Genomic DNA, 243,910 nt, shown 5'->3' on the forward strand with positions numbered 1-243,910 from the left:
GCCATAACATAAGTTTAGAACTTTCGTTTTTGATCTTTCTGAACTTATAGAGGTCTAAAAAACTTTTTAAGTGCTTCAAGCACTCCGAGCTTAACAACAAATTAAGTAAGTCACTTAAACAGGAAAATAAAACTCGCTGGAATTCGGTTTTTATTTTGTTGCAAAGTATATTTGATGTTCAATCCGAAATTAAATCATTATTACTCGAAATTATGCCATATCGCAGCTTAAAAGAAATACTTTGCAGTCACTAGAAAAACGCCTTAGCCCAAATGAAATTCCTAAGTCCCGAGTCGATCCAGCCATATCCATCTGTCCGTGTGAGCGATGTGATCTCGGAAACTATAAGAGTTAGAGAGTTTTATATCTGAATTTGCCCCACCCATTCTAACGCCCACAAGCCCCCCAAAGCTTTGGTAAAATGTTGCCCATGCAGGGTCGCAGTTCAATCATCAATAAGTCAATGACAACATCAATGTGCCGACCTCGACTTTGGCCGAGTCAATGCGATGTGCGATATAAAACTCTCTAACTCTTATAGTTTCCGAGATCACATCGCTCACACGCTCATTAGACAATCGGGTCAAGACCGATTATTCCTCTTTCAAATTTTCTCTTTTTGAAAATATAGTTGAATTAAGTTCGATAAGAAGTCGATAAAATGTTGATAGCAAGACCAAGTTTTTGTCGGTGACAGTTCGACAGTGTCGATTAAAAGATCAATAATTTGCATGATTCATCAACAACATCGAAGTGTTTTTAATCTGATTTGAAAAAAAATAAACCAATTTTAACTTAAATGTATTGCTCTGGTCAATACCTATCAATTTACAAACCGCACAAAATCGTCCATACGAACGCTGATATATAAAAAGTCGGTATAACAAATTTTGCATTTAGATTATATTAAGCAAAAAAACCTCTTATCGAAGTCGGTATAACCAAATTTGTACTTAGATTATATTAAGCAAAAAAAGCTTTTATCGAAGAAAAAACTCGTGACGATCGCACCTTCAACATACATAAAATCTGATATCAATTTTTGTGAGGAAAATGTATTATACGATCTACTAAGAAAATAGCCTTGATATACAATGTGCCTGTGTAGGCAGTTAGCTGTACGATTTTGATATTTCTTTGATAGATCGTATAATACGTATACGAACGTATAATATCACAACTTTTGTATGTTACAGGTGCGGTAGTCACTAGTTTTTTACTTTGTTAATACCCCATAAAGTCCGATCTTGATCAGGATCAATAGCGGAGCCGATCTAGTCAAGTGCAAGAAAGGGATTTGCCACGTAGATTCTTCAGCTTCTTGCGTAGAGCATGTTTATTGGAGCAGGGTGCCACGCCCACTCTAAGGCCCATAACGCTAAAATGTTTGAGTTTAACGACTGAAATCTTTGACTTGTCATCCCTGGTAAGCGATATCGGTTCAAACGAAGTGTTTTAGGTTTTTTTAGGTAGGTAGTCTTTAGTAGTAGTTTTAGGTAGTCTTACGTGGTACTCTATTTGCACCTTGTGCTGTGGGGCGATCTGGTTTTCCTGGCCGAATGCGAAAACAACCTGTGACGCAACCCCGACTGCATCTTGAAAATGCAGTTCGATTATATGTCTCGAAATCACGTCACCATCTTGGTTGAAAACGGCAAGGTTTTCATAAAGGATACATTATTTTGGTGTCCGGATTGGTAAAGACGGATTGGGCGATGACCTACTATTTGGGATCGTAGTGCCTTACGATGTAGTTCACAAATATCCGCCTACGATGTCAAACACTTTTAGGGAGGAGAAGCAGGACGCTGATGATTTGGTGGAAAATAGCACAAGCAATAGCACACATATAATGTGAATATTAAACTTTTTAATAACAAGTTTTATCGTTTCAATTACCTATTTTAACACAAGTCTGGAATCTCAAGGGCTGTATAGTTTCAGATTCCAAGAGAAATCTGTCCTTTCTTACATTTCCCGCCGAACTAGCGGGTTTTTCCAAAGTGGTAGAACAAATAGATCAAGTTTTTCTATTTCGATTAGCTTCATGCAAGTAAAGGACCTAAAACCATAACAGATTTTCCGTTTGAAAAAATCTAATAAGAATTTTTTCATCAAATTGGTTTTTTTCTTGGTTATTCCAATAAGTATGAAATATTTCGTATACGGAGCTGAAACGAGGTGCACTTTTTATCGCTTAATATCTTCCAAACGGTAATTTTTAGGGCAAAAAGTGTTATATATATCAAAAGTTGAGGAATCTCAAGGGCTAAAAGATTTAAAAATTAAAAAGAAATCGTTCCACTCAATTTTGAGAAAATAGTCAAAAAGTGGTTTTAAAAAATAACTTTTTGTCATAGCTCTAAATCTATTATATTCAGACAATTTTACTATATGAAAAGTAATTAGAGTATTTAATTATCTTTTCAGGGATATATAGCACGTTTCTGTAGCATTAGTTGTTTAGATACTATAAGCATTTTAAATCTGTTTTTTTTTTCCGCTAAGCTAGCCCACAAACTAATGGACAAACATTTTCATTTTGGGAAGAAAAGGAAAATCTTGTTTTTTGAATTACTTTTGAACGGAACATCGGATTTCAACAAATGAGGTGTCATTCGCGTATTCTCAGTAAGAATAAAACCAGCTAAACAGCCAGGGGCTTTTATCCCCACCGTATCCAGCAGCTCCAATTTTCTAAATGTTTACTTTTACACTTTCACCGCTTTTTTTCCCAAACAAATCTATATTTCGAAAGTCTTGGTATGCAATCTTCTTAGTTAGTGCGATACCTTTCGATTGGTGTATCACTCGTTATGATCGGACCATAACTGCATATTTTCAATTCTGCGGCTATATAAAGTAGTTGTCTTCGCACGCTCTCTTGCGCGCTTCTCCACAGTGATATGCCTGTGTAGGCAGTTAGCTGTACGACTTTTTTGCATCGTATAATACGTATACGTACGGATATCACAACTTTTTTATGTTGAAGGTGCGATAGTCACTAGTTTTTCACTTTGTTAGGATTCCATAAAGTCCGATCTCGATCAGGATAACTAGCGGAGCCGATCTAGTCAAAAGCGTCAGCCTATCCGTCCGTATGAACGCTGAGATCTAAGAAACTGTTACTGTGTTTATGCGATGCCGAATTCACGCTTTCATTTCGCGATTTCAGCCGATTCGTGTGTGCATAAACGCCATTTCGTGAATTCTGCAACACACGAAAGTTGACTATGAATTCAACCTGAAAGCGTGAAATGGTCACAATTAAATTCCGGTAACTCTATATAATTATCGGAGTTGCCAGATCGATATAAATACATAAATACACCCTACATTTAACAAATTTTTTGTTCATTCAGTGCCAATGGAAACTAGTTTTCATCTTTTATTTAAAAGGTAAAAAAATGTTATACTGGCTTGCACACACTTTATCTTTAATACAAGCAAGATTATTTCATGCGAATCGAAAAGAAATAATCGGTTTTATAATCGCTAACACCTTTTTCCACCGATCCGGCATCTCTGTCAGCTGAGATTGATAAAAAGCATGAATTCGGCTGTGTCGCATAAACAGGAGCAAATTTTATTTCACGCTTTTAAGAAATCATGAAACCCTTAGCATAAACATAGTATATAAAAGCAAGAAAGGGATTTGCCACGTAGATTCTTGAGCTTCTTGCGCAGGGCAAGTTTATTCCAGCAGGGTGCCACGCCCACCCAGTCGGACCGTCAGGCATGTAGTGCTTGATTCCACAATAATTTCCCTAGAAAAAATTCAGGGGTTAGCAAAACATGAACTTCGGGGGAATTTTTTCGACGAAGCGTTCGCTGCTCGTGTACATAGGAAATTCCACAGGACAATTTATTTTTAAAACGAACTTATATATATAAAAATGTTCTCCCCGAACATTTAAAACCTAATCAAAAGGTAAAAACTTAGTTAACGTTGCTAGTAAAACAAAAAACAATTTTAACTATTCTTATTTATGTCAAAATATAAAAAATGAATGAATGAAAAATGAATTTTGAAGTTAAAGGTATTATTTTAAAGTTTCAATATTAATAAAAGCTAACTTGTGTTGTCGTTATTTTGAAATTAATTCTTTACTTTTTTATATTTATAGTATCTTTTGTATTCGTGTTTTTTATGTGTACTAAAAGTTTTAACTGTGATCTCCCAAGATGCCCCGATTCATTTTTTATTCAGTGTATTTGTCAATATCTTAAGGTATAAAAAAAGTTAATGTGTGCTTAATCAACCATAAACTAACATCGTCCCATCGAATGGGAATTATTGTGGATACACCTAGGAGTAGAGGAAGTGGCACGTCAAATAATGGCAATACGGACAGAGCGTATTTTAAAAAACCGAAAATAGCAGCAGCAATAACGGGTATTGATGAAGATATTATAATCCGGTGTTCAATATTGCTGCAGTGTTTTGCATTAGGCTACAAAATCAATGCGGCAAAATTTGGAGAATATGCACTTGATACGACCAGAAAGCTGATTAGCTTGTATCCATGGTACTATCTTCCACCACCCGTACACAAAATTTTAGTTCATGCTCCAGATGTCATAAATTATGCACTTGTGCCGATTGGAGAATTATCAGAAGAAGCTGCAGAGCCAAAAAATTAAGGACATTAAAATGTTTAGAAGACAGCAAACCAGGAAGACTTCTCGGATTGACACAAACACAGATTTGATGCACAGATTACTTCTGAGCTCAGATCCTTATGTTACTGGCCAAAGAAAGCTCTCAAAAAAGTCAGTTTTATAAGCATCAGCATTTGAACTACTCGATGACTTAAATTAAATATATCCTGTTATCATTTATTTTTTTAAATGTTGTTTTCTTTTGCTATAATTTGTACTTTTGTTTATTATTATTGCTATGTTTTTTTCATGTAAATTACACATAATAATCCAAACTACCGGATTAATATTGGTGGGCGGATAATAAACCACGCCTCTTCCTCTTAAAATATTATTTAAATGTAATAATACTTAAATAAAAATTTTGAAAATGAAAATAGCAACGCGTTTGAAATTTGGTCCGATATTTTGTATGGTAGCTAAAGGATATAGTCGGGCGATATGTCCCATTTTTTTTGCTATAATTAAAATGTTTTTATAGAATTTTGGGGGAAATTTTCGAAACGATATAACAACTAGAAGTATTTTTGGCCGCGGCTCCCATACAGGTCCAACCACTGTGCATCGGTTCAAACGAAGTTTAAAAAAAATTACGATGGGCTTGCTGGTTTTATTTTAGGTAGTCTTACGTGGTACTCTATTTGCACCTTGTGCTGTCGGGCGATCCGGTTTTCCTGGCCGAATGCGAAAACAACCTGTGACGCAACCCCGACTGCATCTTGAAAATGCAGTTCGATTATATGTCTCGAAATCACGTCACCATCTTGGTTGAAAATGGGAAGGTTTTCGTAAAGGAGCTAGTAAGGAGCTTCTAAAATGCAGTTCGATTATATGTCTCGAAATCACGTCACCATCTTGGTTGAAAATGGGAAGGTTTTCGTAAAGGAGCTAGTAAGGAGCTTCTAAAATGCAGTTCCATTATATGTCTCGAAATCACGTCACCATCTTGGTTGAAAACGGCAAGGTTTTCATAAAGGATACATTATTTTGGGGTCCGGATTGGTAAAGACGGATTGGGCGATGACCTACTATTTGGGATCGTAGTGCCTTACGATGTAGTTCACAAATATCCGCCTACGATGTCAAACACTTTTAGGGAGGAGAAGCAGGACACTGATGATTCGGTGGAAAATAGCCCAAGCCCCGAGGACAAAAGCCCAAGTCTTAAGGACAGTAGCCCAAAATGTAAGGACTAAGATCATTATATTCTGAATTCACTTAATTTCATTCAACCCGACAAAGACTATTTGAAACAGGTAGAACTCCACGACGACCTAAGAAGAATGTGAGGCAGGCGAAATACCAAGTTTGTATGGAAGAGTGGACAACTTTTGGGTCCTTGGGAAACTAACTGACAAAAGCGGACTTGACGCAGATCGAATACAAGCCAGTCAATGGAGAAACTTTTGGTATTGACTACCAATTCAATTGCCAGTGTTCTGGACCCGCTGCTGAGACATTTAAGGACAGATGGCTGCAATTCAATGGAGGGTGACCCATAAACCCAAATTCAAAGCATGTCGAGAACGATCCGTAAATGAATCGAGCAACTGGTTGTCTCTTAACAACACTGACTACCTACTATATTGCCTGTGTTCCTGACCCGCTGGTGATTAACATCCAAAAGTCCATCGTTAAAGGATATTATAAAATACAATTTGAAACACAATTTGAATATCAAACAATCGTACACAGCGTTGTCATAAACACTTTTTATGGTTTAGCCAAATTAAGGCGTTCAGCTACAAGACCGACCGACCTAAGCAAACGATTCCCATCACTTCCCCTGTGTTGGGATCCCACGTTTAAAGTATTAAGTCGGAGTTAGTCTGCACGAAAAGAAAGACAGCTAACCAGTCAAGAAATAGGACTGAAGGAACCGTGTGGTTACCCTTTTAGTGTTACCAGACATCGAGAATGTTATAATACCCTACTCACTTAGATGGGATTTCCGCTTCAGCGACTAAAATCCGCTTCAGCGAGTTTTTCTTCCATAAGAAATTCACGTGCTAGAAAGAGACGAGAAAAAGTCGCTACAATTCGCTTCAGCGGAAAATGGGACCGCAAACACAAATTCACTAATTATTGCAGGACTTGGCGATTCGGGATTTTTTAAAGAAGGAAATGCATTTGCATGGCGGCTTTACAAGGAAGTTGTTTGTGCAGTCCCTCGGAGTCTTCCAATGGCTCGGAACACACGCAACTTTAAAATGCAATTACAAGAGAACCATGCGTTTCCGCCGATAATCTTCTGCACGTAAATTCCTAAGAAATCGCAGTCCATCAATTGTAATTTTATCCCGATTTTTGGACCACAATCCCCTCTTCTAGACTATTACCAAAGTTTCTTCTCTTTTTCTTCGGCGTTGTCCGATTCGCAGTTACGAAGTTGTATTGTTTTGTTAAGCAGATTCAAAAAACTTTTCTTTTCGCTAGATACTATTGAGTCATCAAAAAAAGGCATCACTTCTTCGGGGATATTCCCCTTCATTTGTTTTGGCGAATCAAAGTACATTTTCTTGAATCTTGAGTCTAGCATGATAGCTTTCATCAAAATCTTGTTCTTTATCAATTTTTTTAGACGTTTTTCGAAAATTTCTAGAACTGTTTCCTTGGTTCGCTTACCCTCCTCCGAATGTATTTTCGCATCATGGGAGTTACAGCTTACAAGCTTGCAGTTACGTATTAATCACCGCTTACTTTTTCCGTGGCTTCTTTAAAATGTAAGAGAAAGTTGCAAAAACGTTTAACTCTGTTAGTGTAAGCTTTTGCGATTCCAGCGTGTGTCCACACTTTGGATTAGTGTTTTGATGCGACCTTCTGGCACTCCTTCGTCCATTTGGCATTTCCTCAGTGCATCCATTGAAGCTGAGCTGTGTTTAAAATGCATAACAATCCGTTTGACTTTATCTAAGACCATGGATTACCAATTCAAGTGCTATGGAATTGAATATAGGAAATTACTATGAAATTGGATATAGGAAATTACTATGGAATTGTTTAGACAGCCTCCCCAGTCTCCACAAGTATCCTTGTTAGATTCGAAACACCTGATCATAGTCCTTAAGTTTGGGGCTACTGTCCAGCCTCCCCACTCTCTACAAGTAGCCTTTATATCTCCGAAACACCTGATCTTACTCCTTGCATTTTGGGCTACTGTCCTTGAGATTTGGGCCTTTGTCCTCGGGGCTTGTGCTATTTTCCACCAAATCATCAGCGTCCTGCTTCTCCTCCCTAAAAGTGTTTGACATCGTAGGCGGATATTTGTGAACTACATCGTAAGGCACTACGATCCCAAATAGTAGGTCATCGCCCAATCCGTCTTTACCAATCCGGACCCCAAAATAATGTATCCTTTATGAAAACCTTGCCGTTTTCAACCAAGATGGTGACGTGATTTCGAGACATATAATCGTACTTCATTTTCAAGATGCAGTCGGGGTTGCGTCACAGGTTGTTTTCGCATTCGGCCAGGAAAACCAGATCGCCCCACAGCACAAGGTGCAAATAGAGTACCACGTAAGACTACCTAAAATAAAACCAGCAAGCCCATCGTCAATTTTATACACTTCGTTTGAACCGATGTCGCTTACCAGGGATGACAAGTCAAAGATTTCATTCGTTAAACTCGAACATTTTAGCGTTATGGGCGTTAGAGTGCCCAGTCGGACCTGTCCGACTGTTCCTATGGAAAAGGGCTGCAGGTTTCACATCCCCATTATGGACAAAGTCCATTCGCTTTTATTAAGGCTGTCCAAAATTTTCAGTAGTGAAACGTTAGAGACCGCTTTACATAGGAAATTCGGGCCTGACCCCCCGAATTTCCCTCGCCTTTTTACATAGGAATTTCCTATGGAATTGTGTATAGGAAATTCCTATACACAATTCCATAGGAAATTCCTATGGAATTGAATATAGGAAATTACTATGAAATTGGATATAGGAAATTACTATGGAATTGTTTAGGGAAAATGTATTCAAAATTGCCTAAAAAATCTTAAAATAATTTAGCTTACATTTTTTATGTTCTTTAAAAGTATGCTTTATTTAGCTAGTTTTTTTTAATAAAAATTAAAGACTAGTAAGGAACTTTTGGACACTAAAAATTATTTTAGTCCTTTTTGGTCTTTTTTTGTCCTGGATGCATCCTTGTAGGCCCTGTTCTTTGCCTTTTGGAGCGCTTCACGGACATTCTTAATGTGGTTCTTGAAACTAGAACCGTCAGACCTGGTGGCTTCTGTTGAATAAGTAAAAAATGTAATAAAGTTAATATTCTTAAAACACAACATTTAATACACTCGTTGTTAGAGTAACCATTGTTATTTTAGATTAAACTAATCCGACGCAAAACCAAAATGTTTGTAAACAAAACAAATTTATATATAAGTACATATTTACATACATCTACAAAAACAACGGCCATACTCGCTACTGTGGCAGGCTCCGCCGGTAACACAAATCTAGTTTTATTTACATATATATAGATCTAATTATACTGTCATATGTTGGAAAAACTACTGATGCCAATAGTTTTATTATAAAACACATTAAAACAGTTAAAAACTTACTTTTTTTGATCCGTCCACCGTACACTTCAACGTGGAGCTGGAAATAACATCGGCGATGTATCGATACACCGATGTTTTCCAAAAGTCGGGAAACATAGAACTGCTGTATGGAACTATTTTGACAAAATCGGCTGATGGCAAGACAGCCAAAAGCATATAATGTGGTAAAACCTACCAAACAAGTGACAATATGACAAACTTCTTGTTTTGTCCTGTTTTTAGATTTGGTACTTTTATCTTATTTTTTCGAGTATAACTTTAACTGTTTTTTTTTATTTTTAATTGAATTGTAATTTAATTTTAATTTTTGTGTTGAACGAGTATCTTAAGTTTCACTTTGAATGTGCAGGAATCAAAAACAGAAAACAATGGATCTCAAATAAAGCATAATTTTTTATAATGAACTTACACGTTGGGTTTATTTGTGGTATTCGTTTATAATATTATATGGAATAAAACCGTTTTTCAAAATTACAGCCAAAAAAATTCGATGTATCGATACATCGATGTTTTTTTTTTTGAAAAACATCGAAACATCGATGTAGGTAAACATCGATGATTTTCCAGCTCTACTTCAACGCAGCACGCCAAATTCGAGGGGTGGAGACGAATGGCAAGTGCATTCGATAGCATTATTGCATACCTGAGTTGCAATTTAGTGTTTCCTTTTTGATTTTTATAAACTTAAATTTGTTTTAAATTAATTTTCTTAAACCTACAACTAAATCTTTACCAATTTTTCAATATACTTACCATTATTTTAACATAGTACGCAATAAATCACTTTTTTTTTAAATATCGTTTTCGATATATGTATATTTTAGATATAGAAATTTGTAAAAATATTTTTTTTACTTACTTTTTGCATTCAAATATATTTATTTATATGTTTTTACAGGTCATTGTACGTTACACACTATTATTTTTTTAAATCATTATTATTTGGACCATTTCAGAGTTAAAACCTGCTAATTTTTTTATATTTTGACATAAATAAGAATAGTTAAAATTGTTTTTTGTTTTACTAGCAACGTTAACTAAGTTTTTACCTTTTGATTAGGTTTTAAATGTTCGGGGAGAACATTTTTATATATATAAGTTCGTTTTAAAAATAAATTGTCCTGTGGAATTTCCTATGTACACGAGCAGCGAACGCTTCGTCGAAAAAATTCCCCCGAAGTTCATGTTTTGCTAACCCCTGAATTTTTTCTAGGGAAATTATTGTGGAATCAAGCACTACATGCCTGACGGTCCGACTGGGTGGGCGTGGCACCCTGCTGGAATAAACTTGCCCTGCGCAAGAAGCTCAAGAATCTACGTGGCAAATCCCTTTCTTGCTTTTATATACTATGTTTATGCTAAGGGTTTCATGATTTCTTAAAAGCGTGAAATAAAATTTGCTCCTGTTTATGCGACACAGCCGAATTCATGCTTTTTATCAATCTCAGCTGACAGAGATGCCGGATCGGTGGAAAAAGGTGTTAGCGATTATAAAACCGATTATTTCTTTTCGATTCGCATGAAATAATCTTGCTTGTATTAAAGATAAAGTGTGTGCAAGCCAGTATAACATTTTTTTACCGTTTAAATAAAAGATGAAAACTAGTTTCCATTGGCACTGAATGAACAAAAAATTTGTTAAATGTAGGGTGTATTTATATCGATCCGGCAACTCCGATAATTATATAGAGTTACCGGAACTTAATTGTGACCATTTCAAGCTTTCAGGTTGAATTCATAGTCAACTTTCGTGTGTTGCAGAATTCACGAAATGGCGTTTATGCACACACGAATCGGCTGAAATCGCAAAATGAAAGCGTGAATTCGGCATCGCATAAACACAGTAACAGTTTCTTAGATCTCAGCGTTCATACGGACGGATAGGCTGACGCTTTTGACTAGATCGGCTCCGCTAGTTATCCTGATCGAGATCGGACTTTATGGAATCCTAACAAAGTGAAAAACTAGTGACTATCGCACCTTCAACATAAAAAAGTTGTGATAACCGTACGTATACGTATTATACGATGCAAAAAAGTCGTACAGCTAACTGCCTACACAGGCATATCACTGTGGAGAAGCGCGCAAGAGAGCGTGCGAAGACAACTACTTTATATAGCCGCAGAATTGAAAATATGCAGTTATGGTCCGATCATAACGAGTGATACACCAATCGAAAGGTATCGCACTAACTAAGAAGATTGCATACCAAGACTTTCGAAATATAGATTTGTTTGGGAAAAAAAGCGGTGAAAGTGTAAAAGTAAACATTTAGAAAATTGGAGCTGCTGGATACGGTGGGGATAAAAGCCCCTGGCTGTTTAGCTGGTTTTATTCTTACTGAGAATACGCGAATGACACCTCATTTGTTGAAATCCGATGTTCCGTTCAAAAGTAATTCAAAAAACAAGATTTTCCTTTTCTTCCCAAAATGAAAATGTTTGTCCATTAGTTTGTGGGCTAGCTTAGCGGAAAAAAAAACAGATTTAAAATGCTTATAGTATCTAAACAACTAATGCTACAGAAACGTGCTATATATCCCTGAAAAGATAATTAAATACTCTAATTACTTTTCATATAGTAAAATTGTCTGAATATAATAGATTTAGAGCTATGACAAAAAGTTTTTTTTTAAAACCACTTTTTGACTATTTTCTCAAAATTGAGTGGAACGATTTCTTTTTAATTTTCAAATCTTTTAGCCCTTGAGATTCCTCAACTTTTGATATATATAACACTTTTTGCCCTAAAAATTACCGTTTGAAAGATATTAAGCGATAAAAAGTGCACCTCGTTTCAGCTCCGTATACGAAATATTTCATACTTATTGGAATAAACAAGAAAAAAACCAATTTGATGAAAAAATTCTTATTAGATTTTTTCAAACGGAAAATCTGTTATGGTTTTAGGTCCTTTACTTGCATGAAGCTAATCGAAATAGAAAAACTTGATCTATTTGTTCTACCACTTTGGAAAAACCCGCTAGTTCGGCGGAAAATGTAAGAAAGGACAGATTTCTCTTGGAATCTGAAACTATACAGCCCTTGAGATTCCAGACTTGTGTTAAAATAGGTAATTGAAACGATAAAACTTGTTATTAAAAAGTTTAATATTCACATTATATGTTTCATTCTTATTAGAATGTGAATGTAAGCAACCCATACCTTATTATAATAAAGTTAAGCCGAAGTGGAACATGAAAGTTTATTATAGTCTTTATACATTTTTTAGAATTATATATTTATTTACTTAAAACTAATGAAAGGAAAAAGCGACCTTCAAAGTGTTCAGTCACCTAATTACGCTGCCAAATTTAAATTATATAAAATGGATTTTGAAGTTAAAGGTATTATTTTAAAGTTTCAATATTAATAAAAGCTAACTTGTGTTGTCGTTATTTTGAAATTAATTCTTTACTTTTTTATATTTTTAGTATCTTTTGTATTCGTGTTTTTTATGTTTACTAAAAGTTTTAACTGTGATCCCCCAAGATGCCCCGATTCATTTTTTATTCAGTGTATTTGTCAATATCTTAAGGTATAAAAAAAGTTAATGTGTGCTTAATCAACCATAAACTAACATCGTCCCATCGAATGGGAATTATTGTGGATACACCTAGGAGTAGAGGAAGTGGCACGTCAAATAATGGCAATACGGACAGAGCGTATTTTAAAAAACCGAAAATAGCAGCAGCAATAACGGGTATTGATGAAGATATTATAATCCGGTGTTCAATATTGCTGCAGTGTTTTGCATTAGGCTACAAAATCAATGCGGCAAAATTTGGAGAATATGCACTTGATACGACCAGAAAGCTGATTAGCTTGTATCCATGGTACTATCTTCCACCACCCGTACACAAAATTTTAGTTCATGCTCCAGATGTCATAAATTATGCACTTGTGCCGATTGGAGAATTATCAGAAGAAGCTGCAGAGCCAAAAAATTAAGGACATTAAAATGTTTAGAAGACAGCAAACCAGGAAGACTTCTCGGATTGACACAAACACAGATTTGATGCACAGATTACTTCTGAGCTCAGATCCTTATGTTACTGGCCAAAGAAAGCTCTCAAAAAAGTCAGTTTTATAAGCATCAGCATTTGAACTACTCGATGACTTAAATTAAATATATCCTGTTATCATTTATTTTTTTAAATTTTGTTTTCTTTTGCTATAATTTGTACTTTTGTTTATTATTATTGTTATGTTTTTTTTCATGTAAATTACACATAATAATCCAAACTACCGGATTAATATTGGTGGGCGGATAATAAACCACGCCTCTTCCTCTTAAAATATTATTTAAATGTAATAATACTTAAATAAAAATTTTGAAAATGAAAATAGCAACGCGTTTGAAATTTGGTCCGATATTTTGTATGGTAGCTAAAGGATATAGTCGGGCGATATGTCCCATTTTTTTTGCTATAATTAAAATGTTTTTATAGAATTTTGGGGGAAATTTTCGAAACGATATAACAACTAGAAGTATTTTTGGCCGCGGCTCCCATACAGGTCCAACCACTGTGCATCGGTTCAAACGAAGTTTAAAAAAAATTACGATGGGCTTGCTGGTTTTATTTTAGGTAGTCTTACGTGGTACTCTATTTGCACCTTGTGCTGTCGGGCGATCCGGTTTTCCTGGCCGAATGCGAAAACAACCTGTGACGCAACCCCGACTGCATCTTGAAAATGCAGTTCGATTATATGTCTCGAAATCACGTCACCATCTTGGTTGAAAATGGGAAGGTTTTCGTAAAGGAGCTAGTAAGGAGCTTCTAAAATGCAGTTCCATTATATGTCTCGAAATCACGTCACCATCTTGGTTGAAAATGGGAAGGTTTTCGTAAAGGAGCTAGTAAGGAGCTTCTAAAATGCAGTTCCATTATATGTCTCGAAATCACGTCACCATCTTGGTTGAAAATGGGAAGGTTTTCGTAAAGGAGCTAGTAAGGAGCTTCTAAAATGCAGTTCCATTATATGTCTCGAAATCACGTCACCATCTTGGTTGAAAACGGCAAGGTTTTCATAAAGGATACATTATTTTGGGGTCCGGATTGGTAAAGACGGATTGGGCGATGACCTACTATTTGGGATCGTAGTGCCTTACGATGTAGTTCACAAATATCCGCCTACGATGTCAAACACTTTTAGGGAGGAGAAGCAGGACACTGATGATTCGGTGGAAAATAGCCCAAGCCCCGAGGACAAAAGCCCAAGTCTTAAGGACAGTAGCCCAAAATGTAAGGACTAAGATCATTATATTCTGAATTCACTTAATTTCATTCAACCCGACAAAGACTATTTGAAACAGGTAGAACTCCACGACGACCTAAGAAGAATGTGAGGCAGGCGAAATACCAAGTTTGTATGGAAGAGTGGACAACTTTTGGGTCCTTGGGAAACTAACTGACAAAAGCGGACTTGACGCAGATCGAATACAAGCCAGTCAATGGAGAAACTTTTGGTATTGACTACCAATTCAATTGCCAGTGTTCTGGACCCGCTGCTGAGACATTTAAGGACAGATGGCTGCAATTCAATGGAGGGTGACCCATAAACCCAAATTCAAAGCATGTCGAGAACGATCCGTAAATGAATCGAGCAACTGGTTGTCTCTTAACAACACTGACTACCTACTATATTGCCTGTGTTCCTGACCCGCTGGTGATTAACATCCAAAAGTCCATCGTTAAAGGATATTATAAAATACAATTTGAAACACAATTTGAATATCAAACAATCGTACACAGCGTTGTCATAAACACTTTTTATGGTTTAGCCAAATTAAGGCGTTCAGCTACAAGACCGACCGACCTAAGCAAACGATTACCATCACTTCCCCTGTGTTGGGATCCCACGTTTAAAGTATTAAGTCGGAGTTAGTCTGCATGAAAAGAAAGACAGCTAACGAGTCAAGAAATAGGACTGAAGGAACCGTGTGGTTACCCTTTTAGTGTTACCAGACATCGAGAATGTTATAATACCCTACTCACTCAGATGGGATTTCCGCTTCAGCGACTAAAATCCGCTTCAGCGAGTTTTTCTTCCATAAGAAATTCACGTGCTAGAAAGAGACGAGAAAAAGTCGCTACAATTCGCTTCAGCGGAAAATGGGACCGCAAACACAAATTCACTAATTATTGCAGGACTTGGCGATTCGGGATTTTTTAAAGAAGGAAATGCATTTGCATGGCGGCTTTACAAGGAAGTTGTTTGTGCAGTCCCTCGGAGTCTTCCAATGGCTCGGAACACACGCAACTTTAAAATGCAATTACAAGAGAACCATGCGTTTCCGCCGATAATCTTCTGCACGTAAATTCCTAAGAAATCGCAGTCCATCAATTGTAATTTTATCCCGATTTTTGGACCACAATCCCCTCTTCTAGACTATTACCAAAGTTTCTTCTCTTTTTCTTCGGCGTTGTCCGATTCGCAGTTACGAAGTTGTATTGTTTTGTTAAGCAGATTCAAAAAACTTTTCTTTTCGCTAGATACTATTGAGTCATCAAAAAAAGGCATCACTTCTTCGGGGATATTCCCCTTCATTTGTTTTGGCGAATCAAAGTACATTTTCTTGAATCTTGAGTCTAGCATGATAGCTTTCATCAAAATCTTGTTCTTTATCAATTTTTTTAGACGTTTTTCGAAAATTTCTAGAACTGTTTCCTTGGTTCGCTTACCCTCCTCCGAATGTATTTTCGCATCATGGGAGTTACAGCTTACAAGCTTGCAGTTACGTATTAATCACCGCTTACTTTTTCCGTGGCTTCTTTAAAATGTAAGAGAAAGTTGCAAAAACGTTTAACTCTGTTAGTGTAAGCTTTTGCGATTCCAGCGTGTGTCCACACTTTGGATTAGTGTTTTGATGCGACCTTCTGGCACTCCTTCGTCCATTTGGCATTTCCTCAGTGCATCCATTGAAGCTGAGCTGTGTTTAAAATGCATAACAATCCGTTTGACTTTATCTAAGACCATGGATTACCAATTCAAGTGCTATGGAATTGAATATAGGAAATTACTATGAAATTGGATATAGGAAATTACTATGGAATTGTTTAGACAGCCTCCCCAGTCTCCACAAGTATCCTTGTTAGATTCGAAACACCTGATCATAGTCCTTAAGTTTGGGGCTACTGTCCAGCCTCCCCACTCTCTACAAGTAGCCTTTATATCTCCGAAACACCTGATCTTACTCCTTGCATTTTGGGCTACTGTCCTTGAGATTTGGGCCTTTGTCCTCGGGGCTTGTGCTATTTTCCACCAAATCATCAGCGTCCTGCTTCTCCTCCCTAAAAGTGTTTGACATCGTAGGCGGATATTTGTGAACTACATCGTAAGGCACTACGATCCCAAATAGTAGGTCATCGCCCAATCCGTCTTTACCAATCCGGACCCCAAAATAATGTATCCTTTATGAAAACCTTGCCGTTTTCAACCAAGATGGTGACGTGATTTCGAGACATATAATCGTACTTCATTTTCAAGATGCAGTCGGGGTTGCGTCACAGGTTGTTTTCGCATTCGGCCAGGAAAACCAGATCGCCCCACAGCACAAGGTGCAAATAGAGTACCACGTAAGACTACCTAAAATAAAACCAGCAAGCCCATCGTCAATTTTATACACTTCGTTTGAACCGATGTCGCTTACCAGGGATGACAAGTCAAAGATTTCATTCGTTAAACTCGAACATTTTAGCGTTATGGGCGTTAGAGTGCCCAGTCGGACCTGTCCGACTGTTCCTATGGAAAAGGGCTGCAGGTTTCACATCCCCATTATGGACAAAGTCCATTCGCTTTTATTAAGGCTGTCCAAAATTTTCAGTAGTGAAACGTTAGAGACCGCTTTACATAGGAAATTCGGGCCTGACCCCCCGAATTTCCCTCGCCTTTTTACAAAGGAATTTCCTATGGAATTGTGTATAGGAAATTCCTATACACAATTCCATAGGAAATTCCTATGGAATTGAATATAGGAAATTACTATGAAATTGGATATAGGAAATTACTATGGAATTGTTTAGGGAAAATGTATTCAAAATTGCCTAAAAAATCTTAAAATAATTTAGCTTACATTTTTTATGTTCTTTAAAAGTATGCTTTATTTAGCTAGTTTTTTTTAATAAAAATTAAAGACTAGTAAGGAACTTTTGGACACTAAAAATTATTTTAGTCCTTTTTGGTCTTTTTTTGTCCTGGATGCATCCTTGTAGGCCCTGTTCTTTGCCTTTTGGAGCGCTTCACGGACATTCTTAATGTGGTTCTTGAAACTAGAACCGTCAGACCTGGTGGCTTCTGTTGAATAAGTAAAAAATGTAATAAAGTTAATATTCTTAAAACACAACATTTAATACACTCGTTGTTAGAGTAACCATTGTTATTTTAGATTAAACTAATCCGACGCAAAACCAAAATGTTTGTAAACAAAACAAATTTATATATAAGTACATATTTACATACATCTACAAAAACAACGGCCATACTCGCTACTGTGGCAGGCTCCGCCGGTAACACAAATCTAGTTTTATTTACATATATATAGATCTAATTATACTGTCATATGTTGGAAAAACTACTGATGCCAATAGTTTTGTTATAAAACACATTAAAACAGTTAAAAACTTACTTTTTTTGATCCGTCCACCGTACACTTCAACGTGGAGCTGGAAATAACATCGGCGATGTATCGATACACCGATGTTTTCCAAAAGTCGGGAAACATAGAACTGCTGTATGGAACTATTTTGACAAAATCGGCTGATGGCAAGACAGCCAAAAGCATATAATGTGGTAAAACCTACCAAACAAGTGACAATATGACAAACTTCTTGTTTTGTCCTGTTTTTAGATTTGGTACTTTTATCTTATTTTTTCGAGTAGAACTTTAACTGTTTTTTTTTATTTTTAATTGAATTGTAATTTAATTTTAATTTTTGTGTTGAACGAGTATCTTAAGTTTCACTTTGAATGTGCAGGAATCAAAAACAGAAAACAATGGATCTCAAATAAAGCATAATTTTTTATAATGAACTTACACGTTGGGTTTATTTGTGGTATTCGTTTATAATATTATATGGAATAAAACCGTTTTTCAAAATTACACCCAAAAAAATTCGATGTATCGATACATCGATGTTTTTTTTTTTGAAAAACATCGAAACATCGATGTAGGTAAACATCGATGATTTTCCAGCTCTACTTCAACGCAGCACGCCAAATTCGAGGGGTGGAGACGAATGGCAAGTGCATTCGATAGCATTATTGCATACCTGAGTTGCAATTTAGTGTTTCCTTTTTGATTTTTATAAACTTAAATTTGTTTTAAATTAATTTTCTTAAACCTACAACTAAATCTTTACCAATTTTTCAATATACTTACCATTATTTTAACATAGTACGCAATAAATCACTTTTTTTTAAAATATCGTTTTCGATATATGTATATTTTAGATATAGAAATTTGTAAAAATATTTTTTTTACTTACTTTTTGCATTCAAATATATTTATTTATATGTTTTTACAGGTCATTGTACGTTACACACTATTATTTTTTTAAATCATTATTATTTGGACCATTTAAGAGTTAAAACCTGCTAATTTTTTTATATTTTGACATAAATAAGAATAGTTAAAATTGTTTTTTGTTTTACTAGCAACGTTAACTAAGTTTTTACCTTTTGATTAGGTTTTAAATGTTCGGGGAGAACATTTTTATATATATAAGTTCGTTTTAAAAATAAATTGTCCTGTGGAATTTCCTATGTACACGAGCAGCGAACGCTTCGTCGAAAAAATTCCCCCGAAGTTCATGTTTTGCTAACCCCTGAATTTTTTCTAGGGAAATTATTGTGGAATCAAGCACTACATGCCTGACGGTCCGACTGGGTGGGCGTGGCACCCTGCTGGAATAAACTTGCCCTGCGCAAGAAGCTCAAGAATCTACGTGGCAAATCCCTTTCTTGCTTTTATATACTATGTTTATGCTAAGGGTTTCATGATTTCTTAAAAGCGTGAAATAAAATTTGCTCCTGTTTATGCGACGCAGCCGAATTCATGCTTTTTATCAATCTCAGCTGACAGAGATGCCGGATCGGTGGAAAAAGGTGTTAGCGATTATAAAACCGATTATTTCTTTTCGATTCGCATGAAATAATCTTGCTTGTATTAAAGATAAAGTGTGTGCAAGCCAGTATAACATTTTTTTACCGTTTAAATAAAAGATGAAAACTAGTTTCCATTGGCACTGAATGAACAAAAAATTTGTTAAATGTAGGGTGTATTTATATCGATCCGGCAACTCCGATAATTATATAGAGTTACCGGAATTTAATTGTGACCATTTCACGCTTTCAGGTTGAATTCATAGTCAACTTTCGTGTGTTGCAGAATTCACGAAATGGCGTTTATGCACACACGAATCGGCTGAAATCGCGAAATGAAAGCGTGAATTCGGCATCGCATAAACACAGTAACAGTTTCTTAGATCTCAGCGTTCATACGGACGGATAGGCTGACGCTTTTGACTAGATCGGCTCCGCTAGTTATCCTGATCGAGATCGGACTTTATGGAATCCTAACAAAGTGAAAAACTAGTGACTATCGCACCTTCAACATAAAAAAGTTGTGATATCCGTACGTATACGTATTATACGATGCAAAAAAGTCGTACAGCTAACTGCCTACACAGGCATATCACTGTGGAGAAGCGCGCAAGAGAGCGTGCGAAGACAACTACTTTATATAGCCGCAGAATTGAAAATATGCAGTTATGGTCCGATCATAACGAGTGATACACCAATCGAAAGGTACGCACTAACTAAGAAGATTGCATACCAAGACTTTCGAAATATAGATTTGTTTGGGAAAAAAAGCGGTGAAAGTGTAAAAGTAAACATTTAGAAAATTGGAGCTGCTGGATACGGTGGGGATAAAAGCCCCTGGCTGTTTAGCTGGTTTTATTCTTACTGAGAATACGCGAATGACACCTCATTTGTTGAAATCCGATGTTCCGTTCAAAAGTAATTCAAAAAACAAGATTTTCCTTTTCTTCCCAAAATGAAAATGTTTGTCCATTAGTTTGTGGGCTAGCTTAGCGGAAAAAAAAAACAGATTTAAAATGCTTATAGTATCTAAACAACTAATGCTACAGAAACGTGATATATATCTCTGAAAAGATAATTAAATACTCTAATTACTTTTCATATAGTAAAATTGTCTGAATATAATAGATTTAGAGCTATGACAAAAAGTTTTTTTTTAAAACCACTTTTTGACTATTTTCTCAAAATTGAGTGGAACGATTTCTTTTTAATTTTCAAATCTTTTAGCCCTTGAGATTCCTCAACTTTTGATATATATAACACTTTTTGCCCTAAAAATTACCGTTTGGAAGATATTAAGCGATAAAAAGTGCACCTCGTTTCAGCTCCGTATACGAAATATTTCATACTTATTGGAATAAACAAGAAAAAAACCAATTTGATGAAAAAATTCTTATTAGATTTTTTCAAACGGAAAATCTGTTATGGTTTTAGGTCCTTTACTTGCATGAAGCTAATCGAAATAGAAAAACTTGATCTATTTGTTCTACCACTTTGGAAAAACCCGCTAGTTCGGCGGGAAATGTAAGAAAGGACAGATTTCTCTTGGAATCTGAAACTATACAGCCCTTGAGATTCCAGACTTGTGTTAAAATAGGTAATTGAAACGATAAAACTTGTTATTAAAAAGTTTAATATTCACATTATATGTTTCATTCTTATTAGAATGTGAATGTAAGCAACCCATACCTTATTATAATAAAGTTAAGCCGAAGTGGAACATGAAAGTTTATTATAGTCTTTATACATTTTTTAGAATTATATATTTATTTACTTAAAACTAATGAAAGGAAAAAGCGACCTTCAAAGTGTTCAGTCACCTAATTACGCTGCCAAATTTAAATTATATAAAATGGATTTTGAAGTTAAAGGTATTATTTTAAAGTTTCAATATTAATAAAAGCTAACTTGTGTTGTCGTTATTTTGAAATTAATTCTTTACTTTTTTATATTTTTAGTATCTTTTGTATTCGTGTTTTTTATGTTTACTAAAAGTTTTAACTGTGATCCCCCAAGATGCCCCGATTCATTTTTTATTCAGTGTATTTGTCAATATCTTAAGGTATAAAAAAAGTTAATGTGTGCTTAATCAACCATAAACTAACATCGTCCCATCGAATGGGAATTATTGTGGATACACCTAGGAGTAGAGGAAGTGGCACGTCAAATAATGGCAATACGGACAGAGCGTATTTTAAAAAACCGAAAATAGCAGCAGCAATAACGGGTATTGATGAAGATATTATAATCCGGTGTTCAATATTGCTGCAGTGTTTTGCATTAGGCTACAAAATCAATGCGGCAAAATTTGGAGAATATGCACTTGATACGACCAGAAAGCTGATTAGCTTGTATCCATGGTACTATCTTCCACCACCCGTACACAAAATTTTAGTTCATGCTCCAGATGTCATAAATTATGCACTTGTGCCGATTGGAGAATTATCAGAAGAAGCTGCAGAGCCAAAAAATTAAGGACATTAAAATGTTTAGAAGACAGCAAACCAGGAAGACTTCTCGGATTGACACAAACACAGATTTGATGCACAGATTACTTCTGAGCTCAGATCCTTATGTTACTGGCCAAAGAAAGCTCTCAAAAAAGTCAGTTTTATAAGCATCAGCATTTGAACTACTCGATGACTTAAATTAAATATATCCTGTTATCATTTATTTTTTTAAATTTTGTTTTCTTTTGCTATAATTTGTACTTTTGTTTATTATTATTGTTATGTTTTTTTTCATGTAAATTACACATAATAATCCAAACTACCGGATTAATATTGGTGGGCGGATAATAAACCACGCCTCTTCCTCTTAAAATATTATTTAAATGTAATAATACTTAAATAAAAATTTTGAAAATGAAAATAGCAACGCGTTTGAAATTTGGTCCGATATTTTGTATGGTAGCTAAAGGATATAGTCGGGCGATATGTCCCATTTTTTTTGCTATAATTAAAATGTTTTTATAGAATTTTGGGGGAAATTTTCGAAACGATATAACAACTAGAAGTATTTTTGGCCGCGGCTCCCATACAGGTCCAACCACTGTGCATCGGTTCAAACGAAGTTTAAAAAAAATTACGATGGGCTTGCTGGTTTTATTTTAGGTAGTCTTACGTGGTACTCTATTTGCACCTTGTGCTGTCGGGCGATCCGGTTTTCCTGGCCGAATGCGAAAACAACCTGTGACGCAACCCCGACTGCATCTTGAAAATGCAGTTCGATTATATGTCTCGAAATCACGTCACCATCTTGGTTGAAAATGGGAAGGTTTTCGTAAAGGAGCTAGTAAGGAGCTTCTAAAATGCAGTTCCATTATATGTCTCGAAATCACGTCACCATCTTGGTTGAAAATGGGAAGGTTTTCGTAAAGGAGCTAGTAAGGAGCTTCTAAAATGCAGTTCCATTATATGTCTCGAAATCACGTCACCATCTTGGTTGAAAATGGGAAGGTTTTCGTAAAGGAGCTAGTAAGGAGCTTCTAAAATGCAGTTCCATTATATGTCTCGAAATCACGTCACCATCTTGGTTGAAAACGGCAAGGTTTTCATAAAGGATACATTATTTTGGGGTCCGGATTGGTAAAGACGGATTGGGCGATGACCTACTATTTGGGATCGTAGTGCCTTACGATGTAGTTCACAAATATCCGCCTACGATGTCAAACACTTTTAGGGAGGAGAAGCAGGACACTGATGATTCGGTGGAAAATAGCCCAAGCCCCGAGGACAAAAGCCCAAGTCTTAAGGACAGTAGCCCAAAATGTAAGGACTAAGATCATTATATTCTGAATTCACTTAATTTCATTCAACCCGACAAAGACTATTTGAAACAGGTAGAACTCCACGACGACCTAAGAAGAATGTGAGGCAGGCGAAATACCAAGTTTGTATGGAAGAGTGGACAACTTTTGGGTCCTTGGGAAACTAACTGACAAAAGCGGACTTGACGCAGATCGAATACAAGCCAGTCAATGGAGAAACTTTTGGTATTGACTACCAATTCAATTGCCAGTGTTCTGGACCCGCTGCTGAGACATTTAAGGACAGATGGCTGCAATTCAATGGAGGGTGACCCATAAACCCAAATTCAAAGCATGTCGAGAACGATCCGTAAATGAATCGAGCAACTGGTTGTCTCTTAACAACACTGACTACCTACTATATTGCCTGTGTTCCTGACCCGCTGGTGATTAACATCCAAAAGTCCATCGTTAAAGGATATTATAAAATACAATTTGAAACACAATTTGAATATCAAACAATCGTACACAGCGTTGTCATAAACACTTTTTATGGTTTAGCCAAATTAAGGCGTTCAGCTACAAGACCGACCGACCTAAGCAAACGATTCCCATCACTTCCCCTGTGTTGGGATCCCACGTTTAAAGTATTAAGTCGGAGTTAGTCTGCATGAAAAGAAAGACAGCTAACGAGTCAAGAAATAGGACTGAAGGAACCGTGTGGTTACCCTTTTAGTGTTACCAGACATCGAGAATGTTATAATACCCTACTCACTTAGATGGGATTTCCGCTTCAGCGACTAAAATCCGCTTCAGCGAGTTTTTCTTCCATAAGAAATTCACGTGCTAGAAAGAGACGAGAAAAAGTCGCTACAATTCGCTTCAGCGGAAAATGGGACCGCAAACACAAATTCACTAATTATTGCAGGACTTGGCGATTCGGGATTTTTTAAAGAAGGAAATGCATTTGCATGGCGGCTTTACAAGGAAGTTGTTTGTGCAGTCCCTCGGAGTCTTCCAATGGCTCGGAACACACGCAACTTTAAAATGCAATTACAAGAGAACCATGCGTTTCCGCCGATAATCTTCTGCACGTAAATTCCTAAGAAATCGCAGTCCATCAATTGTAATTTTATCCCGATTTTTGGACCACAATCCCCTCTTCTAGACTATTACCAAAGTTTCTTCTCTTTTTCTTCGGCGTTGTCCGATTCGCAGTTACGAAGTTGTATTGTTTTGTTAAGCAGATTCAAAAAACTTTTCTTTTCGCTAGATGCTATTGAGTCATCAAAAAAAGGCATCACTTCTTCGGGGATATTCCCCTTCATTTGTTTTGGCGAATCAAAGTACATTTTCCGAATCTTGAGTCTAGCATGATAGCTTTCATCAAAATCTTGTTCTTTATCAATTTTTTTAGACGTTTTTCGAAAATTTCTAGAACTGTTTCCTTGGTTCGCTTACCCTCCTCCGAATGTATTTTCGCATCATGGGAGTTACAGCTTACAAGCTTGCAGTTACGTATTAATCACCGCTTACTTTTTCCGTGGCTTCTTTAAAATGTAAGAGAAAGTTGCAAAAACGTTTAACTCTGTTAGTGTAAGCTTTTGCGATTCCAGCGTGTGTCCACACTTTGGATTAGTGTTTTGATGCGACCTTCTGGCACTCCTTCGTCCATTTGGCATTTCCTCAGTGCATCCATTGAAGCTGAGCTGTGTTTAAAATGCATAACAATCCGTTTGACTTTATCTAAGACCATGGATTACCAATTCAAGTGCTATGGAATTGAATATAGGAAATTACTATGAAATTGGATATAGGAAATTACTATGGAATTGTTTAGACAGCCTCCCCAGTCTCCACAAGTATCCTTGTTAGATTCGAAACACCTGATCATAGTCCTTAAGTTTGGGGCTACTGTCCAGCCTCCCCACTCTCTACAAGTAGCCTTTATATCTCCGAAACACCTGATCTTACTCCTTGCATTTTGGGCTACTGTCCTTGAGATTTGGGCCTTTGTCCTCGGGGCTTGTGCTATTTTCCACCAAATCATCAGCGTCCTGCTTCTCCTCCCTAAAAGTGTTTGACATCGTAGGCGGATATTTGTGAACTACATCGTAAGGCACTACGATCCCAAATAGTAGGTCATCGCCCAATCCGTCTTTACCAATCCGGACCCCAAAATAATGTATCCTTTATGAAAACCTTGCCGTTTTCAACCAAGATGGTGACGTGATTTCGAGACATATAATCGTACTTCATTTTCAAGATGCAGTCGGGGTTGCGTCACAGGTTGTTTTCGCATTCGGCCAGGAAAACCAGATCGCCCCACAGCACAAGGTGCAAATAGAGTACCACGTAAGACTACCTAAAATAAAACCAGCAAGCCCATCGTCAATTTTATACACTTCGTTTGAACCGATGTCGCTTACCAGGGATGACAAGTCAAAGATTTCATTCGTTAAACTCGAACATTTTAGCGTTATGGGCGTTAGAGTGCCCAGTCGGACCTGTCCGACTGTTCCTATGGAAAAGGGCTGCAGGTTTCACATCCCCATTATGGACAAAGTCCATTCGCTTTTATTAAGGCTGTCCAAAATTTTCAGTAGTGAAACGTTAGAGACCGCTTTACATAGGAAATTCGGGCCTGACCCCCCGAATTTCCCTCGCCTTTTTACATAGGAATTTCCTATGGAAATTCCTATGGAATTGAATATAGGAAATTACTATGAAATTGGATATAGGAAATTACTATGGAATTGTTTAGGGAAAATGTATTCAAAATTGCCTAAAAAATCTTAAAATAATTTAGCTTACATTTTTTATGTTCTTTAAAAGTATGCTTTATTTAGCTAGTTTTTTTTAATAAAAATTAAAGACTAGTAAGGAACTTTTGGACACTAAAAATTATTTTAGTCCTTTTTGGTCTTTTTTTGTCCTGGATGCATCCTTGTAGGCCCTGTTCTTTGCCTTTTGGAGCGCTTCACGGACATTCTTAATGTGGTTCTTGAAACTAGAACCGTCAGACCTGGTGGCTTCTGTTGAATAAGTAAAAAATGTAATAAAGTTAATATTCTTAAAACACAACATTTAATACACTCGTTGTTAGAGTAACCATTGTTATTTTAGATTAAACTAATCCGACGCAAAACCAAAATGTTTGTAAACAAAACAAATTTATATATAAGTACATATTTACATACATCTACAAAAACAACGGCCATACTCGCTACTGTGGCAGGCTCCGCCGGTAACACAAATCTAGTTTTATTTACATATATATAGATCTAATTATACTGTCATATGTTGGAAAAACTACTGATGCCAATAGTTTTGTTATAAAACACATTAAAACAGTTAAAAACTTACTTTTTTTGATCCGTCTACCGTACACTTCAACGTGGAGCTGGAAATAACATCGGCGATGTATCGATACACCGATGTTTTCCAAAAGTCGGGAAACATAGAACTGCTGTATGGAACTATTTTGACAAAATCGGCTGATGGCAAGACAGCCAAAAGCATATAATGTGGTAAAACCTACCAAACAAGTGACAATATGACAAACTTCTTGTTTTGTCCTGTTTTTAGATTTGGTACTTTTATCTTATTTTTTCGAGTAGAACTTTAACTGTTTTTTTTTATTTTTAATTGAATTGTAATTTAATTTTAATTTTTGTGTTGAACGAGTATCTTAACCCTCTAGTGCCCAAGACCGCCTCCAGACGGGTAAGGTTAAAAACACCGTTATTTTAGTCTTTTCATTCCTTTTGACTCGGTTTTGCGTTTTTTCTAATTCGGGGAAGTCCAAAAATTAAGTTCGTTGCGTTTGGAATACATACTAGAGCTTGCGCAAGCTGCTGTAGTCATTTGAAGCAGAAAATTTGTGCAATTCGGACGAAATAATTATTTGCAAATTAAGTGCAAAATATAAATATTTTTTTAAAATATTGTAAAAAGTTTTTTGCTGGAAAAAAAAATTGTACCGTGTTGCTGATAGTCTCAAGGACTAAAAAAACGAAACCCACACTAAAAATAAGATTTCGTTAGCTTTCTATAGCTTTTATAAGGTATCCCGTCTAGAGGCGGTCTTGGGACAATTCGGGATAAAAAAATTATAAGGTAAGTTTGAAAATAATTGCTTCAGTAGACATGGAGCGACGACAAGTGAATAAGCTATCAGCTCTTTCCGACGTGGAGATTGAAAAATTTTTAAATTCAATTGATATTGCCCTCCAAGGATTCTACCGACCACGATCCTTTATACAAAATACGGCCGCTCGTGAATCACTTCAATGAGAAGTGTCAGTCAGTTCCGATGCGCCAACGCTTATCTGTGGATGAACAAATGTGTGCAACGAAGATGAAGACCTTTCTTAGACAATATTTACCAGACAAACCACACAAATGGGGAGTGAAATTCTTCAATTTGAGTGACTCTTCTGGCTTTTGCTATAATTTCGAGATATATTGTGGAGCAGGTGACAACGTTGTTCAAACTGGCTCACCAGATCTTGGTGCGGCAGCAAATGTAGTTGTTCGATTGTCACGCAATGTTCCGGATTTCAAAAACCAGATTATCTACTTTGACAATTATTATACTTCTTTGCCGCTTCTTGTATATCTCAAGTCCCGGGGAATATTTTCTTTGGGAACTATTCGCTCGAATCGCATTCCAAATTGTAAGCTGCCATCTGACAGCGACCTCAAGAAACAAGTGCGTGGATATTCTACAGAATTTTGTGGATCTGTATCAGGAGTCGAACTGTCTTTGACGATTTGGAATGACAATAAGGCAGTACGACTTGCTTCGACTTACGCGGGCACAAAGCCTTTCCTGAATGAAACGAATTCAAAAGATCAGGTTTCACGTTTTGTTCGTTCCGAAAAAAAGTACGTTGACATAAATTGCCCAAATGTAATCCACGAATACAACAGCCACATGGGTGGCGTCGACTCAATGGACGGACTTATTGGTCGATATAAAATTCCCGTAAAGAGCAACAAGTATACAAATCGACTATTTACACATATGCTCGATTTAGCCATGGTAAACGCTTACATTTTGTTCCACCGAATAAACCAACCGGACGCTAATAACACAAAATACCAATTGCCAAACTTCCGGTCAGAAGTTGCAAATGTTCTTTGCATGCTACAAACTCCTTATCTGCCAAAAGGACCCGGGCGCCCGCGACAAGTTGATGGAAAGGAAAATAAATGCACAGGGAAGAAAACTTTCCTTCCGATTAATGATGTACGTTATGATAAAGTCGAGCATTTTCCAATGTTTTTATCACGCGCTGACAAAAAAACCTGTAAGCTTCCTGGTTGTACATCGGAAACTCAAATTGTCTGCCGCAATAGTAATATAAACCTGTGCTTTTCCCAGAAAAAAGACTCTTTCTATGATTTTCACCACAAATAAGTAATATAACTTTTTGTACCCAAATATTTGAAGCTTTGTGAATTTAAGTAACTTTAGTTTTATTTGTTTTTGGAGCCTTTCTTTAAGTAATGTATAATAAAACGTGTAAACAAAAGAATTGATTACCTAATTCTTTGTTGGCCTACCTTCCCAAAGCCGCCTCTAGGCGGTCCAACGATATAGTCCTACAAAACTCGATCCATGCAAAAGTAAAAGTTTTTCTAAAACAAACATTCACTTTTGATACACAATGAATCCAAAAATAATTTTTTTTTTGGAAAAGAAAATTTGGGCACTAGAGGGTTAAGTTTCACTTTGAATGTGCAGGAATCAAAAACAGAAAACAATGGATCTCAAATAAAGCATAATTTTTTATAATGAACTTACACGTTGGGTTTATTTGTGGTATTCGTTTATAATATTATATGGAATAAAACCGTTTTTCAAAATTACACCCAAAAAAATTCGATGTATCGATACATCGATGTTTTTTTTTTGAAAAACATCGAAACATCGATGTAGGTAAACATCGATGATTTTCCAGCTCTACTTCAACGCAGCACGCCAAATTCGAGGGGTGGAGACGAATGGCAAGTGCATTCGATAGCATTATTGCATACCTGAGTTGCAATTTAGTGTTTCCTTTTTGATTTTTATAAACTTAAATTTGTTTTAAATTAATTTTCTTAAACCTACAACTAAATCTTTACCAATTTTTCAATATACTTACCATTATTTTAACATAATACGTAATAAATCACTTTTTTTTTAAATATCGTTTTCGATATATGTATATTTTAGATATAGAAATTTGTAAAAATATTTTTTTTTCTTACTTTTTGCATTCAAATATATTTATTTATATGTTTTTACAGGTCATTGTACGTTACACACTATTATTTTTTTAAATCATTATTATTTGGACCATTTAAGAGTTAAAACCTGCTAATTTTTTTATATTTTGACATAAATAAGAATAGTTAAAATTGTTTTTTGTTTTACTAGCAACGTTAACTAAGTTTTTACCTTTTGATTAGGTTTTAAATGTTCGGGGAGAACATTTTTATATATATAAGTTCGTTTTAAAAATAAATTGTCCTGTGGAATTTCCTATGTACACGAGCAGCGAACGCTTCGTCGAAAAAATTCCCCCGAAGTTCATGTTTTGCTAACCCCTGAATTTTTTCTAGGGAAATTATTGTGGAATCAAGCACTACATGCCTGACGGTCCGACTGGGTGGGCGTGGCACCCTGCTGGAATAAACTTGCCCTGCGCAAGAAGCTCAAGAATCTACGTGGCAAATCCCTTTCTTGCTTTTATATACTATGTTTATGCTAAGGGTTTCATGATTTCTTAAAAGCGTGAAATAAAATTTGCTCCTGTTTATGCGACACAGCCGAATTCATGCTTTTTATCAATCTCAGCTGACAGAGATGCCGGATCGGTGGAAAAAGGTGTTAGCGATTATAAAACCGATTATTTCTTTTCGATTCGCATGAAATAATCTTGCTTGTATTAAAGATAAAGTGTGTGCAAGCCAGTATAACATTTTTTTACCGTTTAAATAAAAGATGAAAACTAGTTTCCATTGGCACTGAATGAACAAAAAATTTGTTAAATGTAGGGTGTATTTATATCGATCCGGCAACTCCGATAATTATATAGAGTTACCGGAATTTAATTGTGACCATTTCACGCTTTCAGGTTGAATTCATAGTCAACTTTCGTGTGTTGCAGAATTCACGAAATGGCGTTTATGCACACACGAATCGGCTGAAATCGCGAAATGAAAGCGTGAATTCGGCATCGCATAAACACAGTAACAGTTTCTTAGATCTCAGCGTTCATACGGACGGATAGGCTGACGCTTTTGACTAGATCGGCTCCGCTAGTTATCCTGATCGAGATCGGACTTTATGGAATCCTAACAAAGTGAAAAACTAGTGACTATCGCACCTTCAACATAAAAAAGTTGTGATATCCGTACGTATACGTATTATACGATGCAAAAAAGTCGTACAGCTAACTGCCTACACAGGCATATCACTGTGGAGAAGCGCGCAAGAGAGCGTGCGAAGACAACTACTTTATATAGCCGCAGAATTGAAAATATGTGATACACCAATCGAAAGGTACGCACTAACTAAGAAGATTGCATACCAAGACTTTCGAAATATAGATTTGTTTGGGAAAAAAAGCGGTGAAAGTGTAAAAGTAAACATTTAGAAAATTGGAGCTGCTGGATACGGTGGGGATAAAAGCCCCTGGCTGTTTAGCTGGTTTTATTCTTACTGAGAATACGCGAATGACACCTCATTTGTTGAAATCCGATGTTCCGTTCAAAAGTAATTCAAAAAACAAGATTTTCCTTTTCTTCCCAAAATGAAAATGTTTGTCCATTAGTTTGTGGGCTAGCTTAGCGGAAAAAAAAAACAGATTTAAAATGCTTATAGTATCTAAACAACTAATGCTACAGAAACGTGCTATATATCCCTGAAAAGATAATTAAATACTCTAATTACTTTTCATATAGTAAAATTGTCTGAATATAATAGATTTAGAGCTATGACAAAAAGTTTTTTTTTAAAACCACTTTTTGACTATTTTCTCAAAATTGAGTGGAACGATTTCTTTTTAATTTTCAAATCTTTTAGCCCTTGAGATTCCTCAACTTTTGATATATATAACACTTTTTGCCCTAAAAATTACCGTTTGGAAGATATTAAGCGATAAAAAGTGCACCTCGTTTCAGCTCCGTATACGAAATATTTCATACTTATTGGAATAAACAAGAAAAAAACCAATTTGATGAAAAAATTCTTATTAGATTTTTTCAAACGGAAAATCTGTTATGGTTTTAGGTCCTTTACTTGCATGAAGCTAATCGAAATAGAAAAACTTGATCTATTTGTTCTACCACTTTGGAAAAACCCGCTAGTTCGGCGGGAAATGTAAGAAAGGACAGATTTCTCTTGGAATCTGAAACTATACAGCCCTTGAGATTCCAGACTTGTGTTAAAATAGGTAATTGAAACGATAAAACTTGTTATTAAAAAGTTTAATATTCACATTATATGTTTCATTCTTATTAGAATGTGAATGTAAGCAACCCATACCTTATTATAATAAAGTTAAGCCGAAGTGGAACATGAAAGTTTATTATAGTCTTTATACATTTTTTAGAATTATATATTTATTTACTTAAAACTAATGAAAGGAAAAAGCGACCTTCAAAGTGTTCAGTCACCTAATTACGCTGCCAAATTTAAATTATATAAAATGGATTTTGAAGTTAAAGGTATTATTTTAAAGTTTCAATATTAATAAAAGCTAACTTGTGTTGTCGTTATTTTGAAATTAATTCTTTACTTTTTTATATTTTTAGTATCTTTTGTATTCGTGTTTTTTATGTTTACTAAAAGTTTTAACTGTGATCCCCCAAGATGCCCCGATTCATTTTTTATTCAGTGTATTTGTCAATATCTTAAGGTATAAAAAAAGTTAATGTGTGCTTAATCAACCATAAACTAACATCGTCCCATCGAATGGGAATTATTGTGGATACACCTAGGAGTAGAGGAAGTGGCACGTCAAATAATGGCAATACGGACAGAGCGTATTTTAAAAAACCGAAAATAGCAGCAGCAATAACGGGTATTGATGAAGATATTATAATCCGGTGTTCAATATTGCTGCAGTGTTTTGCATTAGGCTACAAAATCAATGCGGCAAAATTTGGAGAATATGCACTTGATACGACCAGAAAGCTGATTAGCTTGTATCCATGGTACTATCTTCCACCACCCGTACACAAAATTTTAGTTCATGCTCCAGATGTCATAAATTATGCACTTGTGCCGATTGGAGAATTATCAGAAGAAGCTGCAGAGCCAAAAAATTAAGGACATTAAAATGTTTAGAAGACAGCAAACCAGGAAGACTTCTCGGATTGACACAAACACAGATTTGATGCACAGATTACTTCTGAGCTCAGATCCTTATGTTACTGGCCAAAGAAAGCTCTCAAAAAAGTCAGTTTTATAAGCATCAGCATTTGAACTACTCGATGACTTAAATTAAATATATCCTGTTATCATTTATTTTTTTAAATTTTGTTTTCTTTTGCTATAATTTGTACTTTTGTTTATTATTATTGTTATGTTTTTTTCATGTAAATTACACATAATAATCCAAACTACCGGATTAATATTGGTGGGCGGATAATAAACCACGCCTCTTCCTCTTAAAATATTATTTAAATGTAATAATACTTAAATAAAAATTTTGAAAATGAAAATAGCAACGCGTTTGAAATTTGGTCCGATATTTTGTATGGTAGCTAAAGGATATAGTCGGGCGATATGTCCCATTTTTTTTGCTATAATTAAAATGTTTTTATAGAATTTTGGGGGAAATTTTCGAAACGATATAACAACTAGAAGTATTTTTGGCCGCGGCTCCCATACAGGTCCAACCACTGTGCATCGGTTCAAACGAAGTTTAAAAAAAATTACGATGGGCTTGCTGGTTTTATTTTAGGTAGTCTTACGTGGTACTCTATTTGCACCTTGTGCTGTCGGGCGATCCGGTTTTCCTGGCCGAATGCGAAAACAACCTGTGACGCAACCCCGACTGCATCTTGAAAACGCAGTTCGATTATATGTCTCGAAATCACGTCACCATCTTGGTTGAAAATGGGAAGGTTTTCGTAAAGGAGCTAGTAAGGAGCTTCTAAAATGCAGTTCCATTATATGTCTCGAAATCACGTCACCATCTTGGTTGAAAATGGGAAGGTTTTCGTAAAGGAGCTAGTAAGGAGCTTCTAAAATGCAGTTCCATTATATGTCTCGAAATCACGTCACCATCTTGGTTGAAAATGGGAAGGTTTTCGTAAAGGAGCTAGTAAGGAGCTTCTAAAATGCAGTTCCATTATATGTCTCGAAATCACGTCACCATCTTGGTTGAAAACGGCAAGGTTTTCATAAAGGATACATTATTTTGGGGTCCGGATTGGTAAAGACGGATTGGGCGATGACCTACTATTTGGGATCGTAGTGCCTTACGATGTAGTTCACAAATATCCGCCTACGATGTCAAACACTTTTAGGGAGGAGAAGCAGGACACTGATGATTCGGTGGAAAATAGCCCAAGCCCCGAGGACAAAAGCCCAAGTCTTAAGGACAGTAGCCCAAAATGTAAGGACTAAGATCATTATATTCTGAATTCACTTAATTTCATTCAACCCGACAAAGACTATTTGAAACAGGTAGAACTCCACGACGACCTAAGAAGAATGTGAGGCAGGCGAAATACCAAGTTTGTATGGAAGAGTGGACAACTTTTGGGTCCTTGGGAAACTAACTGACAAAAGCGGACTTGACGCAGATCGAATACAAGCCAGTCAATGGAGAAACTTTTGGTATTGACTACCAATTCAATTGCCAGTGTTCTGGACCCGCTGCTGAGACATTTAAGGACAGATGGCTGCAATTCAATGGAGGGTGACCCATAAACCCAAATTCAAAGCATGTCGAGAACGATCCGTAAATGAATCGAGCAACTGGTTGTCTCTTAACAACACTGACTACCTACTATATTGCCTGTGTTCCTGACCCGCTGGTGATTAACATCCAAAAGTCCATCGTTAAAGGATATTATAAAATACAATTTGAAACACAATTTGAATATCAAACAATCGTACACAGCGTTGTCATAAACACTTTTTATGGTTTAGCCAAATTAAGGCGTTCAGCTACAAGACCGACCGACCTAAGCAAACGATTCCCATCACTTCCCCTGTGTTGGGATCCCACGTTTAAAGTATTAAGTCGGAGTTAGTCTGCATGAAAAGAAAGACAGCTAACGAGTCAAGAAATAGGACTGAAGGAACCGTGTGGTTACCCTTTTAGTGTTACCAGACATCGAGAATGTTATAATACCCTACTCACTTAGATGGGATTTCCGCTTCAGCGACTAAAATCCGCTTCAGCGAGTTTTTCTTCCATAAGAAATTCACGTGCTAGAAAGAGACGAGAAAAAGTCGCTACAATTCGCTTCAGCGGAAAATGGGACCGCAAACACAAATTCACTAATTATTGCAGGACTTGGCGATTCGGGATTTTTTAAAGAAGGAAATGCATTTGCATGGCGGCTTTACAAGGAAGTTGTTTGTGCAGTCCCTCGGAGTCTTCCAATGGCTCGGAACACACGCAACTTTAAAATGCAATTACAAGAGAACCATGCGTTTCCGCCGATAATCTTCTGCACGTAAATTCCTAAGAAATCGCAGTCCATCAATTGTAATTTTATCCCGATTTTTGGACCACAATCCCCTCTTCTAGACTATTACCAAAGTTTCTTCTCTTTTTCTTCGGCGTTGTCCGATTCGCAGTTACGAAGTTGTATTGTTTTGTTAAGCAGATTCAAAAAACTTTTCTTTTCGCTAGATGCTATTGAGTCATCAAAAAAAGGCATCACTTCTTCGGGGATATTCCCCTTCATTTGTTTTGGCGAATCAAAGTACATTTTCTTGAATCTTGAGTCTAGCATGATAGCTTTCATCAAAATCTTGTTCTTTATCAATTTTTTTAGACGTTTTTCGAAAATTTCTAGAACTGTTTCCTTGGTTCGCTTACCCTCCTCCGAATGTATTTTCGCATCATGGGAGTTACAGCTTACAAGCTTGCAGTTACGTATTAATCACCGCTTACTTTTTCCGTGGCTTCTTTAAAATGTAAGAGAAAGTTGCAAAAACGTTTAACTCTGTTAATGTAAGCTTTTGCGATTCCAGCGTGTGTCCACACTTTGGATTAGTGTTTTGATGCGACCTTCTGGCACTCCTTCGTCCATTTGGCATTTCCTCAGTGCATCCATTGAAGCTGAGCTGTGTTTAAAATGCATAACAATCCGTTTGACTTTATCTAAGACCATGGATTACCAATTCAAGTGCTTGTCATAAGACAGCCTCCCCAGTCTCCACAAGTAACCTTGTTAGATTCGAAACACCTGATCATAGTCCTTAAGTTTGGGGCTACTGTCCAGCCTCCCCACTCTCTACAAGTAGCCTTTATATCTCCGAAACACCTGATCTTACTCCTTGCATTTTGGGCTACTGTCCTTGAGATTTGGGCCTTTGTCCTCGGGGCTTGTGCTATTTTCCACCAAATCATCAGCGTCCTGCTTCTCCTCCCTAAAAGTGTTTGACATCGTAGGCGGATATTTGTGAACTACATCGTAAGGCACTACGATCCCAAATAGTAGGTCATCGCCCAATCCGTCTTTACCAATCCGGACCCCAAAATAATGTATCCTTTATGAAAACCTTGCCGTTTTCAACCAAGATGGTGACGTGATTTCGAGACATATAATCGTACTTCATTTTCAAGATGCAGTCGGGGTTGCGTCACAGGTTGTTTTCGCATTCGGCCAGGAAAACCAGATCGCCCCACAGCACAAGGTGCAAATAGAGTACCACGTAAGACTACCTTAAATAAAACCAGCAAGCCCATCGTCAATTTTATACACTTCGTTTGAACCGATATCGCTTACCAGGGATGACAAGTCAAAGATTTCAGTCGTTAAACTCAAACATTTTATCGTTATGGGCCTTAGAGTGGGCGTGGCACCCTGCTCCAATAAACATGCTCTATGCAAGAAGCTGAAGAATCTACGTGGCAAATCCCTTTCTTGCACTTGACTAGATCGGCTCCGCTAGTGATCCTGATCAAGATCGGACTTTATGGGGCATTAACAAAGTAAAAAACTAGTGACTACCGCACCTTTAACATACAAAAGTTGTGATATTATACTTTCGTATACGTATTATACGATCTATCAAAGAAATATCAAAATCGTACAGCTAACTGACTACACAGGCATATTGTATATCAAGGCTATTTTCTTAGTAGATCGTATAATACATTTTCCTCACAAAAATTGATATCAGATTTTATGTATGTTGAAGGTGCGATCGTCACGAGTTTTTTCTTCGATAAAAGGTTTTTTGCTTAATATAATCTAAGTACAAATTTGGTTATACCGACTTCGATAAGAGGTTTTTTTGCTTAATATAATCTAAATGCTAAATTTGTTATACCGACTTTTTATATATCAGCGATCGTATGGACGATTTTGTGCGGTTTGTAAATTGATAGGTATTGACCAGAGCAATACATTTAAGTTAAAATTGGTTGATTTTTTTTTCAAATCAGATCAAAAACACTTCGATGTTGTTGATGAATCATGCACTAGTTTTCATACAAATGATTAATGATGGAATGTTTTCTTTTCGAGTAATAATGATTTAATTTCGGATTGAACTTCAAGATAATAGAAAGATATAAGACTTTTGGGAAAGTTTCAGCCCGATAGCTTTAAAACTGAGAGACTAGTTTGCGTAGAAACGGACGGACAGACGGACATGGCTAGATCGATTAGTCTAGTCATGCTGATAAGAATATATATACTTTATGGAGTCGGAAACGCCTCCTTCACTGCGTTGTAAACTTCTGACTGAAATCAATATACCCTCTGCAAAAGTATAATGATTAGGAGGGCAAGTCCAGATGCATAATTATCCGATTGATAATTTTCTAAAAACATAAATATGTTCTCTGATTTTAGGCGCTAAAACGTTGCCAGATGGCTTTATTAGCTTGTTGAAGGTCGTAACCTGCCCTTGCCAGTGTATCGATATAATTACCTTTCTATAGTAAAATAGTATAACAAAAACATAAATTAGTTTAAAAATTACCTTTACTTTAATTTTCTTAAAATCTGTGAGTTTAATTTGGCTGTAACAAATCCAGAACAACCTCTATCGCAGCTGTAATTAGTTATTAAGAAATCATTAGGAAGTCACGTGTGTTTCCATAGGGTAAATGTCTTGGGAAGGAAGGCTGGCGGTGTAACCGTGCAAGAAAATGACAGCTTTGAAACCACTTGACTTTCTCGAAATCTGTGGGTTTGATATTTATCCATCCATTGCCAGAATGCTGGGCGACTTTCTGCAGCATTAGACGGAACAACCCCGTTCCCAATCCGGCTCCCACTTCCTTAAGGTCCAAACTACCTTTTGGGATTCGGAGCTGAACTACAGATGGCGAGAGAAAAATGACGAAGCAACCGTGGGACGAGAAAGAAGCTTTAAACTTCTAATTTTCATAAATAAAAACATTCGTCGAACATTCAATTTATTTTTATTTTAATGAAACTGTCTGACAAGAAGCTTGAATTACCGCTTAATAGCTTGGGTTAGCGTGCAGTTGAACAAGATTTAAATTTATTTTTTATACGGATGATCTTTTACTAAAGACATAAGAGATAGTTAGAAAAACTCTTACCTAGACCTCAACGACAGCTCGCACTGCAGACGAAGCGCTTAGGCTGAGCCAGCTAAAATTTGCTCAAATAGATATAGACCCTGCTAAGGAAATTTGGGTTTCTCGATAGACAATGTAAGAGTTAACTGTGACAGGGACACAGACTCCCTGCTAAAATGACAAATGATTACATAAGGCCTACTTAGATGAAATTTTCTAACCTCAAACAAGCAAAACCTAAACAGCTGTGTTTGCGCTTTACAGCTAAATTTTATGATCAACATCACTCAATGTTTCTCTTCAAACCATCCCCTTGACGAGGGCAAAAGTTCGAAGGAGGGTAATGCCACGATTACTCCAAACTCAAGTCGTACGCAAGTCGAGTACAACCCGAAAATCAATAAAGCAACTTTTGGCAATGGCTACCAATTATATTGCCCGTGCTATGCACCGGATGCTAATTATTTTAAGGATGATGACTGCAGTTTTGGGGAGGATAACCTTTAAATCCAAACCCAAACACAGTGGTGGCCATTACTTTAGCACACTCACCTACGATCGTAATCATTTTCGTTTTTTGTTTCTAAATGAAAGGCTAGGATTCTTTTTTTAATTATTATTGTAACCAATAAGTACTGTTTTTTCAGTGACCCGTTTCTGTGCACCATTTAATTGTGTACACATACCTCCGAATTTTGATTGGACATAAGTTTACAACACTAGAACATTTATATATTATTCACCCTTCTCCGACTTTTTACTAATTCTAATTAGTGTGCCTAAGGTACAACGTTGAAGAAATGAACTTTCTAGATAAATCCCAAGGACCTAAAAATATAATTATCAATTGAATGGTTCAAAAGTCCAAACTAACAGGACTTATTGTTATACTAATCTGTCATTAAAAATAAATGTTGCTCTTCAATTAGAATTAAAAAAATAACAATAATTTCGATCGCAGGTGAGTGTGATAATGCACAGGCCACCACTGTATATCATTTTTATCATTAATAAAAATCATTGTTTTTTTAAACTTATAAAAAACTTAAAAAAACCAACTATGTTTGGGTTAATAATTATAACTTTAGAATTAATCATAACAAAATACTTTATTGTAAAATTTAAAATCATTACGGTCCCTGTTTGGAAGTTTTATATGAGCAGATTGCGATTGCTGTATCGAATTGTCTGGTTGTGCTGATCAAAAATATATATTTTTATTATATTTAAAGAAGACAACCCGGAATATAGATACAATTTTCTGACTTTGTCTTGGACTATCTATACCATATAAGACATAAAATAATGTTTTAACTAGTTTAATGAAGAATGCAATCTTCTAAGAAAGTATCAAACAAATACATGCAATGTTGAAACTCAAAGCGAGTCGCCCTATGCTGTGACACCCACAGTGCACATAGTACAGTGGAATCACACGCATTAAAAATGAGAACTAAAGTGGCGATGGAAACGGGCTATTAATGAATTAAAGCAAAAACATCGATAATGCCCTGCCATACATCGATGTAACCGATGTTATAAAACATCGATGCTTTCCGTCCCAACATCTCCACCTCTAATGTGATATGTTACCGTTGGAAAACGTAAATAAATGATTGAAATAAAGGCTAAATTGCTGAGGGCGGACTCGGCCATCTACGCCACTGGCGAGAGAGTCGAGTGCTTAATCGAGTTCACCCACAAAGTCTTCTCGGATGAGCACCCCACATCCCAAAACAGAAATGCCAACGAAGCAAGGTGAGCTCGAAAGTTGTTTACTTCTTTAATTGACCACAGTTATTCTCAGCAGTCAAGAAAACCTGGCCTGGGCCTCAGCGCAGTTGCATTGTTACCGGAAAACCAGCTACTCCACATCCACCAGTGACAAAGCCACGGAACTCACGGAGATGATCGGGCGTACAGCCCTGGATGCGGTGACCCAGGCGCCGGGCGAAGTGATTGTGGCCACCAAACCGAAGATCCTCTTCTGCGATCTGCGCCTCCAGCCTGGAGAGACCAAGATGTGTAAGTATACGTCTCCAGATAGCTCACAAATGTTCACTTTGGATGTCACTGAAGTTACCCACACTTGCTGAATCGACTTAAGCGCCAGAAGAATATGGTTATAAAAGAACGGTTTCGTTTCTAATGTAGACTTACCAAGTTGAAAACAGCAAAGACTAGCTTTATGTACGATCTTTTTTGTTGCGAGAAGTTTTAGAAGCATAAATTCTAAAGGGAGCGATTGGAATATAAGAAAATGTACCCCAAATAATAGCAGCTTATTGTTAATACAAAGGTACTCCTTTTGGTTGTGAATTTCGATATGACAGACGTAACGGTCCTAAAAAGAGTTTTCCGAAGGATCTCAATCAAGGATTATATTTAGTCATAAATGGTGTTTGACTAACGCGAAATTCGAATTCTTATCAACGATATTGTTATTAATCAAGATTATTTTTTTCAGATTTTTTTAATGAATTCATTCCGCGCGATGGTCCACCAACCTACAGAGGGCACAACATTCGGTACTTCTACAAGATCACAATTGCTACGCAACGGGTCAAGTCCAAGGTGCAGACCCTGACCGTCCCCATACGTGTGTTGCCAATTCCCATAATTTCCCGTCCGGATGAGCTGCCTGTAACTGTAGAGACCAACGAGGAGTTGGCTCCCACTAATCCGTTTCTGGAGAAGCGCGAGATTAGCGAACTGGAAATATCGTGGCACCATCTTAAGGTTAGTAAAAAATCAATTATAATGCATTATAACGTAGCCTAAATATTTTGTTAATACCGACTAATTTATGCCTTTAGAACGTGACTGCTCGTCGGGCTCCGAAGTTCTATCGCATTTCGAACAAGCGTGGATTTGTTGGTCGTTTTTGCTTGTTCAAACCAGCCTACAAACTTGGCGAGGATATCGTGGGCAGCCTTGACTTTGGTCCAGGTGCAAGCCCCCGCAAGGTTAGTGGACCTTTATAATGTAAATTAAATCTGAAGTTCTAGGAAAGAAGTAAACGTAATCAACTTTTACTGATGCAATCTGCAACGTTTAATTACTCGTCTAGAAATCTTGTCAATCACTTGAAGAAAGAAATCACGGAATCACAGAATATCAAATCAAGTAACAGCTCCGACTATAAGCAATCGTTCCTATGGTTAACTTGAAACAGGTCAGCTAGAGTAGGTAACAACAAGGAATAAAACAAATCAACCAGCTCAGATTTCTGCTAACACAGCCAACGTCAAATATTTCTGAACGGGCAAAAATTAAATACAAATTTTCGTTTATTTAAACTTCTCATAAAACGAATCGCTAGTTCTTGAATGTCGAAAACATGTGTAAAATGTATCGAATTTCATTGCACCGTTCCAGGTTCGCTGCGTCCAGTTCTCGGTGAAGCTGCAACAACAGGAGCTTTCTGTCCGACCACAGCCTGTGCAGAATCATCAGCTCCAATCCCAATCGTCTACGGGGGATGATGTGTCCTCAATTAATTCTTTTGATATGGCCAGCATAGCCAGCGGAGTGGTTGCTGATAGCCTCCATAAATCGGCCACATCGGGAAGCTCACGGGATAAGGATGTCCCTGAGCCAACTGGGAAACTGACTACAATTTCCACCTCTCACCAAGTATGCTATGCTACACTGCAAACCCAGGTAGTAGTGCCGATTCCGCTGCATGTAACACCTACATTCCGCACGGATCTCGTCGACGTCCGTTGGCGATTGCATTTTGAATTTGTAACCACCACGTTGATGGATTTTGGCATCCCGAATCCTGAGTTTGGCGAGTTGAAAGCACCATCCGAGTTGCCCGTGGAGACGATGGTGTGGAACCTACCGGTAACCATCTACGCCGCAAACCCTCTCCAGATATATGCCCCCAACCAAACCTTTAACCTACTTATCAAGTGATGCAGAGCATTTTACTGTTGCAATATATTGGTTAGCCAAAATTTAAGTTCTTCCTGGACGTAAACGGTTTAGTCCATAAAAAAAGAAATGATTGGAGTACATGAAATAGTTTTTAGCTGATGTTAGAAAATGCTTTATTTAAACATTATCATTTACTATTAAAACATTTAACCTACTATATGAATTTTATTATCATTTAGCAAACACCTGGCTTAAGCAGAATTTGTCCTCATAAAATATTACAATTGTATCACACTTCATCGCTAGCTTTTCAACTGAGCTAATAGAGAGCTTGGGGACAGTCGGAGATACCAATATGCGAGTCATTTGGCAAACAACCGGCTTCAACAGAATTTATCCTCCTGAAATATTACAATAGTATCACACTTGAACTCTAGCTTTTCAACTGAGCTAATAAAGAGCTTGGGAACAGGCGGACGTACCAATATGCAAGTCGCAACTAGTGATGATAATCCAGATTGTATTTTGATCTATAGGGTCAGACATCTTTTTCCCCCGTCTTCCATGCCGTCGCCTTTGTTGTTATTTTACCGTTTCGTATAAGATACAATTTTCCAAACAAAATTACCATAACCTGTTTCTCCCGTCCGATGCTAGGTGTATTGATAGGTCTTGGACTTTGAAATCAGCAAATATTGGTTATCGGCTGGGTTAGTACATTTAATGAGTGCTTATATAAGTTATTTTTAAAACAGTGCAAAAAACTCAGCTAGCGGTTAATAGAGAGCCGTTTTGTTCGGTTCGGTCTGCAGTTCACTTATTGGCCAGAATTTCGAACTTGATGCCGTGATCGTGTTTCTCCAACTCGCTTATGAGGCTGGTTTTGGAAAAAGCGGCAGCTGGCGCTAGAACTCCGCCGTTGTTGGGCATCTTTTCGGACTCGCGAAGAATGGTCAACGCCGTGGACAGCAAGGCCACGCAGGTGGCTCCATATCCAGGGTTCATACCCGAAACACGCACCATTAACGTCTTGGTGGGAGGCTCCGTATACTGGTCTGAACTTTCGGCCAGGCGATCGCTTTTGGGCCAGCCGGTGGCCTTGAAAGTCATCCTGAAATAGGTGCGTTCCATTGACTCCTCACTTGGTCCGGAACGCGAAGCCAATCCTCCGGAAAATAAGCCGGGGTACTTAAGGAGCAGCGTGCGGCCCAGCTGAAACTTAGAAAGCAGACCGAAGATGCTGGCGAAAAGGATCACTGCGCCGGCAGCCAGCCAAGATGGGAATCCCACGTAAGCCTGCATCTGCACGGGTCTCTTCTTGTCCTGCTCGTAGAGAAACCGCTGGGATCTCATCACCACCGAGCGATCGGAGCCGGGGAAGGGCAGGCACACTTTGTCCACCTCGTTGGCGCGGAAGACCAAGGGTCTTGGCCGGAGGACGGGATAAAACTTGGGTAGTCTCTGAGGGAAGAGCTGCTGCCGGATGCCGCGCAGCTCGTCCGAGTGGGCCAGCCCATAGACGGCACTCTCCCAGGTTCCGTAGTTAAGGCCAGCACTGCCTCCACCGCTTCCACCCTCCTTGATCCCACTCTCCAGGAAGGTCTCCACTGAGTTCACGACACCGTCAAAGTTCTTTTCCACAAAGATGACTCCCATGTCGGCAGGAATCGAGTCGAAGCCACACGCGCTGACCACGTACACGCCCTTTTCCTTGGCGCGCTGGTCGTACTTCAGCTGCATTGTCTCCATGTATTGGGGCTCTCCGCTGACATCCACATGGTTAGTGCCCGATTCTATGCAAGCCTTCACGACCTTCTCGCCGTGGAACCGATAGGGTCCAGCAGTGTTCACCACAATCCTGCACTTCTTGGCCATTTCCAGCAGGGAAGCCTCGTCGTTGACGTCCGCGATGAAAATGGGAACCTGCGAGAGGTCCTTTTTGGCCTTGGCGCCCATTTCCTTCAGCACCGCCTCCAGTTTCTCGCGGTTCCTGCCCGCGATTCCCCATCGCAGACCGCTGAGCACGCTGACCGCCTCGAAAACCGTGTACTTGCCGGTGAAGCCACTGGCCCCAAAGATAATGACATCCAGTCGGTCCGCAGACATTTCACCATATGTTTTTTCCAAAGATTGGTTATCAGATAATATTGCCTTCTGGGATTCCAGAAGGGTTTTTATGTACAGTGAACTATATAAGGGAGAGATAAACTTGGTTGTCTTTATCGCTGGCTATCAATTTCCTCTGCTGAGCTGTTAATCGACGTATTTGTTCTATATATATAGAAAACGCAACCGGCCAAAGTCGAAGCTTAGATTAGAGGTGGGAACATCGATGACTCGATATTTACAAATTTTGGAAATCGATGTGCCATGGCGACTATCAATTATTACTATTATATTAAAAATGTACATAGTTATCTCTTAATGGTATTGGCTAAAGTGGCTGAAAGCATGGACAGATAGCTGATGAGTACAAAGTTATGACATTCTTATATTAACATCTGCATACATGTTTAATTTTAAATTGGAATTTTTTGGGTATTCTCTAAACTGTTTAATTACTTACTTATTGAAAACTCTAGGGAAAGACCCCAAACGCTTCCTGTTCAATTTTCAAAAAGCTTTGATTAGTTGTCTACTTTTTTGGTAGTAAAAACATCTAATATTTTAATTTTTCATATTAAGGGTTAATTTGTTAATTTATTAATAAGGTAAAAACTAAAAATATACTTCTACATTTGCTTTTTAAAGAAATAAAAATACAACTCTGGTTTTTGGTAAATCAGGGAATACCCCAGATGTTGTCCGCCAAACAACTGAGAACATACATACATATGTAGGTGTCCGCAAACACGTATTTTTTCCAGCTCTAGCGCAAATGCCAGTGTGATTAAAGTATGCATCCATAGAATCTTACTCTAAGATACGTCTACTGCATTTCTTCATTCTTAGTATGTGACAGGTTCGGCCATTTCTGTCTTGCTTTTATTTAAGTAAACATAACAATATTGGGGTCATTTCCTGTTAAAAGTGATACGAACTCTTTGGTCAAATCTCAGAATAATTTAAAAAAAATGTAATCGAGAGTAGCGAAATTTAACAATCCTTTAAAGCTTTAAGGTTTGAAGAAGACCTTAGTACAAAAATGTCAAGATCTACTGCGGACTTTACCCAAAACTACATTAAAACCAAACTTTTGATTTTCAAAATATGTACTACATAATCTTTCTCTAAAAATATTTTTGTAGCCATATTTATTTTTGCTCTATTCTTATCTTAATATCCTAAATCTGAAATCTATCCTCGTTGAAATCTATGTAGCGGCTGGAATATTTATGTCTAGCCTGAACCCTGGGTAGCAGCTCGAGTAATTTCGGGTAATTTCTTTTTATTTGAGCAATTTAAAAAATGGGTTTGTTCTTATTTAAAGTTTAAAGATTAGTTTAAAAATACGTTTAATATTCTTAGAAACTGCTTATGCAGAGTGGGTCCGAAAAACCCAAAAGCCTGCCCAAATCAGTGGAGCCCTATGGTGACCAACTTTTGATTCGGTATCGTTAAAGGCAGAAAAGGGAAAACTGAAAAAAAATATTATGTAAAAAGTATATGTATTATAATATCTCGGATATTTTAAAATATTGTTTCATATAATTCTGTATAATGTTGGTACTTATCAATTTGACTTTAAGTTAAGCATTTTGGTTTTGTGTAATGTATAATATTTAATTAAACTGCATATTTTTAACAAAATATTGCGTAAAAATAGAGACTTAGTACAAGAAGTAGAATTTTTTTTAGGTATCTATATATCTCATGTTCTGGTTTTTAGAAACATGTTTCTGTTGGCGTATTCTTCAAACGATTTCTCGATTTAGAGTCGTCTGACATCGCAAGCAAATGGTGTGAATATATCTAGACATGCCTGATTCGCTTTGACAAATAGGATTTCCACTCAATGTGCTCTAGTCCAAAAGATTAAAGTTTAAAATTTTGAAATAAACCTTTAAAATGTGGGATAATACTTTTCTAAGTGCTGAAACAGCTCTCGGCGAGTAAGAAAATGCACCAACAATTCTGTTTCTAAAACATATACGCCGCTTTCAGCAGAACAACATGATAACTGATTACTGATGGATAGTTACCAGTAATCAAGTTTGTTCTACTGAATACTTATGAAACAAAAAGCTTCACTATGAAATTCAAATGTTTTATATGTTGATCCTAGCGTAAGTTTTTCACAATTACTTTATAAACCAACGTTTTTTTTTATTAAAATTACGTTTGTAAAAAATATCGGCTACCAACGCAACTGTTGATTATTATCGATATTTAAACTCATACATATAAGCCAAAAGCAATGTATCATGTATCAAGAATTGTTAGCGTACTATTTTTGTGCTCCTTTTTTACTAATCATGCATGACTTTTTGCATTATGATTAGTCATTTTATTTTAATACGTCAACTAGAAAATTTGTGGTGGGAGAACATATCACTACCGACTACTTTTTCTTTTTCATTTGTATGCAGAATTCAGTGGTTTTCAAAGTTGCAGTTCAAAAAATAGGAAAATCTTTTAAAAATCCATTTGGCAGGGTTTTGTTTTAGTCGCCCCATAGTGCGGTGGTATAACATCAGTGATGAATTAAGCTGCAAGCCACTGTGGTATCGCCGACTAAGTCTCGCAAAAATTCTCATGGGGCTAGCTACGGGGGCAGTAATAGTAGAAAAATCAAAAATAAAATGAATAACTAATGGTTCGAGTTAATCAACTTTTAGCACGTCGATAGATATTGACAAAGAAGGAAAACATTTACACCGAATAAAAAAGTAAGTCTCGTCGGTTGCCTAATCGTTTGGCTTTTAGTCTGTTGACGTGCTGTACAATTTTGCTGGCCGTATAGTTGTACCATGATCAGGAGCAACTGATAAAAAAATGACCAAATTTCAAACATTAAATTAATAAAATTGATTGATTTATTGTAAAATGATTTGTAAGATTTTTAATCAATTCGTGAATAAAAAAATCCAACATTTCCAAATTTCTGAATGTGAGTGCTTTTATAAAATAACAAATCCAGTTGCTTGAAATATTAATGCTGCGGGACTGGTTGAATGAAACTGAGCTTTTGCGGTGAAGCAATTGGAGTTCACTCTCTGAGGCAGATCAATCACCCCGGTTTTTAGACTTCCTGTATTACCTGGATAAGTATAAAATGTTGAGGTACAACTCATTCGCAAGTATTCATCTGCACCAACTGAAATATGAAGCTGTATTTGCCAATACTGGTTGGACTCCTGGGATTGGCCATGGTTCACTGCCAAGTTCTCGTGCCGGGACTTCGACATCGCCAGGTTCCCGTGCTTGATAACGGCCAAATTAGAGTGGTGCAGTATCTCGACGCGGCTTCTACAGTTACCCCAGAGGTGCTAAAGGATCAGTTCAGTAGACGATTTACCACGCTTGCCAAACCTTTAATAAGTGGTGCTGCTCCCCAAACCAGTCTCCCAAACTTGTAAATAAAAGCTTATCACTATTATAGCTTTAATAAAACATTTAAGCTTTTAAGTTTATTCGTATCTTTAAATTCGCATTCACAAAAAGATGTCATTCATTATAAACTGAGGGATAAAACTTAGTTTAAATTTAAGAACAATATTCTTAAAGTAATAACGTTTTGTTATTACATTGTGTTCTTAAAAGAAAAACAACAAAAAAGGAAGCTAGCCTCGGCAAGCCAAAAATTACTGCGACCTGGCAGGTCGTTCCTGTTGGAGCAATGTATATTCAGAGCTATCCGACTTTTAGAAAGTAACAAAAATATTCACAGAAATATTAAGATAATGTTACATTTCAATTTAGCAGCGTATATGTTTTACAGAAAACGAAATATAACGATTTTTTTATTTTTTGACAATAATTTTGCGATATGATATAAATACATAGTAGTCCTATTTTTATCAAATTCTGTTTCGAACTTCTGAAATGAATAAAGGCTATATACCGGAGTAGAAGAGAATGTGATCCAATGTAAACTATATTTATTTTCCTATTATTTTTCAATTATTTATCCGATTGTTCCTATGGCAGATATTTGATATAGTCGTATAAAAAGCGTTCTTAAATTATGAAAAGGTTGTTCTCAACTTAAATTTAATTTCGGAATGCAGTGTGGCCTAGCAGGTAGGGGGGTTGGGAATTCGATTTTAAAAAATTTCTCTAGAAGAGCGCAGACCGGAGATCAAGCCCACAAAACGAAACAAAATTTAAAATATTTGACAAAATTTATTTTTGTTATTTTTTCTTATTTTAAGCCTCATTAAAAATTCTTAAAATAAAAAAAATCAATACCAATTGTTCTTCATTTATAAAAATGTAATATTTGGTGTTCATTCATTTCTATGACCAAACGTTTTTAATTTAAGGACATTGTTTTTTTTATTTTTTAATTGTTTTTTGTATACTAAGTTTCTGCTTTTAACAGCTATCGTTGGGCGATATCAATTTAAGTTCAAGCAATAACAATACGAGGGTAGAAAAGCTCTTATTGGTTCATAATGCTTAATGGCAAGTAGACTTTGTAACAATTTAAAATTTGAATACAAATAAATAAAACAAGTTATGTTGATATGATATGATATGTTTATACCCTTGCAGAGGGTATTATGATTTCAGTCAAAAGTTTGCAAACAGTGAAGGAGACGTTTCCGACCCCATAAAGTATATATATTCTTGATCCGCATCACTAGACGAGTCGATCTAGCCATGTTCGAAAATATATTTTACAAAATCCCTTAATAATTACCAGCGGGTCCAGGATACCGGCAATAAAATGGGTAGCCAGTGTTGTTGATTCTCGGTGTGGGTTTGGGTTTTTGTTTAGAGGTCATCTTCTTTGAACTGCAGCCATCGTCCCTAATCTAATAATCTAACCAGTACCAAAAGTTTCTCCATTGATTACTGGTTTGTATTCGTCAAGTCTGCGTTTGTCAGTCAGTTTTCCTAAGGACCTAGAAATTGTCCACTTTTCCGTACAAACTTTGTATCTCGCCTGTGCCTGTGCCTCAGATTATTCTTAGGTTTTCGTGAAGTTCTACCTATTTCAATTAGTTTTGGTCGAGTCAAATGAAATTGAGTGAACTCAGAATTATTTTACTAACAAAAACCTCGTGGTCAGAGAAAGTATTAACGTTGGTTAACAAAGGAATTTTTACTTGCTTTATTAAAAAACCGTGATTTTTATCAAATTTAATTCGAAGTTCGTAAATATTTTGTATGCAGTTTTTTGAGTATGGGCTCCTGTTATAGGCTATTACCCATCTGCATGTTGGTAACGCTCAGAAAAGTCCTGGTTTTTCTTTCTGTTTCCATTCCCAAAAGAATACGGTTTTTGCATTGAAATGGAAGGGACGCTTGCAGCAACTTTTTTTGAATACATCAAAACAGCTTATAAGTACATAGTATGTACATTGTACATATGTATTTCGCTAATTGCTTATTTGATGGCAAGGCAAGCATATAAGTTATAAATGGTAACGCCATTATAACTTCATCAGTAGTTTGTATGAAAACACATGCATTAATCTTCAACGCAAACGAATTTTTTTATGAACTTTTGATGAATTACGAATGAATGCAGGGGTACAAATTACTATCACAAATGAAAGACAAAATCTACTTGTTCTAGAGAGCGACTTATAATATATTCTTATAATGTTGAAGCAAAGTCGCTGTTGCGAAATTTGGTCCATGCTGCAGGAACAGCCTTTGTCTGAACAGGCTATTAGCTCTATCGTGCAGTGTCAAAACTAAATCCTCGATAAAGTTTCGCAAATTAAATATTCGATACATCGTTATCACCGTGAGTGCTTAGCCCAGCTCTACTAAGTAATAGTCATTGAAATTAAAGTCGCAAAATTAAAACAGTTGGATAGTGAATAAGGGAGACGGAGAAGATGTACCAGGAATACCTTAACCAATTGCAAGCCTCCATCGCGCCGATGGGCTCCGAGGAGCTGAAGGAGCTGCTGAATAACGACGACAAGCTAGACGAGAAAGTCGACGAAGTTCTTCAGGTGCTGCGAACTCAAAAGACCAGCGTTTTCGAGGACAACCGGAGTCGAGCGGAGCGCAACATTGAGCGGGAGCCTCAAATCATCGAGCTGCGTGGTCGTCTTGCGGAGCTCTTGGAGGAGGGACGCACCCGGTGTTCGTCTGTCCAGGAAAAGCTGGCCGAGCTTAAGGAGAAATCCGGTGGTGTGGGCCCGGAAACGGCACTGGCCCTGCTGCAGACCGCCGCCTCCGAAAGCGAGGAGCAGACCGAGGAGATGGTCAAGAAGTTCAACGACAGCGATCTCGGGGTGGAGTCCTTTCTGGAGGAGTTCCTCGCCAGTCGGCGGACAATGCATCTACGTCGCCTCAAGGCCGAGAAGATGCAGGACCTCATGAGGAAACAACGCCAGGGCCCGCCAAACGCCTCTCATCCAGCCTACGGAAACGTACCCTCCAGCGGATTTTATCCCTCGGCCGGCGGGTCAGCTCCTTACCCCATTATGGGTTCCCTTATGCCCATGCCACCGCCGTCAAGACCCTACTGAGATCTCGGCCCGTGTTCGAGAGCACGAACTGCCATGGCGCATCAAGCTGCAGCAGGCGAGTTTATATTTATATATGTAGTGCGATGAACAATAGGGTGCTTTTAACAAAGAAATGTGCTTGGCCTTATCAAGCTCGCCCAAGTTTTACCCTTTACGGATAATTTAATTCCAATGTTGTTCTTTCGTCATTGCCATACAAGATAAAATAAGTGGCTGGATTATATAGTTGGAATTTCCGACAGGATCTATTTCCTGATAAGTTGACCTTTAAGTACATTTACTGAGGCTTTGAGCCCTATAACTATTTAATTAACGTAAATTCCATGAAACGAAAATGGCTGATGTATGTATAGAAAGTGCATGATTCATCCATTTGCCAACAACATCGGGAAGATTTTGCAACCATTACTTACTATATTGAAGTACCTTAAGCTTGCCTAATTTTATTGTACATTCTTTGCGGAAAGCACCCAAATAACTCACCAAACATATCTTATAGTTAAAAACTGTGTTTATTGTTTAAAATTTCAGAATCCTCACTTTAAGTACATATTGCTTCAGTTTCTTCTTCTGATTACAGTGGGTTAATTGCAAATCAGAGGGAACGTTCTGCCTGTTTTAAAACTAACATTTGAGGTGCTCTACATCTCTGCCTGCACTAAACTATGATATATGTATATGTATAAATTAAGCGAAAATTAACATTAATATTAGACAGTGAACATTTCTTGTTAAAAATAAACTTTTGAATAAAAATGAAACGGTTTGGAGTGTGCATATTATGGGAGTATGGGGCCAAGGCTAGGCGGCGATTAAAGCGATTTCTTACTGCATATAGATTGTGATTGTGGGTTAACGATTAGTTGGAAGGATTGTGCTTCATGGAGTGTGTGGGTGTTTGTTATGTATATATAAACATATTGCCTATCTCTCGACTTCGATTCAATTTCAGTGTTGCATTTGTGTTTCCTCTTTGAGAACGGTTAGTCTTTTATAATTCCAACGGCCTCTGGTTCAATGTATATATGTAAATATATAGATTGTATCGTTTTATGCAAAATGTTATATATAAAATATGTTCAACTCTTCCGTTCGGCTTGGATCGGTTCGGTTTTCACTTTAAAAGCTTAATGACTTAAGCTCGTATTTAAGGCTATTCAAAAATATATTCCTACAATTGCTAGCCATTCCCGTGGGCAACGCCATCATGACGATCCGAACTCCTTCATCCACTTCTCGTACTTGTCCAGGTCCGCGCGGGACACGCTCTTGTTGCAGCGACTCATGGCCTCGTTGAAGTCCTTGTTCGACACGGGCAGGTCCACCTCCTCAGTTGCCAACTGTCGAATTTGCTCTGGTGTAAGGCCGGCGATCTTACGACGCATCGACATCATACTGGCCTCCCTGGAAACCCGAAGAAGGGTGAGTATTTTTTAATAGAAAAATATGAATTAACCCACCTGCACACGTTTGTGATGTCGGCTCCGGAGTACCCCTTTAGCTCGTTGGCTACGTAGGTCAGATCGACACTATCATCAACCTTGACCTCGCGCAGATTGATCTTTAGCAGCGCCTCGCGGCCTTCGTCCGATGGCAGTGGGATGTAAATGCGCTTCTCCAACCGGCGCCGCAACGCCTCATCGATATCCCAGGGAAAGTTTGTAGCGGCCAGCACCATCACTACCTTGGCCTGTTCCTCTCCTCCACCCACGCCGTCCATTTGGACCAGCAGCTCCGACTTGACGCGTCGCGAGGCCTCGTGCTCCGATTCCGACCCTCTCCGCGAGCACAGGGAGTCGATCTCGTCGATGAAGATTGTGCTGGGCGCATAGAATCGCGCCATCTCAAACAACAGGCGCACCATCTTCTCCGACTCGCCGCGGTACTTGGAAGTGAGCGTGGCCGAGCTCACGTTGAAGAATGTGGTTCCGCATTCGGTTGCCACCGCTTTGGCGAGCATTGTCTTGCCTGTGCCGGGAGGTCCCACCATTAGCACACCCTTCCAGGGTCGCCGGATACCCTGGTTGTAGAAAAATAGATACAATATTGATTAATAAATCATTTTAATTTTGTTTGATACATTTTTGGGTATTTAAATGTGAGACAAAATCTTGCAAAGCAATATGTATATATTATCTTGATCAGCACCACTCAACCAGGCGATTTTTTTACTGGACTATATTATTTTAACCAATAACTTTAAAACTTTCTTGCCTGTTGAATATCATATATTTTATAAACTGCGAGCGTTTTTGACGACATTTGCTTGTATTCCATAAGATGGTTAACAGAAAACAACCCATTATTTAGACTTCAGTGATGGCTAACTAGATCTGGTTGTTTGTTTGGCCGCGTCACCTTACGCCCCCGCAAAACGCGAAATGGTTGGTACCTATGCACACTTCTGCTGGTAAAGAAATGATTTTGGGTAAAATAAAAAAATCGTAGGCTAAGACATTAGCCTATTATAATAATATTGAACATGGCTATTTTGGAGCTTTGTGGTAATACAAAACATTCGATTTTAATAAAGATTCGGATAACCCAGAATATAAATATATGTATATACAGTTGCGGCAACAAAAATAGCACCATTGCGTGGGTAGTTCTTAATTGTGATATAAAATGGCCATTTCTTGCAATATTTCCATTCTGTTTTTGGTAATAATTAGTGAAATACATGTACTTACTAAAATAACACTGATAACTGTTACAATGCGAACGGTTTTTATTACATTCGAATTTGTATGGAGAGAGAGTCAAAATAGAGCGGCAACAAAAATAGCACTATTAACAGTTCTTCTACGAAAGCTTTACTTGTTCGAAACTTTATGGAGTTTTTTCTTCTTAGATGCATTTGATATCAGTGCATTTAATTGATTTGCTAAAGTGAGTCGCAAATTTCGGTAGTTATGGGTCGTGCGAAGCATTGTTCTGTGGAAACACGAAAAACAATCAAAAAGCTCATTTTCGAAGGCAATACCTATGCCCAGGTTGGGCGAATCATCGGTTGCTCTAACAAAATGATTTGTAATGCCCTAAAATATGATACCAAACCAGAAACACGCGGGAGAAAACTTGCAATGACACCAAAAATGGTAACGCGCCTGGTGCGCGAAAGTAAGAAGGACCCTTTTAAGCCGGCTAGCGAGCTTAAAAAGGATCTAAACATATCAGCAGCTATTACAACTGTTAGATCCTGTTTACGTGACAACAAATTATACGCACGCAGTCCAAGAAAAGTACCGTTATTGACTAAAAAGAACATCGCAAAAAGAATTAAGTTTGCAAATCAGTACGTAAATTGGTCCCAAGAAAAGTGGCGGAACATATTGTGGTCTGATGAGAGCAAGATTGTTTTATTTGGTGGAAAAGGGTCTCGGTCTTACGTTAGACGACCTCCCAATACAGAATATAACCCCCGCTTCACTTGCAAAACAATTAAACATGGAGGGTCCAGCATCATGGTGTGGGGTTGCTTTTCGTATTACGGAGTCGGCCCAATACATTGGATAAGACCTATCATGGATCAAAATGTCTACGTCGATATATTGGAAACAGTTATGCTACCATACGCGGAGTACAAAATGCCTTTGCTTTGGGTCTTCCAACAGGATAATGACCCAAAGCATACGAGCAGGAAAGCTCGATCCTGGTTTGAGACCAACCGTGTCAACGTCTTGGAGTGGCCGGCACAGTCGCCAGACTTGAACCCGATAGAAAATCTTTGGAGTGACGTTAAAAAAGATGTTTCTAAGGCAAAGCCCAAAAATAATATGGACCTCTGGGCCACTGTGCAGGTGTCGTGGAAAAATATACCCAAGGAAAGATGTCAGGGTCTGGTGGACTCCATGCCAAGACGATGTGCTGCTGTCCTTGCAGCTAAAGGCTTCACAACAAAATATTAATTTTTAAGGACACTATCACGCATATTTCTGGATAATTTTTTTTTTGATATTGTTGTATTTTTAAGTTTTTCACTCATTTTTCAATTTTGGTGCTATTTTTGTTGCCGACCAAATTTCCTTAAAATTTCGTATTTTTGTGAAATACTTTCGAGTAAAGTATCAAATGCATACAATTGCCTTCAATTTCATAAGTAATATGTTATAGTAATAAAATAAGTGGTTACCCACTCGCTTAAGCCATTATTCTTAATAAAATTTCGATTTAAAGCCAAGCTTATGTCATGGTGCTATTATTTTTGCCGCAGCTGTATGTACATATACATGAATGTATGCAATTTGTCGAAACAATTCACTTGCCTATATCGATTCATAAGTTGTCTCTCTAATTCAGTATAACAAACCAAAAATAATTACTTTTTAAAGTCGAATAACTTTATACTATATGTGTTTCTGATCCCAAGAAAGTATTTTTTGTATTTCTAAGTCCAAAATGGTTATTCATCTCGGCATTGATAATATAAACATGTTTGTTTGACAGTCCCATTATGGATTGATACAAATTTGACCTCACACATATGCGAATAAGATAACAAACGTACAAAATAATTCATAATCAACTTAATTTTAACAATGAAAACTTTCAGGCCCTGCAGTCTGTATAGATTGACAAAAGCCTTGCAAACTGACAGTGATATAAAATTAGCACCTAGTTAAGAGTGATAGAGCTGTGAGACGCTGCATTTCGTGGCAACAGTTGATCAAATATACGGGGCCCTGAGCCCAGCAAACGCAGCACTGAAATAAAGCGCGTTTGTTGACCCAACACCGGCCGTAGATAAGCCTTCGGCAAAATGTGATTCAGAGCAAACAAACAACGGGGGTGACGCACCTTGAAGTAGTCCGGCATGAGCATGGGCAGCACGACGGCCTCCTCCAGCAGCCGCTTGGCGTCGTGTAGGTCGGCAATGTCGCTCCAGCGCACTTTAGGATCCTTTTGAAGAATATCACGTTCTGGAAAGAGAGAGTTGGTTATCTGAATTGGGGTCTCTCATTATTATTGTGTGAGAATGGACATCTTAATTCACGGTTAAACGTTCTACCAGTTTTTAGCCGCGCATTTTTGATTAATTTAATTTAGTTCAATTTATCTTTAGAAATAGAACTTTATTCACAAAAGACTTTCCTTTCCAAATCAAGAATCTATATACTTCATAGGGTAGAACAAGCTTCATGAACTTACCAAGAATGTCGACTAGCTCTGCTTCTATGTGATTGTTGGGCTGGAACTTGCGTTCCTCCTCCTGGGCGGCCTGCTGGTCGCCACTCTCTCCCTCGCCACCAGCTCCTCCACCATTGCTGCCTGCAGCGGTGGAGTCGTCGTCCCTAGCCTCGTTGTTGTTCGACGTGGACAGCTTTCGTCCGCCAGCCCGTCCGTTGGTCATGCGTGCTCCACTGTTCGGTGCTGCGGCCGACGTCGAGTTTCGGGAGTTGCGTGTCGAGGCAGGACCGTTCCGGGCAGTGCTCTGTGGGATTGTGCTGCTGGGGCGGCTGTTCTGAGAGGCCGGAGCAGTGCGGCGGTTGTTCGGTGCGGCGCGTCGGCCCACGGCCTGTGTGGTGGGTGGTGGTTTCGGAGGACCCCACACATCGGGATCCTTTGGCGGGGGCGTCCAAATGTCGGGGTCCGGCTTAAACCAGGCGGATGGGTCTTTGCTGCTGGTGCTCTCTTCGCTGAGCTGGTGGCGAAGCTTGTGGGCGAATTTGGTGCTCTGCAGGTCCAGCGAGATGTCTTGTAGTGTTCGCTGGATGGCCTTGATCTTCGCGTGCTCCTGACTTATCTGCTGGTTGATCTGTGAATTGATAACAAGTAAGTAAAATGTGGGAGTGATAATATACTTTATGTACACTAACTGGTTGGTACTTATTAATTTAAATTAAAAAAATGCAAATTAAATATGTAGAGATTACAAAAAAGTGAGTATGTAAATTAACGATAACCGTCTTGCAGTTTTGACAAACTTTTCTTGCAAGACTGTTTAGAGTCTGACAATTTTTAAGACAAGTTACGCATACCGGGTATCTATTAAAGTTGAAAAATTTCACTGAAGCGTTCTTTATTATTATGTTAATAGAGACTTCAAATTAGAAAGCTTCGAGATAATGACATCTAAGCCTGTTCATTAAAAGATTATGTGCCTGCTTTCTTATTTAAGATCTATGTAAGCACGTCTCGCTAGAATTTGGTGATAAAGAGATTATCTTAGTACGTTTTTTATTTTGACTACTTGAATTTCGGTTATACCCACTTATCTTAACAAATTGATTATACAATGTTTCATGGGGTATACAATTATACCATCGTTTATGAAGAATCGAGTCGATTACTTATAGCTTTGACCATATGGAGTGACTAAGTGCTATTGTCCGTCCTCATGACAAATTTCCCACTCTCTAAAGTGGCAGGTATTCAAAAGGATGCTGATGGAGTTCATCTTACCATGCTCCACTTGCCCTTGCGCAGCGGATCCGCAGTGGCCTTGAGCTGGCGGGCGAGCAGCCCCTGGAGGCCCTCGTAGTAGATGCAGGCCGAGTCGTAGTTGCCCGTCAGAGCCATGTCCCGCGCTAATTTGGCATTCTCGCATATTTCTTCGATCGTAGTCTTGGCCATTACGGTCATTCCTACGCAAGTGGTTGTCTTTTGCTTGCCACCTCGCAGTAACTGGCGGTCAGAATCGGAAGATCGGAACAGGTTGTCGTCATTGTGGCCAAAAACGAGAGACAGAGATTAGTTCCACTTAAAGCGCTCGAGTGCGTGAGTTTCTCCGAGTGTTTCGGGTGTTTCAGGTGGGAGGGGGAACAATAGAACGGAAGCGAATTCGTCACTCGCTCGCCTTGCAGGTGGGAAAAGGAAAGTGAGCCCCGAGAACGAAAAGCCCCCAGTGGGCAAGTCAGGCGACAATTGCAAATAATAGGAGATACCAGTGGCAACGACCCAAGTGCGTTGCTAATTATAAATTATAAGGCGCACAGCCGCCGAGCAGCCACCAAATTTAAACGCAATGCGCTCCCATTTTCAATTCCGCTTCCAAGGCGGGACGTGGGCCAAAATGCCGATTGGAAAATGTATTAAATTATTTTGAGCCAAATAAGGAGCCTGACCTTGTTGGCTTTGAATAATTCTTTCAACTCGAATCGTCGTATGCAAAAAAAACACAAAATAAATAAAACAACAACAAAGTTAACGCTCGCACACACGCACACAGAGCTCAGGTTTCAGCGGCACGCACGCACACAGACACACGGGCGCACAATGGGGCGAATTAATGCGATTTAAATAGACTTCGAGTTAATTGCAAGCCTTTGGAGATGCGGACTGCACTTGCATTCGGCACTCGACCACATTTTCGTTTCTTTTTTTATTTCCAGCTACGTGGGGGCGTCTGCAGCTGCAGCAACAACAACGGTGACGTCTCGCAGCCGCAGCCAGAACAGCAACAACTGTGCGAACCGCTCGGCGGGCGACTTACGGTTATGGACATTAGTGTACTAGCTTTGTTACGCGGCGTTCCAAGCGCAAAAATAATGCGAAACTTATTTAGTTTAGATTTGAAGGCGCTGCGGTAGCTAAAATAAACTGCTGCGCTGCTGTGTTTGTAATACTAGTGATGTGCGTGGGCTGGTGATGGGCGGGTCATCGATATATCGGCCCGGCCACTTGGCCACCCTGTTGCGTTTGGGGCGTGCAACAGTCGGCGGCTATCGATACTTTTCAGGGCTGCTGAGTATGAAATAAATTATTCGAATATTCCCAAACTGTAAAATTTTGGGTAGGCGTTGCGTACGAATTCGGTTTTCAAAAATTTCAGCAACAACAATAGTTGAAAACGGGACAACCAATTTTAGGCTCTGTATAATTCAAGTATTACCAGTACTCATTATAAACCAGAATAAAAATAGTATATATAGTTATGTTTACCTTATTAATAATTATAAAACCATTAACAAGGAAAAATGAAATTATATTTGTTTTTGGTTCTGAAATGTTTACAGTTAATCACAGCTGCTTGAAACATTCCCTCTTTTGTTGAAATTTTCTGGTATTTGACGAGTTTAATTATGTATATAGAAAGATATTAGAGTGTCATTCTAAACTTTTGTTTCGGACTGTTATCATGTGCCTCTGAAGATGTAAGTTTTGTGTAAAAGTCTTTGTGCAGTGGGTACACTTGAACGGTCTTTCTCCTTTATGTGGTTGCAGGACTGTTCTCATGTGCCTCTGAAGATGTGAGTTTTGTGTGAAAGTCTTTGAACAGTGGGTACACTTGAACGGTCTTTCTCCTTTATGCGGTTGCAGGACTGTTCTCATGTGCCTCTGAAGATGTCCGTTTTGTGTGAAAGTCTTTGAGCAGTGGGTACACTTGAACGGTCTTTCTCCTGTTTGCGATTGCAGGACTGTTCTCATGTGCCTCTGAAGATGTGAGTTTTGTGTAAAAGCCTTTGAGCAGTGGGTACACTTGAACGGTTTTTCTCCTGTATGCGATCGCAGGTGTGTTTCAAGTATTGATTTATGAAAAAAAGACTCTACGCAATAAGTACATTTGAACGGATTATCCCCTGTGTGCGTTCCCAAGTGGCGCTGAAGACTTGACTTCTTTGAAAAATGTTTAGGACAATAATTGCAACTGTGACGCTTTTTGACTCTTTTTCCCTTACTTTTAAAAGTAGCAGGCTCTTGGTACTGGTCGACACCACAATCATCTTCTCGTAAATCATTATCCGGCACATCGATCGAGGTCAGTACTTCCTCGTCAAACACACATTCTTCAGGTGGCTCGTCCTTAACTTCGCCTTGGCCTCCGTTCGATTCCAAGTTTCCTTTCAAACAATTTAGTTTTCCTTTCTTGACTTGGCGGACAGTTTGTCCACCAGTTCGTTGATGGAAGCCAGCGCCATAGTCACCATCCACTTGTAAATCATTAGCCATCACCTCGATCCCTTCATGATCGTTGCCGTTTAACAAAGTCAGTATTTCTTCGGCAAACTTCAAACTTTCTTCTTCAAGTGGGTTGTCATTCAATTGGCATTGTTTTCTAAGAGTTCTCAAGTGTCTTTCAAAATGTGAATGCAGTGAAATTTTCCTTGAGCAGTGGGAACACTTGAACGGTTCCTCTTCCGTATGGGATCGCTGGTGTGTCTTAAGTATCGATTTCCGTACAAAAGACAGACCGCAAGAGGTGCATTTTAACAGTTGACCTTTTGTGTGGTCTCGCAAATTACGCTGATGACATGGTCCTTTTGAAAAGGTTTCAGTATGCTTTTTAATTCTATTCACCGTAATATTATTATAAGTAGCAGGCCCATGGTTGAGGTCCACACCACAATCATCATCTCGTAATCCACTATCCGGCACATTGATCTGTGCTTGAACGTTGTCTCTAAAAGAGGTCAGCTCTTCTTCAGGTGATTCGTCCTTAACTTGGCCTTGGTCTCCGTGCGATTTTATGCTTCCTTTCAAACAATTTAGGTTTCCTTTCCTGACTTGGCGGACTGTTTGTCCACCAGTTCGTTGAGTTTTTTTAGCGTTGGAAACGTTACTCCTACAGTCCGATGCCTTTTCAAATTCATTCTCAAGTAAGCTATCTTGAAGTGAGCTTTGTATGTGGGAGTGTGTATGGCTCCTATTTAGAGTGCAAGTGAAAAGCGCCACGGGAAATGCTTCCTCTTTCTTGATATTCTTGTCGGTGCGTACAGAATTCACCGTGGAATCTTTACGTCCTCTCATTTTCATCTCTTAAAATTCCACGTTTACGCTGGTTCCCAAACATACGAAACTCGTTGTTCTGAAAGTGTATAATATTACTACCGGTGTCTACTATAAGTTAAAGCTCCTTTCTTACGGTTGTACCTCGTCAATTGTACAAACAAACAAATTGTTTTAGAAGCAGCTTGCGTATTTCCAAAATTGCCTTTAGAGATGTGTAAATGTTTGAAACTCACCCCCGATAATATCGAATACGTTTAAATAGATAGGGTGTTCCCGAAAGTACAGACAGACGTCTTATGCAACAGCGACTTTTTTTCCATAGGTAGTACATGTGTTATAAAGAAGACGAAAAAGTGTCGCTACAAATCGCTTATTAATTATAAATAATAATAATTATTATTATTATTATAAAGAAAGGTCAAAAACGACAAGTACAGAAGTCATCTATTCTGTACTTGTCGTTTTTGGCCTTTCTTTGGAAGTAAGTTTGTACAGTGATAGTAAAAAGTAAGTCCGAGATGATATTTTCATATGTTATTTTCAAATAAATCACTTATCCGAACATTAAATTAAAGGCCTTTTACTTTTAAAACACAAATGAACATCATATCAAATAATTATTCTTTTCACCTAGGCTTGCTTACCACTAATTCTTTAAAATTACCGAAATATGAAATTAATTGTAAAATACATAAATACAAATAAATGTTTTCCAAATTTCCAGTTAATAAAATCAAGGATTATATTTAGGTACACTCCAACGCTTAGGGCTTTGGTATCTCCAACTTATAGCTATATTTACCGCTAAGGCCTAAGCGACATCTGCACAAGTAACAAGTCTGGCAACGCTGAGCTATAGATAAGGCTAGTACGCCGAGTCATCGGTTATCGGTTCTTAACATTTCGGCTTAACGTGCTTAAACACATATTAAATTTAGAAACCACGCAAGCGACGGCGCCCGAAATGACAACGCCCACGCGCGCCACCCTGGAGAAGGCTCTTAAGAGCGACCAGAAGCTGCTGAAGGCCGCAACCCAGATAGCCAAGGGCAGGTTCCCACCCGCATCGCCAACAGATCGAACATTCTCACTGAGATTTCCTTTGTTTTCTCCAGATTTGTCCTCCAAGACGTATGACATATCCGCCTTGGCCGAGGAACTGGGCTTCGCCCTATCCTCACCGGACACGGAGGAGCGGGTGGCCGGAACCAACCTGCTGTCCGCCGTGCTGGTCGCCCTGCCTCAGGATCTGCTCGACGAGCGCCAGCTGGAGTTCCTCAGCACCTTCTACATGGATCGACTGCGCGACCATCACAATGTAATGCCGGCCATCATCGACGGCATTGACGCCATGGTCCACATGAAAGCTCTGCCGCGCCCCCTGGTTCCCCAGATCCTGCAGTCCTTCTTCGAGTACACAACCTGCCAGTCGCAGACGCGGGGCGACCGCACCAAGCTGTTCCACATCTTCCAGTACCTGACGATCAACTTTAAAGAGGGTGAGCATCGGTTACTTCGGGAAATTATTTTTGTCTGTTTCCTACAGACTTGGGTGATCTTACCATAATTTGCCGTCACATATTTGATAGTTTTGAGGTTTTTATCAAAAAATCAGGCAACAAATTAATCAAATGGATCTAAGTTTAAGTTTAGGTTTAAGATTTCAGAATTAATGGATTAAAAAACCATTTATTATTCTGTATAGAGCTCCAGACGATGGCCGGTGATTTTGTCTACGGCCTGATCAATTCTATCGACGGCGAGCGTGACCCCCGCAACCTTGACATCATTTTCACCTTCATGCCCGAGTTCTTATCCACGTATCCGCTGCTGCATTTGTCCGAAGAGATGTTCGAGATCTTTGCATGCTACTTTCCTATCGACTTTAATCCCAGCAAGGCGGATCCGGAGGCAATAACCCGCGATGAATTGGCCGTAAAGCTGACTAACTGTCTGGTGGCCAACAACGAGTTCGCAGAGGGCACAGTGGTGTTGGCCATAGAAAAGCTGGAGAGCGAGTTGCTGGTAGCCAAACTGGACTCCATAGAATTGCTGGCAAGATAAATGTAGACCTTAAAACTCGTGCCCTTACTAATTTCTATTTTTGGAACAGCACCAAGCTGCCTTGAAATTCCCACCCTCAGTTTTGGAGCCGCATTTCGATCAGATTTGGCAGGCTCTGAAAACAGAGACCTTTCCCGGAAATGACAACGAGGAAATCCTGAAGGCCTCCCTAAAGGCATTGTCTGCGCTCCTAGAGAGAGCGTCCCACTTACCCGATATCAGCCATAGCTACCAGAGCTCTATCCTGGGCGTAATCCTGCCACACCTCAGCGATGTCAATCAACGCCTTTTTCATCCTGCCACCGGGATCGCCTTGGTGTGTGTGGCGGGAGACGCGCCCTACGCGGCGGACAAGATCCTTAACAGTTTTCTGCTTAAGTTGCAGGCCACAGAAGCAGGGTCTGAACAGCGAATCAAGATCTATCACATAGTTAGCCAGGTGTATAAACTGTCTGCATTGCGCGATTCTCTTCAGAAACTGGACGCTAAGATATGTGAGTCCCTGCAAGACGATGTGATTGCCTCTTTAAGACTTATCGAACAGGAAGATTTCGATCCCAAGCAGGAGGACTTGGAGCTTCAGAAGGCGGCGCTTTCTGTGCTTAACGAAAGTGCTCCAGTTCTCAGCGAGAAACAACGCGCATTAGTCTATAAGGCGCTAGTTCAGCTCATTAGTCATCCGTCCATCGACCTGGATTTCACCACACTTACGGTCAGTCTCGGAGCTCTGCAGCCGGTGGAAGTGCAGTCAAACTTTATCGACGTCTGCGTGCGAAACTTCGAAATCTTTTCCAACTTTGTCAAGCGGAAGATATACACCAATCTGTTGCCCCTCCTGCCTCAAATGGCGTTTACTCAACGCATTTTAGATTTGGTTATGACACAGTCGTTCAAGGACACAACCGCGGACCCCATTCGCTTGCTGGCTCTAGAAGCGTTGAACAAACTGCTGCTCCTGGAGGATCAGCGCTTCGTCGTCGATTTGCAGCAGGAGTCCAATTTGCTGCACAAGCTCATTGAGTTGGGCCAACACACGGAGGGTCTGTCACTGCAGTCTTTGGAGCAGATTGCGGGAGCATTAAGTCGTATCACCCAGCAGCTGCCCCTCTCAGAACAAAGTGCGATAGTTAGCGAATACCTTCCCCAACTCAACCTAAATCAGTCTGCGGATTTGTACATTACCAAGGGGTTGCTCGGCTATCTGCATAAGGATATCACTCTGGATGATCACTTTGAGCGGCTTCTATCCGATTTAACACAGCTCTCCCTAAACTCGGAAAATGAACAGTTGCGCGTGATCGCTCACCACCTGCTTTGCAGCATGGTCAACAAGATGGAGAGCAATCCAGCCAACTTGGGAAAGGTCAAGAAAATCACGGATCAGCTTAAGGCGGCTATCAAGAAGGGTGATGTGCGGGCAGTGGAGATTCTGGCCTGGGTGGCGAAAGGATTAGTGGTCGCGGGATTCGATGAGGCTGCTGATATTGTTGGTGATGTACGTACTGATAAATTAGTATTTTAATTCGCTAGCTACAATAACATTGTATTCTTTATCAGCTTTCTGATCTGCTAAAGCATCCTACTTTGAGCACTGCCGCAGCCTTGGGATTCGACATCATTGCCGCCGAATACCCGGAACTGGATTTGCCCGTGGTTAAGTTCCTCTACAAGCAGAAGCTCTTCCACACAGTCATGGGGAAGATGGGCAGTAAGCTTGCCAACTACTGTGTGCACCACCTGAAAGCGTTCGTTTACGTACTGAAAGCCACACCACAGGCCGTGATCAAGCTAAACATAGAACAGCTAGGACCGTTGCTCTTCAAGAGCCTAGAGGAGCACAACGAGGCGCAGTCGCTGTGCATCGCACTCGGCATTTGTGAAAAATTTGTGGCGCAGCAGGACGCATACTTCCAGGCGCACTTGGCCCACCTTATACCCAGCTGCCTGGAGCTATCAAAATACAAGGCCCAGCACACTATGGTAAATGACTTTAATGATTTAAAGGCTTCTGTAAACCTAATAAGTCTTGAAACTAATTCTTTGCTTTTGGGAAAAATTAGCTAAAATCAGAATTACCTAAAAGTTTATTTTATTTCTTACAGCAAGTTCGTATTGCGGCGTTGCAGTTGCTCTATGATATTACCAAGTATCCCACCTTCGTCCTGTTGCCCCACAAAGTGGATGTTACATTGGCCCTTGCCGCCGCCTTGGATGATCCCAAGAGACTGGTGCGGAACACAGCGGTCAAGGCCAGGAATGCCTGGTACCTGGTCGGAGCACCTAGTGGGAACTAGCCAAGGAACATTACCATTCTTGTTAATACTTTAAAGCCAATAAGCGAACGCACAAATTTTAGGATCTACATTCATAATTTTGTTGTTTTTTCTGTTAAGGTTTAAAGTCAATAGCAGAGGCGGTATCACCTTTTGAAAGATTCTAGGCATATAAGGCTTAGAGATGTTATATTAATAATCGTGATATTACATCCGTTTCTTTTTAATCGATACAGCCGCCTTTCAGTAATTTTTTATTCACACACTGCATTTTTCGTGCCTATTAGGGCGGCTTACATTCGTATGGAAATGTTTAAGGTCCCAATTTCACCCGCCTTAATGCATGGCAACAGAAATTGGCCGATATCCAATAGTTGGGAAAGCGATAGATTTTCTGTAAACAGTCTAAATCTAAATCACTAAAGAGTTTAAAATTTTAAAAACATTCTTTAATTTTTTGAAACAATTTTATTTTAATTCTTTTAAAATCCAGCAATGAAAGAAAATAAAGTTGACTGATGACTTTGTTACCGATCAACGATTATAAATGAACTGATAATTATCAGTAGAGAATCATTTTAAGCCTCATTAACAGTTGCTTTTCATTACTCTTTTAATTTTATTTCAAGTTCAAAAAGCAGGAGTTATCGCACTTAGAAAGGTGTATGTGTAAAATCTGACATTTTTGGAATGACATTGCATACAGCTAAGCAAATCGGTAGATTGCACTTACATTAAAATCATTTGGCGAAAGACGATTGTGGGCAAGCTAGCCACATTCCATAGCATGTATTGATGTGGGTAAAATTAATATTCTTGTTAATATTTAAAACAAGTGAGCAAGTTCACCTAATTTTTTGTTTATTTAGGTGTTTGATTAAATCAATTCGAGCTGTCCCCAGATTATTTTCAGCTTCTAAAGGATTTCGGTCTTTTGTGTTCACCAATATTAACGGATGGCTCTGTTCAGTAGGGGTGCTCGCACTGGGAACGGGCCATAAGAGCGCACTTCTGAGCCCGCTGCACTACCTCGGGACATCGACGCCGTCTCATAAAGCGGCAGTCCTGGAAAAATCCTTCGTTCCTGGGAAAGCCGTGCGTGAAGTCCTGGAATGTCAGAAGTCCAAGGCCCCAGATCTTGCCGCCACGAAACTCCCCCTCGTACTTCATGCCATCAGCGCGCCAGAAGATTCCATTGCCATGGAACCAGCCCTGATGGAACTCGCCTTCGTATCTGGCTTGGAGATAGACTAAAATTAATACCATTTTAAATTACTTTCCACAAGGACGCAAACCAATGTTCAAGTGATGTGAAAACTAAACCATTTGAATCTGTTTTTTCTGCGCCTTACCGAAATTTGTACAAATCGTTAAGAATCATTAAATTTTTGGTGTAATCCCAAAGTGCAGAATAAAACAGAATCGTTGGATTTGAATAAATCAAATGACCGAAGTATTTTCTGAAGGTTTGCATCCTTACTATTATCCGAACTAACTTTGCGCCATCCGCAAACCAGAGACAGCCGACTCCCTGACTAAGACCCTCCTGGAACTGGCCGTCGTAGCGGGTGCCATCGGCAAACTGCAGGTGTCCGATGCCGTGCTTCTGGCCCCGCTGGTTCCACTCGCCGATGTAGCGACTGGCGTCCTCGTACCGCCATCCTCCCACTTTCACCGCCCCGGCGCTGTGCTGGCCTTGGCCACCTTGGTGGTGTCCATGCTGACCCTGCTGGTGGTGCTGGTTCTCGATCCGGGCCGTGGTTACGCCCACGCTGCTCACTGGAAAGTGTGGATGGTACGCAATTAAGGGTCTGCATCCTTCGTCCTGGTCTCACCTACTGTCATCATCGTAGTCGTCCATGGCCATTGCTCCGTTCACCGCCGCCGATGCGCTTCAAGCTGCTACTGAGCTCCGCTCTGCACCAGAAACCCACACTTTGTGTGGCTTCCAATGGGGCGACGGCCCTGGTCTAAATCTAATTAGCATACTGCACTTCTGCACAGTGGGATTGGGCTTTAAAATCAATGCCAGATCACCAAAAATGAAAAAAGTTAGCTGGTGAAGCGAATATTCTAACTATTTCCTGGCGTCTGAATTGGCTTTTACAAAACGAACATCTTTTTGTTATACGTATGATTGAATATTTCCTCTTTTTTGTCCCACTGTTCCATGACCAACTGTTGCTGCGACAAAGGCTAACATCGATTGAATCATTGAATAAATGGCTGCAAATGTTTATTTCTTGTACAATTTATTGTTATTTCAATTTAAAGCAGAATATGTGGATGCAGACTTTTGCGTGAGATTACAGATGCCCGAAATGATTATACTGTATATGCGAAGATCTAAAACTTAACGACTTCCTCATCGCGTCGGTAGAACATTGAAACGGAATTGTACATAAAGTTACTGGCTGAAATATTAACCTAGATATAGTCGTATGTATGTATATAAGGTGGACTCAAATCAACTCTAGGCGAGCACAGCTGAAGTGGCCATCTCACTGACGCCGCAGGTGTTGTCACCGCGATAAACGCGGTAGAAGCCCTGCTCTCCCCAGCGCGGACCCCACGAGTTCTTCACGATCCAGTAGGGCAGGGTCTTGTGGAAGTTGGGATAGTCGGAGACGCCGTAGCCCACAACCAACACACCGTGGTCGAGGTTTTTCTTGGAGCACAAAGCCTTCCAGGGATGTGAGACGCCGCCGCGATAGAACTGCATAGCGTTCGCGTTAATGCCTACACAGAAATATTGGTTAGAGTAAACTTCAGGGAATTAGTTTTTCATTGATTACCAATCGAGATGGGTCCGTTGGTGAGCAGCCACTCCTGCATGGCGGTCTCGTTGCCCTTGGGCAGGTCCACAAATCCGGAAACCTGAACGTGAGAAAGGGTTTTGTTGAAGTGGCACTGGTTCTTCTTGGCCTTGTATGGATACTCAGCTTCGTACTCCAAGCCGCCAATATCCTTGATGGCTCTGTAGGGGGAACATCGATTAGAAAGTGAAAAATATCTTCGCTCCAGCGGCACTTACTTGTAGGCATTGTCCATGAGGCCACCGTTACAGGCACTGTCCGTGGTATCACAGTCGAGCAGCTCCTGCTCCGAGAACTCCTTCAGTTCGCCGGTTTTCACGGCGTACAGACCTTCGATGTTGCCCGTCACACTGAAGGCCCAGCACGAGCCGCACGATCCCTGGTTCTTCACCTGTGTGACGGCATTCTTGTGTCTCCAGTCGAACTCCTTGGGAAGTTCACCAGGGTACGCCGGGACCGCAGCCGCAGATCCACCGGTGGCCTTCGCCTCATCACGCTGCCAGAGACCAGTGCGTTCCTTATACTCCGAACTTGTCATGTCAGCGAACTCAGTGATTCCGTACTTCGCACTGCCCATTTCGTTGGCGTTCAGCTCCTCGATGGTCTTTAGGTTCTGGCGGAAGATGCGCAGGCGCATCTGGCGTTCGGCGGTGCTCACGTAGCGGCGGCCAAATCGCACCTGGAACTTGTGGAACAGGTGATCCACCTTGTCCAGTGTGCGGTGAATGTGCTTCTTGTGTGTCTTCTTTTCGGCCCACTCTACGGATCGGCTGTGGCGCGCTTGAACCACAGGCTGGTTGCGGCACTTAAAGGTGATTTCGTGAGCATCCTTCCTAACCCAGGCCTTTGTCCAGATCTCCACGATGCAGCGGTGCTTGGAGTCCGAGCCATCGATTAGATCCGCGTCGATGCGGGTCAAGGTGCCTGAAACCACCTGCCGCGAAGCGGAGTAAACTTTCACGATTCTGAAAAATAGAAAATTGTGAGTCATAAATGAAATATTTTTTATAATTACTGATACATAAAAAAAAGTGTTGCTAATTTCTACGATATTTCTATAAGAAATCTTGGTAAACTTAATCTGCCTATACAATGTATGATGAGTTTAATAAGGGACCAACATTAAAAGGTTAACACTTTCGACCAAAAGATGCTTGTGAGCAACTTTACAACTCAAACAGCTAGCACTAGGCGCTTCTTTTGCATTAGGATCATATTATGGATATCTTCTCTAGGAATGATAAGGAAAAAAGGATTCGTATATATCCTTGCAGTGTAATTTAAGTGGATCTAAACTCATATAAAATTGTTTCATTCAATCGGTGTTAAATGTGTAAAAAAAAGTAAGTAATGTAAAAATGGATATATACTATTTCAAAATTAGATTATAGAACAAGAAAATACGCTATAGTCGTTACTAAGTTTATCAGTCACTTAAGGGGAGGGCTAGGGGGTTGGGGATATGCAAGCAGCAAAGCGATTGTTCCCAAGATTGCACACCTTATTTGCTTATACAATTTTAATGAAGAGTCCTACTTTAACAAGTTTTGACATGAAGATATATATTGAAAATCAAAACAAAATTGCATTCACACATAAAATATTTAAAAAAATGTGGTTGATAGCAGGTTTTGGCGTTATGGTCGTTTGTGGGCGTTGCAGCGTATGTTTTAAAGTCGCGGTCGAAAGGGTTAAGCTTTAATTTCTATGTGGGCTTACTTGTACTGGGGACCCTCGCCGGCGATAAGTTTATCAAGGGACTCTTGCAATTGCGCCTTTGCCGCTTCCTCGTCATAAGGCTTATGCTCACCCACGATGTCATTCAGGCTGCGTCTGCTGCGATGGATCTGCAATAAGTAATGTTGATAAGTATTTTAAAAACGCAAATAATATTTTAAGTATTCTCGTGGTCTGGAACGTAATAAAAAGAAATTTTGTTCTTTGTTCCGACCGCTGTTGTTAGGACAAAGAAAACGCAGAGCTATTTCCAATGACACCTTAATGGATAGCTTATGACCGCTGTCGTAGACACATCCACATCTTATTGTGCTATTTACTGTTTAACCAAAATAAACTAATTCTACTTTTTAAGCCAGAGCATGCAATGGAAAAAAAATTAATTTTAAAATCGACCCACCATAAGTATATAATTTTTATTCGGGAAAAACATACCAGTAAAAACGAAACAGTATACTTTTATCTAACCTATGCTAGACAAAGCTGTACGCACATAAAATAGGGTATTTAACCAATGCTGAATGTTTGGCTCTCCAGTTTAGTAAGCAGATGTATTTATTCACGTCAAACAGACTTAAGCCCATGAAGCCCGAACACTTCCATATACTATATCTTAATATTATTATCAAAGACAATTAAGTAAATCCAGTTTTTTTAACTTGTATCAACAGTTCTGAACACAATTTTTGGCATACGATTTCTTCTAGCAATGCCATTCATATACTTTATATTTTAGTGTATTTAAGATAACCCTTTTTTAATGTACAATGTTTATTTTCTTATATTTTCGATTCTTAAAGTTGAAAGGTGATGAATAGCCCCGATCTTATAAAACCAGTCAGTAAGGGCACCTTTAACAATTTTTAGACTTTGTGATTTTGACACCAGTATTGTTTAATTTTAAATTCGCAAATATGTAGTGATGAACTTCAACTACTTTTAAAAAATAAAATTTTACATAAACAAAGTCAGACATATTCGTCTACAATTTTGGTGCATGAAACCAATGCTTTGATTAACACATTTATTCCGTTGTCCGTCCAAGTGAAGAACGAGACTCCATTGATGATTCAGTGACGATTACGTGGGTCAGACCAAAATTTGGATGTGTGGCTTCTGCAGAAGGCCGACCACGTTACAGTTTTGAACTCCCAAAGCGCAGACAGCAAAGTACTCCAAAAAGCGAAAATAACTCAAGACCCCAGCTAAAGGGCAGAACCAGATAGAAGAACGGGAGCTACGGATCAAGAATCACATGCCGCATTCAAAGGGCAGAATGTAATCGTCGAGCATGCGCACACGGCGGAGTCTGCCTTGGGAATCGACGCCCACCTCGCCACCACTGGCTGCCACCTGCTGCTCGACCTTGACTTCCTCCTCCTCCCTCAACTCCACCTGATGACGCTGCACCACCAACATGCCAGCTGCAATGGCCGCCTCCTGGCGCAACCAACCGGACATGATCCAGATACGGCGGATGCAGGTCGTCAGTGCAAATTGCTTCATCGTGAAAAAAATCTCTGCAAAATCGTATCTATCAGTTTAGTAACATTTTTGGAAATTCATTACCTTCACTTACAAAAATATATTAAAACGTATTTGATATAGTGAGTTCCGTTCGAGTATACCGCGTGATGTCAACTGAAATTTGGATTTGAACCCAAAGGATACTGACAACTTTCCTTCAGCCTACTTGGACCCAGATTTTTGTCTTTCCATGTGAATTATTGGCCATACTGATCCCAAATCGAAAAACTTAAATTTTTTAAGTAGACCAGATTTGGAGGTACCTCCTTTATGGTTTTAAGAACATTTAACAAGACAGGCAAATAGGGAAATGTCAGTATGTTTAGTTAAGACTATGCATGAATGGGTGGATTCTAAGCCCACTTTAACTTATCATTAACAGGGGGTTTGATGCTTGTACTTATGCAATATCCCTAACAAAAACATCCGAGGCAGCAGAAAGACAGAAGTCAAACCAAATCAGCCCTTTGTTTGCCGTCTGAGAGTTCGTTAATCTCGTGCTAATTACGCAACACGGAAACACTTATCCATTACAAACAGACACGCAGCTGTCACCACATCAGACCTCCGACCCCGAAAAGAGTGGAAATGTGGGGGGTTTCAGGGGGACTGGCACTGGCACATAAATAACATACGAATGCAAATGAAACAAGGACATGTCTGAATTTACATTACCGAAATTGTACTAGTGCACGTGGCTAGAAGAGTTGCGGCAAGGAACACGGAGGCCCGAAGGCATTGCCTCTCCAGCTGTGGAATAGGACAACAATAACACCGACAGACACATGCGGCCCATAAACCATTCAATGCCGAACACAAAACCAATTAAACCAAACATTTTGGCTGGATATTCGTTTGCCGGCTGGCATCGATGATGGTGATATGTTGATGCCGTTGATGGGAGTTGGTTTCTGAGGATCCGGGCCGCAGCCACAGCCACAGCCAGGAGCCAAATGTCTGCTCCTGCTGACGCAGTCAGCCAACTGACATGGCGAATGCGAATGGGGACTGCAGGTGGAGTCACACTCAAAACATTTTACGGCCTAAAAAGGCTGGAAATAACACACATGCTGCGGAAAAGGTGGAAAATATTTGATACGCATTTATAGGCGTGGATCTAGAAATACTTGTGTTTATTTATTTCAAGCTCATAGCTGTAATAGATTGTGTATCTATATAAGGCGCTGGTAGAATTCAGTGGGTTAAGTCTGAGTCTATTCATCAATATTTTATGGAGGCTATGCTTCTTAAAACTTACTTATAAGGGCAATTGTCAAAAACTGGCCAAGACCACTCTTCCCAAGCTAGTACGAACGGAGCTGTCAGTTCCGAGAGCTCTCAAGTAAACTGAGAAAACGCAGTGGAACCATTTTTCGAGTGCAGGTCATCTAGATGCGACACAATACCGAATGGAATGTAATGGCTACGACGTGTGTATAATTAAAAACACAGGAACAGAAAAAGAAGGAGCAGTCGAGCCGTGCTTCGATGGGAGTCCCAGGCCATCCTCTTCGATGTGTGCAGCCTGTGTCCGAACATGAATTCATTAAGCTGCCTGTACTGCCGCCCTTTTCCAGCCTGAATTCTGCAGGCCGGCCTGCTATCCAACTCCACCCACCTCAGCTTTTATTATCCCAACACCGGAACTGTTAATTCAAACGTGTATTTCAATAAGAATTATAACGTAAATGATGTTTCAACGACCCGGGGCACAGTGGGTGCTGAAATAAAGTGTGTGGCGAACTGGGTGGCAAGTGTGATGGGCGGTGTGTGCAATGGTCCGTGAAATCCATTTGGATATATTGACAGTCAAGTGCTGAACGCGGCTCTATGCTTTCTGACAGTTGGCGTAAATCAGCAATGCAACTGAGTGGTTCTCATTTTCAAAGCACTTAATTAATTTATTCGCCGATGATTTTTCCAGGAGCTCATTAGGCACTCCTATGGGTTGGAAGTAATGTAGGAAAGAGATTTCCGATAGTTGAAAATGTCAAACCCAGATTGAATCGAATTATTACCATTAAAATGTAATTTATTCCCCCAATGGTGTGTGCATTTAAACCCAGTAATTAATAGGTTTATTAATTAGAAACGAAGAGTTTATGCAGCAATGGTTTTCACACCCTTGCAAAGGGTATTATGATTTTGATAAACGTTTAAAGCAGACGCGATGTCAAACAAACGAAGTAGTAGTAGTGGGATGGAAGAAAATTAGTTACTATTTTATTAAGATAAATAATTTAGTTTGTAATATCTGAGAAAGAGTATATTGTAAGGAAATCTTGTATTGCTCACATATTTCCCCAATCAAACGAGCAGGATTTAAAAGGCGTAAATGCCGTCTAAACAGACGCAATCTTCAAAGTAGCGTTACGCCATTAAAATTTCAGATTCTGTCATTGATTATTTAACCCCTTATGCTCTCTGGGTTAAGTCGGGTGGAAAGTGCCCACCCCCGCAGACAAATCGCCTTCGACCCACTGTGCGTGGCCCACAGAGTCAACCGCTGTAAAAAGTAGAGCACGAGGATAATGAGAACACTTGCCTCGCACTCTGTGTGCTTCTGCTTCTGTCGACACCGTGGGCACTGCATGGCCGTGCCGCAGGAGGGGCCCCCACACCCCCACCCACTTAACCTCTCATATATAGCGGCACTTGGGATCCCCAAGACATATAGACAGGCGCAGATGGCCCTCCCCAGGTGCTACGGGCTCGGCTAAGATAGGGCCGGGTTAAACAGATTGCGGCCGTAATTTGAGAGCGGAAACTCATTTGATTATTAAGGTGAAATAAGTGTTTTGCGGGGGTGCTAGAACGAGAAATCCCGACGAACCCACCCCACCACCATCATCGTCATCATCGGCATCAGGTGAAAAGGCAAGCTTAAATAAATTCAATTAAATAACATTTTCCTTTTTTATTGTTCGCATTAAGGAGAGTACGTATAAAGAGTATTTATGTGTAAAAGACAGAGACAGTGGAGGATGGGGGTGTGTGTATGTGTGTTTGGGATGATAATGAGGATATTCATGATGATGCTGTTGATATGGTAGTAGCCTCCACCTCAGGGTCCTTCCGCTCCTGAGCGGTCTCCTCCTGCTGCTGCTCCTTCTCCTGGCTCTTTTCGAAGTTATACGCACCCACCGATAGGATATCGTCGAGCCAACGCTTCTCATTATCGTTCAGCTCTGTGGCGACTGTGGTGGAGGCTACGCCCTCCTCTTCGGGCCTCTTCTCCACCTCCACCTCCACAGCCTTTTTTTCCGCCTCATCAATGCTAATTGCCGTGCCGGCCTCATTAGCGGCTTCAGGTGGACTGAGCTTGGTGACTGTTATGGAAGCGGTTATGGCAACAGGAGCGGCATAATCAGTAGGAGCGGGCGCAGCAGGAGAGGACGCCGCAGGAGGAGTCGGTGGAGCGGATTTGGTCGCGCTGACCTTCCGCTTCATGGGTCCCAGGTTAGTCAGTATCTGAGATTCCAGATGGGCCATCTCTGCGTCGCTCAGCTCGTTCCTTTGACCGCCATTGAAGATGCTATTACTCACGTATTTCTCGTTGAGCAGCCGTGCCTTCTCCGCCGGGTCTCCGGTCACCGAGTTCTCCGCCGAGTCGGTGCAGTTGGAGGTGACCAGCTCGCGGTGCTTGTCGCCCCATTGGGTGCGCAGCCAGGGCTTCTCCAGGATGACCAGCCGGCAGATGATGTCCGCCTCCGCAGGCTGCTTCGCCTTCTGGTCTATCGCATTAAGCAGGATCTCGTAGCGCACTCCGGCGGTGATCTCCCGAAAGGCATCGATGACATTCACAAAGTTCATCGACAGGGGCAGGAAGGTCATGGCTATGTTCTGAACCCCAATTAGATTGGGCGACAGATACTCCCGCTCGCCGGGATTCAAGACGTGGACCAGCTTGATCGGCGGCTCACTCACCGCCTGATCCGTAGTCGACTCTGCAGTTTCCGTGCTCTATTGATTCGGGTTTCGGGATTTTGACGGATTCGGGGTTTTGGGATTGGTGAGTTGTGGGGAAAGACGAAACAAAAAGCAAAACACTTATGAGGATACACACAAAGAGATTTCTGTTGGAATTGTGGCAGACATGGGTGATCAGGATGCCGGGCTGGGTGGTTAGCGAGTGTTTGTGGGGGAGTGAGTGATGTTTGAATGGAGCAAGCCAAGCCGAGTGGGTGTTGTGTGATTATGCGATACTGTGCCACCAGCCACTGTAAGCCAGTTGACCTACATGGTTAATCCCACTAATGATTTTTGCCAGTGTCATTATTTTATGTTTTCCGGATTATGGTACGAATTGATAACAGTCAAACACAATTCATCCGAACAATGTCGAACACACAACAACTATACTATTTTTGTTAGTTTTACCAGTTAAAGTTCCGCATGAGGTGCAATGTAGGGTATATTTTGTGAGTTAGTTTGGAAATTAGACCTTTACTTATCTCATACACACGTCCGATTTATAAATTTTAACATAACAGTGCGAATGGTACGGTTCTCGGCAGTAGAATCAATAGGTATTGATTAAATAAATCAAAGTACCATAAAATCATTTTCAGTTACAATGTTGCCAAATCATCAAAAATGGGATAAAGAGGGCGTTAGAGTGGACGAAGCAAATATATTTAAGTCAATCTTTAAGTATGGACGAAACAGCCTGCAGTATTCCGCAATTTACCCTTTAACTCTACAAGTAATGCGTATAATTTATCCCAAAATTCAACAGAAAAGCTCTAAGTCACTATGTATTTATCATTTGTCAAATTTTAAATTAGTTTGACTCATGTCATTAATCAATCCTCTTAATATAAGCAAATGATGATGATTATTTATCTTACCCTAGTAGCCAAATATTTTTTTATATTAGTAATAAACTTGATTTCTGACCCATTAAAGGATTAAAAACTCCTGCAACGCACTTTGAATTAGGAAAGCCAGCAAATGGTGGTGTGAGGTGTAAGCCATAACACCAGCGGGCGTGCGCGTAAATCCCCCTAATTTAAAATGCAGCAAAGCATTACGGCACAGGGTGATTTGGGGTTAATTATAAATGAATGCATTGCAAGGCATAATGCCCGTCCCTCAAAGGCCCAGTTAATCGTTGGCCTGCCCCTTATCCACCTGCTAGACCGACCGGGCCTAAAGCCTAATGAACTCTGCATAATTGCAACTGCAATTGCGGTCAAACTGCGGCATCGGATCGGGACATCAGATGACCAATCAAGTCAATCACAGGCCGACGCTTGACTGGGCTTTTCAGGCCACAAAAACTAATTAACCGCCGTAACGAATCTGAAGCGAAACGATGCGAGCCACACCGAACCGGTTGTGGAGCATTGCAGCAAAATCCATCGATAAGTGATGAACACAAATGCAAAAAGCCGATGACAGACAGTCAGTGGGACGGATGGATCGACGGACGACCGCAGACAGATTTTGCTGAATAATTTAAAAAATCGGAATCACAAAACGGCAGCCAACTAGCCTCGGTTTCATCCCGTGTTGCTTCTGGTCGAGCACTTGAAAAAATCGAGTAATGTGTACTTCAAATGGAAGAAGTTTCCCGATGTCAGTATAAAGACTGTTCAGATAAATACAATCAAAACTAGTTCGAATTTGTTTTTAATATTTCTAATTGTGTAACATCCTTAACGACTCTAGAAGTTACCATATATGTTTAATGTGAGTAACAATCAAAACGCCTGAACCTACCATCTTAAAGCTACTCACCCTAGTGATATAATTTAAAATATCTAATAGTACAGAGGGGTAATACAATTCAAGCATTAAGTTGCATAGGAACACAGTTTCAGACAACAGATAAGTCTCAAAAGAGGTTCCGAAACTCCATATTTTGCGGAGTGTATTACTGCTATTGCTGCTGATGCATTGCAGTTGACAGCGACAGCAGCCGCCAGAAGTTGGGATAGGGTCATCGGGTAGTTTGGGGGAATGGAATACTTGGCGTCTTGTTGACGTTTTGGTCGTTCATCCTCATTGCCGCTGACGTCGTGACAAAAAGCCGAAAAATGCATAAAAACTTTTGACAGCGGTTGCGTCACTGCAGGCGACGTTGATGCCCGCCTGATGCTCAAGCTGATTATGTTGAGTGGGTGGTTCGGGGGTTTGGGAGTGACGGGGATGCGACGGAGATGCCGTAGCTTGTTTTTCAATTAAACTTTATGGCATTTTAAACAACATCGCAAGCCATACCAAAACACGATGATGGGTTTTTAAGTTCTTCGCAACGCCCACTTGGTAAGTTCGCTCTGGTTGTTGTCCTGGCAACTCCTTGGCAAAAGAGCAACCAATTTATGCAATACTCAGTCGGTCGTAAGCCTGTTGCCTTCTTTTAATACACTCGTCTGCACTGAGCGCAACGAGGGGTTATTAGTAATTGGGCAGCATTACCCATAATATGGGGTACTAAGTTAGTAGACGTCTGTTAGAACATCCGACAATGTTCAGTCGTAGTATCAAATATCATGACACCTTTGGTAATTCGTTATTCGAAAAAATTGTTAAATAATGTCCAAGTCCTAAACCTTACTCGGCCCTTTATCTCATATCATTAAATGTAAGCTAAAAGTAGAGTTTACCATGAACAGATTAATGGTATTTGGTTGATAGTTTACGGGAAAACGGGACTTAACGTTGCAGTGAGTTTAAATAGATAATTCAATATTGGGCATGACTTTTTTAAATGTATTTAAATGACAAAGTAAGTTGTACTATGCAAAACAAACACAAATAGTTTCAGTAAATCATGGTAAATTTAAATTATGCAATATTGGTTCGCTTGACAAAAGGCGTTTAATTCAACGCCCTTCACAAACTGCATGCGTACTTAATGTGTGTATTTTAGCGTACGTATTTTCCGGCACACTTGCCATCAATCAGCCCATTCAATTCCCTGATCTGTGCAAACACAACGCGCCATCGGCATAAGCTCTTGTTGCAGTCAGTGGCTTACTGAACTCGCGTGTAAACACAAAATCTGCCAGTGTAAATGGTTCCAGGGAAATATTAAACGCCAAGCTTTCGAAAAGTGTTGCGCATTAAGCCGTGCTCTGATGGCAGTGTTGAAAAACTTTAATTGAATCATCGCAAACATCAGCGAGCAAACGTTGCGTCGCAGTCGCTGCAAATTGGCAATTTGGCTTGTGTTGTTTTTAATTAAAGTTTAATTAAAGCGATTGGCCCGCTCGGCGTGCAAATAAATGCAACTCCAACATCATCATCGCGGCGAGGTTCTGTCATTGGTGACTTAATTTTTTCCACGCAGCCCATTAACATTTTGAAATCCACTTACGCACGACCGGCTCTGAGTCCCAAGCTCCCATCTCATCTACCGATGAGCCGAGAAACCGGTATAGGATTAAAGCTGTCGGGCGGTTAGTTTGCTGAATCCGAATCTGAGTCGGAATCTGAGTATCTGCGTTGTGCAACACACTTGTGTCCAAGGTGAAGATGCCGCACTTTTGGGCTTTGATGAAATGCGCACGTTTTGGGCGTGTTTTAGTGTTAATAAAGACATTAACCTTGGCAGGGGGCTTTCTTTAGACACCTGCTGAGCTCTCTGAATCTCATTCAAACTGACTTTTGGGTTAGCACATTTGCATAAGGCAGTGGGAAGATGAAGATGCGATTTTTTTTAATAAAATCAAGTTCACTTTCTTGTCCTGTGCTCTGTATAGTTGTGGGATGGAGTTGAGTCATAAAAATGATTTTGATTATATATCTATTTTATTTCATATATCAACCTATTTGAGTTTTTGTTTTATAAATTGAATTTATCGATTTAGAGTGAAGCTAAAATGAAATACAAATATTTACATTCAACATTTCTCAGTTGAAAAACATGATAAATAGCTCCTAAATATCTTTATGACTTTGATTAAATTAATCCCACGCCATAAAAATATGTATTTATTTGTTCATGCTAATAAATCATAGTTTTTCAACATGAACTTATTCGGAAAATGTAGATAGCTTCCCCCTAGCGTGTAATCTCATTTTCATCCATCTCAGCCTCGTCTGAAATTGATTAATTCTTCCTCGACATCAACATTTTGGGGTTTCAATTGTGACTTCACAATGCAAACCACATTCGAGCGTGTAGTTTGTGAAGATTTGGGGAATTCCATATCTTGCACTAACTAATAACCGCTGCTGAAATTTTAAATTCCAACCACGCTTCACGCAAGCATCTTTGGAATGATATTGGCTTTGTTCGGCGCTATCTGGCATCAGGACACCTGCAGATTCGGTCCCCACCCCATCCGCCCTCCATTGGCATGATGGCATGGCAACCCAACCCACAGTCAATAGACAGTCCCCTGACCTCCGACCCCCACGACTCATAGTTTTAAGCTTATGCATTAACCATCGCAATCCGAGTCGCCCCTCCTCCTCACAATGGCTCAGTGATGGCAGAAGTGGAGAGAAACAGATAGATATCTCTAGTTTAGCGGAGAATTAGCCCACCAGAATGAGTTACCCAATGATATATTACAACATTAATATGGTGTTATAAATTCAAAAACTCAAAAGAACAATGGAAACTCATTACTGGTATTAAAACAAACTTAAAATCATAGGGCCTAAAATTATAGCAATCCGACATTGGTATGACTAACAGTTTTCAGGAAATCATTATAAAGAAACCCTTAGATATAAATTAAGTGACTAATTCAGTCAGTGACTTCAATTCATGAACTAATATAGCCCAAGCCTGTTTAATGTTTTATGTTCGAGATCTTTCAATTATATAGCTAGCATAACACACCCGGGAAGCCTGCTTAAATTTCCAATCAGACAATGGAGACACACACGCACACATGCCGCACTCCCTGGCATTTACCCACAGATTGGCCCCCTTTTGGCCAAGCTCATTATAAACTTTGCCTTCACAGCTCCCCTGGGTGCTAATTTGCGCCCTCTGTGCCGAACGGGGGTGGTATTGGGATAGGGATTGGAGGTGGGGCGGTGGGAGTGATTGGGTCTCGTTGTCTTGGGCTGGCCGAACCATTTAGTGGGTCCAATGCCGTAATTTCCTTTGGCATTTCTATTAGGCGGCAAATCATGCTCAAAATTATACAAAGGACGCCCAGACAAATGGATGGATCGATGGATAGAGTCTTCGACGGGCGGAGTCAGCACTTCCCGGGGCTGATTTGCATAAAGCCAAAAGCCAGAAAGAAGATTCGCATTTGACAACCGCCGACAATTTGCTGGCAGAGACATCGATAGATTCGTCCGTCGCTTTTTTGGCTTTGTTTTTGCGGTTTGTGAATCATCCGATTTGATTTCCTCAATGACGGCCATAAACCCCTCCGACCACTCCAGGCTACTGACAGAGATTTGTGAGACAATAGTGGCTGATAAGTTGGCAGCCAGTTTTCTGCGAGTCTTACCGCTGACTTGGCTGAATGAATATGTATATTATGCTCGCATATAATACTCGTGTGTACCCATAAATATTTGTGCGAATGTGTTTGGTATGTGCGGCTGTATCCGCGCGTATAGTTCCGCAATAATATTCATTTATGCAAATTCTACCATGCATTCTTTCTAGTCTCTGTGCGTGCGTTTCTGTGCTTCTTTTCCCTTTGTAGTTACCCCTTGATAGCATTATACAGGGGTATATTGTATTGCAGGGGAAAAACCCATAACTTGGCTTTGGCATTCAATTTATAAGAATAATTATTTATGAGTAATGTGTCACTTAGAACATTAAGTCAACATAAAATGAAATCAATCATATCCTTATCAGTTCCACTATGTACGCTTTATGTTAATCGTCATTCTTTATCCCAAGTATTTCAAAAACGGTATTACTCGGTCGACCCTGGCTAAGTCAGCTTTTTAACTCTATTTATTTAAACTTATTTTTACGTCCATTGAGGCTTGCGTCAAATTAAAATTCAACATTTGAAACGCGACGCGGTAAATAATTCAAGTGCGCGGACTTTTGCACCCCCGACCATCCACATCGCTGTGGCTTTAACTCGTTGAACCCTTTTTACGTTATATTTAATTATTTGCATACACAAATATTTTTGTTTGCCGGAGTATGATGAATGCTGCGAGATTTTTTCTGGTTCTCGTTTTTGCCCTGCTGCCTCTGCCGGCAATTTAATTGATATTGATGACGCTGCTCCAAATGGCGTCACCCCAAAGTCCAGCCAGGTTTCCTCTGAGGGGAGGGGGCTAACAGGCGGTGCTCTCTCAGTCATTAATCTGGCACATTACTTTGTGGCAAAGGGGCGGACGGGGGCCTCCTGGAGTACCACAAACAGAAAATTTAATTTATTTAAATTGAAATCTGTTCCCCTTCTGAATCATGAAACATTTAATCACAATTTAAAATCTGTTCAGGTTCTCGCAGTGGTGGGCCAATAAATTTTCAAAGATTTCTCGGCATTATTTATTTAAGTTGATATCATCAATTATGGCTTGCTCGCTGACAAGTTTTGTCATATTTGGTACTCTTTTAGCAGTCGGTTGACTTTGACGAAACGTTTGAAACATAAAACGTATTTTCCCTATAACATGAACCGTAATTCATTGAACTTATTGATAGCAAGTTACTATATACATAAATAATAAAGAAAAATCATCACAGTTTCAATAATAGGTCTTCAATATAAATTTGACCGTATAATAATAAGCAAGTATTTACTTTTAATTAATTAATATTAATATTATTATTGTCTAACTGAGACCAGACAATAAGGTTAAAAAATAACATAAATTAATTAGGTAGTTCTATTTTGTTTTTACATTGATTGCATCAACTGTGTACAACCTGTATAGTCATTATAATTATTAATGCAAACAGAATACACTTCTGTCTACTGGCTGACGTTGCTTGACTATATAAAAGTCTGTTGTTCGTAAGAGGTTCTCATCGCTTTCTAAATAAATTTGTTTACGTAAACAATTTACTGAAAACATGTGCACTAAGTGGGCAATTGTTCGCAGATTTTAAGCACGTTAAACACCGTCTTCTACACCCTTGCTTTTTATTGCCAAAGTAATGTACACTAAAGTCTTAGAACAAGAGTGGGCTTGGGCCGATGTCAATATTGGGGTTGAACGCTACCAAGAGGGATGAATCCACCCTTGAAGGATTATTTCTTCCCGCTAACCCCATAGCTCTTTATTTGATAACTTGTTATCAAACGTTTATTTGAAAATGTATAATTTTTGCACAAAATAAAGCAGGTGCCCTGGGGTTAAGCGAATTCCGACGGAAGCCGAGAAATTACATTTTCAATTTGATTTTCATGGTCCGATTGTATGAAAATTCACTTGAAAGGCAGAAATTAAAACGCAATTTCAGCGCACAAAGCCATTTTAAACGTACTAGTGAGGCCAATTAAAAACCCCGATAAGAAGCGGTTGAAAAAAACAGCAAAGTCTGGGAATCAATGGGTTTCTATCGGTCAAAGCGATAAGCAAACAGCTGATGCGTCGCAAAATAAACAAAGGCCTAAACAGGCGTAGATAAGCGGAACCAAAGAAATAGAGCACTAAATGGAAACTAGAAAGAATGCTTTATTATGTTTCTGATCAGATAAGAACAATGTAATCCGGTACTATAAAAAGGCGAAAGCCAGTTTCAAGTTAATATAAAATGCACATTATATTTACAGAAAGACTATACAAAATCTGAGATTAGAATACGTTACAGGAACACTCGTATGACATCTTAAATTATACAATCGAACTTATATTAGAAAAACTGCTCAACAGTCAGAATACTTTTATAGGATTGTGAAAATCACCTATGTATAATCAATATTAGAACTTACAAATACCTTAGCCAGAATTCATTCTGATTGTGACATCCTAGTCTGAGTTACGGAGGTTGGACTGTAGGTAAATATCTATCTATTCGACCTTCTTTTTCTCTGTGTACTTAAAGCAAGAACAAACAACGGGCCATCAGCCAATATGGCGAGCATAGGTGTGTGTGTGTGTGTGAATATGGGCAGGTGTACATGAGTGTGTGTGGGGCAAGCGGGTGAGAGTGAGAGTTAACTGTAAAATTGCATATTTTCCGCTTAGTGTCGAACCGTTATCCCTGCCCCCAAGCCGTAGTCACTTTGAAGGGGATTACGTTATTTGTTGGCCCTCGCAAAAGCGTTTTGATGTGGAAATAGTCGCGTTGCTGAATCATAACAAAACAACACATGCACACTCACCTCCGCATCGCCCTGTTCCTGTCCCGCTCTCTCCTCCGCGAGTTCCTCGCCAGCTGCTTGGCTCAAAAGCAATACAAGCGCAACTGTTGCTGCCGCCAACAGCCTCATCCTTGTGGGTGTGTGTGTCCAAGAAGGTTCTCAAATCTCCTCCAAAAAATTCGCAAATATTCGACGTTGCACAAATCACGCGCGGTGGTGACACAGTTCGATTGGTAGGGTTAATAATGTTTTTCCCCAATGCTCCAATGTGTCAAAACGTTTACACAAATATCTCCAACCGGTCACGATGACTGTTTGGTAGTCTTTGGTCTTTGTTTTCAGCGAGCCAGGGGTGGCACCCGAGTCGATGATTATTCGGTCCTATCGATATTTTGAGCGTCTCTGTTTTCACTGCAACCATCGATTGCTTCAAATTCATCGACTACGGCGACATTTTTTCAATATAAACTTAAAATTTTTTATTTGCCGTAAATACAAGACAATATTTAAACATTTTTTGGTAAATTATGTATATATAACAAATATCGATTTGTTAATCGGTATATTCTTACTCTTTTAAGCAAAATATTTTTACTGTCACGCTCTTTTTTCTAATGTTGAATAAATTTCCAAATTCTCCCATAATTTTTTAATTTAATTAATTTTTTTTTTTAATTTTATAACTAAGAATAAGGTCGAAGATAATACCTATTTATTGCAAAAACCGCAACATACCGTCATTTTTGTCTTGCCTTGTCTTTTTTCAATGGCCGACTTCAGCAGAACAACATAATAACTGATTACTGATCCATTAGCATTCTATTTTTTACGCTCCTATAGTTTTTACTCTGCGTGCACTAAATCGAGTGTAAGTCCTAGTACTCAGATAGGAAAATAGTTGACTAGTCGAAAAATCGTTTTTTGTAGTGCCCTTTTTATAGTTTACCTATACCAAATATTGTAAAACAACACAAGAAATGCATTGAGATATGTGTTTTTAGAGTTCATATTTTTATTTTATTTTAAATGACGCTGGATGAGGGAATTAGTTTAAGTATGCTGAAGCGGCATTTATCTTGCTTTTATTGGGAGGACATTGAGGAATATTAATTTTTCGTAATATTTGTATACCCGTTACTCGTGGAGTAAAAGGAAAGTATGTAACAGGCAGAAGGAAGCGTTTCCGACCCCATAAAGTATATATATTCTTGATCAGGATCACTAGCCGAGTCGATCTAGCCATGTCCGTCTGTCCGTCTGTCTGTCCGGATGAACGCTGAGATCTTGGAAACTTGGGAGCTAGGCTATTGAGATTTGGCGTGCAGATTCCTGAGCTTCTTACGCAGCACAAGTTTGTTTCAGCAGCGTGCCACGCCCACTTTAACGCCCTCAAACCGTCCAAAACTGTGGCTCCTACAGTTTTGATGCTAGAGTAGAAATTTTAACTGGAATGAATTGTTCTCATCAATACCTATTGATTGAAAAAGTTTGCCACGCCCACTTTAACGCCCACAAACCGCCCACAAACTTCAAAAAATCGTAGGTATGAACGCAGATATCTCGGAAAATATCAAAGATAGAGAATTGGGATCTCAGATTTAGATTCCGTAGTCTTGAGCGCAGCGCAAGTTTCTTACGCGAATAACGCCCACAAACCGCCCAAAATCTGTGGCGCCCACAATTTTCATGCTAGATAAAAAAGCATGATGGAGACTGATTCTGGACGCACTCTTTTTTAATACACCTGGAACATTGGGATCTCAGATTTAGATTCCGTAGCCTTGAGCGCAGCGCAAGTTTGTTACGCGAATATGCCACGCCCAAAACCCGCCCAAATCTGTGGCGCCCACAATTTTCATGTTAGATAGAAAATTTTAACGGAAATGTATTAGTCTCGTCAATACCTATCGATTGACCCAAAAAAAAGTTTGCCACGCCCACTCTAACGCCCATAACGCTTAACTCTGTCTACCGCCCACATAACCATATATTGTGATCAGGGGTATGTGGGGCATTTCAGTCTCGCTTTGCTGCTTGCATATCTCCATTTCCCTTTTGTCCCTTTAGCTGAGTAACGGGTATCTGACAGTCGAGGTACTCGACTACAGCGTTCTTCCTTGTTTTGTCAGAATTTGGCCTATTACCCATCGCTTTCTCCTATAGCTGGCCGTGCCGAATGAAATCCCATCCCGAACGCTACTCCAGATTCTCTGGTGATTAAGCCTTGGCAAAAAAATCTGGCTAACCCTATTACGCCTATGTAATAGGCATTTGCTATAAAAAATAGATGCTTTTATATACCGTATTTCCACAGAGATCCACCATCTACCATCCGTTGAAAGGATGGTCCATAAGGTTTTGCCCTTCCGAAGATTTCCCAGTTAGTCGCCATCCAAATTTAACGGACTTTGACGGACACTTTTATGTGATCTTAGGCGATGTTTTTTCAGTGCAACTCTGAATTCTTCATCTTACAGTGAAAATTGAAGCTTTCACTACAAAAAAGTAAACAATGACAAGGATCATTTGAAAATGGAAGGCTCCGAAGCAGCAGGTAGGGATTAATTAGCCACAGCTGTTCAGATCAGCTCTTATCGGATGGTAGATGGTGGATGTGCTCTGTGTGAATCGAAGTTTAACATTTATGAAAATCCCAACCGTTTCCAACGGATTGACTCTATGGGAAGAGGGTAATACATGTTTTGCCACGATACTCTAAAAGTTAATTTTTTTATCTTATTGTTTTCAGCGAGTAACTTGACGACGACTCAACTAGCTCACTACTTGACACATTTAAAATGATTTTGTTTTAGTAAATGTGCTTTAAAATTAAAGAGTCCTTGTGTGTATTTCATACTGGACGACTTCAAAAATATGTTAACTTACTCTTTGACTGTGTATCCGACTGAACTAAAAATTTTAACATGCAATTTTTTTTTTAATTTTCGTCCCTTTTTGATTTTTTTAACATTGTATACACACAAAAAACCTTTAAAGTAACATTGACCAATATAATAGTTAAAAGGTTCCTACCCATCGAATTGTCCCTTTGTCCAACGAAATAGTCACTGTTCCAACAAAAAATATAAACAACTTACCATTTTAAAAGTTTTAATATTACATATTAACTAAAGCAAACAATAAAATAACAGTAGTTGTTAACCTTTTTTTACAATTTTGTAACAATACGTAAATTGCACCCGTTAAACAGTTTTGTGTGTATAGATAGGCAGACAGGCTATGGTTAAACAAAAAAAATTGACACAATAGATCATTAATCTTGCATTTTTCGATTTCGTTACAACTTTCCATATTCAATTTTTGTATCGTTTTTTCAAAAATAAATTACTTCAGAACTTTGCGATACTTTAGGCCTTTTCCTCTATTTCAGAATATATCTTTTGGGGTGTCTCGTAATCAGGACCCCAAAATATAAGTAATATAGACCAAGTACATGTGATTTAAACGGAAGTTTGTCCCAAACACTTTATTTATTAATCTGACAATAGAAGCACAAACAGACCAAAGACATAAGCATTTCAAACAAGAACAAAACGATCGACTTTGCGTGATCATTATGCGTGATTTAAGGTAATAGCGAATTCTATGCTTATAAATTACTATTCACATTGATTACCATTAGTCAATCCTTTGGAAGGGTATTTAAGTTCTCATTACCAGCGATTAGGTTTACCCGATCCCTGCGACTGCGCGGACGAAGTGCATCCGAAACCAGGACAGCTAGTCGGTGCGTGACCTGGCGAATGGTGGGCCCAAAACGGAAGTGCACAAAAACAAACAGTGAAAGGTAACCGCTGGCAACAACTCCAGGTTGAGCTTGGTATTGATAAAGCGCGTTTGCAACAATTATCTATTTTCCAGCAGGACGGACTTCCGCTTCTCGCAGCATGAGCTCGCACTATCTCAATTCCTGTGTGAAAGTTCCCATTGATCCGTGCAACAACTGTCCAGCTCCGGTCTACAATCGCCCTAAGCTCTGCACCCTCGGTGGAAAGAAACCACCGGATACAGCTCCTGTTGGGCCCCAGGAAGTGGAGACGCCTTCGTGGAACAGCCAGATGGGTGTCAGGTCTCTGGCTAAATTCTACGACAGTATACCTGGTGAGTATGGTTTTGGAACCGTAGGCTTATTTAAACAAACAGGTTCCTAAAAAGAAAATTTAAATTGAAACAGGAAGCATGGTCGAACTATAATAACATTTAATAAATATTAATTTTAAAGACTACTGTGATGTTAAACACCTGCATCAGGCGGAGTTCTACTCCACACTGGAAAGCCTGCGGAGCACTAGCCGTGAACTGCGATCGCAGCCCGCCGCTGCTACTACTCGAGAACGATGTGCTAGTGCTACCAGCAGTTCTTTGAGTCATGGAAAGTCCAAAAAGCGGTCATCCAAGGGAAAGAAGATTAAAAAGCGTCCCCTGGTGCTGGATCCTGTGCCTCCGCCACAAATCCTAGTGATCCCTGAGCATCAAGATAGGTGCAGCACACAGGCCGTGATCCATACTCCTAATTCCAATTGCCTTAGCGAGGAGTATGACAAGTGCCTCAGGGATTTGAGTCGTCTGAAGAGCTTCAAAGAGGACTTTGCCGTAGAGGTGGCTGACTTCAAGAGGTCCCTTAAAAGTTTCGAGGCAGAGTTTCGCAGGCCAAAGTCCACCAGCAGCAATGGGACTCAAACGCAGACGCACGACAAAAGCCAGACCCAAGCCCGCTGCCAGCCGACTTCTAATCCTGGCCAGCACACTGCTGAACGGGCCAAGTGCCGAAGGGAAATGCTTCGAAGGTGTTTCAGTGTCAATGATCTTCAAGGAAGTTCCTCAGTTTCCAATCCGAAACCTTCCAAGCTCGCTCAACCCTCGCTAAGCAACTATTTCCCACGCAGCAAGGATAAGGATGAAGAAGTTCCCAAGATACAGATACAATCGCCAACCACCTCCTCCAAGCGAAGTAGTAGTGCCTCCACTACAGGAAGGGGGCGAGCCAGGCGCGGAAGGGGAAGGAAATCTAAGCCATTGTCTATTCCGAAAGAGGAGAAACCACTGCCACCGCTGAGCATCTTTGAGTTGCCAGAGGAACCGGTCCAGAGGCGAACGCCAAGTGTGTCGCCATTGCACCCGGTTTCGCGTCCAAATCTAGCCGCTACTTTAAGGGCTGAAGTTTCTAGGAAAAAAGTTAAGGAGCTAAAGAACAACTGCACTTTTCATGATCCTCGGCCGCAATTTGATTGGGAGGTCCGAAAGACGCCTGCTTGGAAGTCGCTGTCCTTAAAGTAAGTACAACTCCCAAACAATCAGTTATAAATATGAAAATTTCCCAACGATTTTTAAAATATTACTTTCCTAAAACGCGATCTTTGATTTTTCCCCTTCAGCGAATCCCACAAGGCCTTGTTATCCATCAGGCTGGCTACCCGGAAGGCAGAACAGGCTTTTCAAGAGCGTCAGTACGAACTACATATGGAGATGATGCGGCAGAGGGTCAAATCCGCTCCACTTCTTCTCGAAGGACCCACCTTTTGGGGCCCGGAGGTGGGCAAGTTAACCCACACCTGCCGTAGCGAGGAAATGCGTCACTCCTGCGAGGGCAGCCGGCAGCGAAGGAAGAAAAAATCAGAGTGTCCAGTGCAAGGTTCGGATACAAAGCTTCAGCAGCTGCGCAAGATCTATGGGTCTGAGAAGTCCTGTTCTAGACAGTCCCAAAGGAGCAAGCGTTCCGGGAGAAGGACACAGGGACCTGTCTCGGAGACTCCCAGCCACGACAGCGGTGACGACCTGTGCAGCGTGGACCGAGCTTTCCTATAGAGAATCACCTAATTTCCAAGCACTAGTCACAATATATGTAAACTTTTTTGGATTGAGCTAAGCCTGTGGTTTATTTGTCGGCAGCTTCAAGGTGTGAAGTGGTTTGAAGTCCGGAATCACCTCGTTGCTGAGTTTTTGATCATCTGTTAAGGCGGCGTTTCCAGGACGCTGAAGGATAATGGCTTGCAATCCAGCAGACCGAGCTGCATCCGCTTCTAAAATATGGTAACATTTAGCAATTGGAAGACATTGATATGAACAAATCTCTCACCGCCAGGAATATCGGTGAGAAACAGTATCTCTTGCGGTTCCTCTTTTAATAACTTGGCTATATTATCGTAAGATTGCTGTTTCTGCTTGTGGCCCACATGGGTGTCAAAATGAGCACTAAGGTGGGGCTGCAGGTTCCCGGCTATACTATGCCCGAAGATCAGCTTCTGGGCAGCCACGCTGCCGCTGGAGTATACAGCAATCTTGAGGCCAGCAGAACACCATGTCTGAAAAGCTTCGGGGACATCTTCATACACACTAAACATAGAACCAATATAATTGATTAGTAAGAATGTATATAACACACAAGTTCCTTGAAGGTCGATTAGAGCTATGAAAAAATAACTACATTTTCCCTAATCAGATAAGTAACAGATTTTGAGGCTTAAAAGAAACAAAACTAACTTCTGATATGTTAACACATGTACTATTACGGTAAACTATTCATTGATAACCTTTATAGAACTTCAAAGGAGGCTAAACATATAAGTGATTATAATACTTACTGCCCCTTGAGCTCTCCACTGGCATAACCCTCAGCCCAAATTAATCCCTGGAGCGTTTTTAACGGCGTAACCTTCAGATCTTTGTCGATAAGATAGCGCACAAAGCCGCTAATGAATTCTACGTTTACTTCCGCAGGTGGAGCACTCAATGAGGCCTTGTATTCCGAAAACTGGGGCACTTGCTGCAGATCCTGGACAATCTGCTTGGTATCATCTCCTTCCCAGGATTCCCTTAAGTACTTCTCTACATTCTCCCTGGCGTAGAGAAACAGGACATCGTGCACGAAGCTAATGGAGGTGGTGGTGCCCTCGATGTCCACAAGCACCACTTTGGCCACACGTTCACTGGTCGCCATAGCGCTTATCAGTGGGATTGAGTTATCACGCGGATTTCGTTGCTTTTCCAAGGGCTCAGCTCAGCATCTGTTGTGGTCTGATAATAGAGATGACACTGCTAAGGACCGGCTATCGATTGGCAACGAAACGATCACTGGAGATAAATAGCTATAAATAGCTAAATAATCGAAAATTAAAATTTAAAAATGAAATTATAATCTGTTGTGCAAATGGTAAAAACTTGCACAATGCTTTCTGCTGTTTTTGTTGACAATTAATTTTCAGAACCCATGTATTTTGAAAAGGCTTTTGATTGATAAAACAAGAAAAAACGCTTTAGAAGTCGGCCAAGATAGTGCCAATTGACGCAATTCCGAAGCTCCATAGCAAAATTGGAGGATGATCTTTCCCAATTTTTTTCCCACTTTCGAGGTGCATCGTTCATCTCCATAATAATATCGTAGGCTTTGCAAGTTGGCATTAGCAAAGTGCCGACAACTGACAGTTGAGATTGTAGAACGAATGTGACCTCTTATTCCTCGATTATGGCAGAGAGAGAGTTTCCTACTAGTCGAAGGGTTTATAAGATACTATCCGTTTCATGCTAAACACTCACAAGGAGACCATTCGTAATGAGTATCCGAGGTGGATAGTCTTCTGAGAAAGTAATAAAGTAAGTAAAGTTTTATGTTCGATATAGATTGGATCGCTCAGATTGGTTCGGCAGTTGCAATTCGGAGTGCCCGTGGTGCCAGAAGCAGTAGCCAGTGGATATGTTGCTTTAAGGGAGTTGGCTTGAATCCTTCATTCGCTGGCGTCTTCAAAACTTCCTGTATACTTAACACCAGGGCAGGATGACGGCGCATTGACACTATTTACACATTTAACTTGGCGGTAGCGGTAAGAGTTTTTAGAACTCATTACAGATTTAGATTCCTAAGCTTCGAATGCAGCGCAAGTTTGTTAAGCAAACATGCCACGCCCACAAACCGTCCAAATTTTAACTGAAATACAAACGGTCGATTTATTTCCATCCCTCTTGCACTCTATTGAATTTGAATAATTTTCGGGAAAATTTTATTTTGACGTTTAGACGGATGCGCAATGGCCCCAAAGTTTCGCTGTAAATTACGTATACCAGTAGAAATGATCCCATACGAATTGTTATTGAACTGTTAAATTATGACTAACGAAAGTATTTCTTTAATCGTAAAGCTTAGTCCAGTGTGTGGCAAAGGGACGACCTTCCTTAGCAAGATGTCTGTGCTGTCTGCCCTAATTTACAAGACGAAGTTGTTAAGTCAAATCCATAATACAATTAAACTTAAATGTTACACAAATTCAGGATGTAAAATCCAAAAAAACCGACTAGGGGAGCTTTACCGGAAAGGAAACCCCAAAGACGTTTTTTTGAAACTTTTTTATTTACGAAATAAAGAAAAAGTTGGTAAATATATTTAAAAAAAATAAAAAATATTTCAAAATTTGCACGGCAAAGTTTGCCGAGTTGTAGCTCACTATTCATTTACTTTCCAAAATTAAAGAGTGACATTATAGTTTTAAACTAAAACATATATCACCTAAATTGGTAAATCTCAATTCGAGATTTATGTAAAACCCGGAGATACCAAAAAAATGTTAAAAAACTTATACATTTAAAACATTGTAGTATTCTTTTTTGTAAACTAGGGGTCCAACTGCCAGGACCTACCATCATCCACCTTTGGGCTTTTTGGCTGTAAGCTAAAGTCGTCGTATGCGTTTGCTTCTTTTTTCAACAACGTCGCGATAGTTTGATTATTAATGGCAAGTTGCAGTAATATCGCACTAAAATTAAGACAGTAGTATATAAGTTGCTATAAACATTACTACGCTCAAAATATTTCTAAATACTCATCATCCATGGCAAAAGATTACAAGTTTTTTGTTGAAGTATGATAAATTCCATTTCAAAAATTCCTACTGAGGTGCAAGGACTCCTTACTAAGGAGGACATTAACCCTAACAAGCGGAAGAAAAATAGCTACGATTTTAGTGTCGTGTCAGTACAAAAGTCCCACGGCTAATACCCCCTGCACACAGCCGCTTAAAATTACAACAGCGACAAAATTGTTGCACCCTGTTGCAAAAAGAGCAGAACAAATACCGTGCTCCTTCTTAATTATGTAATTTATAATAATTAATATATTAATTCATATTCAAATTATCCTAAAATGTTCAATTGTTTATATCAAACCAACCAACTAACGATTTTTAAAAATTATTTCCGTTTTTGAGTTAGTACCGATCAATTTACAACCATAGAAATGCCGAAATGACAGAAATCACGAACTAAGAAGAAGACAAAGTCGCCAATGCGGAATTAGGTCGCTGTTGCAGAGACACCATCTGTCTGAACAGACTATAAGGATTTCAAGCTTAGTTATCGATACCGATTTTTAGCCGGTTTTCAGTGCTGTGCAACGGTGCTATGACTGAAGCTATCGGTATCGGTTGACACACATCGCTAGCGAATAAAAAAGTTTGTGTGTTGTCTTAACCATTTGCATTTTTCATTAAACTTCAAGGATTTCGAGTTGTAAATCGATATCCAGGCGTTAGGCTGCGAGGCGAAAATAGTGCAGAGTGAAAAACGCAACCAAATACAGTCCCGAGGAGGAATAGTCGCCAACAAAACCAACAACAACGCACATATAGCTGCCCGTGTGCTTGTGTGTGTGCGTTGTATGTGCGTTTTTTTTGTTTATTTGGCCAATTCGGTGGCCTACGTGATTAAAACAGGCGCAAGCGAACTAACAGTGAAATGTTGGCTAAAACGAGCCGAGTGCCGTAATTCGCATTGATAATTGATAGCCGTAATCTGCGAGTGCGAGTGTGTTAGTGAGGGGGCGAAGGTGGGGCTAAGAAGAGCAGAGAGAGCAGTCAAGGTTATAGTCGGTCGTCGCCTTCGGCTCTCTCCCACGAAATGCAATGAGCAGGGGTCGCGGAAAGGTCAGGGAGTCAGCTAGCGATTCCAATTCCCATTCCGGATCCAAATCGGCCATGGACCCGCCGCGCTGTTCCACTTGCGGCACTCAGCAGAACTTGCTGCGATGCGCCAAGTGCAAGGCCGTCTACTACTGCTCCCCCGCCCACCAGCATCTCGATTGGCCCGACCACCGCACCGCGTGTCGCCTCCTGACCCGCCAAAAGGTCAACAGCAGCAGTAATAACAACAAGCAGCAGCAGCAGCAGCGACAGCAGATCCAGCAACTACAACAGGCGGTGGCATCCGCCAATCTGGAGAGCAATGGCGCCGGCGCCAACTGCTCCACCGCCCAGATGATGACGCCTGCCCACCAGGCGCAGAGCTGGCCCTCCGAGGTGGACAACCTGCTGAATCTCCTTGGCCAGCCGGGAAGCCAAGAAAAGGCTGCCACAGCGGAAACGGAAGTGGGTCAAAGACAGCAGCCGCACCAACACCACCATAATCACCATCATCATCATGGCGAAAAGAGCTCCAGCTATCAAATCGGATTAGCGGATGCCAGCTTCATGGGATCAGGAAGGTGAGTCCTGGGGTTAAAGGAAAGATGCGTATCTATATGACTACGAAAATGTATGTCCTGTATAGACAAATTATTTGTATGTTTACATTAAAGGCCTACTTGTTGATAAAAGGTGGGTCTTAGGCCCAAAGGGAAAACTTTATACGGTGAAAAAAACGGCGTTTCTGCCTTTTATAAATAATTTCAGTCTCTTATACGACTTTCATAGCTCAATTCCGTTAATCATCCTAGACCTTAAATTTGACTTGTAACACTAAATGGTAAAATGAAAATTAACTTTCAATTGCTTACTATTTTAGTATTATTAGGTGTGAAACATATGCATTTTAAAATTCATGTGTCATTCCAGCATAGGCCATAACCACGAAAAAATAGGACCCTCGGATGATCTTCATTTATACCAAAAAAAATGGTTTACTATCGTTATGAAGAGAATTGCATCCTGTTCATTACTGAAGAATATAAAATAAATCAGATCAACGGAGAATATTGGTTGGTTAACACATAATTTGGAAGAGGCACCACAAAAACGAAAAGTTGACTCAAAACAGAAAGCTATTGCGAACTGTATCAGATAATCTCGGCCAGCTTGACCAGATCGAGTAGAGAGTGCAAAGGCTTATCGATTCGTTTCACTTCCTTGCCCTCCACCGCATCCGAAGGCTTGTCCTGCAGGGTCATGTTGCGCGCCCTATAGGTTCTACATTTATCCAACACCTGCTCGAATTCCGCCACGGTCAAATTCTGACTATGGGAGGAACCCGGATTTTCCAAGTCCTCAACGGATGATTCCCACTGGGGTCTCTGCGGCAGCTGGACATCAGTGGCTATGGCGGTACTGGCGTCTCCGTCGGCTGCATAAATCGTGGCCACTGCTGCTCCGGCTCCTTCGAGCATTGCCAAGACGAGGCATCCCACAAAGGCGCTGTTGGCCATGGCCCGAATGCCATTGCGTGCTGCCAAAATTCCGCCAGTGGCCGCTCCACTGACAATCGAGTTCCAGGAATCCTCCCTCTGCCGATACGAGATCATGACGCAGTCCACCGTGCTAAAGGTGGCGCCCCAAATGGCAAAGCTGCCGGCGATGGATGGAGTCCGCAACTTTACCGATTCAAAGCCGCCGTATAGGCCACGCCGCAAACCGGTCGGAGCGTTACGGAAACCCTTCAGATACTCGAACAACGATCCTCCTACTGTGCCCATCATAAAGGCGCACCCGCAGTCCTCTACAATCCTGATGGGACAAGGCTGGCGATTGTACTCCATAATCACGCCTGACCTCCACAGATTTCGTGGTCGGTTGATAGTATGTCCTTTATAAAGAATCTTGTTCTTTAGTAGAATTTCACTCTTTGCAAAGGGACGATACTTGTGTTTGTATGGTCTGGTATTTAGTCGAAATCGTGTGTTTATGAGGTATACAAATTTCCAAGACTGTTACCTTATGACTTATGCCTCCGTTCTAACTTGATATGGAAATTAAAACTCCTTTCCATGATCAAATACCGTGCGTGCGGCAGCGGCTGTTTTAAGACGTTTTAGGAAATGATGCATCTTCTATGTTTATGATTTAATAAACAAGTTATCTACCGTTTGTTTTCTGGTTACTTGGTACTTTTGATATCAAAAAGTTTGGGCCTGTTTATTAAGTTTTTAATAGGTTTGACATTTGAAAGAAGTAAAGCGTGCATTAAATCGTTCCGTATAGCATATTACTTTCCAAACGTTCTTTTACGTTTTGGTTGCTGTTTATCTTGTTTTGGTCAGCAGTGATCTCACCTGATAACTATAGTTATTAAATGTGACTGAACCAAGCACTGCGATTAGTACGGCCATGCACTTGAAATTGCGTTTGCAAGTTCGTGAAGCGAAATGAATAGACCAAGATAGGCCCCACATGTGCATTCCCATCGACGTAGGCCCCGTCCCGCCCCTCAATGATCTTCACTTGCATATACATATGTATCAAGCCAATTACCGATAAGCGGGTACGTGCCCAGTCCTGAGAAACGGCACGAAAGAAAACTAAATACATATCATCTATAAAGTGTTAAAGTTTATGGTTGTTTTGATCATATAACTTTTTAGCAACTAAACGAGTTGTTCTGATTTCTTTGCGCTCACTGTGTGTGTGTGCGCGCATTGTGTGTAGACATAAGTGTCGAAAGGAAAAAAAATCCGAGTTCAATTTTATAATCTCCCAAGGATCTATCATTTATTGCAGGTCTAATGGGTATAGAAATCTTAGTAATGCAAAATATGGTCTAAACCCTTTTTTTAATACCCTTGCAGAGGGTATTATGATTTCAGTCAGAAGTTTGCAACGCAGTGAATGAGACGTTTCCGACCCCATAAAGTATATATATTTTTGATCAGCATCACTGGACGAGTCGATCTAGCCATGTCCGTCTGTCCGTCCGAAAATAGTTTTCTTTTAAGTACATTTTTATACCCGTTACTCGTAGAGTTAAAGGGTACACTAGATTCGTCGGAAAGTATGTAACAGGCAGAAGGAAGCGTTTCCGACCCCATAAAGTATATATATTCTTGATCAGGATCACTAGCCGAGTCGATCTAGCCATGTCCGTCTGTCCGGATGAACGCTGAGATCTCGGAAACTATAAGAGCTAGGCTATTGAGATTTGGCGTGCAGATTCCTGAGTTTCTTACGCAGCGCAAGTTTGTTTCAGCAGAGTGCCATGCCCACTCTAACGCCAAAAACTGTGGTCCTACAGTTTTGATTCTAGAATAAAAATTTTAACTGAAATGTATTGTTCTCGTCAATACCTATCGAGTGATCCAAAAAATTTGACACGGCCACTCTAACGCCCATAACGCTTAAATCTGTCTACCGCCGGTAGGTGGCGCATTTTAATCTCGCTTTGCTGCTTGCATATCTCAATTTCCCTTTGGTCCCTTTAGCTGAGTAACGGGTATCGGATAGTCGAGGTAGTCGACTATAGCGTTATTCCTTGTTTGTCTTTGATTCTTACGGTGGTGCCACAGATATCGATTTTAGTTGAAAATAAGTGGAGTTCTTACTTGTGTTAAAATAAAAACTACCTGAGAAAGCGCCAGTCGATTTCTGTGGTTCTCACGATGGAGATATCTAAGTCTTTATTATAACTTTTCTATATCAATGCAATTTTTAAACTTTAGTTTAATGGGTTCCACGGGATACACGTGTCATTACACGCCAAACGGGACGCGGAAAAAGCTTAAATAGTTCTAACGATATGAAGTGAAACGTAGTACGCTACAGTTAACCTTTTATATTGTATGTACCTCACTTAGGCCAAATGTCCTATAATTGCGAGTTTGTTAAGTTAAATGAATTTGCTGATTTAAAATAGAGTTCTTTTGGGTCTGATTTTTGCCTACTTATAGAACATGTCCCTTTGTCAGATGTGACTTCATAATTGCGGGAAACAAATGCGCGTTTGATTGTCTCCGTATTGTTCGCATTCTGTCGCGAGATGACACCTCTCGAGTCGAGTATTTACCTTTGGCATTACGTGCCCGGCGGTATAATGCATATGGCGACCGCGACCGTAGGCGATCTGATAGCACCTGCAGTCGCACTCGCAGTCGCAGTTTTCCGGACAGAGGTGCTGACTTTGCAATTATTCTGGTGCGCAGTTTGTTGCGTCCGAATCTTTGATACTCGCTTACTTATTTATTTTTGCTTTACACCCCGGCATTAACAGATACAACAAACATGCACCGCACACGTTGGAACAAATATAGAAATTCTTTCGCAATCGTTGGGCATAACTTCCAGTGAAATGGGCTGAGTCATCAATAAAAGCACTTTTCAATAATTCGATTATGCCCAATAGTCAATATGCATTTCCTTTCCCTTATAGTTTGTTAGATCTACTTGCAGAGAGAGAATCTTTGTTTTAAGTTTGGAATACTACAAGTAACTCTAGTTCTATTTCTTTTGCCATTCATTTATTTTTCATATACCAAGTGTAAATACTTAACGGATTTTCTTTCTGTTAGGCTTACTATTGTTAAACAATTTTGTCAACGAGTGCAGTATACTCCGTCTCTTTTTTGAGCTTCTTATCGAGCGGATTGGGTGGTCCGTTCAGCAGGGTGGTCCGTACCGCTTTGCCTACGTGCCGAGAATACGCAAGCGTATCGTTTAAATTGTGCTATCAGAATTACCATTTGCCTTGGCTCTGAGATATCAATCTGTGGCGAGATGTGTTGTTCTTTATCAAACACTTAGAAGTCAGCCCAACGTGATCTCATTTCCAGGGGTTTGCCAAATTCCGACATTGTTTATAAATGTGCTAAATTTGCCGGTGAGCCTGTCAAGCAACTCTCCGGGAAAATAAACAATATGGTTGCGCAAGACTCGATAAACAACGATCGCCGAAAACCGCATTCAACCGCCGCCGACTGTTAATGTCACAAATTTGATAAGAAAGGTCAATAGCCATTTTCCCGGTCGATTCTTATAAAGTGTTGCCTTCGCATTTATTAACATAGCTGAAGATGAAAAAAGATTGCTAGGTCACGTACATATTTCTAGAATCGAGATTGCCTGTGTAATTTTTAAATATTAAGCTTCAGAAAATAGTTTAACGCACAGCTGTAGGTGTTTTCCCTTCCATCTTTCGAAAAATAAGTTAAACTAAATATATGGGACAAATTATAGACGTCATATTATTATAAGTTACATCTAACATTTAATTCAATTCGTTCAAAGTAAGAAATGTTGTGTATTAACTTCAAATTTTCTGAATTATTCCATCCAAACCACATTCATTGACTTACTTTTATTCATGAACCTGTGGCAGTATCTAGCGATTTCTCGAAGATAAAAGAGCCAAAGCGAACTACGTAGGCAGACGCACGTCATCAAGGTCGTCCGCCTCTCAGTGCGTGTGCGTCTGCCGCGCCCCTTCATCGCGCCAGTTCTCCACCCACTAAAGAGCCGAGAGCTGCGTGTGGTACACGTGCCGCAGTTGCCGTTGTCGCACGTAATTCATCACAGCCTAAGGGCTCCAATCGATCATTACAATGTACCCAGAAACATGTTTGCACTGAAAGAAATCAGAGCATTCATTAGTAAATTTTGGGGACGGTTCGCACCGAGATCAAAAGTGACTACTGGTCTGGTTCAGTAGGTAATTTTGAAATTATTTGAAATTAGGAATAGTACATAATAGGTCAATAGTAGTACTTATTTTAATAAACTGTAAGAAATATATATTTATTCAAACTGTAATGATTTTTCCCCAATATTCAAAAATAGTTAAAACCTTAAAATCGATTCAATTATGTTAGAAATCTTTTAAACGATGGGGGAAATGGTTTTAAATACTTCTAAAAAGCCCATTAGGGTAGTTGTAAAATTATAATGTGCCTCTGACTTAAAAACCAACTTATTTTGACTCCCAACTGTTTTGTTGGTTTTAAATTAGTCGCAAAGTGTTGAAGGCGTTTCTGGGGCCGAGAAATAGCCAAACAATTCTAAAACTCCTCTTTGTATGTACGTTCATTTCAATGACTTACGCTGTTATTTCTCTAAGTGTGCTCGGCGTGGCTCCATCTTTGAACTGGGCCGTTGACCCAGTTCTGTGGTCGCATACATTCGCATAGCTTCCGTGTTTCCGCCGTTCTGTAGCTCATCTTCGGGTTTACTTTCAAAGCATTTTAGCAGATATTTGTATTAAACAAATTAAAATATCTATTTCTGACCCCCTCGCACTCCCTTGGCTGGCGACCCTCTCTTTCCGACTCACTTGGCTATCGCATTAAGGCCTGTGCGTGTGGCTTTTTCGACGCTTGTGTGGGTACGCTCGCATGTGCGTGTGCCAACGGTGTCTCGGTGTGAGTGCTGGGCTACGTGACGGTTGTTGCGCCTGTCTTTTCTGCCTTTTCGTGTGGCTTTGCTTTTCCCCGTTTTCCGCTGGCATTTGTTTTGTGTTTGCAGAGTGGTTTCGGACCTATTTGAAGGGCAAGCGGAACGAGTACCTTCCGCCCACTTCCCGGGAACTTTGCGAATTTGACCAGGTCCCCTGATTTTGCACGTCCAGCTCGGGCTGTCTTATCTGCAGCTGCCTTTTTACGTTACATATGCCGTATTTTCCACTATTTGCTCACACTTACCAAGGTGCTGCTTATCGCCTTAAGCGGCTGCTTCTTCTTTAGCCGCTTCCCAGGCCCCCAATTTTCTCATACTCACGTAGTATCACGGCCGCCATAAGATAGTGGTGGCGCGTTTTGGGAGAGAGAGGAAATAGCTAGAACCACCTAAATACACTTTGGTTGGCATAGCTAAAGATATGTCTGTAAAATCAGTTCAAACCTATTATGTATTTACTTTGTCTTGAGTTATTTGTTTGTGCTTGCCCATCACATTAACCCTAAATGGGAAATCTGATTTAAAATACATATTTTGATACGTGACACTTATTCATTTTGAGGTGTTTTGTTACATACAATATCAGGAAGTAACGTCTCTTCACAATATGTGGCCTACTTAAAAGGGCATTCTGTTAAGCCAACGATGTTCTTAAGATTGGTAACATAAAAATTCTTTGTAAAGAACTTACTGATAATCTAAAAAATACAGTTAAAATGGAAACCAAAAGGTAGATCTAGCTGTAAACTAGCTAAAGTGTCTTCACCCGCTCTCAAATCTCCCTGGCGCTCTCTCAGAAATGTGTGGCAACGGTACCGAGCGAGAGCGACTGGCGATGCTCCCGCATTCGGAAAACGAACGGCAGCGAGTGCGGTTCGTGTCAGCTGCTCCACTTTTTACCTAATTTATTTAACCGAAGCCAAACGATAAACAAACGTGACTAACGGTGCATAAACAAAGGCAAATCAAAACAAACATTTGTGGGGAAATAAAAAAAACCAAAAGAACAAATATATAGGCAGCTGGCCACAACAAATGCAATCTGCAATTATTCATACATGCCCACCATCACGATTGCAACAACACGGCGCCCTATACCGATATTCGATATAAAACAACGACCGGTGTCTCTCTCTAACTCGCTCGCTCTCTCCCTCTAACGATCGGGGTGCGCGTTCGCATAAAACTCGCAGGCAATTTCAAACTTTCTTCACTTGTGCGTGCATTTCTGGAGAAGTAACTCCAGAACCCTCCATCTCCCAAAAACAAACCCAGTAACTAATTCTGGATATAAAAATAAATTTCAACCTTTTCAAGTGCCACAAAAATAGTTTGAGAACCTATTTTCTCCTGAAAAACTCAACCAGTTACTAGTCCTGGATATTTATAAAGGATCCGAAAGTGCCAAAAACTACAGAGTTCAAGTGATTATACTAAAACGCAACGCAAGCTGACTAATCAAGCCAAAATGATAACATCCACGACGACGGATTACAAAAACTTTTTCAAGCACTCGGCACATCCTGCCAATGCTGAGCAATATTTCCGGGATCTACTGGACAAGCGGTAAATGAGTTATACGAACTTGATGTGGGTCTAAGGTTCCTTTAAGTTCAAGATTATCGAGATAAAGATAGACGTTTTACAAGCCTATCGAATAGTAGGAATATGCTTAAAAATGCAGAGAATAATAATCATTTTTACGAAAATTTGAGATTCTTAGGTATGTGCTCTCGTCTTAAAATAGCTTTTCTCTTTTGTTTAGTTCACCATTAGGGCGAGAAAACGGTCTATGAGTCAATAAAGTTAATAATGTCAGAATTACTTAAATGGAATTTGTAACAACACAAACTTCATAATATCGAATGTTTCTATCAAAATCTTAAAATTGAAATAACACAATAGTGATAATGGATATACGCAGAAATAAATTCCACAATTAGCAGATGGCATAAAAAAATTGATTTCAGATTTAAAGTGAAAGTGTTAGTACTGGTGAAATAGAGATTATAATTAATTAAATAATTATTTTGACAGTATTGTAACGCTTTTCTAAAAACAATGTTTTTTTTAACTCGTATACTGAATTTAAACTATTTTCTCCTCAGCCAATTTGTGCACGAGTTTTAAACTGTGAATTATCACGTATCGTGGATTATGAATGCCAAACAATAAAACCGGTTAACGGTTTCTGTTTGTGGTCTTCAATGTCATCTTTTTTGTATCTAAATCTCTTGGCAACCTGTGAATTCGAATTTTGATATTAATATGTTGGCAAAGCACAATTCGCTTTTTGAAGAAATACGCCCAAAGGCCCCTTGAATGGCTAGTAGTTCTCCACCTTTCCCATTCCGGAAAACTCATTGTTGATCAACCATGTCGCACGTTTCAGTCATTTTTTTTGCGACAATAATTTTGACTTTATGACTTAATAGCTTCTGTGAACTTGTGCGAAAATGTTTCATCTCTGTTTTTTTTATTTATTTTTCGCAATGTGCAGCTTTGCCTTGCCTATCCAGAATTTTGCGGTCGTCTGGGCCAAATGGTGTGAGTGGGCCAGTTTTGTTCTGATCCGTTCAGTTCAGGGTGGCCTACGTGACTGGGACTCACCGACTTGTATAAAATATTGGTTTTGTGGGTGCATCATAAAAAAGTCGTAAAATTGTATGCAACGCAGTTCTGGTTGTTCTAACACCGGTAAAAAAGCTTAAATGCAATAACAATTTTGTTCTATAAATAGCGAGGAAAAGCGCTGTCTAGATCTATAGAATGCAGGGGATTCCCCAAGGTGACCTCACTAACATAGGCATCTGTAAATCAATTACAGATTAACGGCCTTGAAAGGTCTCTAAATGTCTCGCTCTCCTCTCGACTATTTGAAACGCAATTGAAATTCTATTTCTGATTAAAGTTCTTTGTTTCCCTTCTGTTTACCCGCAGCGAGCGCCGCTATGAGGATCTGTGCCGGAACATCATCAGTGACATGAACCAGTATGGGCTGTCCGTGGTGGACGACTTCCTGGGCATGGAGACGGGTCTGAAGATCCTCAACGAGGTGCGAAGCATGTACAACGCAGGGGCCTTCCACGATGGCCAGGTGGTGACCAACCAGATGCCCGATGCCCCATCTTTGGCGGCGCGCGGGGACAAGATCCGAGGTGATAAGATCAAGTGGGTCGGTGGCAACGAGCCGGGCTGCAGCAGTGTCTGGTATCTGACTAACCAGGTGAGTTGCTTACGACATCTAATCATATTTTCATGGTCGAAGTAAATTGTCTTGTGCCCTTTTAAGGCAATAGTGAAAAAGTCAGCCCTTTCAAAGAGCTAGAGATTGCATCTGTCTGTCCATGTTTTTATTTGTTTTAGTGCTAAGGTTTTAAATATTTTATTAAAATGTCTCAAAAAAAGTCTTTTGTTTTGTTTTGAATAGACCACTTCAACTATACCCTAAGAAACTGGGAAATACAACTTTTACCGAAAGATGCCTTATTATCAATTCTTTCAATCATTTCCAGATCGACTCGGTGGTGTATCGAGTCAACACCATGAAGGACAATGGCATTTTGGGCAACTATCACATCAGGGAGCGCACAAGGGTAAGCATGCGCCAATTAATACTATTACGATTTACTTATCAAATGATTCTTTAGGCCATGGTCGCCTGCTATCCAGGATCGGGGACACATTATGTCATGCATGTGGACAATCCCAAAAAGGATGGCCGTGTAATAACGGCTATTTACTACCTGAACATCAACTGGGATGCGCGGGAAAGTGGCGGCATACTTCGGTAAGACTACATAACTTACTTGTGCTTTGAAAACCAACTTAAACCCAAACTATTGACAGAATTCGACCGACGCCCGGAACAACAGTGGCGGACATTGAGCCCAAGTTCGACCGTCTGATATTCTTCTGGTCGGACATCCGAAATCCCCACGAAGTGCAGCCCGCTCATCGTACCCGCTATGCCATCACCGTCTGGTATTTCGATGCCAAGGAGCGCGAGGAGGCCCTGAATAGAGCCAAACTGGAGAACAGCAAGACGAACAATGTGGCTGCTCAGGCCCATGCCCAGCAGGCAGAACCAGACTCAACCACCACCCCACCCGCCACAGCAGCAGCATCCCCATCATCCTCATCCAGTCTGCCGGCCAGCATGTCTACGGGAACAGGAGCGTTGAATGCCAATGTGTCGAGTAATTCCTGCGCCGCCAGCAGCGAAATATGCACGTAACCCAAGCTGGCAGCGCAGCTAAAGGGCAACCAAAAAGTGTAAATTATTTCTAACCAAACACACATGTATAAAGCTAGTTAAAACTATTTATAGCTCCGGACGGGCGGCAGCCCAAGCCCGAATTGCGAAAGTGAATCAAAGCTCCTTTAGTCGTTAAGCCTTCTAGTTTATCTCTAAGTCGTATCATTAGTTATTCTCGCATTAACCATTAGCGTACTGCCTTGTCAGCGTCCGAGTTGATTGTTTATTAATTATTAGTTCGTTGCATCTTTGTCAGGACCTTTTGCCTAGCTCATTCTTAGTTTTTGGCTGCCAAAGTATTATACCTAAAGAGAAGTTAACCAGCTTCCATAACATCGGCAACAGTCGCGACGCTCATTGTATCCTATCTCAAAATTATTTAACAAGCCAGCGAAACGTATGAAAATGCGGTCGCCGGCTCCCACTCAATTTGTCGACTCTCATGCATCTAGTTAAAAGTCTTTTGATATCGTTTACATCTAATAACAAGCGAAAATAAATTTGTGTCAGCAATCTGTTCTCTTGTTATTTTTAAATCATTAAATATGTATATTATGGCATATCTACACATTATATGTATATTTTTATATTAAACGAAAGCCTGAGCAAATGAAATCCGTGTAAGTGCTACTTTATTTTTGTGTGGACTCTAACAAAATAATAATTTTATGAGCCTTACAACCAAGGTTTTTGTAAGTAAAACAAACAAACGAACGAACTTATAAGTTTACCCGCTGATATAATTGGAAGATGAACTGATGGGGACGCATTTCTGTAACAATTCATTCAGCTCAGTCGATAATGCCTAAGGGTATTCTGTATTTTCTTAGAAAATGTTCAAAGGTATTTAAAACGGTTCTTTTAATTAACTGAAAAGAAAAGCTGCAACCGATTTTTAATTCTATCCACACATTTTTTTCTTCGTGCCTTATAATGTCATTCGATTGAAAATTTTACCCTAATATAGGGTATAATGTATTCGTTGCATTTTCGAAGATTTTTTTTGATGGATAAACAAGGAATTGTCGTTAACAAGTTTTTCACCGCCGAAAAGGCATTTTAAAATTGCATTCCGATTTTTCCTGAAAGTATGCTTCACTTTTAAAGACGAGTTATTTATTATCCGCGGTGACGTTGACACACAAATCTCATCGGCTGGAATTCCTAATAACATACCGCTCATCTACCAGCAGAGTGGCATAAGTTGAAAAACGAATTTAGAAATAATTATGCAGAAATGCTCGATGTGCAATAATCTATGATGCTTAAAAATATCATCATCCTATCATTATATGAGAATTATTAATGATCGTCATTATGTTGTCTTTGGGTTATTTATAGATTGGGTGCGGCAAAAATATGTTCGTCAGATATTTGATTTTCAAATTTTGAAGTTACATAATTATGTTGACTTAGTGGTTTACACAGAAATTTTAAGTCGCAAGGCCACTGCACTATAACATTAAACTTTTGCTTTAGAAGTAAGTCTTTGATTTTATTTCGAAAGTTTGTTTTATTTTAGTTAAACATGTGCATCAAGCTATTGCTGATGGAAAGAAAAACTTATGGATGCCGGCAGAAAAATGGAAATAACTCGTGAACATTTTCCAGCAATCATTTTTGACAACTTTCGACGTGGTTTATCACGACAAGAGTGCATCGATGAACTTAAATATTTGTATGGCGGCGAAGCACCATCCTACAGCACTGTGGAAAACTGGTTTAACGAATTCAATCGTGGCCGACACTCGTTTAAAGACGAAGGTCGTGAAGGTCGTCCAAAAATAAGTAGTTGTGCCACAGATCATTGATGCCGTGCGTGAACTGATAATGCATGATCGTCAAGTGACATACCGTGATTGGTGCAACAAATTTTTGAAAAAATTCAATGGCCGTGTTTTTAAAAGACAATTTGAGAATTATGGTATTATTTTAGTAACGGTTGGTACTCTTTTGTCACGAAATAAAACGCCTTTATCGACATAATTTTACCACTTCACCCCAAGCATCTTTCGTAGGGCCTAGTGATGCAAGTTTGACTCTTCTTAACGAAGTGTCGCAAGCGGTGCCCCAGCAGGTTATTCCCCAAGAAAAACGGCACAGCAGTATTTATGACCTTCTAAAGCATCTAAAATGTGGTTCGCGACTCTGTGAAACTGTTCAACAGCTGAGGGGCGACTACGGAAACCAAATTGATGGTTTGGTAAAGCGTCATTAAACGTGTCAATATCAAGGAGCCTATTAAGTACAATCCGCTCAAAAATCTTGGAATCTTGGCCTGTAGGACTCAGGCGAGCACGGATCTTTACCCTTTTTGGGACCATTGTAACTAAATCACGCTTCCAAGGGGATGAAAAATGGCCAAGGTTCAGTGACGCATTAAAGAGTTGGCAGAGCTGCGCAATGTCAGAGTTAGTGAGTGACATCATCCATCATTCTTATCCATGCCAGCAGCTTTCGTGGGGGCCAATCGCTTTATATAATCACGGACTTCCTCTTCATTCACTGGTCGCACAGCAACAGGAGGACCGAATGAGAGTCCAAACAGAAAAATTGTGGTTCAAACTTCCTGACTTGTTCCAAAATCGAACGGAGTAAATCGACTTTCCAGATCGTCTGCAAATACTTCTGCTATTTCGGAATCACTGTGAGCCCAAGTGCCATCGCTCAGTTTAAGAGAAAACCTGTGAAGGGGTTGTCTTTTAACAAACAAGTTTTAAATAAAAAGTTTCGTTGATATTTGAATATACATTTTATTTTTCGGAAAAGTTGTTCATTTTTCTAATGAATTTACATTTACATATAGCATATATATTTATATATATTCTCTTGTTACTCTGCTCATGTGCTTTTTCTGAATTATTGATCTTGCTTTTGTTGGAATGCAATATTATAGGTACGATACAAGTTGCACACATGAATTAATCCGATATCTATATAATGTTCAGAATAACTAAAGAACAACGAATGCATTCTATTCGAACCAAACAACCAAGGCAAACGTGCGAACTTTCGATTTATTTTTAACATTTACACTGATCAATATCGTTTGCAAATATGCTTAGTACTTGGCCGCGACCTGAATACAGCCAGCCGATATAATCAAGATACACTTGATTTGCTTTCCAAAAATATATATATGTATGTAGGTAGATATATCTCGTATATACACACGACTTAGGTAATGGCTGCTGTTCGTCGAGTAATCAACTATGTGTTTCAATCGCTTGCAATCTGTTGGTAGAAAAATAAACCACTTGCTGCACCCTCTTTTCTCCCTGACTCCCGATCTGTCTATATCCTTTGTAAAACCCTCCCTGCTCGTCCAATCCCTATATAACATGGCTATGTGGCATGGACCTTTAGTAGTGGCATGGACAGAGTGGTGCTCTCTTCTAAGTGGAGTTTATACAATCGTTCGGTTCTACAATCAGCATTCTATAGGGGGAACTGAAATAAGCGGCAGGTCCGAGGCGGTCCTTCTTCAGCCCCTTACAATCGCGAATCTATATCTCTAAGAAGGTGTATATTGTATATCTGGCTCATCTAGCTGGCGTAAGTGCCTACATATCCTGAATATCTGCGAATTGTGCGAATTACATTTTGTTTAATTTTCAGTGCACAACAACTAGAAACGCTTGCAAACTACTCAACATGGGTATAGGGGAAAGCACTGGGACTGCAGACACTGAGTGGAAAAAGTACTCGCACTAGGTTGGGGATAATTCCACACTAATTAACTGGCTTTTAGCTTGATATACATCTGGGTACTTATGCATGCCTGAATTACACAAATACTAAGCACTTATTGAACTCACAACAAAATCTTAAGGGCGCAGAACTATCGGCCTCAATATAATCATGCATTCATATTGATGGCCTAAACAATTTTCTGCTGCAACAACAATATGAGCGGCATATGTTATTCAGTTTTCGCTTGGTTTATGCACCAGTCTACAATTTAATTGACAGAAGTTACAATATAAAATTATCTTCATTAATTTCGCCTCGCTCTCTTTTTGGTTTTCATGTTCGTTTCATTTCTGTTCAACGCACAACAAAATATCTACGAATTCAACAACATGGTTTCACAGACTACGAAAATGAATATTTCTTGATTTTTATATAATCCATTAAGCTTTTAGCTCGTGTGTCAGTTTGGTTGTGTGTTGAGACATAATTGACTGGTTGTCAACAAACTAATGTTCGGTATACATATCAATATTTAATGATATTATGCTCCACGCAGACCGAAATTCTCAACTGGGAGTTGTCGCCTGGTATGTAGTATATCTTTTAGTAAACGCATTTTGGTCTCAAGTTATTTAAATGAAGTTCGCATATAGTAGAAGTGATTTTAAGCTAATCGATCTCTCGGGTGTTGGTTATCATAACTTTTGCTCAGTAAACAAGCCTTTCCAATGTTTGTTTGGATTCTCTCTAAAGTCCTAAAAAGAAAGTCTTCCGTTTTCACAATACAACAGGAATTTCAACTTGATTCTCATTTGGGTTCAATGCGTTGCGTGGGAGATAATATACTATCCATAATCGTCTGTCAAGATCGTTAAATAACATCTAAAAACATCTTCACTAGCGTGAGTCTCCATAGTTCACCATTACTTAATTTTTCATATGTATATTTCAATTTTTCAGGGCTGGGGTGCGTGCAAATTTTCAGCTAAATTTCTCTAAATTGTTGCATGCTAAGAGGATTCTCTGGATTGGGATTATCTTTACAATTTATAGTTTTTTAATTTCACATTTTATTTTGTTGTCTGTGTGCGTTGCTTGTGAGTTCTTTCATCTTTTTAAGCCGGTAAAAACTTTAACTCCAATGAAATGAAATGTTTTATATACTTTACTTTTTCGTTAGTTTCGAACTCTGTTCAGTGTAAAATATCAGCAATTTGGTTTCGTTTGTTCTCTCAAATTATCTTCCACCGTCTTGTGTGTATTTTGAATATTTAGAATATGTTTCTGACACGGCTGCGAACCGTATTACTTTGGGAGTTTACAATACAATCGATTGGGAGCTGGGTTAAGGTTGGTTTGGGTCTTGTTTCGGGGCGCAAATACACTACAAAAATTACACTTACGTTGCTACCATTGTACATTTATATATTAGCGTATGTGTATACATATATGTATATAATTTATTCATTTATAATTATACTGAAATTGTATCTCAAAAGGGATATAAAGCCATTTAAGTTTGTCGGTTTGATTTCCTCAAAACCTCTTCCACCAGCAGGAGCTCCGTCTGACTCTGCTGCGGAAGCAAATGTGTGTATGTAGGGGTGTGACCGATATCTGCGGAGAAAACTTACAACTACAAAACAAATCTGCCTGCCGGGGACCCTTACAAAAGTGCAGCACACCTACGATACATATTCAAACGATCGACTGGGGACCCAACTTCTGGGCATGGATGAAGAAAAACCTCTGTTTGGCCAGTTTGGTTGTATAATATTGTGTATTTCATTCTGGTGTTGTTTCTGTTTTTGTTTAGTATAATTGCATAAAAGTCAACATCATTAGCATTAAAATAATCGTAATTAAATATATGTATATCGTGTAAAACTAAAAAATAAAACGCTCGCTTTCAGCTCTTCTCGGCTCCTTCTTTACATGTATATAAAAGTCAAATCGTTAAGAGTTATCTTCGCTTTTAGTTTTACTTGCAATCAGCACTTTTGCACTAAAAATTATATCGACATTCTTTTTATTTTCCCAACTTCTCAGCTCGCTTTTTTCACAGTGCTCTGAATAAGGTAACTCAAACAATCGAAATTAAATTCAAACTGAAATCAATCAAGAGAAATAGGCACGATAAATGATCAGTATTTGCAATTAGCTATATGTTACTTCTCACAATTTGGTGATTATAGTTTTCGATAATAAGAACTTAGGTTAAATGTGTATTTATGTAGGCGTATGTGGGTGTATGCATGTGCTGTATAATTCATGGAGATGTGTGATGACCTCTAATGTTATCTTCAATTGTTTTTGCTTTAGTTTCCGTGTCGTTTGTCCGCCTTTTCGGGTTTTCTCATGTTCTGTTTTTGTTTAAGTCTAACACATAATTTAGTTGCTTTTGTTTAATAGTATGTAATATAAAAACTAAATAATTAATACGTTCCAACGCATAGCTAACTCGCATGTTGCTTCCGAGAACAGAAATTTTCACAAGCATTCCCCCTCAGATCAGGTCAGTGTTTTGTATCCTCCCCTCTTGTGGTGTCGGTGTATGCAAGTGTTTTCGGGTGTGGGGCTGTGTGGACCGTTCCGGAGGATCCTCAGGCGCACATCAGCTTTTGACATCTTTCTCAGGTTGTTGGTTTTAGTACAAGTACATATAGTTAATTAAATAGATAGGTAGGCAGGAGGCCCTCGCTCCCATCCTTAAATGTGTTTGTTGTTGACAACAGAAATTCACTTAAACAAATGCCCAGCATTCGAGTGTTTTGATAACAAAGTCTTCTTGTGGCGCCAGAGGCTCGTTGCCGTATGTGCTGCACTGTTGCGATCGTCCCTGGTTCAGATCGCCATCCAGCCACAGGCCAAAGCGACCGCTGAAATCGAAACAAGCTTTAGCAATTGCCACTTATTTTCAGAATTTTGCACTCACTCTCCAGCGCCAATCGAAAGGCTCTCCATGTTGCCCTTGATGAAGTACATATTCTCGCCAGTCCAGTGGAACACCTTGAAGCTGGGGTTAAACTTGTAGAGCAGGGACTCGCCGGTGCCGTAGAAGTGATCCGACACGTGCAGCGAGCAGGATGTCAGGGCACCAAATACCTGGAGGAACAATCAAAAATAGTTATTAAAAAATGATAACTCAGTCAATTTGCAGGTGGGTTTTGGATTAAAGTCATGACAGGCCTTTGGTTTAATTGCCAAGTTTTTATACAACTCTTAATTACTTTTATCATTACTGCACTTAGCTCAAATTTAAGATGTTTTAATTGACGTATTAAACAGGTGTTAAAGAAGAATTTGACCAATTAGCATTTCAGACTAAGCATTCAAAAACAAACTTATTATTAGGCTTAAAGCACGAAGTGGCGGCAAATCAGTCACTTTGCATATTATATCGCAGCCCTTTATATAGAGTATGTAGTGGGGAGTTCACTAGCCTTGTAAATGTGATAATTACATACTATTTAATTACTATTATAGACTTCAAAATTTAATAACATGTTTTTATTATTCCGAAATATTCAAAATGGTATCATTTATCACTATAGCAGGCCAGTGAACTTTCAATATGTATTTGATATCAGATCATATCAGATAGTACAGCACATTTTAACAGTATTAAACTCACATTGTGCTCAGTATCCTCGATGACAATCAGAACTGGACTCTCCAGACGCGCCATTTTGCGGTACAGGGAGTTGAGTGCGAAACCATGTTGTGATGTGCTGAAGATCAGGGACCAGGAGTAGCCCTCGGCTCTAGCTGGCAGATGTGAGCAGAGCTTCTCGCTGCAAATCGAAAACGGTCATTAGTTAGGATTCCAGCAGGGTTTTGCGTACGCTTTCCCCTCCAGAGCAGCTCAATGAAAAAGTGGGTATAGAACTCCATTCGATCGGGCAAAGTGCGCTGACAGTGACAACTTACCGATGCTCCTCTGTGAGGATTTCTGTCTTGCCAATCAGGTCTGGGATGGGGAAGTCCAGGTCGAAGGAACCGGTGGCAAAGAGCGAGGTCTTGCGATATTCATCTGTGCTCATTGACAGCACCTGGATAACGATTGGTGGGAGAAGGCAGATATTAGCACAATTTGCAATAACACAATGCACAACTACTAAACATAATCTAATCGATAAGTCAAAAATGTGAATATCAATTTTAAATCAAACTAAACGACATATCCAAAAGATACTTTAAATAGGTTCTGCTGTTTTATTTGGGTTTTGGGGTTTCTTGGGTTTAGCTTTGAGTTCAGTGCTTTGCATGGGCTGTTGGGTTTTCATTTAACAGTATATCATTTGGAGTGCAGTGCTAGTTTAGTGTGTCTGCTTTGTGGATGTCTCTTGTCATTGTTTCAAATTAACTACAAATTAAAAGAGCTCGATTGGCATCGGCACTAGCTGAGTGAACGAAAGTGAAAGAAAAACACACTTAGACGGCGCAACGATGTTTATTTTACAATGCTGAGATATGCTTGGTGAAAAACAATAGATTTACCAATCTTTTAAAACTATTTCCCCGAGTAAACCTACAAGACAGGATAAAGAAATTGGTTTTTAAAACCTTTTCCCGTTTTAAAATCACGGTTACGATACGATTTTAAAAATGCCTGAAAACGTATTCACTCCAGTCAATTTACACAACTGTAATCGATTTTATTGAAGTTACTTGGTTCTACGATGAAATTACTACACATTGGCCAAAGAGATTGTCACGCCTCAATTTGATTGACTTCTAGGGATTTTGACATCTCGATGCGCAAATTTTCGTCTGGCTAGTACAACTATTGTCGGGCTGGGAGAAGTGTGGACGCGGATTGGGATTGGATTGGACGTTCAGGGAGGTGGTCGTGGCTCTATTTAGGTTGCGGTTTGAGGTTCGGGACTCGGGATTAGTAGCTGTTAAAGGCACGGCTGTTGTGCTTGGCGGAAGCGCTTCCCAGGCGCTGCACGGCCGACTCCTTCCTGTATCCTGTTGGCATCCCGATGTCGTGCTCCACGGGGGCTTCTGTGGCCACCGGCTTCTTGGGCCCCCGCTTCTCGCCCAAGACACTCCTGCCGCGCGCCTTGCTGTTCGTTTCCAGGCGAGAGTCACTCCGCGAGGACATCTGAAGCAGCGAGTGGTTGGGCGACGGCCAGTTGGACCTGGAGGCACTCGGCTCCTCCCTGGCGTCGTCCTCGTCTTCATTCTCCTGCCGCTCCCCGGCAGCTGCCTGGCCATATCCGCCGAAGAAACGGGGCGCGGGCTGTCGCTCGACGCCCTGCCTGGCAATGCCACGCCTCCTACGGGTGTCCCGAGGCTCCGACATGGCTCGCGGACGCATATTGAGCTGCGGCGTCGGATTCACCGGCTCCACGATCTGGCGGACCATGTGCTTCTGATTCCCCCTCGCCGACCTGCGGTAGCCGGCGTACTTCTGGTTGATCACCTGCTGTGAGGCGCTTATCTGGGCCGAATTGTCGGCCCCGTTGTAGTGGAGCTCATCCAAACGCGGCTGCCCCGCCTTGCGGCGACTCCTGGACCCGCCGAGGAAGGCCTGCTTGAGGAACTCGCGTTCCGCCTTGGGCTGCTCGTACCACGATTCAGGTTCGGCGGCGTTCTCCTCGGACTTCGGGAGGCCCCTGGCCACCGTGATATCCGGACGCACCGGCCGGACCAGGGAAACGTCCATTAGCAGATCCTCCGGCTTGTCCTCGACGGCTGCCTTGGGGCGGTGCCAACTGGTCTGCGGACGCAGCTCGCTGCGCTGCTCCGACATCTTCTCCTTGGCATTAGAGGTGTACATCTCGAACCTTGGTCCGGAGCTGAACTGCGTCAGCGGAGGTGGAGCCTTCGTGGTAGCCTCGCGGTTGCGGATGGTGTGACTCACGACCATCTGGCGGCGACGTGGCCTCATCTGGCGATCCTCCTGCCCCTCGGGCTGGGCCCCCGACCCACTGCTGCTGCTGCTGCTCTCGCCTGCGCCGCTGGCGGACAGATTGGAGAGGTACTTGAGGGGCCGCGGATGCTTCCAGCCCTGCATGGGGTCAGCGGGGAGATTTCTCGGCCTCTGGGTCATCTGCTCGCGGTAGTCGCGCACCGCCTGGCGACCCGGATCGCAGTTGAGCATGTCACGCGTCTCGGCGTCCACCACCATCAGCTCCTCCTGGATGGACTGGCTGATGTCCCTGGCCGCCTGCGAGGCCATGCCCTTGCCGAATCCCGAAGCCTGGTTGTAGCGCCGCTGCGTGGCCGACAACGAGGCCTTGGAGTGGGGCGGCAGCTCCTCCTGGTCCGAGTACTCTTCCTCGTCCTCCTCCTGCTCCTGGTGCTGCGAGCGACCGTGCAGGTTGCTCGAGGAGGAGAAGAGCCGCGACTTGCCGTAGATCTTGTAGGGCGCCACCTTCGAGGGCCCCAGGCTGGGGGCCATGCCCTGCATCTGGTTGACCAGCGTCTTCTTGACCCCCACGATCTTGCGCACCCCGCTGCGCTCGAAGTTGTCGGGCTGTGGCTGGGCGGGCTTGGACCACTGGTTCAGCTGGACCATGCTCTGGACCACGAACGGCCGGCTGCGGGTGTGGTAGAAACTGCGCATCGTGGTGGCCAGCGGAGAGATCCGCAGACTGGCGCCCCGCTGGGCCAGCTTGCCCAGGCTGCACTGGTGGCTACTCATTCTGGCTACCTATTCACGGCCAATTTTAGCAAAACCTCCAAAGACGAAGGACGCTTCCTCACGGTCTACGGATGGAACTCTCTTCACGGATACGGGCCACCGACCAACGAAAAGAAGCGAACGACGAAACACGGAATGAAACCCGGTTGGGGTAGAAAAATACGAAATTTTACTTTGGGGAGCTCTGTACTCCTAAGGAACGAAATAAAACAATAACTGGCAACGAAATGAAACTGATCAACAGCCCGCCGGATGAAAACCGATGAAGGCAAAGGCAAAGCCTCCTGCTTTCCTGACCATTTTAAAGACCTATTTGGCATGTATAACCCACAACTAACAGAATTGTCAAAATATTTCTGTAGAGTAGGCATATATAGCACACAACTTTTAGAACTATCAGAATAATTCCACAGAGAATACAAAAAAATGTATGGCAGAACTTATGTTGAAAACAACGCAATAGAACCATCTAGATCATCCAAATCGTAATATGTTACACCCAACTATTAGAATTATCAGAAAATTAATGCAGAGAATAAAATAAGTGTATGGGAGGAGAACTACTATTGATAACATCGCGATAGAACCATCTAGATCATCCAAATCTTACCGAAAAACTTCGCTGAGGACATCTTTTGTGATGAAGGTGGAACTTTACCAACTTTTCGTGCAATCGCATGACGGACAACCGTTAAACTGAGGTTTCTTCGAGGAACTGAACATGATCACTCCAAATACTGGGTGTTTGAGTCAACCGAGTTCAATATAGGCACAATCTAATCTGAAGAAATCTCAGTTTCTGATCGGTCAAAGCTGTTTATGTTACCATCTATTGATAGCAGCAAAGCTACACCTTCATGTGAAATTCGGTGCGGCGCTCTGACTAATTTTTCGGACATTGTTTTTGCCTAATAAACACTGTTTTTAGTATTGCCGCTGGGTGTGACAATGTCGACATTGACAGCGTGTGAACATTTCGCTGAATACTGGTGACGTCAATGATTGTGCTAATTGTCTGCGGCGTGTTCGAGTACGAATTACCAAAACAAACTCTCTTAATTCAGGTGCTTTCGTAGGTTTTGCACACAATTGCCCGAGAAGGAAGCAGTTTGCAGACAGCACCCGCACCTCAATTACCAACCACACCTGCGCTCTATTCAGACGTGAGATCATTCACGTTTCCGAAATCATCTCAAAATCCAAGGCAACCTCTCGACCGACTCTCCTTTGATGGCCGTGATTCAACCATTAGCAAGTCTTGATAAGGCCCAAAAACAAAACCACTCGCAAAATACTACGCCGCTTACATCACGAAAGTAATTTGGAAAATATGCAGCTAGCCGTATTCGAATTTCGGAGTCGCAGTAGGGGGTGATTAAATCTCGATTTCGCTGAGGATTGATTAGCTTTCGGCCACACACTCGAGTTGAAGAACCCCCAAGTGGCGTGGAGTGTCGATACACTAGAGTTCCAACCAATTACGAAGGAACTCCCCGAGCAATCTCAACTAGATGGACGACCTCGCCTGCAATTAGTCCGATATAAGATCTGCGATAAAGTCAGATAGTCGCCGATAGCCGAGCTGCCTGGAAGGTCGTCGAGATCTGAATGGGAGTGTGTGTTTTGAGCGGGCCAATTTGGGTCAGCGAAACAGATCGGAAACTCATTTCGACAGCCAGACATCGCCAATTTCATACGTGTTTGTGCCATTTTGCGACAGCCCAATGGGAACAAAAGAGTCCGGTAAGTGAGGCGTGACTGCGATTTCAGGGGCCACCACAATTAAACAACAGAACGCAATTTCACAAGCACAGAAATAAATATAAAGCGAATTTAACGCACTTCAACGAGGGTCAGTTTTGAATCGCAGATCGGAGCGAGCCAAAGTCAAACGTCAATGACAGTCTGGCTGGCACATATGTATATCGCATATAGATTTTTTAATATATTTGCCGAGCACTTCAAAACACGAGCTCAGCTCAGCCGAGTTGCGCTTAACTGTTGAGCGTAGAGTTAACAACCAAATAAACCTTTTGAAATTAATGAAAACCATATTGAACAGCTGGGAAATCACATGAGTCATGTGGTCGTGCCCGCACTAATGATGTTTTTACCTCGCGGTCGAGTCCGTGGCTGACAATCAATTCGCACATCTTCATGTAGTTTTTGTCACTTTCAGTAACTAGCCCGACTTCTTGGGATCACAGACTCTCTACGCGGACGGCGACACAGGTGGCGTATGCGCAATATCAAGTATACGCCACTTGGGCACGTGCTCGGCACAGTTGATCGAATCAGAACCTTTATCGTCCGTTGCCCTGCAGGAAAATGCGGCTGGGTTTCTGTGGCCGAGATGCTGCGGCGATTAATCCGCCGACTCTACCGACTTGACCGACTTTGGCGTAGCGCGTTTAAAAGCCAACTGCCAACGGGTTCAGGCCAACCGTTTTTATTGGCCGCCAGCGAAAAATATTTATTTGCCGTTCGCTCAAATTAACTCAGCTCAAGTCGTGAGTTTGCTCGGCAAAAAAAGAGAGTCGCATATATTATATCGGCGGAGAGAGGGCTCATATCCAGTTTCTGGCTTTGGAGACCGGGCACAGGGGAATAAAATAAAATGTATTCAAAATAATGGACGGTAACGTCGAGTTCTCTCACTTCAATCTCTCAAAAGCAACATTACAGTTTTCTATCAGGTTTTCTGAAAAGTCTGCTAATATATGAATAAATTGGGATCTACCAAAACTAATTCGGGGAGAACCCACTATCTCGGAGTTCTATTTAAAGTAAATCAATATAACTTTATAAATCTTGTGAAAACCTTATCTTCATATCAAATGTAGATCTATACTTTTATTTATAGGTCATAAGTTTCATTAGAACCTACTTTATGATCAGGTTTTCTATAATTGGTTGTTTACTAATGGCAAGATTTGCTACTACTACTACAATTTGTGTCACTTTGTTGCTGGGGGGACTGTGATAGCCTAACCGACATTGGCCTGATAAGTGCGTTAGCATAGCTCAGCTAGCATAAATTAAACAACTAGAGGCTAGTTATCTTTACGATGTTTGTCAGAAATCACTGCAGACCACTTTGCCTGCATCTCAAGATCGGTAGCGCTTGGGATAAGATCTATATAGTCGCCATATACAAGCAATTAATGTTTACGACCTCTTGTTTTGTCAAGAGTCGTAAGAACAATCGCACAGGGAAGAAATAATTCCCAAGGGAGTTTACCCCTGTAATTCAGTCACGACACAAGGCTTGAATTTCAGTTGACCAGAAATATTTGCACAGCAAGATTTGCAATTTGTTTTCGTTTTTTCTCCGATGCAGATAAGATAGCACACCCTTTTACCAGCTATCTGATTTTAATAATTTAGAGTTCATTATAATTGACTGGCAGCGGCTTTGGAATTGATTTCCAAAGAATCTGACGGGGCCATCGCTTCTTGTGAATGCGAATCTATGATATTAGACTGTCCTTGTCTTAGGACGATGGTCTTTAATGTCTTGTCACTGTATTTTGGCATGGAATGAACGTGTTATTTTAATAATTTTAAGAACCGTCAACATAAAGAGCATCTAGCAACAAATTTCGGACTTGAGAAGTACATACATAGCTTTATTAGCGTAGAAGAATCTAAAAATATATTAGTGCCTGTCACTTTATTTTAACTATTTATTTCCATCATGCTAACTTAATGTTAGCCCATGTACGGCCACTTAGTTAATTAAACCATTTGAACCATTTAAAAGCTGTAGACTTATAGAGGACACGTACTTTGGCTTGAGGAACGGCAGCGAACATGTTCCGCAACGGTTATGCATCAACTGGTTTCTCGGGCCAAAAAGTTAAAAGTATATGGCAGACAGTCGAATCCAAAGAACCGGCCCCAAAACAAAAAGAAGCCAAAGGCAACAGAGAAGAGGAACCAGCGGAAAAGAGCTTACCGGGCAAACAAGTATTGAGACCTGATAGCCGCGAAAGAGCCAGCAAAACAAAGGGGCCAAAACGAAGAACAGCAGACCTGGCAAAAAGGTAGTAGGTATGCAAAAATAGGTATGCTGGCTAGGAATTCTTGGGTTCAGTGGGGTGGGGTTTGTGGTAATTGAGGTGTGTGAGAGGCCTGGCTGGGAAAGGTGCGAATAGTCGGGGTAGTTCAGCATACGAACGTTCATAACAATCTACTTTATAGAAACGATCAAAGCCTTACGACAAATTAGCAATACTGTTAAGAAACCCCCTTGAAAAGCTGGAACCTTATTAGTAAACAAAACATTTCTATCACCCTTTGAATTTAGTACTCCCTTATTAGGATTCATATATGTGTACCCATAAAAACAAACTGTATTGCTTCGCCCCAAAGAAAATTTAACAGAACTAGTAATACGTGCAAACTAGCATTTTCTCTGTTTATGACCAATAAATTTCCCAGACGTCGGTATGTAAGGCTAATTCCCAAGAGAACTATTTAAAACTTTAAAGTTCAAACTTTAAGCAAACTTATATGCATAAGTGAGTGCCGGACAAGAACGTATCTAATTCCCCAAGGAAATATAAAACACCGATAACCTAATTATAACCGGAGCTGTTTCTTTTTTATTTTCTGGCTTTGCATATCGCTGCTCTTTACTTCCCCCATTTCTTTCCAACTTTCTGTTCTCCATGCTAAAATCAACTTATCAGCACTTGTTATTTTCTACTTTACTTCACTTGTTTTTGCCTGAATGCATTAAAATAGCGAGGCGAAGCAGTGGTGCGCAATTTGTCATCTTGTTTGGTTTTTGCATCTCAGTTTTACCTCCCTGCTAGTTGTTTATACATATTTCTGGGTAAATATGGAGTTGGCTTCACAGAACAACTTAGGTTAGTTATCATGTGTTGTGAGGTCACACCGTCGGACCAAACAAGTCCAGTATTTGTCAAAGTTAAACAGAGACTAGCAAATTACTCAGGGGAATTATCCGACTTCGATGGGGTGCCAAGTGACTGGAATACTTCGGCGGAGGTTCCTCCGGAAAGATCAATGACCCAGGGCAAACACCAAAGTTCGCGACGCTGACAGGTTGACAAATGGGGTTCGTCGAGATGCCGAACCCCAGCCACATTTGTGTCTAATTATGATGCCATAATAGTTGCAAAGCAGTCCTAGCAATTAACCTGGCGCTCATTCGGGCTCCAAAGTGGTTTGTAATAGGAGAAACGTGTGCGATAATAGCGCTTATAATAGTCGTAACCCTTATATTCTTGACACTAATTATTATCCGTACCAGGCAACAAAGTTAAGTAAACCTTGGTCTAAGATATTCAATACATAAGGTTAAGACAATTAAATTGTATTCTAAGTAACAAATCAAATATCAAATTGCATTTACTTAGGATTTTTGTAAGAACGAGAACTATCGTTACTGGTGTTTTCTAAAATACTAAGATAATACATTTTGTATCGCTTTAAGGTTTTATATTCCCTTATATAACGATATAGTTTAACATTTACACCATTATTATAAATATATATATTTAGAATTCCTTCAAAGTGTACATTCTAGTTACTGCTATCTGACTAACTTCTTCAAAACTAGTTAGTTCAGACGATCCATAATAATATTTATACATATATGTCCCATTTATGGACTATCCTATGGTGTGAGCACCTTTCTGGTGGTCCCATTCCGATCGGAACTCACCGTTTCGTGCATCTCGCCGCTTTCGTCGAGCAGAGCCTCCAGACTTTGGTCATCTTTGGTGGGCGAGAGGGGGGGCGTGGGCGCGCGGTTCTTGGCCGCCAGGAGGGAGCGGGGGAGCAGGTGGCGGCCGTAGTGCAGGTAGAGGTAGCGACCCCACCGACGACCGGCCAGCCCGCAAACGGCCAAAAGGGCAAAAATGGAAATGGCAAACCACATGTTGCTGATGGCCTACAGTGGTGGGCAAAGCAACAGCAGTGGTAACGGCTGAAAAAGCTCTTGCTTGTGGGTGTCCCACTTTTCTGGCTAGCACTGTGCAACAGCTTTGGCGCTCGCGCTCCACATTTCGCCTCTCTCTCTCCCTCTCTCTTTCGCTTTTTTGAATGGTCTTGTGACCCACGAGATTTGCCCTCAGCTTTTTTCTCCGTTTATTTGCGTTTCTGTTGTCGCCACCGCTTTTATCACGCTCCACGCCTTCCCCTGTCCGCTTTTCCAATACTGCCTTTCAGCCTTTCTTCGTTACACGTAAACACTTGGCTTTCTAATAAGAACACCCAAATTTGTTTACTTTTCACCGGGTTTTCCACAGATGTTTTTTTGTTTATTTTTTCTTCTAATATTTCACAATAAAAGCCTCTGTTCGGGGCTGCTCTGTGTGTTTTCAAACAAGTTGCTCGACCGACTGAAACTCAATGGACTCTCTTTGGAACCCCAGAAAAAAAAACAGGTCTCCCATGTACATTTTCGTTAACAGCGCTGTTGGGCGTGAAGTTAACATTAACGGTGTTGCGGCACATGTTGCTGCAACATGTGTCTGGGAGCATTCTGGAAGTTGCGTATACGTAATATGTATTTCTGTGCGATAATTTATTGGCGACTGCAAATTGCTAAGCTAGAAATTTAGGCATGAGCTGTCTTTCGTTTCTTTTTCTGGCCCTCACGTGCCAATATGTTTTTAATTCCCCTTTGTTTTGCTTTGTTTTTCTTCGGATTTTCGTGTTTTGGTCGCTGCATCTTCGCTTTGGCCAAGGTTTTCTTCAATTTTTTGGGTTAAATGCGTCTTTTACCAGCAGGTTTTTGGGTAAATAACTAACAATCTTCGGCTCAAGCTAATGTGATTACATTTTTTGGACATGATAAGGAATATTACGTTGTTTTACATATTTATTGGTTGGGTACATTAATATCGAAACTAATAAATATGAAATATTCGATAGTATCTGGTTTGATTTTCAGAAGTTTGACTGTGTAAACGCCTTACAGAAAACGGAGGAAGAAGAGAACAAGTGGCCGAGACGATGACCATAACTAAGCGGATTTGTGGGCGTGTCAAATGCGGCAATCACATCACAGGTCAGTTAAACACAAACTTGAAAACAACATGAGCCAACTCATGCAAGCCGTATTCTAATTAGCTACGCAGCAAACCGGTTAAGATATGTTTTTCAAATCGCGTAAACAAGCCCCTTTAACCGTTGGAGTTGGGTACTTCAAAATGCACTGTAACCGGAATCGCCTTTCCAAACATTGCTCTACTTCGGAATGCATATGGTGGTTTTAAGAGGCCAATCGACTGCGAACCGGTTAAAAACGGATAACTCTTCAAATTGCCCTTGTTTCAGAGTCCACAGATGGCTTTGATCACATGATCGTATCAAAGATTGAGTTTGCATCACCCACAACTGGCTGAGTTACGGCTTATGATTTCGAAGCTGGGTCTTAGAACTCGTAATTAATTCTAACCGGTTAAATGGGAGTCTGCTCGAAAAAACTTAGTATAAGCCGAGGGGCTTGATATATGATTGCATGTCGCATTTGACTAGGTATGAGGTCTTTAATAAATTCGACTACAAGTAATCTTTGGTTTGAACCTAAATTGCCTAATATTTTAGGAAATGTACTCCACTTATTATAAATAATATTTAATCGTTTTGAGGAATCTGTGTAAATCTTATCATTTCATTTATTTTTGGCACTCCACGCTCCTCAAAACATTGTTAACAAGTTGTTTGACCTCTTTTGCGGCGCTTCCAATTCAATTTTATAATACAATGAAATTGACTGCACGCAATTATTTTTTGGCGACCTCAATGATGAAACAATCACGTGTCGGCGGGTATCTTTTCATCGAAACCGTAGATGTGAGTGATTTGATTTGCTTGTTTGTGTGGGCCCGATGTGTGGCCATTTGTCAAATGTTAGTCGGTCCGGGTACGTGTAACGCCCTCTCGACAATCGCCAGGTAGTGGGTATTGTATTACCAAAAACATGTTCATAATGGGGCAACAATTGCAGTTAGATGCTGGTAACCCAATATCCCGACTCACGGGTCCAGAAACAGGAACGTGAAAGTCTATGGAAGCACTCACTCAGCACTGCAGTTCCTCTGTATCAACTTTGCTTTAAAGTGGCGGAACAAGAAAAATGCCAACAAAAGATATTCATCAAATAAACAATCTAGATCAGGATTAAAGTCGCTCCATTTTGGTTCAAGTCACAAAATTGTTAAGTGCTTAAATCCACAATGATTCAATCCAAAATGTAAAAGAAAGATTAAACAGTTTAAACTAGTTTTTGACATCAGCATTTTTCAGTATATCTATTTTTCCCCGTTTCTTAACCTCTAGTTAGCCACTCCTCGGAGAAATTAAATACTATACGATCGGCATAATGCCAGTCAACCATTGGAAATTCAAGCCAGATATAAACAAAGCTTATACGGCTATATGGCTCTTCACAACTGGCTGATTTCTTTGCCCCAAACAGAACCCATTGTCGCATTGAATTTCGTTTTTGAGCAAACACAAAAAGTGTTCATATATTTCGAGATTTTTTTTGCCTGTAAAGTCCTATTGAAATTGTGGGTTCAGCCTGGGCAAAGCATTTTAAATTAAATTTAATTACAGTCAAAGCAGAGCTAATTAAAAAGAGGTGACACCCGACCCCAAACAATGCCGAAAGGTGAAAGAAATGTCAAACGTGCCTCACATAAGATATAATAGCCGCATTAAAAAGCTAGCTTGTAATGCAAATTTAAATGAAACCGAAAATATTTGAGTGTTTTTTTAGACCGGCTGGACGGGTCTCGAGTTTAGGAAATTAGGAATTTCTAGCCGATCATAAAATGTCATAAGATATGTGTTTATGCAGATGAGAAGAGTGGATAGCCCAGATCAAAATAGTTCCAGGGTACTTGCGCGTCGTTTATACCCACGAAAATCCAAAGAAATTTCTCCGAAAAACGAAATTCATTGAAATGATGGCCCGCACAATCGTAGCACTCGAATTGATCGAGAGTGGGAGATAAAAGATCCGAGAGCGACTGATAACCGGGCTATATGTGTGTTCAAGTGAAGTTGAAGAACTCCATCTGTTTTTCGGTTCCACATAAATTTGAGAGGTTGTCGAGGTCGGAAAAGAAGTCGTGGTGCAAACATAGATTGTTCAAACCTAGCGATAACGTAACAAAACATCAAGTGGAAAATTTTCCTCCCAATTTGGATTTGTTTTTAGTCACTGGCCAGCCGAGAAATCTTGGCTCGACAATTTGCTGGGCAATTTGACCAATTTCACTAACGATTCACATTTAATTCTCAGACAAATTACGAGCACACACAAGGATTGCCCATTTCATCTGGTATGCAACACAGGGGGCCCCTAGCATCCATTTACATTCCACCTTCGTGGCAAAGGCATTTACACGATCATTATCGTCGGGGCTGGACATTTTCGGACGGGTCCGACCTTTTGGGCGGCAATTGGGACTTTTTCGATCAGTAGGGCCACCGTTTATGGCCGAGGCATTGAATACTTTTTGGCTTTCGGCTGGGACGCGCGCGGTTTACAAATCTGACTGCGTTTTGAAACACAATTTCCTTCGTTTTTCGATTCGATTTCGACTTGGATTTCGCTTTTGGTTTTGCTATTTTTATTTTCTGCAAAGACTTTCAGACTTTCACCCCGGGCAGAAATGTCTCGCGGCTGGCAGAAGACTAATATTTTCTGGCTTTCGAGGCTTCCGTTGACTCATAAATATTTACCCTTTTCTTGATGTATTTGGCTATTTTCGAGATTTTCATGGTTTTGGCGCTCATTTTGGCAGCGTTTTCAGCCGGCGGCCCCAGAAGAATCGCAGAATCGTGGAGAACCGAAGACCGAGAGAGCGTGGCGCTTTCTTCGCACTCTTGCCTCTTCTGTTTTCCTCCGTATCTAATTTTGGACACGCTGCGCTGCGCGGAAAAACCCGAAAGGCACCGAAGTCTTTTGCCCAAATGCAGTTGATCAAATATTGCTCTATTTTGCGCACGAACTAGAGTCACATTCTTCTAGCATCTGGATCACACACGGTCCACGAGTTTGGAAATCGAGTCTCGAATATTCAGAATGGGACGCGACGGCGACTGTGCGGCTTGGAAGTGTTGCGAAAACTAAAAAACCAGCAATCGCTGGCTCAGTCGACACAGTCGCAGTCGCAGTCGCAGCTGGCGTCGCAGCAGCGGCAGCAACAAATGAAACAACATCAACAACAACAGCGCGAGCAGCAGTAAAAACAATAACAATATCACCAGCAACAAAACGTGGCTCAGCTGGTCCCGGGCATCGGCGCTGCTGCCTCTCTGCTGATATAGCTATAGCTATAGTCTACATATCGGCCCAATGGGACGCGACTGTGGGTGGGACGGGCGATCTTACATTTGAAATGCTGATCATTTGGTCACTTAAAAGGGGTCCAGAGCCAAAAGCGCGTTTGTTTTGTTTTTCTAGAGATTTCTGATTCTTTTCTTAGTTATATGGTTTATTTTCTATTATTTAAGCTTTGGATCAGAGACACACGGTTCGAATGATTAAGGTGTTTCTATGTATACTTAAAGAACACCTATCATGGATCTGTGCCACCACTTTTTTTCTGCTTTTCTAGAGATTTCTGATTATTTTGCTAGCTAAATGGTTTCTTTTCTTTAATTTAAGATTAGAGACCCACTGTTCGAATAGACTAATTTTTTAAGTTCAATCGATTTACAACGAATGCTGAAGGTGCTCTATGTATACTCAAAGATACCTATCATGGATCTGTGCCACCACATGTAACACGTTTACTTATTTTTAAAGAGACTAGATCACATGAATTCCAAATATTGTTTAATCTCTCTCTAAAAATACCCACATAGTCTGCCTTAAGATGTTTATTTACCATAATAAATGGGGGTGCTAAAGAATCTGTGGTTTTGCGGAGCATTAGGAGGCCTGGCTAAAAAACTAAATTCTATTTATAGGATCCGTTAAAATTAATGAATCGGATCTATGCGTAGACTGGGCATGGATACTTATTAAAGAAGGTATAGTTTCCGATTTAAAACATTTTCATAAAATAGGTATTATCTATAAAATACTTTAAAAATAGCAGTTTTACTACACAACGTCGCCTACTTTTTGCCTACGCATGTAAATCATTTTTTAATCGATGCAACTTTTGAAAAGCCACTCTTGTTTTAACTTTGTTATGCAACGGCTTGAGCTGCTCCGCCTCAGCTTTCCCCGCCGGTAATTGCTTTTCAGGTGTTTGCCTGCGCTTTGCTTTACAGCTATGCAAACATATTAACTGTCATGCTAATCAATCGATTGCACACCGGCTATATGTGCTTATGGCCTGGCGAGCCATTTGTTTGCTTTGTCCGCTTTTAAACGAAGCATTTTAGCGGCTTACTAAATGTGTGCACACACTCGTTTGTATGCATTCCTTGAAAGGCAATCAAATCGTTGCACAAATTTTCCGAATGCACCTGTCAAAGATTTCACGCCACACCCCCTATAAACGGAAAATTCTAGATCGGATCGCAGATACAACGCCGGTTCGGAAAGATCGTGAGTGGGTTAAAGATCCTTTTTGTGTAACTTATAGTTTTATTTTTAAATCCGGGGATCGTTAAGATTAAGCCCGTTGTAATCTAATAAAATGTGTGATTGAAGCAAAGGCGACTTTGTAAACAAACGGGTTATCATCGACTTTATTCCAGTACAGTCCATTAATTTCTGGTCACAAGAATCATATAATACAAAGATATATTGATATTATTTAATACAGTGAAAGTTAATAAAATGCAGTTGTAATCGCCCTCAATTATTATTATTCTACATGTTCTTTATTAATATTCTACAACTTAATGATTTTTAATCATATGGTAAACTGGATAAATTTAATAAATACTGGTAGAAAAATCTTGGATTTATTGATATTTACGATTATTACTCAATTAATTATTGTGGTCATATGATCGAGTTGAATAAATACTGGTTGTTAGTGATCAAATAAATTACTATTAATCAATACGATGAGATATAGATATTACTATTGAGTAATCATGATCATCTGCTTGAATTCCATAACTACCGACAGTTAGAACTTAGATGCCTATGATATGCACATAAAGCCAGTTAAGATCCCCTCAATATATGATGCCCAGCTTGGGAACAAGATCATCGAGAACACCTCAGCAGATCTTAATTATTCAAAGCCGCACCCTCGATCTGATCCATAAGTTATGTGAGTAAGAAATCAAATTACTCTGGAGGAATACTAAAAAACCTTTTACGCTCTCGTTCCCCCGAAGGCGTATTACTGCAGCATTAAGCCAGTGTTTTTATGGGCTGCAATAATGAAGTGCGCACTTTAATATAAAAGTGCATTTACAATGTAGCGGGGAGCTCTTTTGATAACCCGAGAGATAGAGGGAAAAAGGCTGGCAAGTGATATGCAAATTGAGAAGATGATTCGGATGGGGGTGAGATGCGAGGAGGCCTGTAGCAATCCAATTCCAATTGTCCTCCCAGCTTCGTTCGCAAAATTCATTGAAGCCAATTGATCGTACAAGTACAATACCCGGCCTACAAACATACGAATAGCCGGGGATACACAGACGTACATTGGTTTATTTATAGTATATAGACAAGAGGCGTTTGGCAATTGGAAGCAAAGTGGCTGGCGTCAGCGGCCCCTGGAAATTGGGGGGCGTGACTGGGGACTACCGCTTAGAAATTTGCACCCCCCGAAATACACGGCAGTACGATCTTCCTCCGCTAATTGAGCGTTTAAGTAAGGCGCATCGCTTGTTTCTATTTCCCCTTTATTTTATTCTGCTATTTTTATTCCCCTGAACCGGATTTAGCATCGAAAAAATAGACGGTGATGAGACCCCACCAATCACCTCACAAAGCAAAAAACTGAAACCGGCTAAATGACAATCGCTGTGGAGCACTACAAGTACAAATTTAATTTAGATTTAATTAGAATATAGTTAAATGTAGTGGCTGTAAGGTGTAGCTCCAGCTGATGCGACATGTGTTCGAACAGGATTTAATTGAATCGATTTCTAATTGAAACATCTCCATTAAACGATTTATGGGAGGCACGCGCTCATCTTGGCATAAGTGGTCTGCAATACATACTAACTAAACCGGTTCAGGGAAATAATGAAAACAAAACTCATCTGTATACCAATCCAGCATAAACATTTTGCTTCATTCATGAAGCTATGCGAATTGATTTCGAATGTTTACGGTTCGCAAATTAATCGATTGAAGCAGATTTTTTGATTTTTTCGATATGCTGACTAAATGGTTTTACTATCAAAACATTTCTGACATTCACAATCATTATTCAAATAATCTATGTCAAACCGTTCTGCCTTTATTTAACTTAAAAGATTTTAATTCAAAATAAACAATAAATTATGCCAGTAAAATTCGACGAAGTACAATGTATTGTATTTTAAGATAACCACAATCCTGGTTTATTTTCGACCGCTCTCATCCATTAAAATTCAAGATAAGCTCAAGTATTACGCAATAGCTTGGCATTATCTGAATTATTGTCACTTTGAGTTCACCCAAACAAAACACAAAGAGATCTTCGGCTCTGACTACCAATGACGAGAGCAAGAGCTGTCATTCCTTGATGATTTTTTGGTACTTCTATAGCTTGGGGCCATTTCGGCTCAGCGGAAGTTTTTATAAACCTAGTCCGCAACGGAAGCGATCTTTAGTTGATGTTTGGTCACTCATGGCTGCTATAGGTATTCCACTTGTTGAGCGATAACCCCCCGAGTGCCAAGATCTATTGATAGCTCTGTGCCGGGTGCTTTCTGTTTTTAACGATTATAGATGTTTTGATGCGACGCTAATGAGGAAACAATTTGCTGATGCACTGCTACACTTCCAGCTGATAAGGTGGGGAAATCGACCATTCCGGCGATAAGGAGAAACTCAATTCGGGCTTGGAACAGTGCCTGCGCAAAGTTTGGCCCCGGCCCCTCGAAGTCACTGGAGTTACTCATCGATCGTGATCCCCGAATTCGAGGTGGCACGCTTACGGGAATGTGAAAACGTGAACATTGCGCAAACAAATATACGGAAGGCGCTAATTGTTGTAAAAATGCTGATGAATTAAAATGTGTCTGCACATTAGCAGGTTCCTTTTAAAAGGTTAAGTGTTGCGAAATAGAGCCGCGACGAATTCCACCTAATTAGCATATCAATTTGGTGCTTTGTCTCGATACACGAAGAATGCGGTTAACTCGAAGGGGCAGAATTAGAGGGGCCGGCTCTAGATCGACTCCCAGGTGATCGCCGGCAAGGCTGGTCTTCGCTGTGGTCGTATATATTACGCATGTAAATGGGTTACTTTGGCTGTTAGGCTAGGTTGGGTAATACGGCCATGTTTCTGTAATGATAAAGCCTCAAGTGGTTTGTTGTGGTTGCTTTGAATTCGGGTGACTGAAGCCCCAAAAGCGTCGGATAAAACAAAGTTTCTTGAACTAAAATAAGAGTCAATGGATGGCAAAGATGTTTTTCGCACTGAATCGCTAATACAAAAATGAATTTGTCGTATATATATAATCTAAGTTTACAATGGAAGTAAACAAATGGAATATCGGAAGTGAGATGTTTGTCATGGAAATTGGTTCTAAAAAGGTATGTAAACTCGTTTTAAAAAGATGAAAATCGCTTTGATGCTTCCTTGTTAAGAGCTTTGTCTTGAAATATGTTTTATGATAAATGTACATTAGGTTTTGTATTAAAAATTTAAATTTAAATTAAATTTTAATACTTGTTTTAAGGAAGTTTTTTATTTGTCTATACAGCTTTATAAACTGAGGTATCGAATTTTGGTTGGTTCTTCACCACCGCATTTGGTTGTCCTTTATTTAAGTAGTTAAAAAGAATTTGATTCGATTTGTTCAATGCAATGAAAATGTTTGAATTTAAGATGTTTCCTAAAAATGGGAATAATACAACTTTGCCAATGTAAAGAATAAGTCGTTGGTTTTCAACAAGAGTGAATTTTGAATGCTCGCTTGAAAAAGAGATGAGCCAATGTAGTAGATGTGGGAACTCGAATGTATAAAAAATCAATGATAAGTGGATAAAGAAGTGCCGATATTACTCGAAAGACTTGAGTACCGCAAACAAGTGCTGGAAGTGGTGCCAAACATTTTATTGTGGAAAATGTAATATTCGTTTTTTGGTGGGTTGAAGAAACACAACTAATAAAATGTGCAACAGTGCTTAGGTTTTTAGAGCTACGGAAACATAAACTTAAGGACCAGCGAGCACAAACTATTAAAAATTAACAACAACAAAAAAACAAAGTATAAATTTGCATAAATTCAAAATTTTCAGTTTCCAAAAATTATTTTGGGTTTGTTTTTTTTATGTTTAAGTTTGGTGCGGACAACACAGTTAGGTTTAGGTGAAGAATTCTTATAAAAGGGTTTTGGTCCTAACCTCGCCGCCCAACATTTCCAAGTCATGCGATGCGGCATGCGATGCCGTTTTAATGATCTTGTAGGTTTTGGCGAACGGCGCCTTTATAAGCTGTCGTAGTCGCAGGAGATTAAATATCATATGGTACAGTATTAAATTGGGGCGAATTGGCGGACACGTTTTCATGGTGATGGTTTGTAGTTTTAGTTTTGGTTCGATTATATTCGATATTATTTCGATTGGAAAATAAACGCAAATCAAATTGTAAGACACGAAAGGAAGAAGAAAAACAAGAAAAGAACAAGAAAACGCATGTACAATACACGTGGGGAAAAAATGTAAACAAGATTTACGATTATATAAGTATGTATAGAAAATTTGGCGTAAAAATTTCATTAATTAGTAATTATTAAATCGATTTCTGAGGCATAACCTAAAGAAGCAAATGTAATATTCGATTTGGATCGGAATTCAAAAATATCGTGGAAGAGCTCGAGAGAATCGTTGAAAAATATAGAACAATTCGAGGAGAAAACTCAGAGCAAAGAGCTAAACAATATGGAAAGATAGATAAAGAGATAGTCGCGCGTGGGGAGCCGCGAATCAGGCCTTCAGTGGATGGGTTTGAACTCACCTCCCAGGACTCGCGTGTCAAGTCGCTAATCTCCTCGCCATCCTGGCTGCCGCCGCCAATGCCGGCTTTGGTGGTGCCGCTCTTGGTCCACTCAGTGTCCTCCTGGATCAACTCGAAGCCACGCGCCTTGATCTGCTCTTCGTCCAGCTCACCGTACAGGTGTTTCACCCAGGTGTTTATGAAGCGATAGAGCTCATCAACGCTGGAATTCAAACAGCAGATAATTATTAATCGATTCACATGATGATGATCGATCAGTGGATTGCCAGTAATCTGTTGAATTACTATGCACTTATGCAAAAGTCATGGAAAAATGGGGTTGCATTTTAAAATTCAAAAACCTTATAGTTAACAAAATGTTCTTAGGAAAATGTTATCGGTTCCCCAACTAATAACTATAAGTTTTCGCTTTCAGGAATAGATAACATTTAGAAGTTTATTGTCGAGAATATGGTTTAATTTTATTTGTATTGAACTATTGACTAACTCGGCCGTAAACGGTTCAGAGCCTGCTCGTGCATAATTTCTAATAAGTAATCGCAGTAATTTACTACTTTACATGTACCTGACTTAAAAAGGCCTGCTTACTCACCGATTCTTTGGCACACTGAACCAGTACTCAGCGCGCAACTTGTTCTTGCCGTAGGACATGACAGAGGTTGGCAGCGGAATGGCCTTGCCGATGGGCTTGCCCATGCGCAGGCGCAGATACAATGGTGGGTCAAGGCAGGCTCGGGCCGGTCGTGGGATGAGTTCTGCGGAAAAAACATTGTTAGTTGGTCTCTAGTCCACCGACATATGTGTCCCGCTTACTGTCCACACTGATAAAGAGTTCCGGCTTGTCGTCCATAGATACCATGGAGCGATAGTCCAGCTTGGGCGCCTGCTTGGCCTCCTTCAGCTTGGTGCTGGACGAAGTGCCCTCCGACGAGTGAGGACGTATAAAGGTACCGATTGAGGAACGTCTGGGGAGGCACAAAGCAATCAATTAGCATAGATCAAAACAAGCTTAGACAAGGAGAACGGTTTGTAAACGATGATCGGAATTTACACTCGGAACTCAAAAAGGAAGCTGATGAAACACTTAAAACCAAAAATGGGTGAATGTGCTCGGTGGATTGAGGTACTTCTTTGCGATTCAACACTACAACATCAACATCACTAGCAACAACAAGAGCAAAAACAACGGCAACGAAAGGTTGGAACACATCAAGAAAGTGGTGACAGCTGATCCAAGATCCGTCCTTACCCATAGGTCATGTGACCCTCGGAATGAGTCGAGTGCGGAGTCAATGGCGGCACAGGAGAGCCACCAGAGTCCTCGGACGGTGTTTTCGAAAAAAGATTCCCGCCCAGCTCTGACACCAGAGTGATGGGCGAGCTATATGCAAATGTGTATATATAGTTTAGAGATCGGGTGTTATGTGTCGTGTTGTGTTGTGCCGTGTGGTGTGGTTGTGGGGTGTTTAGGTATGAGCGGGAATAAGTGGAGTATGTATGTTTAGCAAAGCAGCCGATCCGCACAAAACGAAGGTAAGCATTTTGATTTTTTGGTTTTTGTTCAGTTTTCGAAACGAAATAAACAAAATTTGTTTTACCAATTATAGTCATAGATCGCTAAATGTGAGTTCATTGCGTTCGGGATGGACTCACCTTGAGAATACTTTCGAAAATACACTCTGATTGGAGTCACCCGTGTTGGGCGCCGAATCTGCGTCTCCTGACTTGTTCAGGCTACCGCTGCCCACGCCTCCGGGTTGCACCGCTCCGCCCTCGCCGGTCAAACCCTCCACCCAGGTCAGGGGATACGAGAGGCGTTTCAGCATCTGCGGAGGGAAGAAAATAGGTAAATATAGAATTAGTTTGTTAAGATCACCAAAATGCCGGGGAAAACAAATCTACATTTTTTATAAGAGCTAAAATTTACGAGTCTTGATTAGAAAAGTAATCATTTGTTTGGTAATATTTATCTAATCTTATCATCGGATTCTCTCTACTTCAGTTCTTTCATTTTTGTTCTATTAGTTACGGTTGCGAATTTTATTAAAATTGATTTGCGTTTCTGCACTGTAGCTGCATGTTTGTATAGGTAAAGTTTTAATCGCAGAAGCCCACTCTTTGACATCGCAACACACTACCTTGTTTTTCTTCTCCGCCTGTTTGTCGGTGGCCGCCAGAGCTGCCGCCTGGGCCTGAGTCTGCTGAGCGGCCTCGTCATCCACGCTGAAGCTGACGCTGGAGGTCTTCTTGCGGGCTCCTGTGCCGGCATCCAGGCTCTGGCCCAGGATGGTGCTACGAGGCGGAGACTCGCTGAAGTGCGTCGGCACAATGGTTTTCGGTGGTACCCAGTCGGAGCTGAGGACAATGTCCGCGTCGCTGTAGACGGCTTTCTTTGGTATGGGCTGTACGTTGGGAACGGGCTCGCGGATGTCGATGCCCGAGTCGTAGCACGACTGCTTGGACAGCTGCTCCAGGTGCTCCAAGTCGATGCCGGAGGGTGGCAGCGGGGCCACGGCGGAGGCTGGAGCGGCGGCAGCGGCCCCGAGAGGCTGGCTGGGCGGTACGCCGCTCACCGAGCTGTTGGCCGAATGGGGATCCTGGACCCGGGCACCGCTGTCCACGGTTATGTTGGACTCGTTGTCGGCCTCGTCTTCCGAGGATCTTCGGGAATTAGACAAACAATAGCTGAGTAATATTCGGGGGCGTGGCACATACAGGTTTATGTACAATAGGGGAGTTTTGTGGGTGTGATGTGATTGGGGTTTGGTGTAAAGCGGTGGTTTTGATAACACAAATTGCATTTATGGGTGGGGGGTTTGACGTGGCGTGGATCGAAATATGAAAGTAAAAACACAAGAATACAAACAAAAGTTATTAAAGCAATTAAAAACGCTCTTCGGCAAGCCAAAGTCTTATCTAAAATGATTTCGGAGTGATAAAGTAGTTCAGCTAGTTGTATTCCAAGTTAATTACTTTATTGAAGCTACTTGAGATAATACTTCATTAAAAGCTGCCATCGATATTAAAAAGAAAATGCGCATATAGTATAAAATTATCAATTAATGAATTCTTTGGTAGTCATGGGAAACCGTAAACAGATTTAAATCGCATGCATATCAATTATCTAGGTATTTTGGTATGATATATGAAGTAAATCGACTAATAAGTCCGCGATTGAGCTTCGTAATTGTGTTATGGTAATTAGAATTATCTCTGAAGAAAGTTTTTTTTTTTGAAAATACAATGATCAAGTAACCACAATCAATGGGTAAAGGTCTAACGACCACAAGGTCTGATACAATTTTTATAAAGTTTAAAAAAAAATTAAGCAGACCAAACGCTTAAACTCTACAATTATTCAACAAAATTTCCCTCATTTCGTGATGTGAGAAGAAACGTTTAAATATGGTTCAACAAACAAAATTGCTAGGAGAATGTGTGAAATATGAAGCGTGTGGCAGCTGGGCAAACACTAACCGGTCTTTGCTCGGAATGGCCCAGTGGTGATCCAACAAACTCTTGCGCCGCTCCTCGAGGGTGGAACGAGTGCTGGAGAGGCCCAGGCCGGTCTTCTTGTCTTCATCGTCTTGAGCGTCAGTCTTAGCGCTATCTTTGGCTTCCGTAGATGAGTCCTGGAGCAACATCAATCAAATAAGTTTGTATAGGAGATTATGGATTCAAATGTTTACCTCCACACGTTCGCGGTCGAAGGCTTTGGGAAAGGCGTCGCCATCGCGTCCAGTGCTGGAGCAAAGCGACTCCTGGTCGTCGGCAATCTCCAACGATCCGATTTCAGCTATTACGGAAATAGGCATTAAGACTTTAAATTTGGAAAATAGTTTCTAAACAACTCACCATCCAAACGCTCTTTGCCGTCTTCGCCCAGCAGCGGTTGCTGCTCGGACAACTCCTTGGAGTCCTCCTCGACTAATACTGGTTTGGGATAATATATCTCCGGCTTCTCGGCGTCGCCCGACCCGGAGCTAAGGCCTTGCCCTGCTCCTCCGGCCACCCGCATGTGCGCAATGTCGTGGAAGATGGCGGCGTTGACCACCAGCTCCATGGGCGCGATGACGCCATAGCTCTCCGGGCCGTGCTCGATGACCAGGGGATCGCTGACATTGGGATCGAACATGACGGCGTTGGGCGTGACCAGAAGGACGCCGCCCACCACGCCCTGTCCGTCCGTGATGTGGCGCACATTGATCTTGAGGAAGCGCTGGGTGATCACCGGATCGTCGCTCTTGTTGGCCTCCTCCTCCGCCTGCTGCTGGCTGCTGCCGCCCACGCGTTCGATGTGTCCGGGCTTGGGGGATCCGGGGCGCAGGCCCTCGAGTATGTCTGCAAGGAACGGCATTTAATTAACACAATGACTCGGGTTGCGAAAAATACAATATATTGGTCTGCAAAAAAACGGCATTTAGTTAATATAATATATTGGGAGCGAGTGGGTTTCGGAGGGCTTTTGCTGGGCTGTGATTTTTATCAACTACACCCGTGCCCGGCGATAAGATAGTGAAAGCAAAATTGATATATGGGATAGTTTAAACTAAATCTGCGCCTTGTGACCTCCTTTGTTGTTCTAAGTGTTACGACGGGTAATGGGAACGGCATTTTTACGATTTTTCCAGGCAGGTAAGGTGAAAAGCGTAAAAAGATAACTTGCAGGGTGCACTTTATTTTCAGTAGCTCGTGAGCTGAACGTATTTTTGAAAATGATTTAAGCAGAAGGTTTTGGACATCATAATTACTGTGTACATTTGGAGAACTTTTGAAATATTTAAGCATTTGTCACGAGACCTGATAAGGCCATGCATTTTTAATAATAAGGTTTTCTTTAACATTCATACAGCTCTTCCGGTAATAACTAGTTATAATAGATGATTTTATAGATTAGAAATAAATAACAATTTTAAAGTAATTGGTTCCTAGCTAGGTCGGCAAGTTTCTAGATATAACCCATCGCCAGTATTGAAGATGCGATTTCCGGGGATAAGGCCGTGAAAACGTGACCCGTGGGTAGCCTTTTGTTTCCGGAAAACCTGGACCGTTCAAGGCCAGTAGTTTGTCAACCGCAATTAGCACTTGTTCACAGCTCGTTGCGACAACAATGGTAAGAAAAACAAACAATAACCTCCATTGCGCCAGAAGACAGCGGTGTGCATGCTGAAATTGCAGATCTTGAGTTCGTCCCACTGTCCACTTTTAGACCATCCACATTCAAGGCACAGACGCTCGTTAACTTCACAAATTCAACCTGATATCAGGAGTTCTAATTCGTAAAACAACACGTTATATTATTAAAAAAAAACATTGGACTGCAGTGTGACCAGATGGGGAAACGGCTTTGCCCTCTCGACCACCGCGAATTCCCTAAAAAATGTAGGAATAAATATCTGTTAACAGACTGTTAACATGAGCCACTTTTAACAGGGCGCAATATACCAAATTCACAAATGTAAAATAAGGGGGGGATTCCAAAAAATGTTGAGAACGTGAGCGGTAATTTTAAAATGCTGAACCTTCTTAACTTGTTAAACCTAAAAGGAACAGTTATTTTAGTGATAGTGGGATATAATAAATAATACATTTTCAACTTGAACAATACTCAATGGCAATGTGCGTTTACATTTGCATGTGTATTAAGAGATAAGTGTGAATCCCCGGTTTATCAAGGACTAACAATTTTCTTAGTATCGTAGCATGTTTTCTCAACTACATTTACATAAAAAAATAAAGATTGAGTGTTTGGTTTCCTAACAGATTTAAATGAATTAATTAACAGAATAAATGAGCAATTTTAAACTAATTACTTGTTAAAAGGGTGCACCTGGTTCTTTTGATTGGTTTTTCGACCTGATGGCATGCAGAGCTCGAGCAACTAAAAATCGCAAGCGGCGATGATGGCAAATGCTTCACTATCGTCGCACCAATTGCACCATTTCCACGGAGCTTACCTTTCTCGCGGCTCTCGTCGCCGGACAACTTGCGCTCCACCGGACTCGATTTCCCGGACAGGCTGCCTCCGTCCAGGTCGTGGGTGGAGCTGCTGGAGGCGTCGTCCTTGTCCTTGGCCTTCTTGTCGGGCACCAGCAGCTGCTGGCCTGGGTAAATGAAGGAGCTGTTCAGCCGGTTCAGGTGGGTCAGCTCCGAGGGAGTAGTGTCGAATCGGGCGGCCACGGAGGTCAGGGTGTCGCGATTGCCCACAATGTAGGAAATGGTGGGTATGGTGGGCAATGAAGACTTTTGCCCTGCGAAACGAAAAGAAATGATAATTAATAACATTCGGTGGCGAAACGTGGTCGTTTGTTTGGTTACTCGGCGGATGGGTTTGGATTGGAACTGGGGGGCGCTGCTCAAAGACCTCGAACAAATCGCCATCTGGTCGCAGGTGCGAGAAAACAACACCTGTGGGCGGAACCTGCTGCCGGCAGAGGTAGATAACCGAGAACTCGTTCGTCGGCAGGTGCCAGTATATCTCAATCACTTCCAGCATTTTCCACTGAATTACAAGAATTTATCCTCCGAAATGCTGGCTCATCTCTTCTGTCAAGCTGTCATCGCATCATCTGTGCTGTTAGCTTGGGCGCGCTTTTTCAAACCCTAACATTCTGCAACCGAACCGTGCGAAAAGCCAGAGCAACTGGCTAAGGAAAATCACGAACTCAAGCCAAACAGAGCTGTTATCAAGCTAACTATGATACGGAAAAGCACGATAAGAATTAGTTTGTAGGTAACCCCCCCGTTTGCCACACAATATTCAGCAGTGACTCAGATAACCAGCGACTTGGTTATTTATGCGATCGATGATACGAAATATTGACAAACGTTGTTTCCATTTAACCCTTGAGTTATTGCCGAGTAATAATGATTTTGCACGAATTAAAGATTTCAAAAAGTAAATACTAAATTTATAATTTGGCTTCCTAAAATTAAGAAATATATATTCTTTACACATATTCTCAAATAAAAACATATTAAAAAGCCATTTTTTTAAAATTTTTTTTAAAGGGTTAAAAATAATATTTTTTTGTACCTTTAAATTGCTAGTAATCTAATCCGTACTATTGATGGCAGCAATAATCGATATATAGGTACAGTACTGATATTAAACGCAAAGATCGATGTTATAAACTTGACATTGTTTAAAATTTAAAAAGATAATTAACCAAAAAATATTCGGTCAAAAAAAAAATTAAATAACGTTTTTCGATTAGTTTTTTGATAACATTTTGATATATAACAAATTTTGTTATGTTTATATCGAACTTTTCCTCGGAATATGTACATCCCTATGTAACTATGGTTTCTCTGCTACATCCTTATTTTTATCTACATCGAACGAAAAAAACGGCACCAGTGTTTACATGGCATTTTACTCTATGCCGTTCGTGTAATAAGCCACAGCGACACCTAGCGGCCAAGTTATCTACACGGGTTTTCAAGCGCAGTCATATAGGTGGAGCTATTTAACAAGAAAAATTTGAGCAAGACCTTCTTTGAAATCTGGAATATGAGGAGCGGCTGGTCCTCGTTAAACTACTTACAAATAACGAACCCGTATTTATGTTAATTTAAAATTATTTAATATTTATGTATTTTTTTCTGTTGTCTATAAATGTGGCAGTTCACTTCAAGGATAAGTCTTCGACTTGAGAGATATTAAGATGGAATGTTATTTTACCCATCCCAAGTTAGTTAGTAGGCATTTCTGTTGCGATACTCACTTGATAGTTTGTCGACGCTCTCGAAGCGCTGCTCCACTTTCGAGCGGAGTGAGTCCAGGTCAAACGGAGCCGCAAGGCCGTGATCCACGCTGCGCGATTTGCTCCTGAAAAAGTCACAAAACGCTTGTAAAATCTACTATGAATGGAATATTTGGGGTTTGTAGCGATCGGAGCGCAATCTGTTGCGATCCTTATCACTTACAAATTTCCAGCTCGAATTGTGACCATAACTGGGTAATAACAATTTATTTATTGGCTGCCCGTTTGCCTTTTTTATTCAACCTTTTTGTTGTGTATTTGCTATCGTTTTGTAAAGATTATCTTGACAATCGGCGGGTGTCCAAATAAGGCAAAACGACGTATTTTAAGTGTTTTTCTAAACGGTTCGATTTGTTTTTTTTAAATAGCCTTTAAACGATTGGGGAGAAGTCACGATATTCATTTGACTTGTCCTTAAGATGCTTCGAGATTAATATAATTAATGGGAGTACTCAATGTAAATATCCCAAAGTTAGCTTTAAAATATGGTTTTGAATAACTAGGCCTTATAAGAAGGCCTTGACCTGGCAATCTATCCTTGCTATATAGTGCTTGTTTGTCAACCGAACAATTTCTCTCTACTGCGACGAATCCCTAAAACCAACGGCCATGGCGGAATACAGTCGTGAGCCGTGTCCCTTTCGCATTATCGAGGATTGCGGCGGAGCCTTCGCAATGGGGGCCCTGGGCGGAGGAGCCTTCCAGGCGATCAAGGGCTATCGTAACGCCCCCGCCGGTCTGAAACACCGACTAAGCGGGGGATTTGCGGCGGTACGGGCCCGCTCCGGTCTGGTGGGCGGGAACTTCGCGGTGTGGGGCGCTACGTTCAGCGCTATCGACTGTACCCTGGTCTACTACCGGAAGAAGGAGGATCCGTGGAACGCGATAATTAGTGGGGCGGCCACTGGAGGTATTCTGGCTGCTCGCACTGGTGAGTTTTTTGTGTCCTTTCAGGTGATTTATGGACTCGAGGCAGATGACTAGCGCTCATGTTGGTTTTTGTTGAAGCATCTAGTTTTATAAACATCTGACTGATCAACTTGTTTATCGTTGCCAGTGCATTGATATTAGCACAGTTGCAAAGATGCTTATGCCAATTTAAATAACCCTAGTTTCTGGTCGAGGCTTTTCTTAGATGCTGTCATTGCTATAAAACAACCCTAAAATGGGGTCTTACTGTCTCTTCCCCAGGACTTACTTCCATGCTCAGCAGTGCCTTGGTGGGCGGAGTTCTTTTGGCCCTGATCGAGGGCGTGGGCATTGCGGTGGCCCACTACTCGGCGGATTCCTACCGCCAGGTGTCGCCCGTGGAGCGGCAGGAGATATACAGGCAGCAGCAGAACGACTTTTATCCCTTTGGCGCGGACTATGCAGAGGTAAGTGGGATAGCCATCGCCTTTAGAGGAACACCCCATTCTCCACTTGCACTCTTCAATTCCAGGCTGATCCGTCGTCATTGTAGAATTCTTCGCTGCGTCATCGCATAGACGTCGCTATCCATCCGCGATCCGTAGATCGACTATTGCATACCAATTTGATACGAACTTACTTTGATTGTTCAACGACAACGCCTCCAAATCTGAGACTGGCGGCATTCCGGTTTCAATTTAAATTCAATTGTCGTACTTTGCAAGTTTTAGAATCATAAATATATTTTCCTTTCGTTTCTTGTTTGTTTGCTTCGGCATTTTAATAGGCACGGTCTGAAGTCGATCCGAAGTGTCGTGGCGTTTTGGGAGGCGCGTGTGCTTCCTAGCTCCATACTTGTGATGCCATATTCATTCGGGGCTGCCTGCCTGAACCCCTTGGATCCAGATAGAAGTTATCTACAGTCGGCAAGCAAGAATTATTTACTACCGACTTGATATACGATCGAGGATTGCTGCGTTTGTGCGGTTCCCAAATAGATAAACGCGGTGTTCATTCTCACACCTAAACTTTGGGGCTTTTAATATATTTGCTTATTTTATTTGGAGTTTTTCATATGTTGAGCATAAACTGTTTCGGTATTAAAACTCAACGTGACTACCAACTTTTGCTATTTAAATATTTTATGTTTTGTCTGGTAAACATTTTATTGAATGATATCAAATTCATTCAAAAATCTACTATATTTCGTTCAACCATTCTAGATCATTATGTGAGCTATTTCATTTGATATTTTATCTTGGTATGTCCAAAAAAAAAATCTCACATTTTCGCTGCATGATTTTCTTGTACCCACGGCTCATGTTTTCCTGCCGTTTTGTGTGTGTGTGACGTTTTCCCTATTATTGCGGCCCCTTTGATTGGCAAAACTAATTTCCGTTGCGATTTCGGGCGGGAAAGTAAGTTTTCCTCTGCCAAGATAGTTGTATCACAGCAAAGTGAGTGACAACTACTTGCCGAATTGACAGAGGGGGAAACATTCGTGAATATAAATATATTGAGACTTCTTTCTGCCGATCAAGTGTCCCCTATCCCCAGAAATAATAAAAAATTATTTGCGCGTGTCTTTCACTGCGCTGCCAATTAGTGAGCAAACGGCGATAACCATAATTGAATATCAATGATAAAGTATAAATATGCGAGCGGGTAGAATAATTGTTCGCCAGAAGCTTTCAGCTGGCGCATGCAAAGTGCTTTTGTTCGAGGATAAACACTGAACGGCAAATACTAAATAATTATTTAACGCATATTTGTCGCCCACTCGCTATTTGTTTTCCCCTGTTTAATTCCAAACCATATTTGCCAGTGAGAATTTTCCATGGAAAGTCTGGGAACGGCTGTGCAGCTGAAAAAACCTTTCCGAGACCAAACAAGAATGCCAGCTTTATCACTGAGGATAGGCCTATTCGAGTGAAAACCCTTGCAAAAACAATGTCTGGCCGAAACAACTGTGTTTGATTTTAAGTTGCGTTTGACGACGACCACGTTGCTTAGGTATTTAAATTTAAATTATTGAGTTCAGACAGCGACCTAGCAATGGAATCCCATTTGCACAGTTGGCTTTCGCGTTAATATGGAAAAGCATTTTGCTTTTGTTCGGCAAGTAAACATGGGTAATTGTAAATGACATAAATATTATTCTCGGAGGCTGAATTTATTTTTCGCATTCTTCAAGGCGAGCCAAAACGGGCAGTATCACCTAGTCGAAGATATTATGTTGTTCAGATCCGAAGTTACTGTGCGAACGAAGAGGAATCTTTGATTTAGACGTCTCTCTGCGAATGCATGTCGTACCACCCATTAGATCTTATCAATTACCTGCGCTAATCCCTGTAACTAATCGCGAGTTGTTAAATGGCCCAGACACGCTTCCACATAAACCAGTTGGACACACTAAATAAAAATAAACTGACGCATACCTGGGTGCTTTTCCACATTTCCCACAAAGTCGAGTACTAGGAATATTACACAAAATTGCAGGAATGCGACGTGTCATAAACAGCCAGAGGGCACTCAGCCAAGCCAATGAGGCCCGAGTCATTCAGGGCTCGACCACTGGGGGTATATACCTATATAGGTATCTTATCGCTGTTGTGCATTGTTTACCTTCGGATATTTGGCCCTGGGCTGCGATCAGTGGCATGAACACCGAAAACAGCAGTAGCCGTTTTACTGGCACAATTCCACCAGGCCAAGTGTCAACAACCCACGGGGGTGCTACCTGAGGCACTATTTTACTTATTTCTTTCCATGGATCATGTCGAATCGTAGACAGCGAGTGACTCAGTTTTACTACGTATACGCAATGTGCGACGCACAACACCATTAAATATTACCGATTACTACAGTTGTGAAATTGATAATAAAATTTTGTATTCTAGGTATTCTGATCTTGGCTATCCTATTGTCGAAATGGAATATTTACAATCGCGTTTTCAGAAAACTGCCTTATCTCACACCCTTCAAAGCGCGGATTTTATCTGTCGACATCAATTAAACACAGCCATTTATTTATACTTATACGCGACTTATAAATTATCAAAAATTGTTAATAAGACGACAGCGAACATTAAGATTATCTATAAATAATCTGAGACCGAGTGTAATTTGCGCGCTCGCTTTATAAATTATCAATATTTGCTGCCTGCCGTTTTGGTTTAGTTTTTGCTCAGCTTATTTACCGACCGCAAAATAATTTATTGTGGCAATCGATTGGCCTGTTCGAAAGTTCATAAATTGCCAGCAAATTGGCTTCGAGCTATGGTCACAATTCGCTGAAAGTCAAGTATATGGTTATTTCTTAATTCTAAAAATGCAAAAGTTATCATACATGAGCGTGCAGGTGGGTTAAATACAGGCGGGCCATGCAACATTCAACAGCGACACATAGATTCAGATAATTATGTCATGCAGGTGCGTCAAAGGCCTTTCTACACATAAGTAAGTTTACTGGATGTGGCTCTGGCTCATTTGCATTTGTGTGGATGGGTGGTTGGGTGGTGGGTGGTGGGTGTGGGGTGTTTCTATGGGCAGGTGGACTCGTTAGTTGCAACTTACCTGCGCACGGGAATCGCCAAATTGTCAACGCTGCGTGACAAACTGGAAACATCTTGACTAGCCCTACGTGACCTGGCACGTTCGCAAATCATAAGGAGCACATCGGGGCAGGCGGACAAAACCAATTAAATGAGCAAATTGTGCCAAAACAAATACAGTAGGTCCAACGAAATAAACGGAGAAAATAATATGGTAAATAAAAATATGTAATTACGAAATGGTAAATTCAAAGTACACACACACTGCAGTGTATCTCGCCCGAATCGAGCGAGTTTAACAAACGCCAGTTTTCGGAATGCACACGTAGAGGAGGAATTCATCGGATCCCAACCCCGAATCCTCCCGTCTAATTGCCCACCATATGGTTCGCCACATATCTACATGGGTAAATGTCTGTGGGGAGCACGTGGTTTAGCCGACTTTGAGCTAATTGCTTTGGAATCGTCACGTCCAGAAAAAAGGCGAACCGGGTGAGGTCGTGGAAATAAATGGGTCTGACTTGGGGGACAATTTATATATATAGTATTCTTAATAATTTCTACCTTTCTATCAGTCTATTTGGTATTATTAAATCAAACAAAGTTTTTTTTTTATAAAATCTTTAGCACTTTACATAAGACGATTTTCAAGAACTCTCATTTGTTTGCAATCAGTTGGTACTATCAGCATTATCAATATGCTCTTTAGTTTTACGCACTCCAAATCTCGTTAAAACAAAAGTCCAAATGAGCTGCAAAAAACACTTTAGCTTGTCAAGGGTGAACAGTTTATAGACCGATATGATACGAGTGCACAGAAAAATCCCACATTTTGCGACTATTTCAGTTAAGATTGCTGGAACTCAAGGTTTCGTATATACGCAAACCTAGTCACCCGAAAAGTCTCTGATACAGCCCATGGTCGAAACATTTGGCATAGACAGTTTATCTAAATTTGGGCAATTATCAAAATTCGTTGAATCGACTCAGAATTCGGGTTCAATAGGTGTCGAAGAAATTTATGGGAACTCTTTGTTAATTGGGTCAATGAAAATATATAAAGCCAGATATAAGCCATCAAGCAGACCATTAATAAATGAATTAAAAATCTTACTTTTATAATTTTAGTAGGTTAGAAACAGCAAATAAGATATTTTATTTAACGAAAGTGATTGGTGCTTTCATTTTCTTCGCTTTACAAAACCTGTTGGTTTTACTTAACATTGACCCACAACGCCAAGAAGGCGAATCTCAATGAGCAAACAAAAGGGAATTCGGGTGGTAGCGTGGGGAATAGGAGTACGTGCTCAAGATCATGCTTGGAGTGCTTAATTATAATTAAGCTCACCGGAAGTCAGTCTGAACCTCAAGAGATTTAATGTTTCCGCAAGATAATAATTTGGGAGGTTTTATGGGCTTTATAATATAAACAAATAGGTTCGGGGCTTTTCATTATTATTTTTAATCTACCTGTATTTTTTAACGATCTCAAGCACCAAACATTTTTTGGAAATAGGCTGACAAAAACGTTTGGGATCTAATCGAAAGTTTTTAACAACCATCATAAAGATACAAGTTATAAGGGATGTATATCGGTTACCAGGCAATTGTAGGCTAATGATTTTTTAATAGAATTCTGTAGTACCGCCCTTCCTTGAGAGAATCGTGGATATATACAATAGATACAAACTAGCTTACCAATAATAGTTTGATGTTATTATAACGTTCTGCATTTTGTATTCAGCTTATATGTCTTTCTTTTTCACTTGTTTATTGCTTTGCTTACACTGAAGTAGAAACAATATTAAACCCAAATTAAATGCAATTTCTGCGACGCCTTTGTACACAACTTAAGGGCTAAAACAATTAAAGGAAATTGATGAATGCTTTGGGGAAATATCGGATACCGATTAACTAGTCGATCAATCATAGCCGTAGCAGTTGACAGATGAGTGAGAGAAAAAGCGGAATGTGGCTAAAACAAACAAAAGATAAATTCACTTGACACTGTTGACTTTTAATGATTCAATTTGGCTGTCAGTGTTGTAGGGGCTGGAAAATATTGATGACAAAATTAATTAGCTTGTCGGAGGAGCCGTCGAGCAGGGAAAGCGCTATAAAATACGCCCAAAGTCGGCCCTTATCAGCCGGAGACTCGGTCCCAGCTGAAAATACGGGCCAACAAAACTGACAGCAAACTGCAGCGGTTGTCTAATAAATACCGTCACGTGTTGTTCGGTCACCGAATTAATTCCGCCTTTGATTTTGATATAACTCTATTTCGCCTCCGGCCCGACTCTTGATAGTCATATTTAAATTCCCCCTAGCTCTCGCCGCCTCCCACCTTATAATTAGAATTTTATGCCGCATTGTTATCTCTGTTTGCCTGGCTTTCTGCTGCTCTGGAAAAATAAAACGAACGAAGTGCTGTTTGTATTTGCTCGTCCGTTGCTACCAACTTAACGACCAAGAAAAAGGTTAATTGGATTTTTGGACACATTTTTGCCTCTGCCTGTGCCATTTTTTGCATCCAAAATGTGTCATATTCGAGGACAAGCCAGCACGTGACGATTGCGTAATGAGTCAAGTTCCTGGAAAATGTGACAGCAGTGTGGGATAAAATGGTGAAACACATGGTAACTGAGAATGGAACTAATCAAGATCTTTTCTCATCTACAATATCATCTTCTCCCTAGTTGATTATGATCCCCCGATCAGTGGTTGCTTAACCTCTCAAGTGATTACCTCAACCACAGCCCCCAAGTGATCACTCTTGAACCCCGGACAAGGTCAGTGCTTACTTAATGCGCTCTTGAAATTAATCCTCCTCCGCAAGCCCACAGAAAACACAAATTTGGGTTAAGGTTGGCCTTCACCTGCAGCCAGGGAAAGAAAGTCAACGACGGCATTATCTCGTTGGCGGGTATTTGGATATAAAAAGTGTTTTGTAAATATTTAAATTAGCTGACGGCGTTCTTAGTCATGCGCAGACGAGGAAATAATCGTCGCACATTTATACTGCACGCCAACATTTTTTGGACCGGCCTTAATTGAAACAATTAATTGCATTTTATATTACTTTATAATGTCTCGCGGGTGTGAGCTCGACGGATTGTGGTCAGTTGCCTTTAATTTCTCGGCGCCAGCGGCGTCGTAATGAAAACATCAGCAACTCGTTTGATACTTTTTTCCAGGGAGCATTATTTTATTCCACCTGATTGGTATTCGCATAAAGTCTAGTTTGGATGTGTCGTGTTAGCCAACTATTTAGCATGGGGCCTATAATTTTCGTGGGCAATCTGTGGGAACTGTCAACCTGCCTTCATTAGCGGCTTATTGAGCCAAATCTTTTGCAGCTGGACAGTCGAGCCCCTAATAGACCTATTATACAATAAACAGAACGTGATCCCCTAAAAAGTTTGTATTTTTCCTTCTGGCTGCCTTAACTGACCTTCACTTTTGTAAATTCCACAAGCCGAATAAAAACAACGCTTCAAAACAAAGAAAGGCAAAGGCGAATTTCAATAAACCAGTTTGGCCAAAACTCAAAATATTTACACAAACTGACGCGGCAACAACAGCGCTGCGAAACTGTTATCTTTCATTTAAATTGAAACTTGCTTTACGTAAATTAAGATAAGACCCCTTATCATTGGGAAAAAACAGGCAGTCAATAAACAAAGCATTGAACAAAGCGAGAATCTAATTGAACGAATGCAAAACGGGGTTCCGAATCGAACAAATTTTCATCAATGAACAAAAACTGAGATCGCTGGGAATTCTCTCCATTGGGTTTCGATCTGGAACAGGCGGTGCTCGAAGAAATTGCAGTTAATTGGTTTTAAAGAGTTTCGTTTAATGTAATGAATATTTAATGCCATAAAGCCTAATTGCCCTGCACATTTTGTAATAAATATATGAGCAATTTGTATTGTAAATAAATTATGAATTGTAATTAACTCAACACACTCTCTCGAAGGCACTGAGAATCCAGTTTAACACTTTGCACTTTGCATTTGCATAAAATTACGATTTTTCGGATGCGATCCAGCCGCGGAATCGGAGAGATCGGTTCAAATGTCTCGCTTCGCGACAGTTCCATTTCCAACTGACAGACGCAGAATAATATCATCCCATGGGTCTGGTCTGTCATCGTTAATGGCACGGGCACTGGAACTGGGACTGGATGTTATCGTTCTGGATATGGTGTGCTGGTGTGCGAGTGCGAGTGCTCCGCTGCCCTCTTCTGACATTAATATATATTTATCAAATCAGCAGCCAGCCGAGCGCAATAAAAGGCCTCTGCCTCTGTGGACTTTGTGCACACACGCACGTAATCATTCGACCCAAGCGATCCCCAGATCCCCACTTTAATTTCCATTGAGTGTGGAACCTAAGTTGGGGTGGAAATGAAAGTACGTTTTCGTATCACTAGAAATACATCGTCGGAACAATGACATTTGCACAAATAATATCCAAGTTTGATTTGACTTTGATAATGAAAGAACATATGATCTTGAATTAGGATAATATACTGTGGTGAATATGTCTTTGCTGATACCTATCATGTTTATAAAAGAGATCTTATTATATTCTTTGCTCTTGTGAATCCAATGTGGACATAGAACTGAAAATTTCCGAGTAGATCTGACCTAACTTCAGTTACTATATGACTTTCAAGTTGATACTGCGACAGTTACGCAAATAATAATATGTTACGTCTTCCAGAGTTGTTATCATATGTTTAGTTTAGATAAATATTTAAACAACTAATTTAAAATGCGCGCTAAATGGTTTAGCAAACAAAACGTGAGAAGAGAATTTCTTTTTACAATGGAAAATAAAGATGCTAGGGATGTATGTAGATAGAAAACCGAATACTACATTTAATAGACTTGAATGTCTCGTAGCTAATTGACTTATAAATTTACAAATAAAAGTAACCCCTTGTTCCTCTGTCTAGCAGCCCGGCTTTCTTTTGATCAATCATTATGTCTGCTCAGTCATAAAATCCTTAACTGGATTGTAAACTTTTCAGTTTAATTACCACATTTATCTCATTTCTAACAAATTAGCATAAACGTCAAGTAACCTAAGCGGATTCTTTCTGATCAATCATCTATCACACCTGATAATTACTAAAATCCCACCTGACTACGTCGAGCTGTCTGGGCCCTCTTTTAAATGTATTACCTAGTTGCAATATTAATTACCATTCAAGAATTTCTCAAGCCTGGAGCTGGGTAATTAATTTTGCAACGATCATCGGTGAATATTGAAGCAAATGAACCCATAGGATTACATCAAAGCGAACTTGTTTAGAGAACTTTGAATTGTATATGTATATTATAGATAGCTTAATGCCAAACAGAACAAATTGTACCCAAGTGACATGGGGAAACGACAAAATCGATTTCGGACAAAGGTACACATATACGTATGTGCCTTATATAGTATATACTTATGGCCAGGGGCGGGGGCAGGTCTAAAAATGAATTACGACTCAATTCGCTTTATATTGGGCGGCTATAAAGAGATATATGTTGATACCAAAATGTCAGGCCAGCCGAACCCGATTGAGGTCTTATAGAACTCTTTGGTCAGTCCCCCATAAATCGTACGATTATACACAATATAATAAAGTATACTTTCGAGCCATTGCGTTTGCCAAGTACCTGTCACAAACTCTTGTTACCTTTTTTGTCCGATTCTGTTGCTGTTTTTGTATTCTGTATTTATTTTTGTTTGTGTTTTTAGTAAAACACTCTACGCCGTCAAAGGGGCGTTACGAGTTATAGAAGGGCGGTGAGGTGAGTGAACATTGTACCGAGTTTCCTAAAGGGTTCCCGTGTTCGTGGGCCTGTTGTTTTCTGTGCTAATTTGATAAGCTGAAGTGGCTTCCAGCTCGAAAGAAATAGTACAACTCGACAATGTGTTTGCTTCTTTGAATCTGATATTGAGACACTTTCAAGTGTCGAATCGACAGTTGCTGACTACCATTAAAACTTTGATCTGGGTACTCCACTCCCGAATGAGTCACTCAAACTCTTTGAACCTTTTATCTGGGGTGTTTTGCCTCGGGAAATGAATCAATATCAAAGACATTAATAATGGTAAAATTTTAATCTTCATTGATTTACCCTCAAGGTGAGTCAGGCAAAGGTGTAAAATATTTAATATTGGGTCTTTATAACGTGTTGTATCAATGATTTATGTATATGCCAATTTTTGTTTTTTACCTTTGACTGATATAAAAACCAATTAACTGTGACAACTTAATAGTTTTAAAATGGGCTGGGTACATTTTTTTCGTAAAACTATTCCTCACACCTAACGCCCACTTCTAAAAATATATAATAACCTCATAAATAACTTGAGATATTATGAGCATTAAGGAAATACATCTCTGCTAACATTATTATGCAGTCGATTTGATAATATGATATTATTTTAAGAACCTCGCAATTGCTGGGATACGACACAAAGATAACGTCAGAACGCCTGACGATTTATGGCATTTGCATACAGTTGCACACAAGCGAATAAGCTGACCAAATATTTGCTTAAGTTGTGATATTTAACTAACTACTGTGTGGGCATTATCCAGGCAAAGAGTCGGAATCACTTAGTGTAAGTCTAAGCACCCTATGGGATATTGTTGGACTAACTGACTGACTGATGGAATTCGTACTTGTATCAACAGCAGGCTGAAACAGAAGCCAAATTGGAATCACAAAGCTGAAGTGGGGAGACACAGAGTCTCCAAGCTGAGCAAATATTCACGTGAGTCGAAATTCTGCCTTGTGACTGGAGGCTGTTTGGATTCGTTTGGACCAGGCCTTAATTAACAATTTCAAGTGGCAAGCTTGCGGGGGCTTAGCGGCTTTTTCAACGGGTGCTCGATGGGAAAAATCCACAGAAGTACTTAGAGCACCCAAGTCAATCGATTGGCATGATTGGATATATTTCATCTTCAAACTTTGAGCAACAAAGCTTTTCAGCTTACAAAAGATGTTTGTGTTTTTAAGTGGATTATAGTGACCAAAATATTTTTTGGAGTGGGGGAAGTAGAAAAGATCAACAATCGTAAAACGTAAACATTTTTTCTTATTTTACTTAATTTGACGATAAAAAATATTTTCCTTAAATTATCATGGAATTTTCATTACCAAATGAGCTCCTTTGTATCATTCGGAATCCTTTTAAAATATAGGCTATATATCGATTAGATCCATATCGCGTGTCGTAAAAACGTGCTGCCATAGCAGTTAATAACGGAGCTACTTCCACATATGTGTTCTTTATAGACTCATAGGACAGAGGCGACCGGTGCAGAAAAACTGGTCAATTACGGTTATTGCCTTTGTTTACATTCCGTTGGACAATTCGCTATATTTGTGGGCTCCATTAATTCTCTTTACAAGTTTAATTGACATTGGAAATTGTAAAATGCCGCGTTTTATTATTCCCAGGCAGGTTATGTAAACCAGAAAAAGAGGGTTCATTCAAAAGATACAAGCCTGATGGAGATGAATGTTCTGCAAATAATTAATTCGGATGTTCAAAGTTCTCTTTCGTGGGAAAAAATCATTTCGGACTTTCACTTAAGGCTTTGATATTAAAGTCCAGTCTTGCATTATTTGCTCATCAATGTATTCAGCCAAAAGGTTTGTTGTTTACACGTCCTTTCAGGCAATAATTTTCATTGTTTCTCGTTTTTAATTAAAGAAAATGAAACAACAAAACAATCACAAATAATCAAAAATAATTAAAATGCGAAGCAGGCAACAACACAAACAAAGTCCCAAATCGAAATCGAGACGTGAGCAAAGTGTGACAAGAGAAGGAGAACAATACAAAATGCTGGGTAATTAAAAGTAAGATATGACGAGAACAAACAAAAATTTGTGTTCTCGAGGAAGCACAAATTACACGAAAGAAATCGGCATCGATGTGCAATACTTATAAGCCGTAACCCATAACTCAAGAGCTCCACAGTCCGATCATCAGCTGATTTCGAGGGCCTCGCTCTTCGCCTTTCGTCAGGAGGCTCCGACTCTAATTGCCCCCGCCGGGGGCTGAGATTTGTGCGGGCATTAAAAGCAATAATTATACTGGGCATAATGGGGCCTAGACAACCGGCTAATGGAGGCGAGGCGGGTCCGAAGGCTGAAGCCGAAACCGAAACTGAAGCAGAAAGCGATCCAAAGCCCCCGTTGGGCGTCTGGGGCAATGGCAATGACTTGGCCCGGTCGGCGGGTCGGGGTCAGTGAATGAACCCCTGAGCTGCCAGGCGAAGGTCTTCAAAAGTCTGTCTTCGGAACAGGGAGGAACAGCGGGTGTGACGAGCTGTTTATTTGGTCAAGACAGCGATCCTCCCACACAGCTTGATCCATTCATATGTATTATATCTTTTTGTTAACACTTGTCTACGATCACTGAGGTCGCAAACCAAAGTATTTAATCCGAACTATTTCATGCTGTGGTGTTGTTAATTATAAATCTTCTATGAATTTACCTAGTTGGTATTACGTATTTTCTATTCATCTATATTCATAAATCTTTCTTTAAATAAAAACCAAAAAAAACCAATAACAGTTCCTAGTTTGATCCCAGTTTGGTCCTGCTATAAGCCATGAAAACCCCTTAAGCCGAAAATAAATTCGGAAATCTTTAATTAGAACCCTCGACGCTGATGAATGACTTTCGGCGAGTGCGTGAACCGTCATGCCTAATTGGCAATCGAGAGTTTCGCCTGGCAATAATCCAGCTGCGCGGAGGTTCTCCTCTGAGGAAATGTCTCCCGACGCATCGCATAAATTAGGCGGGAGCCGGTGTTTCAGCTGGATACCAGGCCCAAGGAGACCGGAAATGTATCTGAAAGTGTGTGTCTGGGTGTCTGAGTGTGGGAGTGTTTCATGCCGGCAATTAATCACACATTCGACGGGTGTTAGTTCAACATTCGCAGCGGGAGGAGATTGGGTGGGTTCTGGAGCACAAAGGGTCTCTTACGCAATCGATGCATTTTAGTCACTTGGCAAGGCGCTTGTTAAACACGCAGACGGTTAGAGTTAAACGGAGATGGGGCGAACCTGTTCTTGAAATTGTCGGGCACGAAGATGTTCCACCAGGAGTGGCGCTTCTCGCGCGGGAAATACTCTCCGTGGCTGGGGTCTACGATGTCATCTTCATCCTCGTTGCCATTGGCATAGCTACCGGAGGCCTCGGCCAGACTGTCGTTGGTCAGGTCGCTCTGGGACTCGCTGCACATCATTCCCGAGTCCAGGCTCCTCTGGTTGATGTACTCCATCTTCTTGCGGCGGTGCCGGTCCAGCTTGGTCTGCAGAGAGCTGCGCCTGCGCCTCTGGCGGTCGTTCTGGGGCCCCTCGTACGAGGTGTTCAGTCCCTGGAGCACTGGCCTCGACTGGTTGCCGTCCTCGAAGAAGGTCTGTTTGCCGGGGTCGTTTGGAGAACTGGCCCGGATGTTCTCCTCGGAGCTGTATACGATCTCGGGGCTGTTAGGAGTGCCGGAGCCATCGGACTTCTCGCTGCGCACAGCCGATTCATACGAGTCTTTGGTTGAGTTCTGCAAGGACAGAGAGGAATGGGTTAGCACTCACCAAAGGAGTTTTTTTATAATCTTAATATCTATGTAAACTCAAATTAACACCTGACGATGAAATTTAAACTCATAAACAATTTATTGTTCTTCATGTATTCTTTGCCTACATTTATTCGGATGATGACCTATGTATCAAAAATTGTAGATTGAGTTTTGTTACATCAATCAATCTGATCTAACAAAATAAATTAGCTTCAGAAATGACAAACAGCAATACATTTCCTAGCGTCTAATATTTAAATCAAAGGGTTCTAATGAAAAATAGAGTTCTTTGGAAAAATAGTCTAAGCACTTAACATTACGTCTCACACTGTAAGATAATAAAACAGGGATAGTTATAACTTTTTACTTTAAGACTCATTATTTGATACTTAAGACCTTTATATTTTGATCAGAAAACAATCGTTAGATATTTGTAAGTAAGTATTAAGTATTTTTGAAATAACTGTAATATATTTGGTCACTGTATTAAAATGACAGAAGTAATGCGTTGGAAACTTTTAAAATCTCTCAATGTTATTATAATAGCTCTGTACGCTATTTCTAAAGAACGATCTTCGAATACATAAAACTTAAAATCGCTGAAAAGCCAGTTCTGATTAACACTCACCTTACTACTATCTCGCCGCAGGAAGGAGACGGCTATCGAGCTGCGGCGCTTCTGGCTCTTGTCCGACTTGCTGGAGAACAGTCCGAGGGCCAGGGAGCTGCGCCGGGGGGGCTTCTGTGGGGGCAGTGGGGCGGTCACGTTCAGACTGCCCTCCGTGTCCCCCGATCCGGAGTCGCCGTCGTGCTCGTCGATGTTGACCAGGGACGGAATGGAGGCGCTGGCCCAGTCCTTCCGCAAGCGGTACTTGCCGCTGTCGATGATGCTCATGGTGCCGATCGGTGCTCGATTCGATGGGAGGATGGGCTCTTCTCGGGCGGTTAAATTGACAGCGGGTTACTGGACACGGCTAACTGGTAACTGATAACCGTTAACTGTTGGCCGTTAGGCGCTGCAAGTACTCCAACCGATTAATTATCGTCGAAAACCTGGCTACGGGGTTTTGTTTTGGCTGTTAATTGCCGCGCTCCAATTACTACCAAGCGTTGCCCTCCCTCTCTCTCTCTCTCTGTCTCTCTTTATTTCTCTGCGGTTGCGAAACTTTTACTTTCGGTGAACTCTATTGAACCGACATTAGCGTGGTAATTAGCAGGCCGTTGTCGGTCGAGCGGAACGTTGTCGTCGTAACTCCGACCAAACAAGCACAATAAAACCAGGTTGCAGTGGAATATATCGAAGTGCATTGGCAAACGGGTAGAGCACTCAGCACTTTTGCTATGCATCACCTGGGTTTTTCAGGGGGATCAGGGCTGGGATTACCATCGGGGAGCAATGGGAATGAATCGAACCGGTGTCAGAGATTAATTCATTCCGGCTTGACAGGGGCAGCTAAACAAGATCGATATGTAAACATACTGCGAATTTGATATTTATCATTCGATATGTTTACACGTTGAACCCCAATCAAATTAGTAGGTCCGGAAAAAGCGACCAATGAGACACAAAAGATCTAGATATGAGATCTCTGGCATACATTAAAAATATAAATATTAGTTACTTAGAATTTGGAACCTTAGTAGAAGTGATCTTTATTAACTAGCATCATATTAATGCAACAATTTAGTGTGACTTTAATAAAATATTTTAGAATAAACCAAAATAATAAACCCTTGGTAAACGATTATCAGATCACAAAAGAACCATTGTATGTCTCCAAATACAATATGTGGGAATGTAGTATAACACCATTTTGACGAAAAAGCTCGTAAAAGTAAATCACTCTTAATTTAAAACTTAAAAATGATTAAAATCATTAACAAATGTTATCTGCCTAAGCACCCAGAAAAATGTACTCAACAAAGTACACCCAATGATGGAGCTCAGCTCAGTCCTCTCACTTTTAACCCGCTTGCCTGCCTATTCCGCAACAATATACGTACTTACATCGCGGAGGTAGCAACAAACCAAGCAGTTAATAATGCAAATTAACTCTGAAACTTCATGACATCATGGGCGAGTACAATGGGCAACAACCTACGACAACAAAACAACAGCCTATACAGCATGGGTTATTACAAAAACCAGCACAAAAATCCAATGATGACGACGGGCGCTGCGATGATGATGATAATGCCGGCGATGACTGACTAGAATTGCTGGGATGCGGGGTTGGCGGACTGCGGGATGGGGCCAAGATACGCCACTTGGCTGCGAAATCGAAAGTGCCTAAAGTTTAGCTCGGCTTGACTTACAACTGTCGCTATCACACGATTCTGAACGGAACAATGGCTGGCTGTCGGCAATTTAAGGGGCGGGGCCCCGCATATGTTTCTGTAAACTGACAGACTTTACAATTTAACGCCAGATCAAGTCGTGTGAGGCTGTTTATACTTCCAATTCTCACCCGGCCCGGGAAATCGTAGTTAATGTTTCTAGGGGGCAGGGGAGTTAATTGAAATGGGTCATTAGACCCCACGCGACAAATTACGCGGCTGTGAATCGTGATAGGTCTGCCAACCATGTTTTAATAAATTCTAATTTAGAGGGATGATACCAATAAGGTATAATAACCATAGTAATGACTATTGATATGATATATGATTAATTAATGACTCTTTAAGGGATCTTTCGAAATCCTCACCTAACTAGTTCAGTTACTGAGCCATTCAAATGCAGTCAAGTGTCCTTTGTCACGAACCCTCAATTTTTCCAGGCTGGGGTCTGAGTGCCCTCCCAACCCGGATGATTAGATCACTGGAGTGGGCCGGTGCTCGGCACTGCTTACATGTGTCCCTGGCATTATCTCTGGAGGAGCTGTTGGCAGGGTTTCCGCAGTGTTTGTGCACAAACACTTGACGGGACCGTAAATACGCGCCGCCTTATCGGGCCGAATATATAGGAAGAGAGCAATTTGAATATACGGGCTGCGATGGAAAAAAGCCAACCTTGTCCGCTCGATAAGTGAGCAGAGCGGGAACTCGAAACTGACCGCAACCGGTCGAGCTCAAGGCGCTTACGCTGTAAGTCCAACCAGACCAGAGCCGCCTCGAATCAAGTGCAGGTTCCGCTGGATTGGAATGGACTGGAGTTCACGCTTGACGGCCAGGCACGTACATAAGTCACGGGTCTAGGTCTTGGACTTGGTCTGGATCGGTTTGGTTTCGGTTGGGTTTACTATGGGGTCTAGGTCTAGGTCTTGGCTCTCCACTGGGCCGCGAAGGTGGGATCCACTCCATAATTTATGGCCCATTTTAATAATCCATTGAGGAGTCTATTATTTATTTGGTTGTCGCCTGATCAATTGTGCAATGCGCGCATAAATAAATAGATACACAGACCTGCAGCCAAAGACCGCATTCAAAGTCTTAGTGTGTCAATGTCATGGCGAGTCAAGCGAATAAACTGGTCGCGGGTTGTGGATCCCTTAATAAATTTTGATTTAACTTTTAAGGCGGCAAAAAAAGTAGTAAGCAAATTATGGGGAGAACTTAAAAATAAATATGGTTTTTAATTCAGTTATGAAATCTTGACTATATCTGAGACTAAGATGATCTAATTCCATAGTGAAGAGTTTCAAAACCAAAGGAAACAAGATTAGTATTTTCTTTAATGGTTCTGTTATTCAGTTTTTCTGGAAAATCGAGTGCAATCTCTGTGAAACAAAATTTTCCATGGAAATCCAAGAGGAACGGAAAACTACAGCACGTGATAAGCGGAGTTGCGGCTGATAAGGACGCAGAAATGCACGAGAGCGCGGACTTATAAATACCTCTTTGGGGGGTATCGGATCGGCTCTCTGTATTCAGATTCAGATGGAAATGCCGCAGACAAGAGCCCCTGAAACACTCGATGACGAGGCCAACTGTCGCATGGTTGAGGCTGCAGATGCAATTTGCAGTGCATAGCAAGGTCCAGTGAAAATGTTGATAAACTTTGATGTGCTCAAGTGTGAAAATTTTCCATAGTCTATGTTTATACGCAGTGGTAAATAAAACGAGCGCCGAGAATAGATTATAGCATCACAGGAATTTGAAAGGGGCAAGGTATGGGAAGTACGGCTGCCTCAGAGCGAAACTTTGTCCAGCCTTTCGAGTAGGTAAAACTGTCGCCCGACATTGATTTATGGCCCACTCGATGCGACTAATCTGAGGGATTTGGCTTTGTGATTGGGAAGTCCTAAGAACAATAACCCTGATAATACGGGATTGATTGTATTTCCCAAACTGGATTGGTTTTCGCTAACATTTCGGTGACGGTAGAATAACCAGACTACATAATAATAAAATTCGTAAGCCCAAATGGGGAAAAAATGTGGGTTCTGGACGGGTTTTAGCGTTATGGACGTTTGTGGGCGTTATTAAAAAAACTTGAACTTGGGCTGCTCAAGAAACTCAAGAATCCACATGTCAAATCCAAACTTTCTAGCTTTTCTAGCTTCCGAAATCTCAGCGCTCAGAGGACGGGCGGACACACGGACAGACGGCAAGTGATCCTGATCAAGAATATATATTCTTTAAAGGTCCTTCTACCTGTTAGACACTTTCCGACGAATCTAGTATACCCATTTACTCTACAAGTAACCGGTATAATCACTTTTATCTAATTATCTAATTTGTAATAAAACTCCTAAAGTAACCGAAAACAATCATGACAATGCACTTTCGATTTCAACAAATTACAAGATTTAGAAATACAAGGTACTATAATAGGAAAGCCTGCTATGGATTGTAAACCCATTAGAATTGACTGCAATTGATATACAAAAACACACCCAATTCGGGGAACCTAGGGGTTTCATATTTTTACGATCCCTAGAATAATAACCTTGACGGCCATGCATTTTGATTGCGCTGCAGACACGTAAAAGTGCACTTTCGGTTTCGATAAAAACCGACCGGCAGCAAATGTATCTCGCAGATACACACGTTTGCTGGTAGGTGCAGACACGTTATGGGGCCAGCTGAAATGAAATGAAATGAAATGCGAACGGGCAGAGGAGACAACATGCAACTGAAACAGAAACAGAAACAGCAGTGAAACAAGAGCAACACGATATAAATAAACCACTCAGACGGCGCAACAATGGACACTGCGAGATACAAATGTATCTACACACGACGATTGGCGGATACATCGCGTGTGCATGGCATGTAAGCGATATGTCCGACGTTGTGTTGAAGCAATTTGCTACATAAATGCCGCAAACATCTCCTCGGGGGTGGAAAGCGTTGCCCAGATGAAAGGGAAACCGGGCAGAAATGAGAATATCGAAATGTGCATTCCAATCCATCTTGCAGTTTTGCGGGAGCTGAAACCATTATAATCTGCGTAAGCAGCTGGCAATTGGGTATTAGGCAAACCGGTTGAACAAATAACTTGCCAATAATCGCCTTAAATTCATAACTTTCGATATCATCTGAGACAGCAGCGAATTCCAATTGCAGACCAATTGTGGAGCACCCTCAGTAGTGCTAGGGTTGTCAGCTGTCGCGAATTCGAGCTCATAAATCACAATCTCGGAATAATTAATTTCCTTTCTTGTGCTCTTTTTCGAAATGAAAACAAAACTGGTCGCAGGGAGTCGTTGAACTGCCGAGTGTGACATGTGTATCTACGTGTGCTGCCCAGATACAAATGTATCTGCATGTGCTACCGTTTTAGCGGGCGTTGTCATTAGCCAAAATGTCAAGTGGTCGGCGGTCCCGATCGGCGCCTGCTGTAGTTTACCTTTGTATCTGCAAGATACGAGTGGGTCTCCGTTCTGTTTGCCCAACCACTCGAATTTCCTTTTCGGACTCGCTATAAACAATTGCATCAGCATCAGCCCGCCAGTTTATTTGAGCCCAGTTTCACATGACAAGACGGCCCGCGGCTTTATAAATAGACTCCGCTCGCATTGCCCATACGTGTTAGCCCGCCGGCGAATTCCTGCCTGTCCATTCAATCATTAACTAACCTGTTTACACCTGGCCTGGTATGCACACCTAATGCAGGGCGTTGGGAGGGGCCCGGGCCCATCATACCATCGTGATGCAGGCGAGGTTGTGGGAGTGTTCTGCGTTTCGTTTCTGGGCTTCTATGAACGCGAGCCGGCAAAAATGGGTTGGGTCATTGGTCCGGACTTCGAGCGGGTGTCCGATGGTCACCTTTATCGTTATTCCTTCATATTTATTTATTTCTTTAGTGCATTATAGACACTCCTTTTAAGGCAATCCTATACGGAAGACAATTCTGGTGAACAGAACAAGAGTACTAGCAATACCTTTGGCATTGACTTTTCCAGCGTTCTGTATTGTTGTCACACTGTCCAACTAATTTTAAATATTATGAAGATATAAAACATGAAACATTTGTAAAGTTATATCATGCGATTGTCATTCATATTTTTTGAAAAATGTTGCATGCCTAATTTACTGGTGCTCAATTACTCGACACACAAATAAGATTTCGTCGAAAGTATCATTTCCATATTTTTTCCAAGTATCTTCCAAGTAAAAGCAGTATAGTCCCCAAATGTTGTTGCTAAGATAAGCTTCCCAGAACTACAAAACTTATTTTCAAGTAACAGATACCCCGCTCCCAGAAGTAATTCAATATAAACACAATAAACACCCATGGAATAAACAGCGAAAATAAAGTTGTTTGCAAACAAAAAAGATGCCCGTTCGATGACACAAGAACATAATCTTTCGGAATGTTTAGAACGAAACCCAGACACTTGGCTAAACAGAACACGTAAGCCATATAAAATATATAAATTCCAGAAAGACACACGTAATAACAAACTTTGTATGGCTAAAGACCGACTCAATTTTAACGTTTTTTCCACAAAGTAAAAAGCAGGTATCACACACACCCGCTGATAATTGAGTGCTATATAAACAGTAAACAAAATTTTCTTGCGGGCTTTCGAAAATATCTTGGCATTTCTTATATGAGTGCGATCACACCTGTATCCCACTGTTTAGTCTACAAGCATTAATAAACCAGCATACAAATTGGGATACTAATCCGCCTTAGAATCGAAACCACGATATTCAAAGCCGCCGACTGACAAACAAGTCTTATACATACACCCATTGGTTTGGGTTTGGGCACTTGCAACCGGAGAGCGGGCATGGCCAGGTTGATATGGCGACATGAAATGACATAATCCGCAGCCGTGACACTTGAGCCGATTTGTGTGTGAACCGCAGAAAGAATGCTGACATGCTCTTGGCATCCGAGTCCGGCTTTTTCCCGGTATCTGTGTCTTTTGTGCTCTGGGGCCGGTCAGCAATTAAACTGTTCTGACGACTGTGGTTTTCTCGAGACTCGATAATTATTTGCCGCACTGGAAACAAAACAAAGTATCGTACCATGGCGGAAGTCGCGCCGCCTTTGTTGGAAACCAGTCCCGGTTCGGAATTCACTGTCTCCGCAACTACTCGCTCAATCAAACCCAATCAATCGCCAACTTTGTGTTCCGCAAAATGTGAACAGCTTAGAGAACAGCGGGTATGCGTAAACAAATTACAAGTGCTCCGAAACAAGCCAAGACGGAACCAAATCACATGGGTGGGCCTCACGCCCCGTAGACCCCCAGCATGGGAGGACTATAAAAATAGAGTCACCTGCCGGCGGCAATCAATATGCAAATCCAAATCGGATTTAATAACGCAACACCCGATGATTTGAATGGGTTATGAGTGCACTTGCTTGATTAATGATCGAGAGTCTCGATAGATGTGTGGGGGTGACACACAGGAAGTGGAAGTGGGATTTGGGAGCCACAAGGAACACCTTCTAATTTATGTATTCATTGCGGATCTGGATGTTTGATAGCTGTCCAGAGAACTAATAATTATTAATTACTAATATGGAAACGTATTTATTATTCATGATTATGATCTCCCTAATCGAATAGCACTCACTGTAGGCAAGTTCTTAAAACGCCTCTTGTGAAATGAAAATGTTATACCTTTTATCCAATTCCTCAAACATTTAATTTATGTAAATCATTGCGGATCTAGATGTTAGATATCTGACCAGAAAACTTACTATAAAATTGTTTTTAATATTTATGTCTTCAATCGAATAGCACTCATGTAGCCAAGTTCTAAAAACGTCTCTTTGGAAATGAAAATGTTTTACACTTTATACAATTTCCCAAAACTGTGTTTATTTTAGTAGCCAAATCCTAAGGCGTATTTTATTTAATTGGTCTTATCTACCCAACCCTAAAGCATATACAGAATTTATTGAGCATATTGCCGGAAAAGTTTCTTGGCAGCTGCTGTTTTTGAAAAACTTGGCACGCTTTGGGCGACCAGACCGTAAATGTGTAATAAACATTTATGGACACTCTCATCCGATTTAAGAGTCTTGGTATTTATTAATTCATCGATTGTCGACAGTAAATCAAAAATTGTTGTTTGGAGAACGGAGAGTACTTTGTGTCTCGAGTAACTTAATGATGGAGCGGACATCTCAAGTGCCTTTGTTTGAATCTCGGCGCACAGGGGTGTGTTTATAAATATCTATGGGTTTATATTTATTTGTGTAATTATGACACTTTTTCACGCCAACTTGAGCAAACAAATAACAGTAAGCCTCTTTGTCTGGGCCAAGTAGAATTCGCCGAAGTCAGGTACAGTGAGCAGCGGCAAACAAAAGCCCATAAATAATCGCATGAAAAGACAACATGACAAAAAGACACCTCATAAAAAATATATGTATGAGTTTAATTATTGAGCAGCAAGATTATAATATTCTGTCCTGTGACAAGCCTCCTTTTGGCAGCCATAATAACAACGGCTAAATGACTCAGAGACTTCCTCGTTTTACACACCGAATGGGCATGGAACTGTCACTGATAATCAATAAATGTAAAAAACCAGATGCGGCTATGCGTAGATGCTTGTTGCGAATTTGCATTTCCGTGTTGGGACTTTAAATTATTAAGTCATTTTATTTGCACTTCGTTTTCCATTTTCCCCTCTTTCTTCTTATTTTAATTTTGCAATTTTCTCCTCACCGTTTCCTGACAATTTTAATTGATTTGCATAGGCAATTGCACTCTTACGTGGCCACCCCTAGTTTTTCGTAGAAAAAACTACGTAGCACAACTTAATAGGTATAGAATTTAATGCCTATTTAGTTTCACTATCTAGAAGTCGGGCGGCGTCACGTGGCCCGAAATTTATGCACACCCTGCGGACGTCGTGATAAATGGCTTTGTCAATAAATATTGTATCAACGCTTTGTGCGGCACTTTGCTGAAACGCGTCAAAATAGAAACTGAAGAGTTAATCCGCATTAATTATGCTATCAAAAGTTGATGGAGCGTATCACACCAAAAGTATTCATTTTGCGTCGCAATTAGTATAATATAATATGGTATTTTTCGAAATCTTACAATTTGGCCTGGATTGGGATTTATTTCTAGTATTCGGTATGTGTCAATGTTTGGGCTTAACATTTATTCTAATTATAATTTGTTTTTGCCTGCTCGTTTTACGCATTTCTGTGCTATTTATAAAACATAAACAAGCGCACACCGAGAAGACCTGAGCCATCGATTATCTCAAGTGGATGCTTTTCTCTTTTTCACTTTTCTGGCCGTGGAAATCAGAGAGAGAAGCCGCTGCAGTCGCCAAACAGTCTGCGAATCGAACTGCAAGATATTTCGGAACTGGTTTGAATATACACAGATCTAGATTTACATAGTTTTTCCCCTTTCTGTGAAACTTGGTTTGATTTGGAGAGGGGAATACGATTATTTTAAAGTATCATATATATTCAGTATTTTTAATTTCCTGGTTTCTATAAATATTCAGTGTTGGAAAACGAATTTATTTAACTCTGTGTCCACTTTCTTCTTTGATTTTAGGTTGGTTCTGAAGAGGTCGTCTGTAGTTTTCCTGGGGTTTTCTTTTCGCTTACGAGTACGGCTACTTTAGCGGGTCAAGCAAAGGCAAATGAGCTTTTGGGAGGGGAAAAGGCCACTGTATTGGGGCTGTTCGTATGTGTGCGATCATTACTTTTTATCTACCGTTGCCTTTTAATTCTCCACTCAAATGGCATGGAAGGGCCAAAGACAAAATCAGAAAATCCAAAAAAAAATTGGAGAAACTGGCGACTTGAACTTTTTTTTCGTAGCTGTAAGCAGTTAGTGCTGCTTCTTCTTCGCCGTCGGTGGTTACTGTCATTGTTGTTGTTTTATTGTGCTGATGACCTTAAATTAGGCGTAGGTCTTTGGTTTTTTGTGTGTCGTATTCGTCATTGTTGGCCAAGTTTTTCCCTGGTTTCTTTTGTGCTGGTCAGCTGTTTTTTATATTTTTTCTTGGTTGCTTTAGTCATTGTAATAAGCAATAACAAAAAGATATTACACGAATGTCATGACCTGCGGGCGAAAAACTGCAGAGAGTATACCACAAATGATTTTGCTGAATTTCTCATCTAAAATGGAAGCCCGAAAAGCTAGGAACAAAGGAAATGGCCGAGTGGCTCAGGGTAATAATGCCGATTGGAACGGTAAACTAAAGCGGACCGACTAAAATAAAATCCGTTCACTGCACAAAGAATCTGAGAAAAAACCGCAAGCCGCGCCTAAAACAATCGCAAAACAGAATAGCGAAAAGAGAGAAGGAGAGGGAGATAGCTTTAAGCCAAGCTTGTCAAAAAAAATTGCAAGCGCAGCCATTAATTATTGCATCACATTTGCAAATATTACCTTCTTATAATTTTTAGTCTTTTTTCGAAGTTTGGCACAATTGGTTTTCCTTCGGTTGGTTAGTCACATTTCTCATTCGTATTGATTTCACAGTATTGACACTTTTGCTTGGTTTTAGAACAGCACTCGCGTACAATTACTAACTTTTTGATTCCTTTTTATGTATTCTGTGGACATTTTTTGATTGGAAATTAATTATATGTTTATAATTACTTTCATACACTCATGAGGCAGATTAAATTCTCCGCTTTGCTTTATTATAAAAAAATACTGGCATTACTCACAGTAAATGTACTTATGCTTGTGTTTCAATTAATTTAAAATAATCTAGGCAATATTATGACAAACATAGAATTTATTTAAAGTGGATCGGTTGAATTTAATATTCATTACATCCATTAAATATTCAATAAATAAATGGGTTAAATGGAAATTACAGTTCCATTTCCATTCCCCCTTCTTTTTTTAAGCACTTCAGCCTGAAAGACCCTTGCAAATAACATTTACTGCGGACAATACGGAATGGTAATTTTCTTAAAAAACAATTCAATTTATTTCTGCAGCCTCAACAACGGACGCTAATGGCTGAAATGCAACGGACGATCGGAAAATGAGTGCAGAAAAGTAATTATCAGACTGAAATTTTCGGCATCGCACAGTCGCACACAACTCGAACATATCATTAAAAATAATCTTTACAATTTTGTCGTTGATGCTCCACATATGTATATCTTATTGTTAAACAGACTTTTGAGCGCGCGCGCGTTTATTTTATTTGTTTCGTTTTCGTTTGGCGCGGACTCTCAGTTGTGTTTTCTTCAGCTGATTTTCTGGGTTTTGGGTTTTGGGGAGCGTATCTACTTTGCGTTGCGATCGGTGCAAATGGAAAACTTAAACTGATCGAATCGAACGAAATTTCTACGTTTCTGTCTCAGAAAGTGGAGAGCCGAAAACCGAAAACCGAACGACCGATCTGCCCGATCGCTGCCGACGCACAGTGGGGCCATTCGAGTTTTTCGCTGTAAAAATCATAGCTTGGCAAGCACATAATGTACGATAGATAACACTGTGTGGATAATAACTGAGTCTTCAAAAATGTGTTTATATGCAGCTTATTAGTTTTCCAATAGTATTTCAATAACGAATATATTTTTTTATTGATGGAGATTAACAATGCGAATACCTTAAATTAAAATTTTCGTCTCCACAGTACGCTCTAAAAATAGTTTTTTTTAAAAATATGTCTAATCTTGTTAATACTCATTGAAAATAAAATGCTGAAGGACCACATTCTAATTTCTTATTGAGACAACCTTTTTTTAATTTTATCATATTTGTAATATTATGTTTCCCTTGAGACGCGTTTAGGGGGTGTCAAACAATATTATGCTTCTCACAACCACTGTGCGACGTCGGCATTATGTTTTTCGACCGCAGCGCAGTCGCAGCTGCGTCTTTACCTCTCTCACTTACTCTCTTCTCTCTCTCTCGCGACCACATGTGCTGCAATAAACCCGTTTTTTGTGCAGGCCAAAAACCTGCTTGAGGCTTTTGGCTTATTTCCGTTTTTTTTCCAAGTGTGCGTGGATTTAGCGATGTTTAGATACATGTTGCCAGCGAAAACCTCTTAAAGCTCGGTTTGCCGATTTAACACCCTTCCGGGGGGAATTTCAACTACGGTGAGGTGTTTGCACAGTTTTTGGGAAGATACTCTATCTTTTTTACAGTCTAAGCGAACACACAAAAAAGGACCATTTTTACAGCACACAAAAGAATGGAATATTCAGTTACCACATAAGTATAATAATAATCACCATGATTGTTTATGGTAAAAAATAAATATATTTCACTTTTCTAGCTGTTTGATAAACAACTTCTGAGATACACATGTATCTGCAAAAAAGTGTATAAGATCATCGGTTAGCTGGTGACTTTGTTTGTTTCTTCTAATGTTGGTGCGCATGTGCAATGAACTTGTTTTGAATTGCAATTGCGATACACTTATTGTTGCTATTATTTTTTTGGAGGTTAGTCAGTTGCGGCGACTTTGTAATTTCATTTAAATTACTCATACGCCATGTGACGCCGCTGCAATTATTTGATTTCGCTTGAAGCTTCTCGGTGGCAAGTGCATTTCCTCAACTTTAATGTAGGTCATTGTTGAGGGGGTGAAAGTGCTGCAATTATCTCAACCCCTCCCCACCTGCGTTTTCCACCCGACAAGGAAATTGCCGCCAAGGCTGAAGCATTTGCCCAGAGAATTCACATTCACCCTAAGGTGAACTGCATTTCAGCGCCGGGGAAAGAGGGAAAAGTAGAATTTCCAATTCAACCTTGGGAATTTCTTTCATTTTGCTGGTAGCGGCTGACTTTTTCCTCTTTCGTTGGCTCATTTAAGACGCATGACTGGGCTCAAATTGCAAATTATGCAAATTTCAAAATACGCAACTCGACGAAATCAGAAAAAGTGCAACATCATTTTATAGCTAGTCGTTCTCCGCCCCCCTTTGCCAGCGTATTTACAGTTTTTCGGACTCGGACGATTATAATTTTCAGCCTTCAATATTATTACACAATCATAAATTGTCTGAACTAAAATGTAAATGTTTTCGAATGCGCCTTGGGGGCTATAAAAAACGCAATCGCATGTATATCCAAAGCTATGACTAAATCTATGGCTATGGTTATGGACATGGCTGTGGCTATGGGCATGGATAATCAGGGCCTCCAATCGAACTAGTCCCAGGTGAGGTGAATAACATGAAATGCTACATACAAAAATGATTTCATAATTGTAAGTTCTTTTTCATGCCCTTTTACTCCTAAATATTTAGATAATTTATTATAACTACTATAATTATTAAAATAAAATTTCAAAAAAGCTTATCGACCTTAACATTAAGAGGCCAAAGGTTAATCAACCCGTTGAAAGAATTTTGAGCTTACACACCTACCCCAGTGCTTCCGACTGGTATTCGACTTCAAATGTTAATTAGCTTAAGAGCCATAAAGAATCGACATTATAATGTTTTGATTTTGCGATTGGTTAAAATAAAGACAAGCCTGTAATTAGCTTTTGAAGCTATTGAAATACAATAAATGAGCTAATGCCATTCACTCCACAGTTCTTGGGAAGACTGATTGTAAGTTTTATAGCATGTGGTTTGTGCTAGCTTGTAAAAATTCAATTGCTTCTTGTAAAGAGTTACGTTATTTATTGGACTCTTCAATTTATGTATTACTACTTGTTTGAAAGGCTAAATAGCATTATGTTAATCACTTCGTTGCTAAGAACACTACACTGATCTCTTCTTATTTTTCATCTAGGGGTTATGTTGCCCCCAAAGAATTTCCATAACAAACAAACTCATCGCCAACTCTCTTCGGGCTGTTAAACTAAAAGTACAAGAGCGAAATATTCCCTTTTAAGCAGCTTCATTTAAATACCAAATGACATTTTCAGTGCTCAGTTTTCCAAACCGATTTGCCGTCCAACTGGCAGGGTTCCCAGCCCGTTGTTGCTGAGCTGTTGAATATGCAAAGCTCGAGGAAAGCAAAAAGATTTACTTTTTAATTTTTGCTTCATTTTCCTTGGGTTGTTGTTGCTCCCCCGGAAAATGACGGAAGGTACTTCCAAACCGAGTGTCTGGCCAGCAGTGTTTCGACGGCTTTTTGTTGCAGCTGCTAAAAATAGCAAAGTCTGCGCACACAGCGTTGGTTGCAAGTTGTTTGGCTTGCCAAATGGCCGCAGCACATGATGGTGTGGTGTGGTCCAATAATGAAAAGTCGGCGGCCAGGCGAAGAAAAACGCTGGGAAACCGGCTTGACGGGAAATGCGAATTTCGTTTAAATGAGGAAAAATTCAAACGATTTTGTTGTCGCCGCCAGGCAGTTGAAAAGATGCATTTTTGGGTCTCGGGAGCCCCCCTTATATACATCATCACCCCCACCTACTAACCCCAAAAGGCGGTGGATGTCCCGGCTAGACGGTGGGCGGTGGTTCGTTTATCTGCTGAATGGCCGATGTTGTTGTTGCCTCTGTTTGCGTTTCATTTTCCCAATTAATTGATGCAATGCATAAAAATCAAATTTATATGGATGCACTAACGACTATTCCGCTGCTGCGGATGAAATTTTTATTTGTTTACTGTTGTCGATTTGAGCTTTACTTTTTCGATTCGGCTTTTTCAATCAAATCCGTCGCTTTGGGCGCGCCATTTGATTCATATAAATAAATGTGCCTTAAATTCGCAAAGCAATTGCAAAACGTGCCTGAATTCGACTGAATTCGCGAATGCTCTGTATTCGAAATGAAAACAAAACAATTAAATAGTAGACACCTAATGGGATTTAAATGGCAAGGGGTTGGGTTGAATATTTGGACTTTTATTTTAGTTAAAATGGGGTTTGAAGACATAAGTTTTTGTAAATAATATTGTAAAACAATATTCAACATTAATTTAATTTTTCAGAACCAATTTCTGATTAATATGTTGATTCATTAACATGTAACTTGCAGTTAAAATCTTGTAAATAATAATTGAAATATTGCTTCTGAAAATAAAAATGTTTTAAAATATATATTTATATTTTTTCTGAAAAACTTCTTTCTATAGAGTATTTACAACATATTTTTGCAAATCGAATTTGAATATGTATTTATTGAATATGCTGCTGTCAGCAATCTCGTTACTCAAACAGAGTTGTACTCCATTTCGTATTCATTTTTTCAATAACAAAACCTGAGTTTAATTAATGAATTTGTTCTATTCAAAAAGACTGTCAAAGGCTGCTGTCGGAGACATAAATTCTAGCCTCAACCCCATAGTGATTTTGAGTTGCGAAAGGAAGTGACAAACCCACTGACATTTGCCATTTGGGGCTCATGGGGGAAAGGACTGGGGATCGTGCTAAAACATTTGTCATAGAACATTTAAATATTCATCCATTATTGTCCGGTTTGTGGGAAATTCAATTTCAACTCCAATTATGCAGTCAATCAATTTGTATTGCACATAAAATTTGTTCGCCAAAAACGCAAACAAAAACCCAAACTGCTTTTCCCCCTTGGGGGCATATGGCTTATAATTTATTTACATGGTGAATACAAATCGTTGGAAAGGTTGCTTTTGTGTTATCAATATTTTTCGTATTTTTCCAAAGCTTTTGGCAACACATGCTGGCCATAATTGGGGTCAATGTCAGGCGTAGTATACTCTTCCTTGGTTTTTCACCTGGCCTGTATTTGTGTTTGTATCGCAGGTATTTTGACAGGGCAAAGACAAAGATAAACATTTCATTTTTTAACAAAATACTGTTTTATTTATGAGTCGAATCGAAACATCAATTAGCCGCACGAGAAGGACTCCAGCAAGCAAGCAATCGAATTATTATAAATGGCCCATCATAGAATCACGAGACTTAAAAGATGATGTATCACCTCAATGGTGTACGAAATTGGTTAAACAACAGTCGACCCATTTAAATCTAGCAAACATTTAATGGGAGGTGACTCTCTGCCAACTAAAGTTTTCTTTCTCTTGCGATAAGGCAGTTTTTAATGGTCCTAAACTCAAATTGTATAATGAAACAAAGAACCCTCCAATATTCACTTGATATACTTGCCTTACTCCCAGTGTTTACTTATGATAATAAAATTTCCATTGATGGGATTTTGCATTCTAGAAAATTCGCGTGACATACGTGATGCAAGTCCAGTCAACTATGCACCCCTCAAATCTGGTAATTTTTCCATTACTGACTGGCAGTTCAAATATTTATGCGTGTGCAAACACTGACAACAAAGAACCATCGTGCTACCTTACTAACTATCTCTTAGTTTTCAGAAAGGTCAGCGTAGCACAAAAGATTTTTTGAGCTACGGGTGTCTAGTTCGGAAATTTCCTGCGCATTTACAATGGAGATTTCGCGAGGGTGGGAGGATCGGTGGGCTTATCGGCGGCTTTATTTGCCTTTGAAGCCCCTAAAATAAATACGGCAAATATCAGGTAGCCGTTGAGATAAGCAGCCTGTGGACTTCTAATTAAATAAAAGTTAAAGAGATTAGAATTGAAAACTCGAGCAGGCGACGAAAAGTCTTGTGACAAACAAACAACCGATAAGTTTTCCTCCAGCATGGAATGCTTTCGCATCCAACGGATGTGAGGTCGCCTGTCAATAAATCATTCTGTCCATAAACTAATTGAGCTGTTTAGCCATATTTGGGATCCCTGATCCGGGGCTCACGTGTCAATCCCCCGGGTCGACAGCTGCCCATATCCTTGCTATGCTTCGCTGCCTTGCCGTGCTTAATTCCACATGTTTAGGCCAATTTCAAAAGCAATAAATTTGTAAAGCAAATCATAATGCTGAATTCGATTAGCAAGGACAACAACACTGATCCCAGACAATCGATAGCAGTTCGAACATTGTTCGCGTAATGTGTTCGGCGAGCAATAATGACAGATAATTATATTGATATATATGAGCAATCTCGTAGATTGAATGCCAAATTGATTGGCGTGGCGGCTCATGTGGCATTGAAATAGCCAGTGGAAAGGGTGTGAAAATCGATTAAACACGTATCTCTACATGAGCTGAAGAAAACAACAAATGGGGGTTATTGGGAAGTGCGGAAAAATCATTCCTTAACTTGCATTAAATAAAATAATGATACTCATGTTTAAGATAAAAATGGCAGCCAAATTATCCACATTATTTTTCTTAGAAGTAGTTTTATTAGAGCCAAAGTGACTTCGATTTAAATTAGATTACTTTAATTTACAATTATAAAAAAGTTCACAGACTGCGCTTTAACGAAGAAAATGAAAAGCTCTGGAAAATGGTTAAAACATTTTCTGTTTTGCCATTTGAGACGAATAAGCCGAATCGTTTGGCGAAAATCACTCTGGAGCAATAAATAATTCCACAGAATTTAGCAGCGCATTAAAGGCCCTAAAAGCAATGAGAAAATTTCCTTTGCGTTATTAAAAATGAATGCGTACAATTTGGCTAAGTGCCTTTGCCTCCATTTGGCGCGCACTTACATTCATACTTATACTTCTGCATGTTTGTGTGGATATCTTCTGCTTAGATAACACAATATAATTCGTCGCAATTTATGAAAAAATACGAAAATGGTTTGTTTACAAAGTGTCAGTCGAAATGTCGGCACCAACAATGCCAGCAGACATTCTGGCTTACAAATGTATAAATAGGTATGTATCTGAACGCCATATATATGCATGTCCGCCTGTCAGAACTTCCCGAACAATTTGTAGTGCTTCTTGAAACCCGAAAGCCAGACAAGTCTTCAGGTCATTGCATTTATTAATAACACAATTCTGAGGAAAGCGAAAGCAGCCAAACTGAAATTGCGAAACAAAAATGAGCTTATTTATTCATCTATACGCTAAAATATTTATAGTATTGGATATAGTAAGATGATCGCTATAATTAGCGACTTGTGGGATCTGTGCTAATTGAGAAAAACCAAAATTCTTCTTTGATCGTAAATAAACCAGCGAAAGCACCTTACAGTTGTTATTAAGGGCTGTATATCAGGGCTGTCATGCAGGGATTATCGCCTATTGCAGGCGATTATAATGCCACGAGCGTCACGCAGCGTGTAACTTAAAGCCAGGTGAAGGGTTTGATTTACGAGGCGATAGCTAAAGTCAAATCAAAGCAGGAATGAGGTAGTAAAACCTCAGACGGTTGTATGGAAGTTTAATAGTTAACTTAAACTAAAAGATACATGTGTTTTCATCGCTTATTCTATTTTTAAACCCATATTTCTTTCCACAAAAAGTTCTGATCCACCAGGACGCCTTATTCAACACAATTAACAGGCTGACAATTAATTGTAGCAATAAATGAATATTAAAAGGCCTCGTTGAATGTATTTGCATGCTCATTGCTCATACGCCGCGTGGGACAGGCGGCAGCTAGAAGACTCGCTTCTGTTTGACTTGACTGCCACTCTTTTTTATTAAGCGTCATTTCATTATCGTTATGCAAAGCGCAAACACAATAACCGTTGGCCAAACTATGGCAACGCCCACGTCAAACCTGATGTGGAGGATGAGGAGCGGGATGTTGAGCAGGATGGGGGGGCAGGATGGGGCAGGAGCAGTCAGCTGCCAGCGACAGGCCACGACATCAATGACAACAACAGCGATGGCATAACACTAATGAAAATTTGTGAGCGGGCGGCGCAGGATGTTAGGGGAGGGGCAGGGGCAGGGGCAGGGGTGGGGCGGCAGTGGACAACATTGACGTTGCATTTTATCCCCGGCCGAAGACAAGACCACAGCTACAACCCCAAACACGTTCGGGCTGGAAACGCTCATCGGATGAGTGCTCTTTTGGCAGGCACTGTGGTGAAGGATACATTTCGGGGATTTTCCCAAATAGCCCTCAAGGTCGTACGTGTGGAAATGAGCCCCATTTATTACTGCATTCCAGTTTGTTTGGAGAACATTTTCTTAAAGCTTCAGCATAAAGTCCTTGAAAACTTTTCAAAAAGTATTACAATCTTTGTAATATAATCTTGTTTACCAAAGATGAGTTTTCCAAGGTACTTTAAAGATAATTGGCACCCCCACTATTGCATATTTGTATAAACTTTAACCTTGTTATTATATTATTTCTTAGTATATGAGTTGATTTAAAAATAGTCTTTCATTATTTATTTTAATGATTTAGTAAGGATTGCTATTTTTGGGGAACTTATAATGATTTTGGTTTTAATGAGTGGTCTTAAACACCATATTGAAGAGCCTTCCAGCTCGCTCTTTGAACCACTGTGCAATCGATGTAAATTATGGCCAAAAACAATGTCAGGCGCCAGCAACATGAGCGATACAAACGAGCGTGTTGCCGATGTCATTTGTTGTTGCTGGTGGGCCGTGGTTGTTGCTGTTGCACTGGCGGTTGCTGTTGCTGTTGCACAGTGTTGCTGGCGTTGACAGGCGCAGCGAACGTTGCAGCTCGTCACAGCTGCAAGTGAAAGTCAAACATGAAACGCTTTCAGACTCTGGCACACACATTTACACTCGGCCAGGAGCGCACACATGAGCACACAATTTGCCAGCTATTTAGAGTGGTGGGGAGGGGAGGGAGAAAGGGGGGAGATTCTCTTGTGCATCGTTTCAGGGTCAACTGCTATTTACAGTCAATGTCAGCGTAAGTTACACTCAAAAAAGTTTTGGATATAACCAGAGTTAAAACCCACCCCTATATGGTCATACCCAACTCTAAACTCTTTTTTTCTAGACTTGAAAACTCAAGCCGCTGCTGAGAAAACGGCCCTTAAAATTGGCACATTTTTTAAGATACTGAAATTTAACCACTATGTGAGAGATAATCATGAACTGTATGTTTAGGGGTTGAAACCACACAAATGACTGACTTGATATTGAGACATTTTGTATTCTGTTTCTAGCCCAATATACTCATACTTCTCATGACTTTACTTTTGAAAGCCAAAACCCATAGATATTATGAAAAGATATGGGTCCTAAATTGGAGAAATATTTTTATAGATATTACAAAAAGATATAGGCTCTAAATTGGACCCATTTTTAAAGTGTATGCTCTTAGTAGGGCGCTGGGAAAAGGATTTGCTACCCCGCCAGTCAGTCAACAGTTTTAGTGGGAAACGCCCACACATCCATTACCATCATCATTTTGGCCATTATCGTTATTATCAGCCACCAACGCTGCGGCGCGGGACGTGCACGGCATCGTCATAGGTCTTAATGCCCACACATAAAAACTGTTCACACATCCAAAATTCAGCTGTACCGCTCCGAACTGAAGTCGTGTAGTGCCTTGTCACGTTGGCCAGGCTTGTTCGCTTCGAAGATCTGATCTTGGGGGGCTTGTCGAAAGTATTTGCTCAGCCAAACAATCAGTGCGATTGTCTCGATTCTTTATGGTTTTATTGTCATTGTTCTCTTTTCCCACTTGGGTTTTGTGGTGAAACAAAAGCCACAAGCTCCTGAAATTTCAATTAGCATTTGACTGAATTGATCGTGTGTGGGCGTCTGTTGAAGACAGTATCGAATTTCGATCTGAGATGCGAACTTAAAGACCGGGTCAAGGTTGATCTGCTACATGTTCCAAGTCACCTTCAAGTGGGAATGCTACTTATAAGGAATTTTGTATGGAGGGTGTTTTCAAAAGGCTTTCATGTCAAAGAGGAGTCGTGACTAGGCATTAATAAATCTTGGATCTTGGACATAGGCAAAACGAATTTGTTCTTCGAATTTCTTAAAAGACAGCGTCTTAGCCAAAGATCTGAAAGCCTTTCTCAGACTTCTACCTCCATTTTATGAAGCACGCTTAAGCCCCATAATCTTCGTACAAAACTTCACAATAAATACTGAACACTTAACTGCCTGCCAAGTGTCTGAGTTTGAGTCTGCTTCTGAACGAACCGGCTTTAAAAACAACAAGTAAGAATGCCGTAGAAGGAGTGTTTCGGTCATTGAATACCTCGTACTCAGTATATGTATTTCGCATTTCCTTCTTTTCTGTGGTGATCAGGAAGGTATAGAAATACTTCTGGTGCAAGGGGTATATGTCCACAATTGCGGGTATGAAAAGTGGCCAAGCGACAACTCAAAACCCTTACCTGACTTAAAAACGAAAAGGAGATCGGCGAGGGATTCCACAGAGACAACAGGTAAACAAAGGAAACAAGGCCAGCTAAAAAGGGTTTCAAGGTTATAAATTACCAGCTTAAAGTGTTTAAAGGAACTGCACAGATCCAATCTGCAGTTGCAGCTGTCCGCGCGAAGAACAAGTTTGAGGAGTGCCCGACCAGATACAAGATACAATACACCAGAGGGTATGGGATACAGTGTATGGGTATATTGTGGGTGGGGAAGTGGAGTAGAAGTGCAGGTATACTGGCAAAACTTTGAAGGTCAAATTGGCTGAGCGACGTCGAGGCGATAACTACTCTGGTGTCTATATAAAAGTGCTGTATAATGAAAATGACACAAGCGAGCTGCTGGCGAACATGAAGTGAAAGTTTTAGAACAATAAATATTACGCATACGCCGGGTGGAAAATAACTCAACTCGAAGTGAACTTTTCCTTTTACTTGGCCAACGGAAAAATTGCCAACCCACTCCCTTTGCCGACCCGCCAAATGAAATGTCCAGAAAGTTTGCTAAATTGTTGTTGTTAGGCCAAACTTTTGAACTGACTTTATAACAACTTTTTGGTGGAACGGAAGGTATAGTTGGGCAAAGGGGTCAGTGTCGGGGAAAGGCGTTTACGATGACCTCAAGGCCCGCTGCACGTGCTTCAATTGTTTTGCAAATAAATTGCGAGTTTTTTTTTTGTTCTTCGCCGTTCTGACTTATGGAAATATTTTGGGAAATCATTGTTGGTAACCTAGGAAGTTTGAGCGGTGGAGATAGTTTTGAAGGCAATGATGCATTTTAAGGCATTGTATTAAGGTATTTAATTTGGAAAGGTGCTTATAAATAAGGCAGTTTTGTTCTATACGGGGAAATAAGATAATAAATTATTCTAAGTTACTTAGGTAAATATTTTAGGAAGTCATAGCACCCTATCGATAATAACCCATTTTAATCTGTTATATTAAAGTGTTTAATTTTAAAAATGTTTATAAATAAGGAACTTGTGTTGTGTATGGAAAAACAAGAATATCATCTTATTCTAAGTGCGAGCTCCATATAAATGGTGTTAATTTGTATTTCCTGTTTGTGAATTAGCTTTTCCACGTGCTGTCACCTATCCCTGCTTTTCCCACTTCGGTTGGGAAGTGAAGTGCATTGACTTCGCTTATGTCACCCCTTGAATCCGTCATATGGCAACCTCCTCTCGTTTTCTCGCTTTCTCTGCCGTCTCCCTGATATTTATTTTTACTTTAATTATGCAATGTTTGAGCCTCTTTAGGTGATTGTTTGCGCGTGAGTTCCCTTTGGCAAGACGAAGGAGGACTGGGAAATTAAAGTGTCAAATTTAATTGATTTATGACCTCTGATTCACCGTGTCCGTTAAAACTGTACAATTGCTTTGTTTTTACTTTTGTTACAGATGTGTTGTAGGTTTTTAATTTTACGTCAGAGGTATTGTGCTTCAGCTTTCGCTTTCAATTATATATTTCCCCAAGTGTCAAAAAACCCGGAATAAGCTGAAGGAGTGAGTAAAATAAACAATGATCCTAGAATTATTTCCTAGGCAAATAATCAACAAGTATTCATTATGACTCGTATTTAAAGGCACTCGTATTTAATCGTTCTCTGTGAAATTGCTCATTATGCTGATAGAACCAACTTCTGGATACTTAAAACATTCAACCTCAGCACTTACCAATAATGTACCAATATAAAGCCTAAATTTTAGGAAAGTTCAGTTTTTATTTCATATATTATATAATAAGGTGCTGTGCAGTCTAGTGATCTTTTTTGTTAAGGACTCCACACTTGTCAGAGTCCCTTTTCAATTGCTTACTTACAACACTGTGCGTTTAAATATCGTGTGGGTACTAACTAAATCGAATCCAAGTCTAGAAAGAAAAGCTTAACATACAGTGGAGACTGGACTACTGGAAAATAAAACTACGGAAAAGAAATTCAAACTTTGGGGTCGGGGTGAGGGATAAGAAAAGAGTGGTAATAAATTTTGAACAAAGGTGGTGGAAGAAGCATCGAAAGGAAGGAGCGTGGCGGGACTTACTGCCAGGAGAAGCTGCCGGTGATGCCGTCCTTGAGTCGATCCCGCAGGGATCTCTGGCGACTGGGACCCGACCCGGTGAGGGGCGGCAGGTGGGCGTTCTCGCCGTCCTCCATCACGGTGGCTATGTTCGAGGCGGACGTGGAGATCGGCGCGCCGGCGTGCTCCATGATCGGCGGCTGGTGGTGGTGATAGTGCTGGTGGTTCGACTGCTGGTGGTGTGGCGACCCCGGGCCCGATCCGGATCCAGAACTCGGCGCCCCTGCCGAAGGATCTCTGCTGTTCAGGGTGCGCCGGAACGAGCCGTGGCGAGGCGAGTTTTCGCGAGACATTACGGATCGGTTGCAATTTCGATTAAGCGGTTTGGTTTGGCGGTTAGTTATCGATAGAAATTTCGCATAAAACAATTAGAAGCATAAAACAATTAGTTCAATTGGAGCCAATTTTCTGAAGCTTTCTCTTTCTTTTTTTTTTTGTTTGGTTTTAGATGAAGAAAACGAGCGAGCGAGTTGAACTTGCTTTTGATATTTTGGTTTTAGTTTAACTTTATTGCTTAGGTGGTGAGTTTATTGAGATTTAAATTGCACATAGAGCCAAAAAGTATTAACGGTGTGTAAAAGTTGGCTATTCGGAGGGGTAAGGCATGTACCAAAGAAAAATATCAAAAAGAGTATAGTTGAAAAACGGCATAGAAAAACGATTCTCATACGACGTACACGTTGCATTTGATCGAAATAAATATGGGTTTGGCATACGCCACACTTAGAGGCAAACATTCGTTAGGATTTCTGTTTTGGGTATGGAAACAGTGCTTGGGTAGTTATAAGCAAATATGTATTTCAGTGTTTGATTGTATTAAAGTCTTATTAAAATAAAAAAAAGTAGTTTAGCAAAAGGATAACAGAGCAAGAAATGTTATAGATTTTGTACACATAGAAGATATAAGAAATATGATTAGGTATTGTAATAAATGTAAAAATTAAAATTTTATGTTTTTTATTAAAATGTATTAAGTAGAATGTATTTAAGCGTGTTTACAGGAGTAATATATGAGCGGAGTATAATTGTTTTCCAGCTGTTTTTTGTATAAGAGCCGAATAAGAGTCATAAGCGATCACAAGCAGCATGCCTTCTAGTGCTAAAGTTATAGTATAAATCGTAAGGGAATCAGGAAGATAGTATTTTTGAAAAATGTGGAAAAGTCTGACAAGTTCAGATAGGTGGTGGAAAATTTTTCAACTTTTGGAGGAAGGAAAAACGCACATTTCCGATCGTGTGTCGTCGCCTTTCTGCGGGATATCAGGAGTCTGGACACGGATTGTGTGAGTGTTAGCGGTGTCGGGTGGTCCAATGGCTTGGGGAATCAGGAACTGGAAACTGATCTTTGATTGTTCGGGTAGGCAGAGTCTGTATTTACATATGTCTGGCTAGTTGGGTTGACTGGATATGGACTCGGAGTAGCTGCAGTCGGGTTAGCTATAGGTGGCATAGCAGATATTGGGCATAGCGTGCTCAGCCGATGCAGAAGCTGCATTTACTGCACATTCGAAGGCACACAAATTCATTACTTTCATTACGGGTTGGAACGATCAAACAGTACATTTAGGTAGACATTTATATGGGGGGCAAGGCAATCTATATTTGTTTCTGATATCGGTATTTAGTATTCAGTATTTGCTGGTTGTTCTCTTCTCGTGTTTGTTTAATATGTTTTATTCAGTGTTGTGGCTTTGCTGTCTTTGCCGCTAAATGTTGCGCAAATATTAGCAGTTTATCTATGTGGCTAGAGGCGGACGATTACAGGTAGGTAGTACTGGATATGGGCTAGTTATGTGTTGTTGTATGGGCATTGTTGCTTAATTAGCTTTAGCTATTTATAATTTAATTAGCAATATGCATATTCGTTCTATTTGATATTTGGTATTTGTTCAGTGTGTTTCTGTGTTTGTATTCTTGTTCGTATTTGTTTAGTGCTGCAATTGTTTTTGTTTCGAGTACTGGGTCTTTGTGGCGTGTTCGAGTTGGATTCGGATTATTTGAGTGCGCTATATGGTCGTATTAATAGCATTATCATTATATTTATATTTTTCATAAGTGGATTAGATATTGGGTATCTGATGGGCAACGAACCTGCAAAGAAAAATAATGAAAACGGATTATTGCAGGTTTTATCGGTAAAACTTTTTTATAAGATCACATGAAAAGCAGCATTGGTTATTTTTTATAACAAAAAGTTTTCTAGGAAATATATCGTACATTTTAACGTTTTGGCCACTTATCATTTTTCAATAAACGAAGAGAAATTACTATAGTCAATGGCATAGCCTACCAAATACCCGTTGCTCAGCTAAGGGGAGTGTGAGGGAGATGGAGATATGCAAGCAGCAAAGCTCCTGTTCCCAAGATTGCACACTATATTAGCTTATAACTTGTTTATGAATAGTCAGATTTAAACAAATTTTTGACATGCAGATGGATATTGATAGTCAAAGCAAAATCCCATTTACTTTTTCCAAAATGTTCAAAAATGTGGACATGTTTTAGCGTTATGAACGTTTTTATGCGTTAGATTGGGCTTGGCACCCTCCTGAGATAAACTTGCGCTGCGCACAAATCTCTGGAATCCCAAAATTCGAGCTTTTATAGTTTCCGATATCACAGTGTTTATACGGACAGACAGACGGACCTCGTTATTTCGACTGTAGGCTAGTAATCCTTATCAAGACTATATATACTTTATGGGTTTCGGAAACGCCTCCATCTACTGTTACATACTTTCCGATGAATCTAATATACCCTTTTACTTAACGAGAAACGGGTATAACAAAAAAGAAAGCGAACTTCGCCAACCGAAGTGTATATACCCTTGCAGCTAAATCCATTTCATGCATTAAAAACAGATGTCTATCACAGAAAGCGTATAAGTTATATAAATGCGGAAGATTTGTTAATAAATATACAGCTAGTTTATATAACAACTACGATTATATGATATAGTCGTCCTATATTATGAACCAAAATTCCTAATTGGAAGAAGAGAAATTCAGAAATAATAAAAAAATTGAAAATCCCAGAGTAGAATATTTCCAAAAATAATGAATCTCTTGTTACTATTTTTCCCATTATTGCTTTCCGGTCCGTTCCCAATGAAATAAAAAGCAGACTTTTGGAAAAGTTTTGTCCCGAAAGCTTTAAAACTGAGTGACTAGTTTTCGTAGAAGCGGAGATACGGACGGGCAGACGGAAATGGCTAGATCAACTCGTCACTTGATGCTGATCTAGAGTTTATATACTCTATAGGGTGGGAAATGTCTCGTTCACAGCGTTGCAAACTTTTAACTGAAATTAAAATACCTTCATCAACGGTATGATAACGAGAAACATCAAACTTTTAACAAACATTCAAAGCCAATTTGTTTCGAGTGTCCTTGCTGGTAACTATTTTATAAATTGAGTTCTAAACTTACCTCTTTAGTTTTATAAAGCTTGAAATTATTTTAATTTTCCACTATCTCAACAATTAAAAAGAACATTTCTTTTAAAAATAGTTAATAACATTGTCTACATAACCTTTAAACTATTTGACTTACAAGTACCATGTCCAGCACTTTGTCTTGATTGGAATCGGAACCGTACAAACAGAAAACTGCAAAAATGCATATAAAATAAAATCAAAAGTCCTGCAAGGACATTCAGATATCCGATACAAAAACAACATCGGCTTCCAGAGGGCTGAAAAAAATGTTTTCATAAATGTTCTCTTGTCGTTTGGCAGAATTGCACTTTACCCCATCGAATTCCGCAAAATAAACGCACTCAATGCCATTCCGAAATGGGCATGTTCGAAAAACCGGCTTGCGCCATCACCGATGATTTCCCCCACTTTCCGTTTACTTTTCGTTTGAATTGTAACAGGATATGCAGTTAAAAGAAGCAGAGAACAAGCCCCGAAAATCCTCTAAGCTTGCACGTGGCTATAGACCCAATGTCAAATTGCATTAGAGTGTGTCGGCTCTCGAAATATGCAGAACCAGCCATATGAATTATGCATCAGGGTGGGGGCATGACAAGGAGCTTTCTTGCCACATTATGCATTGGAAAATGTTAAACGGATTCCGAATCACAGTGATGTCGCGAAAGGATGATGCGAAAGGCCAGAATAGTTTTGGCATTTGATGGGTAGAGTTTACAACTTCAATTCGCCGTCACCAAAACCCGCTACTTTGGCAGGAAATAGCTGGGAAAAGCAAAAATTCAAGGCTGAAGTTTCTAAAGGGCTAAAGATTCAGACATATGCTATACGTCATTAGAAAAGAATCTGAAAGTATGTTTAAAAAATGTTTTTTGAAACAGTTTTTTGTAAATTTTCTCTAAATTGATCAAAACGACCCTTATTTTCTGTCTTATGACTATATAGTCCTCCTCAAATTTTAGCATATCTTAGAAGTACAGAAAAACTCGGTTTTAAAAGTTATAGAGCATTTAAAACAGCTACATGGTTACTTTCTTGTTGAATAAAACAAAAGAGAACGCTATCAGATACATACATATAAGCATATAAGTTATATGGGGACGAATTCTAGTCATATTGGGGTATTCTAGTTTGAGAACTAACACTGAACCTAATTACCTTACAAAACTTCTGGTTTTAAACAAAAACACCTCTATTATATTTTTAAAAAAATCTATTCAATGTTTTAGTATATGTAAAACATTTAAAATATATAGAAAGATCAAATAAGTATTTTTATTAAACCAAAAATGTACATTAATAGATCAATATCGACGAGCCATGAGTTCATATTCTGTGCATGAAGTAGAATTTAATCTCATTCACTAATATCACAGAATGGGAAAACACACAATGTCACGGCTCTGCGCCCATTTAATAATGAATGTGTGCCGGGCCGATGGCGCTTTTTGGTTTGATGTCCCTTGGCTGTAATTACGCCAACATCAACGTCAGTGCCTACGCTCCAGATAGAGCTTTAGCTTAAACGCAGCCACATGGCCAAGAGCCGAGCTCAACTAAACCGAACTGAACAGCAGCAGTCCTGCATAAAGGCACTGCATCTGTCTGCACTCGCACACACGCTCATTATGATTATTATGAGCAGTTTCTCTCTTTTGGCCGGCATTCAAGCCAAGTCTGTTGCTTTGCCCTTCGACGTAATGGGCACCCCTGCCACCCCTTTTCGCCCGTGGGCCCTGTAATGTTGCATTCAGTTGGATGCCGCTGGAATAAAGTGAGTGAGTGAACAGGCGGGGGGTGGGGGATGTGGGTGATGCCATAAAATGAGCATCAGGGCACATTTAATAATAGCACTGAAGCTTGTTCTATTGGCACTGTGGTAAAAACTTTTAATTAAGAATAAAAATGCAACAAAAAAAATCTTACGTACCTTAAACAATTTAAGTTCCATTTCAAGAACAAAATCTCCACCCTTCTCTTTAGATTTCCTATGAAAATTTATTCTAGGGGCAGTTCGGCAGTGGAACGATTTTTATAGTACGCTCCCTAAGTATGCAACACATTTAGTGATATAACTTATTTTTTTCACAACATCCCTTATTTTACCTTAGGGTTAGCAAAATTCATGACACGTTTCTTTAAAATCCCCAATGAGATTCTCCAATTTCATAGTTATACATTCGTTCCCAAATATTTCCCCCTCATATGCACTGTGGTGTCGCACTACTTCTATGGATTCCTACGTATGTAAGATGGTGTCCGTGAGCAGCACGGAAACACACACAAATCCCTATCCCCGACAGGACAAGCACACTTTTCAATATGTGTGTGGGTGTGGAATGAGTAATGACTGCCTTCAGCCAGAGCATTTCAGCATTTCAGCAGTTGAGCATTTGAGCATTTCGGTATTGGCAACGCGTTCCAATGTCCTTACACAGACAGTCGTTCGCTCATTCTGAAGGCTATGCACTTAGGCGAGGTCATAACTATGCGACGCAGGGGGAGAGCAGCGAGGGGAGGGGCCAGGGCGAAAGGGAGAGTGCTAAAATGTTATGTAAAGTGGGTTGGCCAGCTTTAAGCCAAAGGCTTTAAGTGAGGACAGCACATACTTTGACATACTAGCACTGAAAACAATCGAGCTATACCTAGGAGCTAAAATTAGCTACTTAACATTTTATACTTTTGAAAGTCCAAGATGATATTTTGATAAAGATATCGCGATTAATATCCTATCGAAAATATCGAAAACATTGTAAAATATCGATACTATCGAAAAAAGGTATCGCATCGCAGCGTTAAATGATCGATTTTTATGGCTACCTTTCTATAAAATATCGATAAAGTAAATTAGTTTAAAATAAATATTTAAATATTTTTTTTTCCAGTGCTGTTACAGAAAGGACATTTGCATAGTGAACCGCGAGCAGCTTCCGCAAACGCATCCGTTGGCGCCCGACTGGCTTCCTCTTCCGCTGTTTCGGTGCCTCGGCATTCATTCATAATTGCAGGATGCATTTTGTTTTAGTTCTTTTAGCACCACCCCAACGGTACCTTCCCCTCTGGCTGGGCAAACATCAAGGATATCCTTGAGTTGGCACTGAAAAAATATTTGCACTCGCCCAGTTCCTTTATTCCTCGGCGAGCCCTGCCACTTGTCGCCCTTTCACGAATTCCCCACGCACAAATGTTCCACTCTTATTGGCCCTAATTGATCTAGCGGGCAGGAAGTGGGCGGGTACTTAATTTAGTTACTCTTGGCCCAGTGTGTGCGAGTGTCCAGCAAATGCAAATTGCATTCACATATTTTAAACGCCCTGCGGGCCACCAGGGCGCATACGTAATGGAATTGACAGCGCGGAAAATCGGAAACTCTAGAGCTCTGCTGCACAAACTGAACTTGCGACCAGTGCCAGTGTCTATGTGTGCTCGGTTTGCAGGGCTCCGGCTGCCCGCAAATGTAATTTATGCCTATAATGGGTCCTGCCTCCGCCGTGCGGCTTTTGTTTCCCCTTGCAGGGAAAAGGGAAAGGGGTAAGTGACACATGGATGGGGCCACCAAGCAGTTAATGCTCTGAGATTGGCTCCATTGAGCCCCGAAACAAAGTGGATTTGGAATAAGTTTTAGTGTTTACCCTGAACTCTCCCTTCGCTATATCATTGCCACACAGCATATCGGACTAGCTCTTCAAAAATTTAACTACTGCATTAAAGCTAAGCACATTGCCCCACACAGAGAGAATTGTGACGTTCTAATCTGAGTTCGCAATGTTCTTAAAACCATATGAATTGGCGATATTTACATTGTATATCCCAACCACTAAACTATTAGTTCAGTCAGTAGTGTATACTTATCGAAAAGTTGTTAAGCAAACTCCAATTAACATTTTTCTTCTCACCATTTCGTTCTAATATTAAGATAATTGATACCAAAATGTACTTACACGGTTTTTAACAACGAATGTTCTCAAATCAAGAACAATGTACTTGAATATTTCTCTGTGTGCATATGAACTAGAACATGATTGCACTGGACAAATTATGCAAATTATATTGAAAACCTTTTAAAGCCAACCCTTTCTTGGGAATAAGTCAAAACAAAACCTACTCATCGCCAAGCCCATTTTTCAGTAAGAGCGGATCTTTTTTGTCCAATAGTCTGCAATGCCAAGATTAAAAGCCCTATATAGTTGTCTCAACGGCTCGATCTCTGTCTTGCCCACTTAATACATAGCCAAAAACCACAACGGCAAACATAAGTTTGCATACTGGAGAAATCGCAAATTTTTTAAGGCTTCCAGCTAGAACAGTTTTCAAATAAAAGGCCTCTCAGGGAAGGTGGATGGGCGGTGGAGGTCTGAAAAGTGACAGAAATTACATCAACACGAGCAGGAATGTTTTGGTTGTGGTTCTCATGACAAAATCAATTGCCCAGCGGCTGAGGAAAAACACGGGACATTCAGCCCAATTAAGTTGTCACTCTGCGAGAAACAAGGAGGCGATATTAATCAAAGTACCAGATAACTAGGTCAACAAATAGGATGTTCATGTTTGGGGGATTACCCACAACGTTGCGGAATTTAAGAGCTTAGCGCACTATTACCCGCTGCCGCAGGGCCCTTGAGCTACCTGGCTGACGGACTTAAAGGACCAAAGAGAAGCAAACAATGTGCTGCAGGATAATGGAGCCTCCTTGGCCACTTCAGTGGCATTAATGCCAGCCTTGCCACAAGCCGAACAAAGAAATAAAGCACCGACATTGACAGACTTGGCTAATGTTGACATGACTCTCTCCGGATCTCTCGAGCTTCGCAATTCGCATTCGCATTTGCATTTCCATCTGCATCTTTGGGTTTGCCAACTATTCCCCGAGTCTGTAATTGCAATTTGCACAGAAGGAGGGAGGGGACGGGGCTTTGTTTGGGCCATGCACAAATGGATTAAGCAATAACAAAAGCGCATTACAAGTGGATTTAATTGCAGGCTTAGTGAGCAGCTCTGCTCAGCAAATTACTTATACGCAGTGTTTGCCCTGCGGTTATGTGTCTACCTGTGGGCGAGTGTTTGCCAGGTTAGTCAGTTAGTTAGTTATGCATTGCTAGCTCGGGGAACTATGCATGGGTATCAGAGTGTCAGCAACGGCCACAACATTTCAAGGTAAGACAGCCGAGGCTATCAGCTAAGAAGTGCAAGAATTAAGGGGGCATTAAAAGGGAAATACCCGGAGAAAGCTCTTCTCTGGCAAAGTTGTAACACCCGGTTTATTTCGTTCTACTTCTTTGATTTATAAATTCTAGGCGGAAAGCAACATCGATTGAACCAGTGTCAATTTATACCTGGCTTACCATGCACAATGGATCAGGATTATCATATGCAATTACTTTCAAGCTGGCCCCAATTAGAGCCAGGTTTTGTTATGATAATTAGCTCTCAGGCACTGTCAGCTTATAGCTAGGTATAAACATTCCTCCAACACGTACGCGCATTGGACCCTGAGCGCCCGTTGAGTTGAACATTTATCAACGTTTTAATTAAAATACGCGGCAGGCACTAAAAATAAATTTCACCTGGAACGTAAAAGATTTCTACAGCGGATGCCTCAAAATTGTGGGGGAATAAGGATGGAGTGTAGAACTTTACTGTCCAAGGAAAGGCCACGTGCGGTGCAATTAAAACGACAATAATGACAGTTAAAGGTGCGATCTGCGAATGGGTCCAACAATGGGTCATCGCATAACGCCTGAGACGCTCGGTCGAATATTAAGAAGTATGTACACAAAAAATAATTGTATGAAATAGTCATCTTATTAAACCTCAAATGCGTTAAAATTTTAAGTCTAAAACAACATTTAAGCCAAAGAACTAACTTAAATAGAAAAATATGTGTTTTTATTAATATTATTTTGGTATATCACAAGTTGATCAGGTCGAAACTAATTATAATACCTCAAAATTTGTACATTGTACACATATGAAATATTTAGTAATTTTGTTCGCTTTTTAATAGAATTCGAAATAGAGAGGGTCGTCGTTCATAATCCCAACCAGAAGTGAAAGTAATGCGGGCTCTGCGGTTCCTGATGTGTCTTCCCCGAAAACTTTGAAACCGTTTTGGAATTTATCAGAACTTATGGCCAAATGGCACGCGAATGGAAGCCACAAAAGAAGCCAAGAAACATGAGCCTCGCACAGGAACACACACAAACCCTCATCCAGAAGCGTTTCCGCCTTGAAAAAGTTTAGCTCCCTCTCCTTTTTTACTAAATGAAAATGGCGCAGCCAGCGAAAAGCTGTATTCGCTCCCACGCTTTCCATAGCCCTCTCTCGCTCTCGCTCTGTCAAGCTGTCTCGCTCCCGCCTGCTGGGAAAATATGAAAAATGCTGGAAAAACAAAACCTTGTCAAGGACAAAGCACGCGACACGGCCAGAAAACAGCTGAGCTGCTGTTGTTGTTGTTTGTGCTCTCCCGCTCGCTCTTTCAAACACCCCCCCCCCCCTCCCTTTTTGTACTAAAATTAAATGTAAGGCCCTGCGCATGTTGTTAACTTAACAGGGTTTTCCCTAGGCTGTTAACAGCTCTGGTTTTCCCGCTGCCTTTGCTGCTAACCTGCCCATTTCCCCAGAATTGATTATCGGCTTTTGCCGTCGACTAAGCACTGTGCAGGATGAGTACAAAGTCCTTCTCTGGCCATACTCGATAGGGAATTGAGATTAATATCTTAAGTTAACCTTAATTATTAATTGCGAGGCTGTTAGTTCCGATCTCGAAAATATATCTTCATTGGGTTGGAATCCATTAAAAAAGAACTCACGAGAAATGTAAAGCATTAAACCATGTATTATTATTATACACTTGGAGATGGTACAATCATTTTGGTCAGATGTTGTAACGCAGTGAAAGAGACCTTTCCTACCCTCTAAAGTATATATATTGTTTATCAGAATCACTAGACGAGTCGATAAAGTTGGGACTAAACATTCCGATTCTGAGGGTTTTGATGTATCACATGTTTGTTTCAGTAGAGTGCCAAGCCCACTCTAACGACCACAAATGTTTATTTATTTTATTCATTAATTTTACCAATCGCAATATTATTTTTAAAGTTATGACTTACTAAGCTATTAAGCTAAGAAGTCTTTTTATGGTCAGTAGTACTACAGACGTCCGCTAGGTGGCGCCGTCTGCTAGGTGCCGCTCCCAAAGATATGCACTGGAATTTTATTTTAAAATTGGTCAACTGTTTCTTGTTTTAAATTCGGTTAGCTGAGTAAGGGCTGAGACACTCGACCATAGCATTTTTATTATATTTATTTTACTGTTCTTTGAAGGCAAGAAAGTTACGCATTGTAATTGAGTGGAATTTTAGAGGAAGCCAAGCATATAAAGGAGTTCTGAAATCGTCGTAGCAGGAGCACAATTTCGCTACACACAATGTCAACAAACTTTTTATTAGCTTTGACATTTTGGCCAATTTAATGGGCGCTCGTGTCAGAGCTCCCCACTCATACAATGCGAAGGCTAATTTTGTATATAGTATAGTATATATAGTATATAGTACACATCTGCTAGTAGGTTTTATGAGCGAGTCGACAACTTTTGGGTCTAGCATTTAAAGTCGGGAAAACCTCAAGCAAATCAAATCAAGTCAAAAGGGTTTGACTCTGTAGTTTGGAAAACTGTAGTGGCTCATAAAAATGCAATATTTATGATGTGAAAAACTTTTAGCCCAATGCTTAATCAAAATGAAGAGGAATTATAAAAACAGACCAAAGTTGGCAGCAATAACAAAACAATAAAAACACCAAAGAGGGACCAACTGACTCGAAGTGACTTTCATATCCACTTTGTCACTTTCCTTATAGATTAACGCAAGTAACATTCCATCTCTAGTCAGTTTGTAACATCTACAGTAAGTGCAAATCTGTTTTGGCGCAAATGGCTTTCAATTTCATTTAATGTGCAACTGAAAACCACAAACAAACACGAAGAGCACTATACTGCAATTTGAATGTTTCGCTTTGACCATCAGCAATACTTTACTATATATACATCAATTCATTTGAAAAGACAACCTAATGCAGGACGAAAGAAAAAGAGATTGGAATGGAACTGAACCGAGAGGATAAGGGAAAGTGAAAACGTAATGGAATACATTTGCAATCACTTTCCTGCAAAGTTTTTCAAGAAATTAAATAAGGAGCCAGGCACCTTAGTGGAAAAATTACGATTCTAAGTAAAATTCGAACGACTATGCTGAGCTATTTCACTGTGTCCACATAGTGACGAAGTGCAGTGATGGTTCAATCATAACGAGGCATTCACCAATAGAGACTAAAAGACTTGAAAACATTTTAGTAAGTGTTTATTTTGTCGCATGTACAAGCATTTTTTTTACTAACTTTGATATCAGAGCTTATGTATTGTTGAAAAGTGTTTTTGCTTGGGATCATCATAGGAATAATAGGTAAAAAATAAAACAAAACTTCGTTGTTTTAAACTTATCAACCCAATCATAATTTTTTTGTAATTAAAAAAAAATGTACTAACATATAATACAGCTGGAGCAATTTAGTTTCCTTAAGTGTACTTTTTAAACTTTAACTAAGAGTCATAGAAAAGTTTTTGAAGCAAGTAATACAGTATTATAAAATAAAATAGAAATGGTTTTTTCCTACAGTTTTTTCCATATCTTACGTAACTGCCCCAGTGCTCGCTTTTCGCAATAGTTATAAATCTTAGTCTTCCAAAGTGCCACAAGGTAAAATGCGACGGCAATGCAATGGCCACAACCGGAGCGACACTCGAGCAAAAGTCCTTCCACAGCCCCTCCATGCCGGTCTAAATGATGATGGGTGACCAGAAAATGGCTAAAATACTTCAAGCTGAAGTCCTGCAGCAGTGAAGCAACAACAAGAACAATGGCAGGACGAAAGCCAAAAGCAATAAACAGGGAAACAAATGAAACGGCGGCAGCGCAGGCAGCGAAATGTGTCCTGGAAATGACGGCGATTTTGTCTTCGTCGTGGGTGGTCAACAAAGCCGCTCTCAAAAAGCACGCTTAGACGCAGAAACAATATACGTGTGTACGTAATAACAATGGGAACCAACAAAGTGTGCAGCTAAAAAACGAGGCAGAAGAAAGTGCACACGGAAAGTATCACAACCATGTTAGTGCCATATACATTGTTTGCTGTCAAACTATGAAACTGTAACGGGTAAGCCAATTGGGAATATTCAAAAATAACACTCAAACGATAGTAAATTCTTTTCATCAATAAAGTGTTTTGAGCGCCTTTTTTATATCCCTGCAGAGCGTATAATGATTTCAGTCACAAGTTTGAAACGCAGTGAAGGAGACGTTTTCGACCCCATAAAGTATCTATGTTCTTGATCAGTATCACTGGACGAGTCGATCTAGCCATGTCCGTCTGTCCGTTTCTACGCAAACTAGTCTCTTCTCAGTTTTAAAGCTACCGGGACGAAACTCTCCCAAAAGCCTTATTTTATTGCAGGTATTATGTAAGCCGGAACGACTGAGAATGATCAAAAAAATATATTTTTTTTTATATGTAAAAAAAGATATAACCGGTTTTTTTGACATATTAATTTCTACTCTTGGGAATATAATTCTTTAAGTATTTTCTAATTTTGGTTAAATTTTAAATTAAATCGGACGACTTTATCACATAGCTACCATAGGAATAATCGGATTATTAATGTCAAAAGATAGATCGTTATATTTCGATTTCGGTAAACATACACTGTAGTCAATTGAAACGAAACATTATCTTAAAATTTTTAAAACTAGTTTTTAGTTTTTTAAAAAAGTTCTGTACAAACAAAGCTTTAACGGGAACAATCTGCGAGGGTATAGAAACTTCGGCTTGCCGAAGTTAACTTCCTTTCTGTTTTATTTTAAAATATATTTTCCTTTGAAGGAGTCGAAGTGACATATTAAATGTATTTGAGTTAAAAGATAAACTTTAAAAAACCTAAAATTAAAAATGTATTTTTAATTTATATTTTATTTTGAATATTTATTTAATTATTACCTTTTCTAATTTTACTTGTTTTTATTGTACCTATAAGAACTCATCTAAGATTTTCTTTTTTAACCAATTTATGTTGCATAGTTTTCTGGGCAATATTATTATTAATGATCAATAACTTTTGAAAGCCATTTTTCCTGGAACATGCTAAACATGTTCCTTCAGAACGATTGGTCTTTGGGATCAGATTTTTAAGTTCAACTACGTATTAAAAATTTAATAAAATAAAATATAGACTAAATAAATTTGACGTCTCTCAAACACGGTCTTCAAAGGCACTATTAGAATCTGCGCGTCATAAGTTAAGTTTTTTATTAATAATCAAAAAAATCTCAAATACAATATTATAAGTTCGATTTTTTAAATTAGTTAATCCAGCTTTATTTCTCTAAATTTTACTGTTTTTACTTTCACCGCAGTTTTATTCAATTAACAAACTGTAATACTCTTATGCACATTTAAGGGGAAAAACTATGCCTTTTGATCGGTGTATCCTGTGATCAGACTACTCTAGCAAATTTTCCATTCTGCGGCTTTACGAAGACGTCTTACTTTCGTTGCGATTCGTAGCAGTGATAACTCAAGGCGAACTATTTTTATGGATTTAAAAATAAATCACATGCAGCTTTGTATATGAGTATATAAACCTCGCCTCTCTTCCGCTACTTTCCTGGTGATAATCGTTGCAAATGTCCGCTCCCAAATACCACACAAATTTCCCCGTCTGAGGAACCCTTTGAGCCGTCATCAAATCAATCAAACTCTTTTGGGATACAATTTCGCTCTCGACAATAAGATATTCAATCCGGGGACTCGACGAGATGATATTGCCCATTTCAGGTCACAAAGGTGGCAAGAAAAAAGGGCGAGAGCAGGCGATGAGGAGATACCGAGAAAAAGTGGGAGTGGCAGGCGGCTGACTGGCGAAAAGCGCCACAAAAAGTGGAAATAACGAGCACTGCGTGGGCGAAGGCACAAAGGAAAGAGCAATAAAACGAGGGAACCGGAGAAAGGGCCGAAAAGAAATTAACAAAGTTGGGCACAAAACAAAACGCAAAATGCCAAGTGTGCGGTTATTAAATTTTGCAAGCAATTGACTTGACCAGAGGAAAATGGGAGGTGGCGATGGGTGAGTGGGCGCCGATAATCGATAAATGTTGTGGAAAATGTAGCGCTGGGAAATCGCTACACATGTTGCAGCTGATGGGGCGAAATTAACTAAAATTGAACAGACGTTGCGATTCAGGTTTCAATGCCAGTCGATTGGTCGAGGTCAGGTTCCGAAACAAATGGGCTAATATAAAAGACAGTCATGGACGTCAACCATTATTAAGAGCCCACTATAAAAAATAGATACAATATTTGTGACAACAGACTTAGATAGTATATGTTTTGGTATATTTATAAGAAAGTTAGCATTCTCTATATTTAAGCAATGTTTTCGAACCACTTAAAAATCTGCTAACACGCCCTAAAACTTTTTCAAAAACTTAACTATAAGATGAGTAATAACTAACAAGTTATTAAAGATTTTTTTCCACTTACATTGCTTTGACTGGTTGTTCTCTGTTGTTTAGCTGTTTTCTGAGTGGTTCTTTTCTGGCACCGCTTCGTATGCGTGATTTTTTAGTAAGTAGTAACTTTCTCGTAATTGACACCGAAACAGCTTTGGGTTGATCCCAATTGACCAAGCACAGAAACGATAGATCGAAATCGGGGAGTAACTTTCCTATAATTTTTGTAGCTGCTTTTTATTTTTTAGCTGCTGTTGCTGTTAGTCGCACACACACTCATGAGCACTCTCTCACGCACACGCACACATCCACCGAGATTTATGTAACACACAGCTGAGGGACCGAAAAAACTTTACGAATTGGCCAAAAATACAAAACCGTTTCTCTTTGATTTGTGTTTTTAAGCTTCAAGGACTGCCATTTTAGGCGTTAGGGAACCACAGGTTTTAGTCCTTTTTTAATTCTCTGTTTTGATTTATATTTGCTGGCCTTTTTGATATAATCGGCAAGGGTTTCTGGTTGCCCAAACTTGCACGCTCAACTGTCCACGATGTACTGTGCTAACGGTATTTACGTCGCTTTGGCCAACAGGGCCGAAATACATGGCCAAGAGAGAGACCGAAGGAACTGACAGTACTCTCTCCTTGTCTCTGGCTCTCTCTTGGCAGTCACTTTTTTAGTCCGTAGCCTTTAACAGAACTTACGCTTCCCAATTGCTTGCATTGGAAACGTTGGACCTCAACAATTATTATGTTTTAAAGGTTTTGTAGCCCATTGTGTAATTTAGATAAGAATTATTTACCATGGCCTAAACCAAAGTATTATATTTTAATGTTATTATACATTTCATTGGCTCCTGTTAAAACTTGCACTACGGTAAGAGAAGAAAAACGTAAATGAATTTTTAAAATACAAGTTTTATAGCTAGGGATAGTAAATATATTCCTGAGCTTCGAAACAAGTCCCCGAATTTCCGTTTCCCACTGACAGCTTCTGTTAAAATGTACTGCCTACTGTTAGGGGCGCGTGTCATGCCTAAAAGGCCCGCTGTAAACTTCAAAACTTACGAGTTATTGTTGTTGCTATCAAACTTTCACTATCACGATTCTATAGGTATGCACCATTAATTTGAGGCTCTCTCCTTTCGCCCGACTCCGTGAACTTGCGGGATGCGCAGGCGCAGAGAGAAGCCATTCTTGGCTGTGGCGGATGGCGGATGGCAGGCCTTTCTGGCCACTTGGGGGCTTGTTTTCGGTTTTCAATGTTAAGTGCGTAGGAGACGCCACGAGTGAGAGTGATAGTGATAGTTATGGAGAGGGAGAGGGAGACAGAGCGGACCAGGGAGCAACGGGGCGAATGCGCAACGCCAGCGATAACGACAGCTGGAAACGACAACAGAGAGACAGGCAGACGGGCGGAATGAGTTGGGGGCTCAAGAGGTTCGTGGAGCTGAGCGTTGACCACCTGGCTATTTTCAGGCTGACAAGTCTAGCTTTTTGCACTTGCAAGATATCGTGTACAAGGAATTCTTGAGGTACTAATTGAAAAACTCATGTTGGAAGAGGAATAGAGCACATTGTTCGATCAAAACAATTCAAATTTTGGGTTGCATTCACACACAAAACATCCAATGTAAAATCAACGATTTATTTGTTAAAAGGCCCTCCAGTAAAAAATGGATAATTCTCAAGAAAATATAAATTTACCTTAACCTTTCTGTTGACGTATTTATATAATTTTTCTTGTTTATTATAATCCATGTGTAATGAGTATATAAAAAAATGTATGTCTCCAAAAATGAGTGCTGCATTTATATTATCGCAAAGGAAAATTTACTTTTCGGGGCTCCACCCAAAATCTTGGCTTTCTTAATTCCAAGTTCAGGTAAGCATCATCGTAGTCGTCATAGTCATTGGAACTCCACTAGATTTTAATATATAATGAGTTAAAAATAGTCAACAATATATACTAGTAAACTTACATGGTTCAGGGAATCGATTTCAAAAATCCCGCGCAGTTCTAGTGTTGGATGAATGGTAGGGTCCCTGTAAAGCTTAATACTATTCAAGATAACTTTTACGTAGTCTTTTGTAAACAAGTTATAGTATCTATAAAGATAAATGGATTTTAGTTTCCGGCTTGATTCAAGAAAGTAGAGAACAAAGTTGCTTTCGTCTCTTTCTGCATAATGGGTTGATGTAATTTCCAAGTCTTCCAGATTTGTTAACTGTGCCAGCATAGGGACAAATCGCTTGTCGGCAAGTCCAAGTCGTAAGGTGGTAAGCCAATTTATTTTTGTTACTTCCACAACATCTAAAAATTCCAAGTGGGTGTCATCCAAAAGCAAGTTTTGGAGACTGCTTAAAACTTTCAGTTCCTTCAGAAGCGCCCATGTTATATTTTCTTCAGTACTATGTATCTGCAGTTCTACGAGGTTTTGTAAAGGAGATAGAGACCGAAAATCTTCCACATGATACACAGAGCACTCTAAGAACTTTAGTTCCTTGAATTGGGATACAAGATGTATCTGGTGAAATGGAAGTGAGAGTAGCCGCATTCTCTGAGGAGATCGCGAGATTAAAGTCCTCAACAGCTTGTAGACGGCCTGGGATGCATAATTAATGTGAATAAATAGCTCCCTGATATTTGACAATTTAGCTAACAGTTCAAAATAATAAGGTGTATTATATATTTGTTCTGAAATTTTACTGTGGACCCTAGGGTTTATATTTTTATTGCTTGTTGGTTGTTGCCAACTTTTGTCAGCCAGTTTTCCCAGCTGAAATCGTTCCAAGGTTTGTATTCCAGAAAGCTCGAAAATCTCTTCGGAAGTAAGGCTTTTGTGGATACTGAGGCTTCGAAATACTTGATCCTCCTTTGCGGCAAGGGATTTAAAAAGAGTTGTCAAGGATCCCTCTGGATGGTCGGTGATAGTCAGGGACTCGAGGTAATTTAACTCGACCAGATATTCAATATTTCTGGAAGAGCAGAAGCCGCATTCCAAAACTTTTAAACTATGTACTCGGGCCAGTTCTATAAGATCTTCAGGGCTGACCACTTTAATTTGTAATTCCTTCAGGTTTTGGATTAACTTGATTAAATTTATTAAGGAAAGATCGCCGATGTGGCCCTTAATCAAAAGAGTTGTCAAGTTATTTAAGGAGGCTAGAGGTTCGAAAAATCTAGCGCAATACGTTAGATCAATTATTGGAAATCGAATTAATTTGTCGGTGAAGTCTAGTATAAGTTTAACAGCACTATTTCTATGGATTATACAAATATTACACAATTCTGTTTCATTTCGATCCACTCGGCTTGCAATCTCCTTAATCGCATTGAGCTGTTTGACCTTCAATGCGACTGTATCTTTAAAATTGGAAGCCCTACAAACAATATTCGTCAAGGATGGAATAGAAGCAAGAATATTCGCATGTTCTGGGGAAAATGACAAACAACGGCTGATATCTATCTTTTTAAGAAGGTGTGGCTCTCTACTTGCTAGTCCCTCAAATACGGCTTTTAACATATGGCCCTTAAATGTTCCAGATAAATAGATCTTATCGATATTTGGCAGCTGGGCAACGCGAGTTATGTGATTAGACATGTCTTCGTCATCATTTTTATTACATGGCGTTTTTGTATGACGATAAGGCTCAAAATTATCTTTATCATTAAGAGACACTTTTAATCTCCCAAGTTCCTCGGCTAAGGCAATATGAAAATTGCAGCCGATAATATTGACGGCGGACTTTTTAAACAAGTTTATCCAATGATCCATTAAAATTATTTGACCTGGACGAACATATATATCGACTGATTCTAGATTCTTAGATTTTGCCAAAACCGCAATGCTCTCTCCATCACTAAAACCGCTCGAAATACGGGATAAAGAGTTAATTTTTGAAATCGCCTGTGTCTCTTGCTTAATAAGAAAAGTTTCCGGAACCTCTAAATACTTTAGGACACTTTTTTCGAGACCTTCAAAACACTTTACCAAAGTTCCCGCTCGATGGTTTCCTCTAAGTTTTAATTTCAGAAGTTTGGGCAAACTTGCCAGCGTGGCATACTCTGTTGCATCCACATCTGTCTTCATCGTTAACTCCAAGTATTCCAGTTTATTACAGTATGGCACAATATCCGAAAACCTTCCATATAGTTCGGTGCTCTTGAATTCAAGAATGACTAAATTCCGATTAGAACGGCACAGCTCTACGAAATCATCTGCTTGCATTTTAGCATTTATATACACTTCCCTTAACCGGTCGAGCTCTGGCACATTTTGGAAGCTATAGCCTGTAAGCTCAAGGTCCTCAGATCACATTTGTTGTAGGCCCTAAGCATATCAAACTCACCTTCAACATAAACCTTAAGAATTCGAAGAGAGTTCTTGTGTCTAATGGCATCTACCACGGCCTGGAACCTTTCCAAGTGTTCGGGATAGTATCGGGTTGGTTTATAGTTCAATGTTAGACGACCCAGGTCTTTATTCTCCCTTATCGCGTTAAAACACAAGTCCCAATATATTTCTCGTTCTCTTCTGGGAACATTTGGTAATGAGTCGTATACCTTCTCAAAATCTATTTCAATGACTTTAGTAGCTTGTAACAATGCAAACTCGATATGCAGTTCATGGTAAAGAATACTGCTCCACTGGTTGAACACTTTGACGAATCTCAAGCAGCTAATTACGAAATTAATAAGATCCCAATAATCGACAGTTTTTTTCTGTAACTTATTGTCCAGTTCGCAGTTAGCTTTGATTTGTCGGAATATCTCAAATAAACAATCATCGTTTAGGTCTAATATTTTTCTAGTGCTCATAGTAGTAATGCTCCAGCCCCAATATCACGACCACATTAGTCAGTTCTAAAAAATTACTGCCATGTAGATTGGTAGCAGACGTTGTTTTTAGCGTTGGCTGCAGTTTTTAATCTTATCGGGGGAGCCAGCAGAAATAAGTTTTCGTACTTTTCTTTACAAAACTTGATATCAGTAAAAGTTTGAGGTGAGACACTTTTGTACTTTCTTGACGACTCCTATAAGCTTAGGGCGTTAATACTTTAACTGATAGTCAAAATGTTTTCCCCCTAAACTAAAAAAAGTATCCTGTCGTGACTAATGTATTAATTAATAAGTGAGCTTTTATTATTAGAAAATTAATAAATCAGTAAACTTAAAAAAATATTTCTTTGCCTTTAATGCACAGAGTTTTTATACCCGTTACTCGTAGAGTATAAGGGTATGTTACATGTATGAGGAAAAAGATGGAATTATACAATATATGTTCTTGATCTGGATTACTAGCAGAGTCGAACTAGTTATGTTCGTCTATTGTTTAAGCAAAACTCTAAACATAATTAAAAGCACAGAGATACCAAAAAATGATCTTGATATTTAAAAAAAAAACGTATCTACTTAAAATAATTTTGACTTCCTTTTCGTGATCGTCCAACTTTACCAGGAACTACCATCATCCTTCTTTGGTCTTCTTGGCTGTAACCTAGAGTTATTAATACTCATGTATACGTATACCAAAAATATTTCAAATCAGACTATTTATTTAAAAGTTTTAAGCAAATAAAGAATTAAAACTATGTGGCGTATTTGGCGTAGTGTGCACTCGCTTTAACTGAGTAATGGGTATCTAATACTCGAGGCCGTCGACTATAGCGTTCTTTCTGGTTTTTATCATATTGTCTTGGAGACAGCTATTTTTACAATTACAGAATTTCGAATAAAATTATTTTTTAATCGAACGACTGTATTTATATTACTGTATTTTTATACAAATCTTATACGTATACATATATAAACTGTAGTTCCCATAATTTTAAAAGGGATTAAATATAACTCTGCCTTGGTCACATAGTTTTTAAATTCTTTCTCCAAGTTGAACAAAAGTTAATATCCGATTTATTTAATATATTCTTAGAAAAACGTTGCAAAGTTAGGTGGTTTTTTTTTAAATAATTGTATCTTCATTTAAAATTGGGTTTAGAATCCTTTTTTGGGCTACATTGAAAAGATTTTATGCAATAGCCTAGGCCACAACGTAGCACAAGGTGCGCCCGTAAGTATGCAGATAATTTCCTTTAGCACTTTGCGATTGCCGGAGTGCGGAAAAGGCGTAGGGCCATGCTCCCACATGGGCATTACACACACCATCGAGCAATCAAACAAACATTGAAACATTCAACCATTTGTGTCAATCTGTCAGTCACTCAGGGAGAAAGTCCTTCACTCAGTTTTTAACGCTTTTAAAGGTTGCCTGCCCACGATAAACAGGAATCGATATTGGCTAACGGAGGCGAGAATTTTATTCCATATATAAAGTATATACCGGTACGATTATGTACGACATGTGCAACTATGTATACAAGGATAGAAAAAGTAACATCTAATAAAACATTTACACCCTAAGCTTCAGCCATTCGACTTACAATTTACATATTTTTGGTTATTTAACCGCACTAATTGTTAATTATTAGAGAACTAATAGTTTTGATACATGAAATTAAACGTATGAGTAGCACTCGCTAAGGGCTATACAAACTAAAGGATATTTTTGGTTGTGTAGCCCCACCCTATAATTATTCCTCCTGGCGATGAGTTCTGCTTATCAATTGTCGCACAGGAAACACAATACAAAAAGGATACAATGAAATAAGGATATGCCACTGCTCAACAATAGAACACCGAGCAGGGGGCGTTACGAAGAGGTGAACGAACATACATGGTTGTATGTGTCTGTTATGCGAAGAGTGTTATGCGGCGTTACCGCGTTAAACGTAAATCAATAAACGCACAGAACGGAAATTTCGAACACCTGTAAGAGATAATTGACGAGAAATTAAATTTTATGTTGCCACAGCTTGTGACAATAATGTCGATATTATTAAACGTATACAATGACTTTAATTGAGCGAGTCCTAGAAAAGAAACAAGTTTTCTATGTAATAAAAACCACTTCCTGTAGAAGAATTATTTAACAAGGTCTTTATTTTATGGTTTTATGGTTTAATGGTTTTATTTTTCGTTGAATCGTTTTTCGATGCTCATTGTTTCCTAGCACTTTTTCGTTCCTGATGACAAGATCGGTGCGGGGTCATCGCCATAATATCGACGATATCAGCCAGTTTTACGTAGCAGTAGATTTCGGGATAATAAGAAACGTTTGACGAAATCACCGTAGACCAATATCAAAAAACCAAAAAGTCTGCTTCATCGGGTGCAACGGCTAACGCTGGATGAGATCCTGAGTGGATGACGTTACGAAGATCTTGCCGCCGGGTGACTGAAAATATATTTAATCAGAGTTAACAGCAATATTGCTTTAACGGTCTGTTATTGAAGGTGGGGGATCTTTCCAACATTTCCTGCTATGGCAACACCGCGCATCAGAAGAACCCCCCCCCCCCCCAGTATCCTTGTTTCCATTTCTTGTTTGTTAAAAATGGTTACAAGGACAACCCGATTATGAGAATCCATAAATGACTGTGTGGGCTGTGCTGTGTTGGGTCTGGTAACATTTTGACCTTACTGGGCTCACAATCAGTTCGGGTTGCGCGGATGGAGAGGACGACGAGGATATGGCCAGGAGGATGAGCAGGAGGATGAGCAGACAAAGCGTTGACAATGCCCTAAACAAAAGAAACACAAAACAGACGAGCAGATAATGGACGTGACGATATTGGGAGGGGGCGCAATGGCAAAATGTATTTACATAGCTTATATGGTCGGGATAAGCTCCATTGTTTCATGCATAAAAACAAAAACAATGCAAGCGAAAGGGGGGATTCGCGGAATGCATCTGCACGAGTAGTTCCCTGAGCTCCAAGCTAAAGTGCTCCAATATGGTCATGCAATAAGATTTGGATGAGAGTTCCAAGATATTGGCCAACTACGCACACACTTTTAACCTTTTAAGCACGGAGAAGGAGTTCTTAGTTTATGTAAGCCACATATCGCCTAAGGAAATTTAATAAAAATGTTATAAGGAAGTATCCTTCCAAAGACACAGTAAAAGCTGACCAATGATGGGAACGGTAAAAAATAATTTGTGCTTTTTAAGATGATCATTTTCGTAACGAAGAATTTGTAAGCATTCAACTAAATAAATTGGAAGATTGGATCGTTTAAAAGGGGTATATTTAAAATCGATTGAAGAAACAGATACGATTTTTGGAGCAACAAATCTCTCAACTCTCAAGCTCAACCTCTAAAATGATTCCAGAACCCAAAAAATCAAACAGTTCACAATTTGGTATTTTTTTACCTGTTACTCGTATATCAAAGAATATATTGCATTCGCGGTTATATATTAATTCTTGATCAGGATCACCATCCGAGTCGATCTAGCCAACTATAATCTCGGAAGCTTTAACCAATTTACAAAATTTTTGTTTTACAACTACATTTTAAAATGTTTAAATTTTATCTTGTGTTATGGCTTGTTTTTCTGTCTGAATCACAGATATACACTTATTTAGAAAGGAAGATCTACAAACGGTGTCCAAGTTAAATCTTCACGACCGAATTTAATTTTAAGCATTTTTTTTAGTTTTAAATTTTTACTTTCAGCCGTCTCATGTTTATTTTATTCAGTACGTTACAATCATTCGTCACTAAGCTTTTCTGGTTTTTGCTGGTGACAAGGATTTTTACATTTACCCAGATGACTTTCGAAAATACCACTTTTCAATAGAATCCCATTGATTATATTCCCTTCCTCTCACATCATCCTTTTTCAAGAAACGGAAACGGTTAACACAATTTCCAAATGGGCCCCGAGTTTTAATCCTCAGATTAATCATGATCTGCGGAAATGCGGTTTTCTTGTTGCGCCACGGGCCCGAAGTCTCCTGGCGCTTATCGTGGATCAAGTCTAATCGGGCTCCTTAAGTTAACTATAATCCCAGCTTAATCACTGGATCAGTAGCAAAGCAACATTTTCCGGGATGGAAATTAGCGAAGTACCTGCTCAGGTCAACTGATCTTGCCAACTGGTTTAACTTAATCCAGGGATTCAACTTTTTCGCCATGCGTGATCGTAAAAAGCAATTTGCTGGAGATTGTTGCGCATTCCATTTCAGCAGCATTCAGCAGTCCAAAACTGTGGCACTTGCAGTTTGATGCCATAATTGATGATCTAAATGGTGAAATCGAACCATTGGTTAAAAAGTAACGACCTGCGATTTCGGAAAAAGTCTATTTGCCGCTTGCTTATTTTAATATCCCTTCCGCCCCCCTAGCTGACCAACGGGTATGTCTTAGTCGGGGCAATCGACAATTGCTTACATTAACTTTCAAAAAGACTGGCAAGTAAATGGATGTTTGCTTTCATTACTCAAGACTCCGCATTAAACATTAAAAATGTGCTTAGGAAAATTGCTAATTTGCGTTAAAAACGGAGTTATGATACGCCCCCAACATATCTTTAAAATCTTGTCTGAAGCCCAGAAAACCAACGACCATAAAACGAACATAAGATACGGAACGCAAATTAAATAAACCCAACCAAAAGTTGTTTCTGACAAGTATCATATATAACCGTTGTTAAAATAAATATTTCCGAATTTCCCTGAATTTAAATAATTTTAATTTGTTGGTTTGCCTTGAGGGTCTTATATAAAATGAACTCGCCATGCAATGGCTTCACATACAAATTCAACTAAATTATAAGTTAAAGAACTAATAGTAGTACAGAGCAGTCGAGGTGCCTTATCTCCACTACAGCTCCGAGTGGGCGTACTCCTCGTGCGTGGAACTCTTCTCCTTGGGCACGATGAAGAGGCCCTCCGCCGTGGTCCAGCGCGTTCCGTGCTGCTGCTTGTGCACGCCCACGATCTCCATTTGGCCGGAGATGGGTCTGCCGTAGGAGCGTCCGGACATGCCCAGGTACATGCCGGTGTCGATGTGGCGCAGTCTAATGTGGGCACTCCGCATCCAGCTGTCGTTGGAGCAGACCACCTCCCAGTGGTCGCCGGTGTCCCCGAGGCCGTCGGTTCCGTAGGCGGAAACCTCCTGCTCGCCAGAGAGCGGTGACGAAAAGTGATGCGAGTGGAGGTTCTTCTTGGTGGTCAGATGCTCTAGTCGCACGGTGGATCCGCAGGCGATTGGCTCGCCCCGTTCGCACAGCTCGCCGGTCTGGGCCTTGACCACCCAGTGGCTGTTTACGTCCTCCTTCTGCTCCACTCCCGTCACCGACTGCTGGCCGGATCCGGATCCGTACTTTACGTCATGGGAGTGCAGGCGGAAGGAGTAATCCGAGTTGAGGAGCTTCAGGATGGAGCCGCAGGTGACCACGTTGGAGTCCGTGGCTGTTTCCGGAGTGGGGAAGATAAGGATGCAGATAAATGTTAATGATGGCGATTGTGGACACTGAAGGGTCGAAAAGAGTGGCGTGGCCAATCACAGAAGCCCACATAGACGCGAGTTTCCCTAGGGTCGAAACTTACCGGCACCGCTGGAAAGGCTGCTGACCAGCGCAAGTCCCGCGAGGAGTAGTCCGTGCTGCATCTCGTCCTGCCCTAGTTATCTTATCCCGTCCTGGGTATTTAAGTCAGCCAAGCTGTGCCGGCAATCACGATTAAAATTCGCGTTGAACACGCAAACAATTCAGTTTTTGGTGACAGGGGTGGTGTGACCATCTGTTAAGGAACCAATTAAACCAACTCTCCTTAAAAATACTGAAAATCAAATTACATTCCCTTTAAGTAACAGTACAAAAAAATTATCGTCCTAACATTTGTCCCTGTAAGATATGGCAAGAGGCCCAATATTGACTATTAATTAAATTAATCATGTTAATAAACTAAAAATTTAAAAAATCAAAAAAAATTCCAGAGTTAAAATGTTTATATGGACCGTTTAAGCTAATTAAATATTTTTGGCCTCCCAAAAAATGCAGGACATAGTTATATGGATTTTCGGTTAATCTTACAACAGTAGCAACATTTAATTTTTTTATTGGAGTACCGTTAAAATTAAATACGAGAAATTCATCACCGGAAATAACTAGTTCCGTGAACTATTATTTACTTTGCAAAGCGGTCACACTGCACATTTGCAGAGATTATGTTCTCCAAATAAAAAGGAAGAAAAGTGAGGAAAATTGAAATCAAAGAAAAATTAATGGCACACACGCGTCTGTTCGTCTACGCTGTGCTACTGGCGATATGTTATTTGGTTGGCGTGACATGGGTGAGTCCCCCAATAAGCCAGATCACATGACTGGTCCACTAATGCGTCCCAAAAATCAACAAAGGCTGAGACTGCAGCGCAATCGTCGCCAGTGATTGGCAGCAACAACAATGCCAGCCAGCTGAGCGCTCCAGCGGCTGCAGCGGCTCCAGCAGCACCTGCCAAGCAAGCAGGGGACACTCCGCCACCCGCTGTGGCGCCTCCGCCCAAGGTCATCGCCAAGACGGTGGCCAATGCTCCCGGCCAGAGCTCTTCCAATTCCAGCAGTTCAACAACGCCATCTACCGAGTGGTAAGTGCTACTGCACCAGCGTTCATACTAATAGTAGCAAGGCCTTAAAAATCATCTTAATATCTTCACGAAGCTAAGTCCGATCCTTCATTAAAGTTTTATTTTCACCTATTAAGCATCTTCATCTATTTCATCAAATTTATGGAAAAGGAACCTCTTTCTGTTTACCCCAGTTGGACCTTCTTCCTTTTAATGATTTATTATTTAATACATTTTTAACTTTTTCGAAGTTGACATATATTTATTTTTCGATTATCTTATTTTAAATGTTGAGAATCTCACTGAAAGTTTTAAAACAACCAAACTAAATGCAAAATAGACAAAACACAACTAAAAATACAATTTTTTATTTCTCGTTTTTAATTTTTGTTACCAACTAAATATATTAATTTTTACAAATGCGAAATTAACTTATTAAAAGCATAAAAAATAAACATTTAATAAATCAATTTATGTAAGTCGTGATTTCACAAAATAAGCTTGCCGTACCCTTATTTTAGTAGGTTTTAAATTTCTCTTATCTTATTTAAACATTACCATTTTAGCGTCTGTGCTGGTGCCCTGCTGCCGCGTTTGGATGCCAATGGCAAGGAATTGCCCATCTGCGCCGAGTGCAAATGCTCTCATGTGGCGAGAAATACGACACTGATCAAGGTTGCGCAAACTTATGTTCTAAAGCTTTCCGTACCTAACCCAGTCCCTCACATTTCTAGGTCGTGGTCATCATTGTGATTTGGATCATCTCCATTTTAGTGATATACATGCTCTTCCTGATGTGCTTGGACCCGTTGCTGAACAAACGAGTGAAGGCGAACTACCAGGAGCACACCAACGAAGATGTACATAACAAGCGTTCTAGATACAAGGGCATTCAATATAGCCTCCTAGTTACAGCCCAAGGCGAAGTTGATGAAGCAGACGATGTTGACGCCGACACGGCTCAACTAGTTGGCAATAAAGAAGCACCACACTTTTGAATAGATTTTAATTTCCACAACCCCCTTTGTTTCATTTTTTAGTTTTTAACCACACCACCCGTCCGAAGGGACACTCACCACTAACCACATTTCGATCGAGATTTTAGATTATCCCGACTAATTCCAAATTCTTCCCCTTTCTAACCAGGACGAGCCGACGCCGCCCATGCCCGCCGTAAACAACCAGGAGCTCAGCGCCAGAGCCAATGTCCTTAATCGCGTGGGCCACCAGCAGGACAAGTGGAAGCGGCAGGTGCGCGAGCAGAGACGCCACATATACGACAGGCACACCATGCTGAACTAAGGAGGGTCGATTTGGAATCGGAGGAGAATAGAAGAAGCATGGGCGACTTAAGACACGTATTCCAAGCAGTTATCTTCTAAAAATTCCGCTTTTGGATCAAATTGAATATATGTTTAGACAAAATTATTATTTTAATTAAATTATGTAACCAAAATAAGATTGGTATTCCGTTTTTATACCAATCTGGAAAACTAAATAATTTTGGGGGGGAAAGTGCAGTAAAATAAATATTACACTAACGAACAAAATGCGTCCACGAAAGGACTCGCAATTGGATATCAACATGGTTATTCTTTTCTGTTAAAAATGTATTCTTTTAAATAAAACGTAATACATAATATACATACATAACTGAAAGATTTAATTTGGGAGGAAAAGCTTCTAAATTTAAAATCTTAAAAAGCTTGAAGATGAAGCTTATTGTCAGTAACATTATTTCTACAATCTTTGAAAAGGGAGAAAATGTTCATAGTCTCAACGCAATTCATGCAAAATTCCCAAAAAATAAAATATGGTATATTTAGCCACATTTATTTTTAATAAATCATGTAGACACATATCCTTGAAGAACTGATTTTAATGCATACAAAACCGCCGAGCTAAACCTAAACTACTTTCATTTAGGATCGCAAACTCTAGTATCCCTTGATGGTCTCGGCGAACGTCCAGTTTTCATTAACCTGGAAAGGACCCTCAACACCGCATCCGTTGGCGCTGCACACGCCCACCGTGTACTGGGAAATGTTACGGGTGTCGCGGTAGAACAACACCTCCATGCACGTGCGGATCTAAAATCAAGGGAAAATATGTTAGATGATTCGATAACTGGACATCACACAAAGATTGAGTCTTAGCTTTACATGTAGTATTAATAAATAATTATGCTTGAACTTAATTGTTGTATTGTATTTGGTTGACAGGCCTTAAAAATATTATTACACATACAATAGCTTTTAATTTGCTCATGTGTTTTTACATCTAACTACATTCTTGATCTAGCATTGACGTTATTATTTTTTAAGCATTCAGTAATAACTAAACAATGACTACTATAACCTGAATAACAAAAAATACATATCAAACATTTATAAACCATTGTAAATGAATGTCACAAATATTTTGATTATGCGGCTAATATAATTTAGTCGAAGATTTATTTGAATGCATAAATAGTTATCCGTTCTTAAACCATTACTTTTGTTTGAAATAATGCTCCAGATGAATTCACCCATTGCAATTCAAAACAAGGAAGAACGCTATAATCGAGTACCTTGACTATCAGATACCCGTCACTCAGCTTAACCAAAGGGAAATGAAGATATGCAAGCAGCAAATCGAGATTGAAATGCGCAATCTATCTAGCAATTTGTGGGCGTCACAGGTTTGGGCGGGTTGTGGGCGTTATAGTGGGCGTGGCACCCTGCTGAAACAAACTTGGGAAGCCCAAGAATCTGCATGCCAAATCCCAATAGCCTAGCTCTTATAGTTTCCGAGATCTCAGCGTTCATATGGACAGACGGACATGGCTAGATCGACTCGGATAGTGATCCTGATCAAGAAAATATATAGACTTTATGGGGTCGGAAATGCTTTCTTCTGCCTGTTACATACTTTCCGACGAATCTAGCATCCCCTTTTACTCTACGAGTAACGGGTATAAATACATACCAATTCGGAAGCCTCCACGGCGGTAAAGTCCCTGTCTTTGGGCTTCTTCTCGCGCACCAGTGGAATGGCCAGATGACGGGCAAAGCCAGTGGCCACCACATAGTCCTCGTGCGAACGTCCGCGGAGATCCACGTTGGCCAGGTAGGGAGTTCCCTCGGTATCCACGCCACCCACGACCACGTCGATGTAGAGGGGATTCATGCGTGAGCGACGGTTGTAGAGCACTCGGGTCATCCAGCTGGCCAGCGACTTAGGTTTCATCTCGATGTTGTCGTCGCAGCACTGGTCCTCGATCATCTTCTGGTCGATGCTGCGCTTGATGGACTGGATGTCGGCGAAGTCCCCGCTGCCTCCCAGCAGGATGTTCTTGTTGATCTTGAAGACGCGCTCGATGTTCTGGTAGCGCGCCAGAGATCCGTAGGAGACCAGGGTATCGGCGGCGAGCATCACGCCGCCGTCGTAGCGAATGCCCAAAACGGAGGAGCCCGTGGTGATGGCAGCTCTGCGGATAAGGTTAGAGGTTATAAATTGAGGCTTAAGCAGGATTCCATTCCCGATTCCTACGTGCTGTGCTTGGTTCCATAGGGACCCGCTGTGGTCAGTTCACGGGGCAGCTGCTGGATTGGCGCCTGCCCGCCCGTGAAGTTGTAGAACTCGCCGGGAGCTGGTCCATTCTGCCATAGGGGCTGTGCCAGGCAGTTGTAGTTGTTCAACATGGTAATTTATTCGGTCAGGAGACTGAGTTAAGGCAAAACGATAAGTTGTTTGTCGCTACCGGGGAATGACGGGCACAAATAAAAGCCTCAGTGAGCGCAGTGTGGCCAGACTTTCTGTGCCGGCCAACACCACTGTACGAGACATTTAGGAAAAATACCAAATATTTCGAAAATGAATTTAAAATGTAATTGCTGGTCACCCTATTTTAATTTAATTAATTTAGCTAGCCAAACATATACAATTATTGTTAATTAAAATGAACTGTTTTGTAAATAAAGCCATTTTTAATCAGATTTAAATAATCTTTTACTAGCAATAACTAATAACTACTCTACTCTTTCCAGATAGGCGTTCGGGATATAGAGCATACTTTTGTTAATTATACAAATAAGATAAATACTTTTTTAAAGAAAAACGAAAACACAAATGGGTTTAAACCTAAATAATATTGAAAATATTTGTAATTTATTTATTTTACTCAGTGGTGTTCCAGAATACCTTGAAACTTTTCAGAGGCTTCGATTTTCACAACCTCTTTGCTAGGTTGGTAAGAGGGCCTTTATAAATTATTTGAAACTCTCAGAAAAAGGGTTACTAAATTTTGGACTTAAGGAATTTTAATTTGATTTTTGCTATTAAAGGGCAATGTTTCCAAAAATCTAAAGTATTGTAAACTAAACCTCGTAACAACCAAGTTATATAATTTTTTAATACAATCTTCAAAAACCTCAGGAAAACGTTAAAAATTTTGAAAATACATACATGAGCAATTCTTTGTAAAACGTATCGAGGTTTACTTGATGGTCTCAAAATGATTTCAAATTTTAATTCACTTGACAGAAGCAAGCATATGGCGCATCCTTTTTTATATGCCTTTAGCTTGACATCATGTTGCAATAGAGAATGGAGTAAATGTAATCTCTGTTCTTCAAAAACATGTATCTCATATATTTTGTTGAAAACCCCACGATACTCTTATAATTCAGTTCAAATTAATTTTTAAAAAGAAACTCGAAGATATATAGACATATACACATTTTTTATTGCCAGTATACCAGTACACAATTTGTAAATATATAGGTATGTGAATAATGCACGTTTTCCGAGGGGAATGTTTCGGTTTGCTTTTGCATCTTTCAGATGCCATAATACAGTCGATAATATCAGTTGCTTTATTGAGCTATGCTAAAAACAATGACGGGGAGACCCGCTCTTTAACACGGTACGAATACGAATAAGGATACCCTACGCAAAACTACGAGCTACTTGTCACGGCCAATGATTAATGCTAATTCTATGTGGTTAAAGCTTCTAGTCCTTGCAGCAGCAATAGACATTATCGCTGGAGCTTGCCGGGGTTGTGGGCGTGGTACCACTCTTGAGGGGCTTGCTGTAGGAATGTGGCCCTCGCATGAAGACGTCGATGAGCTGACAGTGCGATCTGTAAAATGTAAGCCAATAATTGAGTGAACCAAGCAATTTAAAGTTACAATTAACTCACCTCATGGTAATGTCCAAGTCGGTAACCACTTCGCCATCACAATTCCAGCTAGAAAACTCTGTTGAGGTGTTGGTGTTGGCCATCTCTCCAGGCGGAGAAATCGGCTGGCAAGACCCTGCTAAACTGTAGTCCTCCTCGCCGGCGGCAGAAAACGTTCTGAACCGGAATTCCCTGGTACGATAGACCTCTACAAATGGCAGATTGCGCTGAAATGGGGTATAAATTAATAAACAAAGTTATTTTGAATAATACAATTTTGATTGTTCACTAGGATGTTTAAATACGTTTAAAACATTTTTATGTAAGTCAAAAGTACTCATGTATTCAATGCAAATTAAATACTTCTTTCAATTTTTAACCAACCTAATGTTTTTTTTTTAATTTTTGAAACCTAATAAGTACTCACAATATCACCGCTCCTGCCCGCCGTGTTCAGCAGGAAGCGCACGTTGTTGAGCAGCGAGGTCTTCTTGACCAGAATCAGATCCAGGCAACCGTCGCCTAGGTGACTGTAGCGGGAGATGCCATTCGGACTCCTGGCGCAAGCGCAAGTGATGTTCGCTCCGCAGATCATGAAGAAATTGCCTCGCACCACCTTCCACTGATCGTTGCCGAGGTTTCTCATCGACGAAACGGAGCCAATAGGCAATTGAAGGTTTCCGGGTCGTGGACGAGGTCTGAGCAGAGCGGCCTCGCTAGGGGCTAGATGGGAGTCCTCTAGTTCCTCTCGCTGAAGCCGTTCTGACTCTTTGGATTCTTCCTGAATAAACAGAGAAGATCGCTGCTCCTGTATGCTGCTGGCGAAGCTGCAGCGCTGGCAATTGGCATAGCAAACGGAGGGCACCGACTCACCCAGTGAGCACACGCTGTCCGGACTCTGCGGTACCTCTTCCAGGGGCGTGGTCAGCAGCAGATCTGGCTCTTCCAGCATCCTCAACTCCGCGTCGTAGCCACGATTACTCAGAAAAGCCTTGACGCCACTGTACTCGTACCGCCGCGGTCCCATCCAGCGGTAGTTCTCACTTTGGGCGGCCACATCGCCCAGGTATCCGTAGCTCAAGACACTGGCGCAAAACCTGAGCAGGGTCTGACCATTGCTAACACTGCACACATCCAGGCCACGGTGCTGGCCCAGAATCACATGGATGGCCGCTGTTCTCACATCCGCCGTTCCATGCATACTGTATGCTATGGTGTCGGTGCTGCCGGCGGGGATTACGCCCACTGGCAGAGCCGGCCTTGGAATGTAAGGCGGGCGCTGTTCGTCTAATCTCAGATCCCGCATCTGCCGGAATATCAATCCGTTGATCACCTCCGCCACGGTTCCATCGCCTCCGACGCAGCAAACCGCGTCGTATACTCCGAGGTCGTGGCTCAGCAGTATGTCCTTCACTTGGTTGGCCCTTTGAGTGGTGATGCAGGTGGCATCCACACCAGCGAGTTGGAAAATGGGCCTTACATGGCGCTCGTAGGTCTGAGCTCCCGCTTTACGACCTCCGTAGGGGTTTATAAAAACCAAAAGACGACGCACTCGCATCCGACCAGGCGAGGAGCTCTGGAGACGGATTTGCAGCTCCTGATCCCACTGCCGCACTATGTAGGGATCCGAGTTGAAGAAGGTGAGTCTCCTCAACTCCCAGCGATTGCAGTCCGTTTGGGATTTTGTCAACCTCATGGCATAGTTAATGGTCAGGTACTGACTGGTGGGCTTCCCTGGCGCACCATCGCCACTGCAACTGGAACTGCGTTCGGAGCCGGGCGGTGTTGGAGGCTTAAGGGAGCTTGCCTTGGTGTCCCCGCTCCTTATGCTGATTACATTGTCCAGGTGGAGCACATGACTTTGTGGCCCATAGGAGGAGATCCCGCCAGGCTGAAAGGGCGGGTCAGGCGGCAAAGGAGCCTTTGTCTCGTTGTTTTGGGACGGCTGCTTGATCTTCTGCAGGCGCTCCCACACCAATTGCTGTCCATGGAGCAGGACCCGGTAGCTCTTCTTCTTCAGCTGGAAGTTGTTCAGCAAGACATCGTGTGCGGAGGCGGAGCAGGGAGTGAATTTGGATGAACTCGTGGAGGTGACGGGGGCCAGAAAATCTGTGGCCGAGGTGGACGACCCCCCTGCTGGCTGTTTGGTCTGCGTCATCTCGACTGGCCGTCGTCTCCGTCAACGTCGTCGGCTTTGTCGGCACTAAGAGCAGAAAACAGGTTTCAATTAGGAATACAGTGGAACTTTAAAAGATTAAACTCGAATATGTAGGACTTGGTTTGGAATAAATAATTATAAAAATATATACATTATAAAATATTAAATACTTCGAAATTTGCAATGTAAGAAACCAAAGAATAATTGATATTTGGGATCCAAATAATGTATTTATACACAGTTATATTACGAAAATAATGCAAACCGATGGTATTTTTCAGGATAGTTTTAAAACCCTCTTATTAGGATTTAGTTAAAAAAAATCCCCGTGGGGTAGTTATACCTAAAGATATGCAACTGTATTTAAAATCTCAGACAGAAGGGTATGAGTGGAGGAGGAAGCGTAGTCGGGGAATGGTAGTTACTCCTCACAATAAATCTGAGTTACGACGCTCCATTCTCTTTCCGTTTAATGTTCGCCCTTTGTGACTTTTGCAATTTACGTAAGCTTTTCAACTCTTAATTACTTGCTGAGAGGTGTCGATAATGAAAATGGGACGGACAAGGCAGAGGGGACTGGGAAATGAGGTGACTCAATGAACTTGGCGGAGACATTTTCAAATCTATGACCTGATGGTTTTTGTCATTAACATGGAAACGTTAATTTGTCAATGAAAACTCTGAAAAGTCAGAGACGTAAAGGTTTATGGTTCATTGATCGCAAAGTAACCTGTAAACGATGGCACAATATTAGGAGTTTCCAAGTAAAGTTGAAAATGATGAATAATTATTTAGGACATTAGTATATTATGAGTATAATACACTTTCAAAAAAACATTTTGAAAACCTAGTCTAGAAGTCTGTAATGCTTATGATTCATTTTATTGAAAAAAATAATCGCAATGAATTTTATCTGTCAGTAATTACGATAAGCTTATCATGAATTTAATTATTGTGTCATAAACAAATTTAACTTATATTTTAAGGGTTGATTATTTTTAAAAAGTTTTTATGGATCAAAAAATGTATGTGTATAGCTCCCATATATTTAAATAATTATGGCACATGCTAATAAAAGCAGGGCACGAGTTTGCAATAAACCATAAATTTCTGATTTCATTGTCCAAATTGTCAATTCAGTTTCTCTTTGTTACCAGCTTATCGGTCACAAAAAATGGCACATTCTCAGAAGTTTTTCGCAAGAGTTATAGCTTGTGTGTATGTACAATGTACATTGTACATAAATTCCTCGATTCGTGTTCATAGCTCACCGAACTGAAAAACCAGGAAAACTGCGCAAATGTAAAAAGAAACTGGTTTATATTGTTTGCCGTTCAGTGGAATGGGAAGACCAAAAATACAATGCAGTAAGAGCCAGCCAAAATGAGTTCAACGAACTCTTCATTGCAGTTTTAAGGGTCGGTAGGGAAAAAACATTCAAAATGAATATGTAAGACAAAGATCAGTAAAAAGATAGCAGCGGTAAAAACCATAAAAATACTTCTTGAACCACTTTTAAGTTGCAGTCTGAATCATAGTTCACTTAACCTGAACCAAACAGGTTCCGTATTCAATTCATGTTCGGATCGTAAACTTTATGGTTGCTCATTCACTAGCTATAAACAATTGCTTGGTAATTGGTCAAAGAGAATGAGAACAAACATGTTCTCCTACATTTAGTAGGTACCAAAGTTCTTCAAACTATACCGCTAACAATGGATCACCGTATTTCACACTCCAACCATATACCGCCATATGTATATGCCAGAAAAATATGCATAAATAGAGAAGTGTTCAGGGTTTAGTTAGCTGACTAACAAAGCAAATTTTTTGTTGCTAATTAGAGAGTCGCACACATTTGAATGCCAGAAAGCAGAACTCGCTTCAACAAAGCCCGTCCCACTCGGCGTATGAGCAACCAAACGCCTCAAGGTTACGACGAACGACGGCACCTAAGCCCGCAAAAATCTGTTTTAGAATCGCCCCAGACTCGGAGACATAAAAAGCGGGCAGGGGAAGCTGGGTTCCGATTTCGAACCGCTTGGAAAACGAGTTCTCCCCGCTCGAGTTGCGTGCAGCCGGTGACCTTCGCCTTGAATCGGTCGAGTAGTCTTGACCGAACTGCAATAACCGGCTGCTGGTTGAAGCATATCATTAAAATAACCTCGGACCTTGTCCACATTTGCAGTTGCAAGCTTGTTTAAGTCGCATTTCCTGGCTTTATATCTTGACATTGGCGAAGGAGAACCCCTTAAGTTCTGCTAATGGCGAGGTAAATATTAAGATTAAGTATTTCTTTCCATTGCTTTTAAGTAGGTACAAAAGTAGCAAGTAGTAAATGCCAAGCTTAAATATTATATATTAGCTCTTTGACATTGAGAATTTTTGCAGTCAGCAATAAAGGTAATCCATTATAAACATTATTATTCGAATTTTGGTTTAATTGTTTTGGCCGACTGTTTAATTGCATTTGTTGAAAATAAGTTATTAGAGGTGGCAGGTCTGGTTAGGAACTTAATTCGTGAACTTTTCAAATTTGAAATTATGTATTCTAAAAGTTTTTATATTTAGATCATTAAATTTGGCACCCGTTCACAGTACAGGTAATTGCACAACCCATTTATAGGATGCTCTACTCATTTCACTCTTTGGTGCCAAGAAGTAATTAACTTTTTCATATTACATACTCATTAAAATTAAACATGTTTATAAAAAAAAAACAGCAAGAATCAACCAAAATACTTATAAAATAAATATTTATTCATCTCCCACTTGTGCGAGCAAATCAATCATAAAAGGAATGATGTGAACACAAGTACCACCCATCGGGGAACAACACACGAGGAGTCCCCGTCCCCTCAGAAAATGGGTTTCTATATATAAACGCAAAGTTAATTAAATAAATACGTATAATACTAACGAACGTCTCTACAAATGGGGGCTTAAAAGAAACGGAAACCAGTAATATTATATTTATGAACGACGATTAAAACCATTTCCCAGGGGAGTTACTTTTATGAAACGCCACACAAATTGTATTAGACTCGAGTGGGATAACAAATGTTTGTAAAATTGCAAACTACAAACTGCCCCTTTGGTTTTTTATTTATAGTTACAGCCAATTATTTACAAACTGCTAACACGCAAGCGATCTGTTGGGATAAAATGGAATTCAGAATGTGCTAAACGAACATAACAATTAAAAAGATAGCATTGACAAAGTAATTCGCATTTTGCAAAGTGTACCGATTTTTATATTTTACTTACTTCGAGAAAGAACGATTCGTTTGTGCTATTTAATCTGTACTCGCTTATCAGTAACTCAAACAATAACAATCGAGTGCTTTAGTACCCTATGTATAGGCTGGTTTATCTCGGAAATTGTGTGGGTCTGTATGACAAGTTGTACAAAGCTGGAGAACATACATATAAGATTGATAAAAAGTATGACATAAAGTTTTGGTGACATTGCACTGCAGGAGTTACCGAATGCTTCGTCAGCATTACACACTATACTATCTAAAACTTTTTATGTTGCTGACATGTACCCTAAATGCGGGAAGCTCTTATAAAGGTTTAAAAGCTGTTTAATTATTGATCGACATTTTATTTCAGAACTTTTGGTGCCTAATCGATATTTAACATATTAGGTGCTTAACATTAGGTTCAGATAACCTAACATTTCGCTGACTCGCTTTAATATGAGAGCGCATGACAGCAGTAATTATTCGTCGACTTTAGACAATATAAGAATAAGAAGAAGAAATCAAGCTCAGAACGGAAACGTGAACTACATTTAAACGAACAAGCTGATAACAAAACTGGACAGATAAATAGGAAATCTACTTGGGAAATTGACTCATTTCATTGGTTAAGTACTGTTATGTTGGCAGTATCATTTTCATAACTTCACCAATCCCATCCTAGTTTCACTTGTTGTGACATTATTTAGTATTGACCCTCTTTACCGCACCATAGATCAACGCACGTCTGACCTTTTCGACGGTACATGCCAGCCACAATCAAAATAGCAGAGGTAGCGTACGCTACACAAAATATTAAGCATCATGGGAGAGGCTCCCTCTGACATGTGAGAGGGCATTAGTCAGTGCTATAAGGCAGCTGGCCCGCAAATATCAAAATAAAGTCTTACACGAATAAGCTTTTTCGAATTTGGCTGGTTTAGAATTGACCAATCAAAATATTGTATGTATTGATTAACGCCGAATTCTTGGTTGTACGCTGCACATCGTTAATTACCAAATGTTTACCATACATATTTTGTGTTCCAGGGAGCGGGCTAGTGAGTAGATTTACATTTTGTTGGGAAGAACACATGTGGGTAGGTTGGAATACAATAGATATTGTGCGATTTCCTCGTTTGCTTGTCAAACCTTTTAGTTTGACTCTTGACTATGAGGGATATTGGAATTTTACTGTCCATATAGGGGCATTATGAACTGCGTAGTACTACAGCACGGATACTCTGGGTGGTCCTTCGCACCCCAAAACAATAACAAAGTCTGTGTTCGCTTGCCCTGACATAACAGTAGTGCGTCAGAAGGGGATAGAACGAGTGGGGAGACAGGGACAGCTGTCATCTCCATACTACTGGTGCCGTTATCAGAACAAAATACAGCTGTGAAGGCAGCAACAACTCAGCTGGAGACCCGTGTAGGTACACAGATCCAAGGGTGTGGGCGTAAGTGTGCTGGTATGCGTGTGTCTGGCTTGAATTTCTGCTTTTAATTCCAACTTAAGTGCTGGTGTACCAATGCCCTATTCTCGTTCTCCAATTGGAGTGCCGGTTTTCGACTCGTCGATCTGGTTGGAAACTCACCTATTAGACAGGTAGGTCCGTTTATCCATACAAGTGCTGCTGCACTTTTGGTTGCAGTTGCACGGTTTTTCCTCTGCTGGTTGGGAAATCAAGAAAACTCGATACGGATTCGCATTGCAGTTTCGCACACTTGCACTTAGCCTACACACAAACACGGACACAATTGGGGAAATAGCGAAATAAATAGGTGTTAATGGCGTTTCGACATTTCCCCTTATTCTGCCGCCACACTTTTTACTCCCTTTTTGTGAAACGGAGGCAACACAAAGAATTTGCGAGAACAACTAGGAATGCACTTCCGCGGCCGTTAAAAAACCACAGCGGACAACGGAGATACGTCCGAACCGCTCGCCTGAAAAAAACATAAGCCCAGTGTTACCAGACTGTAAAACAGTCTCAACTTCTACTAAAAAATCCCATATTCCCATAAACTCAAATCAATTTTAAAAAGATTTCAAGCGTTTAGATATATTTTCTCATTAAATACACTAATCTTGCATTAATATTAATGTTAAAGCCATGATATAACCCCTAATATCTAGACTAAAAAGCCCCTAATATAACAACACTGCGTAATATCGAAATGCCGATGATTTTTCACGTATGGAAGTATCGCTTGCGACTAATAGGCGTAATACAGCACTGGCATTGGCGCGCTTTTCAAACTGATACAATGATTGCCCTGATTGTACTTTCTACCGTCTGTTTACACACCAAAAGGATTCGATTTCAATGGAGTTGTCCCTATGACAACTACAAATTTATTTTATAGTTTACAATCCGTATTTCTGTGTTAATAAAAAATTTAAAAATCTATTTTGGTCTAGAATCTGATTATATAAATTATAATACAAATTCTTATTTTTATTCTAATGACAATTTATGAAATAAACAATAATTCTATATATAAAGTAGTACTCAAAAAATACGGGGCGAACTAATTATTTTGAACATTAAAACTATCTAGGGCTAGGAGAATCACAATGCATACTTCCAGCTTTTTCTTGACAAAGAGTTTAGTTTCTTCCTGATTTAAAAATCATTATTCTTGCGGCTATTAAACGGGAGCCCGTCTTAAAGTATCCGACAGGAACTTCTTGAGCTTGCGTTCCTGGCACGCCACTTTATCGGCCAACTCACGGAGTCGCAGATTCTCGGCCGCCAGGTCCTCCTCGGTTTTTTTCTCTTCCTCCTCGCTTTTCTTCTTTTTTCGACGCGAGAGGCGGCTTGCCTCGTTGTTTTTGATCCTGTCCTCGTAGGCCTTCCTTTGCCTTTTATTCATGCGCAACATACGTTTGGGATCGGGTCCGTCGGCATGGTCCTTGGCAGGGCGTCCTCGTTTCCGAGTGACATTATTTTCACCGGCATGCGAGGAGATAATCTGCGAGGTACTAGCCACAGGGTGAACGGGCGATGCGTGACCAGAGAGGAGATCGCTGAATCTTGTCTCGCTGTTGGACTCCCCACAGTAGGAGCTGGCTGATTCGGTTCTGTTCTCCTCTTCGGCACTTCTATCTCCTTCTACAATGTCTGCATTTTCCGCTTCGATGATGGAGGTGTTGGAGGTGCTATTACTTGTGTCTGTGTTCACGAACTGCACATTAAGGAGAGGAGAGATTTTTAATATTACTGGGAATCAGGTGGAGAACCCATTCAGCTGCGTTAAGGGTTCATTTCTGAATGAAGTAATTAGTACGAGTTTAACAACAACTGACCTGGTCTATATTCAGGAATTCTATTTCCCCAAAGCTGGGATCGGCATCACTGGACACCTCGGCGATCCGGGACTCCTTGGTGGTGGCGCATGTGGTTGAAGCTGAGACTGAAGAGATGACGCTTCTATCCTCTTCGAGTTCTATTTGGTTGGTGTCGCTACTTGTGTAGGCAGCCCTGAACTGTAAATTGGAAACGGAATAAAGTAAGCTGGGGATACGGTAGACGAGCTTGTCGACAGTTTAAATACTTTATGAGCCAATTTCTCTATCAGTGAGAAAAGGGTACAATGCTTATTTATGTATTTATTTATCTAAAGCTAGCAATTAGTGTTAAACTAAGAGCTAACGGCGGTATTCAGAGCCATAGCAGCGGATTGGGGTTTGAGTTGGCTTATGGGATTTCTATAATATTAATTAATATAACTACATATAATATTTATGTACTTACAAAATTTATTATTTTAGGAACTTTAGGATATTTTGCGAGTTTGAATTTGTGGGGTTTGCTATTAATTTGATGGGGTTAGGGTTTTGGAGGAATAGGGATCTTTGCATGGAAATAGCGGGCCAGGTACAAATAATGTGTCGAATATGTACCTGCTTATTTTTGCACAATGGGCATAGGTGTGTTTTTGTTATGTCAAGGTAGTGAGCGTTAGTTAGGAATATGTGGCCAAGTCTGTGTCGGGTGGTGATGATTTCTACAATTTACAATTTCTAAAAATCTTTGTTTTAAAGATAACATTATTAAATCAATCCCTCGAAAAGACAATCTTCTAGTCATTGAGCAATATTTTACAAACACTATAAGTAAATCGGCAAAAAACAGAACAATATATTTAAACTATTGCTATTACCATCTCAAAAGGCAATAATTGCTTAATGATTTCCGGGGTACTCGGAGCGTGAGTCGAATGACGTTCCAGTCGTCTGCGCTTGCGAGAATGCGTATGAGCTACGGAGGCCGAAGCAGATTCCTTGAGCTTGGGGATAATAGGGTTTTGGATGGCCACGACGTCGTCCCCGTCTCCACTACTACTGTCGCAGATGATGGGCTCGGCGCAGATCGGGGTTGCAAGGTCTTCGGCAGAGGTGGCTTGTGTGGTGCTGGTTCTGGTGTGGGCGCCCACTGGCTGTTAATAGGAGGAAAAAAGGCGATTACTTACTGACTCTTTTTGTGTAAATGTGTATCACTATTTTGAGTGTTACAAACACTTACCTGATGGGTAATATGTGTGGGTGCTGGACAGGACGTCGAGAAGTCATCATCAGTGCTATTCCACTTGTCTTCCAGAAAGAAGGGATATGGATACCTCTTGCCCTGGCGCTCGTTTTCATATATATCAAAGTCAAGAATACCCGTCTCGTTTTCATCTTTATCAAAGACAATATTATCCTTCTCAAAGAACATTATAGTTCCTTTTTCGCTGTTGAACGTGTATGAGGTTAATTCTACATATGTTTTCCAGACATTTTATGGCAAAAGAAAATTGGCTATCAAGTACTAGCATAGATTTTGTTAAAAATTAGTGCGCGTTACTCAAAAAGTCGATGATTACATCGTTTTTGTAAATAGTCCAATAATAGACATCATCAGATACTTGACATACAATATTCGATTATAGTTTGATTGAAGGGTTTTAGCATTATGGGCGTTAGAGTGGTCGGGGCACACTGCTGACTTGCGCTGCGCAGGAAGCCCAAGAACTTGCATGCTTAATTCCAACATTCTAGCTCTTATACATAGTTCCCGAAATCTCAGCGTTCATACGGACAGATGGGAAGACGGCCTGGCTAGATCAACTCGGCTAGTGATCCTGATCAAAAATATACATATGTATTTTATGGGATCGGAAACCCTTATTCTACCTGTTACTCACTTTCCGACGAAAGTATTCTACTAGTAAAGGGGTAATTATAAATGGTGAAATCAAGAGCGAGTCACTACCCAGCTGTCTCGCTCGCACCCTTTTTGTTGTGAAATTAGACAAAATTGTGAAAAGGTTGAACGAAATGATATTGGTAATAATAAATCAATACATTCGTAAATTTCCAGTCACTTAAAGAAATTACTATTTGGGAACTGATCTAGTTTTCCTTTTTTTGCCTGACCGATAAGCTGACAGCAGCCCAAAATATACAATAATGTTGTGTGCATCAAGCAAGGGGGTGGTTTACCGTTGTGTTTATCATAAGATATCTACAAAGATATAAGCAGGTAAAAAGGACACTTCGCGCCGCACCGAATCAAATACAAACTGAATGGAACTATCTCGTTAGTAGTTAAAGATAGTCGTCGGTTTTGATATTAGAGTTGCAGAAATATCGATGGAAATATCGATGCATCGATGTTTTTCTAATTTTCCAAAACATCGATGTTTAATTTTGAACGAAAAAACGCAATAGGTTTGTAATTTTCTACATTTTTCCTACTAAATTTATTATAATGTTGAATTAATTAGTTTGCAAATACAGGGTATGCAATTGGTGAAAAACGCGCGATGCTGTATAAGGTTATGGATAATGATGGATAGATTCTAGGTATGTGGTCTGTGCCGTCTGTGGTCTCTAGTACTGCTACCAGCCGCCAGATGCCGTGGCGCTGACATGTATGCTGTGTGCCGAGCTAATAGGAATTCCTTTAAATTTTAATTTATTTGAAATTTGTAATATAAATTCCACTACATTACATTAGATAAAACATTACATTTCTATAAAAAACATGTTTTACATCAAAGTATCTGCACCTCTACAAGGCAGAGCAAAGGGACGCAATCGATAGTTGTCAGTGGGAATAGGCTATTCACATTTATCGAAAATACCGACTGGTTCACAAACCGAAATTATTGATGAAATTATCAAGAGAGGGAGAGTCGGTTTAGACACGATTTTTGAATGAGAGCGTCGGCTTGGCCGATGTCGAACCCCTGCGAGCAATTGGACGAGGAAACAATCGCCTAACGTCAAAAATTATCGTCTTATGGAAGATCAACACATTTTACAAAAACAAAATATACACTTATCGTTAAGAGATCCATCCACCACCTACCATCCGTTAAAACGATGGTCCTAAGGTTTTGCCGTTCCGAAAATTTCCCAGTTAGTTCCCCATCCAAATTTGACGGACTCTTTTATGCGATAGTAACGCGATGTTTGTTTGGTATAACTCTGGGCTCTTCTTCTTGACAGAGGAAATTAAAACATTCACTACGAAAAAGTGAACAGTGATGCCAGGGAACAATCGAAAATGGAAGGCCCAGAAGCAACGGGCTTGGTTCGATTCGCCAGATCACCTTTAATCGGATTTTAGATGGTGGATGTGCTCTGTGGGAATCGGAGTTTCACAATTTTAAAAAGTTCCAACCGTTTCGAACGGATGAGAAGGGGTTATAAGTCACTTCTGGAAGATAAGAAAACGATAGAACACATTTAACAAAATCAAAAACTGTGCGGAAAACCGATCTTTCGAGAAGTGTGGTGGAAGTGCCTCATTTTTCCACATCGGAAGTCACTTTCGCGTTACGAATGCGATATCGCGGACGATCGATTTAACTTCTAGAAGTCTCTTAATAGTGTCTTTCGCGATAGAAAATGCTTGCAGGGATTTGGCACATTGCTGACACGTCGATGTCATTGGCCCGTTGGAACATGTGGAAATGCAGGGAATATACATATAAACAAAGAACCACTCAACAGAACGAACGTTCAGCCAAACAATATCAATAACATGTGTGCGCCTAATGGCCTTAGGGAGAAGTCTACTTGCAATCTAAAGGGAACTGAGGCTACTCTTTGTGAGTGCCCAGCACGCCCTCTTTCTAGTAGTCACCGTGCGTTTCCAATAGCTCTCTGAAAAGGTTCAGCTAAAGCAGTTGGTTGACCATATAAAAGCTTGCTATCCAGGAAGACCTAACCCTTTTAATGAGCAAACTTTTTCACTGCATCTGCACTTCATGCGATCGTTTCGTACCGGCGGAGAAGAGAAAGGCAACTGAGCATAAAACTTCTCAGCCTCAACTTGCTACATTCATGATGGAATAAGTGTAAGGTGGGCTCGTCGGCTGCCGCCTCTTTCTTTTTTGGTCCGCTCACGTTCAGTGCTTACTTGTTGATGAGAAAGGTTGTGTGCAGAGGAGAATGCCCCAAAAATTGATTTAGCAGTTTTCTCTACGAAAACGTTTAAAGTGTAATGTTTATGAAATCTCCGAAATGTTTAAAACAATATAATCCGGCAAAACCTCACAAATGGGACTTCAATAATTTTGTCTTGAGTGGAGTATCAGGTTTTAGCTACGACTTTGATATTTTTGCGGGAGCCCAAAGTGATACATATCCGGAGGGAGCGCCTAAATTGGGAGTAAGCGGAAATGTTGTATCTAGGCTATCGGCAACCGTACCAAAAGGAAAAAAACTACAAATTATTTTTCGACAACTGGTTCAATAGTCCTAATCTTGAAGTCTACCTTATGAAAAATGGTATATTAGCTTAAGGTACGGTAAGAATTAATCGAGTACCCAATTCAAAGATGCAAACTGAAAAAGAGTTGAAAAGCCAAGGACGTGGAAGCATGGTCGAAAAAGTAGCTGTTATCGATGGAGTTCAGCTTGACCTCGTTTCTTGGTTTGACAATAAAGTAGTCAACATTCTTTCTAGTTACGTGGGAAGCAATCCTGCTAAAGTATGTAGAAATCATCTCTCCTAAGGCAGTTGATGTTTACAATAATTATATGGGTGGCGTTGACTTACTGGATTCTTTACTTGGACTTTATAGAATTCAATTGCGCTCAAGAAAGTGGTATAAGAAAATATTTTCTCACATGATTGATATGTGCGTAGTGAATTCATGGATTCTATGGCGTCGTAAGTCAGATCAATATATGCCACTCTTCGATTTCAAGCTTTTAATAGCTGAGCACCTGTGCAAGGCAGGAAAAGTAAAGAAGCGCGGACGACCTGCGATGACTCCAACTTCATCCCCGTGTACAAGTAGGGAAGGTACTCCTACTACCAGCAAAAGACGAAAGCACCAGGAAATTCCATTGAGTTCTGTTCGGGAGGACCATATTGGGCATTTTCCCACCTGGAAAAAGCAAAGGCAACTCTGCAAAAACGATTGTTCTTTCCGCTCATACACCTTTTTTGAGAAATGCGATGTATTTTTTATGCTACAACGACAAAAGAAACTGTTTCACCAACTTTCACATGAAGTAATGTATACATGCAAATTAAATTCGTCGATAATAAATGAATTAAAAAAATGTATTTTTTATTTTTAAAACTCGGGTGATAAACCTATATTCTTAAACACAATTAATACAAGACACTTTTTAAAAATTGTGAACCGATCGCTAAAAAATTATCCAATGAACCTCGGCCAGAAGCCTTCCTTTTCTTAAGCTTCCAGAACTTTAATTTTTGTTTAAAATAAAAGCTTATGGTGCAATTGTCGCATCTCGTTGTGAAATGAAATTATGCTGACCGATGCAATTTGATTGAAAATCGGAACGCAATATGTTCTGAACTTAGAATGCAATACTGTGGGCTTTGAACGGAAAAGTTTGGGCTTCGAACGGAAGCTTGGGTTTACTTTACGATTGATTAATTTATCTTAGCAGGACGGTCAAGCGCGGCCCTCGAAGTAGATGGCAAAGGCAAAATCTTAAACAAAGGTTTAATAGGTTTTTCTGGTTCTGGCCGTTGTTTTTTGGTTACAAATAATATGGCATTTTTGTATTTAATAATAAGTACAAAAATCAAATATATAATGATTAAAATTAGTAATATAAAGGTAAGTGATATTTTAGTATTATTAATTTTAATGAAAGGATTTAAAATGTTTATATTATCTAAAGAAAGTTCTGTGTTATTTGATAATATGTAATCGGATATTTCATAATTTTTGAAATGGTTCGTAGTTGAGTAGTTAAGAAATTTGTTTTCCAAATTGGTATATGAAATATTATTAATTTCGGTTGTACCATTAAATGTTATCAAAAATGAACCGTTTAAATGGGAGTTGTTCACAATATTGTTACCATTTATAAAAATGGCACCATCTTGTATGATGTCTATTTTCTTATTTTTCTCTCTTATTTTTTTACAAGTGGATTTCTCCCCATTTAATAAGCGAGTAAAACAAGTTTTTTCATTATTCAAAGTGCAATAATTATTAAAAAGTTCGTTCTTAAAGTTAGACATTTCATAAAACATATTTGCGCATTTTGCGACTTGATTGCTAAATACTAGTTTCCCATCGATTTGGGAAATCGCTCTAGCGTGATATATTTCGCATCTGTTTTTTATTATTGGGTACTTTATATAAATTATTACTAGTTCTTTAAACAGAGCGATTTTAAAAACGAAGATGTCCATTAAGTCATCGATAATTACTGGTTTTTGTTCATGTTTTAATATTTCCATGATGTCATCATTGTTTAATATTTTGGTAGTGTGATTGTGTGAATTAAATTTTGCAGATCAAATGTTAATAATCGTAAGCGATGTTTTCGCAGTGGTAAATCTTGATCAATAAAAACATTTTTAAAATCACCAGGAAGAGATTCTATTTCTTTAAACAGTTTGGAATTGATAATAAATTGCTTATTATTATTTTCAATTAATTCATCGATTTTATTCTGTATTTTAATAAAATCATCATGATCCGGAGTTCCAGCTAACCATTTCCACACAGTGCCTATCTCATTTATCCCCCTTTTTGATCTAGTTGATAATAATTGTGATAAAATTAATTCGATTACTTCTATGTCATATTTAATTTCCCATTGTCACCTTTTATTAGTATCCCTTTTTATATTATCTGATTCCAATTTTATTATTTCTTTATAAAAACTTAAGTTAGTTACGTGGAACATTTCTGCGTATGAATCGTACGTCAATACGCCTTTATTGTCCTTGAATAAAAGATACTCGTGAGTTGTATAGTCATTTATTTCTGATTTTGTTAATAAAATAAGGTGTATTATAAGCACCTGATAAAACGTTTTCTGGAAAAGGTAAAAAAAAGTAACATACAAATTTTTAGAATTTTATATTATCTTTGTGAATAATTCTATTTCTATTGTTGATTATTATTTTGTTAGGTAAATTTTCTTTAACTACTTGTTTTTTATATCTAGTTTTAAGTTTATTTCTTTCCCCGTGTTTCTTTTCATAAACTACCTGTCCTACATGATATACCTTTTCTTTTCTGTTTTCATTATGTGTTTCTAACATTTTCTCTTGTGTATTTTTTAAAATTTGAGGAATGTTATCGTGCTCTATTTTATTATATAGTACGTCAAAAGGTTTTTGGTTCGTTGTAGAGTGAATGCTATGATTATATTCTTGAGCGGCTCTTATTACTATTTCGGAATAGTCGGTTAGATTAAATTCTTCTTTAATGCATCTAGCTAATTCTGTTAGTGTAGAATGTGCCCTTTCAACTTGTCCGTTTGAGGTACTGTGCCTCGGGTCTGCGTAATGTAAAGTTAAACCGCACCTTTGTGCAAAAGATTTAAATTGGGCCGAGGAAAAGCTTGGTTCGTTATCGGTCATTATTACTTTGGCTTGTGGAAATTGTTGAAGAAGTTCCATTACTTTGTTTTCGATATTTAATTTATTTTGGATTTCTTTTACTACTAAAAATTTTGAGAAAGCGTCAATACAAGTTATGAAAGTAAGACTTTGTGCGTAATATATGTCGATGTGTAAATTTTCGCCTTTATATTGGGGATTTGGGCTTCTCCAATTGGAATTTTAATTGGGTGTCTGTTATATTTGTTTTCATTGCAAATTTTACACTTTTTTATGTATTCTTTTAATTTTGTGAGTAAGTTTGACCAATAATACAATCTACTGATTGTTTATAATTTTCGTCAAGTCCCCTGTGTGCTCTGCAATGTGTTTCCTCGATTATAAGTGCTCTGTCCTCAGAAGTTTCTACATCTTGGACAAATATTTTTGTATACAAAAATGTATTTACAATACCTACCGTTAAATTAGGAGGAATATATTCTCTTAAGATTGATATCAAATTTTCGGGAGTGTCAAATTCTATAATATGTCTGGTATTTTCGAATATATTAATTGACTCATGTATTGTATACCTCCCCGTTGCTAATAGCAATTGTTGCTTAAACTGGTTTAAGGGTTTACGGGTTTCTTGTATAACATTCTCAAAACTACTCTCTGCTGAATGCTGAGTGTTTTGATCTGAGACCGATTCGTTACTGTCAGTTAAGTTGTTGATCTGAATTCTTGATAAGGCGTCTGCAACTACATTAGTTGTACCTGGCTTATAAATGACTTTTGGAGTGAAACTTTCTATGAAGGAGTACCAGCGTTTCATTTCAATATTAGGATTTTTATCAGAAATTGCGAAAGATAATGGTTGATGATCGGTTTGGATTTCAATTCCAATCACTCCGTATAAGTAATTTCTTAGATTTTTAAGAGCCCATACTATGGCTAAAAGTTCCTTCTTATTAGTTGCATAAACTTGTTCCGTTTTAGTCAAGGTTTTTGAAATAAAAGTAATTGGTTTACCTTCTTGAGATAATACTGCACCAATTGCGACGTCCGAAGCGTCGGTGGTCAGGGTAAATTTTTTATTATAATCCGGTTGAACTAATTCTACTTGAGCAATGAGATTTTCTTTCAGCTCGTTAAAAGCTTTAATAGCTGGGTCATCCAGCTGAATTAACATTTTTGTTGACATTCTTTTTGAAATTTTGCCATTATGACCTCCAAGATATTTTGTTAGAGGTTTGGCTATAGAGGCGTAATTTAAAACAAATTTTCTATAATAGCCCGTAAGGCCTAAGAAACTTCTTAGTTCCCGAATATTTTTTGGAAGCGGATATTTAATTATGGTGTCAATTTTTTCTGGGTCTGTCTTGATGACGTTATAAGATACGATGTATCCTAGAAAACTGGTTTCACGTTTAAAAAACTTTGATTTTTCTAAAGAGATTTTCATGTTTGCCTTTAATAATATATTTATAATTTTGTTTAAGTCTTTATAATATTGTTCAATCGAGTTTGAGAATATTATAATGTCGTCCATGTAGACATGACATGTTTTCCCTATTTGTTCTCTTAGGATGTCGTCCATTGCTCTCTGAAAAATTCTTGGTGCATTTGTTAGTCCGAATGGCATTCTTAAAAATTTGTATTTACCATTATTTATTGAAAAGGATGTTTTTTCTACATCAGATTCTTTCATTAATATCTGATGAAAACCTGATTCTAAATCTATTGTTAAAAAATATCTTGCTTTTCCCAAATTAGATAGAATTACTGATGGGTCTTGCATTGGGTACCTGTCAGGTATGGTACTTTCATTTAATTTTTTATAGTCAATGACGAGTCTCAATTTACGGCTTCCGTCTTGATTTTCTCCTTTCTTTGGGACTACCAGAACTGGTGAATTATAAGGGCTTCGACTAGGCCTTATAATTTCTTCTGCTAACATTCTACTGATTTCGCTATTCACGAAGTTGGTGACAGAAAAAGCGTACGGATATTGTTTCCCGTATATTGGTCTGTCGTGAATAAGATTTATTTCCCCCTTTATGTCTGTTCTAAAAGGAATTTGCATATTTATCTTTGAATGCTCTTTTTCAATATAGAGAACTATTTTTTCCTTTAGTCCGTCTAATTGATCAGTACCTATATTGTTTATCTGTTGTTTGTCGGATAACTCAACGACGGCGTGCTTGAAATTTTTATATTTCAAACGATTTTTATTTATTTGATTTTTGACGGTAATTACTTCGTCGGCACTCTCAGGATTTTGAATTCCCAAGATATTTGTATTTTTATTGACGGTATTTACTTCGTCGGCACTCTCAGGATTTTGAATTCCCAAGATATTTATATTTTTATTGACGGTATTGACTTCGTCGGCACTCTCAGGATTTTGAATTCCCAAGATATTTATATTTTTATTGACGGTATTGACTTCGTCGGCACTCTCATTTTTTTCATTATTTCATTATTTTCCACAAATAATGAATCTGTGTTTTCGCTATTTTTTTCATCAAAATATTTTTTTGTAATAAATTCTTTTAACGGAAGAATATTATTTTCTTCAATTAAACTTATTTCATTTTTTTCCTCATTATCATAATATTTAAACTTTTCTCTTTTCACTTTATATTCCAATACTCCCTTTTCTATATTTATTATAGCTCCAATATTTCTTAATAAATTAAATCCAATTAGCAGATCAGATTCTAATCCTTCGATTTAATAAAATAATTGTCTTGTTTCAAATATATTTATAATATGGCAATACCTAATAATTGAATACCCATGAACTGTACTTACCTTTTTGTATATTGATAACTCGTTTTTATTTTCGAAAATTCCCTTTTTTATATAACAAGCAGAGGCTCCTGTATCTATTGAAATCTTTAACTGCTTCTTGGTTTTTCGGTCTGTCCTATTTAAATAAGGCATTCCCCTGTAGGGGTCTGGTCTAAAAAATGATCTTCGCTGATATTGTTTAATCTGGTTACTTTATTAGCTGGCTGATTTACTGTTCCATCTGGTTCCCTTCTCTGAGCTTGAGTTTGCTCTTTATTTTGATTAGCGCGATAGTAATTTGATCGATTATTATTTTGATAGTAATTATTATTGTATCTACCTCGATTATTATTTGCCTGCCAATTATTATTCGGCTGCCGATTGTAACTAGGTTTATTCTGGAGTTGAATCGATGGATCAACATCCATGGGCTCGACGGCTTGTTGCTTTTGATTATTATTATGATTATCGTTTTGCCAAAAATTTCCCTTTTGTGGCCAATTATAATTCTGGTTATTACTCCAATAATTTCCCGTTTTATTAGTTTTATTGTTCTGTCTTTTTTGATCAAATCGTAAGTTGTTTTCCTGATATTTATTTTCATTTTTAAATCCATTAAACCTGTTTGCAAATTGAGCACGGAAGTTGTTTGATTCTAGTTCTTGGACCTTTGCCAAAGCATTGGGTAAATCTGGTGGATTTAATGAGAAAAGAGTTTCTGAGATAGATCCATTTAGCCCAGATATAAAAATTCGTAAAGCATTGCTCCTTATTGTTTTGTTTGTTTCTTTGGCAATTACGCTGTCCTTTCCGTATGTCATTATGGTTTTGTTTTTTAGTAGTGTAATTTTTTTATTGACTTCATTATAGTATTCTGTAACTGTCATTCGTCCCTGCCTGAGGGTACTTAGTTCTGACTCGAGAATATGTATTGGTCGTTTATCGCTATATATAAAGTCCAATCTAGATAAGATTGCTCGAAAGTTTAAAACGGTGCCATGATTAGTAAGAGCATCATGGGCAGCTCCCAAAATTTTATTTCGTAAAATTGTTAAGGCGATAAAATATTGTTCACTTTGAATTTTATAGAGACTCATTACAGTTTCCGCGGCTTCCCTCCAACCTACATATTGTGTTGGTTCCCCCGTGAATTTTGGTAAAGATTTTACCACTTCAAGTGTTGTATCGCATTTTATAGTTGGGTCGGTTGTTTGTATTTTATAATCCTCCACAGTGTTTGCATCTGTGGCTAACTTTCCTTCAAAACCTTCTATTTTCCTGCTCTCTATCTATCAATCTATTTATTAATTCCACTGTTAAGCCGCCTGCTGTGGCTATACTACCTGCAGAAAAATGTGGTGCTGAACCTCCGGTTGCCATGGTTAGATTTATTTCACCAAAGCTATTTATTAAATCTTCCAGATTGTTTAATATTTTTTATTAAATCGTGAATCTATCTTACTTTCTATCAATGTTTAAATCTTTTATTATTATTTTTTTTTTTTAAATTCCCTGATCTTAGATTATAATTTTTTAATAATTTTTTTTTTATTGAAAATTAATTTCTCACGAGACTGTCCCGATGGGGCCTTCCTTCTGTGAGGTTGTGGGTTGATCTTCCTTCCTGGATTCAGTAAAAATTATTGGCGATAGAATGCCCTTCCTTCCTTCTTTAATTTTTCCTGTTTCAGCGAGTTGTGATTTTGTTGTTGTTGTTGTTGTGGTTTGTTTAACTGTTTTTGTTCTTGTATTTTTTTTTGACTTAAGATTTTGGTCCACCTTTTTTTAAAGTTCACCTTTAAATGGATTATTTCATTTTTTAATTTCCATTTAATTATTGTTAACGACTGTCACTTTGTTGTGTTGTTTAATGGATTTTTTAATTTCTCCACCAGAAATGTTGAGTTGTTGGCCGCGCGAGCTCCGTTTGTACTTAACTTATTTTTCATTAAATATTTTTTGGAACTTATTATTTAACGCGGCCCCACGTTGGTCGCCAATTAAATTCGTCGATAGTAGATGAATTAAAAAAATTTATTTTTTATTTTTAAAACTCGGGTGATAAACATTTATTCTTAAACACAATTAATACAAGACACTTTTTAAAAATTGTGAACCGATCGCGGTCTCGGATAAAATAGGACTGACCCTTAATTCTAAAAAATTATCCAATGAACCTCGGCCAGGAGCATTCCTTTTCTTAAGCTTCCAGAACTTTAATTTTTGTTTAAAATAAAAGCTTATGCTGAAACTGTCGCATCTCGTTGTGAAATGAAATTATGATGACCGATGCAATTTGATTGAAAATCGGAACGCAATATATTCTGAACTTAGAACGCAATACTGTGCTTTGAACGGAAAAGTTTGGGCTTCGAACGGAAGCTTGTGTTTACTTTACGATTGATTTATTTATCTTAGCAGGACGGTCAAGCGCGGCCCTCGAAGTAGATGGCAAAGGCAAAGGCAATGTCGCTGAAGGCAAGGGTAAAATAGCTGAGATTGAATTCAAAAATTTGTTTATAAATTCCATATATGGCAAACTCTGGAATCAGCTGAATGCATACAAAGCCATATATGGCCCCATTTCCCCCACCCCAAACTATGCCCCCCCAAAAAAAAAGTCCAAATATATATTATTTTGGCCTAAATAAACACATAATTACATTCAAAAAATGTTTTCCTTTATTATTTCTATGCTCATGCAGTAGAGGGTTAATGAGGAACTCATTGTGGGAGCAAACTATGGCCTGCAGCCTTGCGAAAGCAACTATCAGGAATTAAAAAACTGTCTGATATACATTTGTAGCTTCATTGAGACCTGAAAAAATGTATTGAAGAGTGTAGCAAGGGGAACCTTATTTAGTGCAACAGATATTTCTGCCGCTGGAATTTCTCTATGCAATTCTCTATGAAAATGCAACAGTTTCGAGTGGGTTGTGAGAGTTATAGTGGGTGTGGCACTTTGTTGAAACAAGTATGCGCTGCGCCGGAAGCTTGTAGCTTTTATAGTTTCTGAGATCTCTGCGTTTATACGAACGGTCACACAGAAAAACGGAATGGAAAGTTCGACTCGGCTAGTATTCCTGATCGAGAATATATATACTTTATAGGGTCAGAAACGCTTCATTTTACCTGTTACATGCTTTCGACGAATCTAATTTACCCTTTTAACGTTACGGCTTATAATTTTATGTACGGGTAATGTAAAATGTATACAAATAAATGGCCGTACAAGGCAAGGTATGCGACAATTTTCCTTAAATCAATATTAAAATAATTCTAACCTTAAATTCTAGGCCACGAAATACCTAAAATCAAAGCTGCATAACTTTTAAAGTGCTAGCATACCAATTACATTTATTTTATTTTAAACTTTTGTAACAACAGTTTGATAAATGTGGTTCATAAGTACTGAACGCACTCATTTACAATTGCTCTGCTACACTTAATTCGCAAAATCGATTCCACTCCAATTGATTCCAAATTTGTACGTAACTCTATAAGCTTGCACAGTACGTAGCTAAAAAAAAGCCCAATCAACGATCGGGCAAAAACATGTCGTCATAGGCGACGTTCTCAAATACTCTGTTCAAGATGGTTGTAAAGCCGTTTGAGAAGGACTTTTTTAGACCCGGATGCAGCTCATTCCAGAATTCCACCCAGTGCCTGTTGAAAACCGCGTTCATCGCAACCGTCAAATCGAAGTTTTCCTTGAACAGGTCATCGAACCAAATGATCCAGCTGAGCAAACAAAAAATATTTATTATACAGTTAACAGCTTAACTAATAAAACAACACAAAGACTTTAAAATGGTAAAAGAATATTTCATATTTCATTTGTGAACAACTTGAATTGGAATAATGAATATATCTGATCATATTTTTACAAATAAGTTAATAAAACCTTGTTTTTAAGAAAATGTAAATATGTTGTAAAATTCTCAATTTAATTTTTATAATTCTGACTTTGTTTAAGAAGAAATCATACTTAATTTAAGCATAATAAATTCTTAGTTCAAGAATATTTCATAGGAATGAAACGTTTTTGAAATGAAAATTTAAGCCTATTTCGCATCAGTGGCATTTTCAAACACATTTGGGCTTGAATCTCAAGCCCAATGGACTTCGTTTGTTTTCTGAGTGTGTTTAACTATCTTATTGCTCGACCATTGTTCAGAAACAGCTTTATTTTTCAATTTTTATACGATTGTTCCTATGAATAAATAGGTCGGTGACTTACCGACCCAAGTAGATGCTGGGCACCAGATCGTACACCTTCAGATACCTCTTGTTGTTTCTGTACTCCAATATCACCTTCAGGGTCAAAGTGACCCGGAAGTCCTGGAAGTCGGACTGCAGAGTGCCGGAGGTTTTGTGGCAAAACAGCCACCTGCCTTCCAAGTCGTAGGTGGCCAAGTGCAGAAGCCGCGGAAGATGGGCCTTTATCAGGATCTGCTTCTGGTTGGGCTCCCGCAGGAAGCCCTCCACATGGGTAACCGTCGTGTTCTCGAAACCCTTGTTTACGTTGTCTCGCATGTTAAAGTTCAGATAGATGGGCCGATTCGGTGAGTCCAGAACGACGGTGTCAGGGAAGTGGTAGGAGTCCAACGGGGGCAGACCGATCGCAGGAATGCCCTTTGGATGAAGCTTGATCAGTGTATTGATGGACCGAACCAGGCATGTGGAGTTTCCAAATGAGCATTTTTGCACATCTCCAGCTGCAAGTTAAGAGTTTTAAAAATCGCACATATATCCGAGGCTAAAGACCCCACGCACGTAGTTCTGCTCCAGAAATTGTGTTTAAGATATAGCAAAACAGCCAAGTCAACAGAATCAACTTGCCCATAACGTTTGTCGGTCGCAACTGACACATTAGTCACAATTCAGTTAATCTGATTCGATCAACGATAGAACATTTCTCACTTGCAGGGTCTGTACGCCTAACCAGTTTGGAAGGTATTAGAAATTATAAAATCTATATTATAATATATTATATAATTAATATATTATTATTAATATTATAATTGATGATCATTACATATTCAAATCTTTCGAGAAAGTCGTGCATAATGCAGTAGATGAATAGGCGAGCCAATCACGAGGTAGCATTACAGCCAGAAAACCCGATTAGAGATCCCCGTCCGGAGTTGTCATTTTGCTTTAACTGCCTGTAGCACAGCCTGTGGGGAGAATCGAAACTAAACCTCTTTTTTTTGGAAAATGTGTGAGTATCGAATGGGCAGTGGACCGCCGGCCACAGATCACTAACCTTTCCGCCGGCAGCGTCTCCGTGTGGCAAGTGCAACAACTGTCCCTGCGGCACCAGCGGCGGAGCCCCGCCCCCTCAGCAGCCGCCCCACCGCCCGCCGCCCTCGTACGCCCACCAACCGCAGCAGCAGCAGCAGATGCCGGAAAGCTGCCCGTATCCAGGGCCCCAGGGATATGGGGCAGGAGCAGGTGGCTGCCAGGCACAGGGGGCAGGAGCAGGGGCAGGTGGTTGCCAGGGCCAGGGGGCCGGAGCAGCACCCGTAGCGGGTAATTGTCAGGTATCCTCGTACCAGCCGCCTGGTGACCCGGCTCCATGCAGCGTGTACCAAAACCGCGGACCTCCGACCGTGGAGTGCACATGCACACAGAACCGGAACCGCAACACCCCTCCCGCCGTCCAGGCGGACCACATCACCTGCAGCCGGGGTCCCCGGGAGCAACCGCCCGTCATGGAGACCCGCTGTACCTGCCACGAGAAGCCGGCCAAGGTTGAGTGCTACTGCGCCCCGCCGGTGGCCCCGCCCCCCAACCAGCAGCAGCAGGCGATGGCCCAGCCCACCCATGCCAACGTGACCTGCGGACAGAGCCTGCCCAGGGGCCCGCAGCCCTATCGCAACCATCACCACCAGAGCCAGAACTCCTGCGGACACTGCCGGTCGCAGAAGAAGCAGAAGAAGTGCCTCATCCAGTGAGGAGAGACGATAGATCCCAGCAGGCGCTACCGAGCAGGCTACACAGATCCCAAACACTCACATCATGACAGTTCCCCAAAATTTTTGGTTTAGCTAAATTTCCAGTTTTACGTTGCTTATCGGTTCAATAAAACCAATGTGACCCCAATGGGCAAGTAGAACTTGTAGTATTTTGTACAGCTGCATCCATTCATGACTTTCCTTCGGACAGGGAACACTCCGACCACCAGTCAAGTGGGTCATAGGCCATCGCAGGACTACGACGAGGAGAGGGTCTTCCATGGTAGCCACAGGAATCCGGAGCGGAGTCGTAGTCGCCACTGCTTTCTCATTCGCTCGCAAAGGCCACCGAATAGGGCCCTAGATCCGGGAACCCAATGCTGTTGTCCTCCTCCCACGACGACGAGCAGCTGCTGTTGTTCCTCTCCGCCTTCCCCTACTCCTACTCCAACTCCTACACCTACTCCGCCTCCGGCTGCTACTCCAGCCTGCAAACCCCGTCAGAGGTGCTGCTGTGCCTCACCACCGGAACCAGTGAGGGCAAGGGCTTGCTGCACCGCCGGAAACAAGCCCCAGAGATGCTTCAACAACTGTCCCGGAAACGGAAATGGTGGACAGGGGGCGCGGAGGATCAAAGCTTGTCATCCGGATGCTTACCCCATGCCTGAGCTTCTGAGGACGAAGCCAATATCCCTTCATCCTTTGGGCGCCAGATGCAACTGCGATGACCGCAAAATAGACACTCGCAGGACAGTGGCTATTGCTCCCGAAGAGCCCGTTCCCGTCGAGCCAGAGCCACAAGCTGAGATCCCATACAGCGACTCGGTGAGGTCCTTCCAGCCCGCTGCCCGAGCGATAAATGAAGTCAGCCAAGACCCCCATGATCCGTACTATCCGTATCCCCCACGGAATGATGCGCGTCTCCAGGAAGTGGATGCTCTGGGCACCTTTGATTTGAACCGATTTGATAGGGATGCCACCCACCGAGGTCCTGGTAGAAGAAGAAATGTTTCCATTCGGACATGCGTGGACTACGACTACGAACCAGAATATTCACCTCGCGAAAGAACCCATCCGCCTTCTAAGGTTCATTCCGGGTATCCACCTCCTCGCGGTTCTACCAGATATCATCATGCTCAAGGGCCTTCCAGATATCCACATCCACAGGGGCCTTCTAGATATCCACCTCCGCGATCGCGTCCTCCCCCCGGATATGAACCTCCTCCACCAGAATATGCACCCCCTCCACCAACATACGCACCCAGAACTCGATCACCTCCCCCATCTGGGCAACGACAATACGCGCCCAGAGCCCATCCGGGATCTTATGGTTTGTACTTTTCCATTAATCTTAGTTCATTTGATCTGATTCCCAGTTTACTTCATAGAAAATGCGGAAATCGAGTACGTCAAGTGTCCGTATAGATGATGGGTTGCAGTTAAATTCAAAATGCAACGTTTAATACATTGTAGGGCATACATATGCTTCAAAATTTAAATCAAATAACCAAAAACTCTTAATGACTCGATCTGAACAAGGCAACGGTTTTAAAAAACTGTTTCAGTTAAGAAGCATTATAAGTTTGTTATAATAATAAATTTTTCCAACACCCGTAGTTGCCTCAATCGTTTTATATAATGGAAATCCTACCAAGTCAACACTTTAAGATACTATTCACAAAAAAAACCTATATTTTAAGATCACTTAACTAGTCCTGATTGTGTACAAACGAACTTACAGATCAAACCTTGCAAAAAAACGTCGTTTTTGTTGATAAGTAATGCATGCATTTAGTGACGTCCCAGGTGCTCATCAAAGAATAATTCATCGTTTAGTTGATAAATTGTGGACTTTTCGCTGACACAACCCCAACTGGAAAGGGGACAAAGGGGTACTGAGTTTCACGTAGCTCACTTTCAATAAAACCTTTAATTATACCCGTTACTCGTAGAGTAAAAGGGTATACTAGATTCGTCGGAAAGTATGTAACAGGCAGAAGGAAGCGTTTCCGACCCCATAAAGTATATATATTCTTGATCAGGATCACTAGCCGAGTCGATCTAGCCATGTCCGTCTGTCCGTCTGTCCGTCTGTCCGACTGTCCATCTGTCCGTCTGTCTGTCCGGATGAACGCTGAGATCTCGGAAACTATGAGAGCTAGGCTATTGAGATTTGGCGTACAGATTCCTGAGCTTCTTACGCAACGCAAGTTTGTTTCAGTAAACTGCCACGCCCACTCTAACGCCCACAAACCGCCCAAAACTGTGGCTCCTACAGTTTTGATGCTAGAATAAAAATTTTAACTGAAATGTAATGTTCTCATCAATACCTATCGATTGACCCAAAAAAAGTTTGCCACGCCCACCCTAACGCCCATAAACCGCCCACAAACTTCAAAAAATCGTAAATATGAACGTGGATATCTCGGAAACTATCAAAGATAGAGAATTGGGATTTCAGATTTAGATTCCGTAGCCTTATACGCAGCGCAAGTTTGTCACGCGAATATGCCACGCCCACTCTAACGCCCACAAACCGCGAAAACCTGTGACGCCCACAATTTTAATGCTAGATAAAAAATTTTAACTGAAATGTATTGGTCTCGTCAATACCTATCGATTGGTCCAAAAAAAATTTGCCACGCCCACTCTAACGCCCATAACGCTTACATCTGTATACCGCCGGTAGGTGGCGCATTTTAATCTCGCTTTGCTACTTGCATATCTCTATTTAGCTGAGTAACGGGTATCTGATAGTCGAGGTACTCGACTATAGCGTTCTTCCTTGTTTTGCTTATTAAAACGTGACACCAAAAACAAGGGAGAAAGTAGGATGGAAGTCGTAGCTGCTGCTGCTGCCCTGGAATGTTCTGGAGTGTTCTGGAATGTTGTGGAATACTCTGCTCTGCGATCGCGCCCACTCCCCCCTCCCCACTTCCCCTCCCACTTGTACTCCCACTCTCGTTTGATGGTTATATATATATTGTTATCGTGAAACATAATTCACACACACATTAACTCACTTATCACAAGTATTTATTATATTTAAATATTAATTTTATTTGTTTTTTTTTGTTGAACGGAAATTGTTATCGCAAAACTCTAATTTTGTGTTGGAAAGAAGTATTTATCGCAAACTTTCTCAGACTTTTTCGTCTCGCAAACTAGTATAAATAAGAGATGTAGAGTACTAGAATAATTCAGAAACCAGAAGTCAAATTCAGAGCAAGAAGTCACTCGCACTATTTGAAAAATCCGTCATCATCATCATCAGCAGCATGTCTAACTTTGAAGATCAGTTGAACGAGCTTGGCGCCGTCTCTCTACCCCCAATAAAGAGTGTTAAAGTCTGCCGTTCAACACGCCGGTCCCGATACAGAACGCCGAATATACGACCGCAAATAGGGTGAATAACTATGGTAATCTTTCTTTATTATTGAATTATCAATAGTCAATTTCTCGAGCACGTTAATTATATGAGAGATTTTTTAATTTGAATAAAATAAAAATTTTTTATTGCACTCCGTTAATGGGATTTGTTGTTGTTGTTGTTTTTGTTGTCGTCTCCGTCGTCGTTGTTGTTGTTGTCGAGTGGCTAATCTGTTCAACGTTGGTAAAGCGAGTGAGGGAGAATTAAGTGATAATGCCTTTTTATAGACGTTTTTGTTGTTGTTGTTGTATATAATCATTTCAGATGACAGCAATTTCTCGACTCTTTTTCTACAAGCTAAAAACGATATATTTAACAACTGGACCCATGACCTACCGCACAAAAACGCAGAATTCATGGAACAAAACATAAACTTCATTGAATTTTCTGCAGCCTTAAATAGTCTTAAGGGAAACACACCAGGATACGACAAAATCAATTACTCAATGATTAGGCACGCCTCAAAACCTTTAAAAAATAGAATAATAGTCTTATTCAACAGCATTTTAAGATCAAACATTCCGCAAACATACAAAGTCAGCACAATAATACCAATCCACAAGCCAGAAAAAGACAAAATATTAATCGAATCCTACCGCCCTATATCGCTCAATCCCTGCATATCTAAAATATTAGACAAAATTATCTCCAAAAGACTATGGTGGTTTGTTACAACAAACAAATTACTTAATAGTCACCAACTTGGCTTTAGGAAAGGGAAATCGGTTACAGTATGTCTACTGTTTGTAGACGCTTTGGTCAGCCGAGCCCTATCCGAAAAACGACACGCATCCATAATTTCATTAGATTTTGAAAAGGCATTCGAAAAAATAGGATTGCACACTATAATAGGTCAATTGAAGGCTTGGGGTTGCGGTCAAACGACCCTAAACTATGTAAGGAATTTTATGACGAACAGGAAAATCCGAGTACGCACGAACCAGACACACTCATCGATACAAAATCTTCACAACGGCATTCCCCAAGGATCCATACTATCTGTAATTTTATTCCTTATAGCTTTCAACAGCCTGGCAGACAAAATAGAAAAACACAGAGATCTCAAATTCACTGCCTATGCAGATGACTTTAACATTATAATTGACCTAAAAAAAAGAAAATCTGTAAGACCCAACTTAGACGCCCTGTTCTCTGAAATAAGCAAATGGTGCTCAATCTCTGGAGCATCATTATCCCTAAATAAATGCAACCACTTACATATATGTAGGAAAACAAACTGCCGATGCGAAATAGAAACAAGCTTATGTCCGATAAAAACATCTAAAGAAACAACTATTTTAGGACTAACCTTAAACTCAAAGTACAGATGGAACTCTCACATTAACAGATTAAAAAAATCACTGGCCAAGCCGTTAAACATTATTAAATGTCTATCAAGCTACAAATACAACAGTCACCCACACACACTAGTCCAAATAGCAAAAAGTCTTTTGATATCAAAAATTGAATTCGCTTTACCAATATACGGAAACGCCCCAAAATCTACGTTAAGGCCAATTAGAACATACATTAACTCAGCTCTCCGCTCAGCGTTAGGAGCATTCCCTTCCACTCCAACCCACAACCTCTATCTTGAAGCGAATGTATGCCCCTTAGAAACAAAACTCCTGTTCATGAAAGCCAAACTTTGGAATACAATAGTACACTCCCAGGACACCCCCCTTTATCCCATAGTAAACAAAATTATAAACAAACAGAATAAAAAATACAAAAACTCAGTACTCCAAGAATGTATCGACATCTGCACCAATCTAGGACTGACAATTACCCCAGTTAAAAAACTACCTAAGTCCAACCCCCCATGGCACATAAAACCTGAGTCATTAGACACACACCTTAACAAAAAAAGAAAAGCAAGTACCCCAAAAGAAATATTTTTAAATAAATTTTTAGAAACTAAACACAAATTAAAAAACTATACCCTTATATACACGGACGGATCTCTATCCAATGAAATAATTGGCTATGCAATAACAACAGAAAGCTCAACTATTAAACTAGGAGTGCTCCCTGAGTACTCTTCAGTGTACGCAGCAGAAGCTACAGCAATCCTTGACGCAATCGAAATAAGTCTAAAAACTAGAAGGAAAACATGCATTTGCACTGATTCCCTGTCAGTAGTGGAAGGTATAAAAAACATAGAAAACTCGACATATCTTATCTCCAAAATTCGAAGTCTTATAATTAACAACTTCCCAAAAATAAAACTTCTTTGGGTGCCAAGCCATATGGGTATAGCTGGTAATGAATTCGCCGATGAAGCTGCTAAAGCAGCTACAATTTCCCCCTTAATAGCGTCAGCAAACATAAATAAATTTGATAGGAATAGATACTTAAAATCAACACTGCTTAATTATGTTCCACAACTGATTAATAAAACCTCCACTTGGTACCAAACAACGAATGTCAGCCATCTTAACATTGCCCACTACACAAAAAACCCGGTCTTTTCTAAACTATCCAGAAATGAACAAACCAAGCTTATTCGGTTACGCCTTGGACACACTAGACTGACCCATGCAAACAGATTCGTTCAACCTCCATCAAACCAATGCAAATTTTGCAATAGCACGGACACATCGATTATACACATCTTGAACGAATGCCCACCCTTCCACAATAATAGACCCAAAACCCCAAACTCCGATCTCATCCCTTTCTTAACTAATCCAAAACCTGAAAACATAATTATCCTTCTTAAATTTCTAAAAAAAGCCAACATCATGAACGAATTATAAGGCTATAATAAGAGAATTTAAAGCTACTTTCTAATATCATGTATTAAAATTAAGATCTCTATGTTTCCTAATTAAGTGTTATTTGTTAATCGTAAGCTAAATGTTAAGTGTTAAATCTTATAAAATTAATAAGAAATAGAAGAATATATAATCAGCCGAAAGCCTTAGCAGCTATGGCTGTCATCCCTCCCTGTAGCTTAATTTTTATAAGTAAGCCTACAGTGTACAAATAAATAAATAATCATTTTTTGTATATTGGTTATAATGCAATCTTATTGTAATTCTCTTACCGCGAAAATTATTCGGATTACCGTCTTGATCACAGATTTTTAAAGTTATCGAATGTATTTCTTTTGTGTTTACTGGTAGATATACATATAACATTTTGTGGTACCTCAGTTATTTTATATCCAGGACTAACGACCAGCGCATACTGATGTGGTGTGTGTCCTGTTTCGTTGTTTATAAATGTATGATCCATTAATTTTATTTATTTATTTATTTATTCAAGAATTTGGTAAAGTTTACAAAACTAAAACTAACATTGGGGGGTTGTAGTGCTAGCTGCGGGGCCTTCGACTACGTAATTTTTAGTAAGTGAACCTAATTTAAGAATATGTTAAATTTTGGTTTTAGATTAGATTATATAAGATTGTTTTTCTTAGGAAATTTATGATAGTTGTTATGTTTTCTGCTGTTGGGTGCCTGAGGTAGTCGGTGGCTTTGAGATTTTTAAAAAGTAGTTGCTTGTCCTGGCCCTTCAGTTCTGCAGTAGGGACGCGGTGACATGGCTCAAGGCAAAAAGCTTTTTCGTTTTTTTTTTGTGCCTAAAACGCTGTGCCGCTGTTGACGTCAGCAGAGAAGTCGGCGCAGTATAGAAGACTGCCTACGAAAACGATCGTACAACAAAGAGAGGCAGATATTCGGAGCTTCCCTCTCTTTCTTTGTCTTATAATCTGCCTGCACTCGGCGCTCTCAGAGACAAATTTCGGCAGGTCCGTTATTTCTTTTGAGTCTCTCCTTTATGTTAAGCTAGCGACTAATGCGGAAAAATTTTCGTGGCACAGCGACATGTGAATGCCCTAATATTTTAGGAGCATTATTGTATATCGAAAAAAAACAACTAACATTGTTTTAAAAAAGTAAATTATTTTATTATAGTAAAATTAAGTAAAATGAATTTACTTTTAATGTTATGCTTACGTATTATACATTAATATTACAATATAATTTTTTAGTTAAAATATAGAAATTTAGTTCGTTAAAATTTATTTAAATATTTAAAACATTTTAATAGTACCATTTTTAAAGAATTCATTTTGCATTTTTTACTCAAAAAAGTAAAAATTATGTAGTCGGATATTTTTTGCTTTAGAAAGGGTATAGGTGCAGTGGCACGCGCCAACAGCGAAGAGAAATTAAAATAAATCATGTAAAGGGGTGAGAGGAATACTTGGTTCATTCTGTTCGAGTTATTGAAAGGGAAGCAAGCCATTTAAATTGTGCGCAGCAGATTTACTTCTTTCGTTTTTTAAAATGAATATAATAAAGTCAGGTAAGTGTTACATTAAGTTAAAGATGTTGTGCATTGATCTTAGTTTAAAGTATTAAGGTATTCAATGGGTTCAGTAAGCCGAAAGTGGATGATGAAATGTTTTGCGCCAATAAAAATCCTGCAAAGGGTGAAACACAGCTCTAAATGGTAAATATGCAAATAAACAAATAAAACGCATTTTTTTAACATATGCCCATGAATTTTTTCAGGAGCAAATGTTTAAGGATGGCGATGACCACTGTAAAAAGCAAATTAACGTAACATAAAATTAGGCTTACTAACAATAATTGTCCTTTAACAGAAAACCTAAATAACATTATTTAATTAAAATATATTTAAAAGTATATACAAATTTATGTATTTTAAATTCTATTAGTAAAAACTCATGGGAAAAATTCTGATTTTCACAAGTGATTTCACTTGGGACGTGTCACTTGCCAGTGATTTCTTAAGTGAAAACTCATGGAAAAATCGGATTTTCACAAGTGATTTCACTTGGGACGTGTCACCGGCACGTGACAGGCCATACGAAAAATGAGTATAAGGAACAAGTGAAATCCCGTGGGACTTCGACAAATTTTCATTTGAATTTTCACTTGTGAAAATGCGGACATCCCATACAATTTTCTATATGGAGCGTCACTTGTTCTTCACTTGTGCAAGAGGACATGTCCCACGGGATTCACAAGGTGATTCACAAGTGAAACTTTTTTTTTGGAACTGAAGGGGGGTTATTGCTGGGCATGAGTCTAGGATGTGTTCCATGTAAACTGGAGTTGATTGGCAGAGAGGGCAGTTGCGTGAGGTGTTTGGATCGAGAAGGTGCTTGTGTGTTATGTTTGAATGTCCAAGGCGGAGTCTTATAAATTTAATTTGGTCAACTCTGGTAATTTCTTCTTGAATTATGTTAGATAGTGTTGATATGTGGGTGTTGTTTGTGTTAATGTTTTTGTACCATGTGTTGCATTTGTTTATTAGGGTTTTCTTTTCTTGCGTTAGATGATTTTTTAGAAGTTTGTTTATGTCTTTTATATTTTCGTCTTTCGTATATATAAGTGCCATTTTCGTTGCATCTTTTGCCGTTTTGTCTGCGAGTTCGTTTCCTTTGATGTTGGAGTGTCCTGGGGTCCATAAAAGTTTTATTTTAGGTTGTTTTGATTGTATTTGTGATCTGATGTGTGCTGGGTATTTGTTGAGGTATTGTGAATTCCGGATTGCTTCGATAGCTCCTAAGGAGTCAGAGCAGATTACAAATTTTCCTCTGCTACTAATTGCAATTTTAATGGCTTCGAGGATTCAATGATCTCTGCTGTTAGAATTGATGAATAAGGTGGCAGGTCCCGTAGTGCAATGTTTCTGTTTCGGTGGTTATAGTAAAGGCTGTGTTTGAATTTTTTTGAGATCCGTCCGTGTATATAAATGTATGGTTTTTGTAGTTTTGTTATGTTTCATTGAAAAGTTTTTGGAATGTTTCAGGTGAGGTGTTGTTTTTTTTGTAGTTGTGCAGCGGGGTGTTGATTTTTTTTTGTAGTTGCCATGGCGGTTTTGTTTTGTATAGTTTTGTTGGTTGGAAGGGTATGTTAAGAAGTTGACAATTTCCTATAGCTCGTTCTAGTGTTGAGGTCCATTTTTATCTTCTGGTTATTGGTTTGATAAATTTGTGTATTGGTGTATCTTTAGAGCGAATGAGGTTTTTGAAGAGTTTGGTTGTAATGTGGTCTCGCCGTTGCTCGATGGTTGGAATGCTGGATTCGTAGAGTAAATTAAAAGTTTAGTATGGTTTTTCATTTGTTTAGTATATTTTTTGGGGCGTACCCATATGTGTCAATTTTAGATATAAGTATGGCTTTTGTGATGTTTAGTAGAGTGTTTGTGTTGCAGTTAAACTTGGGGCTGGCCAAGAATTTTATGATGGTAAGTTTGTTGGAGAGTGATGGTATGAGAGTGTCAATATGTGAGTTCCAGTTGTATTTCTTGTTTATAGTTAGTCCGAGTATTTTGAGTGATGCTACGTTTTTTATACTAGAATTCTGTGTTGTAACTATGCAGTTGCATCTGTGCTTTCTACATATGTGTAGATGTTCATATTTAGTTTGTGACAGGGATGCGCCTGAATAGCTTCCCCAGTCTTCTATTTTCCTAAAGAGGTGGTTTAGGTCGACGGTAATGTTTTTCTTGTTTTTTAGATTTACCAGCAAAAGGAAATCGTCTACATATGCGATAAATTGTATCTGTTTATATCTTGTCAGGATGTTGGCTAGTTTATTGAAGGCTATTAGAAAGAGTACCACTGATATGGGGGATCCTTGCGGGATTCCGTTTTCCAAAGGGTGTACATTTGAGTAGTGTGTGCCTATTCGGACTATTATCGTTCTGATTTTGGTGAAGTTTAAAATATAACTAATTACTTTGTGGCCACATTTCCATTTTATCAGTTGGTCAATTATTGATCGATCGAAAGCTCTTGCAAAGTCAAGAGAGATGAGCGAGGTATGTTTCCTAGAATTGAGCGACTTCGTGATGATGTGATCTGCATAGAGCAGATTATCTGAAGTCGATTTACCTTTCTTAAAACCAAATTGGTGTGGGTGTAGAAGTTTGTCATTGTTAAGGAGCCACCATAGTCTGTTCGCTATTATTTGGTCCATTGTTTTACTCAGGCAGCAGTTAAGTGATATGGGTCGGTATGATGAGATGTCGGTTTTGTCCTTTTGAGGTTTCAGAATTGGTATGATCAGACTGGTTTTGTATGATTGAGGTATGTAGTGGTTGAAGATGTGGTTGAAGTGAGAAAATATTCTATTTTGTATTGATGGTGAACTGTGTTTAATCATGGGGTTTGAGATTCTATTGATTCCTGCTGTTCTACCTTTAGGTGATTGGAGAGCAATAATTAATTCGATATTGGTTATGGGTTTGTCAATTTCTAAAGCAGATGTGGTTGGGATGTGATTGAGGGTTATTGTGTTGTATTTATGGGAGGTGAATTTTTGGCTGAAGTTTGCGTCTTTTAAGAGATGGGACCAGTGTTGTGCGAGCAGGTTAGCGATTTGGTTTTTGTCGTTGGTAGTCACGTTATTGTTGGTTGTTATGCAGTGTATTTGTTTTGCTGGGCTAAGACCGCAAAATCGGCGAATGTTGTTCCAAATTTTTGTTGTTGATGTGAAAGTGGTTGTGGATTCCCTTTTCCTAATTTTAATTTCCCTTTTCAGGAACGCGTTCGCTTTACTGTAAGCAATGATCGTTTCTTGGGTTGTGTTTCTTTTCAATGCTTTCCAAGTTGGTTTTTATACCCGTTACTCGTAGAGTAAAAGGGTATACTAGATTCGTCGGAAAGTATGTAACAGGCAGAAGGAAGCGTTTCCGACCCCATAAAGTATATATATTCTTGATCAGGATCACTAGCCGAGTCGATCTAGCCATGTCCGTCTGTCCGTCTGTCCGGATGAACGCTGAGATCTCGGAAACTATGGGAGCTAGGCTATTGAGATTTGGCGTGCAGATTCCTGAGCTTCCTACGCAGCGCAAGTTTGTTTCAGTAGACTGCCACGCCCACTCTAACGCCCATAACGCTTAAATCTATATACCGCCGGTAGGTGGCGCATTTTAATCTCGCTTTGCTGCTTGCATATCTCCATTTAGCTGAGTAACGGGTATCTGATAGTCGAGGTACTCGACTATAGCGTTCTCCCTTGTTTCTTTATGTGTAGGTCTGCTAAGTTTTTGTTCCACCAGGGACCTGTGCGTGAATGTCGGTTGGGTAGTGTTTGTGGTATTGCATGGTGTGCGCTTTTTATAATTATTTTGTTAATTAGTGCTGTTTCTTTGTTTATGTTAGTTAAGGGAGGGTATAGGTGGTTGTTGTTATGTGTGTGGGCTGCAAAGTTGTCCCAGTTTGCTTCGTTTAATTTAAAAATTGGTGTCTTTTTGTTGATGATGGTGTGATGATGGTTGGGAAGTGGTCACTTCCGAAAAGGTTATCTATTAGATTCCAGGTTGTGCGTGGTGTGAGAGAGGGAGAACAAAAGCTGTGGGTATGTGTTGTGTGTAGAAAAGTGTGTTGGTGACTTATCATTTAGTAGGGTAAGTTGTGACTGTTCAATGTACTTAGCTATTGTTTTTCCTCTTGCGTTCGAGTGTGTGGATCCCCAGTTTTGGTGCCAGGTGTTAAAATCTCTTGTTTCATGACAGTTTCGTTATTGATGTTAATTACGTTGTTCAGGTTATTGAGCGAAAAGGATTTGTTGGGTGAAATGTAAATGGAGTATATTTTAAAGTTTTCTTTTGATTTTATTTCTGCTGCGATTGCTTCTACGTCTTCATTGATGTTACTTTGAGTGTGTTGAATTGATTTGTGGATTAGCTGGGCTACTCCTCCAAATCTGTTAGATGCAATGTTTGTTAGTATATTGTAGTTTATTGGTGTCGGTAGGCTGTGAAAATATTGTATGTGAGTTTCTTGCAGTGGGATAGTACGTGGAGAGTGTGCCTTGATGAGTATTAGTAGTTGGTTGTAGTTGTTCAAATATC

At 39.9% G+C, this 243,910-nt stretch overlaps 24 protein-coding genes and 3 long non-coding RNA genes across 69 annotated transcripts; 11 read left to right on the top strand and 16 right to left on the bottom strand.

Moving 5' to 3' along the window:
- Positions 1-39,381: 39,381 nt before the first annotated feature.
- On the top strand, positions 39,382-41,927 carry LOC108006954 (RAB6A-GEF complex partner protein 2). 2 transcript variants are annotated; one of them, XM_036819018.3, is made up of 5 exons: positions 39,382-39,586; positions 39,636-39,853; positions 40,296-40,567; positions 40,645-40,794; positions 41,207-41,927. In XM_036819018.3, exons 1-5 carry the CDS (start codon positions 39,441-39,443, stop codon positions 41,747-41,749), a joined length of 1,329 nt encoding a protein of 442 aa, XP_036674913.1. In that variant the 5' UTR covers positions 39,382-39,440; the 3' UTR covers positions 41,750-41,927. The 2 variants fall into 2 exon arrangements, with proteins under 2 accessions (XP_036674913.1, XP_016926048.2); XM_017070559.4 differs by having other exon boundaries at positions 39,384-39,586; positions 39,639-39,853.
- Positions 41,928-42,409: 482 nt separating this feature from the next.
- Positions 42,410-43,816, bottom strand: LOC108006936 (saccharopine dehydrogenase-like oxidoreductase). Its single transcript, XM_065865667.2, has one exon. It carries the CDS (start codon positions 43,814-43,816, stop codon positions 42,524-42,526), a length of 1,293 nt encoding a protein of 430 aa, XP_065721739.2. The 3' UTR covers positions 42,410-42,523.
- Positions 43,817-46,949: 3,133 nt separating this feature from the next.
- On the top strand, positions 46,950-47,282 carry LOC108006942 (uncharacterized). Its single transcript, XM_017070544.4, has one exon. It carries the CDS (start codon positions 46,975-46,977, stop codon positions 47,227-47,229), a length of 255 nt encoding a protein of 84 aa, XP_016926033.2. The 5' UTR covers positions 46,950-46,974; the 3' UTR covers positions 47,230-47,282.
- Positions 47,283-49,569: 2,287 nt separating this feature from the next.
- On the top strand, positions 49,570-51,068 carry Vps37B (vacuolar protein sorting 37B). Its single transcript, XM_017070556.4, has 2 exons — positions 49,570-50,362; positions 50,839-51,068. Exon 1 carries the CDS (start codon positions 49,666-49,668, stop codon positions 50,305-50,307), a length of 642 nt encoding a protein of 213 aa, XP_016926045.1. The 5' UTR covers positions 49,570-49,665; the 3' UTR covers positions 50,308-50,362; positions 50,839-51,068.
- On the bottom strand, positions 50,801-57,898 carry Kat60 (Katanin 60). Its single transcript, XM_017070552.4, has 6 exons — positions 57,740-57,898; positions 56,710-56,931; positions 55,456-56,062; positions 55,105-55,226; positions 51,768-52,327; positions 50,801-51,711 (listed from the first exon to the last, which is right to left on the bottom strand). The coding sequence occupies exons 1-6, from the start codon at positions 57,749-57,751 to the stop codon at positions 51,513-51,515; spliced, it is 1,722 nt and encodes a 573-aa protein (XP_016926041.1). The 5' UTR covers positions 57,752-57,898; the 3' UTR covers positions 50,801-51,512.
- A 958-nt stretch (positions 57,899-58,856) lies between these two features.
- On the bottom strand, positions 58,857-60,235 carry LOC139352969 (uncharacterized). Of its 2 annotated transcripts, none has more exons than XR_011604034.1 (2): positions 60,110-60,235; positions 58,857-60,052 (listed from the first exon to the last, which is right to left on the bottom strand). It is a non-coding gene; the product is annotated as an uncharacterized lncRNA (long non-coding RNA). The 2 variants fall into 2 exon arrangements; XR_011604035.1 differs by having other exon boundaries at positions 60,118-60,233.
- Positions 60,236-60,847: 612 nt separating this feature from the next.
- Positions 60,848-64,544, top strand: Mms19 (MMS19 nucleotide excision repair protein). Its single transcript, XM_017070557.4, has 6 exons — positions 60,848-61,025; positions 61,092-61,475; positions 61,682-62,031; positions 62,090-63,535; positions 63,598-64,020; positions 64,143-64,544. Exons 1-6 carry the CDS (start codon positions 60,941-60,943, stop codon positions 64,332-64,334), a joined length of 2,880 nt encoding a protein of 959 aa, XP_016926046.3. The 5' UTR covers positions 60,848-60,940; the 3' UTR covers positions 64,335-64,544.
- A 615-nt stretch (positions 64,545-65,159) lies between these two features.
- rtp (MORN repeat-containing protein retinophilin) lies at positions 65,160-66,282 on the bottom strand. The gene is made up of 3 exons (XM_017070558.4): positions 66,153-66,282; positions 65,810-66,092; positions 65,160-65,547 (listed from the first exon to the last, which is right to left on the bottom strand). Exons 1-3 carry the CDS (start codon positions 66,178-66,180, stop codon positions 65,280-65,282), a joined length of 579 nt encoding a protein of 192 aa, XP_016926047.2. The 5' UTR covers positions 66,181-66,282; the 3' UTR covers positions 65,160-65,279.
- Positions 66,283-66,548: 266 nt separating this feature from the next.
- CtsF (Cathepsin F) lies at positions 66,549-82,881 on the bottom strand. Of its 2 annotated transcripts, XM_036819297.3 has the most exons (6): positions 82,618-82,864; positions 73,940-74,356; positions 68,849-68,976; positions 67,348-68,094; positions 67,109-67,290; positions 66,549-67,052 (listed from the first exon to the last, which is right to left on the bottom strand). In XM_036819297.3, exons 1-6 carry the CDS (start codon positions 82,723-82,725, stop codon positions 66,787-66,789), a joined length of 1,848 nt encoding a protein of 615 aa, XP_036675192.3. In that variant the 5' UTR covers positions 82,726-82,864; the 3' UTR covers positions 66,549-66,786. The 2 variants fall into 2 exon arrangements, with proteins under 2 accessions (XP_036675192.3, XP_016926037.3); XM_017070548.4 differs by lacking the exon at positions 73,940-74,356 and having other exon boundaries at positions 82,618-82,881.
- On the bottom strand, positions 69,727-82,752 carry LOC108006948 (uncharacterized). 2 transcript variants are annotated; one of them, XM_070996533.1, is made up of 2 exons: positions 82,618-82,752; positions 69,727-70,386 (listed from the first exon to the last, which is right to left on the bottom strand). In XM_070996533.1, exon 2 carries the CDS (start codon positions 70,370-70,372, stop codon positions 70,118-70,120), a length of 255 nt encoding a protein of 84 aa, XP_070852634.1. In that variant the 5' UTR covers positions 70,373-70,386; positions 82,618-82,752; the 3' UTR covers positions 69,727-70,117. The 2 variants fall into 2 exon arrangements, with proteins under 2 accessions (XP_070852634.1, XP_016926039.1); XM_017070550.4 differs by lacking the exon at positions 82,618-82,752 and adding an exon at positions 70,446-71,069.
- A 3,369-nt stretch (positions 82,882-86,250) lies between the features above and the next one.
- LOC118878054 (uncharacterized) lies at positions 86,251-88,483 on the top strand. Its single transcript, XM_036819235.3, has 4 exons — positions 86,251-86,404; positions 86,479-86,718; positions 86,840-87,890; positions 87,993-88,483. Exons 2-4 carry the CDS (start codon positions 86,505-86,507, stop codon positions 88,420-88,422), a joined length of 1,695 nt encoding a protein of 564 aa, XP_036675130.3. The 5' UTR covers positions 86,251-86,404; positions 86,479-86,504; the 3' UTR covers positions 88,423-88,483.
- Enoph (enolase-phosphatase E1) lies at positions 88,461-89,650 on the bottom strand. The gene is made up of 3 exons (XM_036819236.3): positions 89,199-89,650; positions 88,694-88,950; positions 88,461-88,637 (listed from the first exon to the last, which is right to left on the bottom strand). The coding sequence occupies exons 1-3, from the start codon at positions 89,552-89,554 to the stop codon at positions 88,480-88,482; spliced, it is 771 nt and encodes a 256-aa protein (XP_036675131.3). The 5' UTR covers positions 89,555-89,650; the 3' UTR covers positions 88,461-88,479.
- Positions 89,651-92,022: 2,372 nt separating this feature from the next.
- Hph (HIF prolyl hydroxylase) lies at positions 92,023-103,836 on the top strand. 2 transcript variants are annotated; one of them, XM_036819012.3, is made up of 5 exons: positions 92,023-93,082; positions 101,904-102,189; positions 102,479-102,559; positions 102,614-102,753; positions 102,813-103,836. In XM_036819012.3, exons 1-5 carry the CDS (start codon positions 92,505-92,507, stop codon positions 103,198-103,200), a joined length of 1,473 nt encoding a protein of 490 aa, XP_036674907.3. In that variant the 5' UTR covers positions 92,023-92,504; the 3' UTR covers positions 103,201-103,836. The 2 variants fall into 2 exon arrangements, with proteins under 2 accessions (XP_036674907.3, XP_036674908.3); XM_036819013.3 differs by lacking the exon at positions 92,023-93,082 and adding an exon at positions 99,838-100,529.
- On the bottom strand, positions 92,070-95,186 carry Tim17a2. Its single transcript, XM_017070560.4, has 2 exons — positions 94,524-95,186; positions 92,070-94,395 (listed from the first exon to the last, which is right to left on the bottom strand). Exon 2 carries the CDS (start codon positions 94,346-94,348, stop codon positions 93,653-93,655), a length of 696 nt encoding a protein of 231 aa, XP_016926049.1. The 5' UTR covers positions 94,349-94,395; positions 94,524-95,186; the 3' UTR covers positions 92,070-93,652.
- LOC118878003 (uncharacterized) lies at positions 96,166-99,664 on the bottom strand. Of its 3 annotated transcripts, none has more exons than XR_011604000.1 (4): positions 99,209-99,664; positions 98,842-99,156; positions 98,612-98,739; positions 96,166-98,139 (listed from the first exon to the last, which is right to left on the bottom strand). It is a non-coding gene; the product is annotated as an uncharacterized lncRNA (long non-coding RNA). The 3 variants fall into 3 exon arrangements; XR_011603999.1 differs by having other exon boundaries at positions 96,173-97,582; positions 97,871-98,139; positions 98,612-99,156; XR_005014592.3 differs by having other exon boundaries at positions 96,171-98,139; positions 98,612-99,156.
- A 4,839-nt stretch (positions 103,837-108,675) lies between the features above and the next one.
- Positions 108,676-190,512, bottom strand: mtd (TLD domain-containing protein mustard). 33 transcript variants are annotated; one of them, XM_036818951.3, is made up of 21 exons: positions 162,965-163,153; positions 162,266-162,432; positions 152,116-152,503; positions 150,976-151,469; positions 141,906-141,977; positions 137,382-137,485; positions 135,612-135,905; positions 133,510-133,995; positions 133,344-133,450; positions 133,132-133,286; positions 131,793-132,315; positions 131,308-131,480; positions 130,904-131,035; positions 130,468-130,619; positions 130,247-130,409; positions 129,655-129,856; positions 129,042-129,131; positions 110,845-110,966; positions 110,549-110,708; positions 109,850-110,019; positions 108,676-109,793 (listed from the first exon to the last, which is right to left on the bottom strand). In XM_036818951.3, exons 3-21 carry the CDS (start codon positions 152,380-152,382, stop codon positions 109,658-109,660), a joined length of 4,002 nt encoding a protein of 1,333 aa, XP_036674846.3. In that variant the 5' UTR covers positions 152,383-152,503; positions 162,266-162,432; positions 162,965-163,153; the 3' UTR covers positions 108,676-109,657. The 33 variants fall into 33 exon arrangements, with proteins under 33 accessions (XP_036674846.3, XP_036674845.3, XP_065722238.2 ...); XM_036818950.3 differs by having other exon boundaries at positions 131,793-132,339; XM_065866166.2 differs by having other exon boundaries at positions 131,793-132,339; positions 163,014-163,147.
- LOC108006943 (uncharacterized) lies at positions 111,548-114,133 on the bottom strand. The gene has a single exon (XM_017070545.4). It carries the CDS (start codon positions 113,567-113,569, stop codon positions 111,809-111,811), a length of 1,761 nt encoding a protein of 586 aa, XP_016926034.4. The 5' UTR covers positions 113,570-114,133; the 3' UTR covers positions 111,548-111,808.
- LOC139352942 (uncharacterized) lies at positions 124,627-127,738 on the top strand. The gene is made up of 2 exons (XR_011604001.1): positions 124,627-126,351; positions 126,425-127,738. It is a non-coding gene; the product is annotated as an uncharacterized lncRNA (long non-coding RNA).
- Tim17b1 lies at positions 137,904-139,087 on the top strand. Its single transcript, XM_017070547.4, has 3 exons — positions 137,904-138,351; positions 138,612-138,796; positions 138,862-139,087. Exons 1-3 carry the CDS (start codon positions 138,030-138,032, stop codon positions 138,880-138,882), a joined length of 528 nt encoding a protein of 175 aa, XP_016926036.3. The 5' UTR covers positions 137,904-138,029; the 3' UTR covers positions 138,883-139,087.
- Positions 190,513-199,590: 9,078 nt separating the features above from the next.
- On the bottom strand, positions 199,591-200,695 carry LOC108011240 (stromal cell-derived factor 2). The gene is made up of 2 exons (XM_017076344.4): positions 200,473-200,695; positions 199,591-200,334 (listed from the first exon to the last, which is right to left on the bottom strand). The coding sequence occupies exons 1-2, from the start codon at positions 200,531-200,533 to the stop codon at positions 199,745-199,747; spliced, it is 651 nt and encodes a 216-aa protein (XP_016931833.3). The 5' UTR covers positions 200,534-200,695; the 3' UTR covers positions 199,591-199,744.
- A 353-nt stretch (positions 200,696-201,048) lies between these two features.
- Positions 201,049-202,946, top strand: LOC108011239 (uncharacterized protein CG1161). The gene is made up of 5 exons (XM_017076343.4): positions 201,049-201,217; positions 201,282-201,508; positions 202,054-202,162; positions 202,222-202,347; positions 202,634-202,946. The coding sequence occupies exons 1-5, from the start codon at positions 201,149-201,151 to the stop codon at positions 202,787-202,789; spliced, it is 687 nt and encodes a 228-aa protein (XP_016931832.4). The 5' UTR covers positions 201,049-201,148; the 3' UTR covers positions 202,790-202,946.
- A 358-nt stretch (positions 202,947-203,304) lies between these two features.
- On the bottom strand, positions 203,305-205,275 carry Prosbeta7 (proteasome subunit beta type-4). Its single transcript, XM_017076342.4, has 3 exons — positions 205,022-205,275; positions 204,458-204,959; positions 203,305-203,577 (listed from the first exon to the last, which is right to left on the bottom strand). The coding sequence occupies exons 1-3, from the start codon at positions 205,171-205,173 to the stop codon at positions 203,425-203,427; spliced, it is 807 nt and encodes a 268-aa protein (XP_016931831.1). The 5' UTR covers positions 205,174-205,275; the 3' UTR covers positions 203,305-203,424.
- Positions 205,276-206,199: 924 nt separating this feature from the next.
- Positions 206,200-214,015, bottom strand: Cerk (Ceramide kinase). The gene is made up of 4 exons (XM_036818920.3): positions 213,653-214,015; positions 207,082-208,857; positions 206,676-206,881; positions 206,200-206,615 (listed from the first exon to the last, which is right to left on the bottom strand). Exons 2-4 carry the CDS (start codon positions 208,810-208,812, stop codon positions 206,486-206,488), a joined length of 2,067 nt encoding a protein of 688 aa, XP_036674815.3. The 5' UTR covers positions 208,813-208,857; positions 213,653-214,015; the 3' UTR covers positions 206,200-206,485.
- Positions 214,016-214,374: 359 nt separating this feature from the next.
- Positions 214,375-219,354, bottom strand: LOC108016281 (uncharacterized). 4 transcript variants are annotated; one of them, XM_036818922.3, is made up of 5 exons: positions 219,197-219,354; positions 216,587-216,794; positions 216,225-216,500; positions 215,368-215,547; positions 214,375-215,246 (listed from the first exon to the last, which is right to left on the bottom strand). In XM_036818922.3, exons 2-5 carry the CDS (start codon positions 216,776-216,778, stop codon positions 214,710-214,712), a joined length of 1,185 nt encoding a protein of 394 aa, XP_036674817.3. In that variant the 5' UTR covers positions 216,779-216,794; positions 219,197-219,354; the 3' UTR covers positions 214,375-214,709. The 4 variants fall into 4 exon arrangements, with proteins under 4 accessions (XP_036674817.3, XP_065721425.2, XP_036674818.3 ...); XM_065865353.2 differs by having other exon boundaries at positions 216,587-216,871; positions 219,197-219,353; XM_036818923.3 differs by having other exon boundaries at positions 216,587-216,819; positions 219,197-219,351.
- Positions 219,355-229,005: 9,651 nt separating this feature from the next.
- LOC108016283 (protein takeout-like) lies at positions 229,006-230,543 on the bottom strand. Its single transcript, XM_017082915.4, has 3 exons — positions 230,453-230,543; positions 229,917-230,394; positions 229,006-229,417 (listed from the first exon to the last, which is right to left on the bottom strand). The coding sequence occupies exons 1-3, from the start codon at positions 230,520-230,522 to the stop codon at positions 229,213-229,215; spliced, it is 753 nt and encodes a 250-aa protein (XP_016938404.4). The 5' UTR covers positions 230,523-230,543; the 3' UTR covers positions 229,006-229,212.
- A 199-nt stretch (positions 230,544-230,742) lies between these two features.
- LOC118877990 (trithorax group protein osa) lies at positions 230,743-231,781 on the top strand. The gene is made up of 2 exons (XM_036818926.3): positions 230,743-230,900; positions 230,960-231,781. Exons 1-2 carry the CDS (start codon positions 230,897-230,899, stop codon positions 231,634-231,636), a joined length of 681 nt encoding a protein of 226 aa, XP_036674821.2. The 5' UTR covers positions 230,743-230,896; the 3' UTR covers positions 231,637-231,781.
- LOC108011247 (uncharacterized) lies at positions 231,647-233,253 on the top strand. The gene is made up of 3 exons (XM_036818924.3): positions 231,647-231,787; positions 231,848-232,966; positions 233,025-233,253. Exons 1-3 carry the CDS (start codon positions 231,784-231,786, stop codon positions 233,063-233,065), a joined length of 1,164 nt encoding a protein of 387 aa, XP_036674819.3. The 5' UTR covers positions 231,647-231,783; the 3' UTR covers positions 233,066-233,253.
- The last annotated feature ends 10,657 nt before the right edge of the window (positions 233,254-243,910 follow it).

Source organism: Drosophila suzukii, chromosome 3 (genome assembly GCF_043229965.1).
Source record: "Drosophila suzukii chromosome 3, CBGP_Dsuzu_IsoJpt1.0, whole genome shotgun sequence".
In the NCBI taxonomy this organism is placed as follows: Eukaryota; Metazoa; Arthropoda; class Insecta; order Diptera; family Drosophilidae; genus Drosophila; species Drosophila suzukii.

Coding starts and splice junctions, on each gene's coding strand:
- LOC118878054 (XM_036819235.3), top strand. CDS start 86,505: ATGAGCTCGCACTATCTCAATTCCTGTGTGAAAGTTCCCATTGATCCG. Junction 86,719..86,839: donor ATTCTACGACAGTATACCTG/GTGAGTATGGTT, acceptor TTAATTTTAAAG/ACTACTGTGATGTTAAACAC. Junction 87,891..87,992: donor TGGAAGTCGCTGTCCTTAAA/GTAAGTACAACT, acceptor TTTCCCCTTCAG/CGAATCCCACAAGGCCTTGT.
- CtsF (XM_036819297.3), bottom strand. CDS start 82,725: ATGAGGCTGTTGGCGGCAGCAACAGTTGCGCTTGTATTGCTTTTGAGC. Junction 74,357..82,617: donor AGGAACAGGGCGATGCGGAG/GTGAGTGTGCAT, acceptor CCGAATCAATAG/AGCACGGAAACTGCAGAGTC. Junction 67,291..67,347: donor CTCATGGACAATGCCTACAA/GTAAGTGCCGCT, acceptor TTCCCCCTACAG/AGCCATCAAGGATATTGGCG.
- mtd (XM_036818950.3), bottom strand. CDS start 152,382: ATGAGCATCATCGACAGCGGCAAGTACCGCTTGCGGAAGGACTGGGCC. Junction 141,978..150,975: donor CCCGACAATTTCAAGAACAG/GTTCGCCCCATC, acceptor CGAACGTGCCAG/GTCACGTAGGGCTAGTCAAG. Junction 109,794..109,849: donor CTTTCGATTGGCGCTGGAGA/GTGAGTGCAAAA, acceptor TTTCGATTTCAG/CGGTCGCTTTGGCCTGTGGC.
- Kat60 (XM_017070552.4), bottom strand. Junction 56,063..56,709: donor GCAAGGGCAAGTGGAGCATG/GTAAGATGAACT, acceptor ATCAATTCACAG/ATCAACCAGCAGATAAGTCA. Junction 52,328..55,104: donor TCATGCCGGACTACTTCAAG/GTGCGTCACCCC, acceptor TTCTACAACCAG/GGTATCCGGCGACCCTGGAA.
- LOC108006948 (XM_070996533.1), bottom strand. CDS start 70,372: ATGAAGCAATTTGCACTGACGACCTGCATCCGCCGTATCTGGATCATG.
- LOC108016281 (XM_036818921.3), bottom strand. CDS start 219,322: ATGAAGTGCAGATGCAGTGAAAAAGTTTGCTCATTAAAAGG. Junction 216,501..216,586: donor CCACACATATTACCCATCAG/GTAAGTGTTTGT, acceptor TCCTATTAACAG/CCAGTGGGCGCCCACACCAG. Junction 215,247..215,367: donor AATTCCTGAATATAGACCAG/GTCAGTTGTTGT, acceptor CTTAATGTGCAG/TTCGTGAACACAGACACAAG.
- LOC108011247 (XM_036818924.3), top strand. Junction 232,967..233,024: donor AGCCCATCCGGGATCTTATG/GTTTGTACTTTT, acceptor TTTACTTCATAG/AAAATGCGGAAATCGAGTAC.
- Tim17b1 (XM_017070547.4), top strand. CDS start 138,030: ATGGCGGAATACAGTCGTGAGCCGTGTCCCTTTCGCATTATCGAGGAT. Junction 138,352..138,611: donor TATTCTGGCTGCTCGCACTG/GTGAGTTTTTTG, acceptor TCTCTTCCCCAG/GACTTACTTCCATGCTCAGC. Junction 138,797..138,861: donor TTGGCGCGGACTATGCAGAG/GTAAGTGGGATA, acceptor CTTCAATTCCAG/GCTGATCCGTCGTCATTGTA.
- Tim17a2 (XM_017070560.4), bottom strand. CDS start 94,348: ATGGAGTACAATCGCCAGCCTTGTCCCATCAGGATTGTAGAGGACTGC.
- LOC108006942 (XM_017070544.4), top strand. CDS start 46,975: ATGAAGCTGTATTTGCCAATACTGGTTGGACTCCTGGGATTGGCCATG.
- Mms19 (XM_017070557.4), top strand. CDS start 60,941: ATGACAACGCCCACGCGCGCCACCCTGGAGAAGGCTCTTAAGAGCGAC. Junction 61,476..61,681: donor GACGATCAACTTTAAAGAGG/GTGAGCATCGGT, acceptor TATTCTGTATAG/AGCTCCAGACGATGGCCGGT. Junction 62,032..62,089: donor TGGACTCCATAGAATTGCTG/GCAAGATAAATG, acceptor TTTTTGGAACAG/CACCAAGCTGCCTTGAAATT.
- rtp (XM_017070558.4), bottom strand. CDS start 66,180: ATGGCCATGGACGACTACGATGATGACA. Junction 66,093..66,152: donor GGACGACTACGATGATGACA/GTAGGTGAGACC, acceptor CACACTTTCCAG/TGAGCAGCGTGGGCGTAACC. Junction 65,548..65,809: donor TGGTTTGCGGATGGCGCAAA/GTTAGTTCGGAT, acceptor TCTCCAAGCCAG/ATACGAAGGCGAGTTCCATC.
- LOC108011239 (XM_017076343.4), top strand. CDS start 201,149: ATGGCACACACGCGTCTGTTCGTCTACGCTGTGCTACTGGCGATATGT. Junction 202,163..202,221: donor GAAATACGACACTGATCAAG/GTTGCGCAAACT, acceptor TCACATTTCTAG/GTCGTGGTCATCATTGTGAT. Junction 202,348..202,633: donor AGGAGCACACCAACGAAGAT/GTACATAACAAG, acceptor CTTTCTAACCAG/GACGAGCCGACGCCGCCCAT.
- Vps37B (XM_017070556.4), top strand. CDS start 49,666: ATGTACCAGGAATACCTTAACCAATTGCAAGCCTCCATCGCGCCGATG.
- Hph (XM_036819012.3), top strand. CDS start 92,505: ATGAGCAGGGGTCGCGGAAAGGTCAGGGAGTCAGCTAGCGATTCCAAT. Junction 93,083..101,903: donor AGCTTCATGGGATCAGGAAG/GTGAGTCCTGGG, acceptor GTTTACCCGCAG/CGAGCGCCGCTATGAGGATC. Junction 102,560..102,613: donor ACATCAGGGAGCGCACAAGG/GTAAGCATGCGC, acceptor ATGATTCTTTAG/GCCATGGTCGCCTGCTATCC.
- LOC108006954 (XM_036819018.3), top strand. CDS start 39,441: ATGATTGAAATAAAGGCTAAATTGCTGAGGGCGGACTCGGCCATCTAC. Junction 39,854..40,295: donor GCCTGGAGAGACCAAGATGT/GTAAGTATACGT, acceptor TATTTTTTTCAG/ATTTTTTTAATGAATTCATT. Junction 40,568..40,644: donor TATCGTGGCACCATCTTAAG/GTTAGTAAAAAA, acceptor TTATGCCTTTAG/AACGTGACTGCTCGTCGGGC.
- LOC108006936 (XM_065865667.2), bottom strand. CDS start 43,816: ATGTCTGCGGACCGACTGGATGTCATTATCTTTGGGGCCAGTGGCTTC.
- LOC108011240 (XM_017076344.4), bottom strand. CDS start 200,533: ATGCAGCACGGACTACTCCTCGCGGGACTTGCGCTGGTCAGCAGCCTT. Junction 200,335..200,472: donor CAGCCTTTCCAGCGGTGCCG/GTAAGTTTCGAC, acceptor CTCCGGAAACAG/CCACGGACTCCAACGTGGTC.
- LOC108016283 (XM_017082915.4), bottom strand. CDS start 230,522: ATGGGCAAGTTGATTCTGTTGACTTGGCTGTTTTGCTATATCTTAAAC. Junction 230,395..230,452: donor AATTTCTGGAGCAGAACTAC/GTGCGTGGGGTC, acceptor CTTAACTTGCAG/CTGGAGATGTGCAAAAATGC. Junction 229,418..229,916: donor CCCAGCATCTACTTGGGTCG/GTAAGTCACCGA, acceptor TTGTTTGCTCAG/CTGGATCATTTGGTTCGATG.
- Enoph (XM_036819236.3), bottom strand. CDS start 89,554: ATGGCGACCAGTGAACGTGTGGCCAAAGTGGTGCTTGTGGACATCGAG. Junction 88,951..89,198: donor AGTGGAGAGCTCAAGGGGCA/GTAAGTATTATA, acceptor TTCTATGTTTAG/TGTGTATGAAGATGTCCCCG. Junction 88,638..88,693: donor TCTCACCGATATTCCTGGCG/GTGAGAGATTTG, acceptor ACCATATTTTAG/AAGCGGATGCAGCTCGGTCT.
- LOC108006943 (XM_017070545.4), bottom strand. CDS start 113,569: ATGAGTAGCCACCAGTGCAGCCTGGGCAAGCTGGCCCAGCGGGGCGCC.
- Prosbeta7 (XM_017076342.4), bottom strand. CDS start 205,173: ATGTTGAACAACTACAACTGCCTGGCACAGCCCCTATGGCAGAATGGA. Junction 204,960..205,021: donor TATGGAACCAAGCACAGCAC/GTAGGAATCGGG, acceptor CCTTATCCGCAG/AGCTGCCATCACCACGGGCT. Junction 203,578..204,457: donor CCGTGGAGGCTTCCGAATTG/GTATGTATTTAT, acceptor CCTTGATTTTAG/ATCCGCACGTGCATGGAGGT.
- Cerk (XM_036818920.3), bottom strand. CDS start 208,812: ATGACGCAGACCAAACAGCCAGCAGGGGGGTCGTCCACCTCGGCCACA. Junction 206,882..207,081: donor CGGGCAGGAGCGGTGATATT/GTGAGTACTTAT, acceptor ACCCCATTTCAG/CGCAATCTGCCATTTGTAGA. Junction 206,616..206,675: donor GACTTGGACATTACCATGAG/GTGAGTTAATTG, acceptor TACATTTTACAG/ATCGCACTGTCAGCTCATCG.